Raw genomic sequence first — 288,358 nt, forward strand, 5'->3', positions numbered from 1 at the left:
TTCCCTGTGAGTTGACATATGACATTATCCTCCATGCCATATGACATTTTTCATATTATTGTCACATAAATTCTCTATTATTGTCACATAGATTCTCTATTTAATTCTTTTTTCTTCTTTTTTTAAGTATATTATTATTATCATTACCAAATTTTTATGACGTAAATGATTATTTTTTAAAAACTCAAAATTTTGGTGATTAAATTTATTATTTACAAATTATCATATTAATTTTTAATGAAAAAAATAATATATATATATATATATATATATTCACAGTTTATTATTTATAAAATATATTTTATTTAATTTTATTAAGTTTTCTTTATTTTTTATTAATTAGTTATCTAATTGTCTTAAATTATAATGAAGTTATTAATTTTTTAATTATGTATATGTAAGTTATAAATTATTTAATAATTACCTTTTTAATATTATAATAAGTAATCATTATTATAAAGTAAATTATAATATATTAACATATATTTATTATATATACCTATAATTATATATATATATATAATTTTATTTTCTTTTTTTCACTTTATTTGTGGTTTATCATACTATTAATATTACTTTTAAGAATAATATTAATATTAATAAACAAGATAATATTTGAATATATTATATTTCTTTAATATATTAAGTGGATATAATAAAATTTTGATATTTAAAATGATAAATAATCACATGATTAAACTAATTTCAAATGATTCTATATCTTTAATCGATATTTTTATTATATTTTTTTATGAAATTTTCATTAAAAATTTTAAGAGATAAGAAATTAATAAAAATATAAAATAATATTTAATTGATAAAAAATAAAATTTGAAATGGTTAATAAAAAAATTTAAGACATTATTTAATTTTTATATATTAAAATTAAAATATATATATATATATATAAATTAATATTATTTATATATTAAAATTATTATTAGCTACGTGCGGATAGGTTCGTTTAATATTCAAAAATTGCTAAGCCATAGTACAAGTAGGGAATACTGAGATAAATCACAACAGTTTGGGCAGAGCTGGATCTAAATGTTGGCTAGGTAAGCGTCCTGTAGCAAGAGGAGTAGTTATGAATTTTGTAGATCATCAGATCCGGGATGTGAGATGGTTCCGACGGATGAATTGGATATGAACAGTTCCAATAAGATTTATTTCTTGAACAAAAAATATTTTTTAATTTATTTTATTTATTTCATGATCGGAACGAGAGTTATACACGTTATGTTATGATTTTGAATCAGAAGAGAGATTTCAAAAAATGGCAAATCTATTCACTCTATTAATAACTGAGTCGAATCTGGTGTATTATAAGAGATTTACCTTTTTTATTGATTTAGGAAGGTATTTTTATAGAGTTGTCACGTGTTATTCTATTTCATAGTATTGCCATATAACTTTTTATATTTTTAATTAATTATTTAATTACTTTAAACTATAACTAATTTATTAATTCCCAAATATATATGTAACTTATGTGTTATTTAATAATTACCCTTTTAATACTATAATAAATAGCCATTATTATAAAGTTACAATATATTAACATAGATTATATATATATATATATATATATATTATGAAATTTTATTAACAAATTTAAGTGATAAAAAAAATAAAAATAAAATATATAATAATAATAATTTAAAATATTATATTATTTTTATATATTAATTTTTTTTAAAATATATAAATTAAAATTATTAATAATCACAAACATTAATACAGACAACTCCCTAACTTTATATATTGAGCTATAAAAAATTTTTGACAAGAACAAATCAATAAATTATAGAATATGAAAAAAAAAAAAAAAATCATGAATACAACTTCAATTTCAACCAGTCAATTACAGAATTTTAACAAGAACAAATCTACAAATTACATGATTTTAACCTACAATAAACAATTTCTCATCCGCAAAATTTCAATTTCAATTGTAAAATTTAAAAAAAAAAAAAGATAATCTGCCCAAATCCAAAAGCCTTTTTACTCTCTAATCGACCAAACCAAAGAATAGCAACAACAAAAAATAGCAAGGAAGAAATTCAATTTCTATTTATGTTAAAGTTGAGACTTGAAAATTGATTTACAAGAATGTGCCATTTAAATTACTTAAACTGCTTAAAAAATCATCATGAGATACAATCTCTTTATTATTTCTATTTTTATATTTTTTTTATATAAACAAATTAATTTACTATACTAAACATCAATTTTTTTAATTTTTTAAATTTCAACTATCAAAATCTTATCTCATACTAAAAAATGTTATTTAAATATCTTTTTTATAATATCTTTTAAAACTTTTAAAATTCTTAAATTTATAATTTCAAATATTAAAAAATTTATTATCACCTAAAATAAAATTATAATTAATTAAAAATTTTATTATCAACATAATTTTATAATATAATTATGAAAATATAAAAAATATATTAATTTATATTACTATAACAAAATAATAACTAATCTGCATAATAGGCGGGCAAAACAACTAATTACTTAGTGTCAAATTTATTATGGGCTGGGTGCAAGGATGTTACCCTCCAAAATTTTTTAAAATTATAATTTTCTTCATAAATTTTAGTAATATTCTTTAAAAAATTACTATTTGTCTCTCTAAAATTTTTAAAACTGAAATTTTATTTATAGATTTTAGTGTATTTTTTTAAAAAATAATTTTTTGCCCCTTAATATAGTCATATTTTATATTATCTAATTTTAAATTTTTAATATTTTTTTTTAATTTTTTGCCAATTTCACCCCTCAAAATCGAATTTCTAGTAATATTTTTTTTTATTTTTTATTTTGCTATTGAATGGGCCAAATGGGATGTGTTTGAATGAAGGTGAGGTTGCTTTGCTTGGTGAAGAAGAAGAAGAAGAAGAAGAAGAAGAAGAAGAAGGTGATGATGATACAGAGAAGCTAAGGAGAATGGGAGAGGAAGAGGAAGGAGATGTAGATAGAGATGGGAGAAGCAGAGATAGGAAATTGCAGTGGGTGGGCTGGGAAGGGTATTTAGGTGTGTGTGTTCACGAGGGCATTAAAGTCTTTTTTACTTTTAATTAATGATTTAAAAAATAAAATGAATAGAATAATTAATATGTAAATTTTATCAAATTTTAAAAATTAAATAATTTATTTTTTAAAATATAAAAATTATAGTGTTAATAATAATAATAATAAATATAAATTAAATTAAATAACAAATTTTTCATGTCAGTGATAGATAATTTATTTATGTATGAATAAATTTAATTATTATTAAATTAAATATTTATATTAAAATATATATATAATTAATTAAAATACATATATTAAATACATTAATCGATATGTAATGATTCAATACCCACACAAAAAAAAGGTGAGAAAATTTTTGATAAGAGCCCACTAATTATTGTATTGCCTAGAATTATAATTGGGCCTTGAAGGCCCAAACGTAACAATAAATTATTACCGAAAATAAAATTAAAAAACAAAAATTAAAAGGAAGGAAACAGCCCCGCAAGACCTAGGGTTCTTACTTCTCATAAGAAGTATATAATAACATAGCGCGCGCCTCTTTCTCGGTCTCTGCAGCTTCAGCGATAGAGGGGGAGAACAAAAATGGAAGAAACAGCTGAGATCGAAAGGCTGAGGCCTATTAGACGTTATTTCTGTGATTATTGTGGAATTTGCAGATCTAAGAAGTCTCTTATCGCTTCTCACATTCAAACCAACCACAAGGTTTTTTCATCTATCTTTTACCTTTGGGTTTGTGGGTCTTTTCAATTATTATAGTAGGTATCACTTACTGTAGCGAATTGGCTTGTTGGGTCCTTAGATCATGTGACCTTGGTGTTGGACTATCTGTTTTCTTGGTAACCAAACTCGTGTTATTGGGTTTTTGATAGTTTTGATAGTGTATCTTATTTCCTCTGGATTTTGGTTTTCTTATTGTCTAGGAAGAGTTGGAAAAGGAAAAAGCTCATGGAGACGAAGAAATTGAGGGAGTGAAGTCTAATACTTGCCGAGAATGTGGTGCTAGTTTCAAAAAGCCTGCGTATCTGAAACAACATATGCAAAGTCATTCCCTTGTGGTATTGAAATCGCTCTTAAATTATTTATCTTGTTTGTTTGCTTGTTTTGGTGTCTTTTGACGGTTAATTAATGCTTCTTGGTATGTGTTTATTACTGCTGGTTTGCTTATTATAATTTTCAAAATTTTTTAGGATTACAAACTAAAGGGAAGTTTTGGAATGGATGAAGAAATTATTTTTCCTGGGTTGGTTTTTGTACAATCACTAATCTCTTTGCTCTTAGAGATGGATTTGTATTTTTTGGTCTGACTTGGAAGATTTAGGTTATTTACTTTTTAAGAACTCAATTGAAAGGGAGTAAGGGACTGAAATCATCTTTGTTTCCGAGTTACTGGTAATGTGGAGCTTCTTATGGAAAGTCTTGTGCTGAAGTAGATCACTTGTGTAGAAAATTAGAAATGTATTAACGCATAAAGGCCACTGCTGTGCCCTCAACATGTTAGTAGTTTGAATTGATTTTTTCTGCTTTGACATCAGCACTGCTGAAGAAACTTTTTTCTTATTTGAGAATTGTGTTTTCTGTTTATTAGTATTTTTGTGTTTGTCAATTAAATTATTTTCAGAATATGCATCTATTGAAAATTAATAATCTTTCAGGAATGCTTTTTTTCTAATATGAAAACACCCAATGCGGTGGCGGCGTGAAGCATTGGATCCCACACACAGAACTCCAAAATGCGAGAGGCTGAAAGTTTGGACTTGAGTGGACCAGTATCAGGTTGGGAGACCTCCTGAGAAGCTCCATCAAGTAGGCCTCAATCACGCACTGGTTCCATGAGGTTTGAAGGTTTCCTTCATCCTTACTATTGTAACGAGTTATGTTTATTTACGTATGTAATTTTTGCTTCTAATGTGTGCTATATCTGATTTTGTAGAGGCCATATGTGTGTTCGGTTGATGATTGCAATGCCAGCTACAGAAGGAAGGACCACTTGACTCGCCACCTTCTTATGCATGAGGGAAAACTCTTCAAGTGTCCTATTGAGAATTGCAACTGTGAATTTGTTTTCCAAGGCAATGTTAAAAGGCATGTTAGAGAACTCCATAGTGAGAATTCTCCCCCCGCTAATGTTGGTCAGAAGCAGTATGTTTGCCAGGAAACTGGTTGTGGGAAGGTTTTTAAATATCCTTCAAGGTTGCAAAAACACAAGGATTCGCATGTTGAATTGGAATCTGTGGAGGCATTCTGTGCAGAACTAGGCTGTATGAAACATTTTTCCAATGCTCAATGCCTTAAGGCCCACATCCATTCATGCCACAGATACCTGACTTGTGAGATATGTGGAACAAAACAACTGAAAAAGAATTTAAAGAGGCATCTCCGCGCCCATGAAGCAGGTGATCAGCCAGTGGAGAGAATAAAATGCCATTTTGAGGATTGTTGCCACACATTTTCTAGTAAAACAAATCTTAATCTGCATATTAAGGCTGTGCACCTTGAAGACAGACCTTTCGCCTGTGGATTTCTAGGTTGTGATATGAGATTTGCATTCAAGCATGTCAGAGATAACCATGAGAAATCTGGATGCCATGTCTTTACTCCTGGTGATTTTGAAGAGTCTGATGAGCAATTCAGGTCGAGGCCACGAGGTGGAAGGAAGAGGAAATGCCCAACTGTAGAAATGCTTGTTCGTAAGAGGGTTACTCCGCCAACTGATTTGGATGAGTGCCATGCTTGGTTTCAGTCAGTGGAGAGTCATGAGCAGTCGTGAGTCATACTCTTTCAGATTCAGTGAGTCCATTATCAAGAATTTATCTCTGTATATGAAGTGTATAGTTGGCTAGTTCTGGTATATTTTGCATTTTGTTACTCTTTGAAATAGAGGCTATGGCCCGTTGAACTCTATGTTCTCTCTCAGATTTTGTGCGGACAGAGATATTTTACTAAAGTGATGTAGCTTAAAATTTTATTGTGTTTCTAATAATTAGGATGGGAGATTATTTTTAATAATTATTTTGGTTTTAATAATTAGGAAGGGAGGTTGTATTTTAATTTTTATTTAGATAAAATGTTATCTTATAAAAAAATCCAAATGTTGCATATAATTAAAAAGGATAAATTAATAAAAAAAATAAAAAAATTGAAATCTGTTGTAGTTTACTTTTTTCAGATTACATTTTAATTTAAATTAAATTTTAATATTTCTAAAATTACTTACCTTTACTCCTATAATAAAATTTCTCTCAATATGCATTCACGTTACTTTGGGAATAAATGAGTACGGAGTTCATTTGATTTTCATATAAATTTTATAAAAAAAGAAAAATTATTTTTGAAAATAATGACTTGATAATCGATTGAGGTCTAAAAAAAATATATTGTATAAATTTAGTCTATCATTTTCATTATTAATTAAAGCAAAAATAAATATTAATTGAATATTTAAGAATATATATGTCGTGCATTAAGTTAATCATAAAATTGAAAATAGATGTTAACCGATTCTAATTAAGATTTTAAATTCAAAATTTTACAATCTTAAAAATATTTTAATAACATTAAATTATTTTTTTAATTGATTAAAAATATAAATAAAGAAAGGTATATTATGATTCTGTATGTTCCACGAAAAATATTTTTTTATATTTTTTAATATTTAGAGTATTTAAAAAAATTAATTACCAAAAAATAAGTTTTTCACTAAAAAAAATTATGTTATTTTTTTGAAAAATGACTATTTTTTATTTTTTTAAATTTTAATAATTTTATTAAAATATAAAAACATTTATACATATATAAAATAAAAATATATTATTAATTTAATATTATAATTAAATAATAAAAAATATTTTCACGGTGAAAAATATTTTTTATATATAAATTATTATTTTGAAATAAATGGATTCTAAATTAAATATTATTTTTTAATATATTTTCATTTTAATGATTGGAACTTATTAAAAATTAATGAGAAAACATTATGTTTCATAGGGAATTGGTTTTGAAATTAATAATTTAATATATGCATAAATATGCCCAAATAATTGGGTCGGGCTGGTCGAATCGCCTGAGCCAGGCCTGTGAAGCAAATTGGGCAAATATTTTGCGGTGGGAAGTGGCATTTGCAGTGTTGCTCAACAAGGTAAATGGCGTGCATAATATCTTCTTCTTGTTGTGCAGCTGCCTCAGCTCGCTCACTCGTATCTGCTGACTCACTCCCGACTCACTCAAATCGCGCTTGCAAATCTGCTTCTCTCTCATGGGTTTCTTCATTTCCTAGTGTAAACATCTCTGCCAATAACAATTCACTCTCAATCCCTTCTAATCCCACTCTCAACAAGGTATGCACTTTCTTCTTCAATCTCTCAAATACTTTTTTATTTTAATTTTCCCTTTCTTGCCTCTGTTTGGTTCTTGAGAAAAGTAAAGGAATTTTCATGACATTTTTTTTCCTATTTTGGTTGTGTGCGCTGTTGATTTCTAATAGACTTGTATAACTTACCTCAACTGAAATTGCGTTTCTGTTGATTATGATTTCAAGTTTAATTTTTTTTTCTTTTTTTTTTTTTTCTGTTGCTGCTGCTTTCTTTGTCGAGGGAATCATGTAGACGGCAGCATCTATGTGTGTTTTTGGTTGTGAAGTTTTTATCATTTATCTGTTTATTTCTACTGAAAATCACTCTGTAGACTGTAGGGAAGTATTAAATTTCGCTGCATACAGATATTTTTATACTCGAGGTGGTGAAAAGAGGTTTTATTATCATGGTGGATTGTTAACAATGTTTTGGGATTTGAATTCTGCAGAACAAAAGAAAATGGGATCTCATTGTTATCTTTTGGTTCTTTTTCCAATAAACCTATTGGCTTAAAAGTAGCGTCTCAACACGAACTCTTAGTGGAATTAAATAGAACTAAAATCTGACTCAAAATCCTCCTTCAATTGTATGCAATGCAGTGGGTCATAAAGAATCTCACGTTTTCTTTTTCTCCTTTGTCACGGCCGGTAAAAGGAAATAATGAGATTTTCTTTGGACTTGAGTGAGCCTAAATCCCTATTTCTTGGTTTCAGAAAACAGTGATATTGGTTTAAAATATCTGATGAAAAATCTAATCTAGTCTTGTAGAAGTTCTGGTACTTGAAGGTGCTACTACATAGGTAAATTTTTTATGCTGGATGGGAAAATTTATACTAATATGGTAGTTCATTTAAATTTAGACACGAACATCATAATATTACGTGCTAAAGATAAGTGGGAAACTTCATTGGACTACAATCTTATTGGTAGCAGTATAAGAATTATAAGATGTATTGATACCTATAATTCTAAGTAGTTTAAGACCTCAACAGAATAACAAGACACTTAAGAGATCTAATCCTCTTTTTTCATGTGAGATATTATCATATTTTAATAGTGGATAGTTCATTAGTCTTATGAAACAATTGTAATATTTGGGATTGGCTGGAGGCAGTTGGTTTTTAAATTGTTGAATTAGAAATTTGATCTAATTCTAATATGTATTTTTACCTTTTAGTCATAAAATTAAGTATGACTAAAAGGTAAAAATACATATTGCTGTGGACTTAGCGTCCAACAGAGTTGAATGGCGAAAAATGATCCATATAGCTGATCTCAATTTGTTTGGGGTTAAGGTTTAGTTGTTATTGTAGCCATAAAATTGAGTGACAACTAATCTTGTTGCTAATTTACTAACATTTACCAATTGGAATTCTTTGCCATATTCCGGATCTCAGAGCTGGTTCTAAAAAAATTAATCAGTTGCTCTGCTGACTTGAAGTGGTAACATTGGGGCTGGGTTAAGAACAAATATCTTGCTAAATGCAATTTTTAGATGTCCAAAATAATTTGCTGCAAGATGACATTTCATCTGAAGTTGAGTATGGGTATAAAAGTATTTGCAGGTATCAATCCCTTTGAAATGGGCCTTTGCTGGAATTAAATAAAAAATCTCTTAATTTTTTCTTTGATTTGCTGATTTAAGATTTGAATATGAAAGCTGCATAAACCCCGCCCTATCTGCTTGAGTTCTAGCCCAAGGACAATTATTGTGGTCATGGGTCCTTTTCATAGCATAAGGAATGAGTTAAGGCTATGTGGGCTGCCGACTATACAATTCTTTGTGTGCCAGCATTACTTTCAATAGTGGGAGAGTTGTTGAATAGTGAAAGCCAGGACTAGGCCACATTTTCACTGTAGTCTGGAGGGTGGCAGAAAAGAGTTAAATGGTAATGGCTTACTGCAACTCAGGAATTAGAGGCACTTGACCTTGGGTTTATTTATTTATTTTTTAATGTCCTGCATGAGTGTGCACATTGAAGGAGGTTTAAACACTTGGTGGCAGACATTCGTGGTGCATGTATTTCTTTTATATGAATCCTAGGAGATTGGGAGGGTAAGGTATCCTCCTAACTTAAATGACGAACAAAACTAAGTAAAACAAATCTTATCTTCCTTAAAACGATGGCAAAACAAATACAAACACACTTTAGCAGAATTAATAGAGAAGTGCTTGTTTGTTCTCTCTATCAAATCTTTTTTAGTTCTTGTTTTCCCAAGTTAAAGAATAGTATTTCTGGCGCATTCATGCTTGCTAGATGGTTATCCTTAAAGTCTTGCCCGTTAAAAAGTGAAAATATTTTTGCATCCTTAAACTTGCTGGTCTTTCAATGACACTGGTGTCTTCGCATAGTAGTAATTTGCAGCCAGCATGAAGCTAATGCATTGAATTCAACTCTATCAACTTAGTGAAGAAAGCATGAGATGTCATTTTCTTAATTATATGTGCGGATGTAAATAATGGAATATTATGACTCAATTTCTGATTTCCCTCTGCCTTTGGGATTTATCTAGGAAATATTTAGAATATGCTTCTTGCAAGAAAGTTTCAACTGTAATCTCCATGATTAACACAATCCCAATTATGATCTCTTGTGAAACTGCATTACACACATCAATAGTCAACAAAACTGTCCTAGAAATTCAAAGTTTATGACGGCTTCAGGTTGTCTCTGTAATTATTATTATTATTTATTATTATTATCATTGTTCACTGATTGTGCTTTATCTAGTGTTCTGGCATCCCCCGAATTGTTTGTAAGTTGATGTAGAGTCAAATTATCTAAAATTCAGTTAACTGTTACATTTTCTGAAAAGCTGTAAATCATAAATGATTTCTGTTATCATTTTTTTTTTTACAAGAAAAGGATCTCTAATATTTGTCTCGACATATCTGCAGAATTCTTTCATTCGAGCTGCCTGGACGAGGAGATCTCGGGGTGAAGCTGCTAAGAAACCAAACAAGAAATCATGGAAACAGAAGACAGACATGTACATGAGGCCATTCTTACTAAATGTATTCTTTTCAAAGAGATTTATCCATGCAAAAGTTATGCACAGGGGAACTAGTAAAGTGATATCAGTTGCTACTACAAATGCCAAGGATCTCAGAAACAGCTTACCATCTCTTACTGATCACAATGCCTGTAGAGTTGTAGGGCAACTTATTGCTGAGAGATCAAAGGAAGCTGATGTATATGCAATGTCTTATGAACCTAAAAAGAATGAGCGGATTGAAGGTAAGCTTGGGATTGTTCTTGACACTATCAAGGAAAATGGAATTATATTTGTTTAAGCTTATTCCTCACATCTGTTTTATCTTGATGGTTGTGAATGACATGGGAAAATGTATTTTCTCTGCTTCACTTTGTGCCTGCTGATTAATTGATAATTGATATTCAGGATGAATTACTATTTTACCCTGAGACTTGATGTAATATACTAGTTAATCCTTGTTGGAATCTTATGATTTAGTATTTGATTCTGTAATCTGTCCAAAATTGATAGTAAAAAAATTCAACAAAATGATTAAAATACATGAAATTTCATGAATGCAGAGTCAAGACAGGCCCCCACTATGCAGGCCATATGAGCAACCAGTTTGTCAGATTTTCCATTAAAGTGGTTGGGAATGTAATCATGTTTAATTGAATCAATACTAAGTCCTTAGAAATTTTATTTGAACTCAATTTAATGTTTGAAATACTCAAATTTGATTTGATTTAACTTGATGACATTACAAAGTCTGTAATCTTAACTAAGTTGGAATTAGAGGTTGATTAACATATTTTTAACTGTATATTAATATATAAAATTAGAATTGTAATATCATATAAGTTAATTAAACTTGTGAATCGCTATAGTACTTCAATTTAATTCACTAAGCTGCTTAAGCTTTAATATTTTTTTTGAATAATTAATTTTGATGAGATTCGAACTTGAGATTTTATCATGCTAAAAATAAACTCAAATATCATCGAATTAAAATCTATTAATAACTTATTGTAGCTGATATATCTTAGATAGGGGTGAGCATTCGATTACTAAATCGAATTGAATTAAATTTTTAGCTAATGGAAATTTTAACTAACTCTAATTATATTATGAGAGAAATTGAAATTAATTGAAATTGAAATATTAAGAATTTTTATGATATTATTAATTAAAAAATATATTTTTAATTATTTTTTATTTATAAAATGATAAATATGATTTATTATTAATAAAAGAATAATTGTTATTAATACAATTATATAAATAATACATTATTAATAAAACTATGATTAATATATTAATTAATATAAATTTAATTATTTCAGTTATAAAATAAAGGAAACCAAATCAGTAATAAAAAATTTAAGAACTACTAATTGAATAGAATCAAAATCACTTTTATTAAAATAACCGAACTTTGTTAGTTCAGTTTAGTTATTCGGTTAAATTGAATAATGCACACCCCTAATTCTAAGTGTTTTGTGAAGCTTTATTACTGTTAACATGTACAATGACTAGTAAAAGTATATATCATTTTATTTATTTTATTATTAAAATAGATATTTAATTATTAATTTATTATACGAACTTATATAAGAGTTAAAAATAAATTTTTAAAAATTATAATTATTACATATATTTTTCATATAAAAATGAATATTATAACTATAATTATTATTATTTATTAATTTTATATTTATTTATTATTTTTTATAATTATAAATAAGTTATTGATATAACATTAATTTAGAAAAATAAAAATTTAGTAATTAATAAATTTTAGAAGGATAATATAAGTATAAATAAAAAATAAAATAAAATAACTTCAAATTTGATACAAACTCTAATTAGTAGCTACTTGTTGTAGTTAGGGTTGAAAATTGCTACTCAACACGCTTCGATCAGCTCACATCCGATCAATTTTTTTTTTTTACCTTATCTAAATTTTGGTAATGTGTAGAGTGAGGATGGAGAGTCTTTCTCCATGCCTCGAGTCCCTGTACCCACATCAATGATAATAATATATTATTAGTTTTTATTAAAATACTAATTTATTTTTACATATTTAAATATTTAAATATTATAATATTAACAAAGAAATATGTGCATTATAAAAAAATGTTTAAATTTATATTTGAAACATATAATTTATAAATAAAATTTTATTTGGTAATTTATTGAAATAAAAAAAAAATGCAGAGAAACCCATCCCATCCTGCGCCTCGGTGGGGAAGTTTTTGTTTTGATACCAATTTTTTAAGGGATGGGGATCGGGGAGCAATCTTCGCCCATGACCCGCCCCGTTATCATTCCTAACTATAGTTTACATAAAATTATAAAATAAGTTGATTCAACCATTTAAATGTCTATTAATTATTACGTGCGCTATTTAGTTGAACTAAATAGCCCCTAATTTTTTTATGATTTTGCAGGTTGAACTATGGATAACTCAGCTCAATTTATTTACAATATTAAAAGACATGAAGGATAGCTTAAAAGTAGTAAGAATATAAATAAATTAGTCATTCACTTCTGTATTGCACAGTAATAATTTAAATTTTTTATTTTTAATTTTATTTTACCCAAATCAAGTTAACTATAATCTGTTAAATTATTTATTTAGCAAAAATTTTAATTATTATTTTAATTTGTATACTGATATATATTGATTTAGTAGTATTTATCAGTTAATAGTTATTGTTTTGATTGTTTATGATATGAAATAAATTCAGCTTCTAGATTGTTTGTTAATGAGATTAGTTTTTTTAGATTGTTTGTTAATAAGATAAGTTTTAACTTTATGGCCTTTGTTTGATTTTTTATTTCTAAAACAATTTCTTTGTTTAAATGTTAGAATCGGTGATTTGATATTGTCATTTATGATTGAGAATTTTTTTTTCTTTTTTCTCCAGAAGATTGTATTTTATAAATCAAACTGACAAAGAGCCTAAAACATATATTTGTTGAGCCACTAAATTACAAGAAAAGGAAGCATCAGAGAGAAATTTAGTAGCAAGAGCATGTGCTGCATGATTACAAGATCTCTTAACAAAGGAAAAAGAGACAGAGTTAAAAGATCTGGTAAGCTTTTTGACATCATGAATCACTGCTTGGATGCTCAAGGGAATAAAAGTATCCTTCCTTTCCTTCAAAGCATTAATCACTCCCAAAGAATCACCTTCAACGATCACTGAATCAAAACCTCTATTGATAGCAAACTGGGTGGCTTCTCTACAAGCTAAACTCTCTAAAACCAAAGGGTCTATAATAAAATCATAAAACTTACAAACCCAATCCAAAGGCTTCTCGTTAGAGTCACGAACTACCACTGCAATAGCTCCCTTATTTCGCCTTACATCAATTGCTGCATCAAAGTTAACCTTCATGACATGAGCAGGAGGGGGAGGCTAGGCCTCAGAATTGACAGTAGGGGCAAAACCTACAGGAATGGACTATTGGATTGCAGAAAAATCTTGAAAATGGTGGATAGCTCGAGCAACAATTTCCTGTGGAGTTTGATGCTCCTATCTGAAGACTAAGGCATTTCTTCCTTTCCATAGGTGCCAGAGAATAAAAACAATCATTTGCGTAAAATAAATCTTCTCTGGGTGATTGAGCAGCAAATCCACTAATGCAGTCCAACAATCCTTTATAGTAGTCCCATTGATTAAGCTTGATCTAAGACGAAGGGGAGATTCAATCCACACAATTGCAGTTAGAGGGCAGGTAAAAAACATATGCTTTGAAGATTCAGTTTCACCACAAACACAACATTCAGGTCCTATGTGAGGGATTCTACTATGCACTAGCTCATTTATAGGTAGCTTGCCTTGTAATAGGGTCCATAAGAAGATAGAAAACTTAGGAGGTAAGGCAATTTTTGAAATACACTTCCAAAAGGATTCAGTTGGTGTTGATGAACGAGGACCAAGATTGTTTGCAAGGATGAAGATGAAGACCTCTGGATGCTTCGAGCTATATAATAGCCCGATTTCACAGTATAAATACCTCTTCTATCGAAATTCCAAACAACTTTGTACTCTTACCCAAAAAGACCCAAAGGGATGGATAGAATATTTCTAACCTCCTCCTCTTTAAAATTTTTTCGCAGGATTCTTATATTCAAAGAATGGGATTGCTCGTTAATTAATTGACGAACCTAAACAATTTGAGGATTGTGATCCCTTTTCACTATAGGACGAAGAGGAAAAGAAGTAGGAATCCAGTTGTCCTCCTTATATAAAATCAAGTCCCCGCTGTTAGTAGTATGTCCTAGAGCATATCATTTTGTATGTACCTTGTACATATTTTATTAATAAAAGGCAATTTCACTTTTCCGTTTACATAATATATTTATGTGTAATAGAAAAGATCCATTGATATTTGTTAGAAATTCTATTCTTAAGTTGTTAAGAATATGAGTGATAGTATTTCTAGCACAAAGTATCATAAACCGGTTTACAATTGAGAGTACTTCACAAAGGACATGACTTATTCAGAAAGATTGTAATCATGTTTGTTTCCAAGGTATTTATATGAGATATAAATAAGATGGAGTGGTGAGTCTCATGCCACATAACAAACATGATAGGCACTTATACACGATAAGTAGGCCGAACCAGTGATGCTTATAACAAGTACATGGAGTTTACTCTTGTCAATGCATTGTCATATATCATATCAGTGCATATAATCTTTAGACCTGAGATAACACTGTTATTTTATATATAAGTGATTTGAGTTTGATACTGCTTTCATACTTGTACTGTGTATGGATATATTGACATGTGTTGGTTCCTACTAATTATATATGGAGATAGGTATTGATCAAGATGGAATCCGTTACCTTAAGTAAATAGGGATAAAATCCTATATTCATTTAATTGTTCTTGATGTTTCAAGTTCCTGGCCAGGACAGACAGATTTAGTCAGAAAATAGTTTCTGACAAGAAAATCTAATTAATCAAGAACTGGAATTAAAAGAGAACATAATATTCATAGCAAATAGAGTTTGACATTAACCATGACTCTAGCTCGAATTGGGATTTTGTAACGGAGAGATTCTAGTGCATGGTAACATATGATTAAAGGTTCATTTAAGGTATTCCTTATTACTAATTGGGTGGCCATGGCATACTATGCTAGGTGTCAACCATGGTATATGAGATGCCTGAAATGATTTAGAGAAATCATTCACGGTAAAAAAGAGTTCTAATGATATTAAGAGTTAATATCATTTCTCATTGCCAATAAGTAATGAGCCTAGTAAGTCACACATCTATACAAGCTAATCACCATTTAAAATGTGATTTAATCGATTAATTAAATAGTTTAATTAATTAGTTAAAGAGGTTTGGTTTGCAATAAGATTGCAAAGTCCCTAGCATAACTTGAAACCAAATCTAGGTTATTGGATATATAGTATAAATTAAATTTATATTTAATTTGATTAAATATGAATTTAATTATGAGAAATTAATTAATGGAGATTAATTAATTAATTAATTTTTACTTGATATAAATTAATTTAAAGAGGAAAAATTATAATTTTAGGTTAAGAACTCAAATTAAAAAGTAAAGGCAAATTGGTCTTTTCATATGGTGACATGTGGCACCATGAGATGGTGACACATAGCACCATATGATCTTGCCACTTTTCTTCCTATAATGGAAGACCACATGTCATGATTTAAATGGAGCTTGACACTTGGCTTCATAGGATTAAATCAAATAATAACAAGATAGGATCTTGTGATGACATGTGGCTAGAGAGTTAGTGAGGGTTTGACCTAGGTATATAAAGAAAAGTTATAAAGAAAAAAAAATCACTCCTCTCTCTTTTCTCTTAAGTTGGACGGCAACATGTTTCTCCTTCTCTTCTTCAATTTCTCAATTGATTTAAAGGAAAAACTTTGATTTTCTCTTGAATTAAAATTATTAGAAAGTGTTTCTAACTCTCAATACATTCATACAACTTTCACAAAGCAAAATCCCATCTCAAAATTGGTTGACAAGGCTTGAGAAGCTAATCTAGGGGTTATCATTACAACTTTGGTGTGTGCTTGTGGTGGACAAACTAGAGGGATAACATTTGGGGTCCTAAAAACATCATGAAAGGCTTCAATTGTGCATCAAGAGGTTAGTACCTAAAAATTCCTCTTTTAGTTAGGATTTAATTGAATTAAATGTTAATTCATAATCTTTAATGGCAAATGAAATTTTAATGCATGCTAAAATATGTTTTAGTATGCAATTGGGTATTAAAAATTGATTAGGATCATAAGACACTTGGTATAGTGCATGTAACCTTGGAAATAATTTTTTGAAATTTAAGGTTCTATTGCCCTTTGTTCACTCTTTCACTCCTTCAATTGGTATCAGAGCCACTATATTTGCCATTAAGATTGTTTACAAGGCTTAATTGTATGATTAGATCAAATTTGGATTGATTTGAAGCTGGTTTAGGTGCTCAAGAGGGCCGGTTTGGGCGAGATACACGCCCCAGGGGCATGTTGGGTTTTGGGCTTAGTTTTTGGGCTAATTATGCAATTGTTTTATATCTTAAGGCCCATAATTAAGCCCATACCTAATTAAATTGTTTGATTAGGAATTTTAATCACACAATTAAGTTTTGAAAATTGTTTTCAAGGTATTAAATTTTGGTAAAAGGTTTCTAAATTTAAAATTATTTGAATGAGATTCAAATTTATTTTTAGTTAAATATGTGATATTCAATTTAATTTTTAGTATGTATATTTTATTTAATTGTGAAATTTTAATATGCATGATGGATGATCATGGACAATAAAAGAACAATGTGATTGGATTTATTTCTTTTATTTTTCTTTGACATGTAAAATAATTAATTTTATTTTAGTGGCATGTATTATAAATATTATAATAATTTAGATTGTAATTTCATTTATTTGAGGACTTTAAAGTTCATATTCTTGTAAACTCGCCTTGGTATACCAAGGATTACAATGTAATTGGATTGCAAGAAGAACAAGGAGGTAAAAAGCATTGGTGGGACCAGTGGGAAGAAATCAAGATCAAAGGTTGATTATGTACTCCTTCAGTAACTCTTATAAAATGAATGAATGAAATACATCTAGGAATGTCCTGATTCAATTCTTGGTGGCTCAGAATTGAATCCCTTAGAAAGTCCATGATCATACCATATTATTTGTTTATCCATGTATGCATGAGATGTGTATGAATGTATGCAAGTATATGATATATATATGCCAATTGGATAATGTGCAAAGTGAGACCATAATAGTAATTAAGTCGACCACAAAATCTTCCAAACAAATAATTAAGTTGGAAATCGTATAATTAAAGTAATTATATCATGGCCCTCCATTGAGGCAATTATTTTAAGAAATTTTAAATACTTGCATGTGATGTATTTATTTAAGAGATTTTCTTAAGAATAATTGTTAAGCATAAGATATTGTAAATAGATGGCCAATAATATATGTGCCTGAGGACATTAAAATTATTTGCATGTTTACTGGCTCAATAGGATCAACTTAACTAATGCAAGATAAATCAATAATGAATGTGCCTGAGATTTTGAGCATTAGGAGCTAAATAAATGATTGAACTTCACATGAGATGTGATGGGCAAGGAGTTTGTCACTTATAGTTTATTGTAATTCCAATAATGGATGTGCTTGAGAATGATCAATAAGACTATAAGAATTCAATCACCCACTAGAAATCCATCCAACTAGGATTTTTGTTTCCTACTTTGGAAGTGTAGGATTTGCCAAGTTAGTGGGAGGACTAATTTGATTAAAAGACTATAATCATTTTGGTTAATTACTTGATACATTTACTAATTAATCTAGTTAATTTCTACAGTTAATTTTTCTGATAATAATGAGTACACAACAACCACCACTATCCAATATCCTAGCGAGCATACTTGATCACAATAGGTTGACAGGACCTAATCTTTCCAATTGGCTCAGAAATTTAAAACTTGTCCTGAACCTAGAACGTATTGGATATATTTTAGACTCAAAGGTTCCTAGTCCCTTCCCTCCAAAGGCCACTCAAGAGGAACTAGACACTTTGGACAAGTGGAAGGAGCATGATATGAGAGCCAAATGTTACATGCTTGCTTCTATGACTAATGAGTTACAAAAGCAGTATGAAAATATGCAGAATGCAAGTGAGATCCTCCTTCACCTGCAAGAGTTGTATGGTAAGCACAGCAGAAATGCTAGGTATGAGATATCTAGACAGTTATTCCACATGAGAATGTATAAGAGACAGAATGTAGGAGATCATGTCTACAAGATGATTCAGCTTATTGAGCAACTGGAACATCTTGATTTTCACATGGATTTCCAACTGCAGACGGATCTGATCCTCCAGTCCCTGCCTAAGTCATTTGGGAATTTTATGATAAATTTCCATATGAAAAAGCAAGAGTGTACTCTAAGTGGGTTGCTTAACGTGCTGGTTATTGCCCAAAAGAATATGCCGGGCAATAAAGGAAAAGAGCTGCCCGGACCGACATCTTCTTCTTTTATTAGAAAGTCCAAAAAGAAGAAGGGCAACAAGAATAAGAAACCTCAAATTCCTGGACCTTCCAAGAAGATAGCCAAACAGAAGGGCAAGACCGAAGCTGATAAAGGCAAGAGAAAGTGTTTCCACTGCCAGAAGGATAGGCACTGGAAAAGGAACTTGTGACACCCCTTACCCGTTTACAGTGTAGCCGAGCAAGATATGCCACATAGTGTGCCGGAGCACCAAATCATATTTCAATTCAATTTACCCTTTTTACTTTTTTTATTTATAATTTTTTATTAATCTGAATTTTTCGCAAATTTTATAGAAAATCCGGTAGAGTGCCGGCTGTAAATTGGAAAAACAGTTCTTCTGAATCTATTAAAAACACTTTCAATATAATTATAATTTCAATCACAGTCAACCACCAACATATTTTCAATAATTTCTTAAATCACTTCAGTATCTCAAAATTCAATTCATTTCATATCACACTCAATTCAATGAGAAATGCTCACATTTATTACTGAACATAGTTCATAGATAATTACATCAAAAGCATAATTGCATAAGTTTATAATATATATTACAGAAGTTTATAAAATACAACATACCAAAATACCAAAAGTGGCCTAATGTCCTACCAAATGCACTGCAAATGTGAGGTGACTCTGGACTCTGTGTGCAGATCTGAAAGCTCACCCAGTATGAGGTCTGCTGGACTCCCTAGCTATGTCTCCAATACCTGCGCGCATCACACCATCGGTCACATTGTGTCTCCCGGTGTGCAACAGAATAACTAATAAGCTATAATAATTATCAGGAATAAAAACCAAGAATAATATCTCACTCAACATAGCCAAAGGCTATTTTATCACATAATGGCACGTGAGGCCATAAAACACAAAATGGCATGAAGCCATATGCAGTACTACTAACAGAACCCTATTGGCATGCTAACCTATCCAAACCAATCTTGCTAGGTGTACTAGGGCATGTCACATTCTTAATTTATACAATCCTTGAAATTTAAGTTTAAGTGTTACTATTCATTCTATTAGTCAACAAAAATGTTGACTTTTGCATAGACAATAGGTAAATTGGTTTTAATACTCCCAACATACCACATTTTTCATTTTAAAATTGTTGGTATTGGTTGCCAATACTATTTCTAAGCTTAATATTAATTGTTCAAAATTTCTAGATTTCAAGCTTTGTGTTTACTGTTCCATTAGTCATTTTTGCAGTGGAAATTTGGCAAAGTGGTCAACATGAAAGTTGTTCCTCATTGTGTCTAGTTACATTTCGTTTTTTGAATCACTTCATTTGGGGTTTTGTAGCTCAAGTTATGGCCTAAACACCATAACTGGCCGGATTGCTAACTTCCCAGATTTTCTGGACACACCAAATCTACAGTGTTTGGGGCAGTGACTGCAGGTCACCTTTAGAACATGTTATGGTCAAAATTTTAGGTTTCTTCATGATAATTGTAGATCTATGTCTCAGCTATTTGCTGGTAAAATTTCAGGTCAATTAGACCTTTCTACACTGAGTTATGACCAAATGAATAAACACTGTTCATTTGGTCATTTTGCCCAGGCAGAATGCAGGTCACTCGGATTAGGGAAATCTTTAGGTCAACTTGGTTAGGTTTTATGGGCATGGTTTCTTCACGAAAGTTGTGTCATTATGTGTCTAGTTTCATGTCCAATTGGCCTTGCACCAATTGAACCTCTACAACTCCAGTTATTGCTGCCCAAACCTGCTGGACTGATGCCCAATCCTGCAGGTCACCAAGGGCAGCCACACTAACTTCAATCCCACTAAACAAACCACTTCATTTCTTATTTACACACATCCCAATGGTCAGTAATTGACCATTAAAACTCTTTTTCACCAAATACATAAACAAAGTCTCAATTTGGATGCAAACCCTAGCTCCACCATTCTAGATTATTGCATTACTTGCACTACACCTTCCAAATCAATATATTAGTGATAAGGCAGCCACAATATCATTTTAATTCTAAGTAATCTTCAAAACTCAACCAAGTTCAAGGCTGCTGGAATTTTAAGCAAGACATAAACATGATGTTTACTAAATTTTCTTGTAAATTTGCATCAAATACCACTCTTTCAACATGAATTGAAAGATAAAAATCAAGTTTAGTCACTAACCTCTAATGGAGTGAAATTCAAACTTGCAAGAACTCTTCTTTTACACTTTTTTTTGCTCCCAAAAGATTCAACAAGATGAAAGAGAAAGCTTTTGTGTTAACACTTAGGGTTTTTGTTGGAAGAAAACTAAGGAAAGCAAGCTTTTGGTGAGCTTGGCTATGGAGGAATGAGAGAGAGGCTTGGTGCAGCTTGGAAGAAGAGTGGGAGGCTGCTGAAATTTTCTAGAAATTTTCCTCATTTTCTCTATTTTTAATGGATTATAATTGTATTTCTTGAATTTTGATTGGCCAAAGATTTTAATGACCTCATGCTTACATAATGCTTATGTAATAAAGCTAAATTTCTTTCATTTTCTTTTCTTTCCTTTCCTATTCATTTTTAAATAATTTTTCATCAATATTTGTTCATATTTTATGTCATATAATTCACTTACATAAATGGACAAGTTGGTCAAAAATCATCTCTGAAGACGAAATGACCAAAATGTCCTCCGTTTGGCTTAACGAGCCAAAATTGTGTGTACCGATTGATTAAATTTTCCTTGTGTTTTCTTAACATTTTATTGTCATTGAAACCCCAATAATCCTTCCTTGAGGTCCCAAAAATTATTTCATGAAGTTTTCCCCTAGTCTAGAGTTGCTAACGACCTTCACCGTCACTTCCCTTTCAGGTTACTCATCCTTGGGGTTTCGGCTCGTTTAACCTTAGTGTATTTCATTCCTATTAATTTTTCCTTGATTTTTATGAGCATTTTTCGATTTCTTTATAACTCCCCACTTTAGTCTAATTATAATTTCAAACATTCTAGCTGCCCGGACCGACATTGATCACCGGAATAGTAGACTGTACGGACTAGCTTAAGTGAGGATGTTACAACTCTTCCCCTCTAATAAAAATTTCGTCCTCGAAATTTACCTGATGCAAACAGTTGAGGAAACTGTTGCCTCATCATCTCTTCACTTTCCCAAGTTGCCTCTTCAGTGTTGTGGTGCCTCCAAAGCACTTTCACCAATGAAATTTATTTATTTCTCAGTTCCTTCACTTCCCGAGCTAGGATCCGTATAGGCTCTTCTGTATATGTCAAGTCTGGTTGGATTTCAATCTCTTCCATGGAGATGACATGTGAAGGATCTGAGCGATATCTTCTTAGCATAGAAACATGGAATACATTATGGATTTTATCCAGTTCTGGTGGTAAAGCTAGCCTGTAGGCTAATGGACCCACACGTTCAATGACTTCATATGGGCCAATAAACCTAGGGCTTAACTTACCCTTTCTTCCAAATCTCAGTACTTTCTTCTACGGTGAGACTTTGAGAAACACTTTGTCGCCAACTGCATACTCTATCTCTTTTCTCTTCAATTCGGCATAAGATTTCTGTCTATCTGAGGTAACCTTCAAATTTGCTTTGATTATTTTCACTTTCTCCTTAGTCTGTTTCACCAGGTCTGGTCCTACCAGCTTATCTTCGCCCAATTCAATCCAACATACTGGGGTTCTACACTTCCTCCCATACAGTGCTTCATATGGGGCCATTTGAATGCTAGCTTGGTAGCTATTATTATATGCAAATTCTGCCAGTGGGAGATATCTATCCCAACTCCCCTCAAACTCAATGACACAACTCCTCAGCATATCCTCCAAGATCTATTACATAATTCACATTGTTACTATCATTTCAATTTGTAAATTGTGAAAATTCAATTAGGTTCTAGGTTTACCTGGATTACTCGTTCTGACTGTCCATCCGTCTGAAGATGAAAAGCCGTGATAAAATGGAGTTGTGTGCCAAAGGCTTCTTGTAACTTTTTCCAAAATCTCGATGTAAACCTTGGGTCTCGGTCCGATATGATGGAAAGTGGGATTCCATGCAGTCTAACTATCTCACTGATATACAATTCTGCTAGCTTCTCCAGTGAGTAGTCAGTCCTAACTGGCAGAAAATGCGCTGACTTCGTCAATCTATCCACTATCACCCACACTGCATCATGCTTCTTCTAGGTGAGAGGTAGACCACTAACAAAATCCATAGTGACCCGGTCCCATTTCCATTTAGGTATGCTTATAGGCTGTAGCAACCCTGATGGAACTTGATGTTCTGCTTTAACTTGCTGACATGTCAAACACTTAGTAACATAGTCAGCTATATCTTTTTTCATACCAGGCCACCAATAATGAGGCTTCAAATCATTATACATTTTTATACTTTTCGGGTGTATAGCATAAACACTAGTGTGTGCTTCTTTCAGAACACTAGTCTTCAGTTCCCTATCATCTAGTACACACACTCTTCCTCTGTAGTACAGACACCCATCTGCTTTCACCACATAATCAGTTTCCTTTCCCTCTGGAATTTTTCCCACAATGGCCATTAATTTTTCATCTGCCTTCTGCACATCTTGTATCTGCTGTAGCAAGTATGGCCTCACTTGTAACTCAACCAAAATAGCTCTATCTTGAGCTAAGGACAGACAGGCATTTAGTGATCTTAAAGCTGTGATAGATTTTCTGCTCAAGGCATCAGCAACTACATTTGCCTTCCCAAGATGGTAATCTATCACACAATCATAGTCCTTTAGGAACTCAATCCATCGCCTCTGTCTAAGATTGAGCTCCTTCTGAGTTGGCAAATATTTTAGACTCTTGTGGTCTGTATAGATGTAGCATTTTTCACCATATAAATAATGCCTCCATATCTTCAGTGCGAAGATAATTGCTACTAACTCCAGGTCATGAGTAGGGTAGTTCTGTTCATGTGGCCTTAACCGCCTGGAAGCATAGGCGACCACTTTCCCCTCTTACATCAATACACACCCTAACCCATTATGCGAGGCATCACTGTAGACCACAAAGTCTTTTCCGACACTGGCTATGTTAACACTAGTGCTTCTGTCAACATAGCCTTTAGCCTCTCAAAACTAGTTTGGCACTTGTCATTCCAGCCAAATTTAATATTCTTGTGCAACAACTTAGTCATTGGAGTAGCTATAAGAGAGAACCCCTTCACAATTCTTCTGTAATATCCAGCTAGCCCTAAGAAACTTCTGACCTTAGTTGTATTTCTGTGAGGCTTCCATTCCATCACTGCTTCTATCTTTTTGGGATCCACTTTAATCCCCTCTGCTGATACTATGTGTCCAAGGAAAGAGATTTCACTCATCCAAAAGTCACACTTGGAAAGCTAAGCATACAACTTCTTTTCTAGTAGGGTTTGCAGAACAATACTCAAATGTTCATCATGTTCTTCCCTGGTCTTGGAATACACCAGAATATCATTAATAAAGACCACTACAAACTGATCTAAATATGGATGAAAGATACGGTTCATAAGGTCCATAAATGTTATTGGTGCATTTGTTAACCCAAACGGCATCACTAGAAATTCATAATGTCCATACCGGGTTTTGAATGCAGTTTTTGACACATCTGCATCCTTTACTCTTAACTGATGATACCCTGATCTGAGATCAATTTTTGAAAATACACCAGCTCCCTTCAACTGATTAACAGATCGTCAATTCTGGGCAACGGATATTTATTCTTCACTGTTACTTTGTTCAACTGCCGGTAATCAATACACAATCTCAAGGTTCCATCCTTCTTTTTTACAAACAGCACCGGAGCTCCCCATGGTGACACACTGGGGCGTATAAACCCCTTATCAAGCAACTCTTGTAACTGAATTTTCAACTCTCTCAATCCAGTGGGTGCCATCCTATAAGGAGCAATAGAAATTGGTGCTATATCCGGCATTACCTCAATAGCAAACTCAACTTTCCTTTCTGGTGGTAAACCAGGCAATTCTTCAGGAAATACATCTGGGAAGTCTCTTACTGTGGGTATATCACACAGATTCGGCTTAGTCTGCCTAGTATCAATCACGTGTGCTAGGTAAACTTCACACCCTTTTCTCATCAATCTTCTTGCAACTGTGGCTGATATAACATTGGACAGGAAATCTGTCGTTTCACCCACAACAGTAATCTCATTACCCTTAGAAGTTTTCAGAGAAATCCTCTTCAATTTGCAATCAACTATTGCCTGATGACGTGACAACTAGTCTATTTCCAAAATCACGTCAAACTCGTAGAAGGGCAATTCAATTAGGTCTGCCGAGAATTCATACCGCTGAATCCTCAACGGGCAATCTTTGTACACTTTATTCACTACCACACTGTGGCCTAGTGGATTTGTGACCAGAATATCTTGATCACTCTCCTCTACTGAAACTCCCCTCTCTACGGGTAGTTTGATGCAGATGTATGAATGAGTGGATCCTGGATCCACCAATGCATGCACAAAAGTGTTTTAGAGAGAGAATGTACCCCTGATGACATCTGAGGCATCTTGCTCCTCCTGAGCTCTGATGGCATAGGCCCTGGCAGGTACTCTAGTCTTTGGCCTCTTAGCTGACTCAGATGCAGGCCTCAGTGATGGACCAGTTGCCTCAGATTTACCTGGCTTCCTACCCCTTTGAGGTGCAGGGGCAGACCCATCTGCTTGTGTTGGGGCAATTGTAGTAGTCCTCTTCGGACAATTCTTGATCTGATGTTCTGTAGATCCACACCGTAAGCATGCACCAGTCACTCGCCAATAGTCCCCCTTGTGCCACTTCTGGCAGTATGGATAGGCAGAAGATGCTAGGGCTGGTCCTGGTCCCCTGAACACCGTCCCTGGAGAGCTGCCCACTGATGGTGTGGACTTGCCTGTCCTAGGTGTGAACTATGGTCTGGGCCCCTGGGACTGACCCTGACCTTGTGGTTGTCCTGAACCCTGAGCAGGAAGACCCTTACTCTTCTTACTGGGAGCAGAAAATGAACTGGATTGACCTGGACCCCTCTTCTGCTGTCTTTCCCTTCTAGTTTGCTCATTTATTCGGACCCTTTCTACTTTCGATGCAGCATCTACTAATTTGGCAAAATCTGTGATCTCCAATGCTGTTATCATGACTTTGATATTGTCATTGAGCCCTTCTTCAAACCTTCTGCACCTCTCTGCCTCTGTAGGGACTATCTTCCTCCCATACCGGCTCAATCTGACGAATTCTCGCTCATACTCTACCACTGATAGTTGGCTCTGTCTTAGACTGATAAATTCTCTTCTTCTCTCTTCTAAATATACTTTACTGACATACTTCTTCTTGAACTCTGTTAGGAAGTAATCCTAGGTGATTTGATCCGGTTGCACTTCACTGGTTACTGTGTCCCACCACTGGTATGCATCATCTTGAAATAGGGACACAACACCTTCTAGGTTCTGCTCGGGGGTGCAATGAAGCTATTTTAGTACTCTGATTGTTCTTTCCAACTAGTTTTTCACTGTCATGGGATCATCCTCCTTCTTCCTAAAGAAATCCACAGCCCCATGTTTTCGCAGTTTCTCTAAATGGGACTTCTGTGGTGCTGGTGGAGGTTGTGGCTGTGGTTGTGGTGGTGGAATTGCCCCCATCATTTGTCGGTAAAACTCAGTCATTTGTTGAAATAGTGCAAACTGAGGTTGGGCAGGTGCCTCAGCTGCTGGTGGAGCAGATTCTCCCCTGCCCCCAGATTAAGCCCTTGGTGGAGCACGACTCTCCACCTCTTCATCAACTGCTCTTTGAGAAGCAGGATCCATATCCTAATCAAAATAAGAAAAAAAAAACAGATCTGCATCAGTGTCACCTCAACACTTACAAATGCAATACAATGGTATGCACTCTATCTAGGCTCAGAAACGCCTAAACCGATGCTCTAATACCACTAAATGTGACACCCCTTACCCATCTACAGTGTAGCTGAGTAAGATATGCCACACAGTATGCCAGAGCACCAAATCACATTTCAATTCAATTTACCCTTTTTACTTTTTTATTTACAATTTTTTATTAATCTGAATTTTTCGCAAATTTTATAGAAAATCCGGCAGAGTACCGGCTGTAAATTGGAAAAACAGTTCTTCTGAATCTGTTAAAAACACTTCCAATATAATTATAATTTCAATCTCAATCAACCACCAACATATTTTCAACAATTTCTCAAATAACTTCAGTATCTCAAAATTCAATTCATTTCATATCACACTCAATTCAATGAGAAATGCTCACATTTATTACTGAACATAGTTCATAGATAATTACATCAAAAGCATAATTACATGAGTTTATAATATACATTACAAAAGTTTACAAAATACAAAATACCAAAATACCAAAAGTGGCCTAATGTCCTACCACATGCACTGCAAATGTGAGGTGACTCTGGACTTTGTGTGCAGATCTGAAAGCTCACCCAGTATGAGGTCTGCTGGACTCCACAGCTATGTCTCCAGTACCTGCGCGTGGCAAAAGCAACGCACTAAGCAATTTTGCTTAGTGGTAATAATATAAAATAAAATAACAACATAAATATGCAGAATGTATGTTTACATTTTAGGTAGACTTAATTTCTGGTATTTATTGCAGTATAATTTGATTAAAATTTTGTAAGATTCATTATCATTGCTCAAGTAACCCATACTAGTCGACTGGACTGGATAAATGGGTAAACTGGCACTGGCTACTAAGTACCTCAGACTATCACACCATCAGTCACATTGTGTCTCCCGGTGTGCAACAGAACAGCTAATAAGCTGTAATAATTATCAGGGATAAAACCCAAGTATAATATCTCACTCAACATAGCCAAACGCTATTTTATCACAGAATGGCACGTGAGGCCATAAAACACAGAATGGCATGAAGCCATATGCAGTACTGCTAAAAGAACCCTATCGGCATGCCAACCTATCCAAACCAATCTTGCTAGGTGTACTAGGGCATGTTACACTCTTAATTTATACAATTCTTGAAATTTAAGTTTAGGTGTTACTATTCATTCCATTAGTCAACAAAAATATTGACTTTTGCATAGACAATAGGTACATTGGTTTTAATACTCCCAACATACCACATTTTTCATTTTAAAATTGTTGGTATTGGTTGCCAATACTATTTCTAAGCTTAATGTTAATTGTTCAAAATTTCCAGATTTCAAGCTTTGTATTTACTATTCCATTAGTCATTTTTGCAGTGAGAATTTGGCAAAGTGGTCAATATGAAAGTTGTTCTTTATTGTGTCTAGTTACATTTCTTTTTTTGAATCACTTCATTTGGAGTTTTGTAGCTCAAGTTATGGCCTAAACACCATAACTGGCCGGATTGCCAACTTCCCAGATTTTCTGGACTGACCAAATCTACAGTGTTTGGGGCAGTGACTGCAGGTCGCCTTTTGAACATGTTATGGTCAAAATTTGGGTTAGGTTTCTTCATAAAAATTGTAGATCTATGTCTCAGATATTTGCTGGTAAAATTTCAGGTTAATTGAACCTTTCTACACTGAGTTATGACCAAATGAATAAACACTATTCATTTGGTTATTTTGCCCAGGCAGAATGTAGGTCACCCAGATTAGGGCAATCTTTAGGTCAACTTGATTTAGTTTTATGGGCATGGTTTCTTCATGAAAGTTATGCCATTATGTGTCTAGTTTCATGTCCAATTAGCTTTTCACTAATTGAACCTCTACAACTCCAGTTATTGCTGCCCAAACCTGCTAGACTCATGCCCAGTCCTGCAGGTCACCAAGGGCAGCCACACTAACTTCAATTCCTACTAAACAAACCACTTCATTTCTTATTCACACACAGCCCAATGGTCAATAATTGACCATTAAAACTCTTTTTCACCAAATACATGAACAAAGTCTCAATTTGGGTGCAAACCCTAGCTCCACCATTCTAGATTGTTGCATTACTTGCACTTCACCTTCCAAATCAATATATTAGTGATAAGGGCAGCCACAATATCATTTTAATTCTAAGTAATCTTCAAAACTCAACCAAGTTCAAGGCTGCTAGAATTTTAAGCAAGACGTACACATGATGTTTACTAAATTTTCTTGTAAATTTGCATCAAATACCACTCTTTCAACATGAATTGAAAGATAAAAATCAAGTTTAGTCACTAACCTCTAATGGAGTGAAATTCAAACTTGTAAGAACTCTTCTTTTACACTTCTTTTTACTCCCAAAAGATTCACCAAGATGAAAGAGCAAGCTTTTGTGTTAACACTTAGGGTTTTTGTTGGAAGAAAACTGGGGAAAGCAAGCTTTTGGTGAGCTTGGCTATGGAGGAATGAGAGAGAGGCTTGGTGCGGCTTGGAAGAAGAGTGGGAGGCTGCTGAAATTTTCTAGAATTCTGCCTCATTTTCTCTATTTTTAATGGATTATAATTATATTTCTTGAATTTTGATGGGCCAAAGATTTTAATGACCTCATGCTTACATAATGCTTATGTAATAAAGCTAAATTTCTTTCATTTTCTTTTCTTTCCTTTCCTATTCATTTTTAAATAATTTTTCATCAATATTTGTTCATATTTTATGTCATATAATTCACTTACATAAATAGACAAGTTGGTAAAAAATCATATCTGAAGACGAAATGACCAAAATGCCCTCCGTTTGGCTTAATGAGCCAAAATTGTGTGTACCGATTGATTGAAATTTCCTTGTATTTTCTTAACATTTTATTGTCGTTGTAACCCCAATAAACCTTCCTTGAGGTCCCAAAAATTATTTCATGAAGTTTTCCACAGGTCTAGGGTTGCTAACGGCCTTCACCGTCACTTCCCTTTCAGGTTACTCATCCTTGGGGTTTCGGCTCATTTAACCTTAGTGTATTTCATTCCTATAAATTTTTCCTTGATTTTTATGAGCATTATTCGATTTCTTTATAACTCCCCACTTTAGTCTAATTATAATTTCAAACATTCTAGCTGCCTGGACCAACATTGGTCACCAGAATAATAAACTGTACTGACTAGCTTAAGTGAGGATGTTACAGAACTGCCCAGAGTATCTTGCTTCTCTGAAGGACAAGAAGGATAGACCTTCAGAAGGTATGTCTGTGTCTTGTTATTTAGATTCTGATGATACTCATAGTTCATCTACAGCTTGGGTTTTAGATACTGGTGCTAGTTCTCACATTACTTTTGATATGCAGGAACTAGTAAGTAGTAGCAGCTTGCAGTCATGAGATATTAGACTTCGGGTTGGCAATGGCTTAACTGTTGAAGCTTTAACCATAGGATCTAAATCTTTATACGTGAATAGACATGTTTTGTATTTAAATAATGTTTTGCATGTATCTAATGCTTTTAAGAATATCATTTCTATATCTAGTTTGACTAGAAATGGCTATGAATTTCAGTTCACAAATGATGTTTGTAATATTTATTTTGGAAATAAATATGTTGGCTTGGGTTATATGCATGATGGACTTTATTATTTATATAATAATGTTAAATACAAATCTAATGCAAGCAATCTAAATGAATATAATGCCATGATGAAAATTAACTCAAGTTCAAAATATATTTGGCACTTAAGATTAGGTCATGTTGTAGAAAATAGGATTGCAAAGCTGGAGAAAATGGGGATTTTATCCTCATTGGATTCTGAACCTATTCCAACTTGTGAATCCTGCCTTCAAGGCAAAATGACTAGATCACTTTTTGTTAGACAAGGGTTAAGAGCTGAAAATATTTTGGATTTGATACATAGTGATGCACGTGGTCCATTTAAGGAAATGGCTAGAGGCGGTTTTCATTACTTTATTACCTTTACTGATGATAAATCAAGGTTTGGGTATTTGTATTTGATGAAATACAAACATAAATCCATTGAAAAGTTCAAAGAATTTAAATGTAAAGTAGAAAATCAAACAGGAAAAAGTATTAAAACTCTTCGATCAGATCGTGGAGGTGAATACTTAAGTACTGAATTTGGTGAATGCTTGAAAGAGCATGGCATTGTCTCCCAACTAACTCCTCCAGGAACGCCACAACTGAATGGTGTATCTGAAAGGAGAAATCATACCCTATTAGATATGATACGCAGTATGATGAGCTATACTGATATGCTAGTCTCCTTTTAGGGATTTGCATTAGAATCAGTTTTGCATATTCTAAATAGGATTTTATCAAAATCAGTCTCTTCCACACCTTATGAGGTATAGCATGGAAGAAAACTAAGTCTTAAGCATATTAAGATTTAGGGTTGTCCAGCTTATATTAAAAAGTTGAATACTGATTAATTGGAAACCAGATCAGAAAAAGGTCGATTTTTTGGATATCCAAAAAAAAAGTTTTAGATATTATTTTTATTTGCCTACATCACAAAAGGTTGTAGTAAGCAGAGATGCCATATTTCTTAAACAACAGTTTATTCAAGAAGGTGGCAAAGGAAGGCAAATAGAGTTAGAATTGGAGAATTTTGACCAACCAACAGATCAAATAGGTATAGATCCATCTAGTCAACCTACACTTATTAATGAAACATCTACAGTAATTCCTAGCAGATCGACCAGGATATCTCACCCACCAGAGAGATATGATTTTCTTCATGAAGATGAACAAAAGTTATTTACTCATGACGAAATAGATCATGGAGATGATCCTCTTACCTATGAAGAAGCTTAGATTCTTCAAAATGGATTGAAGCTATGAAATCCAAAATTGATTCCATGCATAAGAACGAAGTTTGGGACCTTGTTGACCCACCTGAAGGTATTGTACTTATAGGGAATAAATGGGTTTTCAAGAAGAAAATTGGTTCTGATGGAAAGGTAGAGGCCTATAAAGCAAGGCTAGTTGCGAAAGGGTTTCTCCAAAGGTAAGGAATCGACTATGAGGAGACTTTCTCGCCTGTTGCCATGCTTAAATCAATTAGGATTCTATTAGTAATAACTGCATACTATGATTATGAGATTTGGCAGATGGATGTCAAAATAGCTTTTCTCAATGGAAATATTGATGAAAACATTTTCATGGAACAATCTAGGGGTTTTGAATCCCAAGATAGTTTCAAGGTGTGCTAGCTAAAGCGATCCATTTATGGGTTAAAACAAGCTTCGAGGAGTTGGAATATTCGTTTTAATGAAGTCATTAAATCATTTGGTTTTATCAAAAATATGGATGAGCCATGTGTATATAAGAAGGTTAGTGAGAGTGTTGTCACTTTTCTTGTTTTATATGTAGATGACATTTTATTACTAGGCCAACATAGGTATGTTAACAACTGTCAAGGTATAATTGTCAAATACATTCTCCATGAAAGACTTCGGGGAAGCAATCTTTATTCTTGGAATTCGCATCTATAGAGATAGAGCGAAGAGAATAATTGGTTTATCCTAAAGTCTATACTTGGAAAAGGTGTTAAAGATGTTTAACATGCTTGATATAGAGTGAAGAGAATAATTGGTTTATCCTAAAGTCTATACTTGGAAAAGGTGTTAAAGATGTTTAACATGCTTGATTCCAAGAGATGATTGTTACCAGTGAGACATGATATCCATCTTTCTAAGAAAATGTCTCCAAAGACACCTGAAGAAAGAGACAAGATAGCCAGGATTCCATATGCCTCTGCTATTAGAAGTTTGATGTATGCAATGTTGTGTACTAGATCGGATATCGCGTATTCTGTTAGTTTGACTAGCAGGTTTCAATCCAATTCAAGTTTGGAACACTGGATAGTTGTTATGAATATCCTTAAGTACTTGAGAAGAACTAAGGATTTATTCTTGATTTATGGAGATGGTCACTTACAATTGGATGGTTATACTGATTCTGATTTTCAATCAGATATTGATGATAGAAAGTCCACCTCTGGGTTTGTGTTCATTTGTAATGGAGGTGCAGTTAGTTGGAAGAGTTCCAAATAGAGTATGACCATTGATTCTGAAGGAACGGAAGCGTGAAAAACACAAGTTTATACCATTGAATTCAAAAATTTCATCTAGGGTCACATGCATCATGCAAGATTTATTTTTATCTATTTGATTTCAATGATAAACAACATATTAAAACTCTTTTAATATGTTTTTGGATCTGTATTTGCCATTTAAGATTTTTAAATTAATCAAATTAATTTTAAAACCCTAGATTAAATCAAGAACGATTACACTAACCTCTTGATGCACTGCAGCGTGTCTGTGCCTTTGCGATTCGTCTTTAGGACACCAAATATTGTCCCTCTAGCTTGTCCACACCAAGAACACCTATGGCAACCCTTGAACAGCTTCTAAAGCTTTTTTTATTAATTAGAAATTCAAGTTCTGCCTTTTAAGAGATTAGAGATGTAAATAGGACACTAGAAACAATTTCTAGTATTTTTAATTCAAGAGATTGATGGCTAATCTCTTTAAATTGGTGAGAAATGAAGAGGAAGAGAGGGAGAGCTTCAAAATGGCGTGACAAAGGAGTGTGGCTGTTGTTTGTATTTTATTTTCTCATAACAACACTTATATAGCTAGGTTAACACATTAAACCCTTGCCACATGTCACCCTTTGATTAGCTCTAGGTTTAAGTGACCCAATCACATTGTGCTAAGTGTGAAACCTATATTTAATCTTAATTTTAATCATCTTACATGATTAAAAGACATTTGGCAAGCTTATGTGTAATGCCATGTGTCACCATCTCATGGTGCCACGTGTCACACTGCGAAATGACCAAAATGCTCCTGTGTCTTAATTTTGAGTTCTTAATCCAAAATAATTATTTCTCTTCTTCTAATTAATTTATATCAAATATAAATTAATTAATTAATCCCTATTAATTAATTTCTCATTAATTAAATTTATATTTAAACACTTTAAATATAAATTTAACTTATACTATACATCCAATAATCTAGATTTGGTTTCAAGTCATGCTAGGGACTTTGCAATCTAATTGCAATCAAACCTATTTAATTAATCAATTAAACTCTTTAATTAATTAATTAAATCATATTTAAATAGGTGATAACTTGTGTATGTGTGTGACTTACTAGGCTCATCACTAATTGGCAATGAGACTTGATATCAACTCTTAATATCATCAGAACTCTTTCTTACCATAAATGATTTCTCTAAATCATTTTATGCACCTCATAGACCGTGGTTAACACCTAGCATAGCATGCCATGGACACCCAATTAGTAATAAGGTTTACCTTAAATGAACTTATAATCATATGTTACCATGCACTAGAATTTCTCTGTTACAAAATCTCAACTCAAGCTGGAGTCATGATTTATGTCAAACTCCATTTGCTATGAATATTATGTTGTTATTAAAAAGATTTTCTCATCAGAAACTCTTTTCTGATTAAATCTATCTGTCCTGGCCAGGAACTTGAAACATCAAGAACAATTAAATGAACATAGGATTTTATCTCTATTTACTTAGAGGAATAGATTCCATCTTGATCAACACCTACCTCCATATATAACTAGTAAGAGCCAACACATGCCTATATACCCATGCACAGTATAAGTATAAAAGTAGTATTAAACTCAAACTACCTATATACAAGATAACTGTGCTATCTCAGGTCTAAAGATTATATGCACTGATATGATTTATAATAAAACATTGACAAGAGTAAACTCCATGTGCTTGTCATAAGTGTCACTAGTTCGGCCTACTTATCATTTATAAGTGCCTATCATGTTTGCTATATGGCATGAGACTCACCATTCCATCTTATTTATATCTCATATAAATAAATTGGTAACAAACATGAATACAATCTTTCTGGATAAGTCATGTCCTTATTATGAAGTATCCTCGATTGTGAATCTATTTATGATACTTTGTACTAGAAATACTGTCACTCATATTCTTAACAACTTAAAAATAGAATTTCTAACAAAATATCAATGGACCTTTTCTATTACATAAATATATTATGTAAACGAAAAAGTGGAAATGCCTTTTATTAATAAAAATATGTACAAGATACATATTAAATGATATACTCTAGGGCATACTACTAACAGATTCCACTATAGAGGCTGAGTATATTGCTGCATCAGATGCTGCAAAAGATGCTGTTTGGATAAAGAAGTTAGTGACAGAACTTGCAGTAGTTCCTTCCATTAAGTTAGCAGTTCCTCTCTACTGTGACAACAATGGAGCAGTCATACAGGCTAAGGAACCCCAGTCTCACCAGAAATCCAAACACATAGAAAGGCACTATCACATTATCAGAGAGATAGTTGGGCGAGGCGATGTAGCCATGTAAAAAATAGCATCAGCCGAAATCCAGCTGATCTATTCACAAAGCCTATGTCACAAACTCAGTTAAACCGACGTCTTGAGAAGATGGGTCTAAGATATTGTAATGAATGGCTCTAGTGCTAATGAGAGATTGTTAGTAGTATGCCCTAGAGCATATCATTTTGTATGTATCTTGTACATATTTTATTAATAAAAAGCAATTTCACTTTTCCGTTTATATAATATATTTATGTATAATAGAAAAGGTCCATGGATATTTATTAAAAATTCTATTCTTAATTTGTTAAGAATATGAGTGACAGTATTTTTAGCACAAAGTGTCATAAATTGATTCACAATCGAGGATACTTCACAAAGAACATGACTTATTTAGAAAGATTGTAATCATGTTTGTTTTCAAGGTATTTATATGAGATATAAATAAGATGGAGTGGTGAGTCTCATGCCACATAACAAACATGATAGGCACTTATACATGATAAGTAGGCCGAACCAGTGACGCTTATGACAAGCACATGGAGTTTACTCTTGTCAATGCATTGTCATATATCATATCAGTGTATATAATCTTTAGACCTGAGATAACACAGTTATCTTGTGTATAGGTGGTTTGAGTTTGATACTGTTTTCATACTTATACTGTGTATGGGTATATGGGTATGTGTTGACTCCTACTAGTTATATATGGAGATAGGTGTTGATCAAGATGGAATCCGTTATCCTAAGTAAATAGGGATAAAATCCTATATTCATTTAATTGTTCTTGATATTTCAAGTTCCTGGCCAGGACAGACAGATTTAGTCAGAAAATAGTTTCTGACAAGAAAATCTAATTAATTAAGAACTGGAATTAAAAGAGAACATAATGTTCATAGCAAATGGGATTTGACATTAACCATGACTCCAGCTCGAATTGGGATTTTGTAACGGAGAGATTCTAGTGCATGGTAACATATGATTAAAGTTTCATTTAAAGTATTCCTTATTACTAATTGGGTGGCCATGGCATACTATGCTAGGTGTCAACTATGGTATATGAGATGCCTGAAATGATTTAGAGAAATCATTCACAGTAAGAAAGAGTTCTAATGATATTAAGAGTTAATATCATTTCTTATTGCCAATAAGTAATGAGCCTAGTAAGTCACACATCTACACAAGCTAATCACCATTTAAAATGTGATTTAATTGATTAATTAAAGAGATTTGGTTTGCAATAAGATTGCAAAGTCCCTAGCATGACTTGAAACCAAATCTAGGTTATTGGATGTATAATATAAATTAAATTTATATTTAATTTGATTAAATATGAATTTAATTATGAGAAATTAATTAATGGAGATTAATTAATTAATTAATTTATATTTGATATAAATTGATTTAAAGAGGAGAAATTATAATTTTGGGTTGAGAACTCAAATTAAAAAGTAAGGGCAAATTGGTCTTTTCACATGGTGACATGTGGCACCATGAGATGGTGACACACGGCACCATATGATCTTGCCACTTGTCTTCCTATGATAGAAGACCACATGTCATGATTTAAATGGAGCTTGACACTTGGCTTCATAGGATTAAATCAAATAATAACAAGATGGGATCTTGTGATGACATGTGGCAAGGGCGTTAGTGAGGGTTTGACCTAGGTATATAAAGAAAAGTTATAAAGAAAAAAAAATCACTCCTCTCTCTTTTCTCTTAAGTTGGACGGCAACATGTCTCTCCTTCTCTTTTTCAATTTCTCAATTGATTCAAAAGAAAAACTTTGATTTCCTCTTGAATTAAAATTATAATTAAAATTATTAGAAAGTGTTTCTAACTCCCAATACATTCATACAACCTTGACAAAGCAAAACCCCATCTAAAAATTGATTGACAAGGCTTGAGAAGCCAATTTAGGGGTTGCCATTACAACTTTGGTGTGTGCTTGTGGTGGACAAACTAGAGGGACAACATCTGGGGTCCTAAGAACATCCTAAGAGGCTTCAATTGTGCATCAAGAGGTTAGTACCTAAAAATCCCTCTTTTAGTTAGAGTTTAATTAAATTAAATGTTAAGTCATAATCTTTAATGGTGAATGAAATTTTAATGCATGCTAAAATATGTTTTGGTATGCAATTGGGCATTGAAAATTGATTAGGATCATAAGACACTTGGTATGGTGCATGTAACCTTTGAAATAATTTTTTGAAATTCAAGGTTCTAATGCCCTTTGTTCACGCTTCCACTCCTTCACCCACTTCCTACTTGCCATCTACTACCATTAAAAAATACTTATCTGCCCCATAAAATGCTCTGCCATCCCCAAGAAGGTTTACTACCAAGAACTGCTTGCTTGAAATTTGTATAGGGGAAATATTTCCCTTTAAGCAATTGGGAAAGTAAGGAATTTGGCTTGGTAAGTAAACGCCACCCCTGTTTGGCTAGGAGAGCCATATTGAAACCTCCAAAATCTCTGAAACCCAAACCTCCCTTAGCCTTAGGCTCACAAAGCTTAGACCAAGCTATCCGGTGAGTTTTCCACTCATCTCCTTGTCCCCATCAAAAATTAGAAGTCATAAAATTGATAGCCTTGCTAAGAGAGGAAGGAAGCCTGAAGGATGAAATTGCATAAACTAGAATAGCAGTTTTCACTGCTTTTATAAGGACTTTTTTTCCTCCCTTAGATAGAAGCCGCTCCTTCCACCCTGCAGTTTGATGGCTAATTTTATCCAAGATAGCTGAGAATGCTTACTTTTTGGTTCTAAGAATCTCTGCCAGAAGGCTAAGAAATTTGTCAAGAGCATCCAATTTATCAATATGAAGAATAGTTGCTATTCTCCTTTTAGTTCTCCTTAGTGCATTAGTACTAAAGACCAAGCTAGACTTGCTAAGATTAATTGATTGTCCACTAACAGCTGCATAATTTCATAAGATATGATTAATGATGAGTGCATCTCTAGGTATGGCTTTGGTATAGAGAATTGAATCATCTGTAAATAATAAGTGAGTTAAGCTTGGACCATGTCTAGAAATCTTCAGCCCTTGCAAAGGAGAATTTATTATCATATGAGATAGCCCTTCCACACATATAAGAAAAAGGTAAAGTGAAAGCAGGTCTCCTTGTCTTAGACTCCTGGAAGGTAAGATGAAACTTGTTCTATGTCCATTTACTTGAACAAGCCATGATCTATTTCACCCAAGTCTCATGGAAATTGAAACAGGTAAGCATATGCTTTAGATATCCCCACTCAACACATTCATAGGCCTTGCTTATATCAAGCTTCAAGGGCATACCATAGTCCTATCCCTTCCTTTTCAACTTAAGAGAGTGCATGACCTCATGATTAATGAGGATTTTATCAGAAATGATCCTATTTTTTGTGAAGGCACTTTGCTCCTGTCCAATAATCTAATCCATTAAAGGCTGTAATCGAGTAGTCAAAATCTTGGAAATGATTTTATAGCATACATTGCAGAGCCCTATAAGACGTAAATCCTGCATCAACTTTGGTTGCTTCACTTTAGGGATTAAGGTTAGTAGTGTGTGGCTGCACCCTCTCAACATATTCCTAGTTTCAAAGAATTGTTGGACCGAGTTGCAAATGTCAGTTTCCAGTATGTGCAAGTATTGCTGAAAAAATAAGCCCATGAACCCATTCTCTCCAAGCTTTAGATGGGTTAATGGAAAGGACTGCTTTGCGAATCTCTCCTCTAGATGGGGGACAAATACGATGCTCATTCATTTCCTCAGATATTTGTGTTGGAAGCCTTAAGTAACTATAAAGAAGTTAGTCAGCCTGGATGAAGTATAGATTTTCTAAAAATAATTTATAGCAACATGTTGAATATCCAATAGAGAAGTTCTCCAAATTCCCCTGTCATCCTCTAACCTAGCTATAAAATTCTGTTTGTGCCTTTGAATTACCTTGGTATGAAAAAATGCTATATTCTTATCACCCAACTTTAGCCAATCTAATCGTGCCTTTTGAGCCCAAAAACATTCTTCCCTTATGATCTCTTCAGCCAACTGGCTCTCCAAGTCCCTAATTCAATTACCATCCCAGGTATTAGCAGAACAACTTACTTCTTCAATTTGAGCTTACAGGAGATTGATATTTCTTTTAGCATTTTGAGAATTGTTTCTGCTCCTAGTAAATAAAGCATGATGATAATTCTTTAAGTTAAGAAGGATTCGTGACATACCAAATTGGAGAGGAGCAACATTCCAAGTAGAAGAGATTAGATGCTCCATTTCTAGGTTTGCTGTAACACCCCAAAATTTTAAATTTATGAGCATTTTTGGTATTTTAATTTTATTTAAATTTTAGGAATTTTTTTGAGATTTTTCGGATTTTAAAAATCGGGTTCGATTTTTCGAAAATATAAACTTTGATGATTTTTAAAAATTAATTTAAAGACCACGTGGCAAAATTAAAAATATATTTGGAGTCTACGTATTTTTTTGAGTTTTCTGGAATTTTTTCAGAATTTTTGGACCTCGTTTTCGGTCCCGAGGCAGAGTAAAAATTCAAAATTTTGTATCTTGAATCGGATCGGCCCAATCGAACCGGACCGGATCGGACCGGTCGAATCGGACCGGCCTTTTCCTTCTTCTTCTTTCCTTCCCCGCGCGCGTCGACCTCCTCCCCTTCTCTCTCTCTTTTCTCTCTCCTCCTGCCCCTGCCGCCGGCCAGCCACCTCCCCCTGCCACCCGGTAGGCCGGCGCGCCACCCTCCCTCACCCGGTAGCCGCCCCAAACGGCCGGAAATCGCGTGCGAATTCCCTCCCTCGCACGCTCGGCGTTTTAGCTTCCTCGGCCAAAATCCGGTCGATCCGGCCACCAATTGGACCGGGTCTTGTGTCTAAAATCATCTACTCGGCGAGAGCTTTCCATAGACACCAAGAACGCCGAAATCCATCGAGCGGTTTGTCCGATTTTTGCTCGGGAAGATTTTAGCCCATTTCGACTTTTGGGCTAGATTTCTCGAAAACCGTGAATCCCATGAGAAAACCGAGGGTACTAGCACGCTCCACTCGTCGAGAGCTTCTTGGTGACATAAATTTCAAAATTTTCCGACACCGTTTTTCGATGGGTCCCACGGAACTTCGCAGTGTTTTTCCGAGCATTTAATGAGCTTAGAAAATTCTGAAAAATTTATGTACTAACCCCCGTGTTATGGGCTTCGTGTAGGTATCCTTGATTCGCGGAAATTCGACAGTTGACCGGGTCTGCGAAATTCCGGCCAGACAGACCCGTTACCGGAAAAGTCTCCGAATTGGACAAAGGTTTTGGCTAGCCCCCCATTTTCAGACGTCCCGAGCGCGTTCCCGAAGTCGGAATTGGCAAAGGTAAACCCGAACCTTGCTTTTTCGTAATTTTCTAGTGCGTAAATAGGATTAAAAATCCATAAAATATTCGTGGTAGCTTAGAAAATTATGATTCTTTTTGCAATAGCTTAGTAATATTACTAAGGACCGTGGGGCAAAGTTTTAGAATTTTTAGAGCTTATTTGGGCAATTTTTGCAAAAATGGTCAATTATAAGGACTAAATTGAAATTTTATATGTTGTGATGGATGATTGATTTGGTGGGCCCAGGAGGGGCTGTGTGATGTGATTGAGTTGTGGACATATGGATTGTGAATATAGAAGTGTGTTTTGAGCCCTTTTGCAGGTTGGGTAGGTCCTAGGTATAGGGGAGACTCTGCCGGATTTTCGGCAGGACTTAGGACGTATTGGTCTTTTTCTTTGTTTGTATTGAGTCAAATTTATTAAATGATTGTAATAAAATTGTCAGGTGAGCCGGGACAGCTTTCTTCCTCCGCCCAGCCGCCACAGTGATTGTCGTCAAGTCTGTGAGTAAAATATTAATTTTAATTGTAATTTCGATATTATTATATGTTCAGCCTGCCCATGCATCACTTATATGCATATATTTATGTAGTTAAACTCTAGGCACGATTTATGATGCATTGATAACTGTTAAAGTGCCATGATGTTGTTGTGGTAATTTGGAGCAGTGTGCGTGCGTTGGCGTGCGTGTGATGTGGTGTGAATTATGGATAGGACGGGTAGTCACGGCTTGAGTTCTTCGCTGGGACCCTCGATTTGGTTTATTAAGCGAAAGTCCGGCTTGAGTTCTTCGCTGGCACCAGGTTGGATTTAAGAGAGCTGTATAGGGGATCAGCTCCCATATGTTATGATTGATGCTACAGCGTGAGTGCTCCAAATTACCTTTTTGATGTTATGATGTGAAAATGATGTTGATGTTGCATTTCACTCTACAGGGTGCATTAGTTTTAGATAGTTATAGAGATTATGGTTAAAATTGATATTTTACTCTCTGAGTCGAACGCTCACTCCTGTTCAATATTTTTTCAGGCTACAGGAGGATTTTATTTTAGTTAACCGCTTTTCTCCTTCGCAGGTTGTTTATCGATATTTGTGTAATTTTATTTACTCCTAGAATTTCCGCATGTGTTAGAAGTATTTATTTGATTATGGTCTGTAATATTATTATCATGTTGGACCTGTAAACGTATAATGATATGCATGTTTGATGGATTGGATGAGAGAGCTGAGCTCCCATTTATTTTTATGAGGATATGAGTATGTGGAGGGTGAGCTGAGCTCCCCAATTGAGTATTTATTATGTTTACAGGTCGGGTGAGTCGAAAACTCCCCGTTGGAAAGTCCATTTTATGGCCGGACTCCGTCCGTTTGTTTCCTTGATATTGGGCCCAAATGGGCCTTAGAGTTGGGTAAATGAATAGTTAAGGCTTACTACGGGCCTCGGGGCTTTAGGCTGGCCCAGGTCCTAGTGCCGGTCCGGCCCATAGGTTGGGTCGTGACATTTGCTATCTAATGTCTATCAAAAAAGAAATACCGTTTAGCTTTTGTAGTCATCGAATCCAGAACCAGCAATAAAGGCCTATGATCTGAGCCTAAGTCATGCAAATGGTGTACTATAGCATTCAGGAAGGATAACACCCATTGATTTGATGCTAAACCATGATTAATTCTTTCTTGAATATTCTAATTGCTCGATCTCCTATTATTCTAGGACATAGCAAGGCCAAAAAAATTTAGGTCTATTAACCTCAAATGATTTACAAAAGATCAGAACATAATCATTTTAGAGTTTAAATGGTGATTCCCCCCAGTTTTTTCATCTGAAGTTAGAAAAGCATTAAAGTCCCCCAGCAGAAGTTTAGAATCATTCAGACAGCACACATAATCACAAAAGAAACTCAATTGACTATGCATTACATCTTCTTTCAATTTAACATGAACAAGCAGTAAGTCCCACTGGACTTGAGTTTTGGCATCAAAAACTACAGCATGGATCATGAAGTTTGCTAACTTAACGATAAAATATTATAATCTACCTTCCATGCAAGACTTAAACCCCTTAGTAGACCAGTAGGGTCAATAAAACCATATCAAAAAACCCACAGCGATTGAGATGCCTATGAACTAGCTTTTTTTGTCTTTGTCTCCATAAGAAAAACCAATGCAGGGGAATGGGATTGGCACATCCCTTTGAGGTTATAGATTGTCAGGGGGTTCCCCACACCCTGATAATTTTAACTGATAATCTTCATTGGGGCTGCTGGGGCCATTTGAGGCTGGCTTCCCTCACCTTCACATAGTTTTCATGAAAAGACATCTTCTTGTTATTAATACCTTTCCCATTTTCTGGTCGTGTCCTCTTTCCTCCAATAACAGTAGTGTTCGATCCCCCTTAAACAGCATTAGTTTTCTGATCATCTGGCAGTTCTTCGATAAGAATCCCCGGAGAGGTTGCTTTCTTATTTCTAGCTCATTTCTTCCAGCAATGAATAGGTAGAGCAAAAGCTTGACTTCCCACCTACTGAGGAGATGATGGATTATTTGGTGACTGTGGTGAGCTATTTTGAGTATGTGGCTTATCAATTGTTGGGCTTATATGGTTGGAAGAATGGAAAAGTTCCTTTGCTATTAGAATTTGCTGATTAAGAGGGATCCATTCTTGGACATTAATTATCTTAAGAGGGATATGGAGTGGATTACATTGGGCTTTCTTGTTTATCTTGTCCTGTCACCAATGGGTAGAAAAGTTATGTTTGGGTGGGCACTGGATAACATATGTATTGGGCAGGTTTAGGTGGCTTGGAGAGGGAGAGTGAGATTAGGCTTGTTTAACATGTTGAAGTTGGTGGGCTTTAAAAGGTACATAGGCCCACTGGTTAGAGGTGAACAAGGTGACATTACCTTGATCCAGAACTTTTTCAAGCTCATGTTCAGAGGTAGTCATCACATTTAATGCCATCAAATGGAAACAGGATAAAAGGTAGGGAAATTTTCTGAAGAAATCATCTGAGTTGATATGAGTGATACCCAAAGAAGCAAAGTAATCTTGAAAAAGGGACAGCATTTCACTTTGGGGGAAGAAGTGGTTCAGACAGATGTAATTATGGTTAGAGGATGACTCAAGACTCGAGGTAACACCAAAAGGGGTCTGATTGGAGTTCAAATCTTCCCAGGCAACAGATTTACCAAGATGGGAAGGTGGGTTACAGTGTATTGGTATAGTAGTGACAGAAGTGGTATTGGTTTTGCTGGGTTTAGAGATGATGATATCAAATGTGGTATTGGAATTGCTGGGATTGGGAAAGGAGGTTTGACATGGCAGGGAAATAGTATTTACCTTTTCCGATGGTGGATTCGGAACAATAGGGTTAGGTGTGCTAATGGGTGCTATAGGTCCTTGATTTGCTAAAGGTGGCTCCATGGATGTTTTAGATGGCAGTAACAGGGTTGAAGTAGAGACAGTGGGGGATTTCAGGGCATCGGTTTCTAAGGGATGAGTAGGTACCTTAGCAGATGCGGAAGCCTTAAGCTAGGGCCCATAAATGGTTTGAGAGGAAGTATTACTGTCACACCTTACCCCTCTATAAGGCATAACATGATCCCGTAGAATACCTAATAAACTACCGAACTTCACCTACCGATAACTCATTAAGTACCCTACAAGGAATTTTAAAACGATTTTCTTATTTTTGATAAGTGGTGAGCATTTTCTAATAGGTATTTAAAACATTTAACTAAAATTAAAACTAGTTAATATTTTTGGTCCATTTTATTTTTTTGAAAATTTTATAAAAATTTTGACAGAGTTCCGTTTATATTTTGAGAAAACAGTTCTTCAAATACCTGGAAAAAAAAAAAAAGCACTTTTAATAATTTTTCAACCACTGCTTCAAATTCATACTCAATCCCAATCAATTTCTCAACACATTTATCAACTTTCAAATTTCAAATCCACTATCCAATGATCATTATACCCGATAACTTCAAGCTTATAGATCCTCAATCCTCAGCAGCTCAGTCTGCTGCTCCTCTAGTCTCTAAATCTGAGACAGCAATAAAAGCTATCGCTGAGTACTAGGACTCAGTGGTGCACAACATATTAAAAGAATCTTTATGCAGAATTTAAATCACATTTATTAAAAAATTGAACTGAGCATGCGAGTTAAACACAAAACATGAATTATGAGATTTTATTCTAAACAATTTCATTTTAAAGTATCAAACACATTTCATAAAACCCACAGTTAGATCATGCCATTCGAAACAAATATAATCTCAATAGCCAGAGGCTAAGGAGAAGTCACATCACAAGGCTAGCTAGCTCAAATATATGGATATCCATTCAAATCCTCTTCTACTGGCACAACTCAACACTTCTCCAGAGAAGGAATCAAAATTCAAAACTAATTACTCCCACTAGTCATGCTAGTGAGGTGTTCAAATATATGGTCATGACACTGTGATTTCAAAACTTATCTTAACAATTTGCTAAACATTGCTATTTCAAATATACACAATAACTTTCACAGTTTAAATCAAAACATCATAAATAATGTCACAAATAAACTTTCAACAATTCAAAGCAAAAGTAAAATACATATTTCATTCACTTTATCAATGAATTTTAAAGCATAGTGATGTTGTGCACAAATCTCAAGCGAGTCGCCTCTTGGCCTTGACTCGGTTCCTCGGGTTCTTTCCCGGTATTCTTTTCAACAGAAACACACAATTTCATAGTGTTTCAGTACTATAACTTAGCATAAATCCAAAAATAAATTTACCTTCACTTTTACCTAGCTCTAATGTGCTAAACTTGGCGTTCTTTAAATTTTTGTGTTTTGGGTTACTATTCACTACACTATTTAAGTCAAATTATTGACTTTCTAAGGCTTAATAGATATGGGAATTCCAACTTCACCCACATACCACATTTTGATCACTAAATTTGTTGGTTTTGGTTGTTTATTCAAATTCTAAGTCTTTTAGGTAAATTTGATAATTTTCAGTTTTGGAGTCTAAGGTTGCATTGTTCCATTGTTCATCTTACTGTTGGAATTTGATAAAAATTTCTTCATAGAAAATGTTCCCTATTTTCTTAAGTTTATTCTCCTTTTTGAATCACTCCAATTGGAGTTTTGTAGCTCAAGTTATAGCCATTTGAACCATGGCTGCCAGATTAGACTCAATTCAGATTTTCTGGGCAATTTTGGTTCTGGCAGTTTTAGGTCACCAATTTAGGGTGGCCAAATGACTTGGTTAATTGCATAATTTGAGTATATGTTCTTCATAAAAGTTTTAGGTCTATATCTAAACTGTCCACTAGTAAATTTTCAGGTCATTTTGACCTACCTAGCTCAAGTTATGACCAAATGAACAAACACTGTTCATTCGGTCAGTTTGTACAGGGTAGACTGTGATTTTCCAAGTTTGGTCAATTTGTTCACTAGGTTTTGGTCACTCTTTGGGCATGCTTCCTGAATGAAAATTGTGTTATTTAGTGTCTATTTTCATTCCCAATTGGTCTCATACCAATTGGACTTGTAAAATTTCATTTTTGGTCCTTCAAAGGTAACTTGACAGCATGACCACACTCAATCCGAATTTGCTTTTGATTCAAACACTCCTAACACACCTCATTAGGTCACAATTGACTATTTCTCTCCTTAAACTAGGTCAATGACATTATTTATAAATTTCTTACATTTTTGTCTCTAAACCCTAATGTTCAAAACCCTAATTCACACTAATTGTTGCATTTAACCAATTCAATGCTTTTAACTATTATCATTCAACTAATTGAGGTCCATATACTCATTTAAATCAATCAAACCATGCAACAATACCCTCATACACATGCTGGCCGAAATTCAACTTGGTCCCTCAATAATTTGTTTCATTTCATTTTAAGTTTATTTACAAATTAATCAAGCTAAAAACATAACAAATAAACTAATTTTGCATCTTAATCACTAACCTTGTTAGGTGTCTTTTTTCTTCTTCTTATTTCTCCTCCTTTCTTCTTCTTTTTGTAGACAATAGCTAAATCAAAGCTCTACGTTAAGATTTACTTAAGGACTTTAGGGGAATTTATGGTTAATTTGGGGTGTATGAAGCTTAAATTTGGAGCTCCAATGGAGTTTGGAAGAGAGAACTTTGGGGAGAGAGAGAACGGCTTGGAAGAGAAGAAGAAGACAATGAATTTTTTTTTCTTTATTTTGTATATTTATCCCTTAATTGACTTAGTCAAAATATCAAGTAAATAAAAATTTATTTATGACTTCATATGTGATGTCACCTTGATGATGTCACTACCTTTTTGACTTTTCTTTTTCTTTTTTTTTTCTATTTATTTTTCTATTAGATCTTTAATTTAATTCTCGATTCCAGAATTTTCTTTTCTCCGATTTTATTTGACAGTTAGGTCAGGAGTCAGCTCTCGAGGTCAATTGACCAAATTGCCCCTCGCCGGTTCAACCTGGTTTACAAATAATTCAATATTTCTTTTAGCTCTCTGACCTAATTATTTGACTGGCTTAACAGTTCTTTTTCATAATTTTCTCTTTTCCACTATGTTCGTAATGGTCCTAAGGACCGCGGCGTCACATTTTATGGTTCGAAATTTGAGTTTAAATCGACTTCGCAGTCCTTCCTGAGAAGGTCATCCATCGCTGTGACTCTCGGCTCATTTAACTTCTTATGTTCTGTTTTTCTTATTTATACTTAACTAATTGACAATTACTTATTATTTATGTTTATAGGTTATCTAGTTGTCTTAAGTGTGGTTCTAATCTCCTTAATTGTCCGGACTGACATCGATCACCGGAACAGTGAAATATACCAGGCTATACAAATAGGGGTATTACAATTCTCTCCCCCTTAAAATAGATTTCGTCTCGAAATTTTACCCGGTATCAATCTTTGAACAGCTGTGGGTGCTGTCTCCTCATGTCCTCCTCTCGTTCCCAAGTAGCCTCCTGGCCCGAATGATGGTTCCACAGCACTTTTACCAATGGTATCTGCTTATTCCGTAGTTGTTTCACCTTATAAGCTAGAATCACTATGGGTTCTTCCTCATATGTGAGATCTGGATTCACTTTAATTTCTTCCACTGGTAGTATATGAGATGGGTCTGATCGATACCTCCTCAACATAGACACATGGAAGACATTGTGTATCTTCTCCAACTCTGGAGGTAGTGCCAAACGATATGCCAAAGGACTCACTCTTTCCAGAACCTCATATGGCCCAATGAAACGAGGACTCAGTTTCCCCTTTCTGCCGAATCTCACAATCCTCTTCCATGGGGAAACCTTGAGGAATACTTTGTCACCCACTGCATATTCAATATCCCTTATCTTCAGATTAACATAGGACTTCTGACAGTCTGATGCAGTCTTAAGTCGATCTCTGATCACCCTGATTTTCTCTTCAGTTTGCTGAATAATTTCGGGTCCAATTATCTTTCTTTCACCCATGTCATCCCAACACAACGGGGTTCTACATTTTTTACCATACAACGCTTCATATGGAGGCATCCTAATGCTTGATTGATAGCTGTTGTTGTAAGCAAACTCAATCAAAGGCAAGTGTGTGTCCCAACTGCCCTCAAACTCAATCACACAAGCCCGTAGCATGTCCTCCAATATCTGAATTACCCTCTCAGACTGGCCATCTGTCTGTGGATGGAATGCCGTACTAAAGTTCAATCTAGTTCCTAGGGCTCTCTGAAGACTACCCCAGAATCTAGAAGTGAACCTAGGATCTTTGTCTGATACGATGGATACTGGCACTCCATGCAGTCTCACAATCTCATCAATATATAACTTGGCCAATCTTTCCAAACTGTAGTCCATCTGAACTGGTAGAAAATGAGTAGACTTGGTCAGTCTGTCAACAATGACCCATACTGCATCATGACTCTTCTGTGTCCTTGGAAGTCCCATCACAAAATCCATCGTTATTATCTCCCATTTCCATTCCGGTATTGGTAGTGGATGTAACAACCCAACGGGTACTTGATGCTCTGCCTTTACTTGCTGACAAGTTAGGCATTTGGATACAAACTCTGCCACATCTCTTTTCATACCCAACCACCAGTAATGCTCCTTTAGCCCCCTATACATTTTTGTGCCACCAGGGTGCATGGCAAAAGGAGACTCATGTGCTTCCTTCAAAATGATCTGTCTCAAATCAACATCATTACGAACACATATTCTGCCCTGGTATAGCAGTAGACCATCATCTCTGATTGAGAATTTTGGTTTCTTGCCTTGTCTGACTTCTTCCAACAACTTCTGATACCTTTCATCATTCTGAGTAGCCATTCTGATCTGATCAATCAACACTAGCTGTACATGCCATGCAACTGCTGTCTGCCCATCATCATTAATCTTTAAGCTGGCATGCACTGATCTTAACTCATGTACCATAGACAAAGGAGTAACTCGTAGACTTGCCATAGTCTTGCGACTTAAGGTATCAACCACAACATTAGCTTTCCCTGGCTGATAGTCTATCAAACAATCATAGTCTTTTATCAACTCTAACCATCTCCTCTGTCTCAAATTCAACTCCTTTTGAGTGCCCAAATATTTCAAACTCTTATGATCTATATAGATGTAACACTTCTCCCCATATAAATAGTGTCTTCAGATCTTAAGAGCAAACACTATAGCTGCAAGCTCAAAATCATGTGTTGGATAATTCCTCTCATGCAGCTTTAGCTGGCGTGATGCATAGGCAATGACATTTCGATCTTGCATTAATACACAGCCTAACCCATTGTGAGAAGCATCACTATAAACTGTGTATTCTTTACCCGAAGTAGGTAAAGTCAGGACTGGAGCTTCAGTCAAACATCTCTTCAATTCATTAAAACTCTGTTGGCATTTATCTGTCCACTGAAATTTCACATCTTTTCTAAGCAGATTGGTCAATGGAGATGCCAACATGGAGAATCCCTTCACAAATCGACAGTAGTATCCAGCTAAACCTAGAAAACTGCGAATCTCTGTGATATTTCTGGGTGGCCTCCAATTAAGGACAGCTTCAATCTTACTTGGATCTACCTTGATGCCCTCTTCTGATACTACATGGCCCAAGAAAGATATTTCCTTCAGCCAAAATTCACATTTCGACAATTTAGCATAGAGCTGTTTCTCCCTCAAAGTCTGCAGTACAATCCACAGATGTCTATCATGCTCTTCTGCATTCCTTGAATAGACCAATATATCATCAATGAATACCACAACAAACTGGTGAGGTATGGTCTGAAGATAGTGTTCATCAGATCCATAAAAGCAGCCGGAGCATTAGTTAACCCGAATGGCATAACCAAGAACTCATAATGGCCATAGCGGGTTCTGAAGGCAGTTTTAGGAATACTCTGCTCTTGTACTTTCAGCTGATAATAACCTGATCTCAGGTCAATTTTGGAGAACACAGCTGCACCCTTTAACTGATCAAACAAGTCATCAATGCGGGGCAATGGATATCTATTCTTTATTGTTACCTTATTCAACTGTCGATAATCAATACACAAGCGGAGAGTGCCATCTTTCTTCTTTACAAACAACACTGGCACTCCCCAAGGTGAGACACTGGGGCGGTAAAGCCCTTGTCAAGCAACTCTTGCAACTGCACCTTCAACTCTTTCAATTTTGCAGGTGCCATTCTATATGGTGTTATGGAGATTGGATCCACACCAGGCATAACATCAATCTCAAACTGCACCTCTCTTTTTGGAGGTAATCCTGGTAATTCATCAGGAAACACATCCGGAAAGTCACACACCGTAGGGATGTCCCTTAGTGCTGGACTCTCCACTTGGGTGTCTATCACATGTGCCAAGTATGCTTCACACCCCTTTCTGATCATCCTTCTGGCTAGTGCAGCCAAAATGATGTTTGATAGCAGTAAATGCCTCTCCCCATTTATTACCACATCACCGTACAAAGGGAGACTAAAAGTGACTGTTTTTAGTCTACAGTAAATCATGGCGTGATGCCTGGCTAACCAATCCATGCCCAAGATAATATCATACTCTTTGAAGGGCATTTTAATCAAATCTGACAGGAAAACATGTCCTTAGATCACCAAAGGACAGTCCCTATAAATTCTGTTGACCCGGACCTCTTGTCTTAACGGACTAGTTACTAGCACTTCAAAACCCATTTGCACACATGGAACAATAAGTGAACTGACTATGCTAGTGCTAACATATGAATGGGTTTAACCCGGATCAAACAAAACAAATACTTCTTAATCAGAGATAGAGAATGTACCAGCTACCACATCGGAAGTCTCAGCCTCTTCTCACTGTCTCATCGTGTAGACTCTGGCTGAAGCACTTCCTTATGCCGATCGACCAATCGTGCTCTCGATCGCGGTACCTCTACCTCTGCCTCTTCCTCTGCCAACTTATTGTGAACCTCTGAGAGCAGGACTCTGAATAGATCCTTCGGCAGTAGTAGGAGCTGGACCATATTTAGGAGCACTAGTACAATCTTTTGCTAAATGGCCCTTGCCTCCATAGTTAAAATAGGCTCCAGTGGCCCAATAGTATTCCCCCCCATGCATTTTACCACAAGTCTCACAGCGGCGGGCAGAATATGAACCCCTGCTCGACCGCTGACCATACCTAGGGTGTCTCTGTCCAAAAAATCTGCCCCTACCAAATCTTCCACCTCGACCCCTGCTGGGTCCACTAAATTTCTTCTTTTTTCCAGAGGTACCACCAAAACTCGGCTCTACTGACTTTTCCCCCTTCTCTTTCTCTGATTTCTCAGCTTTTTCTGATTTTTCTTTTACTGGGGTTGCTTTTGATTCAATCCTTTCTAGCTCAAGTGCTTAAGACATGAGTTCTGAAAAATTGTTGTGCCTGAATCCCACTACTTGCATTCTCAAATTGGGTTTCAAACCAGTCTCAAATCTCTTGCATCTTGCCTTGCTGGTAGTAAGGAGACTCCCTGCATAGAGACTTAAGCGGGAGAACTCCCTCTCATACTCTGCCATTGTTCTGTTGCCTTGTTTTAGACTCAGAAACTCTTGTAACTTCTGATCCACATATGCGTCTGGGACGTATTTCTATCTGAACTCTCTGATGAAGTCATCCCAAGCCAGTACTGGTGGTTCAGCCAAGCTGTGGGGGATGGTCTTCCACCAATCATAAGCATCCCCTTACAGTAGAGACACAAAGTATTCAAACTTCAGTTCATTTTGGCAGTGTAGCTTATTAAATACTTTGTCCATTCTTTCAAGCCATTGCTCTGCCTCTAAAGGGTCCACTGTACCCTTAAATTCTATAGCCCCATACTTCAGTAATTTATCATACTGTCTGGCTGGAGGCAGTGGTTGTGCCACAGGTGTCTGGGGTGGAGTGTGACACCCCTTACCCATGTACAGTATACCCGAGTAAGTAATGCCACACGGTGTACCGGCACACTCTAATATTCCTTAATTAATTTATATCATGCTTTTGAATATAACTTGTAAAATATAACTCATTTAAGTCATTTATTAAAATCATAATTTATTTGAGGTTCCGTAAATTTAAAGAAAATCCGGCAGAGTATCGGCTAAAAATGGAGAAAACAGTTCTTCGGAACCTGTTAAAAACACTTCCAAATAATTTCCAAACAATCCCAACTTCAATTTATCAACAAAATCTCAATATTAAGATCTCAACATCATTTCAATTCCAGTTCTCAATCATCCATTACATGTGATGATCACATATAAATCACAAGTAAACATTTGCATTTCCATTCACAAGTACAATTTTCATAATTTACATAAGCATCAATATACATTACACAAGTTTAATTACATATGAGAAAAACAAAGTTAAGTTACAAAATGTCAAAATGACACCTAATGTCCTACCAATGCAATCGCAAGTTTAGGTGACACGGACACTGTGCAGGACTGCAGGATGGACTCACCCAGTCTGCGGTCTACTGGGCTCACGATCTGTATCTCCAGTACCTACGCGTGGCAAAAGCAACGCGCTAAGCAATAATGCTTAGTGGTGCAATAATATAATAAAAGAAAATAGTAAGAAATTAAATGTGTAGTGAATGTATATGTTTTATTTGTTTGGTATTTGTATATCATTTACTTTGTCCACTTTTATTCATTTGGTTGCCCCAAGTAACCTACACTAGACGACTGGACTGGATAACGGGTAAACTGGCACTGGGTATCTAATACCTTGGGCCGTCACACCATCGGTCGCATATGCATCACCCGGTGTGCAGTAACAGCACTACCAAGTCAGAATAATCTCAGGCACAAGGCCAAGTCTCAATGTAAAGTCAGAATGGCTAAAAGCCATGAAATCACAGAATGACATTTTTGCCATGTGCAGTACTACTAACTGAACCCTATTGGCATGCCAAACTATCCAAACCAATCATGTTAGGTATACTAGGGCATTTGAAACTTTTAAATTCTTCAATTTGTGCATTTCAAGTTTTGGTGTCACTATTCACCTCATTGGTCAACCAAAATGTTGACTTTTGGATAGAAAATATGTACATTGACTTTGGCACACCCAACATACCACATTTTACATTTAAAACTTGTTAGAATTAGTCACCATTACCATTTCTAACTTAAAACCAAGAGGGCAGAAAATTTCAGTTTTTGAGCCTAAGTTTACTGTTCCATTACACACTGTTACAGTGGAAATTTGAAGAAATGGACAGCATGAAAGTTGTTTCTTATTTTGTCTAGTTGAATTTCCTTTTTTGAATCACTCCATTTGGAGTTTTGTAGCTCCAGATATGGTCCAAAAACCACAGCTGGCCGGATTTGCATTCTGCAGAAATTACCATATCTACAGTAACATGAACAGTGACTTCCACTGCCATTTGGGTTAGGTTCTGGCTATAATTTGGGGTAGGTTTCTTCATAAAAGTTGTTTTTCTATGTCTTAACTTGTTGTTGTAAACATTTCAGGTCAATTGACCAAATCTACAGTGAGTTATGGCTAAATGAACAGTTACTGTTCATTTGGTCAATTCTGCAGGGGCTGTTGCAGAGTGTCCGGATTGGGGCCAAGTTTTGGTCCTCTTGCTTTGGTCTTTTGGGCATGGTTTCTTCAGCAAAAATGTGCCATTATAAGACTAGTTTCATGTCCAATTGGCCAAACACCAATTGGACCAACACAGCCAAAGTTATGGCAGTGCAAGTGGACTGAATTTTCAGTCCTTCTGCTGCTGTCCTAGGGCAACCTGCAACTTCACTTTGCAATCCTATTTTTCAGTCCATTTGATGGTCAACTTACCTAAAATGGTCACTAATTGACCATTAAAATGTGCTCTAACAATTTCCTAAGCCAAGTCAATTTTTTACCCTCAAAGCCCTAGTTTCCATTCCAATTTACCCATGCACCTTGGTTAAGCAGACTAAATCATTATCTATGTAGATATATAGCTTACACATAATCTCCAATTCATTCTAAGTCCATTAAAATCATCAAGACACTCCATTATTGTTCCCTCATTAGGGCTGCTGAAATTCAAGGCATGCATAAACATAAATTTCATTCATTTAAGTTACAAATTCTTGCTCACTTTAAGGCTTTAACATGGAATAAAGGAGATTTAAGTATATATATGCACTAACCTTGAATAGGGCAGATTTTTCCCCACTTAAAACTTCACTTTCCTTCACTTTCTAGGCTGCCAAACACTTCCCCAAGAGGTGTGATTAAGTTTTAATGAAGGGGTTTAGGGTTTAGTGGTGGAAACAAAGGAGAAAGGGAGCTTGGGAAGTGAGGTTTAATGGAGGTTGAGAGAGAGAGAGATTTCGGCTGGAATTGGAAAGGAAGAAGGCAGCTACAATTTAATTATTTTGGTCTTAATTTTGTCTCTTTTAAGTATTTAAGAAAGTTTATTAGCTTGTGATTGGTTGGTGAGTTTTAAATGACATCACAATGATGTCATAAATAAGCTTTTCTTTGATTTTTCTTTTCTTTTCATCACTACTCAATTTCAATTTAATTTCTAGTAATGTTTATTCATATTTTATGTCATATTAATTATTTACTCAACTGGACAAGTTGGCCAAAAATCACCTCTGAAGGCGAAATGACCAAAATGCCCTCCGTTTGGCTTAACGGGTCAAAATTGTCTGTACCGATTGAAAAATTTTTCTAGGTATTTTCTTGACATTCTAATGCCATGGGAACCTCAATAACCCTTCTCTGGAGTCCCAAAAATTATTTTCTAATTTTTCCCCCGGGTCTAGGGCTCCTCGTTGCGAGAACCGCAACTTTCCTCTGGTTTACCCCTCGCTAGGGCACCGGCTCGTTTAACTTGATTGTATTTTATTTCTAAAATTTTTACTAAATTTTTCTTATTAATATTTGAGTTAATTATGATTCCCGACTTTAATTTAAATATTTTTCCGGACGTTCTAGCTGTCCGGACCGACACCGGTCACCGGAATAGTAGAATGTACGGAGTTGTTACCGGGAGGGTGTTACAACTCTTCCCCTCTAATTTAAATTTCGTCCTCAAAATTTACCTGATGCAAACAGTTGAGGGAACTGTTGCCTCATCGTTTCTTCACTTTCCCTAGTTGCCTCCTCGGTGTTGTGGTGCCTCCAAAGCACTTTCACTAGTGGAATCTGCTTGTTCCTCAACTCTTTTACTTCCCGAGCTAGGACTCGTAGAGGTTCTTCTTCATATGTCAAATCCGGTTGTATTTCAATTTCTTCTCTGGAGATGACATGTGAAGGGTCTGAGCGGTATCTTCTGAGCATGGATACGTGGAACACATTGTGGATCTTGTCTAGCTCTGGTGGTAAAGCTAGCCTATAGGCCACTGGACCCACACGTTCAATGACTTCATATGGGCCAATGAACCTAGGGCTTAACTTACCTTTCCTTCCAAACCTCAATACTTTCTTCCATGGTGACACCTTGAGGAACACCTTGTCACCAACCACATATTCTATTTCTTTTCTCTTCAGGTCGGCATAAGATTTACATGCATGCGAGGCAACTTTCAGATTGGCTTTGATTATCTTTACCTTCTCCTCAGTCTGTTTCACCAGGTCTGGCCCTACCAGTTTATCTTCACCCAATTCAGTCCAGCACACTGGAGTTCTACATTTTCTCCCATACAGTGCTTCATATGGGGCCATTTGGATACTAGCTTGGTAGCTATTGTTGTATGCAAATTCTGCCAGTGGGAGGTATCTATCCCAACTTCCCTCAAATTCAATGACACAACTCCTCAGCATATCCTCAAGGACCTGACATATATTTCATGTTATTGTTATCATTTTAGTTCAATATTTGTATTAATTCAATTGGTTCAATTGTTTACCTGGATTACTCTTTCTGACTGCCCATCCGTCTGAGGATGGAAAGCTGTGCTGAAGTGGAGTTGTGTACCCAAGGACTCATGCAACTTCTTCCAAAATCTCGATGTGAACCTTGGGTCTCGATCAGATATGATGGAAAGTGGAATTCCATGCAGTCTAACTATCTCACTGATATACAATTCTGCTAACTTTTCCAGTGAGTAGTCACCCTAATCGCGTAAAGTGTCTTGACTTGGTCAATCTATCCACTATTACCCATGCTGCATCATGTTTCTTCCGGGTGAGAGGTAGACCACTTACAAAATCCATGGTGACCCGATCCCATTTCCATTCAGGTATACGTATAGGCTGTAGCAAACCTGATAGAACTTGATCTTCTGCCTTGACTTGCTGACATGTCAAGCATTTAGTCACATAGTCAGCTATGTCTTTCTTCATACCAGGCCACCAATACTGAAGCTTCAGATCATGATACATCTTTGTACTTCCTGGGTGCATAGCATATACACTGGTGTGTGCCTCTTTTAGAATCTCGGCTTTCAATTCCCCATTATCCGTACACACAGTCTTCCTTTGTAGTGCAGACACCCATCTGCTTTCACCTCATAGTCAGCTGCTTTTCCCTCTGGGAGTTTGCTCATAATAGCCCGTAACTTTTCATCTACTTTTTGCCCATCTAAAATCTGTCAGAGGAGTTTGGCCTCACTTGCAACTCAGCCAAAATAGCTCCATCTCGAATCAAAGATAGACGGGCATTCAATGATCTCAAAGCTGTGATGGATTTTCTGCTCAAAGCATCAGCAACTACATTTGCCTTCCCAGGATGGTAGTCCATTACACATTCATAATCCTTCAGGAACTCAATCCATCGCCTCTGTCTAAGGTTGAGCTCCTTCTGGGTTGGCAAGTATTTCAGGCTTTTGTGGTCTGTATACATGTAGCACTTTTCACCATACAAGTAGTGCCTCCATATCTTCAGTGCGAAGATAATTGCCGCGAGCTCTAGATCATGGGTAGGGTAGTTCTATTCATGTGGCCTTAGCTGCCTGGAAGCATAGGCGATCACTTTCCCCTCTTGCATCAATACACACCCTTACCCATTATGTGAGGCATTACTGTAGACCACGAAGTCCTTTCCTGACACCGGCCGTGTGCACACCGGTGCCTCTGTCAACATAGCCTTCAACTTCTCAAAACTGGTATGACACTTGTCATTTCAGTCAAATCTGACATTCTTGTGTAACAACTTGGTCATTGGAGCAGCTATTAGGGAAAATCCCTTCACAAATCTTTTGTAATACCCAGCTAGCCCCAAGAAGCTTCTGACCTCGCTTGTATTCTGGGAGGCTTCCATTCCATCATCGCTTCTATTTTCTTGGGATCCACCCTAATCCCATCAGCTGACACTATATGTCCAAGGAATGCAATCTCATTCAGCCAAAAGTCACACTTGGACAACTTAGCATACAGCTTCTTTTCTCTCAGGGTTTGCAGAACAATCCTCAAATGCTCATCATGTTCTTCCCTGGTCTTGGAATACACCAAAATATCATCAATAAAGACCACTACGAACCGATCTAAGTATGGATGGAAGATACAGTTCATAAGGTCCATGAATGCCGCTGGTGCATTTGTTAAGCCAAAGGGCATCACTAGGAACTCATAATGCCCATATCGGGTCCTGAATGCAGTTTTTGGCACATCTGCATCCTTCACCCTCAACTGATGATATCCTGATCTGAGATCAATCTTGGAAAACACTCCTGCTCCCTTCAACTGATCAAACAGATCATCAATTCTAGGCAACGGATATTTGTTCTTCACAGTCACTTTATTCAACTGTGGGTAATCGATGCATAGTCTCAAAGTCCCATCCTTCTTTTTCACAAACAGCACTGGAGCTCCCCATGGTGACACATTGGGGCGTATGAACCCCTTATCAAGCAACTCTTGCAACTGAGTTTTCAACTCCCTCAATTCAGTGGATGCCATCCTATAAGGAGCAATGGAAATGGGTGCTGTACCCGGCAGTGTCTCAATAGCAAATTCAACTTCCCTTTCTGGTGGCAAACTAGGCAACTCTTCAGGAAATACCTCTGGGAAGTCTCTCACTGTGGGTATGTCACTCAGGTTTGGCTTAGCCTGCCTAGTATCCACCACATGTGCTAGGTAGGCTTCACGACTTTCTCATCATTCTTCTTGCAATCGTGGTGAGATGACATTGGACAAGAAATCATCCTTTCCCCACAATCGTGATCTCATTACCCTCTCAAGTTTTTAGAGAAATTCTTCAATTTGCAATCAACTATTGCACGATGACGTGACAACCGATCTATTCCCAAAATCACGTCAAACTCATGGAAAGGCAACTCAATCAGTCCGCCAAGAATTCATACCCTGAATCCTCAACGGCAACCCTTGTATACTTTGTTCACTACCACACTGTGGCCCAATGGATTAGTGACCAGAATGTCTTGGTCACTCTCCCCTACTAATATCCCCCTTTCTACGGGTAGGTTGATGCAAATGTAGGAATGAGTGGATCCTGGATCCACCAATGCATGCACAAGTGTAGTGGAGAGGGAGAACGCACTCGATGACGCCCGGCATCTTGCTCCTCCCGAGCTCTCAAGGCATAATTTCTCGGCAGTGGTACATTATATGGCCTCTCTGCTGGCTCGATGCAGCCTCGAGATGGTCCCACGCCAGATTTACGGACCTTCTACCCCTTGGTGGTGCAGAGCAGTGCATGCGCTTGTGTTGGAGCAGCGGTAGTAGTATTGCGAGGACAGTACATCAAATCATGCTCTGTTTACCCACACCTCAAGCAGGCACCAGTTACTCTCCAACAATCACCCTAGTGCCATATCAGGCAAAGCCGACACGCAGAAGATGTTGGGGCTGGTCCCCTGAACCCCATCCCTGTAGAGCTGCCCACTGATGGTGTGGACCGACTCTCCTAAGGGTGAATCGTGGCTCAGGCCCCGAGACCGACCACGACCATGTGGTTGACCCAACTGCGTGCAGAGGACCCTTGAACTTCTTCCCAAATGCAGGGCTGAACTAGACCGACCTGGCCCCTCTTCTCGCTCTCTCTATTCTTGTCTGATCACTGATTCTTACTTTTTCAACCTTTATTGCGGCTTCCAATAACTTGGTAAATTCTGTGATTCACAAGGCAGTGAGCTGGATCTTGATGTTGTCATTTAGTCCCTCTTCAAATCTCTTGCACCTTTCAGCTTCATTAGGGACTATCTCCTTCCATAACGGCTTAATCGAACAAACTCCTTCTCATATTCGCCACCGACACTGTCTCGCCTCGAGTTAATAAACTCTCTTCTTCTCTCTTCCGGATATACAAGACCCACATATTTCTTCTTAAATTCTCAAAGAAAGAAGTCCCAAGTTACTGACTTCTATCCGCACTTCATCGACACGGTGTCCCACCACTCATATGCATCATCTTGCAAGAAAGAGATGGCAGCTTCGTGTTTTGCTCTGGAGTGCAAGAAGTTGTTTTAGTACTCGCCTGCCTGCTCAACCATTCTACCGCAACAGAGTCATCTTCTCTCTTGCCATAGAAGTCCACACTCCAAACTTCCTTAGCCTTTCCAGTGTGATTTACTGTGGAGCCGTTGGTGGTGGTGGTGGTGCCGCATTACCCCGCCATTTGTCCAAGAAGTCGGCCATTTGTTGGAACATGGCTCGTGGAGGCCGAAAGGTGCTCGCTTGAGCTGGCGGAGCAGATTCTCTCATGCCCCCAGTCTCAGCTGCTGCAGGTGGAGCATGACTCTCCACTTCCTCCTCAACGGCTCTCTGAGATGAAGGATCCATATCCTATTCAAAATAAGAAAGGTAAACAGATCTGCGTTAGTGTCACCTCGACTCTTACAAATGCAATGCATGGTATGGACTCAATCTAGGCCCAGAAACGCCTAAACCGTGCTCTGATACCACTAAATGTGACACCCCTTACCCGTACAAGATACCCGAGTAAGTAATGCCACACTGTACCAAGCACACTCTAATATTCCTTAATTAATTTATATCATGCTTTTGAATAGAACTTGTAAAATATAACTCATTTAAGTCATTTATTAAAATCATAATTTATTTGAGGTTCCGTAAATTTTAAAGAAAATCCGGCAGAGTACCGGCTAAAAATGGAGAAAACAGTTCTTCGGAACCTGTTAAAAACACTTCCAAATAATTTCCAAACAATCCCAACTTCAATTTATCAACAAAATCTCAATATTAAGATCTCAACATCATTTCAATTCCAGTTCTCAATCATCCATTACATGTGATGATCACATATAAATCACAAGTAAACATTTGCATTTCCATTCACAAGTACAATTTTCATAATTTACATAAACATCAATATACATTACACAAGTTTAATTACATATGAGAAAAACAAAGTTAAGTTACAAAATGTCAAAATGACACCTAATGTCCTACCAATGCACTACAGAAGTTGAGGTGACACGGACACTGTGCAGGACTGCAGGATGGACTCACCCAGTCTGCGGTCTACTGGGCTCACGATCTGTATCTCCAGTACCTACGCGTGGCAAAAGCAACGCGCTAAGCAATAATGCTTAGTGGTGCAATAATATAATAAAAGAAAATAGCAAGAAATTAAATGTGTAGTGAATGTATATGTTTTATTTGTTTGGTATTTGTATATCATTTACTTTGTCCACTTTTATTCATTTGGTTGCCCCAAGTAACCTACACTAGACGATTGGACTGGATCACGGGTAAACTGGCACTGGGTATCTAATACCTCAGGCCGTCACACCATCGGTCGCATATGCATCACCCGGCAGGCAAATGTAACGACTACCAAGTCAGAATAATCTCAGGCACAAGGCCAAGTCTCAATGTAAAGTCAGAATGGCTAAAAGCCATGAAATCACAGAATGGCATTTTTGCCATGTGCAGTACTGCTAACTGAACCCTATTGGCATGCCAAACTATCCAAACCAATCATGTTAGGTATATTAGGGCATTTGAAACTTTTAAATTCTTCAATTTGTGCATTTCAAGTTTTAGTGTCACTATTCACCTCATTGGTCAACCAAAATGTTGACTTTTGGATAGAAAATATGTACATTGACTTTGGCACTCCCAACATACCACATTTTACATTTAAAACTTGTTAGAATTGGTCACCATTACCATTTCTAACTTAAAACCAAGAGGGCAGAAAATTTCAGTTTTTGAGCCTAAGTTTACTGTTCCATTACACACTGTTACAGTGGAAATTTGAAGAAATGGCCAACATGAAAGTTGTTCCTTATTTTGTCTAGTTGAATTTCATTTTTTGAATCACTCCATTTGGAGTTTTTTAGCTCCAGATATGGTCCAAAAACCACAGCTGGCCGGATTTGCATTCTGCAGAAATTACCATATCTACAGTAACATGAACAGTGACTGCCACTGCCATTTGGGTTAGGTTCTGGCTATAATTTGGGGTAGGTTCCTTCATGAAAGTTGTTTGTCTATGTCTTAACTTGTTGATGTAAAAATTTCAGGTCAATTGACCAAATCTACAGTGAGTTATGGTTGGTAAATTCTGCAGGGGCTGTTGCAGAGTGTCCGGATTGGGGCCAAGTTTTGGTCCTCTTGCTTTGGTCTTTTGGGCATGGTTTCTTCAGAAAAAATGTGCCATTATAAGCCTAGTTTCATGTCCAATTGGCCAAACACCAATTGGACCAACACAGCCAAAGTTATGGCAGTGCAAGTGGACTGAATTTTCAGTCCTTCTGCTACTATCCTAGGGCAGCCTGCAACTTCACTTTGCAATCCTATTTTTCAGTCCATTTGATGGTCAAATTACCTAAAATGGTCACTAATTGACCATTAAAATGTGCTCTAACAATTTCCTAAGCCAAGTCAATTTTTCACCCTCAAAACCCTAGTTTCCATTCCAATTTACCCATGCACCTTGGTTAAGCACACTAAATCATTATCTATGTAGATATATAGCTTAAACATAATCTCCAATTCATTCTAAGTCCATTAAAATCATCAAGACACTCCATTATTGTTCCCTCATTAGGGCTGCCGAAATTCAAGGCATGCATAAACATAAATTTCATTCATTTAAGTTACAAATTCTTGCTCACTTTAAGGCTTTAACATGGAATAAAGGAGATTTAAGTATATATATGCACTAACCTTGAATAGGGCAGATTTTTCCCCACTTAAAACTTCACTTTCCTTCACTTTCTAGGCTGCCAAACACTTCCCCAAGAGGTGTGATTAAGTTTTAATGAAGGGGTTTAGGGTTTAGTGGTGGAAACAAAGGAGAAAGGGAGCTTGGGAAGTGAGGTTTAATGGAGGTTGAGAGAGAGAGAGATTTCGGCTGGAATTGGAGAGGAAGAAGGCAGCTACAATTTAATTATTTTGGTCTTAATTTTGTCTCTTTTAAGTATTTAAGAAAGTTTATTAGCTTGTGATTGGTTGGTGAGTTTTAAATGACATCACAATGATGTCATAAATAAGCTTTTCTTTGATTTTTCTTTTCTTTTCATCACTACTCAATTTCAATTTAATTTCTAGTAATGTTTATTCATATTTTATGTCATATTAATTATTTACTCAACTGGACAAGTAGGCCAAAAATCACCTCTGAAGGCGAAATGACCAAAATGCCCTCCGTTTGGCTTAACGGGTCAAAATTGTCTGTACCGATTGAAAAATTTTTCTAGGTATTTTCTTGGCATTCTAATGCCATGGGAACCTCAATAACCCTTCTCTGGAGTCTCAAAAATTATTTTCTAATTTTTCCCTGTCTAGGGCTCCTCGCTATAGAACCGCAACTTCCTCTCAGTTTACCCTCGCTAGGCACCATTGTTTAACTTGGTTGTATTTTATTTCTAAAATTTTTACTAAATTTTTCTTATTAATATTTGAGTTAATTATGATTCCTGACTTTAATTTAAATATTTTTCCGGACGTTCTAGCTGTCTGGATCGATACCGATCACCGGAACAGTAGAATGTACGGAGTTGTTACCGAGAGGGTGTTACATGGAGCTTGAGCAGGCATACCCCCAGCCATTTGTTAAAACATCGCAGCTATCTGCTGTGCGAATTAAGCAGGAAACTGCGGCATTTGCGGGGCTGGTGCTACTGATCCACTAACATTCGGTAAAGCTGGGGCTTCCCCTTGTGCCTCATCTTCAATAGATTGCTCGACTGAGCGATTCCCTTCTTCCATTTCAATCTGAAGTTAAGGTATCTCCTGAACAAGTAACACATGGAGATTTCCCTCCATTAGTTCATATTTATGATGTAATGCACTGTATGTAACAAATATAGACATTGAGCAGTTGTACTTAACAAGGAAAAACACAAATTCACAAGTTAAAACATACTTCAAAAATTTGCTCTGATACCACTAAAACATGTCACACCTTACCCCTTTGTAAGGCATAACATGATCCCGTAAAATACCTAATGAACTACCGAACTTCACCTACCGATAACTCATTAAGTACCCTCCAAGGGATTTTAAAACAATTTTCTTATTTTTGATAAGTGGTGAGCATTTTCTAATAGGTATTTAAAACATTTAACTAAAATTAAAACTAGTTAATATTTTTTGTCCATTTTATTTTTTCACAAATTTTATAAAAATTTGGACGGAGTTCCGTTTGTATTTTGAGAAAACAGTTCTTCAAATATCTGAAAAAAAAAAAGCACTTCCAATAATTTTTTAACTACTGCTTCAAATTCATACTCAATCTCAATCAATTTCTCAACACATTTATCAACTTTCAAATTTCAAATCCACTATCCAATGATCATTAAAATACTAGCAATCCATTTCATTCAAATTAAATAAAATAGTTTCATTCATATTTCATTAAGAACAAAACAATTTATATACATCATTACAAAATTTACATTAAGAGAAATTCAACTAAAATTTATTACAAACTTTACACAAGCTTTATACAAGCTACTCAAGACCGAATTTACATGTCCATACATTTATGTGCAATACATACATCAAAAGAAATATTTACAGTCAGGGTATAAATTATACCCGATAACTTCAAGCTTATAGATCCTCAATCCTCGTGATTTCACACTGCTTCCTCTAGTCTCTAAATCATGCAAAGAATAAAGCTATCACGAGTACTAGGACTCAGTGGTGCACAACATATTAAAAGAATCTTTATGCAGAATTTAAATCACATTTATTCAAAAATTGAACTGAGCATGCGAGTTAAACATAAAACATGAATTATGAGATTTTGTTCCAAATAATTTCATTTCGAAGTATCAAACACATTTCATAAAACCCACAGTTAAATCATGCCATTCGAAACAAATATAATCTCAATAGCCAGAAGCTAAGGAGAAGTCACATCACAAGGCTAGCCAGCTCAAATATATGGATATCCATTCAAATCCTCTTCTACTAGCACACCTCAACACTTCTCCAGAGAAGGAATCAAAATTCGAAACTAATTACCCCCACTAGTCATGTTAGTGAGGTGTTCAAATATATGGTCATGACACTGTGGTTTCAAAACTTATCTTAACAATTTGCTAAACATTGCTATTTCAAATATACACAATAACTTTCACAGTTTAAATCAAAACATCATAAATAATGTCACAAGTAAACTTTCAACAATTCAAAGCAAAAGTAAAATACATATTTCATTCACTTTATGAATGAATTTTAAAGCATAGTGATGTTGTGCACAAACCTTAAGCGAGTCGCCTCTTCGCCTTGACTCGGTTTCTCGGGTTCTTTTCCGGTATTCTTTTTAATAGAAACACACAATTTCATAGTGTTTCAGTACCATAACTTAGCATAAATCCAAAAATAAATTTACCTTCACTTTTACCTAGCTCTAATGTGCTAAACTTGGCTTTCTTTAAATTTTTGTGCTTCGGTTACTATTCACTACACTATTCAAGTCAAATTGTTGACTTTCTAAGGCTTAATAGATATGGGAATTCCAACTTCACTCACATACCACATTTTGGTCACTAAATTTGTTGGTTTTGGTTGTTTATTCAAATTCTAAGTCTTTTAGGTAAATTTGATAATTTTCAGTTTTGGAGTCTAAGATTGCACTGTTCCATTGGTCATCTTACTGTTAGAATTTGATAAAACTTTCTTCATAGAAAATGTTCCCTATTGTCTTAAGTTTATTCTCCTTTTATAATCACTCCAATTAGAGTTTGGTAGCTCAAGTTATAGCCATTTAAGCCATGGCTGCCGGATTAGACTCAACCCAGATTTTTTGGGCAATTTTGGTTCTGGCAGTTTTAGATCACCAACTTGGGGTGGCCAAATGACTTGGTTAATGGCATAATTTGCATTTATGTTTTTCATGAAAGTTTTAGGTCTATATCTAAACTGTCCACTGGTAAAATTTCAGGTCATTTTGACCTGCCTAGCTCAAGTTATGACTAAATGAACAAATACTGTTCATTTGGTCAGTTTGTATAGGGCAGACTGTGATTTTCCAAGTTTGGTCAATTTGTTCACTAGGTTTTGGTCACTTTTTTGGCATGCTTCCTAAATGAAAATTGTGTCATTTAGTGTCTATTTTCATTCTCAATTGGTCTTATACCAATTAGACTTATAAAATTTTATTTTTGGTCCTTCAAAGGTAACTTAGTCATGCTGCCAGCAGCATGACCACACTCAATCCGAATTTGCTTTTGATTCAAACACTCCTAACACACCTCATTGGGTCACAATTGACCATTTCTCTCCTTAAATTAAGTCAAGGACATTACTTACAAATTTCTTACATTTTTGTCTCTAAACCCTAATGTCCAAAACCCTAATTCACACTAATTGTTGCATTTAACCAATTCAATGCTTTTAACTATTATCATTCAACTAATTGAGGTCCATATACTCATTTAAATCAATCAAACCATGCAACAATAACCTCATACACATGCTGGCCGAAATTCAACTTGGTCCCTCAATAATTTGTTTCATTTCATTTTAAGTTTATTTACAAGTTAATTAAGCTAAAAACACAACAAATAAACTAATTTTGCATCTTAATCACTAACCTTGTTAGGTGTCTTTTTTCTTCTTCTTATTTCTCCTCCTTTCTTCTTCTTTTTGTAGACAATAGCTAAATCAAAGGTCTAGGATAAGATTTACTTAAGGACTTTAGGGGAATTTATGGTTAATTTGGGGTGTATGAAGCTTAAATTTGGAGCTCCAATGGAGTTTGGAAGAGAGAACTTTGGGGAGAGAGAGAACGGCTTGGAAGAGAAGAAGAAGACAATGAAAATTTTTTTTTCTTTATTTTGTATATTTATCCCTTAATTGACTTAGTCAAAATATCAAGTAAATAAAAATTTATTTATGACTTCATATGTGTGTCACCTTGATGATGTCACTACCTTTTTGATTTTTTTTTCTTTTTTTTTCTATTTATTTTTTTATTAGTTCTTTAATTTAATTCTCGATTCCGGAATTTTTTTTTGTCTCCGATTTTATTTGACAGTTAGGTCAGGAGTCAGCTCTCAGGGTCAATTGACCAAATTGCCCCTCTTCGGTTCAACCCGATTTACAAATAATTCAATATTTTTTCCAGCTCCTTGACCTAATTATTTGACTGGCTTAACAGTTCTTTTTCGTGATTTTCTCTTTTCCACTGTGTTCGTAATGGTCCTAAAGACCGCGGCGTCACATTTTACGATTCGAAATTTGAGTTTAAATCGACTTCGCAGTCCTTCCCGAGAAGGTCACCCATTGCTGTGACTCTCGGCTCGTTTAACTTCTTATGTTCTGTTTTTCTTATTTATACTTAACTAATTAACAATTACTAATTATTTGTGTTTATAGGTTATCTAGTTATCTTAAGTGTGGTTCTAATCCCCTTAATTATTCGGATCGACACCGGTCACCGGAACAGTAAAATATACTAGGCTATATAAATAGGGGTATTACAATTACTCTCTATCATGAGAGTCTCTTGCTGCACACAATTTTTGCTCAGGTGACTTATAATTCCACAGGAATAACAATAATCATGTAACCTTTCGAAATGGAATTGAACTCAATAAAGAGATCCATCTAGTTTTCTATTTTGAAACCCAGTAGGCAAGGTTTATTTGTGGGAATGCTAACTCTGATTCTCAATAAGTGTGGAAAACCCAGAACCCCATCTTATATGAGATCAACATCGAGGAATTTTTCCATGAAGTTGCCTATAACTTGAGCATTTCTGGAATTCAATTGAATGGGGGGAAGTCCATGAACTTGAACCCATATAGGAGTATCATTAAAATCCAAATCTTCAAATGGCACATTCAGTGGCTAGTCATGAATTGCCAGAAACTAGTTATGGATAGACCACGATCGATTGTCCAGCACATACTTCACATCAACAGAGTGCTCAAAGGAAAAAATGAATGTATTTTGCCTTTTTCCCATGAATTGAAACTCTTTTCTCATTCTCTAGGACTTTAGAAGAATTGTTTTGACCACATTGAGGCTGATGGTCTTATTTGTGATGAGTTTCCCTACTAAAAGTTTTTCCTGCACATTTTGGCTTTGTTCAGACTCTGCAATTAGATCTAAGATAGGATCATCACATTTAAGTTGCTGAGCCATATTGGCTAATTCCATTACATTCACCTCATTAGCAGACATGATAGATGGATTAAGTAAAAGACAATAAGAATTGGAGTGAGAAGTGAAGTAATGGTGATTGGTGGGTAATAAATAAGGATGTCTGATATAGTAGAGGAAAAAGCCAGTAATTTATAAAAATAAATGTTGTCGAGCATAAGATGATAGAGAGTGAATCAGATCAAAGCTTTTGAGAGGAAGGAGGAGAAGAAGGAAATGCTGTCGAGCATAAGATGATAGAGAGTGAATCAGATCAAAGCTTTTGAGAGGAAGAAGGAGAAAGAGGGTAAGGTGGGTATGTAAAACCCAAAATGAAGGGTATGGAACCCAAAGGAAGGGCATGGAACCCAAAACTCGTAGTGAAGTAGAGACTAGTTCTTTATGATTGAGAATTGAAGTTTATTAGGAAAATTTATACTAATATTATATGTTTAGTTTGTTTTACTCAAATTGTTTGAAAAATCGAATTCTTAAATTGAATCAAATTAAATTTTCAATCGAAATATAATTGAATTTTAATTGAATTCAATTATAAAAAAAAAATCCATTCTTATAATTTTTAATTACTTAAAATAAATTATAAATCATGAAAATAAAAAAATGTAATTCAATAAAATAGAAAGTTTACCTAGAAAAATAAAAAAAAATGAATTATAATTCATAAATAAAAAATTATTGACAACTAAATAATAAAAAAAATTTTAAGTTTTAGTTTTGATATATATATATATTCTTGAATAGGGCTGTGCACGTTATTGGAGAACCAAACTGAACCGAATCGATAGAAACTATATTAAATCAAAATTATTTTGATACTTTAGTTTAATTCTAGTTATTCACTAAGAATTGAATCGAAATCATATCGAAATCAAACTGAAACTGTACCGAACCAAAATCAAACTAAGAATGGAATTTATACATATATTTTTATATTTTTTTTATGTATTATGTACTTTCAATATAATTATATATATTTACATATGTATATATAATTATGAATTAAATAAAACTTAATATTATATTTTATTTTTCTATATTTTCTTAATAATTTTAGTTATTAATACATTAAATTACGTTATAATTTTTAATTATAAATATACTATTATCTTTTATATATATATATATATATATTCTTAATTATATTTGTATCTTATAGTTAAATATTATATAATTAATAAATTGTTAAAATAAATATTAAATGATATACTTATAATATTATAATATATAATATATTTAATACTAAATTATAGATGTACCTTATAGTTAAAAATTATATAATTTAGAAATAGTTAAAAGATATATTATATGATATATTATATATTAATAACTCAATTTAAAATTTAAATACTAATTTAAGTATAATTTTTTAAGAAAATAATTATATAAAATTATTTTAAGAATCGAAAACTAAATCGATATCGTATCAAATCGAATCAAAACTAAAGAACTGAGAATCGTACAGAATCGAAATTGAAAAAATGAAGAACTGAACTGAAATCATACCAAAATTTCGATTCAATTTTAATTTGTAAATAAATTTTGAATCGAACCGAAACGAAATACCTGATTTTTAATACCAACATCGTCTAATCATCTAGAATTATATCACCCTATATATATATATATATATATATATATATATATATATATATATATATATATATATATATATATATATATATATATATATAGTATTTGTTTAATATTGTAAATTAAAAAATTTTAATGAAAATATTAAAATTAATTTAAAATTAAATTTAATATATTTTAATTAGAAAAAATTTAAAATAATTATTTTCAATAGTGAAAACCAACAGCGTGAGCAAATCTAGACATTTTCACGGGGTGCAGTGCAAGCGATACATGTAAAAGGGACAAACTTGTAATCATGTTTGTTTGAAAAATATGGGAAAGGGTAATAACGTAAGAGAAATTTATGCTGTCAAACTACACAATTATTTCCCTATTTCTTCCTTGTTGTCAACCATTTTCTGTCCGCACCCAGTTTAGCCCACCGACTTCTAAATCGATTTAACATAATTAAGAGGGTGTTTCGGTAATTACGTTAATTTTTAATTTAAAAAATATTTTTAATTTATAAATTTTAATTATTTAATAAAATTATTTAAAATTATTTTTTAAATAATTTGAATATTTAGTTAAAAAGTAATTAAAAAGAATTTAATTTATTAAAATAATAAAAAAATAATATATTATTTTATATAGTAATTGTTAAAAATAAAGATAATATTAATATTTTTAAAAATTATTGTGATAATATTATTTTTTATTTATTTATATAATAATTTTAAAATAAGTAGATAACCCATAATTAAGTGATATTTTACTTATTATTTATTTTAAATAATTTTTTTTTAATTTATAAGTCAAGCTAAATAGTAATTTATTTATGAATTCTTACTTATAAGTATATTTGACTTGTTTATAAATTAGACTAAACACTCTCTAAATCGATTAGAATTATATTGAATTAAAATTATTTTATTATTTTGATTTAATTTTACTTTTTTTATTAAGTCATATTAAAATTGTATACTTGTATTAAATTAGAACTAAATAAAAAAAAATTAAAAATGTACATATAATTTAATATTTCCTCTATTCTTTTACATTTTTAAAATAATTTTAGTTGTAATTATATTAAATTACCTTAAATTATTATTTTAAAAAAATTACCTTATAAATCTTAATTATAAATATATTAATAATTATATAATATGTTTATTCCTTTTTAAAAAATAATTAAAAAATATTTTATATAATATGTGTTAATAATAAGTTTAAAGTTTAAATAGTAATTCAGACATGAATTTTTATGATAATATATAATTATATAAAATTATTTAAAAATCAAAATTAGATGAAATGAAAATCAAAGTATTGAGAATTGGACAAAATCAAAATCAATAAAATCAAAATATTGAAGAATTTAATCGAAATTATACTAAAAATTAATTCAATTTCGCTTTCTATGTAGATACCAAACCACACCGCTGTCACCAAAATGAAAATTTTATCATTATAATTGAACATTTTTAATTAAAAAATGATATCATTATTACTGTATTTTTGGCTTATTTTTAAAAAATAAATTAAATTCTATTCATATTTCATTATTTTTATTTAATTTAGAACCTATTTGATTAGATAATCATGATTAACAATTAATAATTAAAAAGCAAACACTAATGATTAAAATGATCTATATATCTTTAGCATTTTAAAAAAATATAGTTTTAAATGATTTATAAACTTTTGAAAAATTATTCTAACACGAACTTATTAAACACACTGTCTATATCATCAGGTGGGGGCTCACAAAACATTAAACTATGCATTTCAGCCACTCAACCATTCTTCAAAACAATCAAAACACAATTTCACCGACTCACCGACACACCTACTTAACCCTGGTTATGTAATTAATTAGATTTACGTGGTTTACCATAATCTGAATGAATGTTATATACTTTATCTATAGTCATTCATGAGGAATACTTATGCATGCCAAGAGAACATGATATTATATGTAATCTTATCGACGCTCGGATTTAACAATACAGGGGTCATGGCCGAGTACAAGTTACATTCTGCTATCATATATCTCCTTATGATATTGACATAGCCCGCTCACATAAACAAGTCAAATAGTTAAAAAGCGGTCAAAGAATCAACTGGTCAAAAAATAATATTATTGGACTTAGGTATTTTAACCTATGTTTTGATGGTAATAAATAATTAGTGTGTTACTAATATACTTTAAAAATATTTGTAACACCCCTAATTTTTTTAAATTTATTATTTTTGGGTAAATATTGATATTTTATTTTATTTGAATTTTAGAAAATTATTTAAAATTTTTCAGATTTTAGAAATCGGGTTCGATTTTTCTGAAAATAAAAACTTTGATGATTTTTAAAATTTAATTTAAAGACCACGTGGCAAAATTAAAAATATATCTGGATTCTACAAATTTTTCTGAGTTTTCTAGAATTTTTTCGGAATTTTTGGGCATCGTTTTCGGTCCCAAGGCAGAGTAAAAATTTAAAATTTTATATTCTGAATCGAATCGGCCGAATTGAACCGGATCGGATCAGACCGGTCGAATCGGACCGGCCTTTCTTCTTCCTTTTTCTTCTCCCCGCGCGCGTCCCAACCTTCCTCTCCCTCTCTCCCATTTTCTCTCTCCTCCCGCCCCAGCCCGCCGGCCAGCCGCCTCCCTCGCCACCCCAGCCCGCCGGCCAGCCGCCTCCCTCGCCACCTCAGCCCACCGGCGCACCTCCTAGCCGCCCTAGCTCACCGGCCACCGCCTGGAGCACTGGCAAGAGTCGCACGAAGCGACGCGACGCGCTGCTTTGCCTTCCCGGTCGAAATTCGGCCTATCCGGCTACCAATCGGACCTTGTCTTGTGTCTAAATTCATCTACTCGTCGAGAGCTTTCCATAGACACCAAGAACACTGAAATCCATTGAGTGGTTTGTCCAATTTTTATTCGGGAAGTTTTAGCCCATTTTGACTTTTGGGCTGGATTTCTCGCAAACCGTGAACCCCACGAGAAAATCGAGAGTACCAGAGCACTCCACTCGTCGAGAACTTCGCGGTGATATAAATTTCAAATTTTTTCGATACCATTTTTTGGTGGGTCCCACGGAACTTCGTTGTGTTTTTCCGAGCATTAAATGAGCTTAGAAAATTCCATAAAATTTATGTACTAACCCCCGTGTTGTGGGCTTCGTGTTGGTATCTTCAATTCGCGAAAATTCCGCGGTTGTCCGGGTCCGTGAATTTCCGACCAGACAGACCGGCTACCAAAAAGGTCTCCGAATTGGATCGATATTTTGGCTACCCCACCATTGTCAGACGTCCCGAGCGCGTCCCCGGAGTCAGAATCGGCATAGGTAAACCCGAACTTTACTTTTTCATAATTTTCTAGTACTTAAATGAGATTAAAAATCCATAAAATATTCGTGGTAGCTCAGAAAATTATAATTCTTTTTGCAATAGCCTATTAATATTACTAAGGACCGCGGGGCAAAGTTTTAGAATTTTTAGAGCTTATTTGGGCAGTTTTTGAAAAAATAATCAATTACAAGGACTAAACTGTAAATTTATATATTGTGATTGAGGACTGTTTGGATGGGCCCAGGAGGGGCTGTGTGATGTGATTGAGTTGTGAGAGTATGAATTGTGAATATAGAAATGCGTTTTGAGCCCTTTTTCAGGTTGGGTAGGTCCTAGGTATAGGGGAGACTCTGCCGGATTTTCGGCACGACTTAGGACGTATTTAGTCTTTTCTTGATTTGTATTGAGTCAAGTATATTAAATAATTGTAATGTAATTATCAGGTGAGCCAGAACAGCCTTCTTCCTCCGCCCAGCCGCTACAGTGACCGCTGTCAAGTCTGTGAGTAAAATATTAATTTTAATTGTAATTTCGATGTTATTATATGTATCTATGTAGTTAAACTCTAGGCACGTTTTATATTGCATTCATAACTGTTAAAGTGCCATGAATGTTGTTGTGGTAATTTGGAGCAGTGTGCGTGCGTTGGCGTGCGTGTGATGTGGTGTTGATTATGGATAGGACGGGTAGACACGGCTTGAGATCTTCGTTGGGACCCGGTTCTTCGAGGTAGACACGGCTCAAGTTCTTCGCTGGGACCCCGATTTGGTTTATTAAGCGAAAGTCCGGCTTGAGTTCTTCGCTGGCACAGGTTGGATTTAAAGAGAGCTGTATAGGGGATCAGCTCCCATATATTATGATTGATATTACTGGGTGTATGAGTGCTCCAAATTACCTTTTTGCTGTTATGATGTGAAAATATTATTGATGTTGCATTTCACTCTACAGGGTGCATTAGTTTTAGATAGTTATAGAGATTATGGTTAAAATTAATATTTTACTCTCTGAGTCGAACGCTCACTCCTGTTCAATATTTTTCCAGGCCACAGGAGGATATTTTTGAGGTTAACCTGCTTTTCTCCCTCGCAGGTCATCTATTCATGTTTGTGTAATTCTATAAACTTCTAGAATTTCTGCATGTGTTAGAAATATTTATTTAAATTGGGTCTGTAATATAAATTTTTATTTTAGACCTGTAAACTTATTATTTTATGCATGTTTGATAGGTTGGATGAGGGAGCTGAGCTCCCATTTATTTTATGATATTTGAGTATGTGGAGGGTGAGCTGAGCTCCACAATTGATTTTTTATTGTGTTTACAGGTCGGGTGAGTCAAAAACTTCCCGTTGAAAGGTTCATTTTATGGCCAGACTCTATCCGGTTGATTTCTTGAAATTGGGCCCAAATGGGCCTTAGAGTTGGGTTAATGAATAGTTAGGCTTACTACGGGCCTCAGGGGCTTTAGGTTGGCCCAGGTCTTAGTGCCGGTCCGGCCCATAGGTTGGGTCGTGACAAATGTGGTATCAGAGCTTAGGCTCCAGATTCTTAGGGAATGTTTGTCTAAAGTGTTGGGAAGAGTCTACTAGGAGTCACATGCAGAAAATAGGGTCTACATTCGTCTTGCATTGTCATCTTTGCTTCTAGTTTCTGCTTCATATAATTATGTATAATTATAAGTCTACAGAGCTGTGTAACATGTTGTTTTGAATATTATGGGCTAAGGCTGCTGAATTTCAGGAAAATGCATAGAAGCAGGAGAGCTGCCACTGCACCAGAACCAGATGTGCCTGACGAGGTGTCGGCACAGGATGAGGCGCCTACCCCTAGGAGGCGGGGTAGGAGGCCTAGAGCTGCTCAAGTAGAAGAGCAGATGCCACCAGTTCAGGATCAGTCTTTTATGGCACAGGGTCCCATGGACCCAATGGCAGCTACTCTAGCTGGGTTGTCGAGAACCATCGACATGATGGCGCAGTATATGGTCCACCCTCCACAGCAGCAGCAGTCCACCGCACTAAGAGGGGAACCTTACAAACAGATCATCAATTTCAAGAAGTTGGTGCCTGGTACTTATGATGTGTCAGATGATGCCTATAAATTTTTGGATTCTATGACAGGCAGAATGCAGTGCGATTGGTGATGTAAGGCTTATAGAGTGTATACAGCATGTCATGGGGCCTATTCCTAGACAATGGATGAATGACTACATATTACCTCGGATGGAGGGTTTGTCGTGGACTCAGTTTGTGGAACTGTTCATCAATCGGTTTATACCAGAAAGTTTCAGAGATCAAAAGCAGTGGGCCTTTGAGGCCTTAAGACAGAATGGCAGGTCTGTAAATGAATATACTATAGAATTTCTAGAATTGAGCAGGTATGCCCCTATAGCAGTAGCTACAGAAACTATGAAGGTGAAGAGGTTCCTAAAGGGGCTTGACAGGAGGTATGCAAACCTGGCCATGATGTCTAATCAGTCTTTTGATATGGTAGTTGATCAAGCCAGACAGATAGAGATTAGCTATGCTGTGGATGACAGTGGAAGAGCAGAGAAAAACAGAGCAGAGGGTTCTTTAGGTGTTCCCCACTTGGGTGCCCTGGATAGTAGTGGCCAGAGCAATTACAGAGGAAGAAGTAGGAACAAGAAGAGTGGTTTTAGACACAAATCTCGAGGGTTCAGACCAGGGTACGGATCCAGCAGTGATCATAGTTCATGGTACAGCAGTTCTAGGTCTGGTTCAGGATCCTCCTTGACACCTTGTGCACAGTGTGGAAGAGGACATTCAGGACCTTGTATGATGGGTTCAGGAGTATGCTTCAGGTGTGGCCAACCAGGTCACTTTGCTAGAGAATGCACTGTGTTCAGCGAGCCACAGATGGGGTCACAAGGTTCTGTTGCAAATGTTCCTCGTCAGTTGTATCCTGGTGCTTCCAGCATGGCGAGTGATCGATTCGATGGCTGAGGCCGAGGACAAGGGGGACATGGATTTGGAGGCAGATCAGGAGGTAGAAGTCAGTATCAGGGTTCTACCACTCAGGGTAGGGTTCAAGCTCGGGTTTTCACCGTGACCCACCAGGATGCTCAGGCTTCCAATACAGTTGTGGCAGGTATTCTTCTAGTCTGTTCCTATGAGGCTCGTATTTTAATAGATCCGGGTGCTACACACTCATTTGTCTCCCCTGTGTTTACCATGAGATTGGGTAGAAATCTTACAACTTTAGAATGCCCTTTGTCGATAGCTACCCCGCTTAGTGACAACATAGATGTATATATGGTTTTTCCGGGTAGCCCAGTAGTAGTGGATAGAAAGATCCTCCCAGCAGACTTGGTTCCTCTACCAGTAATAGATTTCGATGTAATCTTGGGGATGGATTGGTTGGCAACTCAGGATGTTACTTTAGATTGCAGGAACAAAAAGGTGTATTTCCACATACTTGGTGTGGAAGAGTTTAGTTTTGATGGTGACAAGAGCGTGGCTCCATATAATTTGGTGTCAACAATTAGTGCTCGAAAAATGTTGAGGCGCGGATGCCAAGGGTATTTGGCATTAGTGAGAGATACATCTGTAGAAGGTGTCGACATGGAAAATGTTCATGTTGTCAGAGAATTCATGGATGTCTTCCCTGAGGAGCTTCCAGGGTTGCCACTAGGAAGGAAAATAGAGTTTTGCATTGATGTTGTTCCGGGTACAAACCCCATATCAATGCCGCCTTACAGGATGGCACCAGCAGAATTGAAAGAGTTAAAGGAGCAACTACAGGAGCTTCTGGACAAGGGTTTCATACGTCCGAGCACTTTACCCTGGGGTGCTCATGTTCTATTTATGAGAAAGAAAGATGGGTCATTGAGGTTGTGTATTGATTATAGACAGCTAAACAAGGTGACTGTGAAGAACAAGTATCCACTTTCTCGGATCGATGATCTGTTTGATAAGCTCCAAGGGGCTAGATTCTTTTCCAAGATAAACCTGTGATCAGGCTACCATCAGTTGAGAATCAGGAATGAGGATGTGTCCAAAACAGTATTCAGGATAAGATATGGTCATTATGAGTTCTTGGTGATGTCTTTTGGACTCACTAATGCACCAGCAGCTTTCATGGACTTGATGAACAGGGTGTTCAAGCCATTTTTGGACCGTTTTGTCATCGTATTCATAAATGACATTTTGTTATACTCTCGGACCGAGGAAGAACACGTGTGGCACTTGAGGATGGTGTTGCAGACTTTGAGGGAGCACCAGCTGTATGCCAAATTTTCAAAATGTGAATTTTGGCTAGAAAGCATCTCATTCTTGGGACACGTGGTTTCTAGTGAAGGTATTTAAGTGGATTCCAAGAAAATTGAAGTCAGAATCGATTGGCTTAGGCCTACAACAGTCACTGAGGTGCGAAGTTTTCTGGGTCTAGCTGGCTACTATAGGCGTTTTGTGCAAGATTTTTCCAGGATAGCGGCTCCCCTAACTAAGTTGACTAGGAAAAATGTTCCATTCATTTGGACAGATGACTGTGAGGAGAGTTTCCAGAAGCTTAAGGAGTTTCTAACCACCGCCCCAGTTTTGACACTACTGATGAGTGGTGAAGGATATACCGTGTATTGTGACGCCTCCAGAGTTGGCTTAGGGTGTGTTTTGATGCAGAATGGAAAAGTAGTTGCTTATACTTCAAGGCAGCTGAAGAGGCATGAGAAGAAATACCCCACCCATGATTTGAAAATGGCGGCTGTAGTCTTTGCACTAAAAATCTGGAGACACTACCTGTATGGTGAAGTGTGCGAGATATACACCGACCATAAGAGTTTGAAGTACATCTTCCAACAGAGGGATTTAAACTTGAGTTAGGGGAGATGGATGGAGCTTCTAAAGGACTATGATTGCACTATCCAGTACCACCTGGGAAGGCCAATGTAGTGGCAGATGCTTTGAGTAGAAAATCTTCTGGCAGCTTGGCGCATATTTCAGTAGAGAAGAGACCGTTGATTCAGGAAGTACATGAGTTGATGGATCAAGGTTTAATCCTAGATCTTTCAGATGAGGGGGTTTTGTTGGCTCATTTTTCAGTGAGGCCAGAATTGCGAGACAGAGTTAGAGTTTCCCAGTATAGAGACCAACAATTGATGAGGATCATAGAAAGAGTACAACGAGGTGAAGGTGGTGAGTTTGGATTTGCCAATGATGGCGCTCTAGTGCAAGGTTCTAGGATATGTGTGCCAGATGTGGACAATCTCAGAAATGAAATCATGCGAGAGGCACACTATACACTGTACAGTGTCCACCCAGGCTCCACCAAGATGTACCATGATGTGAAAGATAGCTATTGGTGGAATGGCATGAAGAGAGACATAGCAGACTTTGTGTCCAAGTGCTTGACTTGTCAGAAGGTGAAGTTTGAACACCAGAGACCGTCAGGGAAGCTGCAAGAGCTCCCTATCCCAGAATGGAAGTGGGAAATGATTACTATGGATTTTGTGACTGGGTTGCCTCATACCACGCGAGGATATGATTCGATATGGGTAATTGTAGACTGCCTAACTAAATCAGCTCACTTCTTGCCTGTGAAGACTACATATTCTGTGGCACAGTATGCCCGGCTTTACATTCGAGAAATAGTCAGATTGCATGGAGTTCCTGCTTCCATAATATCTGACAGAGGGCCCCAGTTCACTTCTCAATTTTGGAGGAAGTTGCAGGAGGCACTTGGCGCACAGTTGAACTTTAGTACTACTTTCCACCCTCAGACAGACGGACAGTCCGAAAGGACAATCCAAACATTGGAAGACATGCTTCCCATGAGTGTTTTGGATTTTGGAGGTCAATGGGATGATCAGCTAGCTTTGGTGGAGTTTGCCTGCAACAACAGTTACCATTCCAGCATAGGAGTAGCACCCTATGAGGCACTATATGGAAGAAAGTGTAGGTCTCCTCTGTGTTGGACGGAAATGGGAGAAGCGAAGGTGCATGATGTAGACCTAGTGCAGTACACTTCAGAGATAGTTCCTTTAATCAGGGAACGATTGAAAACAGCTTTCAGTAGGCAGAAGAGTTATGCAGACCCCAGACGGAGGGATGTGGAGTTTGCAGTAGACGACTATGTATTCCTGAAGATTTCTCCAATGAAGGGAGTCATGAGATTTGAAAAGAATGGCAAGTTGGCACCTCAGTATATTGGACCTTTTGAGGTTACTGATACAGTTGGAGCAGTTGCCTACCGGTTGGAGCTACCACCCAACCTTTCTCATGTTCATCGTGTGTTTCACATCTTCATGCTCAGAAAATACATTCTAGATCCTTCTCATGTACTACAACTGGATGTAATAGAGCTAAAAGAGAACTTGACATTTGAAGAGCAACCTGTAACTATAGTGGACTACCAAGTGAGGCCGCTAAGATCAAAACAGATCCCTATGGTTAAGGTTTTGTGGAGGAGCCAGTCAGTGGAAGAGTGCACCTGGGAGTCAGAACGGGATATGCGTAGCAAGTACCCTTATTTGTTTAATGTGTAATCCTGTACTTTATTCTGCCTTGTGTAAAATTCGAGGACGAATTTTCTATAAGGGGGAAAGAATGTAACACCTCTAATTTTTTTAAATTTATTATTTTTGGGAAAATATTGATATTTTATTTTATTTGAATTTTAGGAAATTATTTAAAATTTTTCGGATTTTAGAAATCGGGTTCGATTTTTCCGAAAATAAAAACTTTGATGATTTTTAAAATTTAATTTAAAGACCACGTGGCAAAACTAAAAATATATTTGGAGTCTATAAATTTTTCTAAGTTTTCTAGAATTTTTTCGGAATTTTTTGGCCTCTTTTTCGGTCCCAAGGCAGAGTAAAAATTTAAAATTTTGTATTCTGAATCGAATCGACCGAATCGAACCGGAACGAATCGAACCGACCTTTCTTCTTCCTTTTTCTTCTCCTCGCGCGCGTCCCGACCTTCCTCTCCCTCTCTCCCATTTTCTCTCTCCTCCTGCCCCAGCCCGCTGGCCAGCCACCTCCACTGCCACCCCAGCCCACCGGCGCACCTCCCCAGTAGCCCCAGCTCGCCGGCCGCTGCCTGGAGCGCTGGCAAGCGTCGCATGAAGCAACGCGACGGGCAAGCGCGCCACTTAGCCTTCCCGACCGAAATTCGGCCGATCCGGCCACTAATCGAATCGGGTCTTGTGTCTAAATCCATCTACTCGTCGAGAGCTTTCCATAGACACCAAGAACACCGAAATCCATCGAGCGATTTGTCCAATTTTTGTTCGGGAAGTTTTAGCCCATATTAATTTTTGGGCTAGATTTCTCGCAAACCGTGAACCCCACGAGAAAACCGAGAGTACCAGAGTGCTCCACTCGTCGAGAGCTTCGCAGCGATATAAATTTCAAATTTTTTCGACACCGTTTTTCGGTGGGTCCCACGGAACTTCGTAGTGTTTTTTCGAGCATTAAATGAGCTTAGAAAATTCCATAAAATTTATGTACTAACCCCCGTGTTATGGGCTTCGTGTTGGTATCTTCAATTCATGGAAATTCGACGGTTGTCTGGGTCTGTGAATTTCCGATTAGACAGACCGGCTACCGAAAAGGTCTCCGAATTAGATCGAGATATTGGCTACCCCACCATTGTCAAATCTCCCGAGCGCGTCCCCGGAGTCAAAATCGGCATAGGTAAACCCGAACTTTACTTTTTCATAATTTTATAGTACTTAAATGAGATTAAAAATTCATAAAATATTCGTGATAGCTCAGAAAATTATAATTCTTTTTGCAATAGCCTAGTAATATTGCTAAGGACCGCGGGGCAAAGTTTTAGAATTTTTAGAGCTTATTTGGGCAGTTTTTGCAAAAATGATCAATTATAAGGACTAAACTGTAAATTTACATATTGTGATTGAGGACTGTTTGGATGGGCCCAGGAGGGACTGTGTGATGTGATTGAGTTGTGAGAGTATGAATTGTGAATATAGAAGTGCGTTTTGAGCCCTTTTTCAGGTTGGGTAGGTCCTAGGTATAGGGGAGACTCTACCGGATTTTCGGCACGACTTAAGACGTATTTGGTCTTTTCTTAATTTGTATTGAGTCAATTGTATTAAATAATTGTAATGTAATTATCAAGTGAGCCGGAACAGCCTTCTTTCTCTGCCTAGCCACCACAGTGACCGCTGTCAAGTCTGTAAGTAAAATATTAATTTTAATTGTAATTTCGATATTATTATATGTTTAAGCATGCCCATGCATCACTTATATGTATGTATCTATGTAGTTAAACTCTAGGCACGTTTTATATTGCATTCATAACTGTTAAAGTGCCATGGATGTTGTTGTGGTAATTTGGAGCAGTGTGGGTGTGTTGGCGTGCGTGTGATGTGGTGTTGATTATGGATAGGACGGGTAGACACGGCTTGAGATCTTTGCTAGGACCCGGTCCTTCGGGGTAGACACGGCTCAAGTTCTTCGTTGGGACCTCGATTTGGTTTATTAAGCGAAAGTCCGGCTTGAGTTCTTCGCTGGCACAGGTTAGATTTAAGAGAGCTGTATAGGGGATCAGCTCTCATATATTATGATTGATATTACTGGGTGTGTGAGTGCTCCAAATTACCTTTTTGCTGTTATAATGTGAAAATATTATTGATGTTGCATTTCACTCTGCAGGGTACATTAGTTTTAGATAGTTATAGAGATTATGGTTAAAATTGATAGTTTACTCTCTGAGTCGAACGCTCACTCCTGTTCAATATTTTTCCAAGCCACAAGAGGATATTTTTGAGGCTAACCTGCTTTTCTCCCTCGCAGGTCATCTATTCATGTTTGTGTAATTCTATAAACTTCTAGAATTTCTGCATGTGTTAGAAATATTTATTTAAATTGGGTCTGTAATATAAATTTTTATTTTGGACCTGTAAACTTATTATTTTATGCATGTTTGATGGGTTGAATGAGGGAGCTGAGCTCCCATTTATTTTATGATATTTGAGTATGTGAAGGGTGAGCTGAGCTCCCCAATTGATTATTTATTGTGTTTACAGGTCTGGTGAGTCAAAAACTCCCCGTTGAAAGGTTTATTTTATGGTCGGACTCTGTCCGGTTGATTTCTTGAAATTGGGCCCAAATGGGCCTTAGAATTGGGTTAATGAATAGTTAGGCTTACTACGGGCCTCGGGAGCTTTAGGCTGGCCCAGGTCCTAGTGCCGGTCCGGCCCATAGGTTGGGTCGTGACAATGTTTGTGTTGAGTTTGTAAGTTATAGATTCAAAATTGCCAAATTACTTCAAATCAAGATTAAGGAAGAGCAACATAAGGAAGCAAATATTTATGGGAACTTACAATATAACTTTTATTTATTTTATATCTTGTAAATCTCATTTTATTAATTATGTTCGCTTAAGTCTAGGTGGTACTAAGAATATCTTGTTCAACTTAGTTTTCACCTAATTCTTTATCAATGAAAAATTAAATAAATTTTTCAAAAATGCAAAATTAATTTTGAAAAGTATTTTAGTTGCAAAATACATTAAATTAGCTTTCCAATTGTTCAAACGGATCAAAAACCGAATTCGGATAAAAAAGTTATGAGTTTTTTAAACTCTTAATTTCTTAGTGTCTTTACTTGTAACTTTTTCTTAACTAAGGGGGAGTAAAATGAAATTTTTACATTTGAGAAATGCAAATTTGTTTTTGAAAGTGTTTTCATTGAAAAGTTTATCAAATTAGCTTTCCAACGATTCAAACGAATAGAAAATCTGAGTTCCCGTGAAAAAGTTACGCATTTTCGAAGCCTAAGTGCCCTTTTGACACTTTCTGTTAGAGCACTTCGGTAGTCGAAAGTGGGAAGTTCAGCTACCGAAGTTTACTCTTTAAATAATGGTTTTTGAGAGTTAAAAGTTATTTTGTCCAGAGAGCACTCCGGCAGCCAAAAGTGATTTTTTAAAAGTTGTTTTTTTAGCGCTTCAACCTTCGGCAGCCAAAGTAAATAACTCCGGTAGCTGAACCTGGATTTCTGCAACTCGATAAAACAAAGCTTTGGGTGGTTGAATGACTAGTTTTGCATTTAATGCACCCCTAACAGCTATTTTCTTGCAGAAACTATAAATAGGCACCATTTATGACTGGAAATAAGTTTTGACAATAACAATCTTTTGGAAATTTATTGTGCCCTAAGCTTTCTTTATTCTCTATCCATAACTTGAGCTACCATAGTTAATGTTGAGAACTTGATATTTGAGCTGTAAATTCTTTATTCTGAGAGTTCATTCAAGGTTGTTATGAGCACTTATTGTAATTTTGAGTGTGATAGAGCTTTAAATAGCTCTTGAGTGTAAAGGGATTTGTAAAAGAGCAAGGGTTTGCTCTTGTAGTGATTATAAGGAGTTTATTCTTCACCCAAAGAATAATTTTAGTAGAGTTAACTCTCATGGAGGGCCTTGAGGAGAGGACATAGGCTTAAAATAGCCGAAACTCTATAAATTTCTTGTGTCATCATTCTTCCTCTACTCTTCTTTGTGTTTAAATTTCGTTTAGTCTTTAATTTTGCAATTAAAACCCAATTCATCCCCTCTCTTGGGTTGCTACAAGGGACAACAAATATAATTAATGAAAGGAAGTTGAGAAAGACAAGTGGTTAGAGGTGTTTGGACGCTCGATCAAGAAAACCGAACATCGAGAGACTCAAATGCTTGGCTAGGAAACCTGAGTAGTACCTAACCAGGCATATGATAGATTTATCTTAAATGACTTGGATAACTCATAAAAGACATACAGATAGACAATAACCATAATTATCAAAAATCTCGAGATTTTAGGAACAACTCTCAATGATTATCAAGATTTCAATCTATAAATATCAGAATGTCACACAAGTTAGGTGCACTTACTTTACTAAAATTATTATTGAACATTGTTTTCATTATTCTCTAAAACTAGCTAGTTAATGGACCACTAAGCTCACTCATTTTATTGTGTTACAAGTTAATATTACTCGTGAGCTAGTCAAAGAGACTCACGACAGAATCAAGTATCAATTTAATTGATTAAGTGTCCTAACTTAATAGTTTAGATATATTAAGATGTGATTCATCCGTTGAGTGGTCATGACCTAAAAATTGAAAATTGAGCATAAATTACACTCTTATCATGTCTCTTCCTAGAAACTTGTTTCCTTTTTCGTGTGGAATATCACTTAGGCATGTTGATTTTATTGGCTGAAGATTTTCACTGCGTAGGTGTAATGATATTGTGACCGAGGTGAAATTATTGGGTGTAACCAAAGCACTAAATTTTAGCACTTATCGCACTTACATAAATGCAGTCCATTTCATAAATTGTGAAAAGTGAAATCTATACTCCAAATATATTCTATAATTTATATATTCTATAATTTACTATGATTGAGATTGCACTCAGTATTTTTATTAGGTAGGGCCTGGGCTGTTTAATATTATAATTGAAATTGTTGTCAAGAAAATAATTTTTTTAAGTGTATTAATCAGAGGATATTTAAAAATAATTAAAAATTAAATTTAATAAATTTTAGTTATATAAATATTAAAATAATAAAATAACTTTTTTCAAATTATTTTCTAACAGTATTTAAAATATTTTTTTTTTGAAAAATAATTTTGTCCATTCAATCTCAATAGCAAACAAGCACATAAACATAATTTATTAAATATTGTTTACCATGTGGGCAAACATTGCATAGATGATGTTGTCCAGCGAAAACGTATAAACTGTAAAAAAATAAAACAGACATATAAAACACTAATATTTACATTGTTCTCTCTCTCCACATAGCGCTACATCTATAAATATGCCATTCTTCAATATCAATAATAATAAATTATTAATTTACAAGCTCAAAAAGTATACTACCGATAAACTCAATTACACATAAGAGAACTCATACTACATAACCACTCAAAGTAGATACATTGATTAGTCCTCTCTATCTCTTCTAGGTATAATATAATATATTTACTACTACAACTATTACACCACATAAGGTGTCTTCAACTATATGAGCAATAGCTTTCACATTAATAGACAATAATTCTTTTCTCTTGAATTATATATCTTTTTCTCTACCTTAAGCCGAAACCTCTTTCTTTTCATGAGATCGCAATAGGTAGGAGCCACTCATTAATGGGTAAAGTCACTCTCCATTGACAAAGCCAAATAATTTTTTTATTAATTTTTTTGAATGTTAATCTCTTCAATCTCAATCTGATTAGGAGTCCAACTCAATTTAGTAATAATATTAAAATAAGAGTTCTACTCTAAGTAGGAAATATACATATATCCTATTGAGAAATATTTTTTCAACTCAAATTAGAAAATATATCTCTCTAAATTGTATTAAAATTTTGAGTCATAATTCTAATAAATAACTAGAACATAAAGAACTCTAGGGACTAATGATGCTTCAGAATGTTCTTCGACAGTGCAGTTTTGGATTAAAACCCTAAGAAAATTGCACTAATTGGGGATCTTGCAAATTTCATGAAAAGCATTTAAAGACCAACCACAGTTTCCTTTATTTTTAAAGAGATTGTTCATTATTATAATTTAGTGTTTCACATTCTTAAACCGAAATAATCGAGTATTTCACTTGAAACGCTTTAGCTTTCACTTGTGTTGACCTTGAGTTTATGAATTCTAGTTGAAATTAAAGGATTGTGCTCAGAGTTTTCGCTTTTGTGACGTGGATGAATACTCCATCGTCAACTAAACAATTATTTTGGCAACGAAACCAAGTATTGTCTCCATACGTTGCTTGAGATTGGTTCTTCATCTGCATCTTCACATTATGAAAATTTTTAGATTAAAAATATATATTTTAAACGATTGCATTTGCATTTTAGTAATATCAAAATTAAATTACTAAAATAATGTACTTAATTATATTCAAAATTCGTGTTGAATGATGATTAGGTGTGACTGGAAGGTGTCAGTACTATAATTCCCCATTCAGCAAGAAAGCTAATGGTATCAGTCTACCTCTGTCTCAATTATTGGCAAATTTTATAATATATTCCAAGCATGTGTTTCCTTTGTAGAAATATGAAACTCGCTTTTCATAATTTATTAAAATAAAATATATATAAAAATAACTCAGAATATAAAATAATAAAATATTTCAATTTTAATTTATAATATAAAGTAACTTAATTTTTAATTTAAATTTGACTTAATTTTTAATTTAAATAATATAAAAATTTTTATGATTTTCAGTAATTAATTTTAAATTATTTATATTAACATGATATTTATCAAATTAAACATAATTTAGATTACTTAAATGTCATTTTATACGATTTGAATTGTTGAGGTTATGGTTAAATACAGATTTTATGTTAATTAATTTAAAGATTAAATGTATTGATCAAATAAAAGATTGTTTATTATATTGAAAATTTTTAATTTTAAATAATTAAATTAAAACTTTTACAATTAAAATTTTTTTATCTAATTATCAAAATCAAAATGGAATTTTTAACTTCTGCAATTGGATGACAGGTGTCACAATTCTCTCTCTCTCTCTCTCTGACTCTTTTGATCTCTGCTTCCTTCTACGGTCTCTCCCTCTGTCACAACACCACCACAAACGCCATTGAAGCTTTAGATTTTGGACAAACTGGACAAAACCCAATAATCATACTAACACATATCAAGCTAAAAAGCCGAAGGGAAAAACAAGCCAACAGCGTTTTCAAATCCAATTGCCATAACAACACAAGCTAAAATCTAAGATTACCCAATAGATCTAAGTAGCCAGATGGTAAATAAATATTTAATGTGATTCATTTCTTCCTCTATTATAAATCTGCCGACACTGCTACAGTGGCTTCCTCCCTCGCCTTTTCCCTACCTATGTATATATAAATTAAACTAATCACAGCTTCTTTCTTCGTTTAGTGGCATTCCATGTTCACTGGAATCACACTCTTTCTGTTTGTTATCAACTCCACTGTTCCATTTATTGATTATACTTTCTCTCAGCCCCTGTATATATAACACCTCATATTTGTTCCTTCAGTATTCTTCCCACTTTTGCTCTCTCTTCTTTTTTTATTATATTCTTCTCCTCAGTTTCACCAAAGTCGAGTTCTGCTAACTATTAGCTGCTGCAAATTAAATGGGTGTAGAAGCTAAACAGGTGAGGTTTTTGCATGCATTTTTTTTCAGACATAGAGGACACAGTCTGTTCTATTCCAACAAGTTAGATTTGAACTTTTAAAGTTGTAGGAAGATTGCGATTCTGTAAAAACATATTATAATTTGGAAAGAAGGTGAATATTAAACTTTCAATATGAAGAATAGTGATGGAGATTACAATAACAGACAACATGTTCATATTAATTTCATTCTTGATCTTCTCACCAGACCACAAGACATCCAACTAATCACTTTTATCTAAACTTTTCTTGTGATTTTCATAACTGACTCTTCTCTATTATCATCAAACTTTGAGAAAATTTGAGCTTCTTACAGAGATCATTGACAAAAGAAATTTGTCATCATCAGGAAATGCTTTGGGTATAATATACTTATTTCTTTTAGTTTATTTCTGTTAATATTATGATCCCTATACAAAGATAACATTAAAAATTTAAAGTAAGAGTCAAAATTTGCAATTTCAATTTTGATAATTGAATAAATTATAAAAATTTTAATTTAATCATTTAAATTTAAAAAATTTAAATAAAATAGCCATCAAGGAACAATTCATTCTACTGGTCTAAATTATGATATTTTGTATATAATTTAATTAATATTTACATTTATGCCGATGAAGGAACGGTAGCCCGTCTGCACTAATAGTTTTTTCCACCACTTCCTTCTGGGCCCCACACAGCATGGCCTGAATACTTGACGTGCGGGGAAAAAAAAAAACGCACACGTACCCCGTAACCTCCCCTATCAGATTTGCCCATAATGCGGAGATCTCTTGCTCTCTAAGCCGTTGGATTGTCTGATGCTCTGCTCCAGAAACCCACGTGGTGGGTCCCTTCTTCGATAATGAGACATTGACCTTTCGCAAACGTGTAAATTGTAGTGGGTCATAGGCTAGCCAATGGCGGATTGATGCGTGGCGGTTTGGTTTTGTGTTTGGGAATTAAAGAAAATAAAAATAATTAGAATTTAAATTTCAATTAAAATTAAATAAAAATTTTAATTTTTTAAAAGAAAAAAAAAATTTATCCTCTTATAATTCCACAAAAATATATAAATATTGAATTTTCTAATTAGTAATAAAATTTTCATTCTATAAAAAATTTCCAGACTTTAATTTAGTAAATGAGGAAGAGGCTCAATTGATACAAATTATAACGTTAATTGATGCTAGATTTATGGCACATATATCCTCAATTTTATAAAGATAAGCAGTGTAGCATAGTCTGAAATGGGAGAAGAGCTACAATGATCGATTTCATTGGCATTTAATACATGGATGTTAGATTTCTAACATCCTTCCTACAGTTGTAACCCACAAAGTTTAATTTCACACCTATCAATATCATCCATCATTCATTACAATTCATATTGTATTCTCCCTCCGTACGTAAATAATAATTATATTTGAAAATTTTACTATAATTAAAGAAATAATTAAATAAATTTATTTTTATTAAAAAAAATTAATAATTTACTTAATTACTCTTATTTAAAAATCTAAAAAAAAAAAAATATCAATATGATAAATAATTAATTTAATTAAGAAAGAAATGATATTATTAATTTTTAAAAATTATATAAATATTTATTATATTTTATGAAGATAAATGGTAAAATTAAAAAAAAATTAATTTTTCTTAATCTTTTAAATATAGTTGATAATTTTAGATAAAATAAAAAATTAAATGTGACTAATATTTATGAATGAAGAGAATAATTAATAAGAAATTAATTTAATATATTTTATTTTCTCAAAAGTATATTTAATAGGAAATACACTTTTAAATAATTTATTTTTTAGAGAGTATGATATAAATATGATATAAATGTGTGAGTTGATAATGCAAATTAAATAAAACCACTTTCTACATTTTCAGGAAAATTTACTTCCTTAGTCTCCTCACTTCCAACCAAACAAGGCTCAAATTATTAGTTAAAATGTTAATTATTTTTATGAAAGCCTTTGATAATATTAATTATTTTAATAATTATTAATTATTTTAATAATTATTAATTATTTTAATAATTATTAATTATTTTATTAATTATTAATTATTAGATATTAATTATTAATATTTAATTATTTAAATTTTTATTAAAATAAAAATATTTAATAAAATAATTATTAAATTAATCATTAAATATAAAAATAATAATATAATTTTATTAATCATAATTAAAATATTTTATTAATTTTTAAAAGTTAAAAAGAATAATTTTTTTATAAATAATTTTTTAATTTTTAAATATTAATATAAATATTATATTATTAAATATTATAAATAAAAAAATAATATTTTAATTTTTATTAAAATATGAAATATTTTTAAAAAAATTATTACTAAATATCAGTTAAGGGGATGAATGTATATCACTCATTTCAAGGTGCAAAAGTTTGATATCTTTACTCAAAAAGAAAAGAATAGTACTTAAAGACATTTAAAACTGACACATGTGGGTAAGTACGTAACTCAACTTGTGAGGCAAATGGGTTTCAGCTTATCCGGTGTCTTAAATTCATTTCACGCTCCTTCCACAATCTAGATTATTACAAGTTGACAACAAAACACCAAACACTCCCTTACTCCTTTCTCCTTCTTCTCATTTCTTCTTTCTCCTGAATTAACAAAGCCCTTTTTCTCTTAAAACACTCGCATAACTATTCTACTATCTCTCCATTCCTTGTCTCTTTAAGCATGGACCTCACCCTCGTACCATACCAACACACTTCCCCATCTCCCCCCCATCACAATGATCATGATCATGATCACGATAGCTCTCCCCATCCCATCATAATCCGCCCTACTCCCGACAACTTCCTCGTCAAATACAAAGAATGCATGCGCAACCACGCTGCATCCATCGGCCGCCACGCTAATGACGGCTGTGGCGAGTTCATGCCTCGCGGTGATGATGGTACCCTCGACTGTCTCACCTGTGCAGCCTGTGGTTGTCACCGTAATTTCCACAGAAGGGAAGGTGCTTCGTCTCTGCAATTTGACCACCTCCACCACCAAGTTTTCTCGTACAATGGGGTTTCTGGGAAGAAACACTTGATGACTTCTTATTTTGATGATGGTGATGATATCGATGATCATGATCGAAGATCGGAAACGCCCGAGAAGGAGAAAGCGAACGTGGTGTCCTCCGGTGTAAGGGCGGCGGCCACTGCGGCGGGGGGAGGGAAGAGTAAAAGGTTTAGGACGAAGTTCACTCAGGAGCAGAAGGATAGGATGCTAGATTTCGCGGAGAAGATAGGGTGGAGGATACATAAGCATGATGACGTGGCGCTTAATCACTTCTGTAATGAGGTTGGTATTACACGGAATGTTCTTAAGGTTTGGATGCATAACAACAAGAATACACACCGCCGTCAAGAAGCTGCTCTACCGGTGACTGCAGTGGCTGCTTCTCCTCCTTCACCTCCTCCTCTGCCTCCTGCTCCACCTCAGCCTGTCGGAGTCTAATGTTTGGATTGCTCCTCTTCTCCTCTCTTTATATTAGAATGATTATGGGAATCCACAGCTTGCTTGGATTAATTAGCATCATATGTATTAATTATTAGTAATTAATTAATTAAAATAGCATTTTATCTAAAATGATATTTTAAAAATCAATTCCCAATTTTTCTCTGGAAGATTAATATTTTTATACATTGAGCTATCAGCTATGCTTATTAGTTTTTTTTTATTATTTTACTATTTTTATTGTAAATAAAAATAATAATTATTATTATTATAATTTTTTTTACGGTAATAATTATTATTAATAATTATTTTTTTACAACTATAATTTTATTATAAAATATTTATGACTATAATTTTATAGCTACAGCTTGCAACAATTGATATATCAATTCCAGACTTTTAACCCTAAAAATTGCTAAATCTAACATATTACAGTGATGTTTTTGTATATTAAGATTAAATCATATATATATATATATATTAAAATTTTTATGTACTTTTTAGGATTTTATGGGAGTGTTAAAAATTTCAATAATTTTTAAATAGAAATGAAAAAGAAAAGAGTAAGTAAATTTTTAGATTTTGAGAATTTTATTAACATTTAAAAACTCTTATATATGCCAGATATAAACATATACCATTACCGAAATGTTAGCTATCAAGGATGCGGCAGGAAGCATGCAACTAACGTTGACGACAAGATTCTTAATGGCTACAGTGAGTTCACTCTCAAACCTTTTAAGGAAGAAGATGGTGACTACATGTGCAATCAAAAGGATCCAGTGGTGGAAAGGGTCTATTCAAGAAACACAATGAGAAAATGATGTGGTTTGGATTAATTGTGCATGAAGATGTTGATGTGGTGGATTTTAAACCAATTCTTTCCCAACCTGGTTTTGGTCAGTCGAGTGAGTTGAGCAACTACAAAGGCTATGTGGAGGAGATACTGAATTCAATGGCAAGAAATGGGATGGAAACTGTGGTCCAAGGTTAGGTAGGTGGGAGATGTAGGAAAGAAAAAGCGGCAGAGAAGACAAGGAATGGTGTTTTTAGTTGAGGGTCAAAAAGTAATTTTAACCTCTTACAATGAAAAAATTGATTATAAGAGGTAAGACTGGTTTTTAAGTTAAAAAAAATTAATGCGCGAAAAGTTTTATATTATAAATTGAAGTTTAAAGATGAAGACGAGCGGTGAAATTTATCTAAAAGATTTATTCATAATTATAAACACACATTTAGCCTACGATTCCATTTGCTCCGCAAGATTTCGGCTACTTCATTTTTCTCGCCAGCTTGATCAATTCAGCTAAAGTGGGATCTTTAGAGACCTCAGGATCTTGATGTTCTGAAACCACACCCAAATAGAAAATAGAGGAAAGAGGAGAGAAAATAGAAGAAAGGGGAGATGAAAGGAAGAAGAAGAAGATTAGAAAAAGAAGAGGGAGAAAGAGAGAGTAATTGTATTATTAATCATATGATCTTTCATCCAAGATTTGTATAGTATTTATACTTGTTAATACATTGAGTTTATTCTCCACGTTTAGTTACAATAACAAATAATAATTGCAGTAACAAATTAATCAACTGACTCCATAATTGTTTCATCCTACTTCTGACTTGGCTTCATTTATTTCATAGAGAACTCGCATTTTCTAGCATATTACCCATTATATTTTATTTTGTAAAAAAAATTTTGATAAACTAATTTTGTTAATTTTATTATTTCAATTTTTACCTATAATATGAAGTTATAAACTAATATTGAAGGAAAACTAAGGAACTATAAAAATTCCTTTATTAATTACCCACATTAATCTACAAAATACGAAAATAATTAAAAGAAAAAAAAAATTAAACCTCCCTTTGTTTTCCTAAAAATAATTTATATATGAAAAATATTTTTCATGAAAAATATTTTTTAAAAAAATATTTTCTATGAAAATATTTTTATAGTTTAATTATAATATTAAATTAATGATATATGTATATAAGTTTTTTTTACATTTTAATATGATTAAAAAAATATAAAAAAGTTTTTAATTTAAAATAATTTAATTTTTTATTTTTTATTAATTATTTTTTGAGTGCTGTAAATACTAAAAAATTAAATATTTTTTTAAAAAAATATTTTGCAAAAGAGCCCTAATTTTTAAATGCCAACCAATAAAGCATGTATTAATTGGCCCAACGGAGAAGATAAAGCAAGCAGAAAATCAAGGCCCATACTCGAAGCCTAACCCAAACAAGATGATACATTGTTTTATTTTATATATACTAGAACTCACCAGCCTGAGCTTTTTATAATTAAAAATTATTTATAAAATTATTTAATTATTTTAAATTTTTTATAATCAAATTATATTTAATTTAAAATTAATTTTTTTACTATATTAAACTAATATATTTCAAAATTATTTTTCTCAACAATCATTTAAATAATAATACTAAATAAATATATAGTTTTTCGATATTTCAAAATTATCAATTCCCCCATTAAATGAAAAAACAAAAAATCACATTAGGCCGCTGTGGCATGTTGTTGGCAATTTGGCAGTGAACAAACAGAACGCCAAATCTGAATTCAATCAACACCCTGAGCCACAGAAACATGAGGCTAAGAAAATTTTCCCCTTCAACTTCTAAGCAGCCATGCCATTCAAGCTTCTCTAATGGCTTCCGTTACTGCCCCTCAAGCTTCATATTCGCTCTTACTCAAAACCCAAAACAGCAGCCAACCCAATAAAGACCAACATCAACTACTAACAAGAAGAACTATAACAAGAAGAAAGAAGAACGGCGCGACCTCAAAAGCGGCAAACACCCTCTTAATTAGAAGGTTAACATTTAGTAATAATAAATAAAACCAAGTCAAAAGTTAAACGAAGGTCTTATAATGTAGGGAGTAACACTTTTAAGAGAGTGTTAAGATATATTTTTGAATTTATAAGTTAATTTAAAAATAAGTAATTTATTATTTGATAAAATTATTTAAAATCTTTTTTTAAATAATTTAAAAGATACTAAAATTAATTTAATTTATCAAAATGATAAAAAAAATATATCATTGTTGTGGTTATTAAGATAGGATAATATTAATATTTTTAAAAATTATTAAGATAATATAATTTTTTATTTAATTAAAATATAATTTTAAAAAAAATAGTAAATCATAAGTAAGGTTACCTTACCTGTAACTTCAGACTTATTTTAAATATTTTTTAACTTATAAATCAAATCAAATACTATTTACTTTTTATTTTCTACTTATAAATATATTTGACCGACTTATAAATCAAATTAAAAAGAATCAGATTTAAAGTATTAGAAGAATAAGATTTTAATCGAAAATGGATATATAAAAAGTAAATTAAGTTATAACTAAATTTTAATTTAATAATATTGAAAATCACTTTCAAGATATAAATTTTTTTTATACAAGTCTTAATCAAAATTAAATGGAACAATTTTCTAGTTGAGGTATGGTATTGTCATATATATCTAATGATTGGTACATTCAAAAAAAAAAATGATAATTGCTGAGCTAAATATGGCAATTTCATGGATTGTTGAAGTTGGCTCATTAACTACAACTGGTGTGGTGTCACGGAGTTGAGGAACAACTTCCAAATTATAGTATGGTTTGTTCATACCCCATCTCTTTATTTTATTTGATAGAGAGATGGAGAGTTAATTTTTTATATTTAATTTTAATTATTAATTGGAGATATTTGATAAATAACATTTTTAATTAAAAATAAGCAATCAATTTTATTAAATATTTATTGAGTATAATTATAATTGTTAATTTTCAAATTTTTATATCACACGTAAATATTAGATATGGTATATTATACATAACTTAATTAATCCCATCCCCTGAATTAATGAGGATAAGGTTGGTGATAAGTTGGTGAGATACTAACTTAAACCAAGTGATCCATTTAATAGTTAAGTGTTCCTTCTCAACAATCTCCAATTTTCCCAGTTAAAGCCACTCAAATTTCCCTAATTAAGATTTGGAGAACTATGACGCCAAAAGTTCTAAACCCATAATAATTTCAACTTGCAATTGGACGATTGAATTTAAAACTTATCATTTGAAATCAATTTATTTGAAATTTTATTATGGTTGTGCTGTGGGTGTTCAACTCCTGATGGCACGGGCTTTCTTTTTTGACAAATGGAACCAAATTTGGTGGCTGTCTGCGGTAAAAGGAAGAGAAAATGATGATTTCCTGCTAATCGGCAGTTAATTTGGACAATTGAATTCGGGGAATCGTGATCTAAACTCCTAAGCTTTGATTTAACATCAATTACGCCTTGATCAAAAATCAAATGGGGAAGATGCTCATTTAGGAGACCTAAGATGATCAAGAAGGAGTTTCGATAAACCATTTTCGGATACATAACCAACGGTCTTCAAGCATCCCGAAAGTATGATCGGATCGATGATATCTTACCAATGCTTAGGATTGAGTTTCCAACATAATCCAGATGCCCAGTAGACTGTACTAGAAGGTGATCGTATTTACAATTATTTCTAGTATTTTCAAAAGTTCGATATGCATTCTAGATAGTAAAATCAGCAAAAGAAATATTTAAACTCAACTCATGTATTTTTACCTACATTCAGGGTAGCTTATTAATTAATAAAATATTTTTACCTTAGTAAAATTAAGTAAAATGAATTAATTAATAAAAGGATTATGCAAGGTACTTCCATGAATATTTTTATAATTTTTGAAGCATTGGATAAAGGAGCTAGGGACACGAACTAGAGATTAAACATAACTTAGAGTTCTTGCAAGCTCTAAATAGGCATATGATGTTTGTTATGAGCTCCTGGCCATTGTTGTTATGTTTTTTTGTAAGGGATTAAGTTTTAGATATAGAGAAAATTTTATCGAAATTTCAACAAAATTCTAAGATGGTTATTCTTGCTTTTGTAATTCACTTATTTTATTGTGTTAATTTATTAATAGATGTCAATATGTCTGTATAAGTGTTTTAGGCTGGCCATATTTTTCCTTCTAGCTAGGCTAGTTATAATAAGGTCGTTAGCACTGTGAATTGAATATTGATTATTTTTATAATTTCAATATTATTTAAATTTATGGCATGCAATGTATTCATTTATATTTATATGTAAATAATATTATATTATAACATTCCTTATTTGTTGTATTATAATTTTCTGTGTTGTGTCACTTAGAGAAAAATTAGAGCTTATAAATATATATTGAATTTGGAAATTCCAAAGTAGGTACGACATGATAAATTCGCTGACTCTCATGGATATAGATATGAATGGATGAGGTTCATTAATATCAATATCCATACATACGTGTTATATTATTGTGACTCTCACCGCTTGTAGATTAGGTACATGCATTATATTATCGCTAACTTCTACAAAATGAAATAAGAGAATATGTTGGATTTTAGATAATCAGGATATGAGGTTGGCTCCCAATATGTATTATAGGTGCATGTATAACTCTTGTTTATCCTTTCGTGCCATAATTGGATGATCTAATTGTTTTGATGCATTAAATGATCACTGACTCCTATAAAATGGAGCAAGAGAATATGTTAAAATTCAAAGAACCAGATATAGGGTTGGCTCCCAATATATATTATAGGTGTATGTATAGCCCCAATTTATCCTCTTGCGTGATGATTGGGTGATTATGTGTTTTTTTTTTTGTAGGATTGAACTAGTAATGATAGGTATGAAAATCCTAATTATAATTAATATCTAGACTTTCTAAGTCGAACCCTCGTTCTTCTTTAATTTTTTTTTTCCTTAGATTACAAGAGAAGTATTTTCTTTGAGAGTCTAACTTGCATATTACTTCACAAGTTATTGTATTGTTTAGTTAGCAATTTATTTTATTTTATTTTTTATTTATTTCATTCTTAGAACTCTATTGTGGGACAAATAAATATTTATAATTTTGAATTAAATCATAATGATAATTGGCAATCAAATGGGTATATTTGAATTTCCCCTTGTTGTATATATATTGGTAGATATTAGAACAAGCCGGGCTCCCTAAATTATTTTATAATATCTTATTTTGTATGTTGCATCTTGAGTTAAGTTTGGTTATATGTTTGAGAATAGTAAGATTTACTACGAGTTTCAGAGCCTTATACTAACCTAAGTTCTAATGCTGATTCAGCTCGTGGAATCGAGCCTTGATAACTGTAGTCGTGCTATTCCTTGGGCAATTCTAACTCTCAAGCCCTCTCTTCTAGGTTGATCGTGGGCAAGGTTAGGTCTTGAATCGGATTGAGACCGATCAATCAATAATTCCACCAACCATTAGTATATAATTTTGAATTTTCTTTCACCATTAAGATTGTATAATAAAATATAATTTATTTTCTTTGAAAAAATAGTTTAACTAATTTAAAATTGAAATCGAAGTCAACTAACCTTAACTTTAAATCTACAACATCCTCAAATCAAAATTAAAATCGAATTACAATTGTAACTGCATTTGAATTGGTTCAAAACTGAATTGAAACAGTGAGAGACCAAAACAATGGAAAACCAATTCCCTTTATTCATGAACTATAATCAGGTTGTGATTAGGCCTACTTACCTTAAATTTGAATTGGAATTGCCAGGTAAAAGCCATATCGAAATTAAAATTGAAAACAAAACCATAATTGGGTTGAAGTAGAATTGAAACTGGACCAAAAATAAAACTAAAAATTGAAATCAAAACTAGGTTGAACCCAAATAAACTGTGTAGGAATCAAAATTGAAAACTAAAATTGGATTGAACAGAAACGAAAACTAAGTTGAACCATAAATTGAACCAGATGGGAACTAATTCAGTCTCGGTTCCATCGAATCTCTGACTTGAAATCACCAATTTCAATGCCACAACATCCTCCACGCAATTGAAAATTGTTCAAATGACATCATTTTGCATGCCTTTTAAAATTTGTTATCTTAAGTTTTAAACCATTATGTGAATTGGGACCAAATTCAAATGTACCTATTTTAATTTCGTTATAAAATAAGAAAGTCAACTATTTATATTATCATTTAGTTAGCATAATCATAGGCATTTATATATTTTCTTCATTTAGTTAGCATAATTATATGATTATAGGAATAATTTTAATTTAATTTTTTTAATAATCTCAAATTTTACATTTTTTTATAATTATACTTCAAACTATTTTTTTAATAAATATACCATGAATTTTAAATTTTAAACCTATTGTTAGTTGTCTTTTTTAATACTAATAGAGGTGTCAAGCCATCATTTTTAAATCCCAAATTGATGCTAATTAAACCTAACTTACAATAAAAGAAAAAAAAAAAACTTTTAGTAAAACTACACCAATTTCACTACTTCATCATCTCGACAAGTCATTACCTCTGTGACACTCATCTCTATCCAACCTAACTCTACTCTTATAAAAACTTCACCTCACTCCCCATCAATATCCTCTCTTAACAACTCAATTAGATCCCTTGACAGCCTCAAAATAAAACTCATTAATTCATTAATTATAGTTTATTTTATTATAAATTAGATTTAATTAGTTTTTATTTGGGGGATTGGAAATACTAATCTAGCACTTTTGTTAGCATTTAATGGGGCAATTAACAATAGGATTCGATTGTAGTAAATTTTAAAGAGTAGAGTATATTTATTTAAAAAATAGTTTAAGGTATAATTATAAAAAAAAAAAATATAAAGTTGAGTAGTTTTTTCTTTAACATTTTCACCGTTAAAATTAATGGTGGAACGGATGAAAGCGAACAATTGTAAAAAAGTTTGGAATAGAATCATTAAAAACATCAATTTTTTTTTTTTTTTTACATTATTCCCACAATTAAATATATATAAATATCTATTCAAATGTCTTGAGGATATATTAAAAAAAAACCACTTTATTCACTCAAATTAACAAGTTTAATTAAATATTTAATTAATATTTTAAATTCTTAATCCAAATCACTCCAAACCATATCCATCTATTTATTATTATTTTTTTTTAGCAAATTTTAGCTAGAATTGTAAATCATTCACAGAAAAAAGACCATAATAAAAAAAACTCTACATCTAATCAACATAAAATGTTAAAAAATTTGAAGAGGTTGAAAGAGAAAGAGTGTTGAATGAGGAAGATAGCCACCCCTGCATGATTTTTATTTTTGCAATGGTCAACTGTTTTGCCAATTGTTGAATTGTAATTAGCATATTATATATGTTAGAGACTCATAATTTTTGAGATTGTTAATGTTATGTGGTTTTGAATCTTCACGTAACTTATTATTATTTTTATTTTGTAATTATTTAGTGTAATTTTGAATTTTATCACTGTTTATTAAAGGAAAATAGTAAAATAACACTAATAAATTTTGATTTAATTACACTAAAATCATTTATAGAATTATAAGATTTTAAATTTGAAATCAATGAAATTAAATAAAAGAAAAAAGAAAAAATAAATAAATTTTAATGCAATTAAGCTAGAGTTATTGTAGAGTTGTTAAATCAATAATGAAAAAGGACAAATTGTGTTATCAAATTAATGTTTATTTTTATTAATAGATAATATTAATGAGATTTTTAATTTAGCCAATTTGGCTATGAAGATAACCCGCCAAAATTAAAGTAAAAATACCTCATATTAATTTAGTATGCAAAATAATTAATTAATATATGGGATTCAAAAGTTTCAGGTTTGAATTCTGTTATTGATTCATAATTTGCCTATTTATACACTAATTTCTCTTGAAAAAAAAAAAATAAAAAAAAAAAAATATATATATATATATATATATATATATATATATATATATATATATGGGTACGAATGGAAGAAGATGGAAAACGTTATGAAAGTGGCCATATATCTAAAAGAGGTTTTCTGATATTTCTTTTAGCTTATCTTTGGTAGTACATCCCATCATTATACGTCCATTAATTTTAATTTAGACAATTTCATTTATTTTAGTCTTAAAAAGAAGAAGAGAAAGACTTGTTAAAAAAAGCTTATATGAAAGCGCCCATGCATCTCAACACTATTGCTAATATTTTGTATTGCTTTATCCTTCAATGCAACATTCAATTATTTGTATCTTTCGTTTGTTTTGTTTTGTACAAAATAATTTATATATACAAATATGAGATCAAAATTAAATTAAATTAAATTCAAAAGATTTAATTTTAAATTAAACTAAAAAACTTTACACTATAAAAATTCTTAAATAATTTCATTTTATAAAATTTATCACATATTTAGTTATATATCTAAATCCATTATCAAACGAAAAGTTAAAAAAGGAGTTGGAGAAAAAAAAAATTAAAGAACTAAACCTACCATTATTAACACTATTGCAATTCTGAATATCTCATTATGTATCACAATTCATTTAATTAATAAGAATGTAAATATTTTTTTTATTAATTAGCATTTAACTTTATAAAAAATATTTTAAAATAATTTTAAATGAATTAAATCGATGTAAAAGAATATTTTCTTAAAATCACATAAATAGGTAATTTATTCTCGATATATATAAATTGATTCAAAAATATTATAATCATAAATAAAAAAATATTTCATATATAAATATAAATAATAATTTTTTTTAACTCATATTTAGAGTATTTTTGAGTCAGCTTTCACGTATAAAACTTAATATTTTCTTTAAACAAAAAATAAATAATAATTTAAATGATGAAATCTTGAATTGCAATATAGATTTTTTTATTAAAAAAATAAATTTTTAGTGGGATGTTGTATACAGGAGAAAATGACAATTATTTGGCTTGATGACGTTAAAAAGCAGGGAAAGATGAGAAGAATTAGAAGAAGAAGAAACCTTAGCCCACAGAAAATTCCACAACCATCCATAAGGCCAAAATTCTAGCGCATGGAAAGTGGAAAGATGCTCCAACTATAACCGCAATCTCAAATGGAAGCATTTTGGGCTTTGAATTGCAACTCCTCCACAAGTAACCCCATCACCCAAGAAAAAGAAAGCAGATTAAAGCTTAATTTTATTTTGTATTTGTGGAAAAAATTTAATTTAATTTATTATAAAAATTTTAATTCAAACTTAATTTAATTGAATAATAAGAAAATTAAGAAATAAAATTTCTTAATTTTGAGCTGAAATTAAGAAATTTAACTAATTAAGAAATAAAACCTCTTAATTTTGAGCTGAAGTTAAGAAATTTAATTTAAAAAAAAATTATAAAATTAGATTATTTAATTTTTTATTTAAATAAAAAAATAAAAAAATTTAACTTATAAATTTTAATTTTTAGATTAAATTTAACTTAAAATGAAGAATTTTAATTAATTTAATAAAAAATAAAAATTAAATTAAATTAAATTTTTCTAGCAAATACAAGTACAAAATTAAATATTTTAGATTAAAATCAAGAAATTAATAAATTTATCTTAAAATTAAAAAATTAAAATTTTTTATTTTTTTTTTTAAATCAAGAAATTTGATTTATAAATTTTAATTGTTATATTAAATTGTATTTTAATTGAAAATTTTAAATTAATGTAAACAAAAAAATAAAAATATGTTAATTTAAACTCCCCTATTAAATATGGGCACCAAATTGTACATTTTGCCAAAAGAGAATAAATAAAGAAGAAGATTAAGAAGAAGAAGAAAAAGAAAAAGAAAAAGAAAAAAAAATGAAAAGAGAGGCCAAATCTGACGTAAAAGTAGAGCTACCTACCAAATCCAGCTTCCAGCCCCTATCTTTAACCACTTGTCTCCCTCACCAACTTGGTCAAATCTTTCCCTTCTCTCCTTTCCCTCCCTCTCTTTCCCTTCTTTTCCATCCCTACATATAAAAACCCCTCTCCCATCCATCTCACTCTCGCCCAAGGTACAGAACACAACACAACCCGTTGTCTTAAACTTATAATCCTCTGAGCCTACTGCTGATTTTTCTCTCATGGGACGCTCACCTTGCTGTGAGAAAGCTCACACCAACAAAGGAGCTTGGACTAAGGAGGAAGACGAGCGCCTTATTGACTACATCCGCGTCCATGGTGAAGGCTGTTGGCGTTCCCTCCCTAAAGCTGCTGGTATATGTCGCCCACCACCATAACTCTCTGCTTATGCATGTCTTTATGTGTAAAGTTTTAATCTTTTTTTATTTGGGTTATGTAGGATTGCTTAGATGTGGCAAGAGTTGCAGACTTCGATGGATAAACTATCTTAGGCCTGATCTTAAAAGAGGGAACTTTACTGATGAAGAAGATGAGCTTATTATTAAGCTTCATAGTTTGCTAGGCAACAAGTAAGCTCCTTAATTTTCCCTGTTTGGTTAGTGAGAAAGGCAATTCTTTTTCTGGGTTTCTTTCAATTTAACAATTTCAGGAACTGAATATTAATTGTTTTTTTTTTTTTCTTTGCTGCAGATGGTCTGTAATAGCTGGAAGATTACCAGGAAGAACAGATAATGAGATCAAGAACTACTGGAACACCCATGTCAAGCGCAAGCTAATTAGCCGAGGCATTGATCCACAAACTCACCGTCCGCTCAACGAAAAAACCACCACCGCCACCGCCACCACCACCACCACCACCGGCGCCGCTAAGCCCACCGCCAATAGAGTCACGCAGTTAAACTTCGAAAACGCATCTCCTCAATCAATTTCCGAAATCAAACTTTTGAAAAGCAATATCGATTTCAAATACTCCAAAAATTTCAACTCCAGTTTCTACCCTAGAAAACCAGAGTCCGTAGAAGAAACTAACTGTAGCAGCAGCGGCATGACCACCGACGAAGAACAAAACCACCACCACCACCACCACCAAGAAGAAAGAAAAAGCAGCCATGAAAATCAAGAAATTAATTTGGAGTTAACCATAGGGCTAGCTCCAATTCGGAGTGAGTTGACTCCGACATCGTCTTCCAACTCAGCCGACGCCGAGTCGAAGTTACAACAGCAAGCTTCATACCAGATTCTTGAAAAAGTGGTAACTCGGGGGGTTTGTACTTGTTGCCAATTGGGTTCACAGAGAAGTGAATTGTGTAGCAATTGCCAGAATTCAAATGTGTTCTATAGATATTACTGAAGATTAACAGCTAAAAATTTCAAATTTTTTTGTTTTATTTGTTGGGAGTTGTGGTTAGATTGGAGCAATTGAATGCTGGACACCAACTTTCACCTGCCAGTTTCAGTGTAATCAAAGGGGAAATTAATTAAAGATCGGTAATGATGTGATGACAAGTTAGATGAATTCAAAGTTACCCTCTGCAGAAAGGATTAAATTCTGTTTTTGGATTCTTTCTCATGGATGCTTTTTTGTGATCATTCAATTTTGGCATTCCCTCTAAGGGAATATATTAAAAAAAAAAGTTTCTGCTCTGTTTGAACTAACGTGTGTGTATATATAAATGTAGTCACGCACGCACACTAGGATTTGAGTAATAAGTACGTAAAATTTAAATTTAACTCAAATTCATCGTAAGTATTAATTTTTTAAATTTAAATATATTTTAAATTTAATTATATATTATTTAAATTTATTTTATTAAAATTTAATTTAATTAAATATCTATAAAAATTTAATCTGTTTATAGGATTTGGTTACATTTATTTATTTTCGATTTAAGAGTTTTCTTTTTAAAAGTTGTTATGTTGGGAAATTAAAATTAAAAATTTTTTATTTGTTATATTTTTAAAAATGAAATAGATTAATTAAATTATTCTTAATTGATATTTAATAAATAAATTTAAAAAATTCATAATAAAGAAGAATTTCCAAGTTAAATTTGTAGAAGAATTTATAATTTGTGGCTATCAATCAAAGGGCAAGGTAGCGTGAATGTGAATAATTTGGAAGAAGAGAGAGAGAGGGGTTGGGAGGGAGAGATGCCCTAATGATTAGATTCTCAAGCATTTAACCACATTATTGCATTATTAGTACTGTATTTGGTTTGAATAAATTGAGAAGCATATGCCTCTTTCAACCAACCCACCTTAATAGATCTACCAAGCTAAATTTTTTAATATAATTATGCCTATTATGACTATATATTCCCTACATTTTCTACCTACATTTTCAATATCCTTGGACCATTTTTTTGGAGCCATATCAATGCTTCTTTTGACCTAACTAAAATCCACCCAATTTTAATTGGGTTCTTCAATTAATAAATTATTTTCACAAAAAATTATTGACTAAATGCTCAATTTTGTCTAATTTTTATTTTATTCTATTTTTAATTTTTTTTTTAAAATTAATATAGAAATTAAACTTAGTTTAGCTGGAAAATTAAAATTTTTGAATTAAATAAAAAATTAAGTTTTTTTTTCATTTTTAATTAAATTTCTTAATTCTTGAATTTAGTCTAAAAATTAAAATGTTTATAGTTTTCCTGTTTTCTAAATTTTAACTAGTATTTGAAAAACAACTTTAAGTTATTTTTCAATGTTTTCCTCAATAATAAAGATTTAGTTTTCAATTGTTTTTCAATCATGACTTTTTTTTATAATCAAAATTATGCTACAATTTTTTAATATCTAAAGCTGAATAATTATTTTTAAAAAATATTTATTTATAATGATAAAAAATTAATCATATTATTATAAAAATAAATAAAAAATATATATTAAAAAAATTTAAAAATAAAATTAAATTTTTAAATATGTTTTACAATAATTTTTTAATTGTAAAATGTATGAAAAATTTTTAAAAATTTTTTAAATTAAAAAAATCTTTTTCTATTATTTACAATTGAATACGTTTTTCATATTTCCTCTTATTTTTCATAAAAAATGAAAATTAAAAAAACATAAAACAGTTGTCTACTAGTAATTATACCCTCAATTTTCTTAATTTTTAAATTAAATTGAGCTTAAATTTAAAATTTTAAAATAATTTAAATAAAAAATGTGATCTCCATGGCACCTAGAGAAGTTTAATAAAAGAAAAATTAGTAAGGGCACAAGTTCAATGTAAAACAATAAAAATGAGATTTTGGAAAAAAGTCAAAAATATCATGTTAAGTACCCAACAAACAAGGGAATTTGACAACCTAAATCAGCGTTAGGGTTGTTTGTAGAACATGGTTTGGCTGCAAAACTTCTGGAGCCTCAGAATCAGAGAGCTTACAGTAATTAGAAATGGAAAGGGGGTTGGTTAGGCCTACCAACCAATTAAATTATAATAATTAATCCTAAACCCACTAACCCACGTGTGTGGAATCTCATTTTAACTATCACTTCATTATACATTATTATAAAATAAATCACGTCTCCTCTAAAAGAATAATTATACTAACAAACTGTTAAATTATTGGTGTGAAATTAGGGATGAAAACGAGTCATGGATATTTAATTTATCTGAATTCTAATAATACGAATTTATGATAGATTTAAATTTGAAATTTAATAATCGTGATAGGTTTAAGTCAAGTTTAATTTTACGTATGGGTATCAATTATTTAAATTTATTTATATAAATATTTAATTAAATATAAAATATATAATTTTTATAATAATATTTATAAATTTTTACATATTTTATTTTATGTAAAATAAAATTAAAATATTTTATGAAATTATTAAAATTTTAAAATATACATTATTGATAAAAATAATTTTTTATATAGATTTTTAATTTAAATATATAAAATTAAATAAGTTGAGGTATTTTGCAGGTATTAATTATCGGATATGGGATGTGTTTAGATAGTTGAGAGTAAATTTTATTCAGATTTAAGATGAGTTCAGATTTTAGATGAGTTCAGATTTTGAGAATATTAATCGAGTTCGAACTCAAGTGAAGTAATTTTCATAAATACCCTATTCCTTGCCATTCCTATGTAAAACTTGTCTACAAACAAATTTTTAAATTAGCTGATTCACATATGAATTTTATTTAAAAGATTAGAAGTTTGAATTTTGAAATTGTTCTTCTAGGTTGAATATAAATTGATTTTATCCATATGTGTGGACGAGGATACTATGCAGTTAATTTAAAAAAAAAAAACATCTTCCATTGGAGATTTGATCATATACGTATATGGTAAGATTTTAATCTTCATTAAATAGATTAGTTTATATGACAATTTTTTTTTTAATTGCATGAAATAGTATAGCATATTTATAAAGATTTATACAACAATTTCACTATGATAGGTAGACAAGAAAGCTTGTGATAATAAAAAAGTAGCTCCTATGCATAAGTACAATTATAATATTTAATTAAAGAGGAGATAATGGAATTTAAAGAACTATCTCACTCATTGAAGAGAGAGAGAAAGAACATGTGATGTGTTTGGGAGGTAGGTAACTACAAAAGTCTTAATTGGAAAAGATGGGGATATTATAAGAGAACAGTTGGTTGGTTAGATTGGTGGTGGTGAGAAATAAAGGATATTTCATGTGCAGATACAGCAAGGTATGGGATTCCCACATTAATGGGTATGGGGTTTAGCCACCCCAAGAACACACCTTTCTTCAAGAAAACTCCAGTTGGCTACCAACTCCATCCCTTCGTAGCTCGATAAGCTCTTCAAATTTTTTTAATTGGAGATTTTTAATGAAATAATTCTAAATGTTGTTTAATCTTGTGACCGGAGACATATCATTCACTTGATAAATTTAAATTTAAATTTAAAATTTTATTTTCTTATTTTTCCTATTTAAAAAAAATTTAAATATGCCTTTCAATTTTCATCGGAATTCAAATAAGCTTTAATTTAAGCTTTTTGTCTTAACAAGCTCAGAAATTTCTATTTAACTCTACTTAACTTTCACCTGATAGAAAGAAAGAAATTGGGATACACGACGCATAAAAAACAATTTTAATATATAATAAAATATTTTTTTCTTTAGTTTTAAAATATTAAAAATGATTTATTGTAATAGCCATTGATTATCAATAATTAATTAAATATTTAATCATTGATTACTAATTAATAGCTAATGGTTATTACTGAATCTAAGAGCTAATCAATTATATATAAATTATTAAATGGAGGCATGTTGAAGTGGAAAATGCATGTGTTGATGTGTAAAGATTAATAAAGAATACAGTTCATGTATTCATGCACATCCATTTACTGATAAAGAAACAAGCAACACAAGCTCACAGAGACGCATATATAAGATTAAGAACCCTTTTTACCTAATTATCTCCAACTTTGCAATAATCTGTATAATATTATCAATTATTCCATTCTCTTGCCTGCCATTTCTTTCTTTATATTCTTTTGATAAGTCAGTCAAAAGAAATGTTCGGATTATTTCAGGTTATAATTTATTTTAATTTCCTTTTTGAGTGGAATTGATTTTAATTAGATCACTTTGAATTATAGATTGGTTAGGGAATTGTTTGTGCCCAAATACACGTGGCTACTAATAATTTTAATTTATATGTTTTTTTTTAATTTTAATATATAAAAATAATGTAATGTTTTAAATTTTTTATTAGGTATTTTAAATTTTATTTTTATTACTTTTATATATCTCTCAAATTTTTTAACAAAAGATTTCATAATAAAAATAATTAAAATTTATCTATATATAATATAGATATATGTAGTTAATATATGTTAATATATTGTAAGTTGATGTGGACCACAGCAAGCACATGAATTATTCAAGTAGTATAGAAAAAGATATCGTTCCTGTGAAGAGTTGTATTTTCAATTAAATTTTTGATGTAAAGTAAATTATTTTAAAATTATTTTTTAATGTAGCAAATAAAAGAAAAATGAGAATTTGAAGTTTAAGGTATGAACATGAAAAACTCAATTTAACCAATTAACTAAATCTATAAATGACTAAAATTAAGAAAATAAGATATTGTTAATGAAAATAGGCAAAAATGAGATAAATTAGAGCACTCAAAATTAAAATTCAAGTAACAATAGATAAAATGATGATTTGAAATTTTCCCTAGATAGCTCAATCTATGAAATTTAGAAATTTACGTGGTGGGAGACCTACTTCTTGTATTTAATATCAAATTGTCTAACTGGGGAAGTTAATAGAATTGTTAAGCGTTGGGCTTGAACCCTTCACAAACAAAAGGAGAAGAATAAAATAAACAAGAAATTCAAAGCACAAGAGAGTGAAGGTTTACAAATGATGGCTACTACATATTAGATTTAAAGCTATAATTTTTGTATATTAATTATAAAATTATAACTCTTTTGTGAAAGTTTGAAAACAATACAGATTTTATATCAATAATTTAACAAAATTGATATTAAAATTATTACAATAACAATTATTTATACTTATTCAAGATAATAGTTTTTGTTTATTGTAAAAATATAATCAAATCGTTGCTTTATATTACGGTAATAGAGGTAATTGTAATAGTTCTTAATTCGCTCCATTGACTTATAACTACTATTTAAACATATATGACAACGATTTTCAACTGTTTCTTTAAATTTATTATGTCGTAGTGAATATAAATAATTATATGAATTTGAGTTTATAAAATTATTTTTGAAACTTTCACTTATAAGCTTTTAAATTAAATAGTTTGTTGACAAAAATACCGATTACTGTTGAAAATTGGCCCTAATCCGTTTGATTTAGGAGTCTCAAATTCTACCAACCGAAACTAGGTAGAGTTTGGTGGATAGATGATGTAGGAAAGCTACAACTAAATCAAAGTGTTGTCATCAATTGATGGATCTGCTTCTTCTTGGTCTTTAACAAAAGTATCAAATTCCAAATCATATCTTACTATTTTATTTTTGTCTATATATATATATATATATATATATATATATATATATATATATATATATATATATATATTTTTTTAGGATATGCATGAGTTGGATATGACATGGAGAAAAGGACAATATACAGAGAGTAAATGGCAGAAGATCATATAGAAGACAAGAAGGTCATGGAATTATTACTAGGAACCATCCTTATCCATATCATATTTATATAAATCATTGTGACAATGAAAAATGTCAGCCTTTTAGATTATTATTCACCTACCTAATTGCATGGGAAGGAAATGTGCCCTTTAAAAGTTCCCTTATCTCTCCACACAAAAAGAAAAGAAAAATACATTTATAAATGAGAACAATTTTTGGGTTTTGATTATATCTTATAGATATGATTTCCAAGTTTATTTATTTATATTTTTAAATTGTAAATTTCATTGCATTAAAGTTCAAGGGTAAGATTGTATAGATGGAAGCTCAAAGCCTGAAATATAAGAACAATCCCTTGCCCAACAAGCAAAATTAATAGTTATTAAGTTGATGTATGAATTCCAACTTTCTATAACAGTAACCCTTTTAAAATATATTATTATACATTTGAATTTATTTTGTTTCTCAAATATTTAAAAATTAAATATAACATACTCCAAAGGAGAACATCACTAATAAAGCCGTACACGAATCTCCATCCTGCTTGGGTTGGGAGAGGAAGAAAAGGAAAAGCAAAGGGAAAAAAAAAATTGAATCTTTTTATTTTTATAAAGAATTGTCATATAATTTTCATAATTTAGTTCAATATAATACTTATGACTTTTTATAAAATTCAAATTTAAACTTTAAAAAAATTAGTAGTTTGACATTAAAGATGAAATATCAATTATTAATTTTGAATTTAATGTTGAACATTAGATGATACTTTGGCAAATAGACTTGGTAATAATAAATATAAAATTAAAATAGATATCAATTAATCGAACTAGTGGGATTCGGATACCGGGTTATTTCTAAAAAAAAAACATGCGCGTGAGTGTATATACTCATTTAATTAAGAATTGATACACCAACAAAATAATGGTAAATCCTATATAGTGAAATCTAATAAAAAATATAATAATTATTTTTTTTTTATTGACTGTGTGCATAAATAATTTTATACACTCTGATATATCAAAAAATTTTCATAAAAGATAAGCCTTTGCAACATCCGGAGACCAACTGCCAATTACACCTTAACAGTGTAAGCTAAAACTTCTGTGTCATTCTTAAATATTGCCTCAAACCCAATTCTATTAACCTTCAAAATACTTGCATTTACCAATGTGTTTGATAAAATATTAAAAAAAAGTCAAGGGTTAAATATTATTCTTATAAATTTTAATTTTTAAATAGAATAATTATTAATTTAATCTCTTAAAATTAATATTTAATTTCTTAAAATGAAATAAATATTAATGAGATAAAAAATTTTATATTGATGAAACTCTATTTATTTTCCTATCTCTTTTTTTTTTTAATTAGAAAATTCAAGCTCTATGGGCACAAAGAAAAATTGTACTTTTTTTTTTCCTTTATCATTTTTCTCTATTTCCCTCAAAAATTAATTCTCTCTCACACTTACCATGTTCCCAAATAGAGGATAAGGAGATGCTGATGATGAAATAAACGTATGAGAGACAAAAGCATAAGGTGGAAAGCTAAAGAGGCTGGTAGCAGACAAAATGACGTTAGAAAGCGCAAGTGAGGAGTGAGCAATGATCAATTCGGTTTAAAATCGAATTAAATGGATCGAATTTTTTAAAATTTAAAATCAAATCGAAATCAATTTTCATAAAAACTAAACTGACCTAAACTAAATTAAAGTCAATTTAGTTCACAAATTCGGTTTTTAGGAACACCTCATAAATCATGGGGAAACCTACAAGATTTCATCTTTTATCATGTGAAAATCTATAATAAATTGGCTTAGCTACTTCTTGGTCCCTAGTCTGTTTTGAAACAAAATGGTGACGGCGAGATGGAGAGAGGGAGAACCAGAGAGAGTGGCTTCATTAACAATTAATGATTTGGTATGCTAATTAATTCAACAAATTCAAGTAGGTCAAAAAATAAAATAAAATAAAATTTTCAAAATTTAAAAAAAAAGTTGTCTTTAAGGTTAGATTAAGAAAATTAAAAAAAAGGGCTAATGAAAGATTGGATCTATATTTTTTTTGTTGATTTGGTCTGGTTTTTAGAAGAGAGGTCATGACTCCATGAATAAGAAACAAGGAAAAAGCTCCAATCACAAGCATTGCTCATCAGCAAAATCACTTTGCCCCATCAATATTTCCAAGTAAACGATTACACGAACCTACTATACAATGTCATTTTAGTGTATGATGTAGCCTGAAGAATAATTGTCCGAGTAGGATTGATATCATTCACTATATATGCTAATTTAAAATGGCTTGAACACTTCTGCGTAGATCTCCTTTCCAGAGCAATGTCATGGACTCCCAAATTCACACTGTTCATATTGCAAGTTTGGCAAGAAACATGGTAAGCGGAATGGAGTAATAAATGCAATGCGGAAAAGCTTTGAATTGGCTGGCCATTGATGATTTCCTGTTTTTGAGTCACATTGATGATCCCTATATGAGATTTAGGTTGAAAATATTCATATGTATCCACCTCTTCAATAATCAGCAACAACCAGAAACACAACTCTTTAACATAAAGTAGTAATGACATGAATTCCAGATCAAACTTATCCAAATAGGTATGAGAAAACTCCATAGGTTAAGGACAGCAATTTATTATCCTGTTTCTATGAGAACAAATGACCCTATGCCTATACATTTAAAAATATGATTACTGCATTAGAGTAATGCATCTCCTGTTCATTAGCAATATAATGGTCATATATGAAAATAAGGGACAAAATCCCACGCATGTCATGACAACCAGAACAATCGCAAAATATTTAGAATATGGTTACTGCAGGATAATAGTGTGCCTCTTAGTCATCTTCATACAATGCTTAAATATGGAAATAAGGGACTAAAAGTCTCACACTTGTCACAACAAATAGAAAGACAGACAGTGCTTTCACCTGAACATCTTCTCCTTTAACTAATAATCCTTCCCAAAACTATAAGCTTTTCAGTTGGATCTGGGATGGGTGTTGTAATGAGAAGCTCAAATCCTTCGTCATTATGTTTTGCCTTGGATGTCCCAAGCATAAATGCTTCATATTTCAAACTGGTTGAATATCAAAATCCACTTATAATAAAACCTCAAAATGCATAATAGTGAATGAGCCGTAGAATGGTGAAAGATTGGAGAAGAAACAAAATGTAGGCTAGCAACCCTGTATCAAGTTGATTGCAATACCTCCCCTTCAAAGTCCAGTCTACGGCAGACCTAAGGCTATTAGCATCCCTTGCTTGAACACATCCCCTTGAAGTGCCCCCTTTCACTGCAAAACCAATTGCATTGATAATTGAGAAGAATGAGCAAAATTAGTTGCAAGATACGTGTTCTTTGAGCAAAACCCTATCACTACCTGCAATAGCTCTGACCTATTTTTGCAATGCAACATTATAGTAACTACACGTAGCACTGCAAAACCAATTGCATTGATAATTGAGAAGAATGAGCAAAATTAGTTGCAAGATACATGTTCTTTCAGCCAAACCCTATCACTACCTGCAACCTATTTTTGCAATGCAACATTATAGTAACTACACGTAGGCACTGTTCGGCAATAGTTTTTAAGATAGCGTTTAGTATTTTGACTACCTCTTTTATTTATATTGTTCAGCGATACAATATTTATACTAATTTTTAAAGATTAAATAAGTGGTTTATTTTAGAAGTTGAGGGATCAAAAAGATAATACTACTATTTTTATATTTAACAACTAATCTAATAGCTATTTTACAGAACACTTCTACTTTAAATCACTATATAAACAATTAACCACTAACAGTTAATATTTACCAACTAATAGTTGAGAGCCACTAGAATAGCTAGCAGCTATTAGAACAACTAATATTTCCGAACAGAACCATAATCTACCTAACTTCATCTGTGTATTTGTTATCACACGTGCAGCATCTCACAAGAACTCCATATGATGCCATAGCAAGTCTATAGGCTGAAGATCTCAAGTTCTTGACAAGAACAAATATTTCTCTTCTCCTCTGCTTTAGAGGTATTTCATTCCACTGTTCCTCCCTAAGGTGAGCCAGTAAAACTGCTTCACAAAAGGCCTCTGCCACCGGCTTCTTGTTGCATATCAGAAATAAATCCTGTGATTTTATTACCAAAGAAAGAATTGCGAATTCATTGAAACAAATAATAATTAAAAAAAAAAGACAAGTTTCTAAGTAACAAGAGATCATCATCACTAACCTCCCTCAAACAAATCCTTAACTCAACTCAACTAAACCTTTATGCCAAAAATTTATTAGGGTCAACTATATGAATTCTTTTTCCCCACTCTAAACAATTTTGGGTTAAATCCTAAAAAATGTGTAATGCTTCTAGGTTATGTTGTACTACTCTCCTCCAAATGAGTTTAGGTTTACCCATTCTTTTTTTTTTTATCCTCTAACCCAATGTGCTCTACTTGTCTAATTGAAGCCTCCGTATGTCTACGCTTCACATGACCAAACTACCTCAATCTCCATTCTTTCAACTTATCCTCAATTAGCACCACTCCTACCTTTTCTCTAATACTCTCATTATAGACTTTATCTAGTCTAGTATGGTCACTCATCTACCTTAACATTTTTATCTCCGTAACTCTCATCTTAGACACATACGGTTCCTTCATTGCTCAGCACTCAACATGGTCAGTCATATGGCTGTACGGTAAAATTTTTCTTTCAACTTATTGGGAATCTTCTGATCACATAAAACTTTCATGGTACATCTCCACTTCAAACATCCAACTTTAACCATATGACTAACATTCTCCTCACATCCCCCATCTACTTGAAGGATTGAGCCGATATATTTAAAGTGATTACTTTGGGGCAATGCCACTCCATCCAAACTAACTCCTTCCCCATCGCCAATTTGGCCTTCACTAAACTTACAATGTATGTATTCTCTCTTCGTTGTACTTAACTTAAAGCCATTTGACTCTAGAGTATTTCTCTAAAGCTATAGCTTTCTATTGACTCCTTATCACGTCTCATCTATCAAAACTGTATCGTCCGTAAACATTATACACTAAGGGATACTCTCTTGTATATGTTTCATCAATTCATCTAGAACTAATGTAAAATGGTAAGGGCTCACAGCTAAACCTTGATGTAATCCAACTGAGATAGGAAAATCTCGTGTCCCCTCCTACTGTGCGCGCAATAATAGTTTCTTCTTTATACATATCTTTTAACACTTGTATGTACCTAATAGATATCCTTTTTTGTTCTAACACTCTCCATAAGACATCTCTTGGAACACTATCATAAGCCTTCTCCAAATCAATAAAAACCATATGTTGATTGCTGCATTTGTATTATATAGATATTTTTAAGTACATTTGTATAGTATTTCATGGCATTTAGATAAGTAATCTCATGCATAATCATTAATTTCAACAACTTTTATAAATTTCATTGCCATGCTCTAAATTTCATGTTTTCTACATCATTTCAGTTGCTTGGATGAAGTTCCCAAGCATAGGAGTATACAAGAAAGCTTGGAAAAACTCAAAGGAAAGAAAAGTGTTACTGATATACTTTACACGGGTCGTGTAAGCAAAGCCACAGACCCGTATAACCTACTGCCAGGAGAAAACTAAAGAGCCAAGGAAGAAACATAGTACACAGGCCGTGTAATTGGACTTGTATAAATAGTTGTGTCCCGTGTAATCTCCTGTGCCAATACGAGATGCAGTCTTCAAAGCCCCAGTACATGACCCTGGGCCATGTAGTGACACACGAGTTGTGTATCATGCGACAGTCAGTTTTCTGATTTGATTCCAGCTCCAATTTTCACACTCAGAACAGACTTCTAATGCCTTGAGGACTCTAAAAACCTAACCCTGGGCCATTTAATATAAATAGAAGCAGCAGATAATATAGAAGGAGGACCTAATTTCACTTTCACATACACATTCTTCACAGCCGTCTTGAAGAACAGAGCATCAGCAACAAAGGAAAATCCTTAGCCAAAGTTCCACAAGTTTAAAACTGCAGAAAATCCTGTTCGGTTCTTTCATTCTATTTCTTTAAGCAGACTTTTCATGTTCTTTTATTTTATTTTTTTATTATGTTTGTTAAACTCACCATGTGTGAATAATTTCTTTATTCTGGAATTAGGAAAGTAGAGCTTGTAATCATTATTATGGATCAATATTGAGTTTTATTTATTGGATGTGAGTTTTGTTCTTTGATTTAAAATTCTGTGTTCTTGATACATGCTATATGTTGATACCCACTTAGACATGATATAAGATACTAATTGAAGGACTGAAAGGTGAAGGTTAATATTGGAAAATCAGAATATTGAACTTAGGGAATCTGACCTAGAGATAGGTTAAAATCCTTCGTGGAGTTCTATAACTAGTCATAGATCTTAAAGGGTTTTTATTAGGACTAATCGCCAATGAAAGTAGGGTTTAGTTCTGGTTGAGATGCACCTTAGGTGCCTTGAGAGAGGACCTAGGGTATCTTAGGATTAGTTTTCATTAAAGCAACGATCCTCAATCTAATGAATAGACAAGATTAAAATCTATAATAAGGTTAAAGTGTGAAATCTTAATTCTAGAATTGCTTCAATAGATAGTTTTATTCAAAATTAATTATTCTCTTGATTTTCAGCATCCAAAATAGATTTAATTCACCCTCCATCTATATTCGATAGCCTAGATAGTCAGAATTATTGTGTAGTTTAGTACTTGCTAACTAAATTCCTCGTGAAAACAATACTTCACTCACTACTTTATTACTTGTTAGCGATCCGTGCACTTGCAGAGTGGTAAAACCAGCAAAAATTGATCTTTTTTTACATCTCTATATTTCTCCATCAAGCTTCAAATGAGAAAGATCGCTTCCATAGTTAAACAATTGGGCATGAAGCCAAATTGATTGGGAGAGATAGAAGTGTCATGGCGTAGTCGATGTTCCACAATTCTCTCCCACAACTTCATAGTATGGCTCATGAGTTTAATTCCCCTATAATTTGAGTAACACGGGATGTCTCCCTTATTTTCAAAAATAGGTACTAAAATACTCCTCTTCCATTCATCAGGCATTTTCTTTGAGTTTAGAATCTTATTAAACAATTTAGTTAACTATGCCACTCTCATATCTTTTAAATACTTCTACACTTCAATTGGTATTCCATCGGGTCCACAAGCTTTACTCACTTTTATTCTCTTAAGTGCTTCCTTTACTTCTGAAGATCTAATTCTTCTAGTATAATTCACATTCTTTTTTATTACTCTGTAGCCTATACTCACGCTATTACCACTTTGACTATTATTAAAGAGATCATTAAAAAAATTTCTCCATGTTTCTTTAATGTTTTCATCTTTCACCAATAATTTTTCTTCTTTATCCTTAATGCACCTAACTTGATTGAGATTTTGATATTTCTTTTCTCTCCTCCTTGCTAATCTATAAGTATCTTTCTCCCCTTCTTTAGTTTCAAGTTTCTCGTATAACTTTTCAAAGGTCTACTCTCTTGCTTGACTAACCACCTTTTTTGCCTCTTTCTTTGCTATCTTGTACTGTTTATAAGCCTCATTATTATCACACTTAGGTAATTTCTTATACCATTCTCTCTTTCTCTTCACTGCCTTTTGTACTTTTTTTATTCTACCACCATCTCTCTTTTGAGGGTGGTCCATGTCCTCTAGACTCTCCAAGTACTTTTCTAGCTACTTCTCTAATTTTTGATGCTATCTGTACTCACATACCATTGGCCTCCACATCCAGCTTCTATGCTTCGGACTCGAGAAGCTTATTTTTGAACTTCATTTGCTTTACTCCTTTTAACTCTCACCAGTTTGTTTGAGCTACAATATTTCTTATAGCCTTACTTGAATTGTTCCTAAACTTGACATCCAAGACCACTAATCGATGTTGACTTATTAAAGTCTCTCCCAGAATAATCTTGCAATCCTTGCATAGAGCTCTATTTGTCTTCTTGGTTAAGAGGAAGTCAATTTGGCTTCTATGTTGTCCACTTTTGAAAGGCACTAAACGCGACTCTCTTTTTATAAAGTAGGTATTTACTAGTATTAGGTCGTATGCCATAGCAAAATCCAGGATGCTTTTTCCCTCCTCATTTTGGCTACCAAAACCAAAACCTCCATGAGCATTCTCATAACCTTGCCTATCACTTCCTACATGTCCATTCAAATCTCCGCTGATTAGAACATTCTCTTCATTCAGTATGCTTTGCATTAAATCATCCATATTTTCTCAAAACTTTTATTTACTCTCACTATCTAGTCCTATTTATGGAGCACAAGCACTAGCTACATTTATTGTTTCTCTTTCTAGTACTAGCTTTATTAGTATAATTCTATCTCCTACTCTTTTCACAGCTATTATGGCATTTTTCAATATCCTGTCTATGATCATGCTCACTCTGTTCTTGCTCCTCTCTTTTCTGGTAAATCACAATTTATATCCTGAATTACTCACTTCCTTGCTTTTCTCTCCTACCCATTTAGTTTCCTGAATACAAGCAATATTCACCCTTCTCCTTTTCAAGGTATCTATAACCTTCATTAATTTTCCTGTAAGTGATTTAACATTTCAAGTATTAACCCTGATTCTTTACCTATCCTGTTCCTTCCTAATTGATCTCCTTCTATAATATATTTTATTATTCTCTATGCCTATCTTGTGTTCTATTCCACTATCTATTCTATGGACTAACTTCTTTATCCACACCTGTCCATGTTGTAGGAACCCTTGTTCATTTAACAATACACCTGGGCACTGGCATGGCGCGTCACTTTCGGTGAATGCCCTATATCCTTACATATTTCTCACTACACACAGGCTCCAATGTAGTGTGTCGTAAATGAAGAACGCCCTAACGTTTATATCATAAGAATCCTCATCATGAGGTGTAATGAAATTTTTACGCTAGTTGTCACCTACCGCAACTCTCCTCCTTTATCCTGGCTTGGGACCAGCTAAGCATAAACTACTTATGTGGAGTTCCCTTGAACAAATCCTGTTTTGACAAAACCAATAGGCCGCCTATGGGATTCTCCAGCTGTAGTGTCTTCTGGTATTTTGAGTTACCACTCACTAGAAGATTGCTCTTTGAAGTATGACCTCACCAAAGACACAAGAATTTGAAATCCAACCTCATTATTTTCTAACTTAAAGCACATGCCAAGCATATCAAATAACATCAGATCATAAGTCTGATGAACTGTAGGAATCCACAAATGATAACTTCGCCCTCATGGATTAGATGATCTTTGCACTATCCATAATAAACACTTAGTTGCTCAACTCAGATCTTGAAAATATGAGAGGGATATTTGCACAAGTATCCTTGTATCTTTGGAAAATAACCTTCTATTATCATTGTTTGCTTCTCAACTACTCAACTCAACTCAATTCAATTAAGCCTTTATCCTAGAAATTTGGAGTCGGCTATATGAATTCTCTTTCTCCACTCTAAATGATTTTGGGTTAAATCTTCGGAAATATGTAATACTTCTAGGTCATGTTGTACTACTCTCTTCGAAGTCAGTTTAGGCCTACTCCTTCTTTTCTTTCTATCCTCTAACCTAATGTGTTCTACTTGTCTAACTGGAGCCTCCATATGTCTATGCTTCACATGACTAAACCACCTCAATCTCCATTCTCTTAACTTATCCTTAATTGGCACCACTCCTACCTTTTCTCTAATACTCTCATTATGGACTTTATCTAGTCTCCAATCATTGTTTGCATATGAATCTATAACCTGTTTGAATAGATGTGCATTTAAAATGATTGAAATTATAAAATTATAAAATTTTAACATGATATCAAATTCAATACCTCAACTCCACCTAAGTAGTTTGTGCTTAGTCGGTCCCAAGCTCGGATAAAGGAGGAGGGTTGCGGTAGGCAACAACCAGCCTAAAAATTTCATCACACCTCATGATATGGATTCTTACGATATAAACATTGAGGTGTCCTCTACTTATGACGCATTACATCGGAGCCCGAGTGTAGTAAGAAATATATAAGGGTGTAAGGCATTCACTGAAAGTGGTGCACCATACTGGCGCCTGGGTGTAGTGTTAAAAGAGCAAGAGTTCCCACATCATGGACGAGTGTGAGTAAAGAAGTTAGTCCATAGAACAGATAGTAGAATAGAACATAAGATAGGCATAGAGAACAATAAAAGATATAATAGAAGGAAATCAATTAGGAAGGAACAGGATAGGAGGAGAGTTAGGGTTGGTACTTAAAATGTTGGATCACTTACAGGAAAATTAATAGAGCTTATGGATACCTTGGAAAGGAGAAGGGTGAATATTGCTTGCATTTAAGAGACTAAATGGGCAGGAGAGAAAAACAAGGAAGTAGGTAATTCAGGATACAAACTGTGGTTTACCAGAAAAGAGAGGAACAAGAATAGAGTGGACATGATCATAGATCGGACATTAAAAGATTCTGTAATAGCTGTGAAAATAGTAGGAGATAGAATTATACTAGTCAAGCTACTACTAGAAGGAGAAATAATAAATATAATTAGTGCTTGTGCCCTACAAATAGGACTAGATAGTGAGAGTAAACAAAGGTTTTGGAAAGATATGGATGATCTAATACAAAGCACATCGAATAAAGAGAATGTTCTCATCGGTAGAGATTTGAAGGGACATATAGGAAGTAATAGGCAAGGTTATGATAATGTTCATGGAGGTTTTGGTTTTGGTAGCCAAAATGAAGAGGGGAAAAGTATCATGGATTTTGCCATGGCATATGATCTAATACTAGCAAATACCTACTTTATAAAAAGGGAGTCGCATTTAATGACTTTCAAAGGTGAACAACATAGAAGCCAAATTGATTTCCTCTTAACCAGGAAGACAAATATAGCTCTATGCAAGGATTACAAGGTTATTTTGGGAGAGGCTTTAACAAGTCAATATTGATTAGTGGTTTTAGATGTTAAGTTTAGGAACAATTAAAGTAAGGCTAAAAGAAATATTATAGCTCGAACAAAGTGGGGGGGACGTTCAAAAGAGTAAAGCAAGTGAAGTTCAAAAATGAGTTTCTCGAGTCCGAAGCATTAAAGCTGGATGTGAAGGCTAATGGTATGTGAATATAGATGGCATCAAATATTAGAGAAGTAGTTAGAAAAGTACTTGAGTGTAAAGGAGGGCGTGAGGCAAAATATCATCCATTAGAATTATATAAAATGCACCAGGTAATGCCTAGGAAAAATGGTGGTGTCACAATGGTCTCACTTAAGTACCACCTCCTTAGACAACATTTCCTATACATGCATTTCATACAATCCTAATAGAATCAAATAACTAGTAAGTACCGTCTTCTTATAAAACTATCACGGTACTAAGGATTTATGCCACGACGGTATAGATAGACAGGAATTACCACCCGGGTAATAACCGGGACATATTCATTATTTTTTCCGAGCGTCATGGATGGCAACTTACTCCTTGTAGAGTTTTCACAACTGTCATTACCATAGCCCAATGTCTAGGTTCGGGATAGTGGGTATGTAAAGGGAAGGTGTTAGGCACCCCTTACGCTTGGTCTAATCTCGTTAATTCGAATGCCAGTCCTCTACTAATGTTTTTAGAAGTCTTATTTATCATTCCTCTATTAAACTTTATCCTAAAAATGCATTATAATCCTACACACGCAAGTAATTCACAAAATGATTGTTGTTTACAAATAATTTTCATGCACAAGTAATTCCTATCTATGGGGTTGCTAATTATTCAAATGACATTTACCGGATGATTAAAATTAATTTATTATTGATAATTTAATTTACAAATAAATTTTTCAAACAACCTTAAGTTCTTATTTAACCTAATTAATTAATTAATTAATTAATTTTTTACTAAATTACCCTAAGGATAATTAAACTAAATTAATTATGTACATGTATAATTTATTCTAATATCACATAAAGCCCAAATAATCACAAACTAATAAGGATTTCTAACATGCAAATTTATTTTACAATTACCAAGTATTAAATTAAATTTATTTTACATGCCAAGGTTAGTTTAATTTATAAACAAGATTAATTTTAATTTATAGAATACTTATTTAGATTAATTACATGCAAAAGTCAATTAAATTAAAAATAAAGTTAATTTTAATTTATCAAATAAAAATCCTATTATTACTACATTTTCATACCAATAATTATTTTAGGAGTTATGGCTACTTACTTATTGATAATTACAGTTGCCATTGGGGCAAGCTACCCTTAAAAAATGGCATTCTCTTCTAGTATTGTAATGATATTCTTGGCTTACTCCCGTTTAGCTCCATGTAAGCTCCACGCAAATGCACTCTTTAGTAATTACTTTAGGGCTACTTATCAATTTTATTTGTAATAAAAAATAAAGAAACTAAAGGAAATATAGAAAATAAGAAAATACTAATAATAATTCACATTAGATTCTAATTCTAGTCTCCTAAAGGAATTAAAATTTCTAATCAATTACAACTACCTAATGGTCTAAGTCTTCTAACATGATCCAAACACTTCATAACACCTCTTGAATTAAAAGAACACAGAAAAATAGATCAAATATTAATTAAAACGCAAGAAAATACAAGAACATGCATAAATATACAATTTCCAAATTCTAGCAAAATGATGATAGCAAGAAATCCGACTTTTTAAAAATAGTTATACATGCCTAAAAATCATAAAAAAAATTACAAAAGACAGCCAACACATCATACATGATCATAAAATTTATAAATCAAACAAAATTTTAGCCAAATGGTCTATACAAATCGTAACTTATTCTAGTGATAGAATCGTACTACTTTTTTTTATAAAATTAGTTTTTTTCTTTTTCTTTGCTTCCTTCATGGTTCATTATTCTAAAGCTATTTTAAAATCTTATTCTGCCTTGACTCACTTCTCTTTCATGAACTCCATTCTTTGTCCCCTAACTTTTGCCTGAAATGCCCTTTCGGGTTTCTATTTTAGCAGGTTTGCTCTAACTTTTGCCTAAGCGGCCCTTTCGAGTTTTTCACTTAGCGAGCTCTTTTTTTTTTCTTTTTCTTTTTCTTTTTCTTTTTCTTGAAATTAGATAATCACCAGAGTATTCATATCAAGCAACTATTTTGTAATGCTTACAATGTCACACCTTACCCCTCTGTAAGACATAACATGATCCCGTAGAATACTTAATAAACTACCAAACTTCACCTACCGATAACTCATCAAGTACCCTACAAGGGATTTTAAAACAATTTTCTTACATTTTGGAAGTGGTGAGCATTTTAGTGAGAATTAAAAACCATTTATTCAAAGCTTAAAGACTAGTAAAAATTTTTGTCCATTTTAATTTTGCCGCAAATTTTATAAAAATTTTGATAGAGTTCTGTTTGTATTTGGAGAAAACCGTTCTTCGAATACCTAAAAAAACACTTCCAAAAGTTTTCCACAACTCCCATCCTTCAATAAATCACAAATCAACTCAATTCAATTCACTTCAAAATAATTCCACAATCCAAATCAAAATTCATCATCTCAAAATACTTAATAACTCCATTCACAAGAATAAAATATGAAATTCACATGTACTAATATTAATTTACAGAAGGAAATCCAAAATAACATTATTACAATTTATTTACAACTGCTTAACTTACATTGATACATACAACATTTCTATATTTACATCAAAATTAACTATAAGGGTATAAAATAATACCCGTACAAAATGATCGATATGGTCCACAATTCGATAGCAGCTCACTTTGCTGTTTTCTCCTTGCTCTTATCTTCGACAGCAAAATAAGCTATCGCTGAGTATAAAAATACTCAGTGGTGCACAATAAAAATTTAAAATATAATAAATAAATCATTCATTAATGAAACACAATTTAAATAATTTTCAATCATATTTCACAAATATCAAAGCTCATAACAACTCCATTTAGTCAAATAATTCATTAAACACAGTGTTGCCAAAATCATATACACAACTTAAGCCATGACACAAAATTTCCGATTAATGTCGTGTTGTACACCACGACAAAGCAATCTCAACCCCATTAATCGAAAATCAATGAGGGAGGTGGCTAGCTAGCTAATGAGTACTCATCCGATCTCAACTTCAACTGGCAAGCCAGAGAGGGGGGAAAATAAACGATCTCAACCCCATAAATGGAGGAGGAATAATGTGATACTGTCATGCTAAGTGTGAATATAAAATCAATTCAAATCAATTTATTCAAACAATTTATGAGAAATCTAATCAATTTCCAAAGTCACATTTACGATTATAAAATGGCAACACAGTACATAATTAATCAAAGAAGTTAAGTTTTTGAGATTAAAATATTTAAACAATTATTATTGTGCACAAACCTGACTGGAGTCGCCTTGAAGCCTTGACTCAGTCTCTTTGAGTTTCCAAGCCTTTTTCAGCTGAAACACACAGTTTCACAGTGTTTCAGTACCATAACTTAGCATAAATCCAAAAAAAAATTTCACTTCACTTATAACTAGCTTTATTGCTCTAAATTCGACGTTCTCGAAGTTTTTATATTTTGGGTTACTATTCACTACACTATTCAAGTCAAATTGTTGACTTTTTAAGGCTTAATAGGTATGGGAACTCCAACTTCACCCACATACCACATTTTGGTCATTAAATTTGTTGGTTTTGGTCATTTTCTCAAAGCTTAAGTCATTTTGGCAAAATTGTCAAATTTTCAGTTTTGGTGCTCCTAGTTGCACTGTTCCATTGGTAATTTTACTGTTGGAATTTGACAAAACTTCCTTCATAGAAAATATTCCTTATTATCTTAAGTTTATTCTCATTTTTGAATCACTCTAATTGGAGTTTTTTGGCTCAAGTTATGGCCATTTGAACTAGGGCTGCTGAATTGGACACAACCTAGATTTTCTGGGCAATTTTGGTGTTGGCAGATTTGAGTCACCAACTTGGAGTGGCCAAATGGCTTGGTTGCTGGCAGAATTTGGACTTGTGCTCTTCATGAAAGTTTTAGGTCTATATCTCATCTAACCACTGGTAAAATTTCAGGTCATTTGGACCTACCTAGCTCGAGTTATGACCAAATGAACAAACACTATTCATTTGGTCAGTTTCTATAGTGGCAGACTGCTCTTATTCAACTTTGGTCAATTGGTTCACTAAGTTTTGGTCACTTTTTGGGCATGGTTCCTAAATGAAAATTGTGTCATTTTATGTCTATTTTCATCCCCAATTGGTACCATATCAATTGGACTTGTAAAATTTCATTTTTGGTCCTTCAAAGTTGACTTGGTCATGCTGCTAGCAGCATGACCATACAACCTCCGAATTTAGCTTCCATTCCAACCATTCCAACACAACTCATTTGGTCACAATTGACCATTTTTCACTTCACAATTGGTCAAAGATATCATTTACTCATTTCTCATATTTTTGGTTCAAACCCTAGGTTTCAAACCCTAATCTCACTACTTAATTACCATTAGCAAATTTCAAAGTTCTCAACCATAATCATTCAACTAAGGGAGGTCCATAAATTCATTCAAACCCATTAAATTCATGCAAATCATACTCCCCTTCAAGCTGGCCGAAAATTCAATAATGGTCCTTCCCCCATATTTTTATTTCATTTCATTAGTTCTAAGCTCATTTCAACAACTAATTATGCATTTAATTAACTAATTGATAGTTAAGAGACTAACCTTTGCTTAGATCCTCAAATCTCAATCTTTTGTTCTCCTTTCTTCTTTCAATCTTCTTCTTAAGTTGAGATTACAAGCTCTAGTAAGGTTTTTAGGGGAGTTATTAAGATTAAGTGGAGAAATTAAAGCTTGAGTGCAAGCTTTAATGGAGAAATTCTCATGGAGGAACTATGGAGAAGGTGGGGCGGCACAAGGGAAGAAGAAGAGCTAAAATGTTTTTTTTTTCTTTTCTTTTATAAATTTGGCTTATGGAAGACCACAAAATTTAATTTAATAAATAATTTAATTATTTTTTTATGACATCATGCATGAGGTCATGCATGATGTCATCACCTATTTACTTTTTTTTATTTTCCTCTCTTTTTTTTTTCTATTAGTTCTTTAATTTAATTATCGATTCCGAAATTTTCTTTTCTCCGATTTTATTTGACAGTTAGGTAAGGAGTCAGCTCTCGAGGTCAATTGACCAAATTGCCCCTCGCCGGTTCATCCCGGTTTGCAAATAATTCCATATTTCTTCCGGCTCCCTGACTTAATTATTTGACTGGCTTAACAGTTCTTTTTCATGATTTTCTCTTTTCCACTGTGTTCATAATGGTCCTAAGGACCGCAGCGTCACATTTTAAGGTTCAAAATTTGAGTTTAAAATGACTTCGCAATCGTTCCCGAGGAGGTCACCCATCGCTGTGACTCTCAGCTCGTTTAACTTCTTATGTTCTGTTTTTCTTATTTATACTTAACTAATTGAACATTACTAATTATTTGTGTTTATGGTTTCTCTAGTTGTCTTAAGTATGGTTCTAATCCCCTTAATTGTCCGGACCGACACCGGTCACCGGAACAGTGAAATATACCAGGCTATACAAATAGGGGTGTTACACACAAGACATAAACTAAATCAAAATAATGCAGTTTAATTACTTAATCATTTGATGTGTCCCTCAAGACACAAACATTCGCAATTATAATTAAATAAAAACTATTTCTGGTTAATGCAATAAAAACTTCTTTATTTATTCAGGTACACCATTACTCCCTCTTACATTTAGTTTTGCCAAATTTTCAACCTTCCAAAGTTAGAAATAAGCTTTATAATTTGGTGAATGACTTTTTCAAGTTTTCCATCTAGATCTCTTATCTCTTCTTTTGCCTAGACTGCCTTTTACAGGTTTTTAATCTAGCATTTTTTCTTTTCTTTTCTTTTCTTTTTTTTTTTTACCCTTACTTTTGCCTAGACCACCTTTTATAGGTTTTTAATCTAGCGGGTCTATCTCACATAAAGTACCATTTGAGCCTGTCTAAATTGACTGGTTCTTGAAATTTATTCCCATCCAGGTATAATATTCTTATAGTGGCAGGATCTTTTTGACTAAGTATGGACCATCCTAGTTTAGGTTAAACTTTTCTCTTGGATCAAAATGGATGGGCCAGGCTTCTTTCAAAACCATGTCTCCTTTTTTGATCTTTTTTGGCTTAACCTTCTTATTAAAGGCCCTACATATCTTCCTACAATAAGCCTGCATACGATACTAGGCTCACATCCTCTTTTCATTAATCAAGGTTAGTTCTTCATATCTCTTCTGGGCCTACTTATTTTTCAGGATCTTAGCTTCTAGCATCACTCTCAATGATTTGACCTCCTGCTTAATAGATAGCACTACTTTAGACCCATACACTAAAGAGAATGGGGTTGCCCCTATGGATGTTATTGCAGTACTACGATAACCTTAAAGAACATAAGGCAGTTTTTCGGACCAATCCTTATATGTTTCGAACATTTTTTTTCCAACTAGAACCTTTCCATTCATATGGAGACTACACATTCCTGCATGTACTTCTTTCAATATTTGCTCAGCCTATTTTTCTATCATATATAAGAGTTTGTAGAATTGCCCCCCAGCTAAAGTAAGTTGAGTAGCTAATCTATGAATTGCTGCTCTAAGTAAGTTGAGTAGTTAATCTACGAATTGTTGCTCTATCTCTTTTATTGGCTGATTATGAGCATTCTCTCGCTTCTAGATACCTCCATATGTCTTCATACCATTTTTCTTCACCCTCTAGGTCCACATGTGCTACTACTAATATTTCATAGCATGAAATTTTATTTCTCATTAGGATAATTAACTAAGTCAACTTTTGATCACCCTTTTCCTATAGGGACACCAGTGTGGCTTGGGAATTGGCCATCTGATTCTAAGCTCGAGACACATGCTTCGTGATCACCTTATCAAAAATTAGCTAATAGTTTGTTTATATATTCTAAGTATGGCCTCAATTTTCCTTCCTTCAATTCCCATTCAACTTTAATATAAGAGACCACTAGCATCAAATCTCCAATTATCTCTTCTTTTATTGCCCTAACAGCTATCAATGCTTCCAGGCCACAGATGCAGTCCTCATTCAATCTATAGGGATCTTGTGTTGTACTATGTCTTGATCAATTCCCAACATATCTTTATAAGACCAGGCAAATGCTTCTTGGTATTTTATTAATAAGGCTATAAATTTATCTCTTTCTTCTTAGGTTAAATCTTCAGCTAACTTAATATCTTTAGAGTTATCTAGTGTACCCAAATTAATAGAGATCAATTTTGATGCATTAACAGAAAGAGATTCTAAATGATTATGAATGCCATGCATATGCCCATTAGAATAAACATCAAACAAGAAAGCAAAAAGACTGATCGTGTCATTGATCTTTGCCTCGAAATCTTCATCAAGTACATCAAAAATGGAAACATCAGTATCACAACTATGAGCATTACAAAAGATAGACTCAAACTTAGGGGTATAGCTTTAGGTGCTTAACTTTCCATGCGGTCCTTAGATCAATGGTGCTAATTTTCTGCTCTAGCTCTTTCACATGTGGTAACCCCTAATCATATGGCCAGGTAATTGCCCCATCTTTCAAGAACTTAAGAGGTTTTGGCTCTTCTTCCTCTTCAGTTAGCTCATAGCCCAAACCATACCTCATGATCTGCCTCTTTATCTCAAGAAAAGTCACCAGGCCATCTATACATTTTTCTAGGCCCATGCCAAGAAAAAACTTCATCCTTTTCTTTACAGTAGCCACTTTTGGATCCATCATTTTTTCATTTATCCCAGCAACTTGAAAACTAGATACTAGTGGAACTGAACTATCTAGTTGTAATGCAACTACCTCCTTATCGAAATTGGTCTAGACATCCAAAGGACCCTCATCATAGCTAGAATTAACACAAATGTCAACAACTATTATAGACTGAGGTTCACTGGGCTTTTGGATAGGTTGGATAAAGTCGATAATTTTGTCAGGGTTATTTGGGGTGGTGGAGATCATGTAGAGACCTGGTGGAGGTGGAAAATTTGGTCAAGCATAGGGCTAGTATAGGTCTTTAGTTAGTTTCTGGGTTGGTTGTCTTTTTGGCATCAATTAGGTCTTAAATATCATGCTTAAGATGGAAGCATCAGTTGGTGTCATGACTATGGGTTTGGTGAAACTGGCAATATTGATTGATATCATAGCTAGGTGGGAGTGGATTTGGTAGTAGTCTGGGTGCTAAGAGCTGTAAGAGGTCTTGAGCTTTGAGACGCTCAAGAACTTTGGACAAGGGTTGGTTGAATTGGGAAAGTCTCCTTGGTGTTTCAAACACAATTTAAACCTCAATAACTTTAATGCCACTTAATTGGCTACCTCGAGGCCTCTTGCCAAAGTTGACCACAAGTTTCTCTTCTAGCTCAAACATCTTGGCATTTAAGGTTTCATTAAGCATGGCCATAGTTTCTTCCATCTTCAGTAGTGCAGGTGAAATCCTTATTGGTCTTTTCCTTCCCTAACCTAAGTGACTTGATCGGAAGTCTCTTTGGTGTGTTTTGAGACTATGTTTACTAAAAAAAAATAGGATTTAAGGGTTAACCTAAACATGCTATGTACGTGAATGCAATGTATGAATGGATGATCTTTTTTTTTTTTTACCTTTACTTTTACAAAACCAAAAACCAAACCATACCAATAGAACCAAAACCAAACCATATAAACTGAACTAAAATCAGACCAAAGACTGAATAAAAATCGGAAAGAATATCTCCAGAACTGAATTTTCGCCCCCTTATACCTCCAACTCTCACTTGTAGGGTAATAAAAAAAGTTTATCCTAGGCTACGATATACTGGACATACCAATAGGGGGTGGTCCAGGACAATTCTTCACTCACAAACAAAGGATTTATATCTTTAAAGTTTAACTATAAGTAAGCATCCTTTTGCTTAACACGGGTTTTAAAATGGATTTGGGCCTATACACACATTGGGTTTATGCGTGGGCCTAAGTTGATCTCAATTACCACTAGAACTTATGGTTTGAATAATAAGGTTATAAATCTAGCACAACAAAAATTTGTGGGTTAACTAAGGCTGAAATCAATGGCTCATGGGCTTCATTGGGTAGGAAAAGGGTCACCCATGCTAGAGCTTGTCCATTAACCACAACGACTGAAGCTGTGGCTCTTTTATATACTCGAAGGTATAGGCATGGTGTTTTAGCATTCACCAATTTGTCATAGCTCGAGTGGAACTATGGTCTCCTTGGTTAGTACTAGCAGGTTATAAGGGTAAAGGTGATCTGTGTGATAGTGCAGTGCAATGTAAAAAGTTTAATAGATGAATAATATTAGACTAATAGAAATATGTTGGAGTAACTATCCATTTAATCCCCAGTGGAGTAGCCAAACTGTAAAAGAGGGCGTGAGGCGAAATATCATCCATTAGAATTATATAAAATGCACCAAGTAATGCCCAGGAAAGATGGTGGAGTCACAATGGTCTCACTTAAATACCACCTCCTTATACAACATTTCCTAGACATGCACTTCATACGATCCTAATAGAATCAAACTACTAGTAAGTACCGTCTTCCCATAACACTACCACGGTACTAAGGATTTATGTCACAAAGGCATAGATAGACAGGAGTCGCCACCTGAGTAATAACCGGGACATATTTATTGTTTCTTTCGAGGGTCATGGATTACAACTTACTCCTTGTAGAGTTTTCAAAACCATCATTACCATAGCCTAATATCTAGGTTCGAGATAGTGGGTACGTAAGGAAAAGGTCTTAGGCACCCCTTACGCCTGGTCTAACCTCGTTAATTAAAGTATCAATCCTCTACTAATGTTTTTAGAAGTCTTATTTATCATTCATCTATTAAACTTTATCCTAAAAATGCAATTATAATCCTACACACGCAAGTAATTCACAAAATGATTGTTGTTTACAAATAATTTTCATGCGCAAGTAATTCTTATCAATGGGGTTGCTAATTATTTAAATGACATTTACCGGATGACTAAAATTAATTTATTATTGAGAATTTAATTTACAAACAAATTTAATTTCAAACAATCCTAAGTTTTTATTTAACCTAATTAATTAATTTTTTACCAAGTTACCCTAAGTATAATTAAACTAAATTAATTATGTACATGTTTAATTTATTCTAATATAATATAAAGCCCAAACAATCACAAACTAATAAAGATTTCTAACATGTAAATTTATTTTACAATTACCAAGTATTAAATTAAATTTATTTAAATGCCAAGATTAGTTTAATTTATAAACAAGATTAATTTTAATTTACCAAATACTTATTTAGATTAATTATACGCAAAAGTAAGTTAAATTAAAAACAAAGTTAATTTTAATTTACCAAATAAAAATCCTATTATTACTATATTTTCATGCCAATAATTATTTTAGGTGTTTAGGGCTACTTAATTGTTGATAATTGTAGTTGCCATTGAGGCAAATTACCCTTAAAAAAGGGCATTCTCTTATGGTAATGATATCTCTGGCTTACTTCCATTTAGCTCCATGTAAGCTCCACGCAAATGTCCTCTTTGATACTTTTCTTAGGGCTACTTACCAACTTCGTTTGCAATAAAGAATAAAGAAAATAAAAGAAATAAAGAAAATAAGAAAATACTAATAACAATTCACATTGGATTCTAACTCTAGTCTTCTAAAGGGATTAAAATTCCTAATTAATTACCACTACCTAATGATCTAAGTCTTCTAACATGATCCAATAACTTCACAACACCTCTTGAATTAAAAGAATACAGAAAAAGAGATCAAATATCAATTAAAACCCAAGAAAATATAAGAACATGCATAAACATAAATATGCATATTGATGGTAGCAAGAAATCTGATTTTTTAAAAATAGCTAGATATGCCTAAAAATCATAAAAAAATTACAAAAAATAGCTAACACATCATACAAGATTATAAAATTTATAAACCAAACAAAACCTTAGCCGAATGTTCTATACAAATCGTAACTTATTCTAATGACAGAATCGCACTACTTTTTTATAAAATTTATAACTCATCAACCATAATAGATATGAATGTGAAACCAATTGGAAAAGATTGATAAGATTCTAAAATTAATTTTAGATACCAGATTTACATAAAAATATTAAGAAACAAGGGAGATATGGGCTTCAAAAGTCGGGTATGCTGCAAATCGCAAATCAAGTTTTGTAGGAATCCTAATTTTAAACAGTCATAACTTATAAAATAAAAAAACTTTTTTAGTGATTCTTGAGCCTAAAATTAATAGAATTTCGTGAAGAATATGAATATAATTTTACTAAAATTTTTACAGATTCAAAAAATAATAAAAAATAATAAAAATATGAGAGACAGAAAATTGAATATGTGCAGAGTTGTTTATCCCCTCAAATTAAACATAATTACATGATCAACATGAACATACAAGATAAATTGAAGACAAAGAACATAGAATTAAATATTACGTGGCATAGATCTTGAAAAGAAAACAACAAAAACTAACATTCCAGAAATCTTGTATAAAAATCTTCTTGAAAAAAGAAAAAAAAATAAGAAAGAACTAAAAGAATTTTGAATATCTCTAAATTTTTTATATCTCTAAAATATCTCTAAATATCTCCGAATTTTCTCCCTCTCTCCCCCCTCCCCTAGTAGGGTATTTATAGGGTTTTGAGAGAGAGGTGTGATAGAGTTTGGAGTCCTAGGGTGATAAGGTTTAGATAACTTAAACAACTGAGGTTACAGAATTTGGGTGAGAATGAGATTTAGGTAAGGTGTTTCAACCAATAGAAAAAGAGAAAAAAAGGGGCAGCACCAATAGGGTGTAAGAAAGAGAGTGGGGCCGAGTGGAAAAGAGAGTTTGTATGGAAGAGAGATAGAGAAAAAGATATTTTCTTATTTTATTTTTCAGAAAATAAATTAAATGGGTCATATTTAAAATTTTTAACTAGGCTTTCTTAGGCCCATGGGGTCCAATTAAACTTAATTAGATCCATTTAAGAGCTATCCATATTAAATTTAAACAAAATAAAATTTTATTTAAATTTAATAAAATTAATTTCCCAAAAAAATATATTATTATTCTTTTTTCAAGATCATACCATGAAATTAATAATTCAGCTCCATGCCTTCAATTACATCTTACAGTCATATAATTTTTCATCATCGGGTTTCCCACAGCTTCAATGCACATATTTATCACAAAATAAGGGTCTACATGGAGAGTCTAGAGGACATGGACCACCCTCAAAAGAGAGATGGTGTTGGAATGTGGAAGTACAAAAGGCAGTGAAGAGAAAGAGGGAATAGTATAAGAAATTACCTAAGTGTGATAATAATGAGGCTTATGAATAATACAAGATAGCAAACAAAGAGGTAAAAAAGGCAGTTAGTCAAGCAAGAGCACAGGACTTTAAAAAGTTATATGAGAAACTTAGAACTAAAGAAGGGGAGAAAGATATTTATAGATTAGCAAGGAGGAGAGATAAAAAAATGTCAAGATCTGAATCAAGTAAGGTGTATTAAGGATAAAGAAGTAAAAGTGTTGGTGAAAGATGAAGACATTAAAGAAACATGGAGAAATTATTTTGATGATCTCTTTAATAATAGTCAAAGTAGTAATAGCATGAATATAGACTACAGAGCAATAGAAAAAAAATGTGAATTACACTAGAAAGATTAGATCTTCAAAAGTAAAGAAAGCACTTAAGAGAATAAAAATGGGTAAAGCCTGTAGACTCGATGGAATACCAATTGAAGTGTGGAAGTGTTTAGGAGATATGAAAGTGACATGATTAACTAAATTGCTTAAAAAGATTCTAGACTAAAAGAAAATGCCTGATGAATAGAGGAGGAGTATTTTAATACTTATTTTTAAAAATAAGGAAGACATACAGAGTTGCACAAACTATAGAGGAATTAAACTCATGAGCCATACTATGAAGTTATGGGAGAGAGTTCTGGAACATCGACTATGTCATGACACTTCTATCTCTCCCAATCAATTTAGCTTCATGCCAGATCGTTTAACTATGGAAGCGATCTTTCTCATTAGAAGCTTAATGGAGAAATATAGAGATGGGATGAAAGATCTACATGGTTTTTATCTATTTGGAGAAGGCTTATGATAGTGTTATAAGAGATGTTTTATGGAGAGTGTTAGAATAAAAGAGGATATCTATTAGGTACATACAAGTGTTGAAAGATATATATGAAGGAGCAACTACTATTGTGAGCATAGTGATAAGGGACACAAGAGATTTTCCTATCTCAGTTGGATTACACTAAGATTCAGCTGTGAGCCCTTACCTTTTTACATTAGTTCTAGATGAACTGACGAAATATATATAAGAGAGTGTCCCTTGGTGCATGATGTTTGCGGATAATATAGTTCTGATAAATGAAATGCGAGAAGGAGTCAATAGAAAGTTAGAACTTTAGAAAAGTACTCTAGAGTCAAAAGGCTTTAAGTTAAGTAGAACGAAGACAAAATACATGCATTGTAAGTTTAGTAAAGGCCAAACTAGTGATAGGAAAGGAATTAGCTTGGATGGAGTGGTATTACACATTTTTGAAGATTTAACCCAAAATCATTTAGAGTGGAGAAAGATAATCTATATAGCCGACCCTAATAAATTTTTGGGATAAAGGCTTAGTTGAATTGAGTTGAGTTGAGTATTAGATTGAATACCTCATCATTTGAAATTCACAGCTACCAATGGATGCTAATATAATTTCAACAAGAATTCACATAATCAAGCGAACCTCAGACTTTTAAAGTGACAAGTAATCATCAATAAGAACAAGAAGTTTTGGAAGAATACCTAGAAGTCCATAGTGACACATCACTAAGACTAGGTGCACATATAACTGCTCCTTCTTTAAAAGCACCATTTTTATATGCGCGGAGAAAAACTCTAATGAAACATAATTTACAGTCACAATTCATTTGAGTAATACCATTTTCAAGTTGGCCAAGTTTACTTTCATCATTAATAAACTCTTGAAACCTCATCTTCTTATTTGGAGCTTGGGGGAATAAAAGTGAACAATCACCATGGATTTCATTCAAGAAATCAGCCAATACAATGGATGTCCTAGCTACAATTCCATCAAATGAGTTACCATTAACTCTGAGTGATGTTACATCACTATTAACACATCTAGAGATTGACAATGAATTGCAACCAATCATGTCTTTTGCACAAGAACTTGGAGCCACTTTGTAACACCTTTATATTCATTAGTTCTATACATTCCACTGTTCTAGTGACTAGCGTCGGTCCGGACAGTCAAGGGGTTTAGAACCATATTTAAGTCACCTAGAAAAGCCATGAATGAAAATTAATAGCTATTACATGAAGGTTAAATGCAAATGAAGAAAACAAGGCATAATGGGTTAAATGAGCCGAGGCCACAGCGATGGGTGATCAAACTGGAAAGTGACTGCGAGCTCAATCGTTGCCCTAATTTCGAGTGGGACCCTATGGCACCCTAGGCGTAAGAATTATTGTGAAGCTAACGGTAATGTGAAAATTATAGAAAAGAATATAGAACCAGCTCAAATAATTGAATCAAAGTTCAGGAAGTAACCTAGTGCTATTGGAAAAATGGATCAGACCGAAAAGGGGCAAAATGATCAATTCACCCTTAGAGGTGACTTTTGGCTTAAATATCCATTAAAATATAGGAAATTAAAGTTATGAAAGATTGATTAAAAGTGAAGAGGTGTGTGAAAGAAAAGAAAAAGAAAATGAAAAATCCAAATTTAAAATGATTTATGACATCATCCATGATGCAAGCATGACACAATAAAGAATTTTAATTTAATTTAATTATTTTGCGATAAATATAAAAAGAAAGAAATGAAATAAAAAAAGAAAAAAATTTAGTCTTCTTCTCTACCCCTTTGCCATCCCCTCTCTCTCTCTCCTCTCTCTCTCATGTTCCACCATTTCTGGACTTAGAAAGCTTGAATTTCCCTAGTTTTTTCCCATCAATTTCCTAAACCCCAACACAAAATCTCACCCTTAGACCTAGATACATCACTTGGGAGCGAAAAGGAAGAAGGAAATTAAAGATTGGAGAAGAGGAAAATTTGCTTAAATAAGGTAAGCCAACTCTTTCACCATGTTCATAGTCTATGCATGAAATATAGTTGAAATTGATAAAATTATATAAAGAACCATGAAAATCATGCATGTTAGGGAACCTAGGAAATTCGGCCAACATGAGGGAATTAGGGTTTGATGGAATTGAATGAAATTGAACATGTAATTGAGCCTAGATGCATCATTTTCTTGGGTTGTATGTTTTGAATGACTTAAATTGTATGAATTGAAAGAGATGGAGAAGATGCCAAATTAGGGTTTATGGAAATTGGGGAAAATTGGGGATTTTGGTAAATTGATGACCAATTGACAATGTTGATGCTTAAATTGGTCAATTGGTGTGTTTATAAGTGCATGTGAATGCATGGAATTGAAATGGAATCGAATGTGGTAATGCCCAAATCTGGACGGCTTGACCATTGCCCACTCAAATGGCTAGAACTAAAATTTTATTGCTCCAATTGGAGATGAAAATTAAGACCCAAAGCAATAATTTTCATGTAGAAACCTTACCCTAAAATTGACCACAAGTTGGTGTAAAATTAGGTTCAATCCGGATTAGGTACCCTACCACTAAACAAAATTGACCATATGAACAGTACTTGTTCAAATGGTCATAACTTGGTGTAGAAAGGTCTGAATGACATGATTTTTATACCAATGGAAAGCTTAGACATAATAAAATAACTTTTATTAAGAACACAAACTCAAATTCTGACTATAATCTAGTCAAATTGCTAACCAAAATTAGCTCACCAAATCTGCCAGTACCCTAATGTGCCTAGAATTTTTGGGTTTTGATCAATTCGGCCAGCCTTAGCAAAAGTAGCATAACTTGAGCTACAAAAATTTAAATGGAGTTATTCAAAAAGAGAATTAAACTAGACACAATAAGGAACAACTTTGATAAAGAAAGTTTAGCTAAATTTTCACTGTAGATTAGTCCAATGAAATAGTAAATTCAAGTGACCAAAACTGAATTTTTAGAATTTCACTTAGGGAGTTTTGAATTTCAATTGGTAACCAGTGCCAACACTATTGTAATACAAAATGTGGTATGTGGGGGTAATAAGAACTATTATACCTCTTAAGTATAAAAAAAGTCAACATTTGACCTAATTGGTTAAGTAAATAGTAACCCCATAATCTTAAATACAAAGAACTCAACTTAGAAGACCTTATAAGTAAATTTTAAATGCAAAAATTTAGTTGTTAGAATTATTGTAAGAAATAATTGGGAATGAATATTGAAACACTTTAATTTTGTATTTCAGTGGCAAAAGAACCTTCAGAGGAAGGAAATAGACTGGAGTGAATTAAGAAAGAGCTAAAATACGAGGTTTGTGCACAATAATTTTTCACTTCTTGTTTGCTAATGGAAAATTTATTTGAATACGTTTTGGAAATAAATTGTGCTTATTAATTGCTTGAGAAATGTTGTGTTGCCTACTTTATAAATGAAAATTTGGAATAAAAATTGCTTAATATTTTACATGAAATGTTTCAATAATATGATTTTGAATTTGGTTTTGGATTCACACTTAGCATGGTAATATCACTATATTCCTCCTCCATTTATTGGGTTGAGTTTGACTATGTTCATCTTCTTTGGCTTGCCAGTCTGAGGTTAAGATTGGATGAGTACTCATATAGCTAGCTAGCCACCTCCCTCATTGATTTTGATTAGTGGGGTTGAGATTGCTTTGTCGTAGTGTACAATATGGCATTGATTAAAAATTTTGTGTCATGACCTAAGTTGTGTTATTGATTGGCAACACTATAATTTATAAATTATTTTGATAAAATGGTATTATAAATGTTGACATCAATTTCGTGAAAATGTGATTGTGAAAGGGTTTAAATATCTGTTTATCGATGTATGCTTTTATATTCAGCAACTTTAAATTTTTATTGTGCACCACTGAGTAAAATTACTCAATGATGACTTTTTATTGCTGTCACAGATAGGAGAAAGGATAAAGTAGCAGAGTGAGCTGCTATAGTGGTCAAGAAGCATCTTTTGAGGATTTTGTATGGGTATATTATTTATACCCATATAATATCTTTTGATGTAAATATTTTTATTCATATGTATCTATTGAACTAGTTGAGTAGTTGTACAGTAAAGTTTGTAATGATATTATTCTTTATTTTCTTTCTTTGGAATTTAGATTTTTGTATGTAAATTAATTTAAATGAAATAATATTGAGGTTTATTGAAAAAATATTGCAATTGTGTTGATGTGAACTGAGTTTAAAGTTGTGATTGAGAAATACATATTGGAAGTGTTTTCTTTTTAGGTTTTGAAGAACTGTTTTCTCAAATTACGGCCGGCACTCTACCGAAATTTTTATAAAATTTATGAAAAAATTTTTAAAAGTCAAATTAACCAAAATTTTAGTACATAACATAAATTGAACTTAAAGACCTCTTAATAATGGTTCAACATCACTTTACAATTAATTTAAAATGAATTGATATTGTTCAAAATCCCTTGTAGTAAATTTAATGAGTTATCGGTAGGCGAAGTTCGGTAATTCATTAAATATACTACGGGATCATGTTATGCCTTCCAGATGGGTAATGTGTGAAATGTTTTAGTGGTATCAGAGCTATGTTTTGAATGAGTTTTGACTCTGAATTTGAAATATTTCTTTGATTAGTACAACTGCTCAAGTATTCTTAATTGATACATATGATGCATTAACATTATGAGTATGAATTAATGGAAGGAAATCTCCTTGTGTTGTTTGTTCAGGAGATAAAATATCCTCTCATTGAATATGGAAGAAGGGGATCGCTCAGTTGAGCAGTCTGTTGAGACTGAGGCGTAGGGGGAAGCCTCAGCTCTCCAGAATGTTAGTGGGTTAGCCACTCCAGCTCTACCAATACTGTAGTTTCCTGCTCAATTTGCTCAGCAGATAGCTGCCATATTTCAGCAAATGGCTGGAGGTATGCCCACCCAAGCCCTAATTCAAACCCCAGCAGCACAACCACAGCCTTCAGCCAGGCAGTATGACAAACTGATGAAGTATGGGGCAACAGAATTTAAGGGGACTGTGGATCCGTTAGAAGCTGAGCAGTGGTTAGAAAGAATGAAAAGAGTGTTCAAGAAGTTACATTGCACAGAAGAACTAAAGTTTCAGTACTCGGTCTCTCTATTGCAAGGGGATGCCAATGAGTGGTGGAATACTATCCCCCAGAGCTTAGTAGAACCTCCTGTCTTGACTTGGTCAGATTTTTTGAGGGAATTCTGACAGAAATGGGTCCCCGATACATACGTCAACATGAATCTATAAGAGTTTCTGAGTTTGAAACAAGGGGGCAAAATAGTAGTAGAGTATGAGAGAGGCTTCTCCAGGCTGAGTCAATATGTGGAAAGCCTGCTTACCACTGCCAGAGATCAGTGTAAACGCTTTGAGACTGGGTTAAGGCCTAATTTGAGAATGCAAGTAGTGGAGTTTCGATACCAGAATTTCTTAAAGCTGATCTCACAGGCCCTAAAACTAGAGAGGATCGAATTAGAAGGAGCAGCTAAGAAGGGGGCAGGAGAAAAAGAAAAGAGTGGAAGGTTTGGAGGGCAAAGCTCCAGTAGTCGCCTGGGTAAGAGAAAAGAATTTGGGGGATAGCATGGTCAGAGGTACAGTAGAGGTAGATTCACTGAACAGAGACCACCCCGACCTAGTCAGTAGACCCAGTGAACACCCAGAGGTGCACTATCGGTCCATCTTTGTGAGATATGTGGCAGGACACACGGTGGGGTATGTTATAGAGCCACAAGAGAATGCTATAATTGTGGAGGGACCGGTCATTTTTCCCGTGATTGTACTAATGCACATAGGTCTGGGTTACCTACTATTTCAGAGGGATCAGCCCAAGCCTCTACCCTGAGAAGTTCACTAACAGTTAGAAGAGGCAAAGGCAGAGGTAGGGGTAGTACACCTAGAAGTCAGAGCACAGTGAACTAGCCAGAACAGGGTGGTACTTCAGCCAGAGTGTACATAATTGTCGACACCATATTTTGGCCGATCCCCAAAATCAATAAATTTCGAAACTGATCCCCAGTACCAAGTCTCCTTTTGCCAGCCAATTACATTTCCGATCTCTCTTTACCGAACAATCACATTTCCGACCTCTCCTCAAAAGGAATCAAATCAATACTAAGTCCCCATGTCACTTAAAGCATTTCCGATCTCTCAAACCAATTGTCAAATCTCCTGAGTAGTCAATTACATTCCCGATCTCTCTCGTCAGACGAAACTGAACCAGCACTAGATCTTCATTTTAAAAGTTTAGGAATAATCAAGTTAAGGTTCCAATCCGGTTTAATGGCGATCCCGATCTTAAGTACTCAAGCCAAATTTCCAATTTTAAATCAAGTCCTGTTTAGCGTTGGTTCCCTGCCGATCTCATGCTTATGGTGTTTTTTGACCTCTTACACTTAGATTAATAATCACCTTTAGTTGTTTTAATATGCTCAGACAATCAAGTGCTTAAGTAATTTGGAGATTTTTCGATCACATCCATTCACTGAACAAAAAGCGAATTTCATTTCATATTAAAGTTTGTACAAGTCATTCGGCTGGAGGATCACCCCCAGCCTGATCTACATTTTGCTCATCTCCTCTCTCACCCTCAGCCTCCTCCTCGCTATCCTCACCCTCGTCCTGGGGAGCCAGATCTACCATCCAAGAGAAGTCCTCCTCGGGGTACCGATTCTTGAGCTCGGCCAGGAGATCCCTGTGAGCATTCACATAAGCGCCGGCCTCCCTTGTCACCGCCTCTTCCTCTTTCGCTTTGAGCTCCTCAGTGAGCTGAGCAACTTCACCAGCCCGGAGCGCCTGAATCTCTTCAAGAACACGATCTCGCTCGGCTAGAACACGAGCTTGCTCGGCCAGCTTGTCCTCATAGAACTTCATCCGCCCCTCAATTTCAGATATGTAGTTCTGAGCGGATGACAGTTGGGATCAGAGGGAAGCCACTTCATGACCCATCTTCTCGACCTCCTTACCCAGGCGGTGAGCCTTCTCTCGGACGATGTGCTGATTCACCAAGCACTCCATGTTCAGGCTCATGGATTGGGTCAGGATATCATCAAGGTTGTCCGGAGACAGCTTGTCCCGATCCTCCCAAAGGCAAATAGAAGCACCCAGGACTTTAGCCAAACCCGGATTCTCCCGAACAGTTCAGTTCTTCTCCAAGGAATGGATCAGCACTTGAGCACCGCAAGAGAGGATCCGTGTGGTAGGTTGAGAAGGACCCCCTTCCGCACCTGAAGCAACTGAAGGAGCTGGAGGCGGCTCTTCTTGGCGAGGAGGAGATCGGATCACTTCTACCTCGGGGATCGGCTGCCTCGAAGGTTGAGATGAGCCCCCTTGCATCTCTTCAGTCTCATGCCTGGGTGTCTGGAGCAGTTCGGATTGCTTCATCTCCCGCACCTTCCGGGAGACTTCTCTCTTTCGCTTTCGGCTCTCCTTGGAGGCTTCGCTGCTTGCCATACCTGCACAAAGAAGAGGTCAGTGAGATCGCTAAGGTCCAAAGGTCTGAGATATAGAAAATACCGATGCCGAGGTCAGAGAGCTGAAGCCCGCGATCTTCGCCGGTGATCAATTCCATTGTCCAGTGATGCAGTTCGGCAGTAACTGCGTCCAAACAAGAGAACTTCTCTTTGCCCGCCTGATCTTTCAGCTCCATCACCATCAGGCCCTCTTCTCTATTTAAGGTGATGCGCTTCAGAAGTACAGGGCCCTGGTGCAGCCAGCTACGAGGGAAGCCCTCAAAGCCGTTCGGAATTTTACTCCTCAGGATAAAGAAGCGGTTCTTCCAATTCTTCAGGGAGGAGGGCAGATCGGTAAAAAGCCCACAATGGGGTTTCGCCTGGAAGAACCAATACTCGTCGTCCTTTCGACGAGTCAGCCTATGCAGTTCGGCGAATACCTTAGCTGTAGGTCGGAGCCCCTTAGCTCGGCATAGGCCTCGGAAGGCTACTAAGATCCGCCACGAGTTCGGGTGAACTTGAGCGATGCACACTTGGTGATATTTTAAAACTTCCTTGAAGAAGTCGTCCAAAGGGAACCGTAGACCGGCTTTTAATTGTTCTTCGTAGATCATGATCATATCGTTCTCCTCGAAGAAGTGATCGGCACGGAGATCGCTGTGACACCTAATCAATTCGTAGGAATCAGGGCGAATGTTATACTCTTGGCTGAACGACTGCAGATCGGTTTCTTGAAGGACCGATGGTAACTCGTCCATGGGAAGATTCTCCCTCCCTGAAGAAGGTACAGGCCTTGATGGTGCTGCTTGCCCTCGAGCTGGAACAGGGACCCTAGAAGGTTCAGGTCGCACGCTTGGTCCGACCACCTCCACCTCATCAGATGACCACGAGATCTGAACAATAAGTCGGGCTTGCCACTCTCTGACCCTCGGCGCCGCTCATTTTCAAAAGAAACAAGGAATTTATACTAGAAGAAGGATCAAAACCCTTACCGGAGTCTGATCGGTGTCGGAAGAACTAGAGAAAATGAGAGAATTTTAAAGTTGTTCGCGAGAAACTGAAAATGACATAAGGGAGCAACTGGCTAACCCCACCCCTATTTATACTCGTCCGAGCATTTAATGCTCACAATGTTCTAAGCGGTGCATCGGTTAGCGGGACTCGCCAGCTGTTCTGACACGTCTCACGAATATTCCAAAGATTCCATAAAAAGATCGATTAACTATAGAGCGGCAGATTAAGGGGTTTTGAATTACAGATCGGATAAGGTCATTCAAATTAAGAGTCGGATCGGATAAATACACCAGAGATCGGAGAATAATCAATGCAATAATAATAAAGTGATAACTGACAAAATAAAATTTTATTTCCAAAAGGTCGGATTACATCATTTGGGCGATCTCTAGAGATCAGATTACATTAAAGGTCTGATTACATCATAACGGCAATCTTTAAAGATCGGTGGAACATACTATCTAAAAGGCCTATGTCAAAGCCTAGTCTCGTGGCTGAGTCAAAAGATGTGTTTGACCAGGAGACCAGCTGGGGGGACTATGACTCTCATGAGAATGAGAGAGGTCGTCATCAAAGTTACCGCTCAGCGAGCGCCGTCAGAACACCCGGTGTGGAAGGAGCCGATGAACGCCAGAGCGATCACGATGTTGAGGAGAATATTAGCAGTCTTCTCGCCCGAAATCAGTTCGCCGATTATATCGAGCGAACGATTCGAGATCAGCACGATCGAGGTCCTCGATCCAGATCGGTTAATTAGTCCAGTTCTCTCACTGTCATCAGATAAGGTCATCATGATTTTTCGATCACTGGGATCATAAATTTTCAGGCAAGGAACAAAGAGGGCAATCGGAAAAAGATTAAAAGCGGTCATCTTGTCCGGGATTGTTGCCGAAGCAGCTAGAACAGGAAAAATGAGGAGAATAGGGGAGAAAGTCAAATGAGGTAGGGCTTCCCGGTTGAAGGTATATATAGGAAAATTTGAGCATTTATTGCAAGCAGAAAACGAAGCGGACGCCTCGAGAATTGAGAGAAATAAATGCTTTAACTGGACCGAACCCGATAAAAAGGAAGACCGGTGTGGTAAAGATCGGTAGAAGGGAGACCGACATGAAGGATCGGAAAAGAGCGTGTTAGGAAGATCGGAAAAGAAAGGAGGTCGGATAGCAAAAAGAATAAGACAAACTTCCGCTAATCATCGTCATAATCAGAGCCGAGGTAGTTAAAGCGTGGCAGACGAGATCCCTACCGCACGCCTCAGAATCGCCCGCATTTCTGACAAGTGCCAGAGTATGTCACGACAGTGCTGTACATCTCAATCTCCACCGTTGATCTCATTTGTAAGGACGAGTCCGGAGCCCTTGGATCAAAGAAGAAGACGACAAGACCGGCGCCTTTTATTCCCAGCCCTCGGATCGCCCCGGACAAGAGAATTTGGGACTGTCAGATTAGAAGAAGAAAATGACAAATATTCTGAAGGGGATCTAGGCCGTCCGTTCTGATTCTCTTTAATTCCTGTGCCTCAGATCATGTCCTTTGAAATCCTGACCCTCCATCTCCCTCAAAATAGATCCTGACCCTTGATGACACCGGTTCCTATAAATACTGTATGAAAAAGCATGCAGGGGCGAAAAAAGAATAGTGAATATAGCGGAAGGACTCTGAAACTTAATTCAGCTCGTTACTCTGCTATCCTTGAGCTTTCGTAGGAAAGACTTTTGAAACCAGTTTTTTGAAGTATTTTCTTGCAAAGGGATTTCTGAATACTGAAACTCTCCATTTTCAGTTCGTTCATTATCCTGTGACATTCTCACTTATTGTCTTTATTATATTTATTTCTACTCCCATTGTCCAAGCTCAACTTCATTCATACTCGGCTATAATTTTGATCAGTCGGCATTTTAGCAAGGTATTCTTCATTTCAAGATGAACCTTAGTCTTCAGGTTACCAGCCTGCGGCCCCCATTACGTTCTGTGATCCCGTAGTTAGTTCAATAGATCCGATTCCCCACAGGTGAGTGCTCATATTGCTTTTTTTATTAAGTACTTGTTCTTATTTTATGTATTTCTTTTGTTCTTTATATATATATATAATTTTCTCCAAGTTTATATTGCGCTAAAGAACACGAAGAAGGTTATTCTCGAGTTTACTTCTGTGTTGACCAGTCCATTCTTTTTGTTAATCTTTGTTATTCCTGAACATAAGTCTTCTAGTCCCGAGTAGCATATAAGTGGTCGGATAAAATGTAGGTAACTGTATCTTAAGGGTCTCTTTAAAATAATGAAAGGTCTGAACAATAAGTCGGGAAAATAGTAAGGCCGAATCACTAGAATAATGCAAAAGACAATTGAGTAAGACGTCACAAGGCATAGTAAAACCGAACCTTAAGATAGATAAATGGGATAGATCGGGTATCAAAAGGTACTGGTAAGGCGACCACATAGGAAGGTCGGAAAATTCGGTTTGGTATCCCCTGACTAGTTACAAGGTACCAATGAGTTAAAAGAAGCCTTATTCCGAGCCCTGGCATCTTTAAATGCCAGAACCCTTAGTTCTAAGATTTCATGACGGGTAGCTGTAATCAAGTTTCGAGAGATCGGAAAAGTCCTTATCCGATTCCTATTAAAATAAAAGAGATCGGAGGAGAGTTCTTATCCGGTTCTCAACCTAAAATTCTAATAAATATTTAAAAAGGAGATCGGAGGAGAGTTCTTATCCGATTCTCAATCTAAAATTTTAACAAATATTTAAAAGAGATCGGAGGAGAGTTCTTATCCGATTCTCACTTAAAATTTTTAATAAATATTTAAAAAGGAGATCGGAGGAGAGTTCTTATCCGATTCTCAATCTAAAATTTTAACAAATATTTAAAAGAGATCGATGGAGAGTTCTTATCCGATTCTCACTCAAAATTTTAATGAACATTTAAAGGAGATTGGAGGAGAGTTCTTATCTGATTCTCGCCTAAAATTTTAATAAAAGAGATCGGAGGAGAGTTCTTATCGGATTCTCACTTAAAAACTCTAACAAATATTTAAGAGATCGGAGGAGAGTTCTTATCTGATTCTCAACCTAAAAAAATATATATAAATATTTAAAAGAGATTCGGATGAGAGTTCTTATCCGATTCTCAACCTAAAAATTTTCAAATATTTAAAGGAGATCGGAGGAGAGTTCTTATCCGATTCCGTAATTAAATTTTAACAAATACGTAAGATGATTCCCCCTGAAGTAAAATTAATACGCAACAGCAACTCACTAAGGTTGTCTCATTTACTTATGTATCTAGGTAATCCGGATTAGTGAAAAATCAAATATTCCTTTCGGTCAAAAGGATTAACATTTCCATTCAAACCCTCCTAACTATGAAGAACGTGAATTTAAATCTGCTTACCCTCGTTGAGGGACGAGGTGGGGTGCCTAACACCTTCCCCACCCGTTTACAGACCCCGAACCTAGAATCTCTGTTTTTGAAGTGATTTTATTTTAACTTACTTTCACAAATGGTTTTCTTTAATTTCCCTCAAAATTAAAGTGGCGACTCCTCACTTTTCCCACTTCGGTGAGTGTTCGTCCAGGCAACCGCAAAACACCTTGCGACAGCTTGGCGACTCCACTGGGGACCATAAAACTTAACCCCGGTCTAGAGGTCCAAAGGTAGATTTAATTTTGCGATCAAATCATAGTTAGGAGGGCTCACTCCGCAAAAATTCTATACGTTAATTATTGTTATTCCTGCTAACCATTTTGCTTGTCTTGCTTGTTTTACTTTCTACAGCGCTCTTCATTTAAAAGAAAAAAGGAAAAATAAAAATCCCCCTGAATTGGGAAGAGGTAAAGGTGTCCCTTCACACACTGAACACTCACACAATGTCCTCACACACTTCAGCCCTATACCCGGGCTTTCTTACCCTTTTAGGAAATTAAGAGGGGTCATGTAGAGGTACCCGTGGGTTTTTACCCCGTTAGTATCCGTGAAGGCTTCTGCTCAAATTGAAACTCGTTCTATTCACTGTGATACCCGTGGAATTTTCCCGATAGTATCATGGGGGATAGAATGGGGCTATACTGTTTACAGTAGGGGCAATTTTGGAACCTGTGGCTTTTAGAAAATTAGACCTTGAGCTAAACTATCACGATAGCTGGAAGCCGTAGCAAGCTACCTTGTAAGATAGAACTGTCCAATTAGGTAGCACCCAGCCGGTATCAGGACTTTCCTTTACTTTAGGACAAAAGGGGCATACTTACTCTTACCCTATTCTGTTTATTTTATTTTGTTCTTATTTTTAAGGGTAATCTTGAATCATACTATTAAGAAAACCTACATATTTTCCTACTTTGATAAATGTGCAAGTGTCACTCTACCAATAGTATAATTCAAGATTACCTGAATTTATCATGCTAACAAGTTTTTCCTGCAGGCATCACCGAAATAAGTCTGTAAAAGGATAAGCATCATTTTTAACATGGCATCCTCGAGTCAGTCGGCAGAAGAAGTTCTTAAATCAGAACAAAATGCTAAACCATGGCCCGAATCGTCTCATAGCTCAGTGCCCCCACAAAGGGATACTAGCTCATTACCCCCATTGGACCTGAGCAAGATTGAAGTCAGAATGAACAGTCTCGAGGGTCTGGCCAATGGTTGGAAGTCGTTTCCCGATCAGGTCAAAGCACAATTTGAGAAGAAATACGGGAGGATTGCAACATTGATGCGAGTTAGGGTCCTGGCACTAAAGGCCATGTTGCCAGTTTGGAACCCTAAGTTTGGAGTGTTCTCTTTCAACGACATCGATACTGCTCCCACTATGGAAGAATATCAAGCATTGCTGGAAATCCCTTATGCGGCGCATAATCGGATTTATCTACACCTCGAACATAAGCAGACCTGGAAACAGCTCGCACATATGCTGGGGATCCCACCAGAAGAAGCAAAGGCGAGAGAAACCGTCAAAGGAAACCCGCATGGGTGGTATTGGACTTACCTCAAGAAAGGGTTGGATCAATGCATCTAAGATCAACAGTGGGATCTAGCTTCATTGATGCTAGCTTTAGCAATTTACAGCTTGATCTTATTCCCTGGACCTTCCGGAATCATAACCTGCGGTGTTGTGGAAATGTTCTGGGCAGTAGAGAAACAGAAAGTCAATCCAGTACCAGCAATACTTGCCGAGACTTTCTTAACCCTCACTTACTGCAGACAGCAAGGCAAGGGGTCCATTAAGTGTTGTTTTCAGTTGTTGCACCTCTGGATCATTAGTCATATGTGTCCTGTGGAGATGAAGGGATTAACTTGGTATCTTGACCAGCCTCTCATCGAGAAAATGACCCGATTGGTAATCAGCCCGAAGGATGAGCCGCAGTGGCAAGAACGGATTTTGAGCTTCAATAGCCATGACTACTGCTGGAGGAAGTTGTGGACGTCAGGTCAATCCATTTTGGTCGGCACTGGAGATAATCAATCGGTATCCCTAATCAGAGTGACTGGATACACAAGTTACACTCCAGCATTAGTAATGAGACAATTCGGCTCAACACAGTTCAGAATCAACATCGAAAAATACCATCAGGGTCATTTCTACCATGAGCTCATGGAAGAGGAAGGGTTGAAAATAGCTCGCAAATCTTGGGAAAACATCACTCTGATAGAGAGGTCGCCTAAAGGCCCGAGTGCCACGGGCAATTATCTTAAATGAAGGATTGACAGGGACCAAGAACACTTAACTGCAGAATTCGAAGACAGTGACCCTCGCCGAAACATCCTATCAGAAGAAGCTAATAATCATCTGGTTAACTCACTACAGAAGGCAAACACCGAAAACTCGCAACTGCAAGAACAAATAAAGCAGTTAGAGGATCAACAGTGGAACCTTAAAAGAAAAGTGAGAAGACTCAGGGAAGAGGCAAGGGCCGAAAAGATGAGCTTCGAAGAGTAAGAGGCACGGTGGGAAAAGGAAAAAAGCTCTCTTCAAGCTCTGGTAAAAGAAGTAGAAGTGCAGAATAGTAAGCTTCAGGAAAAAATGAAATACCAAGAGATACTCGTAGAAGAGTATAAATAAGAGAACAAAAAGAAGAAGCTCGAATTGAAGGAACAGGCATTACTCATCAATGATATTCTGAAAGAATGTGCTAAGGAAAGGAAGGAGAAAGAAAGACAAGCTACTCTCTATCAAGAGCTGAAAGAGAATGTTAACCAGCTGGAGAGAACGATAGCACAAGGAAAACAAGAACTCCTTCCTGGATCTGAGTATGCTCTGAAAGCATTCGACCCTACCAAACAAGAAGAAAGGTTATACGAGTATCTCAGAAAATGTCATCTCATTATAAAGAGCCTCCCTGAGCCTAGGCCGATGTAAAGAATGCTGTGTTAATGGAAAACTTTTTGGGCCATCGTTTAGCAAAATTGTGAATGAATAGTATAACTCCCGTAGGAACCCCCTCGCTAGGGTTATGCGAAAAATTGAATATGCCATATGAACAGGTATCATAAACGCGCATTCAATCCAGTCATTCACAGTCAGACTATTGAATGATGTCATGATAAAATTGATGCAACCATCCTTCTGCAGATTTCATTTTGGCTCCCAAATGCCACTGTATCCTTTGTCCGAACCAGGACCTTTAGTTTTTTTTACGAAATTCAAAATTCACAAAAAGCTTTTATTCATTTCCCCACAGAAAATCAACATTGCTTCAAATAAAGCAAGTCTGACCAAGCACACGGTTCAACCCAAACGAGTGTACTTAACGAGATCCTGAACAAAGAAGATAATGGAAGATCAGGAACAAGTCCAGAACCTACAAGGACAGGTTTCCGAATTGAAAGACCAGGTCTCAGAACTCATGAGACTAATGAGGGAGATGTCCCAAAATAAACCCACTTCAAAACCTAACCTACCATTACCTCCTCCACCACCTACGACAATGGATCCTCATCAGGCTTCAACCTCCTTCACCTTCCAGTCACCTATCCCGGATTCGACAGTCACTGTCAACCCGGCTACCATAAATAATGACCTACCTTTCTCCCATTATTATCCAGTCGTCTCAAATGCTAACCCATACCCTTCAATAGTAATTCCTCCAGTTCACTCCACCCCTCATCTCCCAACTGGAGGAGCATTTTATGCAGTAGGAGGAGAAAGTAAGACCAAGGAAAATGAGAAGCTGTCTGCTCTAGAGGAAAGATTGAGAGCAATAGAGGGGCTGAACATGTATGGTTCAGTCGATGTGGCGTCACTTAGATTGGTGCCAGATGTGGTGGTGCCACCCAAATTCAAAGTCCCGGACTTCAACAAGTACACCGGGAACTCAGACCCCCGCATTCACTTGGCAACCTACATTGCCAAAATGTCTGCCTTGACAGAAGATGACAGACTTCTCGTCCACTTCTTTCACGAGAGCCTCTCTGGAGCAGCCCTGAGATGGTGCATACAGTTGGATAGGAGCAAACTGCGCTCCTGGAAGGATTTAGCTTATGCATTCTTGAAACAGTATAAATTTAACTGTGATGTGGCCCCCACAAGAAGAGACCTTCAAAACCTGGTGCAAAGAGACAGGGAAAACTTCAAGGAATACGCCCAAAGATGGAGGGAGAAGGCTGCAGAATTATATCCTCCAGTAACTGATAACGAACTATGCTCCCTGTTCATCGAAACATTGAAGGCTCCCTACTTCAATTTGATGATTGGAAACACTTCCAATAGCTTCTCGGACATCATCCAAGCCGGTGAGAGAATAGAGGCTAATTTAAGGATGGGACGGCTGCAGGAGTTGACTGAGAATCCTGCGAAGAAAACTGCCAGTTTTGGCAAAAAGGAGGGTGATATGCATTCCGTCACCCGGCAAAATAATTACTCCCCACTTCCTCAAAATAACTACCGGCCATATTGTAACATCCTCCCGGTAGCAATTCCGCACAGTCTACTGTTCCGGTGACCGGTGTCGGTCCGGACAGCTAGAACGTCCGGAAAAATATTCAAATCAAAGTGAGGGACCATAATTAACTCAAATATTAATGAGAAAAATTTAGTAAAAATTTTAGAAATAAAAATCTGATTAAGTCAAAAAGCGGTGCCCAAGCGATGGGTAACCAGAGGTAAGTTGCGGTTCTCGCAACGAGGAGCCCTAGACCCGGGGGAAAAATTATAAAATAATTTTTGGGACTCCAGAGAAGGGTCATTGAGGTTCCTATGGCATTAGAATGCCAAGAAAATATTTAGAAAAAATTTTCAATCGGTACAGACAATTTTGACCCGTTAAGCCAAACGGAGGGCATTTTGGTCATTTCGCCTTCGGAGGTGATTTTTGGCCGACTTGTCCAGTTAAGTAAATAATTAATATGACATAAAATATGAAAAAATATTGCTAAAAAATAAATTGAAATGTGGTTGAAAAGAAAAGAAAAGAAAAATGAAGGAAATTAGGGATAATGACATCACATGATGTCATTTACATACCCTCCACCAATCACCATTCAATAAGTCTTTTTTTAAACAATTAAAAGAGACAAATGGACTCAAAATTCTACTGTTTTCTTCTTCTTCTTCAGCCAAAACGTGAATCTCTCCCTCTTCTCCCTCCATTGATTTTCAAACAAAAGCTTCATTTCTCATGCTTCCTCACCATATTTCCTCAAGACCCCAACACTAAAATGAATCCTTGGACCTAGAGAAAGTGTTTGGCAGCCAAGAGAGTACAAGAAAATGAAGATTTAACTTGGAGAAATCTGCCCTACAAGAGGTTAAAGTGAGGTTAGTGCCTACTTATATATATACTTCTTTGATTCCATGTTAGAAGCTTGAAATAAGTGAGAAATTATAAATTAAATGAATAAAAGTTAAGTGTATGCATCCCTTGAATTTTTGGCAGCCCTAAGGAAGGATGAGTTTGATTGTTTTAATGAATTTAGAGTGGATAGAAATGATGTTTAAGGTATGAATATGCATGGATATTGAACTAGTGTGCTAATTGAGGTTTATGGGCAAATTGAATTGGACATTAGGGTTTTGAGAAGTGAAAAATTGATTTGGCTTATGAAATTGTTAGAGCACATTTTAATGGTCAATTAGTGACCATTTTAGGTAAGTTGACCATATTATGGACTGAAAAATAGGATTGCAAAGTGAAGTTGTAGGCTGCCCTAGGACAGCAGCAGAGGGACTAAAAATTCAGTCCACTTGCATTGCCATAACTTTGGCTGTGTAGGTCCAATTGATGTTTGGCCAATTGGACATGAAAATAGGCTTATAATGGCACATTTTTGCTGAAGAAACCATGCCCAAAAGACCAAAGCAAGAGGACCAAAACTTGGCCCCAATCCGGATACCCTGCAAACAGCCCCTGCAGAAATGACCAAATGAACAGTAACTGTTCATTTGGCCATAACTCACTGTAGATATGGTTAATTGACCTGAAATTTTTACAGCAACAAGTTAAGATATAGAAAAACAACTTTCATGAAGAAACCTACCCCAAATTATGACCAGAACCAAATCAAATCATTGAGCAAAGTGAAGTTTACTGTACTGAGATTTCCAGAATTTTCATTTGAGCAGCAATGTTTGGAGGACTATAACTCTCTCTAGAAAACTCAGATTTAGGCAATTCTTGAACCGATGGAAACCTAAGGCATAGTATAACATTTCATATGAAGAAAGTTAGACTAAATTAGGAACTTAACTTGGTCAAATTACTGACCAAAGTTGGACCAAAATCTGCCAAAACCCAAAATCTCAGCAGGAACAGTACACGTGAACAGTAAACTTATTTTGGCCATAACTTGAGCTACAAAACTCCAAATGGAGTGATTAAAAAAAAAAGAAATTCAACTAGACAAAATAAGGAACATTTTCTATGAAGGAAGTTTTGTCAAATTCCAACAGTAAATCGACCAATGAAACGAAGGCAACTTGAGCACCATATCCGAAAATTGGCAATTTTGCCAAAATGACCTAAGCTTTGAGAAAGTGACCAAAACCAACAAGTTTTAAATGAAAAATGTAGTATGTTTGAAGTGCCAAAGTCAATGTACATATTTTCTATGCAAAAGTCAACATTTTAGTTAACTAATGAAGTGAATAGTGACATGAAAACTTGAAATAAGCTTGGAAATGGATTTGGTAATTGATTCCAACAAGTTTTAAATGCAAAATGTGGTACATCGGGAGTGTTAAAACCAATGTACCTATTATCTATGCAAAAGTCAACATTTTTGTTGACCAATGAGGTGAATAGTGACACCAAAACTTGAAATTCAAAATTTGAAATTAGAAATGCATCTAGGGGACTTTAAATTGCAATTGGCAATTAATACTAGTAAATGTAAAACTCAAAATGTGGGATCTTGGTGTAATTAGAATTAATATATCCATTAAGTATAAAAAGGTCAACATTTTGGTTGACTAGTATGGTGAATAGTAATCAAAATGATTAGTGAATTAAGAAGAAGACCTAGAACCAATTCTAAGCTTAAATGCTTAGAATTGTATGACAAATATGGACTATGCATCCTAGTCAAAATTGTTAAAAAGAAATTAGGCCATAAATTTGAAATCCATGAAATATTCATGGATTACTTGAAACATGAAAAATAAGTCACCTAATTGATGTGAATAGATAGTTAGGGCATATATGCCTATCACAAATGGAATTCATAAAATATTAGTAACTCAACTTGAAATATAAAATTTGTAATTACATAAGTAGATTCTTGAATGTATAAATGAGAAAGGAAAAATGTTTTGAATACAATGGTACATGTGAACCATTGTTTAGAATTGGGATCAATATGAATAACATAATGAATGGATAAATAAATCATATTAATGTATGAATGAGACATTAGTTCTCATTATTGTAAAGAGGAGAAGTATTTTGAGTACAATGGTATAAAAGGATAATTTATGTGAATTGTGATCATATAAATGATCAAATGAATGTATGAATTATGATTGAAATTTATCATGAAATAATGAAGTCATAAAGCACAATATATTAACATTTTAAAATATCAAATGCCCTAGTATACCTAACAAGATTGGTTTGGATAGTTTGGCATGCCAATAGGGTATTGTTTTAGCAGTGCTGCGAAAGGCTTTATGCCTGTATTCATGGCTTTATGCCCGTATTCATGGCTTTTATGCCCGTATTCATGGCTTTTATGCCCGATTATGTGATATCATGGCTTTTAGCCATCGATCGCATACGTGGTTGGCGTTACTGCGTCCCATGGTATGACGGCGAGACACCGCGGTGTCGGTGCCAACGACCGTTATCCGATCCGATCGTTCGATAGGTTACTTGGGCATGGAAAAGTATAACTGTGATTGAACTGATTATTAAAGAAAATACGAAAATTAAGTATCAGGAATGATTACAAAAATACAAAGAAGCTCAAGATCATGAAGAAAATAATTAACGAAATGCATGAATAAGTTAATATCATAAAACATGATTAGCCCTCGACTAAACAATAAGTTAGTAATTATTCATTTCTTATGAACACAATAGCAAGGAAATTATTATTTTTATTTGCATATTATATTTTCTTGTATTATTGGCACCACTAAGTTTTATGCTTAGCGCGTTGCTTTTGCAACGCGTAGGTACTGAAGATTTGGACAGAGGGCCCAGTAGACCACAGATTCGGTAAGGCAGTTCACAGTTCTGCATAGTGTCCGTGTCACCTTGTCACCTGCAGTGCATTGGTAGGACACTAGGTGTCATTTTGATATTTTGTAACTAAATTTTTATCTTCTCATATGTATTTGGATCTATGTAACATATTTTGATGTTCATGTAAATAATGAAAATTGTATTTGTGAATGGAAGAGTGAATGTCTATTTATGACTTGTATATGATTATCACATGTGATGAATGATTGAGAAATGAATGGTTGAAAAATGTTGAGATTTTGATAAATGGAATTGAGATGATTGAATATGAATATAGGAAGTGTTTTTCACAGGTTCCGAAGAACGGTTTTCTCCATTTTTAGCCGGTATTCTGCCGGATATTCTTTAAAATTTTCGGAACCTCAAATAAATAATAATTTCGATAAATGGCTTAAAATGAATTATATTTCACAAGTTATATTCAAAATTATGATAAAAATTAATTAAGATAAAATAGAGTGCTCCGGCACACTGAGTGGCATTGCTTGCTCGGCTACACTATAGTCGGGTAAGGGGTGTCACATTTGAGTGGCATTGCTTGCTCGGCTACACTGTAGTCGGGTAAGGGGTGTCACACATATCCTCCCCCTCATGGCCAAACAGTTGCAAACATTCCACCTCCTTTCCCAAATTATCCACACACACGCCCACAATACCCACCACCTACAAATTACCAGCCTAGACCTCCTCCTCCACCTACCCAACCCAGACCACCTCAAAATAACCCTAGACCACCAAGAAATCCTGATCCACCCCTTCCCCTCCCACTCAGTGAAATATACCGATACCTCGTCGGTATAAACCAGATAGTACCAGTTCCCCTAGACCCGATTCAGCCACCATACCCCAGGTGGTATGATGCCACTGCCCGTTGTGAATATCATAGAGGGGCACAAGGGCATTCAACTGACAACTGCGGGGAACTCAGAGGGAGAGTGCACACTTTAATCCGGAATGGGTGGTTGAAGATTGAGGGAAACGGTTCCCTCCCCAATGTTACCTCAAACCCGCTGCCTAATCATAATACAAGCAATGGTGTAAACATGATAGAATCAGACGGGGAGAGGTCGAAACCAGAGGTAGACGAGCTGATTCCCCACTTTGAGGAAATTTTTGCCATGGCGATGAGGTAAGGTTACCTTTCCCCTCAGGTATCAGGATCAGAAAAGGGTACGAGATGTCCTTACCATGGAGGGGTAGCTGATCATGAGCTGCGAGACTGTGAGGGATTCCGGCAAGAGGTCCAGAACTTGCTGACCCTCAAAATTTTAAGATGTCAAAGGAGATCGAAAGTGGAGGGAGAAGTAAATACCGTCAGGTTTGGCCAGAATACCTCTACCCCCAATCCTAGATTAACCTTCTCTGCCCCCAATGCCCCAACACCCTCACCACCAGTAACGATTATCCGAGCCCCGCCACTTGACTGTCACCAATACTCATGCCATACCTTGGAATTATAACTTCCAAGTTTTCACCCAAGGAGCATCAAGCAGTACGTCGGCTCCTAATCTTGCTTCACCTCGGACACCTCCAAAACCGTGCTTCACTCCCCATGAGCACTTCAGAATGACTTACGCCGGACCTACCAGCAATACTACTTCCCAACCTAATCCTCAGCCCGTCGCTGCCACAAAATCCTCCCCACCTAAGCAAGAAGTCGAGTTTATAACTCGAAGTGGGATATGTTACGGGAACGAAGAGAAAGAAAAGAAGAAGGGGAAAGTAAAAATGGGAGAATTATAGAAAAGTACAGAAGAGGAGATTGAGAAAACAGAGGAAGTAGAGCCCGCCGGGCTTAAAGAAGAGGAGGAGCTGTTGCTCCAAATAATGAAGCAAAGTGAGTATGATGTGGTGGAACAGTTGAGAAAGACACCTGCCCGAATTTCACTGTTATCGCTGATTTTGAGCTCTGAGGTGCACCGTCAAGCCTTGCAGAAAATCCTGGATTAGGCCTTTGTGAACACCGACATCACACCGGGGCAGTTCGAGAAGATAGTGGGACAAATCCAGGCATCCAGTTTTGTTACCTTTTCTGAAGAAGAGATAGATCCTGCAGGCTTGGCACACACTAAAGCCCTCCATGTGACAGTGAAATGCAAAGGTTGTACAGTGGCCAAGGTCCTTATTGATAATGGATCAGCACTCAACGTACTGCCTAGTGCTACCTTGGCTAGACTACCAGTTGACCAATCAAATATACGTCAAAGTGCTATGGTGGTAAGAGCCTTTGACGGTACAAGAAGAGAAGTGTTGGGAGACATCGACTTGCCACTCCAAATTGGCGCATGCACCTTCAACGTCACATTCCAAGTGATGAACATTGAACCAGCCTACACTATGTTGCTGGGGAGGCCGTGGATCCATTCAGTGAATGCCGTTCCTTCAACTTTGCATCAGAAGATAAAGTACATCATGGACGGCAAAATCATCACGGTGAGAGGGGAAGAAGCCATATTTGTCACTAAGCCACAATCACTTCCTTATGTGGAAGCTGCTGAGGAGTCATTGGAAAGCTCTTTCTAGGCCCTCGAATTACAAGAAACCAGAAATGAAGGGGCTATGGCTATGGTAGCCAAGATAATGTCAAGGAATGGATATGAAGAAGGCAAAGGCCTAGGCGCTACATTACAAGGAATTGTTGAACCTATACTGGCTATCCAGAAGGTGGGCCGTTGCGGTTTGGGATATGAGGAAGATGCCCTCATGGATGGACGATTCTGGATGAGGAATAGACTTCGGGATCAGAGATTTGACCAGAAAATCGGGAGAATGAAAGTAGTCCCGAGAATCACAGAGGTCTTCACTAAACCGGTCATCGAAAATCCAGCAGAGGTTGAAGAATCACCCGATGAACCATCCATTGATGTCATCCACTTGGATTCCTTGTATGAGGCTCTGGTCTCACCAATAGCTAAGGGGCAAGAGTTGGACAACTGGACAGCAGAGGACATCCCTGTACTTAATTTCGAGTAAAGTACCTTTGGTTATCTACACTTGATCATTTTGTCCATGGTGGCAAGTGTAACATTGTAAATGGACCCTTTTCTTATGTCATAAAACTTAATGAATTAATAGCGCATTTATTTCCAATTCTCTTTTTTTTTTTTTCTTTCCACTTGAATTCCATCCTTATAATATATTCTATTTTTGTTCATTCAGGACCATTCATCAATTAACACCTAATAAATCAATAGACTCAGAAATTCCTCTGGTTAATTTTGAAATCCCCATAACTGCCATTACTTCAAGTGATCCTGAGGTAGAGCTCACAGAAGAAAGGGATGAAAGGGATGAACCTTCCCTAGTGCCTTGTGGAGACGAAACGCGCACCTTAAACCTAGGCACGGAAGAAGTGAAAAGGGAACTTAAGGTTGTGGATAGTGAAGAATTGGGAGATATGATCAGTTTGCTCAAAGAATTCCTGGACGTGTTTTCTTGGAGCTATGACGACATGATTGGTTTGGACCCCCAGATAGTGACACACAAAATTCCTCTAATTCCGGGGACAATCCCAGTAAAGCAGAAGCTAAGAAGAATGAACCCTGACACACTACTCAAAGTTAGGGATGAGGTCAAGAAACAGTATGATGCTGGGTTCTTGGAAGTAGTCAAATATCCGCAATAGATAGCTAACGTTGTCCCGGTAATGAAGAAGGACGGGAGAGTTAGGGTGTGCGTTGACTACAGGGATCTTAATAAGACGAGCTTAAAAGATGATTTCCCTCTCCCTCACATTGATGTGTTAGTAGACAATGCTGCGGGATTGGGCAGGTGTTCGTGTATAGATGGGGCATCAGGGTATAATCAAATCCCAATGGATGAGGGAGACAAGGAGGAAACTGCTTTTATCACTCAATGGGGGGTATTTTGCTATCGGGTCATGCCTTTCGGGTTAAAGAATGCTAGAGCCACCTACCAACGCGCCATGGTCACATTATTCCACGATATGATGCATAAGGAAGTGGAGGTGTACGTGGATGATATGATCATCAAATCCCGGGGAGAGGAGAGCCATGTGCAGGTGATGAGGAAAGTATTCGAGAGACTCAGGAAATATCAGCTGAAACTGAACCCTGCCAAGTGCATATTCGGAGCTAGATCTGAGAAATTGTTGGGATTCATAGTGAGCGAGAAGGGAATAGAAGTTGATCCGGACAAAGTCCAAGCCATTCAAGAGATGCCATCCCCAAAAACAGAAAGGGAGATGCGCAGTTTCTTGGGGAAATTAAACTACATATCAAGGTTTATTTCCAATCTCATCGCTAAGGCTGAGCCTATTTTTAGACTACTCCGAAAGAACAACACCACTCAATGGGATTCAGTTTGCTAAGAGGCTTTTGAGAAAATCAAGCATTACCTGTCAAACCCGCCAGTGTTGGTTCCACCAGTGGCCGGAAGGCCTCTAATTCTATATATGGCAGTCCAACAAAGCTCAATGGGATGTGTTTTGGGGCAACATGATGATACCGGCAGGAAGGAAAGAGCTATTTATTACCTGAGCAAAAAGTTCAATGATTGTGAGTCAAGGTATTCTTTCCTAGAGAAAACTTGTTGCGCACTAGCTTGGACAGCGAATCCTCAAGCACTACATGTTGAATCACAAGACATGGCTCATTTCCAGAATGGATTCTATCAAGTATGTATTCGAAAGTCCATTCGTGCCAGGAAGGATAGCCAAGTGGCAGGTCATACTCTCCCAGTATGACATTGTCTATATGACCCGGAAAGCGATGAAGGGTAGCGTGATCACTGATCTCTTAGCAGAAAACCTTATCCAGGATTATGAAGCTCTAGATTTTGAGTTCCCTGATGAGCATATTAATGAAATAGACTGCGGAGAAGAAGAGCCAGCTGATGTTTGGGAAATGTATTTCGACGGAGCTGTCAATTTGTCCGGTAATGGAATCGGAGCTGTATTGATATCTCCGGATGGGAGACACTTTCCGATAGCTATCAGGTTGAGATTTGACTGCACCAACAACATCGCAGAATATGAAGCTTGTGTAATGGGTCTACAAGCTGCTATCGAAATGAAGGTCAGAAAGTTGGATGTGTATGGAGACTCAGCTCTGATCATTTATCAAGTCAAGGGAGAATGGCAAACTAAGGATCCGAAGCTAAATATCAGAAGTACTTACTGGAGCTGATTAAGAAATTCGAAGAAATCTCTTTCATTCACCTTAGTCGAGACAAAAATCAATTTGCAGATGCCTTAGCCACCCTGACTGTTATGGCTCAAATGGAAGAAGGGCAAACGACTCAGGTATTGAAGATTAAAGTAAGAAGTGAGCCGGCTTACTGCTTCATGATCGAAGAAGAACCTGATGGTAAACCTTGGTACCATGACATCTTGCTCTACATCAGAACCAGAGAATTCCCTCCAGGGGCGAGCAAAAACGAAAAGAGGATGATTCGAAGATTAGCATTGGGATACTTCCCCAGTGGAGAAACCTTATACAAAAAGAGCTCTAACAGCAAATTGCTGAGATTTGTGGATGCAAAAGAGGCAAAGAGAATCCTTTTCGAGACTCATGAGGGAAACTGTGCAACCCATGCCAATGGACACATGATGGCTAAGCAAATCATGAGACGAGAATATTTTTGGACTACCATGGAAAAGGATTGCGTCGAGTATTTCCGAAAGTGCCATAAGTGTCAAATATACACGGATCAAATAAATGTTCCGCCTCACCAATTGTTCAACCTCGTTTCACCATGGCCTTTCGCAATGTGGCGCATCGATGTGATTGGTCCCATCAACCCTAAGGCATCCAATGGGCACAGGTTTATCCTAGTAGCAATCGACTATTTTTCTAAATAGGTCGAAGCGACATCATATGCTCACATTACACAGAACACATTTCTCAAATTCCTCAGAAATAATATCATCTGCCGGCACGGCCTCCCAATGAAATCGTCACTGACAACGCCAAGAACTTGAATGGCCCAAAGATCCAGAAGTTATGTGATCAATACAAGATTTGACATCTCAATTCCTCCCCATACCATCCCCAGATGAATGGAGCGGTGGAAGCCGCAAACAAAAATCTTAAAAGAATAATTCGGAAAATGACGATCACTTATAGGGATTGGCATGATATGCTCCCTTACGCTTTTCATGCATACCGGACCTCCGTAAGAACATCAACTGGGGCAACTCTGTACTCACTGGTCTACGGGATGGAAGCTGTATTGCCCATCGAAGTTGAAATTCCTTCCCTAAGGATTCTGAAGGAATCAGGGATTGATGAGTCGGAATGGATCCAGTCAAGGTTGGATCAATTAAACTTGCTGGATGAGAAGAGGCTAGCAGCAGCATGTCATGGGCAGTTGTACCAGAGAAGAATGGCCAGGACATTTGACAAAAGTGTTCACCCTCGTGAATTTCAACCCGGGGACCTAGTTCTGAAGAAAGTTCTCCCGAATCAAAATGATCCCCGGGGTAAATGGTCACCAACCTACGAGGGACCCTATGTGGTTAAAAGGGCATTTTCTGGTGGGGCCCTGATCTTAACCCACATGGACGGCGAAGAATTTCTAAGACCTGTGAATACTGACGCCGTCAAAAGATACTATGCCTTAAAAAAAAAAAAGGGTAGGGGTGAAAACCCGAAAGGGCGCTCCTAGCAAAATGTGTGAAAGAAGGCGAAAACCCTCGAAGGGCGCTTTCTGTAAAATGAGTGAAGGATGAAAACCCGAAAGGGCGTCCTGAAAGAGCAAGCCAAAAAAAAAAAAAAAAAAAAAAAAGGAAAGAAAGAAAAATCTAGGGGTGAAAACCCGAAAGGGCATCCTAAGAACCAAAAGGGGAGAAATAAGGAGCGGGGCATGAAACTGAGAAGGGAAATAAACCGTCATGGCACGAGGCTTCAGAGTACTTGAAATAATGGCAGTTAAGGGACTTCAAAGCTAACTACAAGAAACATGTGAGATCTATCCTTGTACCCTTTTCCTTTAAAACTGTATCTTTGTTTCTTAAAGCCTTAATAAAGTCATTCTTCTTCTCCAATCTATCTTCTTCCCGTTTCAATTCGTCTTTTTGCTTTATCTTTATACTCACACTATTTTCTCTGCGCTATTAATCATTTAAAATTTTGCCATAAGGTTAGGATTTGAAAATTGATAACCTCACATAATTTACTATGAGATTTGCAGGAAATGGCCAAAAAAAAAAAAAAAAAAACTAGAGGTGAAAACCTGGAAGGGCGCTTCTAGTCAAATGAACGAAAGGAAAGTGAAGACCTGCAAGGGTGCTTTTCCCAAAATAAGAAGAAAGCCAAGGGGCATCCGAAGAAATGAGGTCGTAGGCCAAGTCTTGTAACTCGTCCTCCATTAATCATCGGCTTTCGGGATCCTGTTAAGTACACTTCATCGGGGAAGAACTTCTTGTGTCGAGATTAGACTTGCTTTGTAAGTTGATTTTAATTTTCCAGCATTTTAAATTTCCTGTCAATCAACCTCTGGTTCCTTGATCTAAGTTGATTTTAATTTCCTGCATTTAAATTTCCCATCATCAACCTCTGGTTCCTTGATCTAAGTTGATTTTAATTTTCCAGCATTTTAAATTTCCAGTCAATCAACCTCTGGTTCCTTGATCTAAGTTGATTTTAATTTTCCTGCGTTTAAATTTCCAGTCAATCAACCTCTGGTTCCTTGATCTAAGTTGATTTTAATTTCAGCATTTAAATTTCCCGTTATTAACCTCTGGTTCCTTGATCTAAGTTGATTTTAATTTCAGCATTTAAATTTCCTGTTATCAACCTCTGGTTCCTTGATCTAAGTTGATTTTAATTTTCCTGCGTTTAAATTTCCAGTCAATCAACCTCTGGTTCCTTGATCTAAGTTGATTTTAATTTCAGCATTTAAATTTCCTATTATCAACCTCTGGTTCCTTGATCTAAGTTGATTTTAATTTCCTGCATTTAAATTTCCCATTATCAACCTCTGGTTCCTTGATCTAAGTTAATTTTAATTTCCTGCATTTAAATTTCCCGTTATCAACCTCTGGTTCCTTGATGTAAGTTGATTTTAATTTTCCCAGCATTTTAAATTTCCCATTTCAACCTCTGGTTCCTTGATCTAAATTGATTTTAATTTTCAGTATCTTAAATTTCTTGTCAATCAACCTCTGGTTCCTTGATCTAAGTTGATTTTAATTTCCTACATTTTAAATTTCCTGTTATCAACCTCTGGATCCTTGATCTAAGTTGATTTTAATTTCCTACATTTAAATTTCCTGTTATCAACCTCTGGTTCCTTGATCTAAGTTGATTTTAATTTTCCTGCATTTAAATTTCCCGTTATCAACCTCTGGTTCCTTGATCTAAGTTGATTTTAATTTTCCTGCATTTAAATTTCCCGTTATCAACCTCTGGTTCCTTGATCTAAGTTGATTTTAATTTTCCTGCATTTAAATTTCCCGTTATCAACCTTTGGTTCCTTGATGTAAGTTGATTTTAATTTCCTGCATTTCAATTTCCTGTTATCAACCTCTGGTTCCTCGATCTAAGTTGATTTTGATTTTCAGCATTTAAATTTCCTGTTATCAACCTCTGGTTCCTTGACCCAAGTTGATTTTAATTTTCTAGCATTTTAACTTCTGTTACCAATCCCTAGATCACTAACTTAACTAGGTTTTAGTTTCCTAACCTTGAACACCTAATCGCCCAAAATATGGGTCTAAATCTTTACATAATCCCTACATGGAAATTTTTCCAGTAGGAATTATGTAAAGAGGGGCAGCTGTCGACACCATATTTTGGCCGATCCCCAAAATCAATAAATTTCGAAACTGATCCCCAGTACTAAGTCTCCCTTTGCCAGCCAATTACATTTCCGATCTCTCTTTACCGAACAATCACATTTCCGACCTCTCCTCAAAAGGAATCAAATCAATACTAAGTCCCCATGTCACTTAAAGCATTTTCGATCTCTCAAACCAATTGTTAAATCTCCTAAGTAGTCAATTACATTCCCGATCTCTCTCGTCAGACAAAACTGAACCAGCACTAGATCTTCATTTTAAAAGTTTAGGAATAATCAAGTTAAGGTTCCAATCCGGTTTAATGGCGATCCCGATCTTAAGTACTCAAGCCAAATTTCCAATTTTAAATCAAGTCCTACTTAGCGTTGGTTCCCTGCCGATCTCATGCTTATGGTGTTTTCCGACCTCTTTCACTTAGATTAATAATCACCTTTAGTTGTTTTAATATGCTCAGACAATCAAGTGCTTAAGTAATTTAGAGATTTTCCGATCACATCCATTCACTGAACAAAAAGCGAATTTCATTTCATATTAAAGTTTGTACAAGTCGATCCTCTAGCCTTATCTACATTTTGCTCATCTCCTCTCTCACCCTCAGCCTCCTCCTGAATCTCTTCAAGAACACGATCTCGCTCGGCTAGAACACGAGCTTGCTCGGCCAGCTTGTCCTCGTAGAACTTCATCCGCCCCTCAATTTCAGATATGTAGTTCTGAGCGGATGAGAGTTGGGATCGGAGGGAAGCCACTTCATGACCCATCTTCTCGACCTCCATACCTAGGCAATGAGCCTTCTCTCGGACGATGTGCTGATTCACCAAGCACTCCACGTTCAAGCTCATGGATCGGGTCAGGATATCATCAAGGTTGTCCGAAGACAGCCTGTCCCGATCCTCCCGAAGGCAAATAGAAGCACCCAGGACTTTAGCCAAACCCGGATTCTCCTGAACAGTTCGGTTCTTCTCCAAGGAATGGATCAGCACTTGAGCACCGCGGGAGAGGGTCCGTGTGGTAGGTTGAGAAGGACCCCCTTCCGCACCTGAAGCAACTCGAGGAGCTGGAGGCGGCTCTTCTTGGCGAGGAGGAGATCGGATCACTGCTACCTCGGGGATCGGCTGCCTCGAAGGTTGAGATGAGCCCCCTTGCATCTCTTCAGTCTCATGCCTGGGCGTCTAGAGCAGTTTGGATCGCTTCATCTCCCTCACCTTCCGGGAGACTTCTCTCTTTCTCTTCCTGCTCTCCTTGGAGGCTTTGCCGCTAGCCATACCTGCACAAAGAAGAGGTCAGTGAGATCGCTAAGGTCCAAAGGTCTGAGATATAGAAAATACCGATGCCGAGGTCAGAGAGCTGAAGCCCGCGATCATCGCCGGTGATCAATTCCATTGTCCAGTGATGCAGTTCGGCAGTAACTGGGTCCAAACAAGAGAACTTCTCTTTGCCCGCCCGATCTTTCAGCTCCATCACTATCAGTCCCTCTTCTCTATTTAAGGTGATGCGCTTGATACGAGGCCACAGTGCGGCCACGAGGAAGCCCTCAAAGCGTTCGAATTTTGCTCCTCAGAATAAAGAAGGGGTTCTTCCAATTCTTGAGGAGGAGGCGGTCGGTAAAAGCCCATAATGGGGTTTCGCCTGGAAGAACCAATACTCGTCGTCCTTTCGACGAGTCAGCCTATGCAGTTCGGCGAATACCTTAGCTGTAGGTCAGAGCCCCTTAGCTCGGCATAGGCCTCGGAAGGCTACTAAGATCCGCCACGAGTTCGGATGAACTTGAGCGATGCACACTTGGTGATATTTTAAAACTTCCTTGAAGAAGTCGTCTAAAGGGAACCGTAGACCGGCTTTTAATTGTTCTTCGTAGATCATGATCATATCGTTCTCCTCGAAGAAGTGATTGGCACGGAGATCGCTGTGACACCTAATCAATTCGTAGGAATCAGGCCGAATGTTATACTCTTGGCTGAACGACTGCAGATCGGTTTCTTGAAGGACCGATGGCAACTCATCCATGGGAAGATTCTCCCTCCCTGAAGAAGGTACAGGCCTTGATGGTGCTGCTTGCCCTCGAGCTGGAACAGGGACCCTAGAAGGTTCAGGTCGCACGCTTAGTTCGACCACCTCCACCTCATCGGATGACCACGAGATCTGAACAGAATGGGGGCTTGCCGCTCTCTGACCCTCGGCGCCGCTCATTTTCTGAAGAAACAAGGAATTTAAATTAGAAGAATGATCAAAACCCTTACCGGAGTCTGATCGGTGTCGGAAGAATTAGAGAAAATGAGAGAATTTTGAAGTTGTTCGCGAGAAACTGAAAATGACATAAGGGAGCAACTGGCTAACCCCACCCCTATTTATACTCGTCCGAGCATTTAATGCTCACGATGTTTCAGGCGGTGCATCGGTTAGCGGGACTCGCCAGCTGTTCTGATACGTCTCACGAATATTTCGAAGATTCCATAAAAAGATCGATTAACTATAGAGCGGTAGATTAAGGGATTTTGAATTACAGATCGGATAAGGTCATTCAAATTAAGAGTCGGATCAGATAAACACACCAGAGATCGGAGAATAATCAATGCAATAATAATAAAGTGATAACTGACAAAATTAAATTTTATTTCCAAAAGGTCGGATTACATCATTTGGGCGATCTCTAGAGATCGGATTACATTAAAGGTCTGATTATATCATAAGGGCGATCTTTAGAGATCGGTGGAACATCCTATCTAAAAGGCCTATGTCAAATCCTAGTCTCGTGGCTGAGTCAAAAGATGTGTTTGACCAGGAGACCGGCTGGGGGGACTATGACTCTCATGAGAATGAGAGAGGTCGTCATCAAAGTTACCGCTCGAAACTAAGCCGCTGTCGGAACACCCAGTGTGGAGAGGAGCCAGATGAACGCCAGAGAGCAGTCACCGGTGTTGAGGGGAATATTAGCAGTCTTCTCATCCGAAATCAGTTCGTCGATTATATCGGGCGAACGATTCGAGATCGGCACGATCGAGGTCCTCGATCCAGATCGGTTAATTAGTCCAGTTCTCTCACTGTTATCAGATTAGGTCATCATGATTTTTCGATCACCGAGATCGTAAATTTTCAGGCAAGGAACAAAGAGGGCAACTGGAAAAAGATTAAAAGCGGTCATCTTATTCAGGATTGTTGCCGGAGCAGCTAGAACAGGAAAAATGAGGAGAATAGGGGAGAAAGTCAAATGAGGTAGGGCTTCCCGGTTGAAGGTATATATAGGAAAATTTGAGCATTTATTGCAAGCAAAAAACGAAGCAGACGCCTTGAGAATTGAGGGAAATAAATGCTTTGACTGGACCGAACCCGATAAAAAGGAAGACTGGTGTGGTAAAGATCGGTAGAAGGGAGACCGGCATGAAAGATCGGAAAAAAGCGTGTTAGGAAGATCGGAAAAGAAAGGAGGTCGGATAGCAAAAAGAATAAGACAAACTTTCGCTAACCGTCGTCATAATCAAAGCCGAGGTAGTTAAAGCGTGGCAGACGAGATCCCCACCGCACGCCCCAGAATTGCCCGCATTACTGACAAGTGCCAGAGTATGTCACGACAGTGCTGTACATCTCAATCTCCACTGTTGATCTCATTTGTAAGGATGAGTCCGGAGCCCTTGGATCAAAGAAGAAGACGAAAAGACCAGCATCTTTTATTCCCAGCCCTCGGATCGCCCCGGACAAGAGAATTTGGGACCGTCAGATTAGAAGAAGAAAATGACAAATATTCTGCAGGGGATCTCGGCCGTCCGTTCTGATTCTCTTTAATTCCTGTGCCACAGATCATGTCCTTTGAAATCCTGACCCTCCATCTCCCTCAAAATAGATCCTGACCCTTCAGGGGAAGCACCCGGTTCCTATAAATACCTGCATGAAAAACTGTACAGGGGACAAAAAAAAAGAATAGTGAATATAGCGGAAGAACTCTGAAACTTAATTCAGCTCGTTACTCTGCTATCCTTGAGCTTTTGTAAGAAAGACTTTTGAAACCAGTTTTCTGAAGTATTTTTTTGCAAAGGGATTTTTGAATACTAAAACTCTCCATTTTCAGTTCGTTCATTATCCTGTGACATTCTCACTTATTGTCTTTGTTATCTTTATTTCTACTCCCATTGTCCAAGCTAAACTTCATTCATACTCGGCTATAATTTTGATCAGTCTGCATTTTAGCAAGGTATTCTTCATTTCAAGGCGAACCTTAATCTTCAGGTTACCAGCCTGCGGCCCCCATTACGTTTTGTGATCCCGTTGTTAGTTCAATAGATCCGACTCCCCACAGGTGAGTGCTCATATTGCTTTTTTTATTAAGTGCTCGTTCTTATTTTATGTATTTCCTTTGTTCTTTATATATATATATATATATATATATATATATATATATATATATATATATATATAATTTTCTCCAAGTTTATATTGCGCTAAAGAACACGAAGAAGGTTATTCTCGAGTTTACTTCCATGTTGACCAGTCCATTCTTTTTGTTAATCTTTGTTATTCCTGAACGTAAGTCTTCTAGTCCCGAGTAGCATATAAGTGGTCGGATAAAATGTAGGTAACTGTATCTTAAGGGTCTCTTTAAAATAATGAAAGGTCTGAACAATAAGTCGGGAAAATAGTAAGGCCGAATCACTAGAATAATGCAAAAGACAATTGAGTAAGACGTCACAAGGCAGAGTAAAACCGAACCTTAAGATAGATAAATGGGATAGATCGGGTATCAAAAGGTACTGGTAAGGCGACCACATAGGAAGGTAGGAAAATTCGGTTTGGTATCCCCTGACTAGTTACAAGGTACCAATGAGTTAAAAGAAGCCTTATTCCGAGCCCCGGCATCTTTAAATGCCAGAACCCTTAGTTCTAGGATTTCGTGACGGGTAGCTGTAATCAAGTTTCGAGAGATCGGAAAAGTCCTTATCCGATTCCTATTAAAATAAAAGAGATCGGAGGAGAGTTCTTATCCGGTTCTCAACCTAAAATTCTAATAAATATTTAAAAAGGAGATCGGAGGAGAGTTCTTATCCGATTCTCAATCTAAAATTTTAACAAATATTTAAAAGAGATCAGAGGAGAGTTCTTATCCGATTCTCACTCAAAATTTTAACGAACATTTAAAGGAGATCGGAGGAGAGTTCTTATCTAATTCTCGCCTAAAATTTTACTAAAAGAGATCGGAGGAGAGTTCTTATCCGATTCTCACTTAAAAACTTTAACAAATATTTAAGAGATCGAAGGAGAGTTCTTATCTGATTCTCAACCATAAAAAATTTATATAAATATTTAAAAGAGATTCGAAGGAGAGTTCTTATCCGATTCTCAACCTAAAAATTTTCAAATATTTAAAGGAGATCGGAGGAGAGTTCTTGTCCGATTCCCAAATTAAATTTTAACAAATACGTAAGATGATTCCCCCTGAAGTAAAATTAATACGCAACAGCAACTCACTAAGGTTGTCTCATTTACTTATGTATCTGGGTAATCCGGATTAGTGAAAAATCAAATATTCCTTTCGATCAAAAGGATTAACATTTCCATTCAAACCCTCCTAACTATGAAGAACGTGAAGTTAAATCTGCTTACCCTCGTTGAGGGACGAGGTGGGGTGCCTAACACCTTCCCCACCCGTTTACAGACCCCGAACCTAAAATCTCTGTTTTTGAAGTGATTTTATTTTAACTTACTTTCACAAATGATTTTCTTTAATTTCCCTCAAAATTAAAGTGGCGACTCCTCACTTTTCCCACTTCGGTGAGTGTTCGTCCAGGCGACCGCAAAACACCTTGCGACAATAATGAAACAGAGAGAAGAGGTTGAAACTTTCGACATTGTTGTTGGTACTTTCTCAATCTTCAACCAAGATGTATATGTCTTGTTTGATCCGAGGTCAACACATTCTTATGTTAGTACCAGCATTGCTTGCTTTATTGTTGTTCCTTGTATGAAAATGAATTTTGAGGTGTTAGTGACTAGTCCTTTGAGACAGGAAGTTAGGGTAAATATAATGTACAAGGATTGTCCTTTGGTGATCCAAGGACATACTTATCTATCTGACTTGATTGAAATGCCCTTTAGAGATTATGACATCATTTTGGGCATGGATTGGTTAGCCAGGCATCACGCCATGATTGACTGTAGACTAAAGATAGTTACTTTTGGTCTCCCTCAGTACAGTGATGTGGAAATACATAGGGAGAGGAAATTATTGCTATCAAATCTCATTTTAGTTGCACTAGCTAGAAAAATGATCAGAAAAGAGTGTGAATCATATTTGGCTCATGTGAAAGACACCCAAGTAGAGAGTCCTGCATTAAAGGATATTCCGACAGTATGTAACTTTCATGACATTTTTCCTGATGAGTTACCAGGATTACCTCCGGAAAGGGAAGTACAGTTTGAAATAGAGGTTATGCCTGGTGTGGATCCAATCTCTATTACACCTTATATAATGGCACCTGCTGAGCTGAAGGAGTTGAAGGTGCAGTTGCAAGAATTGCTTGACAAGGGCTTTATTTGTACTAGTGTGTTACCTTGGGGAGCACCAGTATTGTTTGTTAAAAAGAAAGATGGTACTCTTTGTCTATGTATTGACTACAGACAATTGAATAAGGTGATAATTAAGAACAGATATCCATTGCCCCGTATAGATGATTTGTTTGATCAGTTGAAGGGGGCAGCTGTGTTCTTCAAAATTGACTTAAGATCGGGGTATTATCAGTTGAAGGTGCAAGAGCAGAGCATTTTAAAAACTGCTTTCAGAACTCGATATGGCCACTTTGAGTTTCTGGTTATGCCATTCGGGTTAACCAATGCTTCAGCTGCTTTTATAGACCTAATAAACACTATCTTTAGGCCATACCTCGATCAATTTGTGGTTGTGTTTATTGATGACATATTGGTATATTCGAGGAATGCAGAGGAGCATGATAGGCACTTGAGAATTGTGCTACAAACCTTAAGGGAGAAACAGTTGTACTCCAAATTATCGAAGTGTGAATTTTGATTAAAAGAAATTTCTTTCTTGGGGCACATTGTATCAGCTAAAGGCATTAAGGTAGATCCCGGCAAGGTGGAAGCTATCCTTAATTGGAAGCCGCCCAAGAATGTTACAGAAGTTCGCAGTTTTCTGGGTTTAGCTGGATACTACCGTCGTTTTGTTAAGGGATTTTCTATATTGGCATCTTTACTGACCAAACTGCTTCGAAAAGATGTAAAATTTTAGTAGACTGACAATTGCCAGCAGAGTTTTGATGAACTGAACAGATGTTTGACTGAAGCTCCAGTCCTGACTTTACCTACTCTGGGTAAAGAATGCACTGTTTATAGTGATGCTTCTCATAATGGGTTAGGCTGTGTATTGATGCAAGACCGAAATATCATTGCTTATGCATCACGTCAGCTGAAACCGCATGAGAGAAACTACCCTACACATGACTTGAAGCTAGTAGCTATAGTATTTGCTCTGAAGATATGGAGACACTACTTATATGGGAAAAAGTGTTATATCTACACAGATCACAAGAGCTTGAAGTATTTGAACACCCAGAAAGAGTTAAATTTGAGGCAAAGGAGGTGGTTAGAATTGACTAAAGACTATGATTGTCTGATAGACTACCAGCCAGGAAAGGCAAATGTGGTAGCTGATGCTCTAAGTCACAAAACGATGGCTAGTTTAAGGGTTTCTCCTTTATCTGTGGTGCATGAATTAAGGGCTCTACATGCTAGTTTGGAGATAAATGATGAGGGGACATATTAGAGCTACATGGCAAGTGAAATCAGTGCTGATTGATCAGACAAAAATAGCTACACAGAATGATGAAAAGTATGTGAAATTGATGGAAGAAACTCGGAATGGCAAGAAGCCAGACTTTACAGTGAATGATGATGGGTTATTGCTTTACCAGGGTAGAATATTCATTCCTAATGATGTGAAATTGAAGCAAGTCATTATGAAGGAAGCACATGACTCTTCTTTTGCTATGCACCCTGGTGGCACTAAAATATACAAAACGATAAAAGAGCATTATTGGTGGAATGGGATGAAGAAGGATATAGCTTAGTACGTATCCAAATGCCTAACTTGTCAGCAAGTGAAGGCTGAACATCAAGTGCCAGTTGGTTTGCTACATCCATTGCCAGTTCCCAAGTGGAAATGGGAAAGAATCACAATGGACTTTGTGACGGGATTTTCGAGAACACAGAAGAACCATGATGCAGTATGGGTTATTGTGGATAGATTAACTAAATTTGCTTCCTTTTTACTTATGAGGATGGATTATAGCTTGGACAAATTGGCTAAACTGTACTTGGATGAGATAGTGAGACTTCATGGAGTGCCAATATCAATTGTGTCAGACAGAGATCCAAGGTTCACTTCTAGATTCTGGGGTAGTTTGCAAAGAGCCTTAGGAACTAGATTGAACTTCAGTACGGCATTTCATCCATAAACAGACGGCCAGTCTAAGAGGGTGATTCAGATATTGGAAGATATGCTACGGGCTTGTGTGATTGAATTTGAAGATAGTTGGGATACACACTTGCCTTTAATTGAGTTTGCCTCTAACAACAGTTATCAATCAAGCATAGAGATGCCTCCATATGAAGCTCTGTATGGCAGAAAATGCAGAACTCCTTTGTGTTGAGATGAAGTGAGTGAAAGAACGCTAATTGGCCTAGAAATTATTCAACAGACGGAGGAAAAGTTAAGCTTATCAAAGATCGACTCAAGGCTGCATCAGACCGATAAATGTCCTATATTGATTTGAAGAGGAGAGATATCGAATACACAGTGGGTGACAAAGTATTCCTCAAGGTTTCCCCTTGGAAGAGGATTATGAGATTTGGTAAAAAGGGGAAACTAAGTCCTCGCTTTATTGGGCTATATGAGGTTCTGAAAAGAGTACATCCTTTGGCACACCGATTGGCATTGCCTCCAGAGTTGAAAAAGATACAAAATGTCTTCCATATATCTATGTTAAGGAGGTACCGATCAGACCCCTCTCATGTGCTGCCAGAAGAAGAGATTAAAGTGAATCAAGACCTCACTTATGAGGAAGAACCCATAGAGATTCTAGCATATGAGGTGAAGCAGTTGAGGCACAAATAGATACCACCGGTAAAAGTGCTGTGGAACCACCATTCAGGCCAAGAAGCTACTTGGAAACGCGAGGAGGACATGAGGAGGCAGCACCCCCAGCTATTCAGAGACTAAGATCAGGTAAAATTTGGAGATGAAATTTATTTTAAGGGGGTGAGAATTGTAACACCCCTATATTCATTAGTTCTATACATTCCACTGTTTCGGTGACTAGTGTTTGTCTGGACAGTCAAAGGGTTTAGAACCATATTTAAGTCACTTAAAAAAGCCATGAATGAAAATTAATAGCCATTTCATGAAGGTTAAATGTAAATGAGGAAAATAAGGCATAGTGAGTTAAATGAGCCGAGGTCACAGCGATGGGTGACCGAACCGGGAAGTAATTGCGAGCTCGGTTGCTGCCCTAATTTCGAGTGGGGCCCTATGGCACCCCAAGCCTAAGAATTATTGTGAAGCTAATGGTAATATGAAAATTATAGAAAAGAATACAGAATCAGCTCAAATAATTAAATCAGGGTTCAAGAAGTAACCTAGTGCGATTGGAAAAATGCATCAGACCTATAAGGGGCAAAATGGTCAATTCACCCTTAGAGGTAACTTTTGACCTAAATATCCATTACAATGTAGAAAATTAAATTAATGAAAGATTGATTAAAAGTGAAGAGGTGTGTGAAAGAAAAAGAAAAAGAAAAGGAAAAATCCAAATTTAAAAAGATTTATGACATCATCCATGATGCAAGCATGACACAATAAAGAAAATTAATTTAATTTAATTATTTTGAGATAAGTATAAAAGGAAAGAAATGAAATAAAAAAAGAAAAAAATTTAGTCTTCTTCTCTACCCCTTTGTCGTCCCCTTTCTCTCTCCTCTCTCTCTCATGTTCCACCATTTCTGGACTTAGAAAGCTTGAATTTCCCTAGTTTTTTCCCATCAATTTCCTAAACCCCAACACAAAATCTCACCCTTAGACCTAGATACATCACTTGGGAGCAAAAAGGAAGAAGGAAATTAAAGATTGGAGAAGAGGAAAATTTGCTTAAATAAGGTAAGCCAACTCTTTCACCATGTTCATAGTCTATGCATGAAATATAGTTGAAATTGATGAAATTATGTAAAGAACCATGAAAATCATGCATGTTAGGAAACCTAGGAAATTCAGCCAACATGAGGGAATTAGGGTTTGATGGAATTGAATGAAATTGAACATGTAATTGAGCCTAGATGCATCATTTTCTTGGGTTGTATGTTTTGAATGACTTAAATTGTATGAATTGAAAGAGATGGAGAAGATGCCAAATTAGGGTTTATGGAAATTGGGGAAAATTGGGGATTTTGGTAAATTGATGACCAATTGACAATGTTGATGCTTAAATTGGTCAATTGGTGTACTTATAAGTGCATGTCAATGCATGGAATTGAAATGGGATTGAATGTGGTAATGCCCAAATATGGATAGCTTGACCATTGCCCACTCAAATGGCTAGAACTGAAATTTTGTTGCTCCAATTGGTGTGAGGCCAATTGGAGATGAAAATTAAGAGCCAAAGCAACAATTTTTATGTAGAAACCTTGCCCTAAAACTGACCACAAGTTGGTGTAAAATTAGGTTGAATCCGAATTAGGTACCCTGCCACTAAACAAAATTGACCATGTGAACAGTACTTGTTAAAATGGTCATAACTTGGTGTAGAAATGTCCAAATGACCTAATTTTTATATCAATGGAAAGCTTAGACATAATAGAATAACTTTTATTAAGAATACAAACTCAAATTCTGATCATAACCTAGTCAAATTGCTAACTAAAATTGGCTCACCAAATTTGCTAGTACCCTAATGTGCCCAAAATTTTTGGGTTTTGACCAATCCGGCCAACCTTAGTAAAAGTCGCATAACTTGAGCTACAAAAATCCAAATGGAGTTATTCAAAAAGGGAATTAAAGTAGACATAATAAGGAACAACTTTGATAAAGGAAGTTTAGCCAAATTTCCACTGTAGATTGGTCCAATGGAACAGTAAATTCAAGTGACCAAAACTAAATTTTTAGAATTTCACTTAGGGAGTTTTGAATTTCAATTGACAATTAATGCTAACACTATTGTAATCCAAAATGTGGTATGCGGAAGTAATTAGAACTAGTATACCTCTTAAGTATGAAAAAATTAACATTTTACCTAATTAGTTAAATGAATAGTAACCCCATAATCTTAAATACAAAGAACTCAACTTAGAAGACCTTATAAGTAAATTTTAAATGCAAAAATTTAATTGTTAGAATTATTGTAAGAAATAATTGGGAATGAATATTGAAACACTTTATTTTTGTGTTTCAGTGGCAAAAGAGTCTTCCGAGAAAGGAAATAGATGGGAGTGAATTAAGGAAGATCTAAAATACGTAGTTTGTGCACAATAATTTTTCACTTTTTGTTTGCTACTGGAAAATTTATTTGAATACGTTTTGAAAACAAATTGTGCTTATTAATGCCTTGAGAAATGTTGTGTTGCCTATCTTATAAATAAAAATTTGGAATAAAAATTGCTTAGTGTTTTGCATGAAATGTTTGAACAATATGATTTTGAATTTGATTTTGGATTCACACTTGGCATGGCAATATCACTATATTCCTCCTCCATTTATGGGGTTGAGATTGACTATGTTCCTCCCCCTCTGACTTGCCAGTCTGAGGTTGAGATTGGATGAGTACTCATATAGCTAGCTAGCCACCTCCCTCATTGATTTCGATTAGTGGGGTTGAGATTGCTTTGTTGTGGTGTACAACACGGTATTAATTGGAAATTTTGTGTCATGACCAAAGTTGTGTTATTGATTGACAACACTATGATTTATAAATTATTTTGATAAAATTGTATTATAAATATTGACATCAATTTCGTGAAATGTAATTGTGAAAGGGTTTAAATATATGTTTATCGATGTATGCTTTTATGTTTAATAACTTTAAATTTTTATTGTGCACCACTGAGTAAAATTACTCAGCGATGATTTTTTATTGTTGTCGCAGATAAGGGAAAGGATAAAGCAGCAGAGTGAACTGCTATAGTGGCCAAGAAGCATCTTTTGAGGATTTTGTATGGGTATATTATTTATACCCTTATAATTTCTTTTGATGTAAATATTTTTATTCATATGTATCTATTAAACTAGTCAAATAGTTGTACAGTAAGGTTTGTAATTATATTATTTTTTATTTTCTTTCTTTGGAATTTAGACTTTTGTATGTAAATTAATTTAAATGAAATAATATTAAGGTTTATTGAAAAAAATATTGCAATTGTGTTGACGTGAACTGAGTTTAGGGTTGTGATTGAGAAATGCATATTTGAAGTGTTTTCTTTTCAGGTTTTGAAGAACTATTTTCTCAAGTTACAGCCGACACTTTGTCGAAATTTTTATAAAATTTACAAAAAAATTTCAAAAAGTCAAATTAACCAAAATTTTAGTACATTAACATAAATTGAACTTAAAAACCTCTTAATAATGCTTCAACATCACTTTACAATTTAAAATAAATTGAAATTGTTTAAAATCTCTTATAGTAAATTTAATGAGTTATCAATAAGCGAAATTCGATCATTCATTAGGTATACTATAGAATTATATTATGCCTTACAAAGAAACAATAATAATAATAATAATAATAGGACACTTGCACGCACCCCTTGTCAGCAACACAGACAGTATTCCATGGGGATGGAATAGGCACTTTCAAAGCTCTTACAATAGGACATAACTGTCCTGCTTTTTGGTCGAAGACAACATTTTCAGTTGCCATAAAAGACAAGTACGCATTACAGTCAGGAAAATCTAAAGAAAAAAATGGCAAACCTACCTGCAATAATAATAATAATAATAATAATAATAATAATAAGTAAATAAAATTATTTTTTTACCAAAAAATATAAAAAAAATGCTCACTTGCTAGGTACACATAGTCACATGCAATCCATTGTTTCTCTCTAAGATCTATTGCACGAGCTCCATTGGAGATGAAAGAAATTTAGAAGACCTTGACCCAGCACAAGGGGATTATTATTGACCATCTGGAAAGATAAGGGGTACTCATGAGGTACTAATGAGGAATACTTATGATTACAGGAAGTAAATGAAAATGAACCATGTCAATTACTTTTAATAATACCAAATAAGAGATTAAACCTAGTAAAAAGAATTACCCCATGAATGAGTCCATTCCATTATTGAGTTTAAGAAGAACAATAGGACAAGATCTTAAACCCTTAAGCTTAGTTGAATTACTCAGCAACCCTGACTTTGCATCATCAAGGCAAACAAAATCCATATGTAAACGATGTTTTTCTAAGCAAAGAACATTCTCTTCCACTAGAAGACTTGCTCTGCAGCTAGCATCCCACAGATTCCTTTTGTCAGAGAACCGCTTTCACCTTCAGGTTTTGAACATGGCTGTGGAAATAACTCTTTAATCTCTTCTGGATTTTCTAGTATATTAAAATCCTTTCCAGATTCATCTTCAGACACATCATTCGTTATAGCAACAGCTGTCACTGGAACATGAGCAAACTTTGTCTCAGGCATTGCTCGAGGATCCCTGACTGTAAAAGAAAAAATCGAACATGAAGAAATATTCTCCTCATTTTTACATACAGAAGAATTCTTAAGCTCAAAATCATGATCCGCCTCTTTAACAGCACATTCCTTTAGTTGCCAAAAATTCTTTGAATCACTGCACACAAGTAAGCAACTTTAGCCATTGTTAACTAAAAATCTTGGTCCCAAAGAACTCAGCAATATCTTATGTGGCTCACCAATAAACAAGATGTAATATCTTTTGAAGAAGTTGAAATGCCTTCGATCCCATTACCTCTAATTTTGCAAGTTGGCCTTCAAGCGAGAAGCAATTGATCGAGATGCCACTCTCACTCATCTGGACAAATAAGAAATAAAACTAACTCACATATTAAGATATAACAAAAATCTAAAATATGTAGTTTAATTGAAAATTAAATTCTCTAATTCCAACGCAAAACTAACGTTGGGAAACCAAATTACAATCCACGGGAACATGATTTACCAATTTAAAACAGATGAAAATGAGACAAGAAACAAAAGGTGAATATATACATATAAATATGGTCAGCCAATAAGTTTTTACCAACAAGCTGGGATTTCAGAGGAAAAGGAATTCTTAAAAACCTCATTTCTGAGTTATTGAAGGCAACAAATGTAAACCAATTTAGCTACAGCAAAATTGAAATGCATTTCTTTCGAGAACAAAAAGGACATATGTTTCTCACAAGCAAATTTTAGAGCATCATATCCCTCGCTAAAAGCTGAAGCATGTATCCACACCCAAAGCTGGCAATGGAAAGAACAAGATTGAGAACTTCGCAACTCATTGCATCCGTCCGAATTACGGTCACTACCATTGTTTTCTCCATTCCAAAGATGATAAGGTCACCACGTATAAGTCACAGGAGCTATCAACGGAGAAACAGGAGTTCCAACATGATGAAGCTGAAAAAACAAGGAATTTTACATGAACACGTCCTTAGATTATCCTTCTTCGGAAAAAATAAAATAAAATAAAATAAAGTAATTGCAGTGAAGTAATCTACCATGGCAGTTCCATAGATAAGACCAGAAAGAATACCATTGGTAATTTCCTCAGATTGAGCTAATGAAGAAGGCTCGAGCACCATCCTTAGTATTGACGTTAGTGAATCCTAGAGATCACATAACTCAACTCAACTCAACATTTATCCCAAAAATTTATTGGGTTCGGCTATACGGATTCTATTTCTCCACTTTAAACGATTTTGAATTAAATCCTCAGAAATGTGTAATACTTCTAAGTCATATTGTACTACTATTCTCCAAGTAAGTTTAGGTCTACCCCTTCTTTTCTTTCTATCCTCTAACTCAATGTGCACCATTTGTCTAACTGGAGCCTCTGTATCTCTACACTTCACATTACGAAATCACCTTAATCTCCCTTCTCTCAACTTATCCTCAATTGGCACCACTCCTATCTTATTTCTAATACTCTCATTACGGATTTTATCTAGTATAGTATGGTCACTCATCTACCTTAACATTCTCATCTCTGCAACTCTTATCTTAGACACATACGACTCCTTCATTACCCAACACTCACTACCATATAACATGGCCGGTCGTATGACTGTACGATAAAAATTTTCCTTTCAACTTATTAGAAATCTTGCGATCACATAAAACTCTCGTGACATGTCTTTACTTCAACCATTCGGATTTAATCCTATAACTAACATCCTCCCCACATCTACCATCTACTTAAAAGATTGAGCCAAGATATTTAAAGTGATTACTTTGGGACAATACCACTCCATCCAAACCAACTCCTTCCCTATCACCAGTTCGGCCTTCACTGAACTTAAAATGCATATATTCTATCTTCGTTCTACTTAACTTAAAGCTCTTTGACTCTAGAGTACTTCTCCAAAACTCTAACTTTCTATTGACTCCTTCTCACATCTCATCTTTTAGAATTATATCATCCTCAAATATCATGCACCAAGGGATACTCTCTTGTATATGTTTCGTTAATTCATCTAGAAATAATGTAAAAAGGTAAGAGCTTACAACTGAACATTGGTGTAATCCAACTAAGATAGGAAAATCTCTTGTATCTCCTTCAACTGTGCGCACAATAGTAGTTGCTCCTTCATACATATCTTTCAATACCTGAATGTACCTAATAGATACTCTCTTTTGTTCTAACACTCTCCATAAAACATCTCCTAGAGCACTATCATAAGCCTTCTCCAAATCGATAAAAACCATATGTAGATCTTTCTTCACATCTCTACATTTATCCCTCAAACTTTTAATGAGAAAGATCGCTTCCATAGTTAAACGACCGGGCATGAAGCCAAATTGATTAGGAGAGATAAAGTGTCATGATGTAGTCGATGTTCCACAAATCTCTCTCACAACTTCATAGTATGGCTCATAAGTTTAATTTCCCTATAATTTGAGCAACTCTGTATGTCTCTCTTACTTTTAAAAATAGGTACTAAAATACTCATCTTCCATTCATCAGACATTTTCTTTGAGTTTAGAATCTTATTAAACAATTTAGTTAACTATGTCACTCCCATATCTCTCAAACACTTTCACACTTCAATTGGTATGCCATCGAGTCCACTTCTCTTAAGTGCTTCCTTTCTTTTTAAAGATCTAATTCTTCTAGTATAATTCACATTCTTTTTTATTACTCTGTAATCTATATTCACGCTATTATCACTTTAACTATTATTAAAGAGATCATCAAAATAATTTCTCCATCTTTCTTTAATATTCTCATCTTTTACCAACATTTTTACTTCTTTATCCTTAATGCACCTAACTTGATTGAGATCTTGACATTTCTTTTCTCTGCTCCTTGCTAATCTATAAATATAAACTCTCCTTCTTTAGTTCCAAGTTTCTCATACAACTTTTCAAAGGCCTGTGCTTTTGCTTGACTAACAGCCTTTTTTGGCTCTTTTTTTGCTATCTTGTACTGTTCATACGCCTCATTATTATCACACTTAAGTAATTTCTTATACAATTCTCTCTTTCTCTTCACTGCCTTTTGTACTTCCTCATTCCACAACCATCTCTCTTTTGAGGATGGTCCATGTCCTCTAGACTCTCTAAGTACTTTTCTAGCTACTTTTCTAATCTTTGATGCCATCTGTATCCACTTACCATTGGCCTCCATATCCAGTTTCCATGCTTCAGATTCGAGAAGCTCATTTTTTAACTTCACTTACTTTACTCCTTTGAACTTCCACCACTTTGTTCGAACTACAATATTTCTTCCAGCCTTGCTTGAATTGCTCCTGAACTTGACATCCAAGATCACTAATCGATGTTGACTTATTAAAGCTTCTCCTAGAATGGCCTTGCAATCCTTGTATAGAGCTCTATTTGTCTTCCTAGTTAAGAGGAAATCAATTTGACTTCAAAGTTGCCCACTTTTGAAAGTCACTAAATGTGAATTGAAAGTCATTAAATGTGACTCCCTTTTTATAAAGTAGGTATTTGCTAGTATTAGGTCGTACGCCATAGCAAAATCTAGGATGTTTTTCCCCTCCTCATTTCGGCTATCAAAACTAAAACCTCCATGAACATTCTTATAACCTTGCTTATCGCTTCCTACATGTCTATTTAAATCTCCACCAATAAAAACATTCTCTTCATTCGGTATGCTTTGTATTACATCATCCATATCTTTCCAAAATCTTTGTTCACTCTTACTATCTAGTCCTATTTGAGGAGCATAAGTACTAATTACATTTATTGTTTCCCCTTCTACTACTAACTTCACTAGTATAATTCTATTTCCTACTCTTTTCACAGCTATTACGGTATCTGTTAATATCCTATCTATAATTATGCCCACTTCGTTCTTGTTCCTCTCCTTTCCGGTAAATCACAGTTTGTATCATGAATTACCCACTTTCTTGCTTTTCTCTCCTATCCATGTAGTCTACTAAATGCAAGCAATATTCACTCTTCTCCTTTCTAAGGTATCCACAAGTTTCATTAATTTTCCTAAAGTGATCCAACATTCTAAATACCAACTCTGATTCTCTTCCTATACTGTTTCTTCTTAATTGATCTTCTTCTATAATACTTTCTATTGTTTTCTATGCCTATCTTGTGTTTTGTTCAACTATCTATTCTACTATCTGTCTTATAGACTAACTTCTTTACCCACACTCGTCCATGACGTGAAAACTCTTGCTCATTTAAAACCACACCCAGTCACCGGCATGGCACGTCGTTTCCGATAAAATCCCTACATCCTTGCATATTTCTCATTACACACGGGTTCTTATATAACGCGTCCTAAGTAGAGGACACCCCCATGTTTATATCATAGGAATCCATATCATCCATATTACGAGGTAGCTGATTGACACCTACCGCAATCCTTCTCCTTTATCCGAATTTGGGACTAACTAAGCATGAACTACTTAGGTAGATTTATCCTAGAGATCACATATCATAACAAATTTCTTCAGCTTATAAATCTCACAAGCATGAAGTGCTATTAGTTATGAACCTTACAAGAAATGAGAACGAGGAAAGAAATAAAAATTGAGAGTTAAAATTTGCTAATTACAACCTCTAGACCCTCCTACTGGACAGCAGTATAATAGCTAGCATCATGCACAAGAGCTCCATGCTTGTACCACTTCAATAAAGCTGTAGACCCCCTTCCTCTGCATCATACAAACCCATTCTGAACAGAACAACTAATTAATATTTCAAGAACTTTTAGCTGCAAATTAAATGACAGTATCACCTGCCCTGCAAACCCAGGGGAAGGGGGAAACCCCACAGCTTTGTCATTGTGAACCTCTTCGCATGCCAAACATGCATTCTTAGCCTCTTCGTTCCTTTGCCTAAAGTAGAGAAACCACGTTCAGGATTCTTTTTTAGTTCAATTCTCCGCCGAACGCGACGAGGAGGAACCCTTTCCTGGTTTTGCTCCGAAGCCACGGCTTTGCTTTTATAAATTACTCCTCGTAATTTCCTCTTTTTCTTATATCTCTTCTATGCAACTTGATTGTTATACGCAGTGGTTCTGCTTCTCTTGTTTCTTCGAGACCGAAAATCGTTATTCAATCGGTCAGATACGATTGAGTGAAGAGTCTCGAGCTCAGAAGCGCGGGATTCTGCGAATTTTTGCACATTGATTTTTCGAGGCGGAATTGCTGAAACTTCACTTTTTTTGCTTCCATCGCCAACCATTGGAACTGTTACTTTTACCTTCAGGCTGATGGAACTCGGCGCTGGCTTAGGTTTGGCCGCTGAGTGTATGTGTGCACAGCAGCGGGATACAGCTAAATAGTGACAATTGTCTACTGTCTATGAAACGCAGCGTTTAAAACTCTTCCTGCCCCGACAATCGCTGCTTAAACTGTTTGCACTAGTTGAGGGCCATGCATTACACCTTCAAGGGATTCAAGTCCATCTTGGGCTTACGCCAGGCCCTGCACTGGAACAAAAACTGAAACATGTCCCAATTGATTTAACCCACGTGTATTCTTTGATTATTGAAAATATAAAATCCAAACAAGTTTCGAATTTCCACCTCAATTAGAATTAATTATACTAAAAAATTAAAAAGAAATTATAAAAAAATATATATATTTTTTAATTTTTTTACATTTATTCCTAACTTAAATAAATTATAAATTAAATTCTATATTTTTTTATGTCTACCAATTAATTTAATTAAATTATTAACTTAATTTAAATAATTAATAATATCAATAATTTATTTTATTAATATGTTCAATTGAACTATTAAATTATTTTTTATTTTATTATATTTTATATAGTACAGAGTATATAAAATTTTTATGCTTATTGTGTTATATAATTTTAATATATTAATATTTATTTTTCATGTTATGAATAAATTTAATATTAAAAAATTTTTAATTTAAGTATTTCTTTATTATAAATAATTCAATATTATTATTTAGAATCTTAATTATTTTATAAAAAATATTTACATATTAAAACTCAATAAAATTTATTTTAATGTTTATTTATAAAATATATAAAAGTATTAATTATAACAAAATATTATCTATTAATTTATAATATTTATTTAATAATATATTAATTAAATTTCGATTCGATCCAACTGAATTTTAGACCCTATCCCTCTACTTTTACTGGTACAATTACTGGAGATAATTTAAAAAACCTTAGTTGACATCTCAAAATACCCTAAATACAAATTAAGAACTAATAATGTTGCAATCACTGATACAGGACATTTAAGCAATAATTAATAAGTAGTAATCTCTAATTAGGATTCGTTTAGATGGAGTGAGAAAAGGTAAGCAATGGAAAGGTAATAAAAGGTAAGGAGATGGGAAGGCAAGGAGGGTTATAATAATAAAAAAAAAAAAACCATGTGTTAGAGAGGGATAAATTAATGAAAAGATAAAGAGATGTAATAAATATCTGTTATGTTTGGAAAGAGGTGATAGAAGGGTAGACTTAAGGGGTGTAAAGATAAAAATAGTCATAATTCTCACATCCCCTCTTTAAAAATAGAAATTTGAAAGGTAAGAGAGGGTGAGGTTTATCCTTATCCTTCATTAATTCACCTATTTCCAAGTAGAAATACATAACTTACTTACCTCTTTGTATCTTTATTTACCCCCCATTCAATCTCATCCAAACAGACCATAACTAGAAATGTGACTCAGTACACACATATTTGCACAGTAAAAGTATATACAACTAGAAATGCTGAAATAAAAAACACATGTGAATATAGAAAAGAAGACTTTACAATAATGAAATTTGCCTCGGTGAGGGTTTGGTCACATACTTTCATTAGTGAGACTTTACCCTAGGCAAGCATACACCCCTAAATTTTATAAATCAACTAATACTAGATATTTGAGCAGTAATCTCCAAATAAATACAAAATCTAGGAAAAATTGATACTGAGAATTTTTGTATTATACAACTACAACACACAAATTTGAGCAATAAAAAACACAAAATAAAATTAAATAAAAAAAAGATTTGTAAACTGACCTGCGAGGAGTTACAATGGCAAAAGAGTGTCAGTTGTGAAGGAGTTTCAGGGTTGAAGAATGAGCACCTACAAGCTGTAAGGGAGACAGCCCGTTACCCCATGAAGATTGGCCAAACCTAGCAAGATGTAGGCCTATGAGATGGTGTAAGGGCATAATTGATGAAAATGAGAAGTTTGGCAGACACTTTTATAAATATGGAAAAGTATAGGGGGGTGTGACCACTGAGACATACTGATGTTTTCTCCTGCCAGAGGTCACTTTGTTCCTAATGCTCTTTAGAGGGGTGTGACTAGTTGGCCACTGGTGAGCACAGTCGAGCTCAGCTAGTTGCTAAGTTTGGTGTAAAGCTCTCCACCATCCCCGGGGTCACTGATGCAAGGGCGTGACTCTAAGTGAGCTCCCTATGTACTCATTGTACTAGGCGGCGGGCATCGTGCTCTCGTGAGATAGGAGCTCGGTGTCTCCATGAAGAAGGAGCTTCATGGACACTACAAGGCCAAGGGGCTTGTAGTGCGCATGTCTCTTAGGCCCGAGGTTTCTATATAAAGCCGGCGATGCTGATCGATATAGGGCCAATGATGCTGCTCGGTATAGGGGAACAAATATTATACCTTAGCTTGGGTTCAGTCATATGGTCGGATGATGCTTATTGCTATGCTTTCAGTTGATGCTTGAGGATGTACACGATGAAGGGCGACATGATGCTACAAAGAATATTGATATTCAGTTTCCATGTTAAATATGCTAAATGACCCTCGATAAGTAGATTTGAGATCCTCTATAAGGGGAAAGGTCCTTGAATACGAGTAGGCTGGCCTAGATTGGGTGGAAGTCTAGACACCGCATGGGACTACTGTCCGAGCTAAGAAGTGGCCCCGTGACAATTGGTATCAGAGCAAGGTCAGTGCTCGCGATAGATAATAATCCATACCTCCCTTGAGAAACCTTTGGTTGTGTGATGCACACGAGATATAAAAATAATGAGAAACGATGGAAAGTGATGGTTGTCAAACAAAGCGATGAAAGCCAATCGTGTATTCACCTCGAGGAAGGGTGAGCATAGTATATAACTCTGAAATGGGTGAAGGACATGACGTCCTCATTAGAAACATATTGTGGCATGCACAGTGAATAAGTGATATAATGTGCAAGTGAGTATCCTTGATGTTATTGAGTCTTTAAGAGGTGGTCTGCGGGAGTGCAGTATACCAATTGAGGATTATCAATATAAAAGGATGCTAACATGGGCAAAACAGGGTGCGAAATTAGCGAATGACATTCGCCAAGCAGGTAACATAATTTGAAACCTTGGTCAGACAAAAACGAGACGATCGATATTGAGAAAACTTGGAAAGATATGGGATGAATTGTGTTCCCAAAACCATTGAGATGGTGAATGACCCTTGTCGAGTAATGAGATACAATACTCGGGATTGCTTAAAAGACTATAAAAGTCTTTGAGATGAGTGGAGACGAGTAAGTCCCAAGGATTGATAAGATGATTGCGAATTGTTAATAGACTGTGGAAGTCTTTCGAGATATGAGGTGTGCTATCCCTAAGAGATTATGGAATTGATGGCTTATCACATTGAGATGGTGTCTTTACCCTAATTGGGTTAAGAGCTGGAATAATCGAGAACTACTTATTGGCTATGAAAGCCTTCAAAATATCTTAACGAATTGCTAAGCCCGTAAAATATTTTGTGCTGGTAAAAAGAGGGGGAATTCAAGATAGCTTAATGGTTATGAGAACCTTCGGAATGATGGGTTGAAATACCCTAATCAATATTGAGATGGTTGTTTTCTCCCCTGGAGAATAACCATTGCAGTTGGCTACTATAACCTTCAAATGAAAGATGAGACATGTATAGAGTCCCTCGAGATAATAATGTTGCTATTCTATGAATAACATAGAAAGTGAAACTGTTGCTAGAGTATAACTTGAGATGAGACGGTCATTGCGTGCCATTGATGGCAAGTTCGGATTATGCATGGATTCTATTGAATCCCATTTAATTAAGAGGCGATAGATGCTAAGAGCTGTTGAAGTTAAAATCAGCTATGAGATGAATTCAGAAAAGGGATAGGTGGATCCTAAATCCTGTGGCGTAGAAATTGATAGGGCTTACGATAAGCCTAGAAAGGGTAAGAAACCCAAATATAAATTCAGATGTAACAAGTTGGCTTGTGGTAACACAAGAAAGGGCAGAGGCCCAATTATGCATATAAGCATTATAAAGTTGTGTTGGCAAACGGTAGCTTGAATATTCATATAAACTCAAAGTCTCGGATGCTTGGTACTGGTAATCAAGTCATTATGCGGATGGTGGTAGCTTATGTGATAAAAGCTTGCCAAAACAATCTTGAAATATGAGATGGTGGTTATGAGAGCCATGTTGTGATAAAAGTGGTGATACCACGTGTGGGGGGGCTGCACACCTCATTAGATGTAATCTTTTGAGGAGAGGGTAATGACCCCACGATGAATAGGTGTGCCAATAGAGCTTGAGGCCACCTTGAATACCTATGAAGTGAGAATACATTGAAATAATCGACTTATAGGCAAACAAATGATCTTGGGTCACAATTGTAAGGATAGTGGTGTCAAATAGAGTTCTAGACATCTGTGGGAGATCCAAGCAATTGTGATGACCGAGCATTTAGGTTGTGATAACGATATAAGCTTGATGATTGTGGCAGTCGTGTATATGTGATTTTCACCGAGGAAACTAAAATGGAAAGTATCTGGGATAAGAGAAGTCCCTCGATGCAATCTTGTGGAAATTTTATAGGTGGAGAGTGCAATCGTAAGCCATATGGTATCCCTTCCACGTGTCAACCACATCCCAATTGGAAGATGAGAAGTAGTTAAAAGGTGGAGACCTCAAGAGAACATGAATGCAAAACTCACTTGTGGTGCCCAAGATGAATTAAAACCAAACAGGAAGAGAACGAAGAGAGCGAAAGCAATTGGTAGCCGAGAATTGTTTATCATCGATAGGCGGTAGCATTAAAAGATGGGTGTACGAACAATGGGTGTGCAATAGGAAATGAAGGCAAAACTAGCATGAGCAACGAGTCCCACGAGCATAATGCAAGTTCTAGAGGGAAACATGGTGATACACGAAATCAGTAATGTGTAAGTTTCTCTATTCATTTACATGATGACTATATTGTTCATTATTGGCAACCATAATATTATATCATAGCTACGAAATTGAATACTATTACTTCCTTTTGCTTGAGTTCATATGTAACGCTATTGTTTTGTATTGTGATTATTTTGTGAGGTACTTATGATGGTGCAACAATAAGGTAAAGCATGAGAATAACTTAGTGAAGGCCCGATGATATTAATGCGGAGGCGTGTTCATCACAATACGGAGAAATGAAGCATTGGAGGAACCATCACAAAATGAGCCATAAAGAATTAAGTAGGGGAGTATGTAGATGATTGAATAGATCCATCAAAGCGAGAACTCACTGGAATTCAATGCCACGGCAATAACAGCAGTAGTCGATAGGGTCTTCCATTGTCTAAGTGGGGGAGAATGTCACAAGAAAGAATATGGTACTTTCATCATTAATCAAGTTGGGCAGCTATTCCATTATTAATCGAGTAGGACAGCTATGCCACAATCATAACATAAGGATGATATGAAAAAGGTGTATGAGGACACAAGCAAGTTGATATGAAGATGCATAAGAGAATCATGAGATTTAAATGTGAGAACCAGACATGATGAATGACATGAAGAGGCACAAGATGTTTGGGAGAGCTTTGTTCAACATAGTGAATAACATGAAGAGGCACAAGACGTTCAGGAGAGCTTTATTCAACAGGAGGTGCTCAAGGCAAATCAATGAGGACATCGATTGTCTAAGTGGGGGAGAATGTAAGGGGAACAGCCCGCTACCCCACAAAGATTGGCCAAACCTAGCAAGCTGTAGGCCTATGAGATGGTGTAAGGGAACAATTGATAAGAATGAGAAGTTTGGCGGACACTTTTATAAATATGGAAAAGTATAGGGGGGTGTGACCACTGAGACATACCTATGTTTCCTCCTGCCAAAGGTCACTTTATTCCTAATGCTCTTTAGAGGGGTGTGACTAGTTGGCCACTGGTGAGCACAGTCGGGCTCAACTAGTTGCTAAGTTTGGTGTAAAGCTCTCCACCATCCTCGGGGTCACTGGCGCAAAGGCGTGACTCTAAGTGAGCTCCCTACGTACCCATTGTACTATGAGGCGGGCATCATGCTTTTGTGAGATAGGATCTCGGTGTCTCTATGAAGAAGGAGCTTCATGGACACTACAAGGCCAAGGGGCTTGTAGTGCACGTGTCTCCTAGGCCCAAGGTTTCTATATAAAGCCAACAATGCTGATCGGTATAAGGCCAATGATGTTGCTCGGTATAGGGGAAGAAATATTATACCTTGGCTTGGGTTCAGCCATATGATCGAATGATGCTTATTGTTATGCTTTCGGTTGATGCTTGAGGATGTACACGATGAGGGGCAACATTGTACTACAAAGAATATTGATATTCAGTTTCCATGTTAAATATGCTAAACGACCCTCGATAAGTAGATTTGAGATCCTCTATAAGGGGAAAGGTCCTTGAATACGAGTAGGCTGGCCTAGATTGGGTGGAAGTCTAGGCACCGCACGGGACTACTGTCCGAGCTAGGAAGTGGTCCCGTGACACAGGCGACCCTTTCTTTTGCTACTATGAGATTGAGTGGCAGTAAATTTTTCAGCAGGCGATGCTTTTCTTATGCAGAGCCTATACAAAAAGAGTGGGTGAGAGAGAGAAGGATGAGGATTTATGTGCAGAGGCAAAAATAATGACTTAATGAGCGAATCGGTAAGAGAAAGAGAGAAAGAGGGATTTGAAGGTTAAGTTTTATGAGAAAGTTGCAACTAAACGACATAAGAATCTATTTGGATTTTCTTTTTTTATTTTTTAAAGCAAAAGTTCTCTAATTATGTTGAACTTGTTTATATATATATATATATATATATATATATATATATATATAAGGTAAATTTTTAAACAACTAAAATATTCTTATAAATATATTATTTTTAATTTACCTAATATTTATTTAATTAATTTGATACACAAGTGGGTTAAAGATACAAATAAAATTAATTTTATTATTTACTAAATAAATCCTATTATTACTACATATTACGTACAAAATTATTATTTTAAGAAAATTTAAAGGGGTACTTATCTTTTAATTATTATAGTTATCACTGGTGCAAGCTTCCTTTAAAAAAATGTTTTCTCTTTTAGTATGAGAAGTTTATCCTTGTTTTACTTCTGTTAAACTTAATGCAATTACCATTTTTTGGTATTTAACTTAGGATTACTTACAATTTTATTTAAGAGATATCTAAGTTTAGCTTTTCTTCTTTTAGACTCTGCTCTTAAAGCTTTAGCTGTCTTTTCAATCTCAGGATCAAAAATTAAATCAATTTCTGCACTTTTTGTTCTTCTTATATAAAAGATATGTACTTGAAAAACCAAAATAAGAAAATCTCAAAGTAAAATGAAAAAGGAAAGAAATTAAAATCAAAAATAAAATGCTCAAATTAACCAAACAATCAATTGTCTAATATCAAACAAAACAAATCTCGGGCAACGGCACCAAAAACTTGATTGCATACTCCACAAATATACGGATCATTCAAGTAGTAAATAAAAGATATCATTCCACAGAGATTTGTTGTTTGAGTACCAATCTATAAAAGTTATGATTATTTGGGCTATCGATAATTTGTGCTAAAAATAGAGTAAGAGATGCAGCAAATTAAATTGGGAAATCAAGAAAATTATAATGAATTAAGCAATTATAATTCTAAGCACTATACTAATTTACTAAAATTTCAGCAAGTAACAAAAGATTTAATTAATTAATGATAAAAATTGATTCCAGAGTTGAGGTTCATGAAGTAAATTTCATTGGGATTTGGATAGGCAAAGCCAAGATTAAGGGAAATACAAGTTTGAAGGAAGTTTATTCTGATTTTCTTTAATTTTTCTTTCAAGCAAACTAAAGAGTATTTTAAAGGAAACTAAACTCCATTCTCATGCGATATTTAATTACCCAAAACCCTTTAAGCATTTTAATCAACTTGAAATTCCTCTTAACCCACTAGTTTATCTCTAACACTAGGTGATTAAGTTCATTATCTTGATTATCTATCATAAATTTTCACCTCTCGGTCCTTGAATCTAAGATTAAGAATAAAACCCAAAGGGTACCAATAATGGGTATGTAAATAAGCACACAAGGTAAGAATCAAAACTTATATATACTAAAATCTGGTTAAAATCAGTTTAAATCCACAAATAAAACTTAAATCATTACACCCAACTCTGAAATCTTAAGTATCTACTCACTCATGCTTGTATTTACAAGTAGAAAATATGAAATAGAGCAAGAAAATATGAAAATAAAACTGAAAATAAAAGAACCTAGAAGAAGAGTATCTAAATCTCTGAAAATGGAAGATGGAAAACGTCACTCTGCAGGTGTTCTTCCTCCAAAAATGGCGTGATTCCCTCATTCCTTTCTCTTTTGATTTTTCTCTCTCTTTCTCCTTATAGTAAAAATGAGAATATGATGCTTATATATCCCCTCAAGGTTTGGCCTAAAAATAGTCTCTAAAGGGATAAGGACAAAAGGTGTAAAAGGTGTGAAAAGAGAAAAATTTTCCATGTCAGCAAATCTGCCAGCGCAATCCCACATGCCTCATGTTGATTTAAGTTATTTTCCACATGCCTCATGTTGATTCGGAGGAGGAGCCTTTAGATTCTGCATGACCAGCTACATGAGGCATTTGGGAGTCCCTAAAACTTTTGGCGTGTTTTGCTCTAAAATCTCTATTTACACAACCCGCCACACGAGGCATGTTAAAGCCCATGAAACTTTCGGCGTGTTTTATTCCGAAGTCTCTGTTTACACGACTTAGTGTGAATTTACATGCCTCATATGGATTTCTGCTAGCTAACTCTTATTTTCACACGGCCTTCAACATGGGGCATGTTGATGCCCTTGAAAGTCTCGGCTAATTTTCTTCTTTAAGCGATTTTTTTTCATTTTTCACACCACTTTAGACTTCCAAATCACTTTGAATTTCTTCTATATGGACCTTTTTGCCTTTAAACCTTATTAAAACATATCAAAAAACATTAAAATTCCGAAAGTCAAATATCATGAAACTAAAATTAATAAATTAACTAAAATAAGCATTAAAAGTATAAAATTACTAAACTAAAAAGGCAAAATGGATGCAAAACTACTCTAAAATACTTATATAAAATGAGTTTATCAAATTCCTCCAAAACAATCCATAAACTAAAGCATCTCAAATGATGATAGAAATAGTTCAAATGGATGAATAATATGCCAATCACATAGGCAAATCTCCACTAATGTAGCAAAACACAATTAAGAGATCAAAAAGACTTTTAATGGTTGTAATGGGGCTAAGGGGTAATAATATGGCTAACAAAGAAAAGGTAAAAGGGAAGCAAAATATGTGAATAATTAAATTGTTAAAAAGATCAAGATACACTTTTCTTTTATTATTATTAAATTTTTTTTTAATTTTTTTAATTTTTTTGTTTTAGAATCAAATGGGAGGAAGAACTTTGCAATAAATTACCAATACTAGCATACAATTTTTGCAACTCTATTAAGGACTACATAAGTAACGTTGAATTTTGCATTGCAATTGTCCCTTTTTAATCCACCCCCAAACTCATTTCTTTATATACTTGGATGGTAAATATTTTTTTCTTTTCGTAACATGATATAATTGCTAGCCAATTTTTATGTTAGTACTTCTCCCATTTAATTATTAGACTTTTCCTCCTCTTTTTTTTTCTTTATTTTTTTTTTAGAATCAATCACTTAAACAAATTATTCTCATAAAGGGTAGGTAAGTGTTTAGGTTTATGGCTAGGTAGATTATGGGTACCAAAGAAATAAGGGGTATAAATGAAGGCTCAAATTGGTTTCAAAGGGAAAATTTAAAATGAGATTGGTTAAGGCTAAAAATGTGGGTTTAAAATTTGAAGAATGCCTTAATCACTTCTCTTTTCAAGTGAATGCTAAAATTTCGCCTCAAAATGTCTAGAAGGCTTATTCTAGGATTGGTGAGACACAATTAGTTATTTCTTACTGTATAGTTTTCTTTAAGCACTCAAAACTCAATGTAATTAATTGGGTGGCCCTTGGCTAAGAAGATATAAACCTATATTAGAATTTCATAACCTCATACTAACCTGGAACTTTCAATCCATCAAACCCATCTAGAGGCAAGCTCAATTGCTTTTCAAAATGATTCTCAATCTTCTAAGATTTACATTATTTTTATTTATTTATATTTTTTATGTATGCATGATTCCTAAAATGAATGCAAAAATTAAATAAAAATAAAAATAAAAAATGAAATAAAAACTATACGTAATCAATATGATATCTATATACAAGTGTATATATTTACATGATGTAGGTGTATAGTGTATGTGAACTAAGTAACTAAGTATAAATGAAATGCAATTTAAGTAATGTAAATAAAAATTATTAAAAATTTTACAAAAATTTTGCCCTCCCCCAAACTCAAATTAGACAATGTCTTCATTGGCTTAATCGAAGTGGCAGAAATATCAATGAAATCAATAAATGATAACTTGGAGAGATATAAACTCAAAAAGAGTGGAACAGAGTTACCATGTAGAACGTACATGCCTAGTGGTGAATGATCAGAATATGCACATGAGGCATGTAAATTATAAGTATTGGGAGCATGAGGCATGTTGAAGTAAAGGTAAATTAGCATGCCCTGTGCCAACTACTAAGTAACTGATATGGGGTATCAACATGGGGCATGTGATGTTCCATGAAAATTTCGGTGAGTTTTCAAAAATTTTGAAAATTTGAGGGAATGCAAATAGCTCATTGGAGAGCATAACCCTTAGCATGAGGTATGGCAAAGGGAAACAATGCCAACATGTGGCAGATGAATGTCCAGAAGTTACCTTAGAGGTAGAATTGTTAAGGCTAAGAGAAGAGCAGCTGTAGTATTGTCAATAATTCAGTTATATGACTATTAAAAGTAATATTAGTAATGCTATTACAATAGCCAATAGAAGCTGAAATTAAAGAAAATGATCAATTCAATAGAAATCTGGATAACAAAGATATTATAAGTATCACAGCAAAAGAAACCAAGGCAGCCAGCAACAATGAACAAGCCAACGCAAGATGCATGAAACAAACAGAATTAAAAGAAACAAAAATTAGATCATTTACAAATAAATAAAACATATAAAATTTCCAGTAATTAGGAAATTAACAGTTGAAAAATAAAGCAAACTGACCAATGTGCATAATTAAAAGCTAAAGTTTCAGAAACTAACTGAAATTAAGAAAAACAAAATTCTAAAACTAGACAGCTGGTTGGTCTTCTTCATTGGTGGATGGCACTGGCTCATTTGCTGCTGCAGGTGCTTGCTCATTGGATTTCTCAGAAGCAGTATCCAGGTTTTCTACCATAGCCTTCATCTCTTTAAAAATGTCTTGGCCCCATTTGTACAGCTGGTTAAAAGAGGTTGCTAGCTTATTGTAAATGTCAATCATTTCCTTGTCATGAATTTTCTGCTTTTTCCTAAATGAAGAAAACTTCTTTTTAGTCTTTTTCTCAAGCTTGGCTTGCTTCTGACCAAGAGTATCAACCTTAGCTTCTAAAGCTTTTAAAGCAACCACAATATCAGAATTAGCATCAGAAACAGGCTGCTGTGCTGCACTCATTCTGTCAATTTTTGCTTCCAAATCTTTAAGAAAAATAAGTAAGTCTGATTGTCCAACAGTAGGTGGGTGTGAGCTAGAAGGACCAGCATCAGTATGCTGTCCTATACCCTTTGATTGCTGCTGCTCTGTATCCTTATGTCCCCCATTTACCAACACATAAACATCACCCCTCTTTACACAAATTTTCATTTGAGTCATAATAATTCTATCTAGAAAAGACTGACCAACCATAGACACCATAGCATACTAGTCAGTGTTAAAACCAAATGATTTGGCAATTACAGTCACCATCCCTCCAATAACTACTGCCAGCTGAATGCTTAGAGACTATATGTTCCATATGAGAGCAAAGAAAATAAGCACCATTTATTTTTTTTCTTCTCTTTCATGCACCATAAAAAGAATAAATCATTCTTTTCTACAACCCCATTACTGTAACCTCTACCTAGTATAGTGTAAGACATGAATCTTTGCAAGAATCTCATAGCAAGGTTTTGAATAGCTGAGGCCTTAGCAGAACTAGGGTTGTAGTATTTCCCATATGGTGCAATGGACTTCCAAAATGTAGGGGGGTCATAAATAGTCCTTTGCCACTTTATCACTTTTGCTCCATCATTATAAAAACCAAATAAGGCATTCACTTGAACAGTGTTAAGTTCTCTGTCCTGACCTAAACACCTAAAGGAAATGGTGTCCCTATGGTTACTTTGCATAGGCTAGAAGTCCAATTGCAATGAGCTTAAAAACTCAATTGTCAATTCCCTAGAAGCAGGTTCTTGAATCCTAGTAAAATCACTTCAACCTATATTTTTCAAATATTCACTAACAGATTCATAAAGCCCTATTTCCCTGAGATTGTGTTCATCAATGTACTTGGTGGCTAAAATTTTCTTTTTAGGAAGGGCCTCATAATTTTTTCTCATTTCAAAGTCCCTAAAAGTCCATGGGTAAGATGAGTTTACCTGACTTCGAGATGGAGGGATAACTGGAGTAGTTTGAGACACTGTTGGTGAATGATGCAAGGGTGATTGGACCCTAATTGGAGCAGAAGAAACCTACGGTGAGATAGGATTTTGGGCAGTAGAGTGGGTTCTGGTGCTAACTGGACCTAGGGAATCAACTCTAGGCTGTTTTGGTGAGGTAGAGGAGTGGAGAACTAATTTCTTTCTTTTTCGTGTCTCATATACAACTGAAGAGGCAGATTTGGTGTGTTTTTGGGAGGGAGGTGTGGCGTCTTGGGTGGCATTGTCGGGATTAGGGGTGGCATGAGAGGACTGGTGAGGTGGAGAACTAGGGTTCGTATCGGGAATTTAGGGATTTGGGGACGAAATGGGTATTTCGAGTTGAGCATTGGGTGGTGTAAGGTTTGGTGTTGGGTTGAAGAATTACTATTGACAGCCATTTTTATGGCTCGCAGCTTGGATATGTGGGTTTAAAGCTGTTTGGTGCGCACCATGGAAGGAACAGTGAAGGCTTAGGTCGTGCGGCTGATGAGATGAAATAGGATAAAATGGCTAGGATAAAGGTTTAAGTGGTGATATACCTAGTGTCTAACATGAGGCATGTTAAGAATAGTGAGGGGTGACATGCCCTGTGTGATTTGTTGTAAGATGAAGAACATGAGGCATGTTGGAATACAAGGGAAAAATGACATGCCCGGTGTTATTGTACATGAAGTGCTACATGAGGCATGTGAGACCCCTTGAAACTCTCAGCAGGTTTTACATTTTTAGCAATTTAAAGTGCCCAGAACAGGTTTTGGTGGTGACACTACCCCTAGCATACATCATGTTGAACCTAGTGTTAAATGACTTGATAAAAAAAAAAAAAATGTGATCCTAAACACACTAAAACCAACCCCAAACACAATTTGCATAAAAATTTTTCTCAAAATTCAATTGAAACCCAATTAATATCTAAGAACAATTAAAATCTATCAATCCACCAAACACAAACTAAAACATTATTCAAGTAATATTCACATTAACAATCACACCACAAGGAATAACACCCAAATTCAACCCTAAACTCATCATTAAAAATTCATGAACAAAGAATAAAATTCTACTGCAGACACTGTTTACATGGTTAAATTTCTGCAGAATTGTATTATGAAATTTCACAAAATATACAATGGCAAATATATCAATCTCAGTGCACTTCATCAAAATTAATTACCCAAAAAGTAAAATCTAAAGCATGTTGCTATTGATTACCATGAAAGTTCCTATATTTCTCACCAATTTCCTCAAAATGCTGCAACTAAAATGGCCTTTCACTCTACCATGTTGCTACAATCAGACATGAAGCTCAAATTAGTTCAGATTTGAGTTTGTTAAAAACAATATGTATCATGGAAGACAAATATAAGGTTCAGTAACTTCCTAGGCATTAATTCTTTCAATTCAGCGTACATATTTGCTTAAAAATCTCCACCAACCTGCAGAAAGAAATTTTAATGTCAAATTTGAGTTCAATGGGATATAAGATGTAACAAAATGAAAGAAAAATTAAGTATAAGGAAAAATTTTTGGGGTGCCTCCCAAAGAGCTCTAATTTTAGGTCATTAGCTTGACCTTCTTTAATTCAGTGAATTGGTGAATCATCAAGGAAACAACTTGTTCCCTTCTCAATGGGCTGGCCTGTGATATAAATCTTGAGCCTTTGATCATTAACTTTAAAAAGACCAGAATTTTTACTCCAAATATCCACAGCTCCATGTGGATAAACCTTAATGACCTTGAAAGGACTAGACCATCTTGATTTCAACTTTCCAGGAAAGAGTCCAAGTCTAGAATTATACAATAAAACTAGATCACCCTCTTTAAACTCCTTTCTTTTAATATACTTATCATGCCAAAACCTAGTCCTTTCTTCAAAAATCCTAGCATTCTCATATGCATCCAACCTTATCTCTTCAAGTTCATTTAATTAAAGTAACCTTTTCTCTCCAGCATTGTTTAAGTCAAAATTCAAAGTTCGGATTGCCCAATATGCATCGTGCTCTAACTCAACTGGCAAATGACATGATTTCCCATAGACTAGCTTTAAAGGTGTAGTTCCAATGGGTGTCTTGTAAGTTGCTCTGTACGCCCGTAATGCATCATCTAGCCTTAATGACCAATTCTTCCTTGAATGATTAACAATTTTTTCCAGAATTCTCTTTAATTCCCTATTAGATACTTCAACTTACCCACTAGTCTGAGGATGATAAGGTGTAGCTACCTTATGAGTAATCCCATATTTCTTCAAAAGATTTTCAAACTATTTATTGCAGAAATGAGATCCACCATCACTGATTATAGCTCTTGGAGCTCCAAATCTAGTGAAAATAAACTTTTTCAAAAATTTCACTACTATCTTTGCATCATTTGTAAGGGAAGCAATGGCCTCAACCCATTTAGACACATAATCTACACCTACCAAAATGTATTTATTCCCAAAAGATGATGTGAATGGTCCCATGAAATCTATGCCCCAAACATCAAATAACTCAATCTCCAAAATTCCTTGTTGTGGCATTTCATTTTTCCTTGAAATATTCCCCTCTTTGACATCTGTCACATCTCAAAATAAATTCTCTCACAATTTTAAACATGTGTGGCCAATAAAACCTAGCTTGAAGTATTTTGCCCATTGTTTTATCCACACTAAAATGACCTCCATAATCAGAAGAATGACAGTGCTCTAGAATGTTTCTTATTTCCTCTTCAGACACGCAACTTCTAACTAGGCCATCATTACATCTCTTGAATAACAATGGATCCTCCTATATATAAAATTTGACATCATGCAAAAATTTCTTTTTCTGTTGATAGCTCAAATCTGGTGGGAGAGCTCCACATGACAAGTAATTGACAAAATCTGCAATCTATGGCAATGTAGTAACAACAACTAGCAGTTGCTCATTCGAGAAAAACTCACCAATTGGCAATTCCTCTTCATTTCCATCCTTATTCTCATACTTAATCATTGATAGATGGTCCGTTACAACATTTTCAGCTCCCTTTTTATCCTTAATTTGTAAGTCAAACTCCTGTAGCAATAGAACCTATCTTATCAGTCTTGGCTTTGCTTCTTTTTTATTCATCAAATATCTTATGGCGACATGGTTTGTATAGACAATCACTTTCAATCCAACCAGTTACGATCTGAACTTTTCCACAGCAAATACCACAGCTAAAAATTCTTTCTCAGTGATGGCATAATTTACTTGAGCATCATCTAGAGTTTTGCTGGCATAATAGATTGCATAAGACCTCTTCTCTTTTTTCTAACCAAGTACAGCTCCCACAGCAAAGTTACTAGCATCACACATAATCTCAAATGGCAATGACCAATTCAGAGGTTGCATAATAGGCGCTGTTGTTAGAGCTTCCTTCAACCTATTAAAAGAATCAAAACAAGCATGGTCAAAATTAAAAGGAACATCGTGATTTAACAAATTTGTAAGAGGTTTAGCAATTTTTGAAAAATCATTTATAAATCGCTGGTAGAACCCAGCATGCCCAAGAAAACTTCTAATTCCTTTCACTGAAGTTGGTGGAGGCATCTTCTCAATCACTTCTACTTTGGTCTTATCCACTTCAATTCCTCTATGTGATACCAAATGTCCAAGCACAATGCCTTCTTGCACCATAAAATGACATTTCTCCCAATTTAGCACCAAATCTGTTTCTTCACATCTTTTAAGCACTTTAGAGAGGTTAGATAGACAGTTATCAAAAGAAAAACCATATACAGAAAAATTGTCCATGAAAACTTCCATAATTTCCTCAATAAAATCAGAGAAAATAGCCATCATACACTGCTGAAAAGTAGCTGGTGCATTACATAAGCCAAAAGACATCCTTCTATATGTAAATGTGCCATATGGACATGTGAATGTGGTTTTCTCTTGATCACTGGGATGTATTGGGATTTAGAAAAAACCAAAATACCCATCCAAATAACAAAAATATGAATGTTTTGCTAACCTCTCTAGTATTTGATCAATAAAAGGCAAGGGAAAATGGTCTTTCCTAGTGGTACTATTAAGCTTCCTATAATCTATACACATCCTCCATCCTGTGACAATTCTAGTAGATATCAACTTATTATTTTCATTTTTCACAACGGTCACACCTCCTTTCTTAGGAACCATATGAACCGGGCTAACCCAACTACTATCAGAAATAGGATAAATGATCTCAGCTTCAAGCAGTTTCAAGACTTCTTTCTTTACCACCTCTTTCATATTAGGATTTAACCTTCTTTGATGTTCTATGGTAGCTTTAAAATTATCCTCTAAAAAAATCCTATGCATGCACAAGGTGGGGTTTATACCTTTTATGTCATCAATGGTATAACCAACGACTTTCCTATGTGCTCTTAACTCTCTCAGCAATTTTTCAACTTGTACATCACTCAAATTTGCATTAATAATGATAGGATAGGTTGAATTAGGTCCAAGGAAAGCATACCTTAATGTAGATGGAAGTGGTTTGAGGTTTACCTGTGGTGCATCCTTTTCATCTAGCAAAGATGGTTGTGCAACTTCATATTTCAATTCTTCAACTTACAAAACTTGATCTCCTACAACTTCTTGAGTAGCTTCCAAAATTTGAGCAAAAGCTGCAACTTCAGGATTTTCATCCTTTGTTATTCTACTATGTACCAAACAATTCTCTAAGGTGTCCTCAGGATATCTTTCCTTAAATTCTGCTTCCACAATCTCATCAATAACATCCACCCTCAAAAAAGGATCAACTCAATGATGTTTTTTCAAAGTCTGACTCAAATTAAATTCCACCTCCTCTTCTCCAACTTTTAATATCATTCTACCATTATTTACATCAATTAGAGCTCATGCTGTGGCTAAAAATGGCCTTCCCAAGATGAGAGGTATGTGAATATCCTCTTCCATTTCAAGAACCACAAAGTCCACAGGAATAAAAAATTTTCCAACTTTTAAGGGCACATTCTCCAAAATTCCCAATAGATATTTGATGGATCTATCAGCTAGCTGCAAAGAAATGGTGGTGGACTTCAAATCTCCTACCTTCAGCTTTTCACAAATGGAGAGTGGCATCAAACTTACACTAGCTCCAAGATCACACAATGCCTTTTCAATACTAGTGTCCCCAATGTGACAAGGAATAGAGAAACTTCCTGGATCTTTCAATTTTGGTGGAAGTTTATTCTATAAGAGAGCACTACACTCCTATGTTAATGCCACAATTTCATAATCTTTTAATCTCCTCTTGTTTGACAAAATTTCTTTCAGGAATTTAGCATATGAGGGCATTTGAGAAATTGCATCTGTAAATGGAATGTTGATGTATAACTTATTCAAAACTTCTAAAAATTTCCCGAACTGCTTATCTAGCTTTGCTTTCTGAAACCTGTGAGGATATGGCAATGGTGGCTTGTATGGTGGTGGAGGCACATACTTTTCCTCTTCTTCTTTTTCAACTTCCTTCTTCTTGTTTGTTCCCTCATTAACTTCATCATGATTCGAAGTGAATTCATTCTTATCTTTATCTTCTTTCTTCTTTTCCTCTTCTACCTCATCTTTCTCTTTTTATCCCATAATTTTCCCACTCTTTAGGATCATTGCCTTGTAATGTTCTCTAGGATTCTCTGGTTGACTTGGAAGTTTTCCTTGTACTTTACTGGAAGAGCTTGCTTGTTGAGCTATTTGGTTTTCCAACATCCTGTTATGTGTGGCAAGCTGGTCTATCCTTGAAGTTAATTATTGAATCATTTCTCTTTGTTTCTGTTGAGCAGTTAAGAAATTCTCCATCATAGACTTAAAAATTGAATCTTGGTCTGAAGACTGAACTGGTGGATGTGGAATAGGTGCATTTTGATTCCTTTGTGGTGGAAATCCGGGTGGTACTCTATTTTGCTGAAAATTCTGCTGTTGTTGCTGGAAATTAGGAGGTTGTTGATAATTCTGTTGCTGCCCTTGTCGACCTCCCCAAGAATAGTTAAGGTGATTCCTCCATGCTGGATTATATGTAGCAGAAAAAGGATTACCAACTGGTTTCTGATTGTAATTCCCAACAAAATCAACTTGCTCATTTCCAAACTCTTGCCCATAGAAAGAAAAATCATTGATACAATGCATATTTCCTGCACTAACATCTTCTGTATGACTAGATCCTCCAATTGATGAGTCAACCTTCATGCTTAACTTATTCATTTTTCTCGTCAAAGCATCAAATTTGGCATTGAACATACTCATGGCATCTAATTCATATACACCAGCTGGTGGCTTCTTCATTTCATTTCTTTCACAGCTCCATTGATAATTGTTGTAAGCAATTTTATCCAATGCTGAATAAGCTTCATCTTCTGACTTCTCTATAAGATCACCTCCTAAAGATGCATCAATTATACTTCTAATTGCTGGAGAAACACCATTGTAGAAATGTTGAACTAGCATCCATTTAGGGATTCCATGATGTGGACATCTCCTTTGAAGATCCTTATATCTCTCCCAAGCTTTATAGAGACTCTCATCGTCCTTTGGTCTGAAAGAAGTTAATTCATTTATCAAATTTGCAGTTTTGCTAGGAGTAAAGTATTGAGCCAAGAAAGCTTGTGACAACTCATCCCAAGTAGTTATCGAACCCGGAGGTAACGAAAGCAACCACTCCCTAGCACGATCCTTCAAAGAAAAAGAAAATAATCTCAGCCGGATGGCATCATCTGACACTCCATTTATCTTCAGCATGTCACTAATTTCAAGAAAATGTGCAAGGTGCACATGTGGACTTTCAGTAGGACCTCCCCCAAACTGTGATTGTTGAACCATTTGACAAAGTGAGGGCTTTAACTCAAAGTTATTTGCTTCCACTCTAAGCCTTGTAATACTCGGTCTAAAATCTCCAAAATTAGGAAAAGCAAGATCCTTAATTGATCTGTTGTTGTTGTTTGCCATAACTTCTATCACTTGTTTCTCTTGTTGTTACCATTGCTGTCTTTGAATTCTGAGTTCAGCTTTTCTTCTTTTAGACTCTGCTCTTAAAGCTTGAGCTGTCTTTTCAATCTCAGGATAAAAAATTAAATCAATTTCTGCACTTTTTGTTCTTCTCATATAAAAGATATGTACCTGAAAAAACCAAAATAAGAAAATTTCAAAGTAAAATGATAAAAGAAAGAAATTAAAATAAAAAATAAAATGCTCAAATTAACCAAACAATCAATCGTCTAATATCAAACAAAAAAAATCCCTGGCAACGGCGCCAAAAACTTGATTGCGTACTTCACAAGTATACGGGTCATTCAAGTGGTAAAGAAAAGATATCGTCCCACAGAGATTTGTTGTTTGAGTACCAAACTATAAAACTTATGATTATTTGGGCTATCGATAATTTGTACCAAAAATAGAGTAAGAGATACAGCAAATTAAATTGGGAAATTAAAGAAATTATAATGAATTAAGCAATTAAACTTCTAAGCACTATACTAATTTACTAAAATTTCAGCAAGTAACAAAAGATTTTATTAATTAATGGTAAAAATTGATTCCAGAGTTGAGGTTCAGCAAACTAAAGAGTATTTTAAAGAAAACTAAACCCTATTATCATGCGATGTTTAATTACCCAAAACCCTTTAAGCATTTTAATTAACTTGAAATTCCTCTTGCTCCACTATTTTATCTCTAACACTAGGTGATTAAGTTCATTATCTTGATTATCTATCATAGATTTTCACCTCTCAGTCCTTCAATCTAAGATTAAGAACAAAACCCAAAGGGTACCAACAATGGGTATGTAAATAAGCACACAAGATAAGAATCAAAGCTTATATATACTAAAATCTAATTAAAACCAGTCCAAATCCACAAACAAAACTTAAACCATTATACCAAACTCTGAAATCTTAAATATCTACTCACTCATGCTTGTATTTATAAGTAGAAAATATGAAATAGAGTAAGAAAATATGAAAATAAAACTGAAAATAAAAGAACCCAGAAGAAGAGAATCTAAATCTCTGAAAATGGAAGATGGAAAACGTCACTCTGCAGGTTTCTTCCTCCAAAAATGGAGTGATTCCCTCTTTCTTTTCTCTTTCGATTTTTCTCTCTCTTTCTCCTTATGGTAAAAAAGAGAATATGATGCTTATATATACCCTCAAGATTTGCCCTAAAAATAGTCCCTAAAGGGATAAGGACAAAAGGTGTAAAAAGTGTGAAAAGAGAATTTTTCCATGTCAGCAAATCTGCCAGCGCCATCCCACATGCCTCATGTTAATTTAAGTTGTTTTCCACATGTTTCATGTTGATTCGGAGGAGGAGCCTTTAGATTCTGCACAACCAGCTACACGGGGCATGTGAGAGTCCCTGAAACTTTAGCGTGTTTTGCTCCAAAATCTCTGTTTACACGACCCGCCACACGGGGCATGTTAAAGCCTATAAAACTTTCGGCGTGATTTGTTCTGAACTCTCTGTTTACACGACCCAGTGTGAATTTACATGCCTCATGTGGATTTCTGCTAGCTAATTCTTATTTTCACGCGACTTTCAACACGGGGCATGTTGAGGCCCTTAAAAGTCTCGGCTGATTTTCTTCTTTAAGCTAATTTTCTTCATTTTTCACACCACTTTAAGCTTCTAAATCACTTTGAATTTCTTCTATATGGACCTTTTTGCCTTTAAACCTTATTAAAACCTATCAAAAAATATTAAATTCTGAAAGTCAAATATAATGAAACTAAAATTAACAAATTAACTAAAATAAGAATTAAAAGTATAAAATTACTAAATTAAAAAGGCAACATGGATGCAAAACTACCCTAAAATGCTTATATAAAATGAGTCTATCAATTTTCTTCTTATCTATGCCATTTAATAGAATCTAAACATAAAATACTTATATGTATACGTAATTTTTTTTTTGTACAATTGGGTCCAATTAGGACTCGAACTTAAAATTTCACAACCCTGAAAACTAGTCCAGCATCACTAAATTAAAACTCATTGGTTTTATCTAAAATTTTTAAGATCATTTAAAATATTATAAAAATTACAAATGAATTATATAATTTTTTAAAAAAAATAAATTATACAGTTATTTAATCTCTTTGTACATATTTTAATAAAAAAAATATAAAATGATTGACCCATTTTATTTATTTTTTATTAATTTTAATGAAAGTATGTTGAAAATTATTTAAAATATTTTATATTATGCATATATGTTTTTTTTTTTTCATAAAGTTAAGTAGATCAATTGATTACATTTAAGAGCATGTAGTTGAGTCATTGTATTGGCTCCCCCAAGAAAAATTTTCTGACTTGGCCCTCACTGATAAGTCACTTAAAAAAATAATGTATATGAAATTTAAATTCCTTTAAAGTAAAATCTATGATAAAGTTAGAATATTATTTGTATTACTTATCAGACTAAAATTATAACACAATAAACATTTTGTATTATTTTAACATTTAATAATCTATATTTTTAATATTTTAATTTAATTATTTTTATGGCATTAGAATTTTTATTATTATAAATAATATAAAAAATTTTAAGAATACTATAGTTTATTCACAAGTTCGCCCCTTATTCGTACTTATAGATAAAATTAAAAATTAAGAAACACATATTTAAACTTAGTTACAATTTTTTATTGAACTACAAGTAAAGACTGAAAAATTATAAAGTTCAATTCACCTCTATTGGACTATTTTAGTACCACACATTCGGGTTCTGCAAATGGAAAAGTCAATGACTTCAAATCCATTTAAGCTTTCATTTGGGAGGAGATAAAGCAAGTAAGGTTTTATAAAGTAAAATTTATCAAAGTAAAATTTTTCATGATTTTCAAACTTTCTTAATTTTTTAACATTTGGAATGTATTTGGAGGTATAGTGATCAATTTATTTCAAAATTTAAAAATAAAGGGGTATATTTTTATATCATTTGTCAAATATAAAATTTTATTAGTTGTCATTAAAAATATAATACATTATATTATTACATTCTTAACAAAAAATTTTAGAGAAATAATTAATAACTATTTAAGAAATAAAAATTCAATATGATTTTGATAATTATATAATTATTCAAAAATTGAATATAAATTTAAATTTGCTTAAAAAATAAAATTTTAAATTAATTTTAATATATATATAATTATTTAAGATTTAATACAAATTTAAATTACTTTGATTATAATTAATTTAATTTTTTAACATTAATAAAATTTTCAAATAATTTTAAAAAAATAAAAATAAATATTAAATTATATTATTAAAATAAAATAAAATAAAATAAAATAATAATTTAAGTAATGCACCAATGAAATAACTAGTTTAAATATAAACTTTATATATGGAGATTAAAAATTATTAAATTGATGTGATTCTTAAAAAAGATCTTATAGTTTTTAACAGTCTTCATTATTCAGTAATCATTCATCTTTGTTTAAATTGAAAATGATAATGCTTCTAAAAAACTCTAAATTTAAATGACTAATATATCTAATAATATATATATTTTTAATTAAAATTGTTTATTTAGCCCCCACGTATGCACAAGTTGGTCAGCATTTGATGAATTAAACACTCTTCACTATATGGGCGCACGGACAAGCCCCTTTGGCGGGGATGTTATCTTTGTCACAGTCAGTACCCAAGAAAATGCCTGATTGCTGCCACAAAAATACATGGCACTGTTGCGCACCAGACAAAACCCTTATATCAATTACATTCTCTAAACCCTAATTTTCAAATTTGTGTCTACCCATCTATTTGTCATACATCTTCTTCTTCCAGCCTTCTCGCTTCCTACTCAAATTTTCAATCCAAATAGTGCTGCTTCGAAATGCTTTTTAGGGATGCAGAAGCTGCTGCAAAAGAGCCCTTCAAGCCCCCTCCTTTGTACTTCTGTTACCACTAGTTTTCTTTCTTCGTCTTGTATAAATAAACCCAGAAACTATTTCTATTCTCAGTCTAATAAAATCCCTTTTCTTTCTCTCACTTTAAAGCCCTGTACCTCTATCTCAATGCCAACGGCCACAGTTGGTGGGGGCAGCTTTTCTCTTGCAGCTTGCATAGCAAAAAGGGCCAAACCCACACTACCTTACCGCTTGTCTTATAGTGGCTGCTGCTGTGCTACCGGCAACAGAGCAAAAAAAACTCCTCCTTTTCGTGGTTGTGTTGTGTCACGGCCTGCGTGGAACCACACAGCGGCTGGGGCTGGTTTGGAGGGACCTGCAACTCCTGCTGTTTCAGTAGCTGAAGCATTGAAGAGATGTGATGGTGGAGACTGTGAGAAACAAGAAAAAAATGAAAAGGGCTCAGAGGAAACGACGGTGAGGATGAATAGGCGGCAGAGGGGGTCAAGTGAGGGGGTGGGTAACGCTGATTTGTTGACAATTCCAGGGGTGGGGCCAAAGAATTTGAGGAAGCTGGTGGAGAAAGGGTTACGGGGAATGGCAGAGCTCAAGCAGCTGTATAAGGATAAGGTATCAGTGCTAAGTTGAAACCCAAGTTTAATTATCAATGCAGCTGCTTTTTACTTTTTTTTTTTTTTTATAATTTTTATAATTTGCTCTGATGAATTATTTGGTTTAAGCCGCTTGTTATAAATGCATATGGAGTTTGGCATTCTCAGAGAACCTAGCTTTGTTGGTCTAGTTGCCATTAGTGCTTGAGTTATTGAAAAAAAATCTAATCTTTGATTCAGCAGTGGAAGCTTTGTAATGTAGTGTAGTATGTTTGATTAATATGATCATGTAAATATTTATGAGGATTCTTATTCACCTTTTTGCAGTTTCTGGGGAAGGCTAATGAGACAATGGTTGAGTATTTACAGAGTTCTGTAGGAATTATCCACAAAAATCATGCTGAGAGCATAACAACTTTCGTCAAAGAGAGTGTGGATGAAGAGTTAAAGGATGTAAACACAGAAGTGAAAACTGCATCAAAGAATCGAATCACATTTTGTGTTGAAGGAAATATTAGCGTTGGGAAGACAACATTTCTTCACAGAATAGTTCGTGATACGATTGAGCTTCGCGACCTTGTTGAAGTGGTGCCAGAACCCATTGATAAGTGGCAGGATGTTGGTCCTGACCACTTCAATATTCTTGATGCATTCTATGCTGAACCGCATAGGTATGCCTATACCTTTCAGAATTATGTGTTTGTCACAAGGGTGATGCAAGAGAGAGAGTCATCTGGTGGAGTAAAGCCACTCAGGTTGATGGAGAGGAGTATTTTTAGTGACAGAATGGTGAGTCTCTGTAATTTTGTGGTTCTCTCCATGAGTGTAATATTTTAAAATTAACCAAATCTATGATTATTTTGTGAATATGATCATTTTCTAGTTCACAAAAATGATCATAAATTTGCGCATTTCATTTTAATCTCGAAGGCCGATATATACCCAATTTTTACCTCCTGTGTGAAAATGATGAAATTCTTGGAAAGGATGTGGATTCAAAACCTTGCAGTTCTTTCTCATTTGGTTGATTCCGTCTGAGATGAACAAAAACTTGATTAAGAGTTTGAAGACTGATTTTAATCTCATTGTTACTTGATAAAGGTCTTTGTACGAGCTGTGCATGAAGCAAAGTGGATGAATGAGATGGAGATCAGCATTTATGACTCATGGTTTGATCCAGTTGTCTCAGTTTTACCTGGCCTTATTCCTGATGGTTTTATCTATCTTCGAGCAAGCCCTGATACTTGCCACAAGAGAATGAAGCTGCGGAGGAGAGCAGAAGAGGGTGGTGTCAGCCTAGACTATCTCCGTGACTTGCATGAAAAGCATGAGAGCTGGCTTTTCCCTTTCCAAAGTGGTAATCATGGAGTTTTATCTGTCAGTAAGCCACCCCTACAGTTGGATAATGCTTTACATCCTGAAATTAGAGATCGTGTGTTTTATTTGGAAGGCAACCATATGCATTCAAGTATTCAAAAGGTATCATATATGTTTGTTTTCCTGTAAAATTCATGTAATTATGAAAGATTTTGGCTTAATTTCTTTGGTTATGACCAGGTGCCTGCTTTGGTTCTTGATTGTGAAGCCAACATTGATTTTAGCAGAGATATCGAAGCAAAGGAGCAGTAAGATACTTCTATTCTAAATATCTTCTATTATAAGAAGAAATAGAAATATTGTTGTGCTTCCCATTATCACATCACGCATATGATTCAGTTCAAGTTGTGCTCAAACCATTTGATACTAACCTTTTGTTTTTTTTTTTTTTTTGAGCGAGTGTGAGCTGGGGCATTAGCACTTAGCAAAATTTTATGCCAAAACTGATGCTAACGTACTCTGCATACTCTATCAAACCCTTAATGAAATTCAATACACATTGTACTAGTGACATAAATGTGAAAGATAGTGGATATAATTTGCATTATTCATCTCCTCCAGGCATTATTTATTTTACCATTGTGTAGAGATAACAATAGGTTCTGTTCATGCATTATCATGTTTGTGTTTTTATGAGATGATGTTAATAGTTTGTGTAATCGTGGTATTGTTTGTGCTTATCCAGTGATTTATTTTACTCAAAAAACTTTTTTGTTGTTTGTACTGCACTCTTTCCCAAAATTGTTACTTTGAAGTAATTGTTAGAATGTGAATCAGAAAGTTGGTTTTATGAATGTTTTGCTAGCATCTAATGCCTAGTGCTTATGGAAAATGCAGGCACATACTAACTTGGTTTTGTCTGCATCCTTGAACTATCAATTTGTTTGTATTGGTTTTATTTTGTGCAACATCTATTAACTGGTGCTGAAAGTTGTGTTTATTCAATGATTCTGAAAGATTTGTGCACTGTGTAACTAATTTGTTTAATAATCTTTCATGAAGCTATGCACACCAAGTTGCAGAGTTCTTTAAATATGTGAAAAACAGGAAAGAAGTTTCACCCTCAAAACCTGGCGAAGGTGGTCTTAACAGCAACCGACAGGTGTTGCTGCCGCATGAAGGTGGATTGTTTTTACCTAGCAAAAGGCACTTCCCAGAGTCTGCTCTCAAATCTTTAGATTTTAGACGAACAATGTCATTCATGTCTGGTCAGTGATTGTTTGTCTGGACTTCTTTTCCAACTGCATGTCTGCAATCATCTGATGTGACATGTTTGGGTGCTCTGTTCGTGTAAAGATGTTCACTGTAGGCTTTAAAGTGTAGAGATGTTCGTCTTGTTGAATGCTTTGGTAATCTAATGTGTGATTGTTGAAGCTTTATTTCTACTGAAAATGGTTGCGTTGGGAAGGTATAGTAATGAAATTGGAGTGCCAACTTTAGTCTTTCACTTGTTATTATTCTGTAGAGTGTTAGATTCTTGCATCTTGTAATATTTCCAGGTGCATGAGTTATGTGGTACCTATATGCTTTCAACTTCTATAGCCTGAATGTGTTACAACCTGGGGCTGCTTGGGGCTGCTTGCTTCAATATGATTGTTTAGTTTGAGAAGTTACACAGGACATAAAAGAAATGGTAGCCAATAAACAATTGGAAACCTTTTGATCAGAATCTAACATCTGACCAATAAACTCTTGTTGGTGATGAGACAGATATTGCCAAAGTCACATTTGTTCACATTGCAACTTTGATGTTATTAAGTTTCCATGCGGTGCTCATAGAAATACAAGATACGAAACAAGGAAAGGAGAAACTCAACAATCAGAAAAAGATGTATACAACACATTCATAGGGATAAAAGATGGAAGATATTATCTATTAAGCTGGAAAGGAGTACATTAGTGAACTAAAAAATAAAGATACTTCATGCTTGAAAAATTCCAGAACTAAGGTTGGAAGCAAATCTCCATAAAGAAAGCTTTGCTTTCCTATAAAAGGATAGAGTTTGCAAACATTGCATTGTATTAATCAGAATCTGTTCTAGAAGAATGCATTAGTTTATGGACTCTTGAGGGAAATGCATGCAAATGAGGAAAGGCAACAAGAGATGGTCTCCATGATTTTTCACTGGGGAGCATGAAGTACTTGACAATTGAAGCAACTTCTGCATCATTTAATCTGACTTTGAAATCGGGTATATGGATAATCTCAACTGCTAAAAAGCAGGACGATAACACAAGTGAAGGTAAAAGAGATACGACTACAGAAAATGGGAGACAGCAACTTTGCTGCAAGGTCAAATGGCTTGTTTTTTTTCTTCTAACTTCAAACTTGACAGCCGTAGACCTTAAAAGTAGCAGTTCATATTGTCATATGTCGTATTCGTTTCTTCTCCGTCTACCATAACTCCATAACTATACTAGTAATCACCTGGTGAGAGAAGCTAATGGCAAGGTTGTGGTTTCTTTGCATTGCCTTTTCTTTCTGGTGCTTCTGCTCTTCAACTCTGTCACTTGCTTACAACACGTGACCGATCGACTTGCATTAATATCCTTCAGAGATGCAATACAACAAGACCCGTTTGAAGTCTTGAATTCTTGGAATGATGCCTTGTATTTCTGTGATTGGCATGGCGTTTCCTGCGGTCCCCGGGATCGTGGTAGGATTGTGGCCTTGAGCCTGAACTCGCAAGGCTTGGCAGGAACACTTTCGCCTCATATTGGAAATCTATCCTTCCTCAAGTACATTGATTTACAAACAATAGCTTCCATGGTCAAATCCCACAAGAGATTAGCCGTTTGCATCGCTTGCAGTATTTAAGACTCAGCAATAATTCACTTGGCTGGAATATACCAACCAATATTTCACATTGCTCAAGTCTTGTGTATCTTGATCTCATTAACAAGTTAGTGGGGACTATACCTGCTGACCTGGGCTCTCTACAAAAGCTTGAATCGCTAGGATTGGCTAAAAATGGCCTTACAGGAAGCATTCCTGCTTCTCTTGGAAATCTTTCATCTGTTTATGAAGTCTCATTACTAAGAAATGGCTTGCAAGGACAGATTCCTGAGGAACTCTCTCACCTTAAGAACCTAAGATTTCTGGTACTTACCGAAAACAATCTAACTGGGGAGATTCCTGGTGGCTTCTACAACATTTCCAACCTTGAAGTAATTGAATTGGATATAAACCAACTAAATGGCAGCATCCGCTCTGACATAGGCCTTGTCCTTCAATCTTTCTGGCACAATACCGAAAGACCTTGGAATGTTGCCATATCTTCGATATGTAGACTTCTCCTATAATCAGCTACAAGGAGACTTGAGTTTCATTAATTCTTTAACTAATTGCACCAATTTAGGAGTTGTTGCTGCAACAACAAATTTCCTAAGAGGATCCTTGCCCAATTCCATAGCCAATCTCTCCAAAGATATGTGGGCTCTAGTTCTGTCAGATAATCAGTTACATGGTACCATTCCCTTTGGTGTCCAAAACCTATATAATTTGAGATTCTTGATGTTAGAAAGGAATCATTTAACCGGCCCAATTCGTATAAATTTCAACAAGTTTCAACAACTGGAAGAGTTGACTCTGCATATGAATGCATTCACAGGAATTATCCCATCTGCAATTGGCAATTTAACTTTGCCAAGTCATCTCACTGTGGGGTTCAATAACTTACAAGGAAGCATACCTCCAAGCCTTGGAGGATGTCATAACCTGATTGAGCTGGACCTTTCTCACAACAATCTCAGAGGTTCGATACCACAAGAAGTTGTCAGCATTTCCTTACTTTTAACATCATTCAGTTTAGCTGGTAATGCACTAACTGGTCCTCTTCCAAAAGAAGTAAGTCTGCTGCAAAATTTGGTAGAGTTGGATTTATCTGACAATAAACTATCAGGTACTATTCCTGATTCCATTGGCAAGTGTCTAATCTTGGAACAGCTTCATTTACAAGGTAATTCATTCGAAGGAGAGATACCTCAGGCTTTTAGTGTTTTAAAGGGCTTAACGAAGCTGGATATTTCGCGCAACAATTTTTCAGGGCCAATCCCAAATTCGTTAGCTGAGCTTGTTGGGCTGAAGTATTTGAATCTTTCTTTTAATCAACTTCAAGGTGACGTTCCAAAACATGGAATCTTTCTAAATGCAAGTGCTGTTTCATTGGTGGGAAACAATGATCTATGTGGAGGCATCATAGAATTGAAGCTTTCTTCTTGCCTTTTGCCAAATTCCAAGAAGAAAAACCTCTCCTCAGTTTTGAAAATGGTAATCCTTCTAGTGGTTGTTACTGGACTATGTTTTGTTTCTTTGGTTGCCTTTTTTATTTTCCGTCATCGAAAACGATCCACAAAGAAAAGCATTTCCATGTCATCATTTGAGCACCAATTTTTGAGAATATCATATGCAGAACTCTTCAATGCCGCTAATGGATTATCTGCAGCCAACATAATTGGTGTTGGAAGCTATGGCTCTGTCTATGAAGGAATTCTTGAGCAATTAGGAATACAAGTGGCCATCAAGGTGCTAAACCTGCAAAGAGGAGGAGATTCAAATAGTTTCATTTCAGAATGCCAAGCTCTTAGAACCATCAGGCACCGAAATCTTCTGAAGCTATTGAGCGTCCGTTCTAGCATCGACTTTGAAGGCAATGATTTCAAAGCTCTGGTATATGAATTCATGGCGAATGGGAGTCTAGAGAAGTGGCTACATGCCCACACTGGAGGAGAAGTTGGAGAAGAAGGAGAATCAAGAAAACTGAAACTAATAGATAGACTAAACATTGCCATTGATATTGCCAACGCAATAGAGTATCTTCACGATGGTACCTCGTCCACAATTATACACGGTGACCTAAAGCCAAGTAATGTTCTTTTGGATGAGGAGATGACTGCCTATATTGGAGATTTTGGCTTGGCTAAGATTGCTGCCTCAGTTTCTGGAGAGATTCAACAATATCAAGGCAGTTCGACAGCAATCAAGGGATCTATTGGCTATGTTGTGTTACATAACAGCCTACCAACTAAGTGAAACAGAGAGAAACAGAAACAGATGAGAAAACAGATAGATTGGATGAGAAAAGAAATAGATTGGATGAGAAGAGAAAGAATATTCAAAGATGAGAGAAAAGTATTCTTGTTTATTGATTCTTAGAATAGCCTATTCTAATAAAATATACTCTATTTATACACTCCTGAATACTGTAACTACTTTGACTTTCTCCTAAAAAGCTATAGCATCTTTACAACTACTCAACTATCACATGCCACCCTCACTATTTTACTCCTTCCACAAACAATTACAAACATTATTCTCCTTACTAGTATTCATTACATTCCCTACTCCTTGAAATCATTCTTATCCTCAAGAATGAATAAGGGAGGGTACAACATTGAAATTATTGATTGTGCGCAACAAACCAGCACCAAAATGTCAATCCGTTTCCTCTGTCATAGTAATCTTTCTTTCTTTGTCTTCTCCATTTTTCAAATACATCTTGTTTAAGAATTACAGATGCAATGTTCTTCAAAATTAATTTCTTCTTCTTCAGCCTTCTTGATATCTCCCATTTATCCTCTATGAACATTAAGAACTCACAATAGTAAAACTCACAATCATGGTTCTCTTGAATTAGTAAACTCCATCTATTCCCAATGCTCCTAGAAATTTCAAGTTTTTGGACTCTAGATTGTGCAGCTTCCAACACTTCTTCCATTCCTAACTGAGGCAAAATCATCCTTTGTTTTATTGAGCAAAGAAATTCCACTTCATATTCAACTCCTATTCTTCCCATTGAATAGTCTAGTTGCCTCATGTGCACTTTACTGGAGGCTTCAGTAATGTTGTCATTCTCAAAACTCTGAGTATTCTCATCATTTGCACCATTAACATCATTCTCAAAACTCTGCTGAATGGAATCTTCAAGAATTTGAAATTTTTGCTCCTCCTTTTGAATCGACTTCTTCACATATTCATCCCCATGAATCTTATCATCAAGAAGGACAATCTCCTTCTTAGCAGCACTCTCCTTGGTCTTTCCCAATTCCTTGTCATCACCCCAATAAACTTCAGTTCCATGATTGTTGTCTTCTATATCTTCATCATTCTCCTCCCCAAAAACCTCATTTATACTAGACATATGAGGAAGAAAATCCTGCTCCAAATGTTGTAATGTTTCCTCTCCTTGTGCAAGACACAATTCCAATGCATCTTCATTAGTAAAGGTTGCAACATTTTCTATTTTCTTTCCATTTTCTGCAAAACCCCTTGGAATTTGAGATCTCAGCTCCAAATCTTGAAATTGACTTTTGGATTGTGCCTCTTGAAACAATTTTTCCTTCCTTTCTATTTGCTCTTCTAACAACTTATCTAATTTTTTCCATTTTTGATACAGCAACTCCTCTAAGCGTTCTGTTACTCTTTTTTCAAAAATTTCTAGCATTCCCTTAAGATCCTTTTGTTCCCAAGATTGTACTCCCATGGTTTGATGCTCTGATTGTATTTCACTTCCAAGAAAATTTGAGAAAGAAAATTTGAGGAAAATAGTAAAAGAAAATCAGATCTGAGCAGAGATAAGGAATTGATACTGGAATTGGAAGAAAATCACAGAGAAAGGAAGAAGAAAAATTGTGAAAAGAAGAATAGAGAAGAAATTACAGAAATAAAAAGAAAATATTTTGTAGAGAAGGAAGAAAGATTGAGAGAAAAGAAAGATTTTTTTTTTTATTTCAGATGTTTCTTGAATTTGACAAAACAGGTCTTGATTTTGAAACCCTAACAGGGAAGAAATTGAAAATAGGAAAATTGAGAAGAATTTGATAGAGGGGAAAAAAAGAATAGGCAGCTCGCAAGAGAGAAGAACAAGGGAGAGGAAGAAAATTTTCAAGAATTTCAAGAAATAGGTTTCTTGAAATGCTGGAAATAAGAAATTAAGGAAGGGAATAAAAGAAAGAATCATAAAGTGATAGAAGAAGAAAGAATTTGATTCAAGAATTTCAAGAAAGAACAAAAAAAAAACAACAAAAAAAGAAGAAATTGAGGTAAGAAAGGGAAGAAATTTCAGGGAGAGAGGAAGAAGAAAAGAAGGAATAAAGGGAAAGAAGAGAGAAAGAGAGGAGCAGAGAAAAACCTGGAATTCTGGAAGTTTGCAAGACTCCCATGAATCTGCTCAGAGTTGTGACTCCAACAGAAAATATTGGAAACAAACCCAACTCAGATCAAGGCTCTGATACCAAATTGTTACATAACAGCCTGTCAACTAAGTGAAACAGAGAGAAACAGATGAGAAAACAGATAGATTGGATGAGAAAAGAAATAGATTGGATGAGAAGAGAAAAGAATATTCAAAGATGAGAGAAAAGTATTCTTGTTTATTGATTCTTGGAATAGCCTATTCTAATATAAATATACTCTATTTATACACTCCTGAATACTGTAACTACTTTGACTTTCTCCTAAAAAGCTATAGCATCTTTACAACTACTCAACTATCACATGCCACCCTCACTATTTTACTCCTTCCACAAACAATTACAAATATTATTCTTCTTACTAGTATTCATTACATGTTGCTCCAGGTACCCTTCTTTTTCTTTTCTTTATCCAGGTTTAAAGAAAAATTTTATTCAAGTCTTATGTTAGTTAATAGTGTATTTATATGCAGAGTATGGGATGGGATATCCAGTTTCTACAGAAGGAGATGTATATAGCTATGGGATTCTGTTATTGGAGATGTTTACAGCAAAGAAACCAACTGATGAATCTTTTAAAGATGATCTAAATCTTCATACTTTTGTCGAGAGATATTTGCCTTATAGGGTGATGGAGATAGTAGATCCAAGAATTGAATATGAAGATGGAGGAGGGAGCTTCAAGGATTGCATCCTCTCTGCACTGAGAATTGGAGTTGCATGCTCAATGGAACGACCAGGAGAAAGAATGAAGATGCAAGATGTAATAAGTGAATTGGTAGAGATCAAGGGTTCCTATCTCAAGGTAAGGATGAAGCAACTCTCACGTACAGTGGCTTAATTTTGCAGGGGGTGGTGCTACTCCCTCTTTACTTAATCTCTTCCAGTTTCAGGAGAACATTTTTTATTTGCTTTGTTTTGCCATGTATCTCCATTGCCTAAAGATTTGCTCTGTTTTGGTATGTTTCACCATTGCCTGAACATCTCCAATGAATAAAGTGCTCTTTCCATATGTCTTGCTCTTCTCATCTGCCTTCTTCTTTTCACCTTTTTCTTCTTTTTTTTCTTACACTTCATGTTTGTCATGAATGTTTCTAAAATCTTAGTAGTGCTTATATCCAATTCTATATGATTTTCTTTGCCCAACTTCATATTCTAGTGCTTCAAACTTAGTTAAAAGCACACCATCGGGTAATCACTTGCACTCAATCACAACAACCATAGAGTAATACATCAAATCAGCAAGATTAAATTTGATTATATTCATGATATGCTAAATTATGCAAAACTACTACTACTTTTCTTTAAAAAAATTCTCTTCTTTTTTCCTTTTTTTCTCATCTTCCTCCTCCAGCTCTTTCCTCTTGATTTCTTTTGGGTTGGCCATGAATGAGCCTTCTCGCAACTCATCAATGGTTACCCCTTCCACCCTTTTTCTTTGTGTTTTCTTGATCTTCCTTTTTACTTTTTTTTTTTTCAATAACTCTCACTCTTATATCTATGTCATTTTTGAATGGATTTTAAATATATGTACTTATCTACTTTCATTAATAAATCTTGAATTATTTGCTTACTTTTTAATAAGAATTTATTTTATTTTGTCTCCATTCTTATGAAGGTATTCCTTCTAATTGAGGAAGTGTTTGGATGTATTATTTTGTTATCTAAACATCAATACGGTAAGAGGCATTGGTATTTTATTTAATGGGATATCAAAATTGAATGTTTTCATACTGGACTCATAGAAAGACCATTGAATTAAACAATGATCTTAAATCGCCATCAAGTGGTGCATGGTTCCTATTAATTGACCAAGTTAAATGCTCTGTCAACATAATCAAATCTAACCTTTTAAATTAAGATAATAATTATTTATAATAATAATAATTTTTTATATAAGTAGTTTATGTTATATTTGCTTATATAAAAATATAATAGTATAATAATTTATTTTTTAAAGTTATATTTTGATTCAGATTAGTGTAATATATCTCCCTCTCAAAAAAATTAAAAAAAAAATTGTGCACAACTCAATAAAGTTCAAATTATTATATTGTCATCCTTTAGGACATAGAAAATGTATGAGAAAATGATGCAAAACTCTTAACTTCAAATGGAATTTCAACAGGAGAAAGAAGGGGTATGCAGGTTGGGTTGGATTCTAATTTTTGTTAAGAATAAGAATCAAACTAAAAACAGTTAGAATTTTTAATTTTGATTTGGTTCAATTTTTTTATTTTTTAATTTAATTTAATTTGATTTATTGATATTTCGATTTTAATTTGATATTCCTTTGATTTGGATTTAATCTGATTCTCAATTCTTGAATCACTACTAGCATTTAATTTTATATATATATATATATATATATATATATATATATATATATATATATATATATATATATATATATATATATATATATATATATATATAAAGATTAACGAAAAAAATTACATTATTAAGTTTATATATTTATAAAATATCCATAATTATAAATTATATTATTTTAATTATAATTTTGTACTTATTTTTTTTATAATTTTAATAAGTTTTTAATTCTTAAAAAAAAACTATTTTTCTTATCTTTACATTTTAACGTTATTTTAATGTGTAATATAAAATTATTATACATCGATTCTATAATTAATAAAAAATAATGATTATTCACAAAATATAAATTTTGAATTTTATGGAGAACAAACTTTAAAATTTAAGTAAATTTTCATTATTGCGTTTGACTAGGGTTAGAAAAGTTACGTTTTCTAATGAAATTTAATATAATTTAATTTTTTTTAAATAGAATTTAAATATTATTAAATTCATTAAATTCTATCATAATATTTTGTAATTATGTAATAAAATTAAATAAATTCTATATATTTATATTATATATAAAAATTCAAATTTTAAAAAATAATTACAAATTAAAAATAATAAATATGGATCGTGTGTGGATAGATTTATATATCAATGTCAAAACTCAAGTTTATACCCACCTATTGAATGGTTTAAAAAAAATTTACATTTACCCATGCACAATGTTTATCTCAAAATTTTTAAATTTTTTTTATATAATTTAGTGTAATTAAAATTTAAACTCAAAATCTCACATAGTTTTAATGATCTCTCTAATATCACTGAATTGAAGTTTATTAGTTTTATCTATTATTTTTAATGATATGTTAACATAATTTAATTTTTTTATAGAAACTAAATATTATTAAATTTTTTATTTTCTTACAATTACATCATAAAATTAAATAAATTAAACATATTTATATTTTAAATAAAAGATTATAAATTCTAAAAAAAAAACTATAAGATAAAAATAATAAAAATAACTATTTTAAAAGAAAAGAGTTTAATAGATTAATGTCAAAACTCAAGTCTTTACCTACAAAATAATATCGTCAATAATTTATGGATATTATCACTTATAAAAATTATTTCACATTTTAGTTATTTTGAAATCTCCTTTTCATTGGTAATACATTAAAAATTGCCTATAAAATTTTGATGTGAACCCGGAAAATGAAAATTAAATTAAAAAATAAAAATTATTAAAGTATTATCAAGTTTTAAAGATAATTAGAATTAAGAGACTTTACTTAGGATATATTATTTATAAAAATAATATACATAAAATAAAATAAAAATTCATAAGAAAATTTTCAAAAAAATTGACTAAAAAAATTCTTATAAAAAATTTATATTTTAATAAAAATGTAAAAAATTTTATACGAAATTCATCATTCATATAATAAAAGGAATTTATATTTTAATAAAAAAAATTTCTAAGGGTGACGCCTAATTATGTATCAAGTCACGAGTCAAGGCGTCAAGGTTGGTGCCTGCAGATCGTTGGGTTACGGCGTTGTGGGGCTGTGGCCAGCTACGCAAATGGTAATTTCCAAAGTCAAGATTGGCAGACAGCCAAAAAGTCAATCCATAAAATTTGTGGTTTAATAAATAAAAATTAATTTGGTAGCCACCTTTTTTAAAAAAAAAAAATTAGAATAATTTTTTATTTATGCGTTTTATTTTTTAATTTATTTTAAAAGATAAATTAAAATATTAATAAATTTTTGATTCTGTTGTATTTTTTTATTTTATTATTAATAAAAATAAAAATATCTAATATCTTGAAAAATAAATCATTATTTTACTTTGAATTTTATCATTATAAATAATTATACATGTGATTATCTATTATACTAAATTTTATTTCATATAATTAAAATTTTCTTCCAGAAATTTTATTATTAGTTAAATCATTTGAGAATCAATAAAAATAAAAAATAATTGATGAATATAAATTTTATTTTAAAAAATTTTAAATTTATTAAATTTAAATTAATATAATAAAAAATTATAAATAAAGTGAGAATTTGCAAAACCTAAAAATAATATTTGGCTTAACATATAAAATAAATTCTAATTTAATTAAAATAAAATTTAGTAGAAATCATTTTTGTGCAAGAGTCGTTCGCTCTCACCAATGCTGTGGCAATGAATTGGTGGTCTCTTTGCATTGCTTTCTTGTTCTTCTTCAAACTAGCCACTTGCCTGCAAAACCAGACTGATCGACTTGCATTGGTATCCTTCAAAAATGAAATTCGACGAGATCCCTTTGGCGTTCTGAGTTCTTGGAATGATTCTCTTCACTTCTGCGACTGGTATGGCGTTTCTTGTAGTCGGCGGCATCCTGACAGGGTCACAGCGTTGAACCTGAACTCGCAAGGCTTGGTTGGGTCACTTTCACCCTATATAGGAAACCTCTCCTTCCTCAGGTACGTCAGTTTACAAAACAATAGCTTCCATGGCCAAATCCCACAAGAGATTGGTCGCCTGCGACGCCTGCAATATTTAACTCTGAGCAACAATTCATTTGATGGGAATATACCTACCAACTTGTCTCGTTGCTCTAATCTTTATCTTCTTAATCTCATAGACAACAAGCTCCAGGGTCACATACCTTACGAGCTTGGTTTTTTACCAAAGCTTGAAGCTCTAGGCTTGTCCAGAAATAACCTTTCAGGAATAATTCCTTCCTCCATTGGGAATATGTCTTCTCTTAGGCAAATTTCTCTAAGAACAAATGGGTTGCAAGGAAAGATTCCATGGGAGATCTCTCGTCTTAGGGACTTGAGATTTTTAACGATCGGAGAGAATAATCTAATCGGAGAGGTTCCTGCTGGCCTCTTCAACATCTCTAGCATTCATACACTTGCAGTGGATTTTAACCAACTGCAAGGCAGCATCCCCTCTGATATAGGCCTCACTCTTCCAAAGCTGAACTCTCTTCTACTTGCAGACAACAGGTTTAGTGGACCTGTCCCAATTTCATTGTCAAATGCTTCTGCTCTTGAACAAGTAGCTCTATTTTCTAATGGTTTTTCTGGGTTATTTCCCAAACACCTTGGAAAGCTGCCGCATCTTCGAATGATAGACTTCTCTGATAATCAGATACATGATGACTTAAGTTTCATTGATTCTCTAACTAATTGCTCCAGTTTAATAGTCTTGGATTTAGCTTCAAATCTTTTCCAAGCTACTCTGCCCAATTCCATAGCCAATCTCTCCGAAGGCATGATATATATAGCTCTGTCAAATAATCAAATATATGATGCCCTTCCCTTGGGTATTGAAAACCTCCTAAATCTGAGATTCCTCCTCTTTGACAGCAATTATCTCACTGGTCATGTACTTATTGATTTTCAAAAATTTAAAAGGTTGGAAATGTTGGATTTGAGCAGGAATAAATTCACTGGAACCATTTCATCGTCAATCAGCAATTTATCTTTGCTGAGTTATCTCTATATGGGGTTCAACGATTTCAATGGAAGCATACCTCCAGGTCTTGGTACTTGTCATTTCTTGATCCAGTTGGATCTCTCACATAATAGTCTCAGTGGTTCTATACCCAGACAGGTTATCGGCCTTCCCTCCCTTTCAATTTCCCTCAATTTAGCTGCTAATGCACTTACAGGTCCTATTCCATCAGAAGTCGGTTTGCTGAAAAATTTAGTACAGTTGGATTTATCCGACAATAGATTATCTGGTATGATTCCAAACACTATTGGCAACTGTTTGCGTTTGGAACAGCTTCATTTAGAGGGAAATTCTTTTCAAGGAGAGATACCTCAGGTTTTAAGTGCTTTACAAGGTTTAAAAGAGCTTGATATTTCAAAAAACAATTTTTCAGGACGAATACCTAATTCTTTAGCTGACCTTGACGGGATGAACTATTTAAATCTGTCTTTTAATCAGCTCCAAGGGGAGGTTCCAAACCGTGGGGTCTTTCTAAATGCAAGTGCAGTTGCATTGACGGGAAACAATGGTCTCTGTGGAGGTATTACTGAATTGGACCTTCCTTCTTGTGCCTTCCCCAAGTCCAAGAAGAACAACCTCTCCATTGCACTGAAAGTAACAATCCCAGTAGTTGTTATTACAACTTTTTTGGCTCTATTGACGTGTTTCTTCATTTTCTGGCATACGAAAAGAAAGGCTAGAAAAAAGAACATTTCCATGCCATCATTTGAGAACCAATTTCTGAGAATATCCTATGCAGAACTCTACAAAGCCACAAAAGGATTCTCTTTGGACAACATAATTGGTATTGGTAGTTATGGCACTGTCTATAAAGGTATTCTTGAGCAACTTGGGATGGAAGTGGCAGTGAAAGTTCTAAACCTGCAGCAAAGAGGAGCTTCAAATAGTTTCCTGTCAGAATGTTTAGCTCTTGGAAGCATTAGGCACAGAAATCTACTGAAGCTACTGAGTGTTTGCTCTAGCATGGACTTTGAAGGCAATGATTTCAAAGCTCTAATATATGAATTCATGACTAATGGGAGCTTGGAGAAATGGTTACATAAGGAAGATGGACAAGAAACAGAACCAAGAAATCTGAGACTAATACAAAGGCTTAACATTGCTATTGATATTGCTTCTGCAATTGAGTACCTTCATAATGGCTGCCCATCAACAATTATCCATGGTGATCTAAAGCCAAGTAATGTTCTTTTGGACAAGGAGATGGTTGCCCACATTGGAGATTTTGGCTTGGCTGAGATTGTCTCGACAATTTCGGATGAGGCTGTTCAGTATCCAAGCACTTCTCTAGCAATCAAGGGATCTATTGGCTATGTTGCTCCTGGTAAGGCATTTTCTTTCCCTTCAACTTTGTTTACTGCTCTCTCTCTCTCTCTCTCTCTCTCTCTCTCTCTCTCTCTCTATATATGTGTGTGTGTGTGTGCCCGCGTGTGTGTACAGTATCACATATTATTTACTATTGAATCTGTTTGCAGAATGTGGCATGGGTGAAAAGGTTTCTATTGAAAGAGATGTGTACAGTTATGGGATTCTATTATTGGAAATGTTTACAGGAAAGAAACCAACTGATGATTCTTTTAAAGATGGTCTAAATCTGCATACCAGCGTCCTGAAATCAGTTCCTGATAGAGTTATGGAATGTGTGGATCCAAGCATTTTATATGAAGATGAAAAAGGAAGAAGCGTCTGGGAGCCCTGTTTAATCTCTATATTGAGAATTGGAGTTGCATGCTCAATGGAACTGCCAGCAGAAAGAATGAAAATGAGAGATGTAACTAGCGAACTACAGAAGATCAAGGCAATTTATGAACAGGGCAGAATGCAACAAGACCAAGGGGTGTTTAGTTTACATGTTGGTACAGCTGATAGCTGATGGACATCAAAACAGGGAAATTAATTATAGTGTTTAGCAAGCTTAAGAAAAATAAAGATGATAGCTGATGGGCAATCGACCATCGGGGGGCAGTTTGTATCAGTTCTATTTTTAGAGTTATTTCTCATCAACCGATAGTTGATTTGGTTTTATTTTTTATTTTGACTATATTATCCTTTTTTATTTAACTTGAAAATTAATATTATTAATGTTTTTATTTTTTATTTATAATTTTAATATTTTAGTTAACGTATTTTAACTCTATTAAAATATTTTTTATTAATAATATAAAATATAAAATATTTATTTATATATAAAAACTTAAAATTAATTAAAATTTTCTATTAACAATAATAATTATTTTATTATTTTATCTATATTTTTAAAATTATTTAATTATCTTAAAAAATAATTATTTTCTTATTTCAATAATAAAATAAATGATATAATATAATAGATTAATAATTATATATTTATTTAAATAATATGATATATTAATTTAATAATAAAATAAATAATATAATGTAATATATTTATAATTTTATATTTATTTAAAAATTAAATAAATTATATGATATATACCCTTATTAGTCATTTCACATATCGACAGTAACAGTTAAATATAATTTTACCAAACACTTAACATAAAATAGCTATCATCAGCTATCAGTTACTAGCTATCAGCTAACAGTAACAGCTATCAGCTAATAACTATCAGTTGTATTCAACAATTAAGCCAAATAGGCCCAAGGAAGTACTTTTATTACTAAAATTGATAAATAAGTGGGAAGTGTACACTTATCACTATATCTCATTTCTTATACGAGTGATTCTTCTTGCCTAAGCCCAGTTCAATTCAATATGGATCTAAAACATAAGATATAGGTTTCATATGTTTATATCTTAGGTCTAGGTTTATAGTAGATGAGATAATATGATAGGTACCGCATATTAATATTATATAATTATCAAGATAAATACAAACTTATTTACAATACTATTTAGTTAGTAGTTCTATAAACACACATTTTTTTATACACTTGTAATTGAGTTTACTTACATTGATAAATGGCTTATCAAATAATAACTGCATTTACTTAATTTTTCATTTACATAATTAATTTTATTGTATGAATATAATTTTATTTTTAATTTTTTTATATTAAGAGAACTAAACATATTGAATTAATGTCTTAGATCCTATTTGGTTCAATTTTATAGTAAAATTTATTTCATTTGTAAATGAATTCCCCGATATAATTCATTTACAAATAAATTTTTTTTGTTTGATATATTTTATATTAAATATAGAATTCATTTTAAATGAAATGAATTTTGTATTTAGAATAAATAAAATAATACATAATAAAAAGATAATTTTATCACTTAAAATATATATAATTTTAAAATTAAAATTCATTTACAAATTATATCTATTTTAATAAAATTTGATTTAGTTATAATAAATTTCATAAAATTAATTATTAAGAATTTTAAATAAATTTTCATTTAAATTAAAGAGTAAATTAGTATGCGGTATAAAAGTAAAAGGATCATATTATAACACATATTAAACAAGTTTATTGGGTCACATTATCCATTTAGAAAAATGTACTTGTATTTAAATTTCTAGTACAATTAATTTATTGTATTTTTATTGATCCAAACTCTATAATATTCACATGATGTTAAAATTTTGATTTTTAAAAATTAAAAATTAATTAATTATATTTTATTTATTTATATTAATAATTATACTATTTAATTAATATAATTTAAATAATTTTTATCATCCATTAATTAAATCAATGATTATTAATTTATTTTTCAATAAATTATGATTAAAGCTAAATATTAGCCTGACTTGATTTAGCATTTAATCATTCATTCAAAATTAAGACACACTTACGCAATCCCAACTTTAAAAAAAAAAAAAAAAAATTGGAGTTGAACCTAATAATTTTACGTAATATACCTCTAGCCTAATAATTATACTTAATAGTCCTATTGTGCAATTATCTTATGCATTTTTTTTTACTTTCTATAATAGATATAGGTTATATTAAATAATAGTAATTGTTTTAATAATTATAAATTATTTTATTAATAATTAATTATTAAATATTAATTATTAATAATTAATTATTTATATACTAATCTAAAATAAAATATTTAATAAAAATAATTAATAACCTTTCATTAACGGGGCTCTCAATTAAAAATTATTGCACATGACCATAAATATTTAATAATTTGGTTTGGGGGTTGGAGGCGGACCTGATCCATTGGGCAACAAAAGACAGACTCCTAATCGCTGCATAAAACTCGCAGTCGCAGCCCTAGCAACTCCGCGTCACGCAAATCACGCGTACAAAACGACGCCTTCTTATTCGCTTAACAAAACAAAGCCAAAGCCAAAGCCAAAGCCAAAGCCAAAGCCGAAGCTAGTCGTCACTGTCTTCATTTGTGCGCGGAGCTGGAGATTAAACCCCGATGGCGTTGAACAACGGTCTCAGATCCGCCTCCAAGTTATTATCCGTTTCTGAGTCGTTTCTTTCTAAGTCAGGTGGCTTCTCTCAAACTCCAATCTTTTTTTTTTTTTGTTTTTAATAATTTCAACTTTCTATTGGAAGATAAATGAAGGGATTTCGATTTGGATTGATTTTTGGATCTGATAATTGTTGGGTGCCAGGGAATTATCAGTAGTGTATGCGATCCTGGGATTGTGATTTGAGAAATTGTCATCAGGTTGAAGTGAAATTGTGGGATTTTACTAGATGTTTTGTGGAAGAGGGAATTAATGCTCCGGGGGATGCTTTTTAATCGGCGAGTTCTATTTGACTAAGTTTTGTTCTTCCTATAATAGAAATGCTTAGAAATTGCTGTTAAATTTTACGTTTTTAATGAAATGTGATGGTTCATCCATATGATAGAATGGGAGAATAATGTACCTCGTTCACCTATGAATTCAATTTAGCTTCCGAGTCCTAGATGATTGCAAGAGGCGGTGCCCTATTTTTAACTGAACTAGATGCACTGAATAATTACTTTAGTGAGCTATAGGTTTTATCTTGAATTGATCTTGTCTCATGTCTGTTTTTATGGTATGTCAGGCTTATTTTGAAACTTACTGTCTGTTGAAATGGGAATTAGTTATTGCATTAGTTATTGCTGTGGCATAGTATTTTGCACATTCTTATGTTTTGAGGGGGTGTCTGCATTATGTTAGTTTTTGCTTTCTAATATTTGAAGTTAGAGAATTTAGAATCCTAATCTCATAAGTGCTTGTGCAACAAATACACATACATGAATGCATCTATTGTTTTATGCATTTTGGAATTCGTTTTATGCATTTTGGAATTCGTAAGAGTTGATCAGCAAAAGAATTTGAGAATACTTGGACATTTGTATATGGCTTATTGGAAATTTGTGATTTTTTAGCTTCAGGTTTTGCTTCTTTTCTGTATCTGTAAATTTAATGCTATGGTTCCTTGGTACTTCCGCTGCACAGACCAAAACCAACTCCAAATGTTAATATTTGAATAAAAGCTACACACACACACACACACACACACACACACACACTCATATATATTTACTCATTTTGATCAATTTCCCATCAAAATGATATCTGAAAAATTTAAAATGTTCGCTGTTAGAAAGTTTTGCAATCTGTTCTTTTTTTTATGTCAACAGAACATCAGCATCTCGTTTGTGAACCTCAACATGTAGAACTCCTATTGAATCCAAAAATCGTAACTCTTTCCTCTTTAATTCTGATGCTATCGGATTGGATATAGGCAACGTAGAAGATCTTTAGATAATGGCAGATGGAATTTTTTGGGAATCATAAGTTATTGAATGCATGCTAGCACCTCCACATTTTTGTTGCCCACGTTGATTATAATTTATTGCATCTAATTTGTGATCATGTCAGTCCATGACTGGCCTGATGCACATGCAAACAGACAACCCTCCTTATGTGTGTATTGTGAATCTTCTTATATGCAAATGACGAGTATCACCTAAAGTTATATTGTACAATAGTGTTAATTCATTTTTAATTTTTCTTTATATTTTAATGTCATTATGGTGATAGAGAGTTCTCTGGAAGTGAGTTTTCCTTGATGTTAACATGTGCGGTGCGCTGTATATTTAAGTTATCAAGCTTTTATGCAGTTTATCAGCGACATAAATGATTTTAATCTGCTAGCTTTTATGTTGGTTCATTGGGCAGTTGTTTATATTAGTCCATGGTCAGAGTTATTTATTGTTGTTTAATTTATGCTATGATAATTGGTTTGGAAATTGGAAATACAGAGTTGAAGCTGTCTCTAAGGGAGTTGGTGTCATTTACTACCCTGTTGGTGCAGGGGGTCTGTATTTTTTTTTTTTTTTTTTGGATGTGCAGGATGCTGCAGATTTTATAGATTCCTAAGTTTTGCATGATGTTGCGGACATAATAGATTTTTCATCATGTACATGAGCCTGTCTTTGTAAATAAATTCAGGACCCCTTGGTAACATTTTAATAGAAAGTCACTTTGTTATTGAAACAATGGGGGGGGGCAGGGATAGTTGCACTCTACAGTGTGTGTAGAACTGTGATTTATTCTGAATGATTGTGCTCTCTGAATATGGAGTATGTGATTTCTGCACTTCTTATATGACCTATGCTTCCTGCTGGATGTATTTTAAATGTTGCTAACGGTACTGAAGTGTTGTTGGCAGATGCTAGTTAGATAGATTTGCCATTGCAAGTAAACTTTTAAGGAAAAAAATATTTCGAATCTTCAGTTTGTGATTAGAGATGCAGGCAGGAATCTTGCTAAAGTTGTAATTCTTGAGTTAATCACTGAAAGAAACACCGATCGAGTATTTTCTTTGGTTAATTGTGACTTCTTTTCCTCTCTTTGTTTTAGCTCTTTCATTTTTCCCCCCTTCCCTTTTTGCGAGGCTGTATAATATTGGCATTTGTCTAATTGAGGTCATGTCTTCAAAGGGGTCTGGTTTTTTATTTGGATGTGAGTTATTCTGAAACAAGTTTTGCTTTAATTATTGATGGTAGAATTTAGAAACCCTGTCATGGTACAAGTTCTTGTGACAGTTATGAGCTAGTGTTTCTTTGAGTCACTTCAAAATGATTTTTAGGAATGTTGAAATATCCTACTGTGAAATGAACCTTTTCCTCTTTGTTACTTTTTAAAATAAAAGAATTGTGAACAAGCCCAACTATTTTCAGATTAAAGTTTAGCTAAGTTGAATCTTTCTATTGAGAACGAGAATGACCTGGTTTTAACTACCCTTGGCAAGTGGCTCTAATGGTCTTTTATGCCAATGATTATCTTATTGCATTAGGCTGAACTAATGGAAGTAATTTGTGGTTTCCTGTGACAGTGAACAGAGGCATCCACTCAACAGGAGTGAAGAGGATGGGAGGTCATGCACATGGCCATGATGAACCATTCTACCTTCATGCAAAGCACATGTACAACTTGGACATGATGAAATATCAGAAAATCAAAATGCCTCTTGCTGTTTTCACTGCATTCAGCATTGGTGTCATTGTTCCTGTCTATGCTGTCATTTTCCAGCAGAAAAAGACTGCTTCTGCTTAAGTCATGACACCTTGGTGCAATAATAGGAGCAAGTTTCGAATTCATTTCTTGGGAACTGTTGGTATTCCTAAGCTGGGTGCTTTATGATTATTTTTGCTGTTAGTTTTCAATATTCAGTGTTGGCAAATAGGATTTAAACACTTTTTTTTTTCAATAATATCACACAGTAACGAAATCCATTCTGTGGGTTCAAATACTTTGCTTTCTTTAATATGCTCAGCTTAACATGGTGCTTTGCAGTCAAATCTTTTATTTGTGCTGAGATGCAATGTGGTGTTGGCTTTTGTTATTGGTTATATTGCTTTTAGGTTTAGTTCTCTAATGGTTCCATGAAATAATATTTGCCACCATCATTTTACAGAGATCTATGAAGTATCCATTTTTTTTTTCTTGCTTTTTAGCTCCCTGTTTTTTTCGATTAGCCTTGGAAGATCAGTAGTGGGTGTTTGCGACCATGGTCTACAAGAAAATGAGAGGCTGCTGTTAAAAATAGAAACCATTTGCTTTTGGATTCTTGTGATTAATGGAGAATTGAGAACCTAATCATGCATATTAGTATGTAATAAAAGAAGATTCTACATCTGTTGGCAGCTGTAATCATTTTTTTTCTTCTGGATAAGCTTTGGAAGCATCTTGGATGCCAACTCAGGTCTAGTATTGTGGCTGCGCGGTTGGTTATACTCATGGTTAATTAGCTAATAGACTATTCAATGATTTAATTTGAAGATTAATTTTTACAAGTTTGTAATATAATTGTAATATAAATTCTTAGTCAAACAAATTATTTTTGATGAGCATCAAATTCTCTAGGAGCCAAGGAGATCTCTCTCTATATATATACCTTATTACCTCAAATAGGAGATAATTTCACAGATTGTGTACTAAAAAATCTCTTTCAAAAAATCGTCTACTAATTTAATTGTAGGTTTTTTTTTTTTTGATTTTTTTAATTTGTTGTTTCACAATTTTTAATAGTAAAAAATTATCATATCAGCATAAACTTGTAGTGTTACCCCAAAATCCTGACTATGCTGTTGGCGACAACTACACAGAGTTCTTCTATCAGAAAAGGGATTTAAACTTGCATGAACACTGATTACTCCAGTGGCATATGCCTTATCCTTTACGTTTGAAGGCTGATTTTTAGGTTATAAGAGATTGAGAAGTCAATTATTACTGTTTGATATTATCCTCCCCAGCGGGTTAACGATTCCGACGAATCAAAAGGAAGGTCTGGAGTCGTTTCCAGTGAGACCTATTTGGTGGCTTGTGTTTGTACTTTTTGTCTTCTTGCTTCAAATGATTGGTCTCTCCATCAACCCTTCCTACGGTTCTTACTCAAAGCAGAGAGATGGGCGGGGCCACTGGGTTGCATGGATGATAAGGTCTTCAACTAAAGCTAGGGTTTCTTGGTTGAAAATAGGCTGGATTGCCTTGTATTTGGGTTGTTTAGTTTGTGTTTTAAGCCTTTTACTTTATATGTTTCTAGGCCCTCTCTGTGTAACCTTACCTTTTGGGCCATGTTAATGCAAATTCCACTGCATGTGAATAAAAAGGTTGTACGATGAAATACAAAGGCCATTTATGCGATGGCACCCAATGCACCCTGAAACCGTCTCCATACTGTTTAATAATACGTAGGGTCAAATTGAAACCGTCTCCATACTGTTTTTAACAAGAACTATGTCGAACTGTGAAGCTGACTAAACCAACGATTTTGAACTGGAACCAACCCATGTCCAGGTCTATATGTTTTTGCTAGAATTGGATATGAAAAAGACAAAAAGAAGGCGACCAGATTCCTCACCATTTGCTTTCCTCTTGCCTTTGTACTGCAAGTGGACAACCAAGCAAACCCTAATGCAATAAAGTTAGATCCTAATCCACTAATAAAGGGACATGTGGAAATATGGTAGCTAGTAGTAGTCGTAACTTGGGGAGGGCCCCCCTCCTCCTTCCTCCTTCCAGCTTGCACTCTTCAATTTGAGAAGGTTCCTAATTCCTTGAGAGAATAATGGGAACAGAATCACATTTTTATATTCTTCTCTCAACCTTTTAGTTATACTCATCATCGATCTCTTGTTGTCTTCCATTTCCTTTATAGTAGTGCTCTATTATTTGCTCAGGATAAAAATGTATCTTTATATTATAATCAACCAAAGATCTTTCCTTCCTTTCATATCCACAACAATAATTAAAGATTTCTTGAGAGCCATATATACTTAGGATTGCACAACTTAATTATACTTAGACATTTTTTTTTATAAAAAATTAAGAAATAAAAGGATATCTCAATTTAGAGTAAGAGAGTCTACACTAAAAATTTATAATATGTATCACTCACTCATAAGAAATTTTAATAACGAGTGAAATTTAAACTTAAGATAGAGCATATCAAGAGTTAAATCTTTAACATGATGGGCAATTACACTTATACTTCTTAATCAAAGAAATTAAGATAACTCATATTGTTAATTATACTAGCAGTTTAATTTTTATAATATAAGAGGTCTTTTAAAAATTTTCAAATTAATATTAAAAAAAATAGAGATGATAAAATGTGGGTATAGTTAACTCAAAGGATTTGAGACAACCATATGCACAGAAATTCCATTTCTCCTGAGCAAACATGGCAAGCTAGCATTCAACAATGGCTACTAAGAAAAATACAAAAGCAACTCTACAATTACAAGAGAGAGAAAGAGAGAGAGAGGTGAAAATCGACTGCTGAAAGAAGCACGCAAAGAAAAAACAGTTGCAAAGAGCATAAAATTTTCAAAGTAAAAACCTTTTGCTTCAAAACACACCAAATCATAAAGTTTATTTTCACCTTATTGAGAATCAGTAGGGTTTTCATCTCCACTATCACTACCTTGTTGTTGGTTTTCAAGATTATGTTGCTCTAAGTTCATCCCCAATCCAACCCTACTACTGCTATAAGCATTAGCACCATCACCCAGTAACCCCATATTGCTCTCTGCTACTCCTAACCCCAGTTGCTGACCTCCTACCGCCTGGTGAACCATCATGGACCCTATCTGAACCGGGCTCACCCGTCCACCTCCACTGAAATTTACTCTCTGCATGGATGTTACTCCAGCTGCAGGAAAAGTCCACATCTGGGGCTCTGGCATGGCGGCTGTGGTGGTGCTGCCGCCACCTACTGGTAACATCCAGAATGCATTGCTTCCATTTGTGGTGGCCGGCGTAACCCACATAGCTGGAGTTGCAAGAATGTTTGATGGTCTAATGGAACCCAGTTCTTGATGATCTTGAACTCCGGTTCTTGCAGCAGCAGCTACTGGCGGCTTATTAGAACTTGGGGGGTTAACTGGTTCAGTGGATTGTTCTTGTGTAGTTGTTGTTTCTTTGAAAAGATCTTCTCTATATGTTTTTCTCATATAATTCTCATCGGAAACAAGAGTTTGAGGATAAAGCTGGTGGTGGAATCCTAAAATTGTATTGTTGGAACCAATAACTCTTCGATTTTCACTTCCATTACTGTTATTAGGATCATAGAAAGCTAGACCGCTATGAAAAGAAAGAGGAGCTGATTTCGATGCCGGCGCTGAAATGGTAGCGCCACTGCTACGTAAGGAAACATTTAGTGTTGAGAAATTGGCAGGAATTGTACCAGTTCCAGTAGCTGCAATAATTGCTGGTTCTGCTTGTTGTAGGAGCCATTCAATTGTTTCTCCATCAGATTTATGGCCTAATTCTCTGGTAAGCTGGAAGACTCTGGCAGCACATAAGCCGGGCATGCGGATTCGGCGGCCGCGGCCATCCACCTTGGTGTGGCGGTCCTTGGAGGGTCTTTTGGTAGTGGTTTTGGTAGTGAGAGCAGAAGAATTTGAGTTAGATGTTGAATGGTGGAAAATAATTTGGTTGGAGATGGAGCCCATGAATGGGCCCTGAGAAGTAGTGGTGGTGGTAGCCGCAGCAGCTGCTGCGTCTCCTGATTCTTGTTTTTGGCCATGGTGAAGGTGGTGGCGATCTTTAGTGCTGCTACTGTTGATGTTTTCTTGGTTATTGCTTTGTGAATCCATCAAAACCATATGGGTTTCAACTTTCAACAAAAGTTCTTTCTTCTTCTCCTTCCTCCTTCAGAGACAAAGTTTTTCAAAATTTGATCCAAACCAATTTTGTTTTCCACCTCATATTTCCTTGTTCTTCAAGTCAGTCCACAGAAAGGAATTAACAAAGAAAAAAAAACTGTATATATAAAAAAGTTAAGATGGGAATAGAATTAAAAAAGGAAAAATTAAAAGACCCTGGTGGATTTATTTTGCTGCATAGTCCTCCTGTGATCCTCACTGCACCACTGGTAGTGCGCGGGGATCTTCTAGGTCTGTTCTTTTTTTCTTCCTTGTGATTGACTGCTGTCCCCCTAGTCTTTACAAAGAGAGAGAGAGAGAGAGAGAGAGAGAGAGAGAGGAGAAGAAGGTAGAGATTGGGTAGTAGGTGAGAGGGGAGCTAATAAAGCTAAAAGAATCAGTGTATAGCTGGGCCTGCAAAATGCAACGTTGCCCCACAAGTGGGTTCCTATAATATGCATTGCAACAATAAAGAACCAAATTCAACCTTCCTTGAAAAAATAGCATGAAAAACTGCTAAATTATCCATCTCAACAGTCATAATATGATAATTAGCTCTCAAGTTAGCTTCAAGCCCTGAGGATCGAACACCCCAAAGCTCAACACGAAAAATATCACAAAGAACTTAAGTTGCAAACAAAACCACCCAACCATTGGCCCTCGTGATCCCTCAAACATGTAGCATAAGAAGCCTTGGAACCATCTTTAGTAACCTTCCCATCTGAATTTAACTTGACCAATCTTATGGGGGGATGACCCACCCAAGAAGTAGACGGAGCCGAAAGATCAAGAGCTGAAAAGATAACCTGAGCGATATCTTCACTTCACTCTATTCAGAATAAACCTCAAAGGGTTAGAGGGAGGATTTGCATTCTCAAAAATATATAAATTTTGCCATTTCCATATCCAATAGTTTGCAACACTAAACAAGAGAAATTCTTACATAAATCCGATCTATTATAAATTTAATATACAAATATGAGACCCCTAACAATAGGAAAAATGCCCATAATTAACTTTAGGATTTTAAGATAACTACGCTTTAACATAATCATTCAAAAAAGTCATAAATTCACCCTAACAAGACCGGACCAAATAGAATGAGCAAAAGCACAATCCCATAATGTGTGTAGAATATCCTCAGCTAAATTATATAAATGGTCACTCAACTTTGAAGATTATTTTATTTTAATTATTTAATTTTAATTTGTTACAAAAATATGATTAATTATTGAATACACCGGGAATACTAAAAAATAGCACTCATTTACAGACAAAAATTAGTTATTCTTAATTTTAGGAAGCTGAAACTCATATCTTTCAAAGAGAGATGATATATATACACCGAATGTACTTAATAATCTATCTAAAAACGTTACTCAACTTCAAAAAAGTTACCATGACATGTGTTATAACAAGTTAAATTAAAAAATATATATATTTTTGCCCTCTTTCTCCTTGTTATTTTTCCATTTCTATCCCTTCCCCATTTCTTTAATCAAAATAAAAATTAATTTTATAGTATAAAATTTGATAGCACAATAAATAAATAAAAAATTTACGTATTCTCTTGTGATATAAGAAATAATTTTATTATTTAACATATAAATAAAATAAATTATTGCTACCATTTGCTATTAAATTACAAGTCGGTAAAGTAAAATTATTATTATTATTATTATTATTATTATTATTATTATTATTATTATTATTATTATTATTTTGCAGTTGTCATGAATTCGATTCTTAATGAAGTAGATAATTATTAATTATTTTATAATTTTAATTTTTAATTAGATGATAGATTTTTTTTTGGTAGAATTGTATTGTTAGTCTAATAATTCAATTATGTTGATGTCATTTTATAAAATAATTTTCATAAATCCATGATGATGCATTTTTTTAATGATTTGTCGACACTTCTTTTTCAGAAATTTATGAGTGAAAGCAATGCACAACTATTAGGCCAAAGACTTTGTGGCATGAAATGTTGAAAAGTTGAGGAAAAGAAAAGCATCTCAATCATTCATATTTATTTTAAAAGCACAAATTAAGTCTTTTTCATCCCTTCATGTCTTTTAGTTTATACTATATTCCATCCATAATCTTCCTTTCTTTTTTTTAATTAATTACTGTATTTTTTTTTCTTTCTTTTTGATATGATGAACATGATGACGCTAATCTATTTTAACAATCCTCCCATTGAAGTTGATGGGTCAAAATTATTTTTAAATTTTTTTTAATTATTATTAAAAAAATAATTTTAAAAATTTATATTATTATTTTAATTTTATTAAATTTAATTTTAAATTATTTTTAAACTCTCTACCTAATATATTTATAAATGTATTTTTTTTCAATAGTGGCTCCAATAATAATACTAAACGGATTATTTATTAATTTTTTTTCTTATAAAGTGTGTTTATGTGTATTTTTTTTTATTTAGCTTCAATTAAATTTAAACTTAAAATTCTATAATTTTAATACATTTAAATTACAATTTTATTATTAAATTTTAATTTAATAATATTATAATCGCTTGTAAGAATATAATTAAGATCTTAAATTTGAGTCTCTATAAAACTCGAATTAATAAAAAAAAAATTCATACATATTCATGTAGATTTGATTACTGGTGATTAATGTTAAAAAAGGAAATGAATCACAACTTCAGTAGCCTTGACAATTCTAATTCAAGACGATTTAGAAGAATTTAGTTCAATTTAAGAGTAATTTTAGTTTCGAAACAAGGTAATGCCAATTTCAATTCGATTCAATTCGATTATGTAATGTTATGTAATGTCATTTTATATAAATCGTGTTGCTCTCTTTTTAAATATAATTTAAATTGAATTGAATTATTAATTTCAATTCAGACCCAATAAAATCAGTCTCACGGATTAGGATTCATAAATAGTTGACCAGAATCAGATCCGAACCAGCCCTGCCCATGGATTGTTACTTTACATAATAAAGATGCAGACAAAGGAAACTGCACAAAAACAGTCCTTAAATACTGCTGCTGTTATAGAATTCACCCCCAGGGTCCCCTACCCAACAATACACACAGTAACCACGCTACTCCCCAACCCACCCCCCCCCCCCCCCCTCTCTCTCTCTCTCTCTCTGTGCCGTACATCTTGCCAACTTTCTTGGCAAATTTTCTGTAATTCGGTAAGTACCATCTCACATTGATTTTGAATGTTACCGCACCTTAATAAAATTATTATAGATTTACTTGCGTCCCTTTCTTAACTCCATGTCTATGCATATCTAACTTTAATTATAAAAAAGGGTAAAATGTTGAGGGTTCAACGGGTGTACGTGTCCATGGCGAAAAGCTCTAGACAAGCTCATCTCTTTAATTTTTTAGATTCCACATGATTATGAATAAGTGGGTATTTGGTTTCATTGAGTGCATGGTGATAGGCGATAGGCAATTAAATTGTGTGGTGTTTGACAAGTTTAAAAAAATAGAGCTGATAGCTGATGGGCAACTGATATGATAGTTTGTATCAGCTCTATTTTTAGAGCTGTTTCTCATCGGTTGATAGCTGATCTGGTTTTATTTTTTATTTTGACCATATTATCCTTTAAAATTAATATTATTAATATTTTTATTTTTTTATTTATAATTTTAATATTTTAATTAATGTATTTCAACTTTGTTAAAATATTTTTTTATCAATAACATAAAATATAAAATATTTATTTATATCCAAAAACTTAAAATTAATTATAAATTTTTCTATTAACAATAATAATTATTTTATTATTTTATCTATATTTTTAAAATTATTTAATTATCTTAAAAAATAATTATTTTCTTATTTCAATAATAAAATAAATGATATAATACAAAAGATTAATAATTATATATTTATTTAAATAATATAATATATTAATTTAATAATTATATATTTAATTTAATAATTATATATTTAATTTAATAATAAAATAAATAATATAATATAATAAATTTATAATTTTATATTTATTTAAATAATAAAATAAATTATATGATATATACCCTTATTAGTCATTTCACATATTAACAGTAACAGCTAAATATAATTTTACCAAACACTTTATATAAAACATTATCATCACTATCGCTATCACTATCACTAATAAGTATAAATATGTATATCAACAGTATTCAACAGTTAATCCAAACATGCCCTAAATATATATAGAGGCTTATAAAGATTAAAAGGTGACTGATAAAATTATTATGATTTTTTTACTAAAAAATGTATCTCATTTTTGAATTCATATATATATATATATATATATATATATATATATATATATATATATATATATATATATATATATATATATAACTCTCTTTAGTCTCAAGTCAACATGCAACGCCCAATCATTAATAATTTAACAACAATTCAACATGAAATTTAATGGGTAGGGTTTTTATTTAATTCCAAAATTAATGTATTTAATCTATGTTAATTTTAACCTGTGCCACCTTTGATTACATTGAAGGTTATTAAAAAAATTGTATATTTATTTAAGTTTCATATATATATTTACTTATTTAGTATTAGGTGTTCACTATTTAAAATTATTTATATAAATGATTAATTAAATGTGAAAATAAATACTTTAGATTGTTGTATGAAACAAAAGAAGAAAGGGTGGCGTACGTCAAATGGGAGAAGCAGTAGGTGAATAGAGGGAAAGCGAGCATTGGTAGGACAAGAACGCGGCCATTATGATTTACATTGATGGCACCACCTATCCAACTCACCCAACCATCTACTCCCCTCTGACAACTCATCCCTCCCCTCCCCTGCTTATTTATTTTTTTTAATTATATAAATAGCATCTCAGCTTAAAAAGATATAATAATAATATATATACCATAAAATTTCATAATTTTTAATTTAAATAATATAAGTCCTCAAAATCTCAAGCAACTTTCAATAATCAATTTTTATATTATTTATGTTGGTATATCATTTATCAAATTAAAAAAAATTATTTTCATGCATCAATAATTTCATATAAAAAGATTCTAAATTATTAACTTGTAAGTTTGTGTAATTTAAATGATTAGAACTATAAGGTAGAAAGAATAATTAATTAATTTTTTTCTTAATAAGTGTCGACTTAAAAATAAAATATAATTATTTAATTTAACAACTGTAACGTCAATAAAAATAACTTAAAAATTAGATACCAAAAATTACAAAGAGGATTTTATATTACTTATATCAATGATTAGGACATTTTATAATATTTAAGTTAAAGAATAGAGATTTTATGTTATAAATTAAAATTTAGATATCTTATTTTTACGTATCCCTAACTTAAAGTATTGTCTATATAATTTACTCTTTTTTTTCTTTCTTTTCTCTTTTCCTTTTTCTTTGTATTCTTCTTAAATTTTTTAGGTTAGACTACAATGTAATGCCTATATATGGTTCGACCTATAACTTAATTTTTATAATTTTAAAATCAAGTAATTTAGTATTTGATATTTTAAATAACTTACGAGTTAGTTTCTGACATTAAAATCGTCGTTTAACTTCCCATTAAATTTAACAAAAAGTATCAAAATATTTTTAACTCTATTTTAAGTTGAAAACAATATAATCCTTGAGATTTTGTTTTATTAATAATTTACCCTTGTATTTTTAAAATATAGTTCTCATTAAATTAAAAAATTTAAATTTAAACTTAAATTTAAATTTAAATTATAATAATTAGAAATATAGATTAATTACTTTATGGCCTTTAAAAATTTTAATTAATTGCAAAATATCCATATATTTTACAAATTTATCTTTAATTATTATAATTATTTACAAATGAGCCTTTATAATAATTTATAAATAATTATATATATTCACTAAAAGAAATGTTAGATTTAATAATAATTATTTTTACTGCTAATATATAAAATTTGCTATCATAAGTTTATAACAGCAATATATGAATTGTTGCATGTTGTTATAAAATTGTAGCATAGATATTTTATAATAAAATTATTGTTGTTGAAAGGAAAAAGTTATATTAGCAATAATTTTTAGTGATAATAATAATAATTTCCGTCATATCTTTTTTATGTATCATTAGCAATAATTTTCATGCTGCTACTGTATATATTAGTTTTATAGGCAATAAAATTAATATTACTAAAAAAATTTTATTGCTAATTCTAACATTTATTGTAATAATTTATTAATTTATAATATTTTTATATATTTTATTATATTATTATATAAAAAAAAGAAAAATAAAATATAAACATGGACTAAATTATAGGTTTATTATAACGTCAAAGATTAAATTGTTTGATTTTAAAACTATAAAAACTAAGTTATAGGTTTAACCAAATCTAAGGGATTGAATTGTTTTCATATTGAAAATAAAATTAAAGATATTTTAATCATTTTTACAATAATTGAAGGCCACTTAACTGATATTCTAATAGTAAGAACTAATTTATATTATTATTAAAATATTAAAAACTTAATTGCTTGATTTTAAAACTATAAGGACTCAATTTTTTATTTAACTAAATCTCAGATATTAGATTGTAGTTTACCAAATTTTTAACTCAATTTTTATCCATATTAATATTTAAAAATCATTATTTACTCTTTTTATTTTAATAAAATTAACTATTAAAATTTTTTAATTTTAAAAATATATTAATTAGTTTAATAAAGTTTCTCTGTCCAATTTAAGTTAAATTTACTATTAATTAATATATCTATAAAAGAGAAAAATCATTATTACAAGTATTACATAGTTCAAGATTTTAAAAAAAAAATAAAGGGATTATAAAATTATGCATTTTTAAATTATAAAGATCAAATAAAATTCAAACTAATACATAAAATAACAGAAGAGATTAAAAAATAAACAAATTTTAAATAAAAAATTAAGTAATTAATTTCATTAAAACAAAGAAATTAAATAATAATATATCTAATTATCAATGGTTTGTTATATCAATTTTTCATATAATTGATTTTTATTGAAATCCTATCCTAAAATCTTATAATTTTAAATATAATTTTAACATCATTGAATTTATTTTATTAATTATTTTATTATTATTCCGACTTTTATATAAAACAATAGAAGATTCGCATTTAATCATAAAGGATATTGGCGAATAGATTGATTTTAGGAAAATTAAAAGACACCAATTACAGAGTGTAATAATATATGGAAATATAAAACTTATTTCTTCTTATTTTTAATATTTATAGAATTGTTTTAGGATTTTTTTTAATTAAAAAGATACTTTTGCCATACTATATATGGAGAATACTAAAATTGGCATACTATAAGCAACAAAATCCTCCATAAAAAGCTAAAAGAGAATATAAATACATTGTTGCACAACTTAATTCAAATGGTTAAAACTTTTTGAACGATATGACATCACTACAAATTTGTTGTCTACTTATAAATAGTTATGCCATGCACATACCTAAACACCAATTTACAGTAACTCCTAAACCTTTTTTTTTCCTAGTCTATTGACCTAGTCTCACAATTTGGAAATGAAATTTTACAACAACTAGGGGTCTATTCTATAATTTCTCGCCTAAATTAAATTTCAACACAGGCGTGCAAGCGCGCACACACATGTATATATATACATATTACATTTCATATATTTATGCAAATTAAAAGCATAAGGATTTTATTTTTATTTTCAAATTGCCAACGTAATTGAAATGCATTGATAGATTATAAGATGTGAACGTATATTTGCGTTCTCTGATTCACAAGAATAAACATTATCATATGAATTTAATTATGCAAACAAATATTGGCATTTCAATAATTCCTAACAATTATTATAAGCATTACAAATATTCATTTCCCAATGCTTAGTTTGCGTTGGGAACAATCAAATTTAACCACGCAGTGCTTTACATTGCTAATTTGGGGCCAATGCACTAAACTTTGTTGTGGTGGCTCTAAAAATATTTAATAAAATCCGGTACCATGAACCTTGGAGAAGACAAGCATAATAAAAGAATCTAGATATTAGAAAAGTACAGTCATAGATGGAAGTTTCTAGCCCAAGTTGCTGACTTAGAAAATTATTCTATACATATAGGGGTCATTGACATAGGCAGATTATAAATAGACCTTCATTTGCATTAACGTTGAGAGAAACACAAGTGTGTCTGTGTGTTTTTCGGAACACCAGCATTTTGCAACTCTACAATTTTCCTCTCTTCTTTGGAACTTCACGTCCATCTTTGTACTAGTCTTTAACCTTCATATAGTTGTCTTTAGCCAATATTTATTGTGATGTGTCTTCATGTTCCTTTCGTTTCTTACTATTTTGAAATATCTTTTCACATCCTTCATGTTTCATATATTTTTAATTTGGTTTCTTAACAATGCCTTTTGATTCCTTATTGGGACATTGCTATTCTTTCTATACCATTATTGCTTCTTCCTCTTTGGCTTGCCTTTGTCTTTTTTAACTCCATCTCAATTTTTTTTTCTTTACTTGAGGACCATGAATTGTAAGATTTTGTCCGATAATTAATATTATTGTATAGATCAAAATCAATTCCTTTAATGTGGCATAATATTAATTGATATTTATTTTGATTAATACAAATTCTAATTATACAAGGATTATTTTAATTGAAATAAATCCTAATTCTAATTGTATAAGGATACTCAATGGACGTACCAGATTAAGTCTTAGATATATATATATGAGCTAGTCCTTTCTCTACCTATAAGGTCACGCACATTCTCTTTCATAAAGTCAAAGATAATAGGGTCATCTCAAGAAAGTCTTCCATCGTTAAAATCTTGTGTGTGAATCAAGAAGGGTAAAGATGAAGAAATTAGTTTATTAAATTAAAGGGTCTCTCTCAATTATTAGCATGACTCAATTAAACTCCGCATCATGTACGCTTTTTAGATATATGAGAATTTATTTATTCAAGATTCATTATTAGGATGATGGTTGAATCTTATGTTTATTATTGATATTATGTTTATGATTGTTATGATCTATTAAGATTTATTTTACATGTAGTATCAAAGTCCTAGGTTTTGAACAATTAAATTTTTTCATTAAATTTATGATAAACATAATGTTGATATTCTTGATATCAGATTTAAGTAGAATTGAAATATAAATTTTAAAGGTTTAAGGATTGAAAATTAATTAAGTTTGACCGAAACACATTGGATTCGGCCATGGAAGATCAATACGTTGAAAGCATGTTCATAAAATAAATGAAATTGGGAAAAAGTATTCCCGAAAAGAATAAAAAAAAAAAAAATTGATTGAAACTTAAAAAATAAAGTTTGGCCATTAAAGTTGACGAACACGTTAACACGTATTCTGAAGGAACTTAACTAAAGATTGTTAAAACTCATTGTGAACAAATCAAAGGAAGATAATTATATACATGTATATATAATTATTCAAGTTTTGGCTGAATACAAATTGGCCATGATGATCAACACACAAACGTGTTGGAAAAAAAATATATTATTTTTTGTTAAGTTTTCTAAAAAAAAAATTATGTTTTCTACCAATTTTAATTAAGATTTATAATTATGCCTAATGAACGAATAAATATTAGGTTTATTAAGATGCATAATTTATATGCATGTCTTATGATATTTATTTTAGTTTGTCAGTCACCAAAGTGGCTAAACTAAAATAAAATAAAATTAATAGTTTGTTAGTCATCAAAGTGACCAAACTATGAATGATGTTTACATGCATGTAAAAATTATTAATTACCTATACTAATAAATGTCTGTGATGGAAAATGGATTAATTAATACCCGTTAGTCATCAGAACTTAAGAATTTTACCCAAAAGTAAATAAATTATTCTTTGATAGTGAGAATTATGAAAACAATAATATTTTGTCAAATATATATTGAATGTCCAAAGACAACATGTATATTTGATGTAAGTTAATTATTATCCAATTAAGTTTAAATGCATTTAATTTAGGAAAATATATTATAGTATCTACCCAAAGGAGAACTGTAGTATATTCTAATTATTTGAAATTGTCTGAATCTGTTTTACTTTTAGTATGTGTATAATATTTTGCAACTATTACACTTCATTCGCAAGCTTCATCTGTTATTGTATTCAATGGGCTAAACTTCTTTGAATGGTGTGAGCAAGTTAAGTTCTATTTAGGTGTCTTGGAACTTGACTTAGCATTATTGGAAGACAAACCCATTGCCATTACAAATACAAGCAGTGAAGAAGAGAAGTTGTATCATAAGCAATGGGAATGGTCAAACAGATTAAACCTTATGTTTCTGCGAATGACTATTGCCAACAACATTAAGACAATAATTTCGCAAACTAAAAATGCAAAAGATTACCTTAATTTTGAGGAAGAACGGTTTCGTTCTACTGACAAGTCACTCGCTAGTACTCTAATGGCACAACTTACGACCATGAAATATAATGGGTCGAAGAGTATGCATGAGCACATTATAGAGATGAGTGATATTACAGCAAGGCTAGAGACCTTAGGGATGGCGATGGATGATTCCTTCTTAGTGCAGTTCATTTTGAACTCACTACCTCCTGAATATGGGCCATTTCAAATCAATTACAACACTATTAAGGATAAGTGGAATGTTAATAATTAGCTAGTAAGCTAGTTTAGGAGGAAATGAGACTAAAGAATCAAAGGAGTCATTCTGTCAACATTATGGGTCAAGAAGCTAGTAAAGGACTTAAACCAAAGTCCAACAAGTTTAAGAAGAAAAAGAAAGGATCTTCAAATGCTTCTCAAACTGAAAAAAGGGAACAAATGGTAGATAAGTGTCATTTTTGTAAGAAAGTAGGACACTATAAAAAAGATTGCCTGAAACGTAAAGCTTGGTTCAAAAAGAAAGGTAATCCTTATGCTTATGTATGTTTTGAATCAAACTTAATTGAAGTTCCTAATAATACTTGTGTTAGTAGTATGCCCTAGAGCATATCATTTAGTATATAACTTGTACATATTTTATTAATAAAAGGCAATCTCACTTTTTCATTTACATAATGTATTTATGTGTAATAGGAAATGCCCATTGATATTTTGCTAGAAATTCTATTCTTAAGTTGTTAAAAATATGAGTAACAGTATTTCTAGCACAAAGTATCATAAATTGGTTCACAATCGAGGATACTTCACACAGGACATAACATATTCAAAAAGATTATAATCATATTTGTTCCCAAGGTATTTATATGAGATATAAATAAGATGGAATGGTGAGTCTCATACTATATAACAAATATGATAGGCACTTATACATGATAAGTAGGTCGAACCAATGACGCATATGATAAGCACATAGAGTTTACTCTTGTCAATACATTATTATATATCATATCAGTGCATATAATCTTTAGACCTGAGATAACACAGTTATCTTGTATATAGGTGGTTTGAGTTTGATACTGCTTTTATAGTTATACTGTGTATGGGTATATGGGCATGTGTTGGCTCCTACTAGTTATATATGGAGGTAGGTGTTGATCAAGATGGAATCTGTTATCCTAAGTAAATAGGGATAAAGTCCTATGTTCATTTAATTGTTCTTGATATTTCAAGTTCTTGGCTAGGACAGACAGATTTAGTCAGAAAAGAGTTTCTGACAAGAAAATCTAATTAATCAAGAACTGCAATTAAAAGAGAACATAATATTCATAGCAAATGGGGTTTGACATAGACCATGACTCCAGTTCGAATTGGGATTTTTTAACAAAGAGATTCTAGTGCATGGTAACATATGATTAAAGGTTCATTTAAGGTATTCCTTGTTACTGATTGGGTGGCCATGACACGCTATGTTAGGTGTCAACCATGGTCTATGAGATGCCTAAAATGATTTAGAGAAATCATTTATGGTAAAAAAGAGTTCTGATGATATTAAGAGTTAATATCATATCTCATTGCCAATTAGTGATGAGCCTAGTGAGTCACATACATACACAAGATAATCACCAAGTAAAATGTGATTTAATTGATTAATTAAACAGTTTAATTGATTAATTAAATAGATTTGGTTTGTAATAAGATTGCAAAGTCCCTAGCATGACTTGAAACCAAATCTAGGTTATTGGATGTATAATATAAGTTAAATTTATATTTAAAGTGTTTAAATATGAATTTAATTGTGAGGAATTAATTAATGGAGATTAATTAATTTATATTTGATATAAATTGATTAGAAGAGGAGAAATAATGATTTTGGGTTGAGAACTCAAAATTATAACATAAGGGTAATTTAGTCATTTCACATGGTGACATGTGGTACCATGAGATGGTGACATGTGGCACCATATTAGCGTGCCATTTGTCTTCCTATCATGTAAGATGATCAAAGTCAAGATTAAGTCTAGCTTTGACACTTGGCTTAATGTGATTGAGTCAATTAAAAATAAGATGCAATGTGGTGGTGACATGTGGCATAGGGTTTAAGTGATTACTTGACCTAATTATATAAAGAGATGTTATAAGAAAAATTAACCACCCTCTCCATTCTCTCTTATGTGTGGCGGCACATCTCTCACCCTCTCTTCTCTTCATCTTTTCTCATCAATTCAAGGAGAATCACTTCATTCCCTTTGAATTAAAATTGCTAGAAATTGTTTCTAGTGTCCTATACACACATACAACCTCTCTAAAGGTAAGAACCCAATTTATAATTGGTTGGAAAAGGCTTGAGAAGCAAATTGGGGGCTGCCCATTGATGATCTTGGTGTGGACAAGCTAGAGGGACAACACTTGGGGTCCTAGGTGCTACCTAAAGGTGCCAAATACATCCATAATGCATCAAAGAGGTTAGTGCTCTAACTTCTCTTTTAAACTAGGGTTTAAATGAATTAATTTGTTAATTCACAATCTTGAATGACAAACATAGATCCTAATACATATTAAAAGTGTTTTAATATGCAATTGAGCATTGAAATTAATTAAGCACATAAGAGATGTGGTATGATGCATGTAACCCTAGAAGAAAAATTTTAAAATTCAATGCTCTAATGAACTAATTAATATGCTTCCGGCCCTTCAATTGGTATCAGAGCCACTATATTTGCTATTTAGATTGATTATTGAGATTTAATTGTGTGAATTGAATTGATCTAAAACTGTTTGGATTCACCATGTGTGGCGGCAAAGAGGTGTTTGTGCCCAAAGGTGGCGGCATGTTTTGAGTAATCAAGGGAGCGCATGGTTATGGCCTAATTATACAATTGTTGTATATTTTAAAGATCCATAATCAGTCATATACCTAATTAAATTGTTTAATTAAGAATTTTAATTACACAATTAAATTTTGATTCAATTGTTTGAATGAGATTCAAATATGAATTTTTAAATTTGTTTGAATGAGATTCAAATATGAATTTTTAAATTTATTTGAATGAGATTCAAATCTAAAATTTTAAATTTGTTTGAATAAGATTCAAATCTGAATTTTTTAGTTGAATATGAGATATTCAATTTAATTTTAGTATGTATGTTTTATTTAATTGTTAAATGGTAATATGCATGATGGATGATCATGGACAATAAAAGACCAATGTGATTGGATTTATTTCTTTTATTTTTCTTTGGGTTGTAAAATAATTAATTTTATTTTTGGTGGCATATATTATATGTGTTGTAATAATTTGGGTTGTAATTTCATTTATTTGAGGACTTTAAAGTCCATGATCTTGTAAACTTGCCTTGGTATGCCAAGGATTACAATGTAATTGGATTGCAAGAAGATTAAGGAGGTCAAGAGCATTGGTGGGACCAGTGGGAGGAATTCAAGATCAAGTGTTGATTATATACTCCTTCAGCAACTCTTGTAAAATGACTGAATGAAATACACCAAGGAATGCCCTGATTCAATTATTGGTGGCTCAGAATTGAATCCCTTAGAAAGTCCATTATCATACCATATTTATTGTTTATCCATGTATGCATGAGATGTATGGGAATGTATGCAAGTATATGATATATGCATGCTAATTGGATAATGTGCAAAGTGAGACCATAATAGTAATTAAGCCGACCACTAAATCTTCCAACCAAATGATTAAGTTAGAAATGGTATAATTAAAGTAATTATATCATGGGCCCTCCATTGAGGCAATTATTTTAAGAAATTTTAAATACTTGCATATGATGCATTTAATTTAAGAGATTCTCTTAAGAATAATTGTTAAGCATGAGATGTTGTAAATGTGTAAATAAGTTGATGGCCAATAATGGATGTGCCTGAGTACATTAAAGTTATTTGCATGTTTACTGGCTTAATGGGATCAACTTAACTAATGCAAGATGAATCAATAATAGATGTGCCTGAGATTTTAAGCATTAGGGGCTAGATAAAGGATTGGACCTCATATGAGATGTGATAGGCAAGGAGTTGCTCACTTATAGTTTATTGTAATTCCAATAATGGATGTGCTTGAGGATGATCAATAAGACTATAAGAATTCAATCACCCACTAGAAATCCATCCAACTAGGATTTCAGTTTCCTACTTTGGAAGTGTAGGATTCGCCAAGTTAGTGGGAGGACCAATTTAATTAAAAAACCATAATCATTTTTGGTTAATTACTTGATACATTTACTAATTAATCTAGTTATTTTCTGCAGTTATTCTTTTAATAATAATGAGTACACAAAAACCTCCACCATCCAATATCCTTGTGAGCATACTTGATCACAATAGGTTGATAGAACTTAATCTTTCTGATTGGCTAAGAAATTTAAAACTTGTCCTGAACCTAGAACATATTAGATATGTCTTAGACTCAAATGTTCCTGGTCACTTACCTCCAGAGGCCACTCAAGAGGAACATAACACTTTGGACAAGTGGAAGGAGCATGATATGAGAGCCAAGTGTTACATGCTTACTTCTATGAGTAATGAGTTACAGAAGCAGCATGAAAATATACAAAGTGCTAGTGAGATCCTCCTTCACCTACAAGAGTTGTATGGTGAGCATAGTAGGAATGCTAGGTTTGAGATATCTAGGCAGTTATTTCGAATAAGGATATCTGAGGGACAGAATGTTGGGGATTATGTTCACAAGATGATTTGGCTTATAGAGCAGCTGGAACATCTTGACTTTAACATGGATTTCCAACTGCAGACGGATTTCATCCTTCAGTCCCTACCTGAGTCATTTGGGAATTTTGTGACAAATTTCCATATGACTAAGCAGGAATATACCTTGGCTGGTTTACTTAACATGCTTTCTATTGCCCAAAAGAATATGCTGGGCAATAAAGGAAAAGAGGTAGCTTTGATTGCATCTTCTTCTGCTAGAAAGTCCAATAAGAAGAAGGGCAATAAGAAAAAGAAACTTCAAGTTCCAGGACCTTCTAAGAAGTTAGCCAAACAGAAAGGGAAGACCAAAGTTGATGGAGGCAAAGGAAAGTGTTTCCACTGCTAGAAGGATGGGCACTGGAAAAGGAACTGCCCAGAGTATCTTATTTCTTTGAAGGACAAGAAGGATACACCTTCAGAAGATATGTCTATATCTTGTTATTTAGATGCTGATGATGCTCATAGTTCATCTACAGCTTGGGTTTTAAATACTGGTGCCAGTTCTCACATTTTTTATGATATGCAGGAACTAGCAAATAGTAGCAGCTTGCATGCTCGAGATGTTAGACTCTGGATTGGCGATGGCTTAACTGTTGAAGCTTTAGTCATAGGATCTAAATCTTTTTACATGTGTGGAGATGTTTTGTGTTTGAATAATATTTTGTATGTGCCTGATGCTTTTAAGAATATCATTTCTATTTCTAGTTTGACTAGAAATGGTTATGAATTTCAGTTCACAGATGATATTTGCAATATTTATTTTGGAAATAAATATATTGGCTCGGGTTATATGCATGATGGTCTTTATTATTTGGATAATAATGATAAACATAAAATGAATGCAAGCAATCTAAAAGAATGCAATGCCATGATGAAAATCAACTTAAGTTCAAAATATATTGGGCACTTAAGATTAGGTCATGTTGTAGAAGATAGGATTGCAAAACTAGAGAAAATGGGGATTTTATCCTCATTGGGTTCTGAACCTACTCCAACTTGTGAATCCTGTCTTCAGGGCAAAATGACTAGATCACCCTTTGTTTGACAAGGACTAAGAGTTGAAAATATTTTGAAGCTAATACATAGTGATGTATGTGGTCTATTTAAGGAAATGGCTAGAGGCGGTTTTCATTACTTTATTACCTTTACTGATGATAAATCAAGGTTTTGATATTTGTATTTGATGAAATACAAACATGAATCCTTTGAAAAGTTCAAAGAATTTAAATCTAAAGTAGAAAATCAAACAGGAAAAAGTATTAAAACTCTTCGATTAGATCATGGAAGTGAATACTTAAGTACTGAATTTGATGAATACTTGAAAGAGCATGGCATTGTTTCCCAGCTGACTCCTCAAGGAATGCCACAGCTGAATGGTCTGAAAGGAGAAATCCTACCCTATTAGATATGGTACGTAGTATGATGAGCTATATTGATATGTCAATCTCCTTTTGGAGATTTGCATTAGAATCAGCTTTGCATATTCTGAATAGGATTCCATCAAAATCAGTTTCTTCCATACCTTATGAGATATGGCATGGAAGAAAACTAAGTCTTAAGCATGTTAAGATTTGGGGTTGTCCAGCTTATATCAAAAAGCTGAACATTGATTAATTGGAAATCAGATCAGAAAAGGGTCGATTTATTGGATATCCAAAAGAGAGTTTTTGATATTATTTTTATTTACCTACATCACAAAAGGTTGTGGTAAGCAAAGATGTCATATTTCTTGAACAACAGTTTATTCAAGAAGGAGGCAAAGGAAGGTAAATAGAGTTAAAATTACAGAATTCTAACCAACCAACAGATCAAATGGATATAGATCCATCTAGTTAACCTACACCTATTAATGAAACATCTACAGTAATTCCTCGCAGATCAACCAGGATATCTCACCCACCAGTGAGATATGATTTTCTTCATGAAGAGGAACAATAGTTGTTTATTCATAAAGAAGTAGATCATGGAGATGATCTACTTACCTATGAAGAAGCTATATCAGATATAGACTCTTCAAAATGGATTGAAGCTATGAAATCCGAAATTGATTATATGTATAAGAATCAAGTTTGGGATCTTATTGACCCACCTGAAGGTATTATACCTATAGGGAATAAATGGGTTTTCAAGAAGACAATTGGTTCTGATGGAAAGGTAAAGACCTATAAAGCAAGGCTAGTTGCTAAAGGGTTTCACCAAAGGCAAGGAATCGAATATGAGAAGACTTTCTCTCCTATTGTCATGCTTAAATCAATTAGGATTCTATTAGCAATAGCTGCATACTATGATTATGAGATTTGACAGATGGATGTCAAAATAGCTTTTCTCAATGGATACATTGAAGAAAACATTTTCATGGAACAACCTAGGAGTTTTGAATCCCAAGATGGTTCTAAGGTATGCAAGCTAAAGCGATCCATTTATGGGTTGAAACAAGCTTTGAGGAGTTGGAACATCCGTTTTGATGAAGCCATAAAGTCATCTGGTTTTATCAAAAATGTGGATGAAACATGTGTATATAAGAAGGTTAGTGATAGTGCTATCACTTTCCTTGTCTTATATGTGGATGATATTCTCTTGATAGGTAATGACATAGGTATGTTGACAGCTGTAAAGGTATGGTTATCAAATACATTCTCCATGAAAGACTTAGGGGAGGCAACCTATATTCTTTGAATTCGCATATGTAGAGATAGAGCGAAAAGAATAATTGGTTTATCCCAAAGTCTATACTTGGAAAAAGTGTTAAACAGGTTCAACATGCTTGATTCCAAGAAAGGATTGTTACCAGTGAAACATGGTATCCACCTTTCTAAAGAGATGTCTCCAAAGACACCTGAAGAAAGAGATAAAATGGCCAGGATTCCATATGCTTCGGCTATTGGAAGTTTGATGTATGCAATGATGTGCACTAGGCCGAATATTGCACATGCTGTTAGTTTGACTAGCAGGTTTCAATCCAATCCAGGTTTGGAATACTGGATAGCTATCAAGAATATCCTTAAGTACTTGAGAAGAACTAAGGATTTATTCTTGATTTATGGAGGTGGTGACTTGCAATTGGATGATTATACTGATTTTGATTTCCAATCAGATATTGATGATAGAAAGTCTACCTCTGGGTTTGTGTTCATTTGTAATGGAGGTGCAGTCAGTTGGAAGAGTTCCAAATAGAGTACGACTGCTAATTCCACTACAGAGGCTAAGTATATTGCTGCATCAGATGCTGCAAAAGAAGTTGTTCGGATAAAAAAGTTCGTGATAGAACTTGCAGTAGTTCCTTCCATTGAGTCAGCAGTTCCACTCTGCTGTGACAACAATGGAGCAGTCATATAGGCTAAGAAACCCCAGTCTCACCAGAAATCCAAACACATAGAAAGGTACTAACACATTATCAAAGAAATAGTTAGGCAAGGCAATGTAGCCATGCAGAAAATAGCATTAGCTGAAAATTCAGCTGATCCATTCACGAAGCCTATGTCACAAGCTCAGTTAGACTGACATCTTGAGAAGATGGGTCTAAGATATTGTAATGAATAGCTCTAGTGCTAGTGGGAGATTGTTAGTAGTATGCCCTAGAGCATATCATTTAGTATGTATCTTGTACATATTTTATTAATAAAAGGCAATTTCACTTTTCCGTTTACAAAATGTATTTATGTGTAATAGAAAATGTCCATTGATATTTTGTTAGAAATTCTATTCTTACATTGTTAAGAATATGAGTGACAGTATTTCTAGCACAAAGTATCATAAATTGGTTCACAATCGAGGATACTTCACACAGGACATGACTTATCCAAAAAGATTGTAATCATGTTTGTTCCCAAGGTATTTATATGAGATATAAATAAGATGGAATGGTAAGTCTCATGCCATATAACAAACATGATAGGCACTTATACATGATAAGTAGGCCGAACCAGTGACGCTTATGATAAGCACATGGAGTTTACTCTTGTCAATGCATTGTCATATATCATATCAGTGCATAAAATCTTTAGATCTGAGATGACACAGTTATCTTGTATATAGGTGGTTTGAGTTTGATACTGCTTTCATAATTGTACTGTGTATGGGTATATGGGCATGTGTTGGCTCCTACTAGTTATATATGGAGGTAGGTGTTGATCAATATGGAATCTGTTACCCTAAGTAAATAGGGATGAAGTCTTATGTTCATTTAATTATTCTTGATGTTTCAAGTTCCTGGACAGGATAGACAGATTTAGTCAGAAAAGAGTTTCTGACAAGAAAATCTAATTAATCAAGAACTGGAATTAAAAGAGAACATAACATTCATAGCAAATGGGGTTTGACATAGACCATAACTCCAGCTCAAATTGGGATTTTGTAACAGAGAGATTCTAGTACATGGTAACATATGATTAAAGGTTTATTTAAGGTATTCCTTATTACTGATCGGGTGGCTATGGCATGCTATGCTAGGTGTCAACCATGGTCCATGAGATGCCTAAAATGATTTAGAGAAATCATTTATGGTAAGAAAGAGTTCTAATGATATTAAGAGTTAATATCATATCTCATTGCCAATTAGTGATGAACCTAGTGAGGCACATACATTCACCAGATAATCACGAAGTAAAATATGATTTAATTGATTAATTAAAGAGTTTAATTGATTAATTAAATAGATTTGGTTTGCAATAAGATTGCAAAGTTCCTAGCATGACTTAAAACAAAATCTAGGTTATTGGATGTATAGTATAAGTTAAATTTATATTTAAAGCGTTTAAATATGGATTTAATTATGAGAAATTTGAAGGAACGGAAGCGTGAAAAAACACAAGATTATACCATTGAATTCAAAAATTTTCACCTAGGGTCACATGCACCATGCAAGATTTATTTTTATCTATTTGATTTCAATGATAAACAACATATTAAAACTCTTTTAATATGTTTTTGGATCTGTATTTGCCATTTAAGATTTTAAAATTAATCAGATTAATTTTAGAACCCTAGATTAAATCAAGAACGATTACACTAACCTCTTGATGTGCTGCAGCGTGTCTGCGCCTTTGAGATTCGTCTTCAGGACACCAGATGTTGTCCCTCTAGCTTGTCCACACCAAGAACACCTATGGCAGCCCTTGAACAGCTTCTAAAGCCTTTTCTATTAATTAGAAAATCAAGTTCTGCCTTTTAAGAGATTAAAGATGTAAACAGGACACTAGAAACAATTTCTAGTGTTCTTAATTCAAGAGATTGATGGCTAATCTCTTTGAATTGATGAGAGATGAAGAGAAATAGCTGGAGAGGCTCAAAGTGGCGTGACATATGAGAGGAGAGGCTGCTGGTTGTGTTTTCTTTTCATAACCCCACTTAAATAGCTAGGTTAACACATTAAACCCTAGCCACATGTCACCTTTTGATTAGCTCTAGGTTTAAGTGACCCAATCACATTGTGCCAAGTGTCAAACCTATATTTAATCTTGATTTTAATCATCTTACATGATTAAAAATATTTGGCAAGCTTATGTGTTATGCCATGTGTCACCATCTCATGGTGCCACGTGTCACTGCAAAATGACCAAAATGCCCCTGTGTCTTAATTTTGAGTTCTTAACCCAAAATAATTATTTTCTTCTTCTAATTAATTTATATCAAATATAAATTAATTAATTAATCTCTATTAATTAATTTCTCATCAATTAAATTCATATTTAAACACTTTAAATATAAATTTAATTTATACTACACATCCAATAATCTAGATTTGGTTTCAAGTCATGCTAGGACTTTGCAATTTTATTGCAAACCAAATCTATTTAATTAATCAATTAAACTCTTTAATTAATTAATTAAATCATATTTAAATAGGTGATAACTTGTGTATGTGTGTGACTTACTAGGCTCATCACTAATTGGCAATGAGACATGATATCAACTCTTAATATCATCAGAACTCTTTCTTACAATAAATGATTTCTCTAAATCATTTTATGAACCTCATAGACCATGGTTAACACCTAGCATAGCATGCCATGGCCACCCAATTAGTAATAAGGTTTACCTTAAATGAACCTATAATCATATGTTACCATGCACTAGAATCTCTCATTACAAAATCCCAACTCAAGTCGAGTCATGGTTTATGTCAAACTCCATTTGCTATGAATATTATGTTCTCTTTTAATTCCAGTTCTTGATTAAAAGATTTTCTCATCAAAAACTCTTTTACGAATAAATCTATCTGTCTGGCCAGAACTTGAAACATCAAGAACAATTAAATGAACATAGGATTTTATCTCTATTTACTTAGAGGAACAGATTCCTTCTTGATCAACACCTACCTCCATATATAACTAGCAGAAGCCAACAGATGCCCATATACCCATACATAGTACAAGTATGAAAGCAGTATCAAACTCAAACTACCTATATACAAGATAAATGTGCTATCTCAGTCTAAAGATTATATGCATCGATATGATTTATGACAAAACATTGACAAGAGTAAACTCCATGTGCTTGTCATAAGTGTCACTGGTTCGGCCTACTTATCATTTATAAGTGCCTATCATGTTTGTTATATGGCATGAGACTCACCATTCCATCTTATTTATATCTCATATAAATAACTTGGGAACAAACATGAATACAATCTTTATGGATAAGTCATGTCCTTATTATGAAGTATCCTCGATTGTGAACCTATTTATGATACTTTGTGCTAGAAATATTGTCACTCATATTCTTAACAACTTAAGAATAATATTTCTAACAAAATATCAATGGACCTTTTCTATTACACATAAATATATTATGTAAACGGAAAAGTGGAAATGCCTTTTATTATTAAAAATATGTACAAGATACATACTAAATGATATGCTCTAGGGCATACTACTAACAATCTCCCACTAGCACTAGAGCCATTCATTACAATACCTTAGACCCATCTTCTCAAGATGTCAGTCTAACTGAGCTTGTGACAAAGGCTTAGTGAATGGATCAGCTGAATTTTTTAGCTGATGTTATTTTTCTGCATGGCTATATCGCCTTTGCCCAACTATATCTCTGATAATGTGATAGTGCCTTTCTATGTGTTTGGATTTTGGTGAGACCTTGGTTCCTTAGCTCAGATGATCGCTCCATTATTGTCACGAAGGTAATGGAACGCTGACTCAATGGAAGGAACTCGTAAGTTACATCACGAACTTCTTTATCCAAACGACTTCCTTTGCGACATCGATGCAAAGAATATACTCGACCTCGATGGTGGAATCTGCGATGTGCTCTGTTTGGAACTCTTCCAACCGATCGCACCTCCATTACAAATGAACACATATCCAGAGGTAGACTTTCTATCATCGATATCCGATTGGAAATCGAATCGATATAACCATCCAATTGCAAGTCTCCACCTCCATAAATCAAGAATAAATCCTTAGTTCTTCTTAAGTACTTAAGAATATTCTTGATACTATCCAAAGGTTCCAAACTCGATTGGATTGATACCGCTAGTCAAACTAACAGCATATGCGATATCCGGCCTAGTACACAACATTGCATACATTAAACTTCCAATAGCCGAAGCATATGGAATCCTGGCCATCTTATCTCTTTCTTCAGGTGTCTTTGGAGACATCTTTTTAGAAAGGTGGATACCATGTCTCACTGGTAACAATCCTCTCTTGGAATCAAGCATGTTAAACCTCTTTAACACCTTTTCCAAGTATAGACTTTGGGATAAACCAATTATTCTTTTCGCTCTATCTCTATAGATGCGAATCCAAAGAATATAGGTTGCCTCCCCTAAGTCTTTCATGGAGAATGTATTTGACAACCATACCTTTATAGTCGTTAACATACCTGTATTATTACCCATCAACAGTATGTCATCCACATATAAGACAAGGAAAGTGATAGCACTGTCACTAACCTTCTTATATACACATGGCTCATCCTCATTTTTGATAAAACCAAAGGATTTAATGGCTTCATCAAAACGGATGTTCCAACTCCTCGAAGCTTGTTTCAACCCATAAATGGATCGCTTTAGCTTGCATACCTTGGAACCATCTTGGGATTCAAATCCCCTAGGTTGTTCCATGAAAATGTTTTCTTCAATGTATCCATTGAGAAAAGCTGTTTTGACATCCATCTGCCAAATCTCATAATCATAGTATGCAGCTATTGCTAATAAAATCCTTATTGATTTAAGCATGGCAACAAAGCAGAAAGTCTCCTCATAGTCTATTCCTTGCCTTTGGCGAAACCCTTTCGCTACTAGCCTTGCCTTATAGGTCTCTACCTTTCCATCGTAACCAATTTTCTTCTTGAAAACCCATTTGTTCCCTATAGGTACAATACCTTCAATGGGTCAACAAGATCCCAAACTTGATTATTATACATGGAATCAATCTCTGATTTCATAGCATAAATCCATTTTGAAGAGTCTATATCTGATATAGCTTCTTCATAGGTAAGTGGATCATCTCCATGATCTACTTCTTCATGAGTAGACAACTCTTGTTCTTCTTCATGAAGAAAACCATATCTCACCGTGGGTGAGATACCCGTTGTTCTACGAGGAACAGATGTAGATGTTTCATCAATGGGTATAGGTTGACTAGATGGATCTATATCCATCCGACTGCTGGTTGGTCGAAATTCTCCAATTCTAACTCTATTTGCCTTCCTTTGCCTCCTTCTTGAACAAACCGTTGTTCAAGAAATGTGGCATCTCTACTTATCACAACCTTTGTGAAGTAGGCAAATAAAAATAATATCCAAAACTATCTTTTGGATATCCAACAAATCGACCTTTTCTCGATCCGGTCTCCAATTTATCGTTGTTCACTTTTTGATATAAGTCGACAACCCCAAATCTTAACATGCTTAAGACTTGGTTTTCTTCCATGCCATATCTCATAAGGTGTGGAAGAAACGATTTTGTTGGAATCCTATTCGTAATATATAAAGTCGATTCTAATGCAAATCCCCAAAAGGAGATTGGCATATCAAGATAGCTCATCATACTACGTACCATATCCAATAGGGTACGATTTCTCCTTTCAGATACACCATTCACCGTATGGCGTTCTGGAGGAGTCACCGAGAAACAATGCCATGCTCTCTCAAGTATTCATCAAAATTCAGTACTCAAATATTCACCTCCACGATCTGATCGAAGAGCTTTAATACTTTTTCCTGTTTGATTTTCTACTTCAGATTTAAATTCCTTAAACCTTTCAAAGGATTCATGTTTGTATTTCATCAAATACAAATACCCAAACCTTGATTTATCATCAGTAAAGGTAATAAAATAATGAAAGCCCCCTCTAGCCATTTCTTTAAATGGACCACATACATCACTATGTATTAGTTCCAAAATATTTTCAGCTCTTAGCCCTTGTCCAACAAAGGGTGATCTAGTCATTTTGCCCTGAAGGCAAGATTCACAAGTTGAAGTAGGCTCAGAGCCCAATGAGGATAAAATCCCCATTTTCTCCAGTTTTGCAATCCTATCTTCTGCAACATGACATAACCTTAAGTGCCAAATATATTTTGAACTTGAGTTGGTTTTCACCATGGCATTGCATTTTTTTAGATTACTATACTCTAGCCAGTGGAAACACTTTCTTACTGGCAATGGAAACACTTTCCTGTTGGCAGTGGAAACACTTTCCCTTGCCTTTATCAGCTTTAGTCTTCCTTTTCTGTTTAGCTATTTTCTTGGAAGGACCAGGAATCTGAGGTTTCTTTTTCTTATTGCCCTTCTTCTTGTTGGACTTTCCAGTAGAAGAAGATGCAACCAAAGCTACCTCTTTTCCTTTATTGCCTGGCATATTCTTTTGGGCAATAACCAGCATGTTGAGTAATTCAGCTAAGGTGCATTCCTGTTTAGTCATATGGAAATTTGTCACAAAATTCCCAAAAGACTCAGGAAGGGACTGAAGGATCAAATCCGTTTGTAGTTGGAAATCCATGTTGAAGTCAAGATGTTCCAACTGCTCAATCAGCCGAATCATCTTGTGGACATGATCCCTAACATTCTGTCCCTCAGACATCCTCATACGGAATAACTGTTTAGATATCTCATACCTAGCATTCCTGCTGTGCTCACCATACAACTCTTGTAGGTGAAGGAGGATCTCACTAGCACTCTGCATGTTCTCATGTTGCTTCTGTAACTCATTACTCATGGAAGCAAGCATGTAACACTTAGCTCTCATATCATGCTCCTTCCACTTGCTTAAAGTTTCATGTTCCTCTTGTGTGGCCTCTGGAGGTAAGGGACCAGGAACATTTGAATATAGAACATATCCTATATGTTCAAGGTTCAGGACAAGTTTCAAATTTCTTAGCCAATCGATGATTAGGTCCTGTCAACCTGTTGTGATCAAGTATGCTTGCAAGGATATTGGATGGTGGTGGTTGTTTTGTGCTCATTATTATCAGAAAATTAATTGCAGAAATAACCAGATTAATTAGTAAATGTATCATATAATTAACCAAATATGATTATGGTCTTTTAATCAAATTGGTCCTCCCACTAACTTAGCGAATCCTACACTTCCAAAGTAGAAAACGGAAATCCTAGTTGGATGGATTTCTAGTGGGTGATTGAATTCTTATAATTCTATTGATCATCCTCAGGTACATCCATTATTGGAATTACAATAAACTATAAGTGAGCAACTCCTTGCCCATCACATCTCATGTGAGGTTCAATCCTTTGCTAGCCCCTAATGCTCAAAATCTGTGTACATCCAATATTGACTTATCTTGCATTAGTTAAGTTGATCCCATTGAGCCAGTAATTATGCAAATAATTTTAATGTCCTCAGGTACATCCAATATTGGCCACCAAACCATTTACTTATTTACAACATCTCATGCTTAACAATTATTCTTAAGAAAATCTCTTAAATTAATTGCATCTCATGCAACTATTTAAAATTTCTTAAAATAATTGCCCCAATGGAGGGCTTATGTTATAATTACTTTAATTATAGCATTTCCAACTTAATCATTTGTTTGGAAGATTTTATAGCCATCCTAATTACTATTAAGGTCTCACTTTGCACATTATCCATTTAGCATGCATATATCATATAATTGCATACATTCCCATACATCTCATGCATTCATGGATAAGCAGTAAATATGGTATGATCATGGACTTTCTAAGGGATTCAATTACGAGCCACCAAGAATTGAATCGGGGCATTCCTAGGTGCATTTCATTCATTCATTTTACAAGAGTTGCTGAAGGAGTACATAATCAACACTTGATATTGAATTCCTCCCACAGGTCCCACCAATGCTCTTGACCTCCTTGAACTTCTTGCAATCCAATATTACATAGTAATCCTTGGCATACCAAGGCGAATTTACAAGAACTTAAATAAATGAAATTACAACCCAAAAATATTACAAACTTAATAATACATGCCCAAAATAAATTAAAATAAATTAATTAATTTACAATCCCAAAGAAACATAAAAGAAATAAATCCAATCACATTGGTCTTTTATAGTCCATGATCATCCATCATGCATATCACTATTTAACAATTAAATAAAACATACATACTTAAATTAAATTGAATATCTCATATTCAACTTAAAAATCCAGATTTGAATATGATTCAAATAAATTTAAAAATTCAGATTTGAATCTCATTCAAACAAATTTAAAAATTCAGATTTGAATCACATTCAAACAACTTCAAAAATTCAGATTTGAATCACATTCAAATATTTTTTAAAAAATCAGATTTGAATCACATTCAAATATTTTTTAAAAAATCATATCTGAATTTTATTGAATCAATTTTAAAAAATCAGATTTAAATATGATTCAAACAACTTTAAAAATTCAGATTTGAATCACATTCAAACAACTTTTAAAATTCAGATTTGAATCACATTCAAACAATTTTTAAAATTCTGATTTGAATCATAATTTAATTGTGTGATTAAAACAACTAATTAAACACTTTAATTAGTCAAAGAATAGGCCTTAGATCATACAACAATTGCAGAATTAAAAGCCAAACCTTGAACCACCCATGGAACCATTGTTGCCGCCACCAATGGTGGCTTCACCATGTGTGCCGCCACACCTCATGATCCAACCAGCAATGAATCTCTTGATCTCATGATCAAACACACAATTAAATTATATAATCAACAATCTAAATGGCAAATATAGTGGCTCTGATACCAATTGAAGGAACGGAAGCGTGAAAAAACACAAGATTATACCATTGAATTCAAAAATTTTCACCTAGGGTCACATGCACCATGCAAGATTTATTTTTATCTATTTGATTTCAATGATAAACAACATATTAAAACTCTTTTAATATGTTTTTGGATCTGTATTTGCCATTTAAGATTTTAAAATTAATCAGATTAATTTTAGAACCCTAGATTAAATCAAGAACGATTACACTAACCTCTTGATGTGCTGCAGCGTGTTCGCGCTTTGAGATTCGCCTTGAGACACGGATGTTGTCCTCTAGCTTGTCCACACCAAGAACACCTATGGCAGCCCTTGAACAGCTTCTAAAGCCTTTTCTATTAATTAGAAAATCAAGTTCTGCCTTTTAAGAGATTAAAGATGTAAACAGGACACTAGAAACAATTTCTAGTGTTCTTAATTCAAGAGATTGATGGCTAATCTCTTTGAATTGATGAGAGATGAAGAGAAATAGCTGGAGAGGCTCAAAGTGGCGTGACATATGAGAGGAGAGGCTGCTGGTTGTGTTTTCTTTTCATAACCCCACTTAAATAGCTAGGTTAACACATTAAACCCTAGCCACATGTCACCTTTTGATTAGCTCTAGGTTTAAGTGACCCAATCACATTGTGCCAAGTGTCAAACCTATATTTAATCTTGATTTTAATCATCTTACATGATTAAAAATATTTGGCAAGCTTATGTGTTATGCCATGTGTCACCATCTCATGGTGCCACGTGTCACACTGCAAAATGACCAAAATGCCCCCGTGTCTTAATTTTGAGTTCTTAACCCAAAATAATTATTTTCTTCTTCTAATTAATTTATATCAAATATAAATTAATTAATTAATCTCTATTAATTAATTTCTCATCAATTAAATTCATATTTAAACACTTTAAATATAAATTTAATTTATACTACACATCCAATAATCTAGATTTGGTTTCAAGTCATGCTAGGACTTTGCAATTTTATTGCAAACCAAATCTATTTAATTAATCAATTAAACTCTTTAATTAATTAATTAAATCATATTTAAATAGGTGATAACTTGTGTATGTGTGTGACTTACTAGGCTCATCACTAATTGGCAATGAGACATGATATCAACTCTTAATATCATCAGAACTCTTTCTTACAATAAATGATTTCTCTAAATCATTTTATGAACCTCATAGACCATGGTTAACACCTAGCATAGCATGCCATGGCCACCCAATTAGTAATAAGGTTTACCTTAAATGAACCTATAATCATATGTTACCATGCACTAGAATCTCTCTGTTACAAAATCCCAACTCAAGCTGGAGTCATGGTTTATGTCAAACTCCATTTGCTATGAATATTATGTTCTCTTTTAATTCCAGTTCTTGATTAAAAGATTTTTCTCATCATAAACTCTTTTCTGAATAAATCTATCTGTCCTGGCCAGGAACTTGAAACATCAAGAACAATTAAATGAACATAGGATTTTATCTCTATTTACTTAGAGGAACAGATTCCTTCTTGATCAACACCTACCTCCATATATAACTAGCAGAAGCCAACAGATGCCCATATACCCATACATAGTACAAGTATGAAAGCAGTATCAAACTCAAACTACCTATATACAAGATAAATGTGCTATCTCAGGTCTAAAGATTATATGCACTGATATGATTTATGACAAAACATTGACAAGAGTAAACTCCATGTGCTTGTCATAAGTGTCACTGGTTCGGCCTACTTATCATTTATAAGTGCCTATCATGTTTGTTATATGGCATGAGACTCACCATTCCATCTTATTTATATCTCATATAAATAACTTGGGAACAAACATGAATACAATCTTTCTGGATAAGTCATGTCCTTATTATGAAGTATCCTCGATTGTGAACCTATTTATGATACTTTGTGCTAGAAATATTGTCACTCATATTCTTAACAACTTAAGAATAATATTTCTAACAAAATATCAATGGACCTTTTCTATTACACATAAATATATTATGTAAACGGAAAAGTGGAAATGCCTTTTATTATTAAAAATATGTACAAGATACATACTAAATGATATGCTCTAGGGCATACTACTAACAAAATTAATTAATGGATATTAATTAATTTATATTTGATATAAATTGATTAGAAGATGAGAAATAATAATTTTGGATTGAGAACTCAAAATTACAACATAAGGGTAATTTGATCATTTCACATGGTGATATGTAGGACCATGAGATGGTGACACATGGCACCATATTAGCTTGCCATTTGTCTTCCTATCATGTAAGATGATCAAAGTCAAGATTAAGTCTAGCTTTGACACTTAGCTTAATGTGATTGAGTCAATTAAAAATAAGGTGCAATGTGGTGGTGACATGTGGCATAGGGTTTAAGTGATTACTTAACCTAATTATATAAAGAGATGTTATAAGAAAAAATTAACCACCCTCTCCATTCTCTCTTATGTGTGGCGGCACATCTCTCACCCTCTCTTCTCTTCATCTTTTCTCATCAATTCAAGGAGAATCACTTCATTCCCTTTGAATTAAAATTGCTAGAAATTGTTTTTAGTGTCCTATACACACATACAATCTCTCTAAAGGTAAGAACCCAATTTATAATTGGTTAGCAAAGGCTTGAGAAGCAAATTGGGGGCTGCCCATTGGCGATCTTGGTGTGGACAAGCTAAAGGGACAACACTTGGGGTCCTAAGTGCTACCTAAAGGTGCCAGTTACATCCATAGTGCATCAAAGAGGTTAGTGCTCTAACTTCTCTTTTAAACTAGGGTTTAAATGAATTAATTTGTTAATTCACAATCTTGAATGGCAAACATAGATCCTAATACATATTAAAAGTGTTTTAATATGTAATTGAGCATTGAAATTAATTAGGCACATAAGAGATGTGGTATAATGCATGTAACCCTAGAAGAAAAATTTTAAAATTCAATGCTCTAATGAACTAATCAACATGCTTTCGCTCCTTCAACTTGGTGGCTTGATTCTGGTGCTACTACTCATGTATCCAACTTGATACAGGGATTTCTTATGATCCAAACCACAAACCCAACTAAAGACTTCCTATTTATGGGGAACTAGATGAAGGCCCCAATTGAAGGCATAGGGACTTACCGTTTAATCTTGGACAATGGTTATCACTTAGATCTTTTACAAACTCTCTATGTACCTTTAATTTCTAGGAATGTCAATTTTGTTTCAAAACTTGATGAATTTGGGTTCAATATTAAGATTGGGCAAGGATGTTTCAATTTATTTAATAATAATGATAATTCCATTATTATTTTTGGAATTCTTATTGATAATCTATATATACTGAAACTTGATGATAATTTTATTAAATCCTTGCCTGTCACTTATAGCAATATTGGAGTTAAGCATAGTAGACTGAATGAGAATTCTGTTTTCTTGTGGCATAAGTGTTTGGGTCACATTTCCAAAAAAAGATTAGAAAGGTCAATAAAGAATGGGATTCTACTGAGTTTAGATATTATTGATCTTAATGTGTAAGAGAAAGCAAACCAAACTGTCACGACCCAACCTATGGGCCGGACCGGCACTAGGGCCTGGGCCAGCCTAAAGCCCCCGAGGCCCGTAGTAAGCCTAACTGTTCATTTACCCAACTCTAAGGCCCATTTGGGCCCAATATCAAGAAAACAAACGGACAGAGTCCGACCATAAAATGGACTTACCAACGGGGAGTTTTCGACTCACCCGACCTGTAAACACAATATATAGTCAATTGGGGAGCTCAGCTCACCCTCCACATACTCATCAACATAATAATAAATGGGAGCTCAGCTCCCTCATCCAATCCATCAAACATGCATAGCATATTTAGTTTACAGGTCCAACATGATAATAATATTACATACCAAATTCAAATAATTACTGCTAACACATGCGGAAATTCTAGGAGTAATTAAAATTACACAAATATTGATAAACAACCTACGAGGTAGAAAAGCAGGTTAACCCAAAACAAAATATCCTCCTGTGGCCTGTAAAAATTTTTGAACAGGAGTGAGCGTTCGACTCAGAGAGTAAAATATCAATTTTAACCATAATCTCTATAACTATCTAAATCTAATGCACCCTGTAGAGTGAAATGCAACATCCACATCATTTTCACATCATAACATCAAAAAGGTAATTTGGAGCACTCACGCACCCTGTAACATCAGTCATAATATATGGGAGCTGATCCCCTATACAGCTCTCTTAAATCCAACTCAGTGCCAATAAGAACTCAACTGACTTCCACTTAAATACCAAATCGGGGTCCCAGCGAAGAACTCAAGCCGTGTCTACCCCGAAGGACCGGGTCCCAGCGAAGAACTCAAGCCGTGTCTACCCGTCCTATCCATAGTCCACACCACATCATACGCACGCCAACGCACGCACACTGCTCCAAATTACCACAACAACACACATGGCACTTTAACATTTATCAATGCATCATAAATCGTGCCTAGAGTTTAACTACATAAATATATGCATATAAGTGATGCATGGGCATACTGAACATATAATAATATCGAAATTACAATTAAAATTAATATTCTACTCACAAACTTGACGACAAATTACTGTGGCGGCTGGGCGGAGGAAGAAGGCTGTCCCGCCTCACCTGACAATTACATTACATCTATTTAATAAATTTGACTCAATACAAACAATGAAAAAGATCAAGTACATCCTAAGTCGTGCCGAAAATCCGGCAGAGTCTCCCCTATACCTAGGACCTACCCAACCTGCAAAAGGGCTAAAAACGCACTTCTATACTCACAATCCATACATCAACAGTTCAATCATATCACACAGCCCCTCCTAGGCCCATCAAATCAGTCATTCATCACAATATGCAAAATTTCAATTTTGTCCTTATTATTGATCATTTTTGCAAAAATTGCCTAAACCAGCTCTAAAAATTATAAAACTTTGCCCCGCGGTCCTTAGCAATATTACTAAGCTATTGCGAAAAGAATCGTAATTTTCCAAGCTACCACGAATATTTTATGGATTTTTAATCCTATTTAAGCACTAGAAAATTACGTAAAAATAAGGTTTGGGTTTACCTTTGCCGATTCCGACTTCGGGAACGCGCTCGGGGCGTCTGACAATGGGGGGCTAGCCAAAACCTCGGCCCAATTCGGAGACTTTTCCGGTAACGGGTCTGTCTGGCCCGAAATTTGCAGACCCGATCAACTGTCGAATTTCCGCGAATCGAGAATACCTACACGAAGCCCATAACACGGGGGTTAGTACATAAATTTTTCAGAATTTTCTAAGCTCATTTAATGCTCGAAAATACACTGCGAAGTTCCGTGGGACCCACCGAAAAACGGTGTCAGAAAAATTCAAATTTATGTCGCGAAGCTCTCGGCGAATGGAGCGTCTTTGGTGGCCTCGGTTTTCTCGTGGGATTCACGGTTTTCGAGAAATCTAGCCCGAAAGTCGAAATGGGCTAAAATCTTCCCGAGCTAAAATCGGACAATCCGCTCGATGGATTTCGGCGTTCTTGGTGTCTATGGAAAGCTCTCGCCGAGTAGATGATTTTGGACACAAGACCCGGTCCAATCGGTGGCCGGATCGGCCGGATTTGGCCGAGGAAGTCAAAGCGGCGCGTGGCGCTGGGACGTTGCTTTTCCCGGCGTTTCGGCGCCGGCCGGTTGGTTGGGTGGGTGGCGCCGGGCTGGCCGGTGGGCGGTGGGCCGCGTGGCATCAGGGCGAGGAGAGAGAAACGAGAGAGAGAAGGGAGAGGGACGACGCGCGCGGGGAAAGAAAAAGGAAGAAGGAAAAGGGCCGGTCCGATTCGACCGGTCCAATCCGGTCCGGTTCGATTCGGCTGGTTCGATTCAGGATACAAAATTTTGAATTTTTACTCTGCCTCGAGACCAAAAACGAGGTCCAAAAATTCCGAAAAAAATTTCATAAAACTCAGAAAAATACGTAGACTCTAAATATATTTTTAGTTTTGCCACGTGGTCTTTAAATTAATTTTTAAAAATCATCAAAGTTTATATTTTCGGAAAATCGAACCCGATTTTTAAAATCCGAAAAATCTCAAAAAAAATTCCTAAAATTTAAATAAAATTAAAATATCAAAATACTCATAATTAATAAAATTTTGGGGTGTTACACAAACACAATAAGAAAAAAGCCATAAGAAGCAATAAGCTTCTTAAAATTATATACATTGATATATGTGGGCCTTTCGATACTCTATCTTTTGGTTTAGGAAAGTATTTTATTACCTGTCTTGATTTTTCACTTTATGGACGTATTTATTTGCTTAATGAAAAATCTCAATCAATAAATGCACTTGAAGTGTACATAAATGAAGTTGAGAGGCAATTAGATAGAAAAGTGAAAATAATAAGGTCAGATAGAGGTGGTGAATACTATGAAAAACACATTGAAATGGGACAATGTCCTAGGCCATTTATAAAGTTCTTAGAAAGTTATGGCATATGTGCACAATATACTGTGCTAAGTACTTCTCAATAAAATGAGGTGGCAGAAAGGCAAAATAGGACTTTAATGGATATGGTTAGGAGTATAATGAGTAACTCTTCTTTACCTATATCTTTGTGGACGTATGCACTTAAAACCATTGTATACTTGTTAAATAGGGTTCCTAGTAAGGCAGTCTCAAAAACATCTTATGAATTGTGGACTGAAAGGAAACTTAGTTTAAGGCACCTGAATGTTTGGGGTTACCGAGCGGAAACAAGAATTTATAATCCACATGAAAAAAATATTAGATTCTCGAATGATAAGCAGATACTTTACTAGTTATCTAGAGAAATCTAAAGGATATAGGTTTTATGTTCTAAACCATAGTCCAAGAATTATGGAAACAAGTAATGCAAGATTCCTTTAAAATGGTGAAGCTAGTGGGAGTGTTGAGAGACGAGATGTGGATATACAAGAAAATAAAGTTGATTTTCATGTGCCTATTAAAGTTTCAATATCCTTCCAACAATTGTTGAAGGACCTAACAATGCTGCACAACATAATGATGAAACGCATCCTAAAGAAGCTAACCCACAAAGAGCTAATGAAGGTGAACCACAAGAAATGCCATTAAGAAAATCTCAAAGAGAAAGGAGATCGACAATTGCTAATGATTACGTGGTTTACTTGCAAGAGTCAGATTTTGACATAGGAATTAATAAAGATCCAATTTCCTTTTCACAAGCTATAGAAAGTAATGAGTCTGATAAGTGGTTAGATCCCGTGAAAGATGAGTTAAAATCTATGGAACAAAACAAAGTATGGGATCTCATCGAATTGCTTAAAGGATCCAAACGAGTTGGGTGCAAATGGGTCTTTAAGACCAAGCGCGACTCGAATGGCAAAATCAAATGATATAAAGCAAGACTTGTTATTAAGAGTTATACTCAGAAGGATGGCATTGACTATAAAGAAACATTTTCACCAGTCTCCAAGAAAGACTCATTAAGAATTATCATGACATTGGTGGCTCATTATGACTTAGAGTTACAACAAATGGATGTGAAAACAACCTTTTAAATGGAGAACTTGAAGAGGAAGTTTATATGGAGCAACCTGAAGGTTTCTCAGTTGAAGAAAAAGGCCATGTGGTGTGTAAACTTAAGAAATCAATATACGGACTTAAGCAAGCTTCCTGCCAATGGTATATTAAGTTCAATGATTCTATAAAGTCTTTTGATTTTAAGGAAAATGTCATTGATAGATGTATATATCAAAAGATCAGTGGGAGTAAGTTTATTTTCTTAATTCTGTACGTTGATGATATCTTGCTTACTGCAAATGATTTGGACATATTACGTGAGACTAAAAATTTTCTCTTAATGAATTTTAATGAAAGATATGGGAGAGGCTTCCTTTGTGATTGGAATAGAAATATTCCATAATAAATCACAAGTATTGTTGGGATTATCTCAAAAAGCCTATATTGATAGAATTCTAAAGAGATTTAATATGCATAAATATTCAACAGGAATTGTTCCCATACAAAAAAGGGATAACTTTAGTCTCAATCAATGTCTAAAGAATGATGTGGAAGATAAAGAAATGGAATCAATTCCCTATGTTTCAATTGTGGACAATTTTATGTATGTTTAAGCCTGTACCATTCTTTATCCTAGAATTGATCATTAGAAAGTTACAAAGAAATTTTTATAGTACCTGCAATGGACTAAAGATTTCATGCTCACTTATAGGACGTCTAATCATTTAGAAGTGGTTGGATATTCAGATTCAGATTTTGCTGGATGTGTTGATAATAAAAGTCTATTTTGGCCACTTGTTCCTATTAGCTGAAGGAATAGTATTATGAAAAAATGCCAAAAATAGTTTGTCATTATTTCATCCATTGTGAAAGTAAAATTTATGGCATGTTTTCAAAGTTACAATCCATGCATCATGGATGCAGAATTTTATCTCAAGACTTGAGGTAGTCGACACCATTAGCAAGCCACTGAGAATTCATTGTGATGATTTCGTAGTAGTATTTTTCCATAAATGACAAATATGCCAAAAGTGCTAAGCATATGGAATTAAAATATTTTGTCATTAAGGAGAAAGTTCAGAAATGAAGAGTGTCTATTGAGCATAATAGTATTGATCTCATGATAGCAGATCCGTTAATTAAGGGTTACAACCTAAGCATTTAAAGAATATTTTCTTATAATGGGTCTTGGTTGTATTAATGTATAATGTATTGGCTTTGACACTTTGAGCTCATTGATGTGTTTCTGATGTACATTAAAGTGTTTCTTGTTTCTCATGATTGTATACACATAATATTTTGAGTGAATGATAATAGAAAAAGTCTTTTGAGACATTATTGTAGACCATGATATGATAAACATATATCCATTATGTACCTACTATGGTAAGTTGCTAGTATTGTGGTATATGGAAGGAAGTATATGATTAAACAATGTACAACCACCATAACCCATACTTAGTAATTTATTATAGGAAGGTAATTATGAAATATATTATGGAAAGGATTTGTTTATTTTATGCGCGCCTAATGTTTATGTTATTAAAGTATATATCACTTAATTATTGTTCCAAGTGGGAGAATGTAAGATTTTATCCGGTAATTAATATTACTGTATGGGCCAAAATCAATTCCTTTAATGTGGCTCAATATTAATTGATATTTACTTTAATTAATACAAATCCTAATTATACAAGGATTATTTTAATTGAAGTAAATCCTAATTTTAATTGTATAAGGATACTCGATGGATGTACCAGATTAAGTCTTGGATATATATATATATATGAGCTGGTCCTTTCTCTACCCATAAGGTCACGCACATTCTCTTTCATAAAGTCAGAGTAATAGGATCATCTCAAAAAAGTCTTCCATCGCTAAAGTCTTGTGTGTGAATCAAGAAGGGTCAAGATGAAGAAATTAATTTATTAAATTAAAGGGTTTCTCTCAATTATTAGCATGGCTCAATTAAACTCTGCATCAGGTACGCTTTCTAGATCTGTGAGAATTTATTTGTTCAAGATCCATTATTAGGGTGATAGTTGAATCTTATGTTTATGATTCACATTATGTCTATGATTGTTATGATCTATTAAGATTAATTTTACATGAATCTCATTCATTAAATTGAGAATATGTTATGGTTCTTATGCTTTCTCCCTAAAATCTTCTTTCAGTGCTTCCTTCTGTCTTTCACGATAAAATTCTCCAACTAAAGTCACTGTAGAAGTGAATTATTTACTTTCTTCCTTGATCAAGCTTAAAGCTACTTCATTAATGCTTGAACTTGGATTCAACTGATGAATTCTTCCTTCATCAAAGTTGATTTCTTCTTCCAAAGAAACTTCTTCAAATATGTTTGATGCTATTATGTCCCTTTCTTCTTCATTATCGCATGGTTTACTATGGCACAAGACGCTTAAAAATCCCATTCATCTTTAATTTCAACTTTGGGCTCTCTGGATATTGCAACATTCCTTTCTACTTTTTTATACCAAAAATCTCAAGCATAGTGGTCTTTTTTGCCACAACATAACACAAATTATTCTTATGTTGATTTGTCTCATCCATTGATTGATTGTGATTGTGTTGGTTGTAATGAGCTCCCCCTTGTTGCCAAATCTTTCCTAGTTGATGTCTCTGCCATCCTTTTTATTTTGATATTGACCCCAGTTCTCTTTATCCTTAATACTCTTGTTACTAATGAGCCAAATTAGAATGAGCCAAATTTAAAAAGTTCAATGCCTTTGTCACGGCAACCTATGGATGGGAAAGATAGTCAAATTTGAATGAATTATAAAATATCTAGCTAACCAAGAGGCTCTGAATTAAAAAATTTCTAAAGTCATCATCAAAGAAGATAAAAAGCCCTCTTAGGATGAAGAACTAAAAGTTGCAAGATCAAGAACTAAGGAAAGATCAAAGTAGAAAGGATGGCAAAGACGGTGTCAACCATAAAGGAGTTGAAACTAGGGCTAGCTTACCACAACCAACACAATCATGATTAATTAAAGGATAAGACAAATCATCACAAGAATAATTAGTGTTACTTTCGTGGCAAAAGAGTCCATTATGCTCAAAGATGTTTGGGATTTTCAAGCTTCTTATGCTATTGAAGTACCATGCGATAGTGAAGAACAACATCAAACTTTGTTAGATTTGTGACTCAAAATCCAAGTGGGATTTAAATAGATTTTTTTCTAATTTGAGTGAAAAAAATATTCATCAATAAGATAGAGGAATATTTCCTATATAGAGTAAAACTTATATTTTAGTGTTATTCCTAAATTGAATGACATTCCTAATTAGATTAGAATTGAGGTGACTAACACCATAAATAAGAGTATTATGAAAAGGTTATTTGGCTTTTAGCTCATGGAGTAGGATTGTTGCCTATTGTAGAGATTGCCAATTGTTGAGGAGTCGCTTTGCCCATTAATGAGGGGCTCTTGCCCACTGTAGTCCCAGGGAGAGAAAGAGGTTTTAACCTAAGTTGGAGAAAGGAAATAGAATTCAAGAGAAATGAATTCTTATCCGTTAGTGAGAGGGCTTTTGCCCATGTAGTTAAAGACACCATTTGTGGTGTATAATATAATTAAAGTAGTAAATATATTGGGTTATGTCTAAAAAAGAGTGAGAGAGACTGACTAATATATTTTTAACGAGCAGTTATATAATGAGGTTTCCCTTGGGTGTAATTGAGATGATGGATAATATAGCTTGGAGCTTGTAATTGATGATTATATTTTATTATAGTGGAAAATGGCATACCCGTAAGTGTAGCCCTATGTTGACTGAGTGAACTACATAAATATCGATGTTTTATGTATTTGTTTTATTTCTTTATAGTTCACATGCTTCTGTGGTGCATAAAAAACTTCTTTGAAGAAGTTCCCTTCAAAGAAGAAATCAACTTTGATGAAGGAAGAATTTATAGTCGAATCCAAATTGAAGCATTGAAGAGACAACTTTAAGCTTGATCATGGAAGAAAATAAAGAATCCACTTCTGCAGTGACTTCAATTAGAGAATTTGATCGTGAATGAGAGAAGGAAGCATTGAAAGAAGAATATGGGGAGATAGTGCAAGAAGAGCAACGTATTCCCAAATTAATGGATGAGATTTCATGGTCCTCAAGTAAAGAAGAAATTAAAGATGGAGATACAAAAAGACAAGGGCAAGCTACAGAGGTTAATGGCACTGATAATGTTACAAAAAGAAAAGTAATGTCTAAATGAGGAATCAAAAGGAATTATTAATGTCATGACCTAAATTTTGGGTCAGATCGACACTAGGACTTGGGTCAGCATAAGGCTCATAAAGCCCATAGTAAGCCTAACTATCCCTGGGCCAACCATAAGGTCCATAACTGTAGAACAAATTCAAGAAATTAAACGGACAGAGTTCGACTATAAATTAGGCTACCCAACGAGGAGTATTAACTCACCCAACTTGTAAACACAAAAATAACTCAATTTAGAGAGTTCAACTCACCCTCACAATCCTTAAAACAATAAATAATCAAATGGAAGCTCAGCTCCCTCATCAAAGTAAATACTTATCTCAAACATTCCAACATACCCATATATTATATTTACAACTTCAAAGAAATAAATTATTACAATCTTAATCAAGATTAGAACACTACTAACACATGCAGAGTTTTAGATTATAAATCAAGGAACTGAAATATAACTAAGCTCCTCTTAGTAAACCTATGAGAAAGGAAGCAGGTTATTCACAAAATGAGTCCACCTGTCACTTGAGGAAAAATGGTTGAACAGGGGTGAGCGTTCAACTCATAAAATAAGATATTAATTTTAAATATAATTTCTATAATTATTTAAGCCTAATACATTCCTATGTATGAAATGCAACATATTCACATAGTTTCAAATAATGCAAACAATATTCGCATAAAAGATAATTTGGAGCACTCACACAGTCATGTGTCACATTAATAAATATATATATGAGAGTTGATCCCCTATATAGCTCTCTTAATTCTAATACCTGCTAGTGAGGTCAACTCAAGCTAGACTTTCTCTTAATAATCCAAGAACGGGGGTCAACGAGATAAACTCAAAGTCGTACTCACCTCGACTTATCCATATATAAGGATTGGGTTCCAACGAGTCAAGCTCCAGCTGTCACAACCCAACCTATGGGTCAGACCAGCACTAGGACCAGGGCCAGCCTAAAGCCCCCGAGGCCCGTAGTAAGCCTAACTGTTCCTCAACCCAATCCTAAGGCCCATTTGGGCCCGATTTCAAGAATTCAACCGGACAGAGTCTGACCATAAAATGGGCCATTCAACAGGGAGTTTTTGACTTGCCCGACCTGTAAACACAATATAAAACAAATTGGGGAGCTCAGCTCACCCTCCACATGCTCATAATATCAAAAATCCAATGGGAACTTAGCTCCCTCATCCAATCCAGTCATACATGCAATTAATAATCTTACAAATTCAACATCATATTATATTATAGACCCAAATTAATTAAAATACTCCTAACACATGCGGAGTCTAAAATTTAACTCAATTATACAAAATACATCAAATATTACTAATTGACCTGCAAAGAAGAAGAGCAGGTTAGTCACAACAAGTAATCCTCCTGTAGCCTGGAAAAATAGATGAATAGGAGTGAGCGTTCAACTCAGAGAGTAAAATACTAATTTTAACCATAATTTCTATAGCTATCTAAAGCTAATGCATCCTAAAGAATGGAATGCAACATCATCATAAATTTCATACAAACCACATCATAACAGTAAAAAGGCAATTTGGAGCACTCACCCATCTAACACTGTTCAAACAGTACATATATAGGAGCTGATACCCTATACAGCTCTCTTATTTCAACCTCTACCAGCGAGTGTCTCTCAAGCCGTGTCTTACCCGACTTATCCATAAAGGACCGGGTCCTAGCGAGTGTTTCTCAAGTCGTGTCTACCCGTCCTGTCCATATCCAATACCATACCACACGCACGCCAACTCACGCACACTGCTCTAAATTACCACAAACAACATCCATGGTACTTCATCAATTATGAAAACAATATAAAACGTGCCTAGTGTTTAACTACATAAATACATATTTATAAGTGATGCATGGGCATGCTTGAACATATAATAATATCAAAATTATAATTAAAATTAATATTTTACTCACAGACTTAACAGATGTCACTGCGGTAGCTAGGCAGAGGAGGAAGGCTATCCCGGCTGGCCTGACAATTTCATAGCAATTATTTAATATATTTGACTCAATACAAGCCTGAAAAAGACTAAAGATACCCTAAGTTGTATCGAAAATCCGGCAGAATCTCTCCTATACCTAGGACCTACCCAACCTAAAATAGGGTTCAAAATGCACTTCTATATTCACAAGTCATACATCCATAACTCAATCACATCACATGGCCCCTCCTGGGCCCACCTAAACAGTCAACAATCATAATTTAGAAAATTATAATTTAGCACCTACAATTACCCCTTTTGCAAAAACTACCCAAATGAGCTCTAAAAATTTTGAAACTTTGGCCTGTGGTCCTTATCAATATTATAGAGCTAACGCAAAAGGAATTATATTTTTCTAACCTACCACAAATATTTTATAGATTTTTAATCGAAGTCAAGCACTAGATAATTAAGAAAAATGAGGGTTCGGGTTTACCTATTTCAATTCTGACCCTGGAGATGCATCCGGGACGTCTGAAAATGGTGGGGTAGCCTATAACCTCGACCCAATTCGGAGACTTTTTCGACAGCCAATCTATCCAGCTCGAAATTGTAAACCCAAGCAACTGTTGAATTTTCGCGAATTGAAAGTACCTACGCGAAGCCCACAACACGGGGGTTAGTATATAATTTTTACAAAATTTTCTACACTAATTTAATGTTTGGAAAAACACTGTGAAGTCTCCCGGGATCCACCGAAAAATGGTATCGGAAAAATTTGAAATGGGTATTACCACGAAGCTCTTAACTAGTGGAGCACTCCAGTACTCTCAGATTTTTAGTGGGATTTACGGTTTTCGAGAAATCTAGCTCGAAAGTCAAAATGGATTAAAACTTTTCGGATAAAAATTGGGCAAACTGCTAGATAGATTTTGGTGTTCCTAGTGTCTATGGAAAGCTCTCGAGGTGTAGAAGTTTTTTGGGACAAGACCCAGTCCGATTGGAGATCGAATTGGCCGAAATCGGCCCGAAAAAACGAAACGGCACATTGCGCGCATCAGTGTCTTTGGGATCATTTTTCCGGCACTTAAGGCGGCTGCCGGTGAGGGGGAATGGCAAAGGTGGTGCGCCGATGTGTGGGGGAGGGCCGGGTGGCCGCGGTCGGTGCAGAGGGAGAGGGAGGAGAGAGAAAATACGAGAGAGAGGGAGAGTGTCGGGGGCGTACGAAGAAGAAGAAGGAAAAAGAAAATGGGCTGATTCGATTTGATCGATCAGATTCGGTCCAGTTTGATTCAGCCGGTTGGATTCAAGATACCCGAAATTGAATTTTTACTCTGCCTGAGACTAAAAACGAGACCCAAAAATTCTGAAAAATTTTCATAAAACTCAAAAAAATTCGTAGAGTCTAAATATGTTTTAAATTTTGCTACGTGGTCTTTAAATAAATTTTTAAAAATCATCAAAGTTTTATATTTTCAGAAAATCGAACCTGATATCAAAAATTCGAAAAATTTCAAATAATTTCCTAAAATTTAAATAAAATAAAATATTAATATCTACCCATAAAATAATTAATTTAAAAATTAGGGGTATTACATTCTTTTCCCCTTACAGAAAATTCGTCCTCGAATTTTTACACAAGGCAGAATAAAAGAACAGAATTATATATTGAATAAATAAGGGTACTTGCTACGTATGTCCCGCTCTGACTCCCAGGTGCATTCTTCCACTGACTGGCTCCTCCATAAAACCTTAACCATAGGGATCTATTTTGATCTTAGCTGCCTCACTAGGCAGTCCACTATGGCTACAGGTTGCTCCTCAAACGTCAAGTTTTCTTTCAGCTCTACTATATCCGGCTGTAACACATGAGAAGGATCAAGTATGTATTTCCTGAGCATGGAGATGTGAAATACAGGATGAACATGAGAAAGGTTAGGTGGTAACTCCAACCGATAGGCAACTGCTCCAACTCTATCAGTATCCTCAAAAGTTCCAATATACCGAGGTGTCAACTTGCCCTTCTTTTCAAATCTCATGACTCCCTTCATCGGAGAAACCTTCAGGAATACGTAATCGCCTACTACAAACTCTACATCCCTCCGTCTGGGATCTGCATAACTCTTCTGCCTACATCATGCACCTTCGCTTCTCCCATTTTTGTCCAACACAGAGGACATCTACACTTTCTACCATATAACACCTCATAGGGTGCCATCCCGATGCTGGAATGATAACTGTTATTATAGGCAAACTCCACTAAGTTTAGCTGATCATCCCATTGACCTCCAAAATCCAAAACACACAGGCGAAGCATGTCTTCCAGTGTTTGGATTGTCCTTTCGGACTACCCATCTTTCTGAGGGTGGAAGGCAGTACTAAAGTTTAATTGCATGCTAAGTGCCTCTTGAAGCTTTCTTCAAAACCAAGAAGGGAACTGGGGCCCTCTGTCAGATATTATGGAAGCAGGAACTCCATGTAATCTGACTATTTCTCGAACATAGAGCCGAGCATACTGTGCAACAGAATATGTGATTTTCACAGGCAAGAAATGTGCTAATTTAGTCAGACGATCTATAATTACCCATATTAAATCATATTCTCGCGTGGTACGAGGCAACCTAGTTACAAAATCCATAGTGATCATTTCCCACTTCCATTTTGGGATAGGGAGCTCTTGCAACTTCCTTGACGGCCTCTGGTGTTCAAACTTCACCTTCTTACAAGTCTAACACTTGGACACAAAGTCTGCTATGTCTCCCTTTATGCCATTCCACCAGAAGCTATCTTTCACATCATGGTACATCTTGGTGGAGCCTGGGTGGACATTGTATAGTGTATAGTGTGCCTCTCACATGATTTCATTTCTGAGTTTGTCCACATCGAGCACACATATCCTGGAATCTTGTATAAGAGGGCCATCATTGGCAAATCCAAACTCACCACCATCACCCTGCTGTACACTTTCTATAATCTTCATCAATTGTGGGTCTCTGTGCTGGGAAACTCTGATTTTGTCTTATAGGTCTGGTCTCACTGAAAAATGGGCCAATAATAGTCCCTCATTTGAAATATCTAAGATCAGACCTTGATCCATCAAATCATGTACTTCCTGAATCAATGGTCTCTTTTTCGCTGATATGTGCACTAAGCTGCCAGAAGATTTTCTACTTAAAGCATCTGCTACTACATTGGCCTTCTCAGGGTGGTACTGGATGGTACAATCATAGTCCTTCAGAAACTCCATCCACCTCCTCTATCTCAAATTTAAATCCCTCTATTGGAAGTTGTACTTCAAACTCTTGTGGTCGGTGTATATCTCGCACACTTCACCATACAGGTAGTGTCTCCAGATTTTTAGTGCAAAGACTACAGCTGCCATTTCCAAATCATGGGTGGGATAGTTCTGCTTATGCCTCTTTAGCTGCCTTGAAGCATAAGCCACTACTTTTCCATTCTACATCAAAACACACCCTTAGCCAACTCTAGAGGCATCACAGTGACGGTATATCCTTCACCACTCATCGGTAATGTCAACACAGGGGTGGTAGTTAGACATTCCTTAAGCTTCTAGAAGCTCTCCTCATAATCATCTATCCAAATGAACGGAACATTCTTTCTAGTTAACTTAGTTAGGGGAGCTGCTATCTTGGAGAAATTCTGCATAAAACGCCTATAGTAGCCAGCTAGGCCCAGAAAACTTCGTACCTCAGTGACTGTTGTAGGCCTAAGTCAATCAGTTGCCCCCTCAATTTTCTTGGCATCCACTTGAATGCCTTCACTAGAAACCACGTGTCCCAAGAATGAGATGCTTTCTAGCCAAAATTCATATTTTGAAAATTTGGCATATAACTGGTGCTCCCTCAAAGTCTGCAACACCATCCTCAAATGCCACACATGTTCTTCCTTGGTCCGAGAGTATACCAAAAACTCATCTATAAATACGATGACAAAACGGTCCAGGAATGGCCCGAGCACCCTGTTCATCAAGTCCATGAAGGCCGCTGGTGCATTAGTGAGTCCAAAAGACATCACCAAGAACTCATAATGACCATATCTTGTCCTGAATGCTATCTTGGACACATCCTCATTCCTGATTCTCAACTGATGGTAGCCTAATCATAGGTCTATTTTGGAAAAAAATCTAGCCCCTTGGAGCTGATCAAACAGATCATCGATCCGAGGAAGTGGATACTTGTTCTTCTCAATCACCTTATTCAGCTGTCTATAATCAATACACAACCTCGAGGATCCATCTTTCTTTCTCACAAAAAGAATAGAAACACCCCAAGGTGAAGTGCTCAGACGTATGAAACCCTTGTCCAAAAGCTCCTGTAGTTGCTCCTTTAACTCTTTCAATTCTGCTGGTACCATCCTATAAGGCGGCATTGATATGGGGTTTGTACCCAGTACAACATCAATGCAGAACTCTATTTCCCTTCCTGGTGGCAACCCTGGAAGCTCCTCAGGGAAGACATCCATAAATTTTCTGACAACAGGAACATTTTCAATGTTAACACCTTCTACATATGTATCTCTCACCAATGCCAAATACCCTTGACACCTACGCCTCAACATTTTTCTAGCACTAATTACTGACACCAAGTTATATGGAGCCACGCTCCTGTCACCATCAAAGCTAAACTCTTCCACACCAGGTATATAAAAGTACACCCTTTTATTCCTGTAGTCTAAAGTGGCATAATGAGTTGCCAACCAATCCATTCCCAAAATTACATCGAAATCCATTACTGGTAGAGGAACCAAGTCTGGTGGGAGGATCCTTCTATCCACAACCACTGGGCTACCTAGAAAAACCATATCCACATCTATGTTGTCACTAAGTGGGATAGCTACAAACAAGGGGCATTCTAAAGTTGTAGGGTTCCTACCCAATCTCATGGCAAAAATAGGGGAGATAAATGAGTACGTAGCACCCGAATCTATCAAAACACGAGCCTCATACGAGCAGACTAAAAGAATACCTGCCACAACTGCATTGGAAGCCTGAGCATCCTGGTGGGTCAAGGTGAAAACTCGAGCTTGACCCCTACCCTGCATTGCAGAACCCTGTAATTGACTTTTACCTCCTAACCTACCTCTAAATCCACGTCCTCCTTGTCCTCAGCCCTGTTGGCCACTGAACTGACTGCCTGCCATGCTAGAAGCACCAGGATACAATTGATGAGGAACACTTGCAACAGAACCCTGTGACCCCATCTGTGGCTCGCTGAACACTGGACATTCTCTAGCAAAGTGACCCTGATGGTCACACCGGAAACATACTCCTGAACCCATCATACAAGGTCCTGAATGTCCTCTTCCACACTGCGTGCAAGGTGCCAAGGAGGATCCTGAACCTGACCCAGAACTGTTGTAACCCAAACTGTGACCATTGTTGGATCCATACCCTGGTCTGAATCCTCGAGATTTGTGTTTAAAACCACCCTTCTTGTTGTTTCTACCCCTTCCTCTGTAGTGACTTTGGCCTTTGCTTACTGTGGTACCCATGCAGGGAACACCTGAAGAACCTTCTACTCTATTTTTCTTTGCCCTTCTACTGTCATCTCCTGTATAACTAATCTCAATCTGTCAGGCTCGATCAACTACCATATCCAAAGACTGATTAGACATCATGGCTAGGTTTGCATACCTCCTGTCCAGCCCCTTTAGGAACCTCTTTACCTTTATACTTTCTGTAGCCACTGCTGTGGAGGCATATCTACTCAGTTTCAAAAATTCTATAGCATATTCATCTACGGATCTGCCATTCTGCCTTAAGGCCTCAAAGGCCCACTACTTTTGATCTCTGAAGCTTTTTGGCAAAAACCTATTGATGAACAGTTCCACAAACTAGGTCCATGATAATCCCTCAATACGAGGTAGTACGTAGTCTGTTATCCACTGTCTTGGCACTGGCCCCAATAAATGCTGCAAACTCTATAAGCCTCCTATTAGTCAATTGCAACTCCATCCCTGCCTGTTTGCAGGAATCCAAAAATCGATAGGCATCATCTGACACATCATAAGTACAAGGCACTAACTTCTTGAAATTAATTATTTGTTTGTAGGGTTCCCCTCTTGATGTGGTGCGCTGCTGCTGTTGTGGAGAGTGGATCATATACTGTGCCATCATATCGATGGCTCTCTGCAATTCGGCTAAGGTAGCTGCCATTGGGTCCATGGGACCCTAGGCCATAAAAGACTGTTCCTGAACTGGTGGTGGCTGTTCTTCTACTTGATTAGCTCTAGGTCTCCTACCCCGCCTCCTCGGGGCAGGAGCCTCATACTGTGCAGACACCTCGTCTGGCACATCCCATTCTGGTGTAGTGGCAGCTCTTCTGCTTCTATGCATTTTCTTGAAATTCAGCAGCATTAGCCCACAAAAATTCAAAACGGCACATTACACAGCTCTATAGACTCATATTTACACACAATTATATAAAGCAGAAACTAGAAGCAAATATGACAATGCAAGGACGAATGTGGACCCTATTCTCCGCATGTGACTCCTATTAGACTCTTCCCAACACTTTAGACATATATTCCCTATGAATCTAGAGCCTAAGCTCTGATACCACATTTATCATAACCCAACCTATGGGCCGAATAGGCACTAGAACCTGGGCTAGCCTAAAGCCCCCGAGGCCCGTAGTAAGCCTCACTATTCCTCAACCCAATCCTAAGGCCCATTTGGACCCAATTTCAAGAATTCAATCGGACAGAGTTCGATCATAAAATGGACCATTCAATGGAAAGTTTTTGACTCGCTCGACCTATAAACACAATATAAAATAAATTGGGGAGCTCAGCTCACCCTCCACATGCTCATAATATCAAAAATCCAAAGGGAGCTCAACTCTCTCATCCACTCCAATCATACATGCAATTAATAATCTTGCAAATTCAACACCATATTATATTACAAACCCAAATTAATTAAAATACTCCTAACACATGTGGAGTCTAAAATTTAACTCAATTATACAAAATACATTAAATATTACTAATTGACCTGCGAAGAAGAAGAGCAGGTTAGTCACAATAAGTAATCCTTTTATAACCTAGAAAAATAGATGAACAGGAGTGAGTGTTCGACTCAGAGAGTAAAATATTAATTTTAACCACAATTTCTATAGCTATCTAAAGCTAATGCATCCTAAGGAATGGAATGCAACATCATCATAAATTTCATACAAACCACATCATAATAGCAAAAAGGTAATTTAGAGCACTCACCCGCCCAACACTGTTCAAACAGTACATATATGGGAGCTGATCCCTTATACAGTTCTTTTAATCTAACCTCTGCCAGCGAGTGTCTCTCAAGTCGGAATTTCACTTAATAAACCAAATGTGGGGTCCCAGCGAGTGTCTTTCAAGCCGTGTCTACCCCGACTTATCCATAAAGGACCGGGTCCCAACGAGTGTCTCTCAAGCCGTGTCTACCCGTCCTGTCCATATTCAATACCATACCACACGCATGCCAACACACACACACTGCTCTAAATTACCACAAACAATATTCATGGCACTTCATCAATTATGAATGCAATATAAAACGTGCCTAGTGTTTAACTGCATAGATACATATTTATAAGTGATGCATGAGCATGTTTGAACAAATAATAATATCGAAATTATAATTAAAATTAATATTTTACTCACAGACTTAACTGAGGTCACTATGACAGCTAGACGGAGGAGGAAGGCTATCCCGGCTCACCTGATAATTTCATAGGAATTATTTAATATATTTGACTTAATACAAGCCTGGAAAATACCAAAGACATCCTAAGTTGTATCAAAAATCTGGCAAAGTTTCCCCTATACCTAGGACATATCTAACCTGAAATAGGGTTCAAAATGCACTTCTATATTCACAAATCACACATCCACAACTCAATCACATCATATGGCCCCTCCTGGGCCCACCCAAACAGTCAACAATCACAATTTGAAAAATTATAATTTAGTCCTCACAATTACCCCTTTTGCAAAAACTACCCAAATGAGCTCTAAAAATTCTAAAATTTTTTCCCGTGGTCCTTAGCAATATTATAGAGCTAACGCAAAAGGAATTATATTTTTTTAACGTACCACGAATATTTTATAGATTTTTAATCGAAATCAAGCACTAGATAATTAAAAAAAATGAGGGTTCAGGTTTACCTATGCTAATTCCAATCCTGGAGACGCGTCCGGGACATCTGAAAACGGTGGGGTAGCCTATAACCTCGACCCAATTCGGAGACTTTTTTGGTAGCCTGTCTGCCGGGCTTGAAATTACAGACCTAAGCAACTGTTAAATTTTCGCGAATTGAAGGTACCTACTCGAAGCCCACAATACGGGGGTTAATATATAATTTTTACGAAATTTTCTAAACTCATTTAATACTCAGAAAAATACTATAAAATCTCGCGGGACCCACTGAAAAACGATGTCGAAAAAATTTGAAATGGGTATTGTCGCGAAGCTCTCGACAAGTGGAGCACTCAGGTACTCTCGGATTTTTGGTGGGGTTTACAGTTTTTGAGAAATCTAGCCCGAAAATCAAAATGGGTTAAAACTTTCTAGACAAAAATTGGGGAACCCGCTTGATGGATTTTGGTGTTCTTGGTGTCTATGGAAAGCTCTCGAGGTGTAGAAGTGTTTTGTGATAAGAATCGGTCCAATTGGTGGCCGGAATGGGCCCGGGAAGACGAAACGGCACACTGCGCGTGTAAGTGTCTTTGGGCGCATTTTTCCGGCGCTTCAAGCGGCGGCCAGTGAAAGGGAAGGGCGGAGGTGGTGCGCTGGCATGTGGGGGAGGGCCGAGAGGCAGCAATTGGCGCAGAGGGAGAGGGAGGCAAGAGAAAACACGAGAGAGAGGGAGAGTGTCAGGGGCGCGCGAAGAAGAAGAAGAAGGAAAAAGAAAATGGACTGGTCTGATTCGATCGGTCCGATCTGGTCTGGTTTGATTCGACCAGTTCGATTCAAGATACCTCAAATTGAATTTTTACTTTACCCTGAGATCAAAAATGAGACCCAAAAATTCCGAAAAAATTTCATAAAACTCAAAAAAATTCGTAGAGTCTAAATATAATTTTAGTTTTGCCACGTGGTCTTTAAATAAATTTTTAAAAATCATCAAAGTTTTATATTTTCTGAAAATCAAACCCAATTTCAAAAATTCAAATAATTTTCCAAAATTTAAATAAAATAAAATATTAATTTCTACCCATAAAATAATCAATTTAAAAATTAGGGGTGTTACACCAGCCATGACGACCCGTCCTCCCAATATCCATAATCACACTACACACATGCTGACACATGCACATCGCTCCAAATTAACTTAAAGTGACATCCGCAATAGTTTCATTAAATAAAAATATAATATAAGGCGTGCCTAATATTTAACTACATAAATATATTTATAAGTTAATGCATGAGCATGCCTTGAATATATAACAATATTAAAATTACAAATAAAATCAATATCTAATCACAGATTATCCAAATGTCACTGGGCTGGCTGAGAAGATGAGGAAGGTTGACTCTACTTACCTAAACAATCATATTCAAGACATTTATCAATATTAACTCAAAACAAAGAATTAAAGAGCCTAAGACACCCTAGGTTTATATCAGAAATCTAATAGAGTTTTCCCTGTACCTAGGACCTACCTAACCTGAAGAATACCTCAACTAACACTTTTCAATTCAAAAGGCCTCAGGTCTATAATACAAAAACTATACAATGCTCCTCCTAAGCCTGCAAACCAGTCATTTCTCACATCAAATAATTATTTAAAAATTTAGAATGCTAAATTCTTCTCTCCTTATAGAAAATTCGTCCCCAAATTATTATTCAAGGTAGAACAAATACACTGAGTTACATACTAAACAAGTATGGGTACTTGTTGCACATATCCTACTCTGACTTTCAGGTGCATTCCTCTACAGATTGACTTCTTCACAAGACTTTAACCATAAAGATCTATTTTGACTGAAGTTGCCTCATCTAATAATCCACTATGGCTACTGATTATTCCTCAAAAGTGAAGTTCTCATTTAACTCCATTGTGTCTGGTTACAGCACATGAGAAGGGTCGGGAACATATTTCCTAAGCATGAAAATATGGAATACTGGGTAGACATGAGAAAGGTTTGGTGGCGACTCCAACCAATAAGCAACTGATCCCACTCTAGTTGTGATATCAAAAGGTCTTATGTAAGGTGGTGCCAACTTGCCTTTTTTTTCAAATCTCATAACCTCTTTCACAAGAGACACCTTTAAGAACACATAATCACCCACTGTAAATTCTATATTTTTCCTCCTTGGATATGCATAACTCTTCTGCTTATTGAAAACTGTCTTTAAACGTTCATTGATTAAAGGAACCATCTCTGAAGTGTACTACACCATATCTAAATCATGTACTCTTGCTTTTTTAACTTTTGTCTAACACAAAAGGGACCTACACTTCCTGCCATATAATTCATCATAGGGTGTCATTCTAATACTAGAATGATAGCTGTGATTATAAGCAAACTCCATTAATAGTAGCTGATCATTCCATTAACCTCTAAAATCCATGACACACATGTGAAGTATATCCTCTAATGTCTGAATTGTTCTTTCAGACTGTCAATTTGTCTGTGAGTGGAAAGCTATACTAAAATTAAGTTGTGTGTCAAGTGCTTCCTGAAGTTTCCTCAAGAACTGAGAAATGAACTAGGGCCTTCTGTCAAATATTATAGAAGCAGGAATCCCATGCAATTTGACTATCTCACGGATGTACAACCTCGCGTACTAAGCAACAAAATAGGTGGTCTATATAGGCAAAAAGTGAGCTGACTTGATCAGACGGTCCATAATCACCCATATAGAATCATACCCTCAAGTAGTACAAGGTAACCCAGTTACGAAGTCCATAGTGATCATTTTCCACTTTCACTCTAGGATGGGGATCTCCTGCAACTTCCCCGATGGCCTCTAATGTTCAAACTTTACTTTCTGATAAGTTAAGCATTGAGATACAAAATCTACTATGTCTCTCTTCATACCCTTCTACTAGTACCTATCCTTCACATTATGGTACAACTTTGTACATCTTGGGTGAACACTATGAGGTGTATAATGTGCCTCTTACATAATTTCATTTCTTAGGTTGTCTACATCTGGCACACATACCCTTGAGCCTTGCATAGGGGTACCATCTCATCAAACTCAAATTCATAATCTTCTCCCTACTGCACCTTTTTCATAATTCACATTAATTGTGGGTCCTATATTGGGAAACTCTAATTTTGTCTCATAGATCCCACCGTACTCTGAAATGTGTCAAAATTGCACCCAAAGCAGTTATATCCAACATTAAACCCTGATCTATCAGTTCATAAAACTCTTGTATTAACGGTCTCCTCTCTATTGGTATATGTGCCAACCTACTAGAAGACTTCATGCTCAAAGCATTTGCCACCACATTATCATGTTACATCAAAACACAGCCTAATTCAAGTCTAAAAGCATCACATTATACTATACACCTTTTCCACTCACAGGCAAAGTTAACATAGGAGTTGAAATTAAACAGTCCTTAAGCTTCTAGAAGCTTTCCTCACACTCATCTAACCAGAAAAATAGAACATTCTTTTAAGCCAACTGTGTCAGAGGAGCTACTATCCTAGAGAAGATCTGTACAAAGCACCTGTAATAACTTGCTAGGCCTAGAAAACTTCGCACCTTGATGACTATAGTAAGCCTAAGCTAATCAGTTACTGCTTCAATTTTCTTGGAATCCACTTAAATGCCTTTATTAGAGACCACATATCATAAGAATAAAATGCTTTTTGCCAAAACTCACACTTTGAAAACTTAGCATACAGCTGATACCTCCTCAAGGTTTGCAATACCATCCTTAAATGCCAAGCATGTTCTTCATTGGTTTAGGAATATACTAAAATATAATCTATGAAAACAATGACAGAGCAATCTAGGAATGGCCTAAACACCCTGTTCATTTGATCCATAAAGATTGTTAGTGCATTAGTGAGTCCAAATGACATCATTAAGAACTCATAATGATCATACCTAGTTCTGAATGCTGTTTTTTGCACATCTTCACTCCTTATTCTTAGCTAATAATAGCCCAATCATAGGTCTATCTTAGAGAAGTATCTTCTCCTTATAGCTAGTCAAACAAGTCATCAATCAGAGGGAACAAATACTTATTCTTAACTGTCACCTTCTTCAGCTTGTCTATAGTCAATGCATAACCTCAATTACCCATCCTTCTTCCTTACAAAAAAAATCAGAGTACCCCAAGGTGATATGGTTGGTCAGATAAAATCTTTATCCAGAAGCTACTGTAACTATTCTTTTAATTCTTTTAACTCCACTGGCGCCATCCTATAGGGTAGTACAAAAATGAGATTTGTATTTGGCATAGTATTTATGTAGAATTCAATCTCCCTATCAGGTGGCATCCTAGGAAGCTCCTTAGGAAAAAATCCATAAATTACCTAACAACAGGTACATTTTTCATACAAGTACCTTCAATAGATGTGTCCCTCACTAGTGCCACATAACCTTGACAGCCAGGCCTTAACATCTTTCTGGCACTTATGGCTGACACTAGATTATATGGAGCTACACTTCTGTCATCATCAAAGCTAAACTCTCCCACTCTAAAAATATGGAAATACACCTTTTTATTATTCTTAATCCTAACTTGATTGCTAACTCCATTACTTTAAAAATTCTAACCCTGTGATTGGTTTCCACCAACACATCCACTATATAGTATCATACTATAATACTAACCTACTACTCATTTTATAGAACACAGGTGATTCACCATGGATGATTTTTTCTGTATCTCCTTCTTAACATGACCATTAAAACATTATCATTCCCTACTATCCTTTGTAAGGAATTGCTCTTTATGGTTATTTAGGTATCCTTGAACCTATAATTTCTACTTGAACTATCATGGTAGTTAGAAATAGGTGTTGTACCATAATCTCGGACAAGATACTTTATGCATTCATTCTTTTTGATATAGCTACATTTATTGCCTATAGCTTTTCAGACTTCAACCTCAAATTTACCCATATCTCTTAATCCTCCTCTTCAATTTTTATCATCTCTTTGCAATTATTGTACTCTACATACAAGATTTTACTGCGCCGACTCCTTATTATACCACTACTCTTTTTGGCATATAATCTCATAATTTACTATATCTGTTTACACTCCATTTGTATTTCATACCTAGTATCATTATCCTGTGTCCTTGTCTTCTATGGTATTTTGAAAGATACCTCTCACTATCAAATCTTTCCATAACTATCTTTAGTCTTACATTCATTACTTTGATCTTTGTACTTTTTAATAATTTGTGAGTAACATTTATACTTGTCTTGTCCTCTACTATTATTTTATTACCTATTATCAAACTATCACTCATGTTTTCTCACAAAGTTACCTAGTTTGTCACACTAAAAACACTTGCCTAAGTCCCGATTACAAACTCTAGGTCTCACCATTCTGAATTTTAACATAAAATCTTTGTGCCATTATCCCTCATTCTTTTCTCTCATCAGGCATATTTGAATCCATTAGGTTGAGTTTTATTCAACTTACTATCTACTGACTTTGCTTCTTTGTCTGATGAAACAGTTCAAGTTACCATTACACATCCTCTAGTTACTACCTACTTTGGTTGCATACCTCACCTAACTTTCCTCAAACTATTAACAATCTAAAAGGTCTTTATTGCATTGTTCCTAATTCTATCTTAGGGATAGAAAACAGACAAAATCTATTCTAAATCCTACAATTTTAAGCTTCATGTTTTAGCTCTTAACACTGCATCAACTACGACCTGCTCTGAGTTCTGCATTTTTTTATTCTATATCATGACAAACGTTCTCCTCTATATCCTGACTTTACTTTTCCTATTCTTATCCTAATTTGGGCCTTTCAGTTTGTTCTTTAGCCAATTCCTTCAATTCCTTTTATCTTACCCAAATTCGAACTTTGACTACTGTATTATTTAGCTCTATTCTCTTTTTTGACCTAACTGTCATGTCAGAAACTTGTACCTTTTCACTGTCTCTACCAAGTCATCTACACCTCGATGTTACTCAAAATTGGTCTTTTAACCACTCTAGCTAGTACTTCCTCTAGCATTTGGGTTATGCTGCATCTGCAACCAACTGTCAAAATTATCATGTTTACACTTCCTATATTTACTGGCATTCTATAATTTGTCTTTGCTAACTTACTGCCCTTAACATTATTTTGTTAAGAGTATACTCTTTTCTTGAGTAATAAGAAGTTGAAAAGAAACTCAGAGAATTATAACTATGCATTTACTATGTGATCTCTGTCTCTATCCTTTATACCACATACTACCCCTTACTACCTTAAGGAGGGGATCTGCAGAGATTCTATTTTCTCATATCCACTCAATTAGCCAAAACTTAAGATATTGGTTATCCAAACCCGTTATTCAATTCAAAGGCTTTACATCCATCATGATCTGATCACTTATGATTTTTATAATAGAATTTGTACCCTTTCTAAGATACCTGAGCTAACAACTCTCTACCTCACTCTACAATCCCATTTGGGACACTATTCTATAGGTCACCATCATCAGTAGTAACCTTCTGTCCCTCCTAAAAGGATGAGACTATATCCTATATCACAACTAACTACAAAGGATGTACTACATCTGTCACCTTGTCACAACCATGTCAGGCTATCTGCTCTCTTATCGTATTACAAACTCCTTAAAGCGTCATTTCACAGCCTATGACACTATTCATAGCATCCAGTCTCCTTTTTAGGGGAGCAAAGTCGTACTTTGCACCTTGCTACCACACAAACAAGATACTATTTTCACTAAACTTTAGGCAAAATGTCTATTGTAATACCAAAATTGTCCAAAACCCATATTGGAGACTAGATGGTCTCACTCTATAGGTGCTACCTTTACTTGCGATTATACTGAAACCTCTAATCTTATGGTAACTCCTGATGTAACTTTAGCTCATGCTAGGGCAACCGAGTCATTAACTCTAGTTACTGCCCAACTAGGACCTTTGATATTCTAGCTCAAGGGTTTTAAACCCCTAACTAGGAGTCCCAAACTCCTTTGCAAAAATAAAACTCTATTTTGGTATATCCATACCAAAACAAAAGCTAGCTGCAAATATCCACATAGAATTCATTAGGAATACACATAGTTCTACATAATAATCCCTGTAATTTGTAGCTTACTGCACAAACAATGAGAGCATTACATAGGCCACTATGGTACATTCCAATAGACTAGGTTTTCCAACCTCTTATCTCTCTTTAACCTACTAATACTATAAACTTGGCATGACTGAACTATCCACTGATAGCTGGCAGCAGTGGTACCCTTACCTTTATCTAGGGTAGCTATACCGCAATAACTCACATTTATGTACTCATGTCTTGCACTAGATAGGCACACTAATTAGTCCTATTTTGATAGAAACATGACATTTCTTAGAGTATCTATCCCCCAAGTAGATCTTAACATGTGTGCTAGCTCAAGTTCACATCACCATGTACTCTATGAAGACTGAGACACTAAACTGAAGCACTCTTACACTACCTAAAGAATAACGCAAAATTTAGAAATAAGGAGTTATAGAAAAAGATGAAACAAGGACCTATACTCGGTATGTGACAACTCCAGGTACACACTTTCCTATGAATCTAGAGCCTAAGCTCTGATACCAACTTTATCATGACCCAAATTTTAGGCTAGATTGGCACTAGGACTTGGGTCAGCATAAGGCCCCAAAAGCCTATAATAAGCCTAACTATCCCTAGCCCACCCATAAGGTCCATAACTGTAGTCCAAATTCAAGAAATCAAATGGATAGAATCCACCATAAATTAAACTACCCAACAGGAGTATTAACTCATTCAACCTGTAAACACAAAAATAACTCAATTTGGAAAGCTTAGCTCACCCTTACAATCCTCAAAATAATAAATAATCAAATGGGAGTTCAGCTCCCTCATCTAAGTAAATACTCATCTCAAACGTTCCAACATACCCATATAATATATTTACAACTTCAAAGAAATAAATTATTACAGTCCCAATTAAGATTAGAATACTACTAACACATGCAGAGTTTTAGACTATAAATCAATAAAATGAAATATAACTAAGCTGCTGCTAGTAAACTTGCGAGAAAGGAAGTACGTTATTCACAAAAAGAGTCTACCTGTCACTTGAGGAAAAATGGTTAAATAGAGGTGAGCGTTCAACTCATAGAGTAAGATATTGATTTTAAATATTATTTGTATAATTATCTAAGCCTAATGCATTTCTATGCATGAAATGCAAAATATTCACATAGTTTCAAACAATGCAAACAATATTCGCACAAAAAATAATTTAGAGTACTCACACACTCTTATGTCACATCAATAAATATATATGGGAGTTGATCCCTTCTACAGCTCTCTTAATTTCAATACCTGCTAGCAAGGTCAACTCAAGCCAGACTTTCTCTTAATAATCTAAGTGCGGAGGTTAGCGAGATCAACTCAAAGCAATACTCACCCTGACTTATCCACGTATAAGATCGAGTTCCGCAAGTCAAGCTCCAGCCATGACTACCCATTATACCCATATCCATAATCACACCATACGCACGTCGACATATGCACATTGCTCCAAATTACCTTAAAGCGAGATCTATAATAGTTTTATCAAATAAAAATACAATAAAAAGTGTGCCTAGTATTTAACTACATAAATATATTTATAAGTGAATGCATAAGCATGCCTTGTATATATAATAATATTGAAATTATAAATAAAATCAATATATACTGACAGATTATCTAAATATTACTGGGGCGGCTGAGAAAATAAGGAAGGTGGACTCGACTCACCTAAACAATCATATTCAAAAAATTTATCAATATTAACTTAAAACAAATAATTAAAGAGCTTAAAACACCCTAGGTTTATGCCAGAAATCTGACAGAGTTTCCCTTGTAACTAGGATCTATCCAACTTGCAAAATAACTCAACTAACACTTTTCAATTCAAAATGCATCAGGCTCACAACACAATAACGACACAATGCCTCTCTTGGGCCTGCCAAATCAGTTAATTCCTACATAAATTAATTATTTAAAAATTGAGAACGTTACAGTTAAAAAATAAATGAAGCTTAGAAGATATGAAAAGATATTTCAAAATAGTAACTAACAAAAAGAATATAAAGATGCAGCTACAGACAACTACATGAAGGTTGAAGTACAGGTGGCAATTTGGGTTG

At 34.5% G+C, this 288,358-nt stretch overlaps 8 protein-coding genes, 1 non-coding gene and 2 pseudogenes across 10 annotated transcripts; 9 read left to right on the forward strand and 2 right to left on the reverse strand.

The window, feature by feature from the left end:
- The first annotated feature begins 3,539 nt into the window (after positions 1-3,539).
- LOC110660344 (transcription factor IIIA) lies at positions 3,540-6,051 on the forward strand. The gene is made up of 3 exons (XM_021818615.2): positions 3,540-3,747; positions 3,966-4,100; positions 4,976-6,051. The coding sequence occupies exons 1-3, from the start codon at positions 3,628-3,630 to the stop codon at positions 5,810-5,812; spliced, it is 1,092 nt and encodes a 363-aa protein (XP_021674307.2). The 5' UTR covers positions 3,540-3,627; the 3' UTR covers positions 5,813-6,051.
- A 1,050-nt stretch (positions 6,052-7,101) lies between these two features.
- On the forward strand, positions 7,102-10,881 carry LOC110660342 (uncharacterized). Its single transcript, XM_021818614.2, has 2 exons — positions 7,102-7,382; positions 10,297-10,881. The coding sequence occupies exons 1-2, from the start codon at positions 7,188-7,190 to the stop codon at positions 10,690-10,692; spliced, it is 591 nt and encodes a 196-aa protein (XP_021674306.2). The 5' UTR covers positions 7,102-7,187; the 3' UTR covers positions 10,693-10,881.
- A 78,130-nt stretch (positions 10,882-89,011) lies between these two features.
- LOC110660341 (zinc-finger homeodomain protein 2) lies at positions 89,012-90,181 on the forward strand. Its single transcript, XM_021818613.2, has one exon. The coding sequence runs from the start codon at positions 89,254-89,256 to the stop codon at positions 90,022-90,024; it is 771 nt and encodes a 256-aa protein (XP_021674305.2). The 5' UTR covers positions 89,012-89,253; the 3' UTR covers positions 90,025-90,181.
- A 10,617-nt stretch (positions 90,182-100,798) lies between these two features.
- Positions 100,799-102,314, forward strand: LOC110658472 (transcription repressor MYB6). The gene is made up of 3 exons (XM_058138255.1): positions 100,799-101,118; positions 101,204-101,333; positions 101,455-102,314. Exons 1-3 carry the CDS (start codon positions 100,986-100,988, stop codon positions 102,113-102,115), a joined length of 924 nt encoding a protein of 307 aa, XP_057994238.1. The 5' UTR covers positions 100,799-100,985; the 3' UTR covers positions 102,116-102,314.
- Positions 102,315-110,857: 8,543 nt separating this feature from the next.
- Positions 110,858-180,072, reverse strand: LOC110647728 (ribonucleases P/MRP protein subunit POP1-like; annotated as a pseudogene).
- Positions 180,073-199,004: 18,932 nt separating this feature from the next.
- Positions 199,005-199,111, forward strand: LOC131175074 (small nucleolar RNA R71). Its single transcript, XR_009145234.1, has one exon. It is a non-coding gene; the product is annotated as a small nucleolar RNA R71 (small nucleolar RNA).
- Positions 199,112-203,152: 4,041 nt separating this feature from the next.
- LOC110647733 (uncharacterized) lies at positions 203,153-206,832 on the forward strand. Its single transcript, XM_021801691.2, has 5 exons — positions 203,153-204,027; positions 204,336-204,797; positions 205,110-205,487; positions 205,566-205,633; positions 206,388-206,832. The coding sequence occupies exons 1-5, from the start codon at positions 203,398-203,400 to the stop codon at positions 206,599-206,601; spliced, it is 1,752 nt and encodes a 583-aa protein (XP_021657383.2). The 5' UTR covers positions 203,153-203,397; the 3' UTR covers positions 206,602-206,832.
- Positions 206,833-207,519: 687 nt separating this feature from the next.
- Positions 207,520-213,528, forward strand: LOC110647732 (probable LRR receptor-like serine/threonine-protein kinase At3g47570; annotated as a pseudogene).
- Positions 213,529-217,045: 3,517 nt separating this feature from the next.
- On the forward strand, positions 217,046-220,515 carry LOC110647727 (putative receptor-like protein kinase At3g47110). 2 transcript variants are annotated; one of them, XM_021801681.2, is made up of 2 exons: positions 217,046-219,735; positions 219,887-220,515. In XM_021801681.2, exons 1-2 carry the CDS (start codon positions 217,089-217,091, stop codon positions 220,282-220,284), a joined length of 3,045 nt encoding a protein of 1,014 aa, XP_021657373.2. In that variant the 5' UTR covers positions 217,046-217,088; the 3' UTR covers positions 220,285-220,515. The 2 variants fall into 2 exon arrangements, with proteins under 2 accessions (XP_021657373.2, XP_021657374.2); XM_021801682.2 differs by having other exon boundaries at positions 219,965-220,515.
- A 2,056-nt stretch (positions 220,516-222,571) lies between these two features.
- LOC110647731 (uncharacterized) lies at positions 222,572-226,146 on the forward strand. Its single transcript, XM_021801690.2, has 2 exons — positions 222,572-222,850; positions 225,681-226,146. Exons 1-2 carry the CDS (start codon positions 222,778-222,780, stop codon positions 225,899-225,901), a joined length of 294 nt encoding a protein of 97 aa, XP_021657382.2. The 5' UTR covers positions 222,572-222,777; the 3' UTR covers positions 225,902-226,146.
- Positions 226,147-228,452: 2,306 nt separating this feature from the next.
- LOC110647729 (transcription factor TCP23-like) lies at positions 228,453-230,331 on the reverse strand. Its single transcript, XM_021801688.2, has one exon. The coding sequence runs from the start codon at positions 229,954-229,956 to the stop codon at positions 228,733-228,735; it is 1,224 nt and encodes a 407-aa protein (XP_021657380.2). The 5' UTR covers positions 229,957-230,331; the 3' UTR covers positions 228,453-228,732.
- Between the last annotated feature and the right edge of the window lie 58,027 nt (positions 230,332-288,358).

Source organism: Hevea brasiliensis, chromosome 16 (assembly GCF_030052815.1).
Source record: "Hevea brasiliensis isolate MT/VB/25A 57/8 chromosome 16, ASM3005281v1, whole genome shotgun sequence".
Lineage (NCBI taxonomy): Eukaryota > Viridiplantae > Streptophyta > Magnoliopsida > Malpighiales > Euphorbiaceae > Hevea > Hevea brasiliensis.

What these genes read in the sequence shown, in the direction of transcription:
- LOC110660344 (XM_021818615.2), top strand. Translation starts at nt 3,628, where the DNA reads ATGGAAGAAACAGCTGAGATCGAAAGGCTGAGGCCTATTAGACGTTAT. An exon ending in ACATTCAAACCAACCACAAG is followed by an intron (nt 3,748 to 3,965) that starts GTTTTTTCATCT and finishes CTTATTGTCTAG; the next exon opens with GAAGAGTTGGAAAAGGAAAA. An exon ending in TGCAAAGTCATTCCCTTGTG is followed by an intron (nt 4,101 to 4,975) that starts GTATTGAAATCG and finishes CTGATTTTGTAG; the next exon opens with AGGCCATATGTGTGTTCGGT.
- LOC110660342 (XM_021818614.2), top strand. Translation starts at nt 7,188, where the DNA reads ATGGCGTGCATAATATCTTCTTCTTGTTGTGCAGCTGCCTCAGCTCGC. An exon ending in CTAATCCCACTCTCAACAAG is followed by an intron (nt 7,383 to 10,296) that starts GTATGCACTTTC and finishes ACATATCTGCAG; the next exon opens with AATTCTTTCATTCGAGCTGC.
- LOC110660341 (XM_021818613.2), top strand. Translation starts at nt 89,254, where the DNA reads ATGGACCTCACCCTCGTACCATACCAACACACTTCCCCATCTCCCCCC.
- LOC110658472 (XM_058138255.1), top strand. Translation starts at nt 100,986, where the DNA reads ATGGGACGCTCACCTTGCTGTGAGAAAGCTCACACCAACAAAGGAGCT. An exon ending in TTCCCTCCCTAAAGCTGCTG is followed by an intron (nt 101,119 to 101,203) that starts GTATATGTCGCC and finishes TGGGTTATGTAG; the next exon opens with GATTGCTTAGATGTGGCAAG. An exon ending in CATAGTTTGCTAGGCAACAA is followed by an intron (nt 101,334 to 101,454) that starts GTAAGCTCCTTA and finishes TCTTTGCTGCAG; the next exon opens with ATGGTCTGTAATAGCTGGAA.
- LOC110647733 (XM_021801691.2), top strand. Translation starts at nt 203,398, where the DNA reads ATGCAGAAGCTGCTGCAAAAGAGCCCTTCAAGCCCCCTCCTTTGTACT. An exon ending in GTATTTTTAGTGACAGAATG is followed by an intron (nt 204,798 to 205,109) that starts GTGAGTCTCTGT and finishes TACTTGATAAAG; the next exon opens with GTCTTTGTACGAGCTGTGCA. An exon ending in GATATCGAAGCAAAGGAGCA is followed by an intron (nt 205,634 to 206,387) that starts GTAAGATACTTC and finishes TCTTTCATGAAG; the next exon opens with CTATGCACACCAAGTTGCAG.
- LOC110647727 (XM_021801681.2), top strand. Translation starts at nt 217,089, where the DNA reads ATGAATTGGTGGTCTCTTTGCATTGCTTTCTTGTTCTTCTTCAAACTA. An exon ending in TATTGGCTATGTTGCTCCTG is followed by an intron (nt 219,736 to 219,886) that starts GTAAGGCATTTT and finishes ATCTGTTTGCAG; the next exon opens with AATGTGGCATGGGTGAAAAG.
- LOC110647731 (XM_021801690.2), top strand. Translation starts at nt 222,778, where the DNA reads ATGGCGTTGAACAACGGTCTCAGATCCGCCTCCAAGTTATTATCCGTT. An exon ending in GTCGTTTCTTTCTAAGTCAG is followed by an intron (nt 222,851 to 225,680) that starts GTGGCTTCTCTC and finishes TTCCTGTGACAG; the next exon opens with TGAACAGAGGCATCCACTCA.
- LOC110647729 (XM_021801688.2), bottom strand. Translation starts at nt 229,956, where the DNA reads ATGGTTTTGATGGATTCACAAAGCAATAACCAAGAAAACATCAACAGT.